Genomic DNA, 288,358 nt, shown 5'->3' with positions numbered 1-288,358 from the left:
TGAATTTATAATGGGGAACAAAGAAATGGCAGACCAGTTGAACAAATACTTTAGTTCTGTCTTCACGAAGGAAGACACAAATAACCTTCCGGAAATACTAGGGGACCGAGGGTCTAGAGAGAAGGAGGAACTGAAGGGAATCCTTATTAGGCGGGAAATTGTGTTAGGGAAATTGATGGGATTGAAGGCCGATAAATCCCCAGGGCCTGATAGTCTGCATCCCAGAGTACTTAAGGAAGTGGCCCTAGAAATAGTGGATGCATTGGTGATCATTTTCCAACAGTCTATCGACTCTAGATCAGTTCCTATGGTCTGGAGGGTAGCTAATGTAACACCACTTTTTAAAAAAGGAGGGGGAGAGAAAACGGGTAATTATAGACTGGTTAGCCTGACATCAGTAATGGGGAAAATGTTGGAATCAATTATTAAAGATGAAATAGCAGCGCATTTGGAAAGCAGTGACAGGATCGGTCCAAGTCAGCATGGATTTATGAAAGGGAAATCATGCTTGACAAATCTTCTAGAATTTTTTGAGGCTGTAACTAATAGAGTGGACAAGGGAGAACCAGTGGATGTGGTGTATTTGGACTTTCAAAAGGCTTTTGACAAGGTCCCACACAAGAGATTGGTGTGCAAAATTAAAGCAGAAGGTATTGGGGGTTATGTACTGATGTGGATAGAGAACTGGTTGGCAGACAGGAAGCAGAGAGTTGGGATAAACGGGTCATTTTCAGAATGGCAGGCAGTGACTAGCGGGGTGCCGCAGGGCTCAGTGCTGGGACCCTAGCTATATATAATATACATCAATGATTTAGATGAAGGAATTGAGTGTAATACCTCCACGTTTGCAGATGACACTAACCTGGGTGGTGGTGTGAGCTGTGAGGAAGATGCTAAGAGGCTGCAGGGTGACTTGGACAGGTTAGTTGAGTGGGCAAATGCATGGCAGATGCAGTATAATGTGGATAAATATGAGGTTATCCACTTTGATGGCAAAAACACGAAGGCAAAATATTATCTGAATGGCGACAGATTAGGAAAAGGGGAGGTGCAACGAGACCTGTGTGTCATGGTACATCAGTCATTGAAAGTTGGTATGCAGGTGGTGAAGAAGGCAAATGGTATGTTGGCCTTCATAGCTAGGGGTTTTGCATATAGGAGCAGAGAGGTCTTACTGCAGTTGTACAGGGCCTTGGTGAGGCCTCACCTGGAATATTGTGTTCAGTTTTGGTTTCCTAATCTGAGGAAGGATGTTCTTGCTATTGAGGGAGTGCAGCGAACGTTCACCAGACTGATTCCTGGGATGGCAGGACTGACATATGAGGAGAGACTGGATCGTTTGGGCCTCTATTCATTGGAGTTTAGATGGATGAGAGGGGATCTCATAGAAACATATAAAATTCTGACGGTACTGGACAGGTTAGATGCAGGAAGAATGTTCCCGATGTTGGGGAAGTCCAGAACCAGGGGACACAGTCTAAGGATTAGGGGTAAGCCATTTAGAACTGAGATGAGGAGAAACTTCTTCACTCAGAGAGTTGTTAACCTGTGGAATTCTCCACCACAGAGACTTGTTGATTCCAGTTCATTGGATATATTCAAGAGGGAGTTAGATATGGCCCTTAAGGCTAAAGGGATCAAGGGGTATGGAGAGAAAGCAGGAAAGGGGTACTGAGGTGAATGATCAGCCATGATCTTATTGAATGGTGGTACAGGCTCGAAAGGCCGAATGGCCTACTCCTGCACCTATTTTCTATGTTTCTATGTTTCAACCTTGTTTTCAAATCCCTCCATGGCCTCGCCCCTCCCTATCTCTCTAATCTCCTTCAGCTCCACAATCCCCGCGATATCAGCGCTCCTCAAATTCTTCCCTCTTGAGCATCCCTGATTATAATTGCTCAATCATCAGTGGCCGTGCCTTCAGCGCCTCGGCCTTAAGCTCTGGAACTTCTTCTCTAAACCTCTCCGCCTCTTTACCTCTCTTTTCTCCTTTAAGATGCTCCTTAAAACCTACCTCTTTGACCAAGCTTTTGGTCATTGCCCTAATTTCATCTTATGGTTAGACACAAGATGCCTCCTGGGCTGGGATCTCCTTTCTGACATGCCCATCTCTTCAACTGCATCTGTGGTCATCCATGGCCAACTTTGGTCCTTCTTTCCCCAAATCTCCTCTCTTCCAGTACTTAAGATACCCTAAGGCAAAATTGCCCCTTTTTATAGCACCGTTTGTGCCTCCTGTAGGTGCAGGCAATTTTCGCCTGGGGCAGGGGCAAGCAATCGCATCCGGGGAAATTGCCCGGGAGGTTTCGGAGGCCATGACCTGGCAACTCCACGGTTAGCGCCCTGGGCAGCTGCACAACCGGCGATGACATCATCGCCATGTGTGGCGACCCTTCATCGCCCCATGCCAACCCTTAACGGCCCGTGGGGGAAATCACCCTGCGGGCCGCGAGGCTGGCATGGGCGGTGTCCATGCCAGCTTTGTGAGTCGCGAAGCTGATGGACATCTGCTCTCAGGGCATTGTTTAAAGGTGAGGCCTGCAGTGCTCCGGTCCGCCTTCTTTGTTCATCGGCCGACTCGTAGGTCGGCTCAGCCAGGGTAGCCTTAGCGTGGTCCGGCCTGGCACTGTGCCTTGGGTGCTGGGCTGCTGGCCCAGTCTCACGCTGCCCTGGTGGCCCAGTAGCAGCCACCAAAGGGCCTGCAGAGTGTGCAACGGCCCTCCCTTTTAAACCTCTCTGCCCCCCTTTCCTCCTTTAAGATGCTCCTTAATATCTACCTCTTTGACCAAGCTTTTGGTCACCTGCCCTAATTTCTCCTTATGTGGTTGGGTGTCAAATCTATTGTCTCATAATACAACTGTGGAGTGCCTGGGACGTTTCACTACATTAAAGGTGCTATATAAAAAGAAAGAAAGACTTGGATTTATATAATGCCTTTCACGATTACCGGACGTCTCAAAGTTAAATACAAGTTAGTGTTGTTGATGGGTGACCATTTTTCAGTCACAAAATGTATGGTTGTGAGTTAAATTTCTCACTATGTTTTTTCCAATCATTAACTCCGGTTGTGTATTCCACAGCCTCACAATGCTCTTGTGTACAATGTTTCTCCTGCTCTCTGATCTAAATATCTTACATTTCGAGCCCATCCCTTAATCATTTAATGACTTTAATGACAATACTACCAGTTTTTCAACAATAACAAAAGTTAAAAGCTACAATCAGTTGCAATAAATGAATTCCTTACCTATAGCTCACCATACCTGTGTTGTTCTGATCTTGAGCTTAGAAGAAAGGCTCCTTTTCCTGAGGACTGTAAGGGCAATGTGCACTACCGGGTGCAGGGTGCAAATGAGCTGATTTGAATTCAAAAGAGCATCATAATTTCAATGGGGAGATTTTAGGCTTGCATACTTCCTGCATAACCTGTATACAGAATTCAGTTGGCACAGTGCCAAGTTAGTTGCTACAGCTACCTTAAAGGAGCCGCCCATTTAAAACTAGACGAGGAGGAATTTCTTCTTTCAGAGGGTTGTAAATCTGTGGAGTTCTCTGCCCCAGATTGCTGTGGAGACTGGGTCAGTGAATATATTTAAGGCAGAGATAGGCAGATTTTTAAGCAATAAGGAATAAAGGATTATGGGCAGCGGGCAGGGAAGTGGTGCTGAGTCCAGGATCAGATCAGCCATGATCTTATTGAATGGTGGAGCATGCTCGAGGGGCCAAATGGCCTACTCCTATTCCTATTTCTTATGTTCTTATGTACCTTACACTGAACGGTACAATCAGAGAGAGAAACAAGGAAAGGAAAAATAAAGGGAAGTAAGAAAGTTAGACTCAATCATCAAAGTGTGAGCCCACTTTTCTTTATTGAGAAAGTTAGATGATGGGCCAGGGTCCATTGTGCAAAAAGTCAGCACGAATAAAAAAGAAACAAATTAAGAATAGCGGAACTTTAAACTTGAAGTTAATGAAAGCAAAATCAGGCGGGATGTATAATGCTTGGCTGATTCACGACTGCTCCATTCACGCCCCACCGATGTTGAAAGCCCCGCCCATAGGTTTATTTATGTTGGACAATGTGTAACTGTGCACCGCTGATGGGTGTAAAGCAGTACAGTCCATATCAATCAATAGTGTGCCTCCAGACCTGTCTAGTTTCAGCAAAGATGCCATGTTTGATTTCAGATTTCAGTTCTGCAGGTATTTTACAGTCTTCGGTCCCGGTATGAGCAAGGTACCAGTGCTGTTTTTACACTGATTAAGAGTGGAAGCAAGTCTTCCTCGATCCCAAGGGACTGCCTATGATGATGATGATTTCAGCAGCGCTATGAGCAAGGAGCTTTGACTGCACTGCTCACTCAAAGCTCTGTAGAGTGAAGTAGGACATATTTCCTTATGTGGGACATAAAGCACCACAATGCCGCTTACCAACCTCCGATTACGGTCACTATTCACCAAGCAACAATAGCTAAAACGACAACAACAATTTGAATTTATATAATGTCCTTTAATGTAGAAAAACACTGCAGGACTCTGCACAGAAACATAATCAGACAAAAACTGACACCAAGGGGGAGAAATTGGATGCACTGAGGAGTGCGACCGTGGCAAAAACTAAAGCGGAGGTGGCCAGCTGCTGAGAACAAAAATCTACTCTTTTTATTGCCGCTGCGGTTCGGTTTGTTCGCGGGGTCGGTCCTGCGATCGCTCAGCCAGGAACACTGCCTGAATGCCGGCTGATCGCATGTCACCCCCACTCCCCGGTGGTCCAAGTAGGTGGCTTTTTCTTTGGCAGAGTATGCAGCATGGACCCTTCCCTTTCATCGAGGGAAGAGTCCCTCGGACGCAGCAGTGCTACGCGGCCAGTGTGTAGTGTAGCGCTGCAGAGGCATGCACCCCGTTACCGCCGCAGGAAGGAAGTGGAGCGCTTTAGCTTCCAGGGGCGGTAACCCGATAACCCCAAATGGACCGAGCCACAGAAGGACATAATAGGGGGCGGGGGCGGGGGGGGACTAAAAGCTTAATCAAAGACTTGGGCCGGTAACACTCGGGAGGTGCGAGACTTTGTGCCAGGCGCAGAAGTCTCGTCCCTCGTGATAAATTCAGGTTACCGCCTCTGCTAAGCGCTGCACTTCCTTCCTGGGGCAGTAACTTGGTGCACACCGCAGCAGTGCTACGCACTGGGCTGTGTACCGCTGCTGCCTCCGCCGGAACGGCTTGGGAAAGAAAAAGCTAAATGCAAGTTAGTGTTGTTGATGGGTGTCCATTTTTCAGTCACAAAATGTAAGGTTGTGAGTTGAATTTCTCACTATGTTTTTTCCAATCATTAACTCCGGTTGTGCATTCCACAGCCTCACAATGCTCTTGTGTACAATGTTTCTCCTGTTCTCTGATCTAAATATCTTACATTTCTAGCCCATCCCTTTATCATTTAATGACAATACTACCAGATTGTTTTTTAACAACAACAAAAGTTAAAAGCTACAATCAATTGCGAGAACTTAATTCTTTACCTTTAGCTCACCGTACCTCTGTGTTGTTCTGATCTTGAATTTAGAAGAAAGGCCCCTTTTCCTGAGGACTACATCTGGCTGTAAGGGCAATGTGCACGACAGGATGCAGGGTGCAAATGAGCTGATTTGAATTCAAACGAGCATCATAATTTCAGTGGGGAGATTTTAAGCTTGCATACTTCCTGCATAACCGGTATACAGAATACAGTTGGCACAGTGCCAAGTTAGTTGCTACAGCTACCTTAAAGGAGCCGCCCATTTAAAACTGAGATGAGGAGGAATTTCTTCTTTCAGAGGATTGTAAATCTGTGTAATTCTCTGCCCCAGAGAGCTGTGGAGGCTGGGTCATTGAATTTCTTTAAGGCAGAGATAGACATATTTTTAAGCAATAAGGAATAAAGGGTTATGGGGAGCGGGCAGAGAAGTGGAGCTGAATTCATGATCAGATCAGCCATGATATTGAATGGCAGAGCAGGCTCAAGGGGCCAAATGACCTACTCCTGCTTCTATTTCTTATGTTCTTATGTGTTATGTATGCAACACCTTGTAACCAGCATTCTACCGCTACCAGAGGGCGCATCTGTTGTAGTCCCAAGGCATCCCAGCATCCCTTGGGAACACTGCATACAAGAAGGCCTCCCATTCTGTGCCAGCACTCTGCAGTCAGAATAAAGAGACTAAGGTCACACTTACGCAAGTCTACAGTACTCAGTCACATTGCTTTATTTGAGACATAACAACTGGCGACGAGTAATAGATAACGAACCATCACGCGAAAATGCAGAGACCTGTTGGTATCCTGGAGAAATTCTCAGAAGGTGATGATTGGGAAGCCTTCATGGAGCGACTCGACCAATACTTCGTGGCCAATGAGCTGGAAGGAAATGAGAACGCTGCCAAACGAAGGGCGATCCTCCTCACCGTCTGCGGGGCAACAACCTATGGCCTCATGAAGAATCTTCTTGCTCCGGTGAAACCAACAACCAAATCGCATGAAGAACTGTGTATGCTGGTCCGGGAGCACCTAAATCCAAAGGAGAGTGTTCTGATGGCAAGGTATTGATTTTATACATGTCAACGGTCTGAAGGCCAGCAAGTGGCAAGCTACGTCGTCGAACTAAGACGCCTTGCCGGACATTTCGAATTCGCTGGATTCCTGGAGCAAATGCTAAGAGACTTTTTTGTGCTTGGCATTGGCCTCATGGTTATCCTTCGCAAACTATTGACTGTAGAAACACCGAATCTGAGCAAAGCCATAACGATAGCCCAGACATTTATGTCCACCAGCGATAACACCAAACAAATTTCGCAGCATGAAGATGCATCGGCAAGTACTGTACACAAAGTAAAGTCATTTTCAGGCAGGAATGCATATGGCAGAACGTACAAGTCTGCAGCTGCACGACCTCAGATGACTCAGAGAAGCCATCAAGTGTGAATGCAAGGCAATTAACACCTTGTTGGCGCTGCGGAGGTGATCATCGAGCCCATCAATGCTGCTTCAAACGCTCTGCGTGCAAAGCCTCCAGCGAATGTGCAGCGGAGCTATAAACCCTGCATACCACCACATTGCAGAGGAAGACCGATCCATGGCAGATCAAACTGAACTAGTGACTTGAACTGAGGAGGCAGAAGTGTACAGGGTACACAACTTCAACACGAAATGTCCACCGATCATGTTAAAAATTGAACTGAACGGAATTCCAGTATCCATGGAATTGGACACAGGTGCGAGTCAGTCTATCATGAGCAAAAAGATCTTCGAGAGGCTGTAGTGCAACAAGGCACACAGGCCCAAGCTGAGCCCTATTCGTACCAAGCTGAGAACTTACACTAAAGAGCTGATCCCTGTAATTGGCAATGCAGCGGTAAAAGTCTTTTATGATGGAGCGGTGCATGAACTACCACTATGGATTGTACCAGGAGATGGCCCCACAGTGTTCGGCAGAAGCTGGCTGGGAAAAATCCGCTGGAACTGGGACGACATCCGAGCGCTTTCGTCCGTTGACGACGCCTCATGTGCCCAGGTTTTGAGCAAGTTCTTGTCGTTGTTTGAACCAGGCATCGGAAATTTCTCTGGGGTGAAGGTGCAGATCCACTTGGTTCCCGGTACACGGCCTATCCACCACAAGGCACGTGCGGTGCCATATATGATGCGAGAGAAAGTGGAGATCGAGCTGGACAGGCTGCAACGAGAGGGCATCATCATGTTGGTTGAGTTCAACGAGTGGGCCAGTCCGATTGTTCCGGTTCTCAAGGGCGATGGCATGGTCAGAATTTGTGAGGATTATAAAGTAATGATTAACCGTTTTTCGCTGCAGGACCAGTACCCGCTACCCAAGGCAGATGACCTATTTGCGACGCTGGCAGGAGGGAAGACGTTCGCCAAGTTGGACCTGACCTCGGCCTACATGACGCAGGAGCTGGCGGAATCTTCGAAAAGCCTCACCTGCATCAACACGCACAAAGGTCTGTTCATCTACAATAGATGCCCGTTTGGGATTCGATCGGCTGCGGCTATTTTTCAAAGGAACATGGAGAGTCTGCTAAAGTCGGTTCCGCACACCGTGGTTTTCCAGGACGACATATTGATCACAGGTCGGGACACCATCAAACACTTGCAGAACCTGGAAGAGGTTCTAAGTTGGCTAGATCGTGTGGGACTCAGATTGAAACGCTCGAAGTGTGCTTTCCTGGCGCCAGAGGTCGAGTTCTTAGGGAGAAGAACGCAGCATACGGCATCAGACCCACCGGCGTCAAGACGGGGGCCATTAAGAATGCGCCAAGACCACAGAACGTGATGGAGCTACAGTCGTTCCTGGGACTCCTCAATTATTTTGGTAATTTCCTACCCGGGTTAAGCACCTTGCTAGAACCTCTACATGTGTTGCTACGCATGGGAGATGACTGGGTATGGGGGAACTCACAAGAGACTGCTTTTGAGAAAGCCAGAAATCTGCTATGTTCCAACAACTGCTTGTTCTGTATGACCCATGTAAACATTTAGTACTAGCTTGCGATGCGTCTTCGTATGGGGTTGGGTGTGTGTCACAACAAGCAAACGAATCGGGAACATTGCAACCGGTCGATTATGCATCCAGGAGTTTGTCCAAGGCCGAAAGGGCCTACAGCATGATTGAAAAAGAAGCTCTGGCATGCGTTTACGGGGTGAAAAAAATGCACCAGTATCTGTTTAGGCTAAAGTTCGAGTTAGAAACTAACCATAAGCCGCTCATAGCACTATTCTTAGAGAGCAAAGGTATTAATACCAATGCCTCTGCTCGCATCCAAAGATGGGCGCTCACGCTGTCTGCATATAACTATGTAATTCGCCACAGGCCAGGCACAGAGAACTGCGCTGATGCTCTCAGTCGGCTACCATTGCCCACCACGGGGATGGAAATGACACAGCCTGCAGACTTGCTCTTGGTGATGGATGCATTTGAAAAAGAAAAGTCACCTGTTACGGCCCGCAAGATCAGGAACTGGACCAGCCAGGATCCTTTACTGTCCCTTGTAAAAAACTGTGTCCTCCATGGGAGCTGATCCAGCATCCCAACGGAGATGCATGAAGAGATCAAGCCGTTCCAGTGGTTCAAAGACGAAATGTCCATACAGGCGGACTGTCTTTTGTGGGGTAATCGTGTGGTTTTGCCTAAGAAAGGCAGGGAAACGGTCATACACAGTACCCACCCAGGCAGAGTAATGATGAAAGCTATCCCATGTGTGGTGCCCGGCATCGACTCATATTTGGAGTCTTGCGTGCGCCAATGCAACGCTTGCTCTCAACTGAGCAATGCACCCAGGGAGGCACCGCTAAGTTTGTGGTCATGGCCCTCCAAATCGTGGTCTAGGATCCACGTTGACTTCGCTGGCTCGTTTCTCGGCAAAATGTTCTTGGTTGTTGTGGATGCTTATTCAAAATGGATTGAGTGTATAATAATGTCTGTAAGTATGCCCATTACCACCATCGAAAGCCTACGAGCCATGTTTGCCACGCACGGCCTGCCTGATGTCCTTGTCAGCGACAATGGGCCGTGCTTCATCAGCGCTGAATTCAAGCCCGCATCTAACGGCCAGGCAGAATGGGCAGTCCAAACCATCAAGCAAAGCTTGAAATGCGTGTTGGAAAGCTCCCTGCAGACCCGCCTGTCCCGATTCCTGCTCAGCTACCACACAAGTCTCCACTCGCTCACCGGGGCTCCCCCTGCCGAACTGCTCATGAAAAGAGCACTCAAAACAAGGCTCTCTCTAGTCCACCCTGATCTCCATGATCATGTCGCGAGCAGGCGGCATCAACAAAGCTTGTACCATGACACACAAGGGACTGCCTATGATGATGATGATTTCAGCAGCGCTATGAGCAAGGAGCTGTGACTGCACTGCTCACTCAAATCTCTGTAGAGAGAAGTAGGACATATTTCCTTATGTGGGACATAAAGCACCACAATGCCGCTTACCAACCTTTTATTACGGTCACTATTCACCAAGCAACAATAGCTAAAACGACAACAACAATTTACATTTATATAATGTCCTTTAATGTAGAAAAACACTGCAGGACTCTGCACAGAAACATAATCAGACAAAAACTGACACCAAGGGGGAGAAATTGGATGCACTGAGGAGTGCGACCGTGGCAAAAACTAAAGTGGAGGTGGCCAGCTGCTGAGAACAAAAATCTACTCTTTTTATTGCCACTGCGGTTCGGTTTGTTCGCGGGGTCGGTCCTGCGATCGCTCAGCCAGGAACACTGCCTGAATGCCGGCTGATCGCATGTCACCCCCACTCCCCGGTGGTCCAAGTAGGTGGCTTTTTCTTTGGCAGAGTATGCAGCATGGACCCTTCCCTTTCATCGAGGGAAGAGTCCCTCGGACGCAGCAGTGCTACGCGGCCAGTGTGTAGTGTAGCGCTGCAGAGGCATGCACCCCGTTACCGCCGCAGGAAGGAAGTGGAGCGCTTTAGCTTCCAGGGGCGGTAACCCGATAACCCCAAATGGACCGAGCCACAGAAGGACATAATAGGGGGCGGGGGCGGGGGGGGGACTAAAAGCTTAATCAAAGACTTGGGCCGGTAACACTCGGGAGGTGCGAGACTTTGTGCCAGGCGCAGAAGTCTCGTCCCTCGTGATAAATTCAGGTTACCGCCTCTGCTAAGCGCTGCACTTCCTTGCTGGGGCAGTAACTTGGTGCACACCTCAGCAGTGCTACGCACTGGGCTGTGTACCGCTGCTGCCTCCGCCGGAAAGGCTTGGGAAAGAAAGAAAAAGTTACATTTATATTGCGCTTTTAATGACCACCGGACCTCTCAAAGCACTTTACAGCCAATGAAGTAATTTTGGAGTGTAATCACTGTTATAATGTGGGAGGTGGGTGATGGGAAATGAAGGAGGGCCGAGTGCGTGCCGCAGGAGGCACTCTTCCACAACTGTTTTTTTTTTAGAGGACTTCAGCGATCCCTTCATAGAAACATAGAAACATAGAAAATAGGTGCAGGAGTAGGCCATTCGGCCCTTCTAGCCTTCACCGCCATTCAATGAGTTCATGGCTGAACATGCAACTTCAGTACCCCATTCCTGCTTTCTCACCATACCCCTTGATCCCCCTAGTAGTAAGGACTTCATCTAACTCCTTTTTGAATATATTTAGTGAATTGGCCTCAACAATTTTCTGTGGTAGAGAATTCCACAGGTTCACCACTCTCTGGGTGAAGAAATTCCTCCTCATCTCGGTCCTAAATGGCTTCCCCCTTATCCTTAGAATGTGTCCCCTGGTTCTGGACTTCCCCAACATTGGGAACATTCTTCCTGCATCTAACCTGTCGAACCCAGTCAGAATTTTAAACGTTTCTATGAGGTCCCCTCTCATTCTTCTGAACTCCAGTGAATACAAGCCCAGTTGATCCAGTCTTTCTTGATAGGTCAGTCCCGCCATCCCGGGAATCAGTCTGGTGAACCTTCGCTGCACTCCCTCAATAGCAAGAATGTCCTTCCTCAGGTTAGGAGACCAAAACTGAACACAATACTCCAGGTGTGGCCTCACCAAGGCCCTATACAACTGTAGCAACATCTCCCTGCCCCTGTACTCAAATCCCCTCGCTATGAAGGCCAACATGCCATTTGCTTTCTTAACCGCCTGCTGCACCTGCATGCCAACCTTCAAAGACTGATGTACCATGACACCCAGGTCTCTTTGCACCTCCCCTTTTCCTAATCTGTCACCATTCAGATAATAGTCTGTCTCTCTGTTTTTACCACCAAAGTGGATAACCTCACATTTATCCACATTATACTTCATCTGCCATGCATTTGCCCACTCACCTAACCTATCCAAGTCGCTCTGCAGCCTCATAGCATCCTCCTCGCAGCTCACACTGCCACCCAACTTAGTGTCATCCGCAAATTTGGAGATACTACATTTAATCCCCTCGTCTAAATCATTAATGTACAGTGTAAACAGCTGGGGCCCCAGCAAAGAACCTGAAAAGTCCTCATTTACTCCTACTCTTTGCTTCCTGCCTGACAACCAGTTCTCAATCCATGTCAGCACACTACCCCCAATCCCATGTGCTTTAACTTTGCACATTAATCTCTTGTGTGGGACCTTGTCGAAAGCCTTCTGAAAGTCCAAATATACCACTTCAACTGGTTCTCCCTTGTCCACTCTACTGGAAACATCCTCAAAAAATTCCAGAAGATTTGTCAAGCATGATTTCCCTTTCACAAATCCATGCTGACTTGGACCTATCATATCACCTCTTTCCAAATGCACTGCTATGGCATCCTTAATAATTGATTCCATCATTTTACCTACTACCGATGTCAGACTGACCGGTCTATAATTCCCTGTTATCTCTCTCCTTCCTTTTTTAAAAAGTGGGGTTACATTGGCTACCCTCCACTCCATAGGAACTGATCCCAAGTCAATGGAATGTTGGAAAATGACTGTCAATGCATCCACTATTTCCAAGGCCACCTCCTTAAGTACTCTGGGATGCAGTCCATCAGGCCCTGGGGATTTATCAGCCTTCAGTCCCATCAATTTCCCCAACACAATTTCCCGACTAATAAAGATTTCCCTCAGTTCCTCCTCCTTACTAGACCCTCCGACCCCTTTTATATCCGGAAGGTTGTTTGTGTCCTCCTTAGTGAATACCGAACCAAAGTACTTGTTCAATTGGTCTGCCATTTCTTTGTTCCCCATTATGACTTCCCCTGATTCTGACCGCAGGGGACCTACGTTTGTCTTTACTAACCTTTTTCTCTTTACATATCTATCGAAACTTTTGCAATCCATCTTAATGTTCCCTGCAAGTTTCTTCTCGTACTCCATTTTCCCTGCCCTAATCAAACCCTTTGTCCTCCTCTGCTGAGTTCTAAATTTCTCCCAGTCCCCGGGTTCGCTGCTATTTCTGGCCAATTTGTATGCCACTTCCTTGGCTTTAGTACTCTCCCTGATTTCCCTTGATAGCCACGGTTGAGTCACCTTCCCTTTTTTATTTTTACACCAGACAGGAATGTACAATTGTTGTAGTTCATCCATGCGGTCTCTAAATGTCTGCCATTGCCCATCCACAGTCAACCCCTTCAGTATCCTTCGCCAATCTATCCTAGCCAATTCACGCCTCATACCTTCAAAGATACCCTTCTTTAAGTTCTGGACCATGGTCTCTGAATTAACTGTTTCATTCTCCATCCTAATGCAGAATTCCACCATATTATGGTCACTCTTCCCCAAGGGGCCTCGCACAACGAGATTGCTAATTAATCCTCTCTCATTACACAACACCCAGTCTAAGATGGCCTCCCCGCTAGTTGGTTCCTCGACATATTGGTCTAAAAAACCATCCCTTATGCACTCCAGGAAATCCTCCTCCACCGTATTGCTTCCAGTTTGGTTAGCCCAATCTATGTGCATATTAAAGTCACCCATTATAACTGCTGCACCTTTATTGCATGCATCCCTAATTTCATGTTTGATGTCCTCCCCAACATCACTACTACTGTTTGGAGGTCTGTACACAACTCCCACTAACATTTTTTGCCCTTTGGTGTTCTGCAGCTCTACCCATATAGATTCCACATCATCCAAGCTAATGTCCTTCCGAACTATTGCCTTAATTTCCTCCTTAACCAGCAATGCTACCCCACCTCTTTTTCCTTTTATTCTATCCTTCCTGAATGTTGAATACCCCTGGATGTTGAGTTCCCAGTCCTGATCATCCTGGAGCCACGTCTCCGTAATCCCAATCACAACTTATTTGTTAACATCTATTTGCACAGTTAATTCATCCACCTTATTGCGGATACTCCTTGCATTAAGACACAAAGCCTTCAGGCTTGTTTTTTTAACACCCTTTGTCCTTTTAGAATTTTGCTGTACAGTGGCCCTTTTTGTTCTTTGCCTTGGGTTTCTCTGCCCTCCACTTTTCCTCATCTCCTTTCTGTCTTTTGCTTTTGCCTCCTTTTTGTTTCCCTCTGTCTCCCTGCATTGGTTCCCATCCCCCTGCCATATTAGTTCAACTCCTCCCCAACAGCACTAGCAAACACTCCCCCTAGGACATTGGTTCCGGTCCTGCCCAGGTGCCGCTGTTTGGGATGCTGTTGAACTGTAAATGCTAGTCAGAGCTGGCACGGCGAATGGGCATGGGCCTTACCCTAAACATCTGTCAGACAAAGGTCCACCACCAACCTGACTTCGCCATATAGCACTGCCCCCCAGTTATCAAAATCCACCATGTGGCCTTGGACAACGTGGACCATTTTCCATACCTCGGGAGCCTACTATCACCAAGGCAGACATCGATGATGAGGTCCAGCACCGCCTCCAGTTTGCCAGTGCAGACTTTGGTCATCTGAGAAAGAGAGTGTTTGAAGACCAGGATCTCAAATCTGGCACCAAACTCATGTTGTACAGGGCAATAGAGCTACCAGCCCTCCTATCATTCGTGGGGAAAATGTTGGAATCAATTATTAAGGATGAAATAGCAGCGCATTTGGAAACCGGTGACAGGATCGGTCCAAGTCAGCATGGATTTATGAAAGGGAAATCATGCTTAACAAATCTTCTGGAATTGTTTGAGGATGTAACTAGTAGAGTGGACAAGAGAGAACCAGTGGATGTGGTGTATTTGGACTTTCAAAAGGCTTTTGACAAGGTCCCACACAAGAGATTGGTGTGCAAAATCAAAGCACATGGTATTGGGGGTAATATACTGACGTGGATAGAGGACTGGTTGGCAGACAGGAAGCAGAGAGTCAAGATAAACGAGTCCTTTTCAGAATGGCAGGCAGTGACTAGCGGGGTACCGCAGGGCTCAGTGCTGGGACCCCAGCTCTTTACAATATACATCAATGATTTGGATGAAGGAATTGAGTGTAATATCTCCAAGTTTGCAGATGACAATAAACTGGGTGGCAGTGTAAGCTGTGAGGGGGTCGCTAGGAGGCTGCAGGGTGACTTGGACAGGTTAATTGAGTGGGCAAATGCATGGCAGATGCAGTATAATGTGGATAAATGTGAGGTTATCCACTTTGGGGACCAAAACGTGAAGGCAGAATATTATCTGAATGGCGGCAGATTAGGAAAAGGGGAGGTGCAACGAGATCTTGGTGTCATGGTTCATCAGTCATTGAAAGTTGACATACAGGTACAGCAGGTGGTGAAGAAGGCAAATAGTATGTTGGCCTTCATAGCTAGGGGATTTGAGTATAGGAGCAGGGAGGTCTTACTGCAGTTGTACAGGGCCTTGGTGAGGCCTCATCTGGAATATTGTGTTCAGTTTTGGTCTCCTAATCTGAGGAAGGATGTCCTTGCTATTGAGGGAGTGCAGCGAAGGTTCACCAGACTGATTCCCGGGATGGCAGGACTGACATATGAGGAGAGACTGGATCAACTGGGCCTTTATACACTGGAGTTTAGAAGGATGAGAGGGGATCTCATAGAAACGTATAAGATTCTGACGGGACGGGACAGGCTAGATGCGGGTAGAATGTTCCCGATGTTGGGGAAGTCCAGAACCAGGGGACACAGTCTTAGGATAAGGGGTAGGCCATTTAGGACTGAAATGAGGAGAAACTTCTGCACTCAGAGAGTTGTTAACCTGTAAATTCCCTGCTGCAGAGAGTTGTTGATGCCAGTTCATTGGATATATTCACGGGGGAGTTAGATATGGCCCTTACGGCTAAGGGGATCAAGGGGTATGGATAGAAAGCAGGAAAGGGGTACTGAGGGAATGATCAGCCATGATCTTATTGAATGGTGGTGCAGGCTCGAAGGGCCGAATGGCCTACACCTGCACCTATTTTCTATGTCTATGTTTCTATATGGCTCAGAGACGTAGACTATATACGGTAGACATGTCAAAGTGCTGGAGAAGTACCACCAGCGCTGCCTGCACAAGATCCTGCAAATTCACTGGGAGGATAGACAAGCAATGTCAGTGTTCTTGCTCAGGCCAACATTCGCAGCATCGAAGCACTGACCACACTTGACCAGCTCCACTGGGCGGACCACATCGTCCACATGCCTGACACGAGACTCTCTCAGCAAGTGCTCTACTCGAAGCTCCTACACGGCAAGCGAGCCCCATGTGGACAGAGGAAATGTTTCAAGGACACCCTCAAAGCCTCCTTGATAAAGTGCATCATCCCCACCAACACTTGGGAGTTCCTGGCCCAAGACCGGCCTAAGTGGAGGAAGCGCATCCCGGAGTTCGCTGAGCACCTCGAGTCTCATCGCCGAGAGCATTTAGAAATCAAGCACAGACAGCGGAAGGTGCATCCGGCAAACCTGTCTCCCACCCACCCTTTCCTTCAACCACTGTCTGCCCCACCTGTTACAGAGACTGTAATTGCCGCATTGGACTGTACAATCACCTGAGAACTCACTTTTGGAGTGTAAGCAAGTCTTCCTCGATTTCGAGGGACTGCCTATGATGATGATTGCAGTCCCTGCGACTCATGGCTTATCATGGACAGCAACCTAGATTAGGCAAACACTTCTGGCAATTGTCATTATCATATAGAATCATAGAATCTTAGAAGTTTAAAGCACAGAAGGAGGCCATTTCGGCCCATCGTGTCCATGCTGGCCAACAAGAGGCTATCCAACCTAATCCCACTTTCCAGTTCTAGGTCTGTAACCCTGCAGGTTACGGCTCTTCAAGTGCACATCCAAGTGTGTTTAAAAGTGGTAAGGGTTTCTGCCTCTACAACCTTTCAGCAGTGAATTCCAGACCCGCTGTATGAAGAAATTTACCCTCAAATCCCCTCTCAATCTTCCACCAATTACTTTATATTTATGCCCCCTGGTTATTGTCCACTCTGCTATGGGAAATAGGCCCTTTCTATTCACTATAATAGGCCCCTCATAATTTTGTACACATCAATGAGGGGTCTCCCATCAGCCTCCTCTGTTCTAAGGAAAACAAACCCAGCCTATCCAATCTGTCCTCATAGCTTAGATTCTCCACTCCCGGCAACATCCTCATAAATCTCCTCTGTATCCTTTCCAGTGCAATCACGCGGTGGCCAGAACTGCACACAGTACTCCAGCTGTGGCATAACCAGTGTGTTATACAGTTCAAGCATAAGCCCCCTGCTCTTGTATTCTATGCCTCGGCTAATAAAGGCAAGCATTCCGTATTCCTTCTTAACTACCTTATCTACCTGGCCTGCTACTTTCAGGGATCTGTGGACATGCACTCCAAGTTCCCTTTGTTCCTCTACACTTCTCAGTATCCTACCATTTAATGTGTATTACCTTTCCTTTTTAGCCCCCCTAAAATGCATTACCTCACACTTCTCTGGATTAAATTCTATTTGCCACTGTTCTGCCCACCTGACCAGTTGACTGATATTTTCCTGAATTCCGCAGCTTTCTTCTTCATAATCAACCACACAGCCAATTTTAGTATCATCTGCAAACTTCTTAATCATACCCCCTATATCCAAGTCTAGATCATTGATGTATATTACAAAAAGCAAGGGACCTAGTACTGAGCCCTGTGGAACCTCACTGGAAACATCCTTCCAGTCGCAAAAACACCCATCAACCATTGCTTCCTGTCTCTGAGCCAATTTTGGATCGAATTTGCCAATTTACCCTGGATTCCATGGGTTTTTACTTTTGTGACCAGTCTGCCATGTGGGACCTTATCAAAAGCTTTACTAAAATCCATATACACTACATCATATGTTTTGCCTTCATCGACCTTCCTGGTTACCTCCTCAAAAAATTCAATCAAGTTAGTTTGTTCCCTTGCTGACTGTCTTTGATTAATCTATGTCTTTCTAAATGAAGATTTATCCTGTCCTTCAGGATTTTTTCCAATAATTTTCCCACCACTGAGGTTAGGCTGACTGGCCTGTAATTACTCGGTCTATCCCTTTCTCCCTTCTTAAACAAAGGTACCACATTAGCAGTCTTCCAGTCCTCTGGCATCACACCTGTAGCCAGAGAGAATTGGAAAATGATAGTCAAAGCCTCTGCCATTTCCTCTTTTGCTTCACTTAACAGCCTGGGATACATTTCATCCTGGCTTGGGGATTTATCCACTTTCAAAGCTGCAAAACCCCTTAATACCTCCTCTCTCAATATGTTTATTTCTTCTAATATTTCACATTTCTTCTCCTCGACAGTAGTGTCTGCATTGTCCCTCTCTTTTATCATAGGCGTCAATTACCAAACTGCGGTTCACCGGCAACCAGGAACAACCTGAACAGGACATCACCATCATCGATCCACCCAACCAGAAATCGACCTTGCTGTTAATCAAGAGGATGAACCCACCATTCCCAAGAGTCCTGTCAGACCAGCCGCGCCACAGTGCAGCAATGGTCCGACCAACTCACCCATGCCAGAGTTTGAACTCAGACGATCAACCTGGGAGCATAGGGCCCCACATCATCTCAACTTGTAAATAATTTGTATCAAAGACTATGGCGGGGGGGGGGGGGGGAGTGATGTTATGTATGTAAACATAGAAACATAGAAAATAGGTGCAGGAGTAGGCCATACGGCTCTTTGAGCCTGCACCACCATTCAATATGATCATGCTGATCATGCAACTTCAGTATCCCATTCCTGCTTTCTCTCCCTACCCCTTGATCCCTTTAGCTATAAGGGCCACATCTATCTCCCTTTTGAACATATCTAATGAACTGGCGTCAACAACGTTCTGTGGTAGAGAATTCCACAGGTTCACAAGTCTCTGAGTGAAGAAGTTTCTCCTCATCTCGGTCCTAAATGGCTTAGCCGTTATCCTTAGACTGTGACCCCTGGTTCTGGACTTCCCAAACAATAGGAACATTCTTCCTGCATCTAACCTGTCCAATCCCATCAGAATTTTATACGTTTCTATGAGATTCCCTCTCATTCTTCTAAATTCCAGTGAATATAAGCCTAGTCGATCCAGTCTTTCTTCATATGTCAGTCCTGCCATCCCGGGAATCAGTCTGGTGAACCTTCGCTGTACTCCCTCAATAGCAAGAATGTCCTTCCTCAGATTAGGAGACCAAAACTGTACACAATATTCAAGGTGTGGCCTCACTGAGGCCCTGTACAACTGCAGTAAGACCTCCCTGCTCCTACACTCAAATCCTCTTGCTATGAAGGTCAACATGCCATTTGCCTTCTTCACCACCTGCTGTACTTGCATGCCAACTTTCAATGACTGATGTACCATGACACCCAGGTCTCGTTGCACCTTCCCTTTTTCTAATCTGTCACCATTCAGATAATATTCTGTCTTCCTGTTTTTGCCACCAAAGTGGATAACCTCACATTTATCTACATTATACTGCATCTGCCATGCATTTGCCCACTCACCTAACCTGTCCAAGTCACGCTGCAGCCTCTTAGCATCCTCACAGCTCACACTGCCACCCAGCTTAGTGTCATCTGCAAACTTGGAGATGTTGCATTCCATTCCTTCGTCTAAATCATTAATGTATATTGTAAAGAGCTGCAACTAATATATATTGTAAACATTGTAGCTTATTTCTCAAATAAAGCAATGTGACTGAGTACTGTAGACTTGGGTAAGTGTGACCTTAGTCTCTTTATTCTGGCTCCAGTGCTGGCACAGCATGGGAGACCTGCTTATATACAGTGCTCCAAAGGGATGCGGGGATCCCTGGGACTCCAACAGATGCGCCCACTGGTGGCGGTAGAACGCTGGTTACAAGGTGTTGCATATATAACATCACTCCTCCCCAAAGTTAATAGTACACTTATTTATAGGATGAGGCGATCAGGGGCTTTCCGCTCCCTAGTCGATCATCTCGCTACAAACATAGGTGCAGGTGAGTTGATTGGGCCTTTGCTGGGCTGCTGGGGAGCTGGCCTTGCTGGGTTGCTGTGAGTGATGAGTTCAGTTTTGTGGTCAACCGTGATGTAGGTTGCCACTTGTGTGTGTATTGGAGGGTCGAAGTTGGTGGTGTCCTCTTCAGGTTGCTCGTGCCTGTGTGTGAATCGCAGTTTGGTTTGGTCCAAATGCTTTCTGCAAGTTAGTCCATTTGCAAGTTTGACCTGAAACACCCTACTCCCTTCTTTGGCTATGACAGTGCCAGAAAGCCATTTGGAATCATGTCCATAGTTGATTACTTATACAGGGTCATTGACTTCAATATCGCATGACAAATGTACAGTGTAAACAGCTGGGGCCCCAGCACAGAACCTTGCGGTACCCCACTAGTCACTGCCTGCCATTCTGAAAAGTACCCATTTACTCCTACTCTTTGCTTCCTGTCTGACAACCAGTTCTCAATCCATGTCAGTACACTACCCCCAATCCCATGTGCTCTAACTTTGCACATCAATCTCTTGTGTGGGACCTTGTCGAACGCCTTCTGAAAGTCCAAATATACCACATCAACTGGTTCTCCCTTATCCACTCTACTGGAAACATCCTCAAAAAATTCCAGAAGATTTGTCAAGCATGATTTCCCTTTCACAAATCCATGCTGACTTGGACCTATCATATCACCTCTTTCCAAATGCACTGCTATGACATCCTTAATAATTGATTCCATCATTTTACCCACTACCGATGTCAGGCTGACCGGTCTATAATTCCCTGTTTTCTCTCTCCCTCCTTTTTTAAAAAGTGGGGTTACATTGGCTACCCTCCACTCCATAGGAACTGATCCAGAGTCAATGGAATGTTGGAAAATGACTGTCAACGCATCCACTATTTCCAAGGCCACCTCCTTAAGTACTCTGGGATGCAGTCCATCAGGCCCTGGGGATTTATCGGCCTTCAATCCCATGCAGGGTTGGCAGCTCGTCTGCACATTCGCTGGAGGTGTCCCATTGTTCCACAGCCTTTGTACGCATAGCATTTGAAGCGGCATTGATGGGCTCGATGATCACCTTCGCAGCTCCAACAAAGTGTTAATTGCCTTGCATTCACACTTGATGGTGGACTCTGACTCATCTGAGGTCATGCAGCTGCAGGCGTGTACGTTCTGCCATGTGCATTCCTGCCTGAAAACGACGTTACTTTGTGTACAGTACTTGCTGATGCATCTTTATGCTGCAAAATTTGTTTGGTGTTATCGCTGGTAAACATAAATGTCTGGGCTATCACTATGGCTTTGCTCAGGTTCGATGTTTCAACAGTTAATAGTTTGAGAAGGATAACCATGAGACCAATGCCAAGCACAAAAAAGTCTCTTAGCATTTGCTTCAGGAATCCACCGAATTAGCAATGTCCTGCAAGGCGCCTTAGTTCGGCGACGTAGCTCGCCACTTCTTGGCCTTCAGACCGTTGACATGTATAAAATCAATACCTTGCCATCAGAATGCTCTCCTTCGGATTTAGGTGCTCCCGGACCAGCGTATACAGTTCTTCATACGATTTGGTTGTTGGTTTCTCCGGAGCAAGAAGATTCTTCATGAGGCCATAGGTTGTTGCCCCGCAGACGGTGAGGAGGATTGCCCTTCGTTTGGCAGTGTTCTCATTTCCTTTCAGCTCGTTGGCCACGAAGTATTGGTCGAGTCGCTCCACGAAGGATTCCCAATCGTCACCTTCTAAGAATTTCTCCAGGGTACCGATAGTTCTCTGCATTTTCACGTGATGGTTCAATATCTATTACTCATCGGCAGTTGTTATGTCTCAAATAAAGCAATGTGACTGAGTACTGTAGACTTGAGTAAGTGTGACCTAGTCTCTTTATTCTGACTCCAGAGTGCTGGCACAGCATGGGAGGCCTGCTTATATACAGTGCTCCCAAGGAATGCTGGGATCCCTTGAGACTCCAAAAGGTACGCTCCCATGGTGGCGATATGATACTGGTTACATAGGGTTACATACATAACATCACTCCCTCCCAAAGACAATAGTACACTTATTTACAGGGTGAGATGATCTGGGGCCTTTCGTTCCCTAGTCGATTGTCTCGGTACAAATGCAGGTGTAGGTGAGTTGGTTGGTTCTTTGCTGGGCTGCTTTGCAGCTGGCCTTGCTGGGCTGCTGGGGATGGTGAGTTCAGCTTCGTGGTCAACCGTGATGTCGGTTTCCACTTGTGTGTGTATCGGAGGGTCGAAGTTGGTGGTGTCCTCTTTGGGTTGCTCGCGGCTGTCTGTGAATCGCAGTTTAGTTTGGTCCAAATGCTTTCTGCAAGTGAGTCCATTTGTGAGTTTGACCTGAAACACCCTACTCCCTTCTTTGGCTATGACAGTGCCAGCAAGCCATTTGGGACCATGTCCATAGCTGAGTACAAATACAAGGTCATTGACTTCAATATCGCATGACAAATTTGCTTTATTGATGCCGCCTGTCCTCGACATGATCATGGAGATCAGGGTGGACAAGAGAGAGCCTTGTTTTGAGTGCCCTTTTCATGAGCAGCTCGGCTGGGGGAACCGCAGGGAGCGAGTGGGGTCTGGTGCGGTAGCTGAGCAGGACTCGTTACAGGCGGGTCTGCAGGGAGCCTTCCAACATGTGTTTCAAGTTTTGCTTGATGGTTTGGACTGCCCGTTCTGCCTGGCCGTTAGATGCAGACTTGAATAGGGCAGATGTGACGTGCTTGATCCCATTGTGGATCAGGAATTCCTTGAATTCAGCGCTGGTGAAGCACAGCCCATTGTCGCTGACAAGGAGCGGGGGGGGAGAGGAGGGGAGGTGAGAGAGAGAAGGGAGAGAGTGGGGAGGGGGGAGGGGGGAGAGAAGGAGGGGGAGGGAGGGGGACGGGGTAGGGAGGATGGAGGGGGAGGGCGTGGGAGGGAGAGGGGCAGGGGGGGAAGGGAGAGGGGTGGAGAGGGGGGAGGGAGAGACAGGGGGAGGTGGAGAGGACGGGGGAGGGGGGAGAGGAGAGGAGAGGAGAGGAGGGGGGAGGGGGGAGAGGAGGGATGAGGGGGAGGGAGAGAGGAAGCGGGGGGAGGGAGAGAGGGGGGGAGAGAGGGGAGGGGGAGAGGAGACGGGGGAGGGGTGAGAGGGGGGAGAGGAGGGGGGAGAGGAGAGGGAGGGGGGAAGGGGTGGGTGTGGGGGGGGAGAGGAGGGGGGAGTGGGTGGAGGGAGAGGGAGAGAGAGAGGGTGGGGGTTCGGGGGGGGAGAGAGAGAGAGGGGGTGGGTGTGGGGGGGAGTGAGAGGGGGGGTGGGGATGGGGGGGAGAGAGAGAGAGAGGGGGGGTGGGTGTGGGGGTGTGTCATGTATGTAACCTCTATGCAACACCACTGCAATACTGTATATACTTAAACAATGCACACCTCAACCACAGGGGATGAACTTGTGGTCATCCAGGTATATAAAGGCAGGTCCCACGCAGCGTCATGACTCTTTGGTCCTGTGAATAAAAGTTCAGGTCATGGAGTGACCTTGTCCATAGAATGTGCCACGTGTGAGTTTTGTGCCATTAAGTAACGACATTACATTGGCGATGAGAAACGGGAATCAACGACCCATGAGAATGGCCACTGGTAGCACAGAGGAACGGTACTGTGATGGTGAGGACTGGGACGATTTCATTGAGAGGCTCCAGCAAAGCTTTGTCACGAAAGAATGGCTGGGAGATGCAGCGGCCGACAAGCGAAGGGCCCATCTGCTGACCAGCTGCGGACCTAAGACTTACGCGCTCATGAAGGACCTACTAGCACCCGAAAAGCCAGCGGACAGAACCTTTGAAGAGCTCAGCAAACTAATCGGTGAGCACTTCAAACTGGCGAGCAGCGTACACATGGCCCGACACAGATTCTATACCCACCGACGTCGTGAAGGACAGAGCATACCAGACTTCGTTGCAGACCTCCGGCGTTTGGCCAGCCTCTGTAAGTTCACAGACACCTGCAGGGGGGGAAATGTTAAGGGACTTCTTTATTGAGGGCATCGGTCATGCGGGGATTTTCCGAAAGTTAATTGAGACCAAGGACTTGACCTTGGAAGCGGCGGCGTTGATGGCTCAGGCTTTCATGGTGGGGAAGGAGGAAACCAAAATAATATACGCGCGCAATTCTGCCTCCAACGCGGTGGAGGATCAGGGAGTCAATATCATAAACGTGACTCAGAGCCCTGCAGGCAGGCAAGGGCAGTTCGACCTACCCCAGGCAGCAATAGACCCCAGCGTAGGTTTTCAACAGAGACAATGGCAGGCTGAACGGACATTTACACCATCACAGTGGACAATGCGGTCTGGGATGGGGCTATTGACACCCACTAACAGGGTACTCAAGAGCAGTCAAAGGGACAATCAGCGAGGAATGCCAGGTCATAGCTCCCTTGTTCACAACAATGGGAATCTCAGCTCATGCTGGAGGTGTGGGGGCAAACACTCTGCCAAGACTTGCAGGTTTCAACAATTTGTCTGCAGAAATTTTAACCTCAGTGGCCATTTAGCTCGAATGTGCAGGAAGCCTGTAACCAGGCTAACTTAGGAGGCGGATGGACCAGAAGAGGGGTCTGTGAGGCAGGATGACTCTTGGGGCAAATCAATGGATGCTGAAATTCAGCGGGTTCATGTGGCAAACATTCACAGCTCATATACCAAAACGTCACCAATGGTGATTTAGGTTTTATTACATGGCATCCCTGTATGCATGGAGCTAGACATGGGGGCCAGCCAGTCACTCATGAGCGTTCAACAATCCGAAAAGCTATGGCCACTCAAAGCCAGTCGACCCAAACTAGAAGGCAATAAGACACAACTACGGACGTATTCCAAAGAAATAATTCCAGTGCTAGGCAGTGCAATGTTGGCGGTCTACACAATGGATCAGTGAACCGGCTGCCGCTCTGGATTGTCCCGGGCAATGATCCCGCACTGTTGGGGAGGAGCTGGTTAACTGAGATGAACTGGAAATGGGAGGATGTGCACGCAATGTCATCTGTGGAGCGAAGTTCGTGCTCACAAGTCCAACAACAATTTGAGTCGCTATTCCAACCTGGCGTCGGGACGTTCAAAGGTACCAAAGTAGTGATATGCATCACCCCGGACGCCAGACCAGTGCACCACAAAGCCAGAGCGGTGCCGTATGTGATGCGGGACAAAAATTGAGAGCGAATTGGACCGTTTGCTGAGAGAGGGCATCATCTTCCCTGTTGAATTCAGTGACTGGGCGAGCCCCATCGTTCCCGTCCTAAAAGCGGATAGTTCTGTCAGGATCTGTGGCGACTACAAGGCCACTATCAATCAGGTGTCCCTACAAGATCAATATCCGCTCCCGAGAGCGGAGGATCTTTTCGCCACGCTGGCAGGCGGCAAGCTGTTTACCAAGTTGGATCTCACTTCATCCTACATGACTCAAGAACTGGCCGATGAATCTAAACCACTGACCACCATCACCACACACAAGGGACTGTTTGTTTACAACAGGTGTCCATTTGGCATTCAATCAGCGGCCGCGATTTTTCAAAGAAACATGGAAAGCCTGCTCAAATCCATTCCTGGAACAATCGTATTTCAGGACAACATCCTCATCATGGGTCGTGACACCGAGGAACACCTCCACAACCTGGAGGAGGTGCTACGCCGACTGGGCCGGGTAGGCCTGCGACTCAAGAAGTCTAAATGTGTGTTTTTGACTCCTGAGGTTGAGTTCCTGGGCAGGAGGGTTGTTGCAGATGGGATTCAGCCCACCGAACCAAAACAGAGGCGATTCGATGAGCGTCCAGGCCCGGCAACACATCTGAGTTGCATTCATTTCTGGGACTCTTGAACTATTTTGGGAACTTTCTGCTGAACTTAAGCACGTTGTTGGAGCTGCTTCACGTGCTCCTGCGTAAGGGTTGTGATTAATTTTGGGGAGACTGTCAAGAACGGGCTTTCAATCGGGCAAGGAACCTACTTTGTTCAAACAAGTTATTGACCCTGTACGACCCCTGTAAGAAATTGGTTCTGACATGTGGTGCATCGTCCTATGGGGTTGGGTGCGTGTTGCAGCAGAGTAATGCTGAGGGTCAACTACAACCTGTGGCTTATGCTTCCAGGTTGCTTTCTCAAGCAGAATGGTGATATGGAATGGTTGAGAAGGAGGCACTCGCATGTATCTATGGTGTAAAAAAAAATGCATCAGTACCTTTTTGGCAGGAGGTTCGAATTAGAAACGGACCACAAGCCGTTAACATCCCTGTTGTCAGACAGCAAGGCTGTCAATGCCAACGCGTCAGCTCACATACAGCGATGGGCTCTCACGCTGGCTGCTTATGACTACTCTATCCGGCACCAGCCTGGCACCGAAAATTGCGCTGACGCGCTCAGCAGGCTTCCACTGGCCATCACCGAGGGGGCAGCGGAACAAAGCGCTGAGATGGTCATGGCCGTTGATGCCTTTGAAAGTGCAGGCTGCCACATCACAGCCCACCAGATCAAAATCTGGACAAAGAGAGATCCTCTTCTATCTCTGATTAAGAAATGTGTCCTGACTGGGGATTGAGCGCCCGCACACGGAGCATGCCCTGAGGAGGTCAGACCGTTTCACAGGCGGCTGGATGAGCTCTCCATCTAAGCTGACTGCCTACTATGGGGAAGCCGGGTAGTCATGCCCCAGAGGGGCAGGGAGGCATTCATCAGGGAACTCTACAGCGAGCATCCGGGCATCGTGCTGATGAAGGCCATTGCCCGGTCACATGTTTGGTGGCCGGGAATTGATTCAGACCTGGAACACTGTGTTCGCAGGTGCATGACGTGTGCCCAGCTGGGTAATGCCCCCAGGGAGGCCCCGCCCAGCCCGTGGCCCTGGCCCACCAGGCCATGGTCACGTATTCATGTGTGAATGATTTGCTTTGTGTAAGTCCGTAGCTGTGCGTCAATCGGCGATAATTTTGGCCTCCTGGCCTTGGATGCCCACAACCCATCAGTGACTGGCTGGCACCCGTGTCTAACTCCATTGATACTGGGATGCCATTGAGGAGCACTTTCATCATTATCGGTGGCATCCTGGTGTATGAACTGTATACGTGCTCCACATGAACTCGCTGAACTTCAGCTTCCAGCGATTTCCCCCAGTGTCCATTTCTGCAATTTCTGCAGGTATTTTGCTCACCTCTGCAAACTCCAGCTGAGTGTGTGCCTCCATGCCTCCAACATGAGCTGCGGTTTGAAACAAAAGGTCCCTTGCCAGTCGATCGTCCCTGACTGCCCCTGTTATTGCCCTTGAATGCGCCATTAACAGGTGTTGATGGCCCCATTACTGGCCGCATTGTCCCTTGCAATGGCGTGAATCGCCGTTCAGCTTGCCATTGTCTCTGTCGAACTCCCCCTCTGGGTTCGACTACATGTTGGGGCATGCCCGACTGTCTGCCTGGAGAACTGTGTGCTGCTTTAACAATGTTGAATCTCTGTCCCAACCATTCCTTAACACAATACCTCTCGTCTGTTCTGCTCATGGCCATGCTTGCGTGGTTTAAATCCCAGTTTCATACATGTAGACTACAGTTAAATCCCAGTTAAATATAGTTCATGGGAAAAATGTTTCTCATTGTGGTAGATGCGTACTCGAAATGGATCGAGTGCATCATTTTGAATCCACCACTGTGGAGAGTTTACGTGCGGTCTTTGCAACCCACGGCTTGCCGGACATCCTTGTTAGCAATAATGGCCCATGTTTCACGAGCTATGAATTCCGGGAGTTCATGTCGGGCAATGGCATCAACCATGGCGGAACGTGCGGTCCAAATCATAAAACAAGGCATGCTCAGGATTCAAGGACCCTCCCTTCAATGCCGCCTATCGCGCCTTCTGCTGGCCTATAGGTCCCGATCACACTCGCTCACGGGGGTCCCGCCCGCTGAGCTACTTATGAAACGAACATTCAAAACTCGGTTGTCCCTCATTCACCCAGTCCTGTCCGACATAGTTGAGGGCAAGCGCCAGTCCCAAAACGAGTACCGTGACCGAAATTCAAGGGAGAGATGTATAGAAATAAATGACCCCGTATTTGTCCTCAATCATGCCATGGAGCCCAAATGGCTTGAGGATACTGTAATAGACAAAGAGGGGAACAGGGTCATCGTGGTTAAACTTAATAATGAGCAGATATGCCGCAAGCATCTGGACCAAGTAAAAAAAAGGTTCAGCGTGGACACTGAGGAACCTGAGGAAGATCATGAGATGGTGCTCACACCACCACCAGTGAACGAGCAACAAGAACATTCAGCAGCATGCACAGTCCCTGTGGTCAGCCTGGACAGGTCGGAATCAACACAGGTGACAGACACTCACGCCAAGGCGCAACAATCAGAGCCTCAACTGCGGCGCTCAACGAGGGAGCGTAGACCACCTGAAATACTTAACCTATGATCCCAATAAGATTTTGGGGGGGAGGTGATGTCATGTATGTAACCTCTATGTAACACCACTGCAATACTGTATGTACTTAAGCAATGCACACCTTGATAACAAGGGGTGAACTTGTGGGAGATACTCCTGACCTGGTCATCCAGGTATATAAAGGGAGGTCCCACGCAGGGTCATGACTTCTTGGTCCTGTGAATAAAGGTTCAGGTCATGGAGTGAACTTGTCCATAGAATGTGCCTCTTGTGGGTTTTGTGCCATTAAGTAAGGACATTACGGGAGGAGAGAGAGAGAGAGGGGGTGGGGGGGAGAGAGAGAGGGGGGTGGGGGGGGAGAGAGAGGGGGTGTGGGGGTGGGGGGAGAGAGAAGGGGTGGGGAGAGAGAGAGAGGGGGTGGGAGTGGGGGGAGAGAGAGAGAGAGAGAGAGAGAGGGGGTGGGGGGGTAGAGAGAGAGAGAGAGGGGGTGGGGTGGGGGGGAGAGAGAGACAGAGCGAGTGGGGGGGAGAGAAGGGGGAGGGAGGGGGGAGAGGGGGGTGGGGAGAGGGGTGGGCAAGAGTGGGGGGGAGAGGGGGGAGGGAGGAGAGGGGGGCGAGAGAGGGTGTGGAGGTGGGAGGCTGGACGGAGGCACCCCTGCTCTCTCCTCCGGCCCTTCGATCATTTCGAGTGCCCCCCAAACCACCTTCTGTCGTCCCTTCCCACGCCCTGGGAAAAACGCCCTGCTGAGCCATTGTGCATGTGAGCGTGTTCCAACGCGCTTGCGCAATGCTGCCGGCACTCAGAAGAACGCTGATCCCTCGCCGCGCCCCCCCCCGCTGGCTGCGACCGACTTGCTCCGCCCCAGGGAGACTCCGCTGCGCCATGCCACGCCCCAGGACGACCAGAGAATTCCCCGGTAAGATTTCAGCGCACTTTTTTTCTCAGACAGGTTACTTAAATCATGGAGGTGCGTCGTTTTCAGCAGCATTGGAAACTTGGACCCTATATCCCTTTGCAGAATTTTTGTGTCCTCCTCACAATATGCTTTTCCACCCATCTTTGTATCATCAGCAAACTTGGCTACATTACACTCGCTCCCTTCCTCCAAGTCATTAATATAGATTGTAAATAGTTGAGGACACAGCACCGATCATTGCGGCACCCCACTAGTCATTGTTTGCCAACCGGAAAATGACCCATTTATCCCGACTCTGTTTACTATTAGTTAACCAATTCTCTATCCATGCTAATATATTACCCCCAACCCCATGAACTTTTATCTTGTGCAGTAACCTCTTTTTTTTATGTGACACCTTATCGAATGCCTTCTGAAAATCCAAATACACTACATCTGCCGCCATATTGGAAAGGCGGACATTAGGCTGCCTGAAATGAACGCTAGCCTCATTAAAATGCTAATAAGGTCCTGGCTTGAATTAGGACCGCTTTACAAAATAGGTGCCTTTCGTTCGCACTTTCTTACACCCGCCCATAAAAACATGCCTCCAACAAACACAATGCTGGCTGAAGCAACACTCCTCAAAGTGAACTCCACTTCGATTTAAGGCAAGTCATTTTTGGCTACAGGGGATTTTTGGAGCCATTTGTTTGAGCTGTTTTGACTGAGTTTTGGCAGTTGTTCAGAGTGCAGAGCAGTTGAAGCCATTGATTTTTGGCTTCAGCTGCACGATTTGACTTCATTGGCTACAGGATGCCCAGAAAGATGGGAATGTTGCTCGGATTACCATTGAGGCTGCCACAGTGGTGGCAAAAATAACAGCAGCAGGCACAGCAGCAAAGACCTGTGATGGGTCAAAGGAGACGGAGAAGGAGGCAAGGACCAAAGGGCCGCTGCAGCGTGTGGGTCTTCTGGAACAGGATGTTGTAACTCAACGTGTCAGCGGAGCAGTGTGTGAAGAGGCTTGCTTCAGCAGCCAGTCACTGATCTATGTCACCCGTTGCCACAAGAATTGGAGCCAAACACTAGGGCAAGCACAGCGCTGCCTGTAGTTGTGAAGGTAACCATGGCTCTCAACTTCCATGCCACAAGCTCATTCCAAAATCCAATAGGTGACATCAGCAAAATCAATCAGGTGAGGAATACCCCCATTGTAAGGGGACGGCAATAAATCACCTTCCCCATAGAGGCTGCTGATCAGGAGCAGAGAGCTCTCTGATTTGCCCGCCTTGCTGGATTTCCCCAGGAGCAAAATGTCATTGAATGCACACACATTACCGTGCATTCTCTCCGCCCCCCGCCCCCCCCCATCACAAAGCAGCTGTATATTATAACAGAAGGGGTTTAATTCCTTGAGCATTCAGCTGGTATGTAACTAGGCAGCGAATAATGTAGGTCTGTGTTCGGTAGTCACGGCGCCTTCATGCTGCGCCAGGCCTCAATCCCACAAACAATGGGTTGTATTCCCTGGAATTTAAAAGATTAAAGAATAATTTGATCGAAGTTTACAAAATATTAAGGAGAACTGATTGGGTAGATAGAATCTATTTCCACTAGTTGGGAAGTCTAGGACTGGGGGACATAGAAAAAAGTGAGAGCCAGGCCTTTCAGGAGTGAAGTTAGGAAACACTTCTACAGCAAAGGGTGATAGAAGTTTGGAACTCTCTTCCACAATTTAAAATCTGAGATTGATAGATTTCTGTTAACTAAAGGTATTAAGGGATATGTTGCATAGGAACAGGAGGAGGCCATTTAGCCCCTTGAGCCTGTTCCATCCATGATCTCATTGAATGGCAGAACAGGCTCAAGGAGCTAAATGGCCTACTCATGTTCCTATGATCCTAGAAGAACATGCCTACTCTTCTTCAAATAGTGTTCTAGCATCTTTTTCATCCACCTGAGAGGACAGATGGAGTCTCAGTTTAACATTTGATTTCTGTCCCTGACACAGCACTGAAATGGCCCTAACAAATGACATCCTCTGGTACACTATTCCTCCTTCTTGTTCTTCTTGACCGGATTGTACCTTTTGACATGGTTAACCACATAATCCTCTTCCAGCACTTCTCCTTTGTTATTCCACTCAGTGGGACTCTCCTTGCTTGATTCCACTCATAGCCTCTCCAGCCCTGGCTTCTCTTTGAGGGGTTAACTGTGGTTCAATAGTAGCACACTTGTTCTGAGTCAAAAAGTTCACGCTCCAGGGACTTGAGTATAATATTTAGGTTGACACGCCAGTGCAATACTGAGGGAGTGCTGCACTGTTAGAAGTGCTGATTTCCAGATGAGACAAGGCCCCGTCTGCCCACTCAGGTGACCGTAAAAGATCCCATGGCACTATTCGCAGAAGGGCAGGGAGATCTCTCGGTGTCCTGGCCAACATTTATCCTTCAACCAACATCACTAAAAAGAGATTGCTGTAATTATCAGATTGCTGTTTGTGGGACCTTGCTGTGTGCCAATTGGCTACAAGGTTTCCTAAATTATAACAGTGACTACACTTCAAAAGTACTTAATTTGCTGTAAACCACTTTGGGACAAACTGAGAATGTGAAAGACGCTATATAAATGCAAGTGAATGGATAGCTTTTTTAATGGAATCCTTCAAACATCTATCCTTGACACCTCCTTTTCCTCATTTACATGCAGCCTTTTGGCGACACCATCCGAAGACATTGGGTTAACTCCCACACTGATCTAGATGCCAGATATAGGAGACCAAAACTGTACACAATAATCCAGGTGTGGTCTCACCAGGGCTCTATATAATTGCAGTAGGACGTTTTTACTCTTATACTCAAATCCTCTTGTAATAAAGGCCAACATACAATTGGCTTTCTTAATTGTTTGATGTACCTGTATGTTAATTCAGTGATTTGTGTATAAGGACACCCAGGTCCCTCTGAACACCAACATTTTTCAATCTCTCACCATTTAAAAAATACTCTGCTTTTCTATTTTTCTTACCAAAGCGGATAACTTCACATTTCTCCACATTATAATCCATTTGCCATGTTCTTGCCCACTCACTTAATCTGTCTATATCCCCTTGAAGTCTCTTTGCATCCTCCTCACAACTTACATTCCCACCTAGCTTTGTATCATCAGCAAACTTGGATATGTTACTTTTGGTCCCCTCATCCAAATCATTGATCTAGATTGTGATTCATCATCATAGGCAGTCCCTCGGAATCGAGGAAGATTTGCTTCCACTCTAAAAGTGAGTTCTCAGGTGGCTGTACAGTCCAATGTGGGAATTACAGTCTCTGCTACAGCTGGGGCAGACAGTGGTTGAAGAAAAGGGTGGGTGGGGAGCCTGGTTTTCTGCACGCTCCTTCCACTGTCTGCGCTGGATTTCCGCATGCTCTCGGTGATGAGACTCAAGGTGCTCAGCACCCTCCCGGATGCTCTTCCTCCACTTTGGGTGGTCTTGGGTCAGGGATTCCCAGGTGCCAGTGGGGATGATGCTCTTTATCAAGGAGGCTTTGAGGATGTCCTTGAAATGTTTCCTCTGCCCACCTGGGGCTCACTTACCCTGTTGGAGCTCCAAGTAGAGCCCTGAGATTGTGACTAGCTGGGGCCCAGCACCGAACCTTGCCCCACCCCACTAGTTACAGCCTGCCAACCCGAAAATGACCTGTTTATTCCTACTCTCTGTTTTCTGTCCATTAACCAATCCTCAATCCTTGCTATTATATTACCCCCAATCCCATGAGCCCTAATTTTGTTCAATAACTTCTTGTGTGGTACCTTATCAAATGCCTTCTTAAGGTCCCCCCCTTATCTATTCTGCTCGATACAGCCTCAAAAAACAGATTTGTCAAACATTATTTTCCTTACATAAATCTGTGTTGACTCTGCCCAATCCTATTATTATTTTCGAAGTGCCCAGTTACCATTTTCCTTACTACTGATATCGGGCTAACTGACCTGTAGTTCCCCATTTTCTCTCTCTCTCCTTTCTTAAATAGTGGCGTTACATTAGCTACCTTCCAATCTGCGGGAACCATTCTAGAAGCTATGGAAGTTTGGAAGATGACAACCAATGCATCTACTATCTCTCTGGACATCTCTTTCAAAACCTTAGGACATAGGCCATCAGGTCCAGGGGATTTATCGGCTTTCAGTCCCTTCTATTTATTGACAGCTGAGTATAACCTTATTCTCACCCATCATTCATATAATCACCCTTTCCAGGAAATGTCACTGCAATGTGATCAGGATTGGAAACCTTGAGTGATTCTTTTCCTCTTCCTGACTTTGGAGACACAAAGAATGGTAAAGTTTCTGATTTCATGCACCTTTAGAAAAAATAGCAGATTCTGTGACAAGTCAGAACATTCCCTTGTTAGCGCAATCCAAGTACATAGTTATAATTAATTCCTAAATACTTTGAACTGAATGATAACAATCTAGCTGGAACAGCAAAACTGAATTAATCATGATAAGTCATGTGCACTTAATTTTACAATGTAATCAATAGAAGCATCACCAGTCACCTCTGCATTCTGGAACCACAAGCTTGACCTTGGAAACCTTGCTGTTTTCTTAAACATGAATGTGATCAGAGATGCATTTTTAATATAGTATAACCAAATCAATGAAACCTAGTGTTGGAAATAGTACATAAGAAGGAAGAGAATACATGAAGAAAGGGTGACCTTTGAAGGCTTGTACAATGTCAAGAGTTTTCTTAAACTGAAGGATATACACACTGAATAGTCCTACCACTGATTCTGGAAACAGACTAACTGAGGAGCTCACAACTCACAACAGCACTATGCAGTTCACATTTAGGTCTACACCAAGCACAGCTTAAAGACTTAGTAGTTGGGTTCCAAATTCAGTTGTGGAAGAGATAATGAATTTATACTGATCTAATCAAAAATATTCCCTTAAGCTTGTTTACTTTATTCTGTCAGTTCACTCCAGGATTCAGTCAGGTAACAAAGCTAATCCATTATTCACACAGCAAACGGAAATTGCATCCAAGCCAATATTATTACAGTTAAAACTGAGTTTGAAACACAGTTGTACACCACTTTACATGGTTTTCACCAGCAGCTACGATGATTCTGGTAGCCTGCCTTGTGTTTTTCTCACATATTCTTCTGACTTGCTGTTCAGCATCTAGCTGCCTGTCATCCTGTCTCTTGTACTTGTCTCACAGATACTTGATACTATTCCAGCATCACCAGCTGAGACCAAATGCTTCTACAGCACATTGCTTGCTTGGCCCCTGACTCATACAGAAATAGTGCTTGCCTAACCTCATACATGTCACTGGCCTAACACCTTCCTGCTGCTGTGTTGGCGCAACACCGTGGCAGATACACCTCGAACCGGGCAGAAGTAGAAAAGAAATACCTGCATGCTGAGATTCTTTCAGCCCATACACTCTCTTGCAACATCTGCACTCTCTTCGACGCCAGCTGGCTCTGCTAGGTTTTCAGAACGCTCTTATAGTACAATCCAGGGTGGGGCTATATTTGACTATGAATTACTACAAGTAAAGGAAGGTAACACAGCCGGAGCTGCAGTGAACCAACTGATATTCAAAGTAAAGCTACTAAGTGCACTTAATTCTCCAATCCAAACATTAAGAGAGGTGCCGGCTACATCTCAGTACATGCAATTGATTTTGGAAATTCCCTTTTTTTAAATGAAAATACAACTCCTGCAAAGGTTGCTAAATGCAGACAAACATTTTAAACTAAAATCAGCAAAGGCATTGCGTCAGAGATAAGTATATTAAATACAAGAAGAAAGGGGTGTACGTGGAATGAAAGGCCAGTGGACTGGAACCATTGAAAAATTAAGGATAGAAATTCTGATACATGTACTCTCGTGAAAAGAATGAAAACAAGAAAAGAAAGACTTCACAACCTCAGGGCGTCCCAAAGTGCTTTACAGCCAATGAAGTACTTTAGTCACTATTGTAATGTAGAAAACCCATCCACCACCTTAAACATTCACTCCCTCCACACCAATGCACCGTGACTGCAGTGTGTACCATCTACAAGATGCACTGCAGCAACTCACCTAGACTTCTTCGACAGCACCTCCCAAGCCGCTACCATCTAGAAGGACAAGTGCAGCAGGCACATGGGAACACGACCACCTCCAAGTTCCCCTCCAAGTTACACACCAACCTGACTTGGTAGTATATCACTGTTCCTTCATCATCACTGGGTCAAAATCCTGGAACTCCCTAACAGTACTGTGGGAGTACCTTAGAGAAACATAGAAACATAGAAAATAGGTGCAGGAGCAGGCCATTCAGCCCTTCTAGCCTGCACCGCCATTCAATGAGTTCATGGCTGAACATGAAACTTCAGTACCCCCTTCCTGCTTTCTCGCCATAACCCTTGATCCCCCGAGTAGTAAGGACTTCATCTAACTCCCTTTTGAATATATTTAGTGAATTGGCCTCAACTACTTTCTGTGGTAGAGAATTCCACAGGTTCACCACTCTCTGGGTGAAGAAGTTTCTCCTCATCTCGGTCCTAAATGGCTTACCCCTTATCCTCATAGAAACACCTTCACCACACAGACTGCAGTGGCTCAAGAAGGCACCTCACCACCACCACCTTCTCAAGGACAATTAGGGATGGACAATAAATGCTGGCCATGTCATCGATACCTACATCCCGTGAATGAATAAAAGAAACGCGGCAACAAATTTGCGCACAGCAAGATCCCACAAACAGCAATGTGATAATGACCAGATGATCTGATTTACTGATGTTGGTTGAGGGATAAACATCTTATTTTACCAATACAGCAGAGAAGGTTCTGCTGCAGGAAGTGAGTGAATAGAAGGTTTATGTACTTGGAATTATAGAGCACCCACTCTTCAGGAGATGCATGAAGCATGCCTCCGAGGAAGGTGAATAGAGCAAATGCTACCTGCACCATTCAGAGGACAAAGGAGGAAATGAGGAAGAAGTTTATAAATGGTCAAAGTATGTACCTCACAAAATGTTTCTTCTCAAATTGTTAACATGTTTTAGTACAGCCATGGATCAGTGCCGTGTGTCAGCGATCACAGAGCTGTAAGGATGCCCATAAAAAGCACTCAGCCAGCCTGACAGTTAGTTCTGTGATTGCTAACCATGCACAGCCATACTGCAACAAAGTACACATTCCAGCTGGAATTACCATCACATTGAAATCTGAAAAGGGTGCCATACGAAAAAATGATTCAACACAACCATGCAGCATGATCACAATCATCATAGGCGCTCCCTTGTATTGAGGATGACTTGCCAAAAATGGATGAATTCACAGGTGTTTCAATGAAGGACCTGATATTCCAGGTCCCGAACTCATCATCATCATAGGCAGGCTCTCGAAATCAAGGAAGACTTGCTTCCACTCTAAAAGTGAATTCTCAGGTACAGTCCAATATGGGAAGTACAGTCTCTTTCACAGGTGGGACAGTCAGTCGTTGAAGGAAAGTTTGGGTGGAGTCTGGTTTGCCGCATGCTCTTTCCGCTGCCTGTGCTTGTTTTCTGCATGCTCTTGGCGATGAGACTCGAGGTGCTCAGCACCCTCCCGGCTGCTCTTCCTCCACTTAGGGTGGTCTTTGGCCAGGGATTCCCAGGTGTCGGTGGGGATGTTGCTCTTTATCAAGGAGGCTTTGAGGGTGTCCTTGAAACGTTTCCTCTGCCCACCTGGGGCTCGCTTGCCGTGTAGGAGTTCTGAATGGAGCGCGTGCTTTGGGAGTCTTGTGTCGAGCATGCGGACAATGTGGCCCGCCCAATGGAGCTGGTCAAGTGTGGTCAGTGCTTCGATGCTGGGGATGTTGGCCTGATCGAGAACACTGACATTGGTGCGTCTATCCTTCCAGGTGTAGGGGGTGCTGGGTCTGTCAGCTTGCCTTCCCTGACCCAGAGCGGTTGCGAGCCGCTCCCACTCCCTGGTTCTCGAGCTTGGATTTATTAATAAAGTGCAGCAGACAACCGTTTTGTACAAAGAAGGTATGGATTTTATTCAAGAAGAATGAATACACCTTTTATTAAAAACAGAAAACTTATCATTTTAAATGAGAGAAAACTTATCAGTTTAAATGAGAGATAACTTATCACTCTAATGGGGAATCCTTTACTAAAACACAAGAGAATACACAGCAGTACAACACCTCCCACCTCCAAATTCCCCTTATCTAACTAGGTTAGGCTCTGGGGCTTCAGGGACTATGCTCACCAATGGGTCGCAGTTTCGGGGTGCGTTGGATTTTGTCGATTCTGCTAGCCATACCCCGAACGGGATACTAAAGTTGCATGATCAGCCATGATCATATTGAATGGTGGTGCAGGCTCGAAGGGCCGGATTGCCTACTCCTGCACCTATTTTCTATGTTTCTACGTTTCTAGACCATAAGCTTGGTGCCAGATTTGAGGGCCTGATCCTCGAATACTCTCTTCCTCAGGCACCGAAGGCTGAGCTGGCACACTGGAGGCGGTGTTGGATCTCGTCATCGATATCTGCCCTTGCTGATAATAGGCTCCCGAGATATGGAAAGTGGCCCACGTTGTCCAAGGCCACGCCATGGATTTTGATGCCCCGGGGGCAGTGCTGTGTGACGGGGTTAGGTTGGTGGAGGACCTTTGTCTTACATGCGAACGACATGTTGAAGGCTGAAAGATGCCTGTGCGTGGATTTTTTCAACGTTCAGTGGCCGTTGCACACCAGCCACCACACAGGCTTGACAGAGCTAGGTCTTGGTCCAGTGGCAAGGATTAACCAAGACGACTGGAGATCAGCTTTGCTGCATGGACCCGTCCCTTCACTCACATACATAATAAGATACAGGATGAGCATTTGGTTTCACTGTATGTGCTCTTGAAACTTTTAACATCTCAATACTATTTCTCTGTTTGCAGTAAAAGACAACTCTCATGGCTGCAGGAAGCAAACCATGGGAGGAAGTTCCAGAAATTTTAGGTCACTGAATCCATTCAAAGAGACTCTCTTGCAAATCGTGGACTAGAGGAAGTGGGGGCGGGGTGAAGCCAAAGTTCTTACATAAGCTGAAAGCTTTTACTACGTCTTACTTACTCATTCACTCACAACATGCAAGCACTACACCATATTGTACAATTGCACATAAGGATGATTTCAGTGATCTCATGCTTCCAGCAAGGAAGACGCACTTGAAGAGAGTACGGTCAGCATATTACTAGAACAGTAAAATACTGCGGATGCTGGAAATCTGAAATAAAAACAGAAAATGCTGGAAATACTTAGCAGGAAAGGTCGTTGACCTGAAACGTTAACTCTGTTTCTCTCTCCACAGATGCTGCCTGACCTGCTGAGTATTTCCAGCATTTTCTGTTTTTATTACTGTCAGAACATTGTAGTCCTGATTCTCCAATCCATGTTCTCTTTGAAAGTAGTTCACTACTGGGCACACAGGAACACTGCATTTACTCCTTAATATATTGGAATGTAAGCATCATTTGAATGGATGTACTTTAATTTCTGTAGACACCTCACAATACCCTGGCAGAAGCTACTGTAATGCTGATGGATCCAACAGCTCACATTCCTCTGTCACATATTACACAGCCAATTAGCTGGCAGTTACTAAAGTAATAGGGGCTGAAATCTCATGGGGATTCAAGCAGTCCCCTGCTTTAATTTCAACCACTTAATATATTTTAATGCTATAATTGTGTCTTAATTCACTGAATGCAATCAAATGTCTTGATTGTGAGGACTCTAGTTTCTTTATAACCTTGCTGTAATTCATATTGAAGCTTCTTCTCTCAGAGGATTGTAAATCTGTGGAATTCGCTGCCTCAGAGAGCTGTGGAAGCTGGGACATTGAATAAATTTAAGACAGAAATAGACCGTTTCTTAAACAATAAGGGGATAAGGGGTTATGGGGAGTGGGCAGGGAAGTAGAGCTGAGTCCATGATCAGATCAGCCATGATCGTATTGAATGGCGGAGCATGTTAGAGGGGCCGTAAGGCCTACTCCTGTTCCTATTTCTTACGTTCTTATGTTCTTCAGCATTTGAAGATAGTAATTTTCTCAAATATTTCATCATGTCTCACTTTCAAAAGAAAGGAGATCTCACAATTATGTTCCTATTCGTGATATCCAATTTCTCCCAGTTAATCTTCTAATCTAAGATTTGGGTCCATTTATCTCATAAATTCAATATTTTTCTTTTGCAAAATCCACTATATGATATCAAAATGCAGACATTGTTAATGGAGCTCAGCACCAACTTCCACCTTTCTGATTGCAGAAACCTTCCGATTGATCGGCTAGTCCAAATGAAAATGGGAAGAAAAGGAATTGTATGTCATGCCCCTTATGAGCGAAATAAGTGTATTCATAGAATCATACAGCACAGAACGAGGTCATTTGGTCCATCATGCTTGTGCCGGCTCTTTGGAAAAAGCTATCCAATTAGTCTCACTCCCCCATTCTTTCCCCATTGCCCTGTAAATTTTGACTTTACAAACATATATCCATTTCCCTTTTGAAAGTTACTATTGAATCTGCTTCCACTGCCCTTTCAGGCAGTGCACTGCAGATCATAACAACTCGCTGCTTGAAACAATGCTCCTCATCTCCCCCAGTTCATTTCCCAATTATCTTAAATCTGTGTCCTCTGACTATCAACCCTAATGCCAGTGGAAACAGTTTCTCTCTATCTACTCTATCAAAACCCTTCATAATTTGCTCACCAATTGTAGCCTTCGCCAAAGTTAAAACGTTTACTTGGGTAATGGCCTGGATTTTGTGATGGGTATGACGGCGTACTCTCAGAGTACGCCGTCATACCGCCTTTGAAATCCGCCACGAGTTTAGGATTTAGGAGCATGCGCTAAATCCCAAATTTGCGGTCTGTCAACATAGGCCATCCGCTCCGCCTCTGAAAACCTAACTGTTGGCGCAGAGTTGGGTTATTTGCCCACTAACTACATATGGAAATTTTACAGCTGGTGTTAACAGGCAGCAGGGCCTGTTTCCACAGTGCAAAGGAATCCCCGAGATGAAAAAAATGCTTTTTTAAATTAAATTACTTAAACGCTGTAACAAGAAGCAAGTATGTTAAAGTTGCCAGTTTAAAAAAAAGAATTTCACACTGGCTCGGAGTGCTAATTGCAAGACATGGCGCTGCTAGGACACCGCCCACCCAAACCTCTGGGGCAATTTCCCTGGAGGCGCTAGCACCCCCACCCCCCCACCCCCCACCGGGCAAAAATGCTATTGCGCACCATTACTGCCCCCCCCCCCCCAGAGGCACTAATGGGGCTATAAAAAGGGGCCATTTCTTCCCCTCAAAGCGCTAAGCAATATTCAGTGCAGTCTAATCACAAGTCATCATTCCCACAGGCTCTTTCCAGTTCTTAAAGGGGGAGGTTCATTGATGCTTCAGAACCTCATTCTGATGTAACACTTTGATATGTTGTGAGAATAAAAATGTCACTAAACCACTCCACTAAACAAGCTTTAAATGACAGATTTCAACTGTTGAATAATATCAAACTGCGAAGGAAGCAGTGAAACAGCACTAACCTGACAGCTGCGACTCATTACTCATGATCCCTTTAAGTAGTGCCCCTGGAACTAGCATCCGCCTGTTTGATGGCTCCTCTCCCTGTCGCTGTCGGGGTGAGGCACTTATGCATGGGGTAACAATGAATTTTGCAGATCAGGCATCCAGTGAGCATTGCATGCTCACTGACATCACAATCTGCCTGGCGCTGAAGTCCCCTGCGCTAACTTGTAGCAGCAGTGCTATGGCGGTGGGGGGGGAGGGGATGTGGAGTGGATCTGGTGTGCATCGATAGATATGCCTCGCCATGACACTATTGCCTCAGCTCCCCATTAACGCCCCACCAGACGCTAACTGGAGGCGCTAAGGTACCAAATTTGCCCCACCCCAAATTTTTTCCCCATAATACCTAAAAGAAGATATAATTCCTGTAAACAAATTATAATTCCGCAGCCTTCATTTGTTTTTGTGATGAAAAATTGGGTCCAGAGAAGTACATGCATTACATCCATGACATCAGCATGGCACATGTGTCTGTTGATGTCACAGAAGTAATATGTGCCCATCTCTGAGGACCTGAGTTTTAATAAGAATGCAATGAGGAAATCTGCTTTTTATTCAAATCTGGGAGGAAATCACCAACTGAAAATATTTGGGGAACTTAATAATGGAACTAGGTAAAAACTGTTATTAATGATGTCTTTTGTTTAAGCAGACTCCAAGTATTGGGTTACAACCCGCCGCCAATAACATCAAACTGAAGGACAACTATTTCACCTAACGTGCAAAGCTTTAGCTGATAATTGAGATAAAGTTGGTAAGTACACTTAGTCCACCAATGTAAAGATTAAAGACACAGGCACCACCAGCCAGATCTGTGTTCCTGCAGCAGCAAAAGGTTGACCTTGGAAATCTACCTTCTCAATGAATAAACATACAACTCCCTAAAAACTTCCTGAAGGCAGGCTGACTGAGCAAATATTTTTAAAGTAATTGCAAACCAGCCAAATAATTGTCAGAATTAAGTAGTGAGGAAGCAGGTTTGCACTGAAAAGGAGATCTAAAGCTTCAGCACATGCCTGCATTCTTAAAGAACATACGGATATCCACACACAACAGCATGTAATCTACTAGCAGATTACTTTTGAATCAACAGATACATTCATCTTTATTTTAAATCTCTGCGAAGCCTTCTCCTTCCTCAGTTTGAGACTGAAACCCCAATTTTAACTTGGTGTGGGAACTGAGGGGATGCAGGGCCGAAGCCTCCCGGAGTCTGAGGCCTGGACCATTTTAACCCCGAGGGCTTTTTCGAGTGCCTAAAGGTAGCAGGAATTATGTCATGGGCAGACAGGAGTAGAACTTTGTGAGGGTCAGGTCACTACCAGGGACCACGGAAACGATCCCTAGCAAGATACGCGAAGGGCGAGGGTGGAGGGGGTCGGTAAAGTACATGATCAAACAAGGCTGAAGCTAGGGCAGGGGAGGCCCAACGTACTCTTGTAGAATCACGAGCCTGCTAACTCACAAGGAACCTTTAAACAGTAAAAATAAAACTCATTTGGGCCTCCTGTGGTCTAGATGCTGCCTGCTGCCAGTCTTTGCTGGTGGGTCCGACACGGCGAGGGCCTCAGTCAGCCCGCAGTTTGCATCCCACTGGGGGGCAGGCTGACTGAGGCCCTGACCGTGTCGGACCCATGTCTGATCTCAAGTATGTTAAGAATGTGGGGGAGGGAATGCACCTGGAACATGGCCCGAATCCCACCCTGCCATCTTAACACACCCGTCCAGTTTTCGTGGATGTGGAAATGCTAACAATTTCTTTCAAGTTGGCCATGTTCATGCTAACACACAAGAGCAAGCATTCCTCCTTGTTCACATCATACAACCCATTTCCTCATCACAACTGTTATGTATGTAAACTTTACTAGTGTGTAAGACTTGCCACCAGGGGGCGCACCTGTGGGAGACCCAAGGGTCACCTGCACGCCCTGGGCAAGCAGATATAAAAGGCAATCCACCATGCTGCTTCCTCACTCTGCAGTTACATTAAATAGACCAAGGTCACAACAGATTGAGCCTACAGTACACAGTCTTGTGGAGTTATTCTGAACATAACAATTGGCAACAAATAACAGATCACGAACTTTCACGCGGTTATGGCTGCTGTTGGTATTCTTGAGAGATTTGTTGAAGGTGATGATTGGGAAGCCTTCATTGAGCGTCTTGACCAGTACTTCGTGGCCAACGAGCTGGATATGGAAGAGACCGTGATCAAGCGCAGGGCGATTCTCCTCACCATTTGTGGGTCCACGTTATACGGCCTCATCAAAAATCTGCTAGCACCGACGAAACCAACGGAGAAGACATATGCAGAGTTGTGTACGCTGGTTCGGGAACACCTCAAGCCGAAGGAGAGCACCTTAGTGGCCAGGTATCGCTATTACATGCAACGTCGTTCTGAGGGCCAGAACGTGGCGAGCTATGTCGCCGATCTAAGACGCCTTATGGGACCATGCATATTTGCTGGATTTTTGGGGAACATGTTGCTGGACTTTTTGGTGCTTGGAATTGGCCACGAGGTCATTCTTCGCAAACTGCTGTCTGCCGAATCCCTAGATCTGAGCAAGGCCATCACGATAGCCCAGGCCTTCATGTCCACGAACAACAACACTAAACAGATATCTTTGCAGCATCGGAGCTCACCGGCAAGTACTGTGCATAAAATAGCACCTTCAGCGGGCAGAACTGTACATGGCAGGGCCTACACGTCTGCAGAGGCCAGACCTAGGATGACTCAGAGTCCGCTGTGTGGAGTGAATGTGAATCCATTAACACCATGTTGGCGCTGCCGGGGTAATCATCGGGCCCATCAATGTTGATTCAAACACTACGTGTGCAAAAGCTTCAGAACAATGGGGCACCTCCAGCGAATGCGCAAACGTGCTGCGACTCACCACGTGGCAGAGTCAGCAGAAGATGACCGATCCGGCGCGGATCACGCTGAACGAGTAAGAGAGGCAACTCAATCCGAGGCTGAAGAGGAAGTGCATGGGGTACACCTCTCATCACCAAATGCCCTCCGATAATGTTGAAAGTCAAATTAAACGGCATTCCAGTTTCTATGAAGTTGGACACGGTGGGTGAGTCAGTCAATTATGAGTCAGAAGGCTTTTGAGAAACTGCGGGGCAACAAGGCACAAAGGCCAAAACTAAGCTCAATTCACACCAAGCTGCGCACCTACACCAAAGAGCTCATACCAGTCATTGGCAGTTCGGCAGTGAAGGTATCGTATGATGGAACTGTGCATAATTTATCACTATGGATTGTACCAAGCGATGGCCCAACACTGCTCGGCAGAAGCTAGTTAGGAAAGATCCGATGGAACTGGGAGGACATCAAAGCACTGTCTTCGGTGGATGATGCCTCATGCGCCCAAATGCTAAACAAATTCCCGTCGTTATTTGAGCCAGGCATCGGCAACTTCACAGGTGCCAAAGTGCAGATCCAGCTAGTCCCTGATGCATGACCCGTTCATCACAAGGCTTGAGCGGTTCCATATATGATGCGAGAGAAAGTCGAGATCGAGCTGGACAGACTTCAATGAGAGGGGATCATATCGTCAGTAAGAGTTTAATGAGTGGGCCAGTCCAATTGTTCCGGTATTGAAAAGCGATGGGACGGTCAGAATCTGCGGGGACTACAAGGTAACGATCAACTGAGTCTCGTTACTGGACCAGTACCCACTACCCAAAATGGATGATCTGTTAGCAAGGGTGAAGTCGTTCACCAAGCTGCACCTAACCTCTGCTTACATGACACAGGAGCTGGCTGAACCTTCGAAAAAATTGACGTGCATCAACATGCACAAAGGACTGTTCATATACCACAGATATCCTTTTGGGATTCGTTCGGCCTTGGCCATCTTCCAGAGGAACATGGAGAGTCTGCTGAAATCGGTTCCGTGCACCGTGGTGTTTCAAGACGACATCCTGATCACTGGTCGCAACACCACCAAACACTTGCACAATCTGGAAGAGGTTCTAAAGCAAATGGACAAAGTGGGACTCAGGCTGAAACGCTCCAAGTGTGTTTTCCTGGCACCAGAGGTCGAATTTCTGAGGAGAAAGATTGCGGCAGACGGCATCAGATCCACAGACTCCACGACAGAGGCCATCAAGAATGCACCCAGACCACAGAAACATAGAAACATAGGTGCAGGAGTAGGCCATTCGGCCCTTCGAGCCTGCACCACCATTCAATAAGATCATGGCTGAACATTCACCTCAGTACCCCTTTCCCGCTTTCTCTCCATACCCCTTGATCCCTTTAGCCGCAAGGGCCCTATCTAACTCCCTCTTGAATATATCAAATGAACTGGCATCAACGACTCTCTGCGGCAGGGAATTCCACAGGGCATCAACTCTCTGAGTGAAGAAGTTCCTCCTCATCTCAGTCCTAAATGGCCTACCCCTTATCCTAAGACTGTGTCCCCGATTCTGGACTTCCCCAACATCGGGAACATTCTTCCCGCATCTAACCTGTCCCGTCCCGTCAGAATCTTATACGTTTCCATGAGATCCCCTCTCATTCTTCTAAACTCCAGTGTATAAAGGCCCAGTTGATCCAGACTCTCCTCATATGTCAGTCCAGCCATCCCGGGAATCAGTCTGGTGAATCTTCACTGCACTCCCTCAATGGAAAGAACGTCCTTCCTCAGATTAGAAGACCAAAACTGAACACAATATTCCAGGTGAGGCCTCACCACGGCCCTGTACAACTGCAGTAAGACCTCCCTGCTCCTATACTCAAATCCCCTAGCTATGAAGGCCAACATGCCATTTGCCTACTTCACCGCCTGCTGTACCTGCATGCCAACTTTCAATGACTGATGAACCATGACACCCAGGTCTCGTTGCACCTCCCCATTTCCTAATCTGCCACCATTCAGATAATATTCTGCCTTCGTGTTTTTACCACCAAAGTGGATAAACTCACATTTATCCACATTATACTGCATCTGCCATGCATTTGCCCACTCACCTAACCTGTCCAAATCACCCTGCAGCCTCTTAGCATCCTTCGCACAGCTCACACCACCACCCAGTTTAGTGTCATCTGCAAACTTGGAGATATTACACTCAATTCCTTCATCCAAATCATTAATGTATAATGTAAAGAGCTGGGGTTCCAGCACTGAGCCCTGTGGCACTCCACTAGTCACTGCCTCCCACTTCGAAAAGGACCCGTTTATCCCGACTCTTTGCTTCCTGTCTGCCAACCAGTTCTCTATCCATGCCAGAACAATTACCCCCAATACCATGTGCTTTGATTTTGCACCCCAATCTCTTATGTGGGACCTTGTCAAAGGCCTTTTGAAAGTCCAAATACACCACATAACTGGTTCTCCCTTGTCCACTCTACTAGTTACATCCTCAAAACATTCCAGAAGATTTGTCAAGCATGATTTCCCTTTCACAAATCCATGCTGACTTGGACTGATCCTGTCACTGCTTTCCAAATGCGTTGCTATTTCATCCTTAATAATTGATTCCAACATTTTCCCCACTACTGATGTCAGGCTAACCGGTCTATTATTACCCGTTTTCTCTCTCCCTCCTTTTTTAAAAAGTGGTGTTACATTTGCTACCCTCCAGTCCATAGAAACTGATCCAGAGTCGATAGACTGTTGGAAAATGATCACCAATGCATCCACTATTTCTAGGGCCAGTTCCTTAAGTACTCTGGGATGCAGACAATCAGGCCCCAGGGATTTATCGGCCTTCAATCCCATCAATTTCCCCAACACAATTTCCCGCCGAATAAAGATATCCTTCTTCTCACTAGACCCTTGGTCCCCTAGTACATCCGGAAGGTCATTTGTGTCTTCCTTCGTGAAGACAGAACCAAAGTATTTGTTCAATTGGTCTGCCATTTCTTTGTTCCCCATTATTAATTCACCTGAGTCCGACTGCAAGGGACCTACGTTTGTCTTCACTAATCTTTTTCTCTTCATATATCTATTGAAGCTTTCAGTTTTTATGCTCCCGGCAAGCTTCCTCTCGTATTCTATTTTACCCCTCCTAATTAAACCCTTTGTCCTTCTCTGCTGAATTCTAAATTTCTCCCAGTCCTCAGGTTTGCTGCTTTTTCTGGCCAATTTATATGCCACTTCCTTGGATCTAACACTATCCTTAATTTCCCTTGTTAGCCACGGTTGAGCCACCTTCCCTGTTTTATTTTTATTCCAGACAGAGATGTACAACTGTTGAAGTTCATCCATGTGATCTATAAATGTTTGCCATTGCCTATCCACCGTCAATTCTTTAAGTATCATTTGCCAGTCTATTCTAGCCAATTCGCGCCTCATGCCGTCGAAGTTAGCTTTCCTTAAGTTTAGGACCCTAGTTTCTGAATTAACTGTGTCACTCTCCAGCTTAATAAAGAATTCTACCATATCACGGTCACTCTTCCCCAAGGGGCCTCGCACAACAAGATTGCTAATTAGTCCCTTCTCATTACATATCACCCAGTCTAGGATGGCCAGCTCTCTAGTTGGTCAAGAACATATTAGTCAAGAAAACCATCCCTAATACACTCCAGGAAATCCTCCTCCACCGCATTGCTACCAGTTTGGTTAGCCCAATCTATATGTAAATTAAAGTCGCCCATGATAACTGCTGTACCTTTATTGCACACATCCCTTATTTCTTGTCCCCAACCTCACTACTACTGCTTGTACACAACTCCCACCAGTGTTTTCTGCCCTTTGGTATTCCGCAGCTCCACCCATACCGATTCCACATCATCCAAGCCAATGTCTTTTCCTTACTATTGCATTAATTTCCTCTTTAACCAGCAACGCCACCCCGCCTCCTTTTTCTCTCTGTCTATCCTTCCTAAATGTTGAATACCCCTGGATGTTGAGTTCCCAGCCTTGGTCACCCTGGAGCCATGTCTCTGTGATGCCAATTACATCATATCCTTTAACTGCTATCTGCGCAGTTAATTCATCCACCTTATTCCAAATACTCCTCGCATTGAGGCACAGAGCCTTCAGGTTTGTCTTTTTAACACACCTTGCCCCTTTAGAATTTTGCGGCCGTTTTTGTTTTTTGCCTTGGGATTCTCTGCCCTCCACTTTTACTATTCTCCTTTCTATCTTTTGCCTCGGTCTCCCTCTTGTTTCCCTCTGCCTCCCTGCATAGGTTCCCGTCCCCCTGCCATATTAGTTTAGCTCCTCCCCAACAGCACTAGCAAACACTCCCCCTGGGACATTGGTTCCGGTCCTGCCCAGGTGCAGACTGTCCGGTGTGTACTGGTCCCACCTCCCCCAGAACCGGTTCCAATGCCCCAGGAATTTGAATCCCTCCCTTCTACACCACTGCTCAAGCCACATATTCATCTGAGCTATCCTGCAATTCCTACTCTGACTAGCACGTGGCACTGGTAGCAATCCTGAGATTGCTACTTTTTTTAAACTTCGTTTGAGGTTCTACTTTTTAATTTAGCTCCTAGCTCCCTAAATTCATCTCGTAGGACCTCATTTTGTTTTTTTACCTATATGTTGGTACCACGACAACTGGCTGTTCACCCTCCCTTTTCAGAATGTGATGGAGCTGCGTTCGTTCCTGGGACTCCTCAACTATTTTGGTGATTTTCTACCGGGGTTGAGCACTTTGCTGGAACCCTTGCATTTATTGCTGCGCAAGGTTGATGACTGGGTTTGGGGTAAATCTCAAGAGACAGCCTTTAATAAGGCCAGAAAACTGCTATGTTTTGACTAGTTACTTGTATTGTATGACCCGTGTAAACGTTTAGTACTAGCTTGTGATGCATCTTCATACAGGGTCGGTTGTGTGTTAAAGCAAGCCAATGTGTCAGGCAAGCTGTAACCGTTTGCATATGCGTCCAAAAGTTTATCTAAGGCTGAAAGAGCCTATTGTATGGTTGAGAAGAAGCATTAGCATGCGTATACGGGATTAAGAAAATGTGTATACGGGGTTAAGAAAATGCACCAATACCTATTTGGACTCCGACCGAAACCGACCACAAACCGCTCATTTCTCTGTTCTCAGAAAGCAAAGCTATTAACACCAATGCTTCGTCCCGCAACCAAAGATGGGCACTAACGTTATCTGCGTATGACTATATGATCTGCCACGACCAGGCACTGAGAACTGTGCTGATGCCCTCAGACGGCTACCATTGTCCACCACCGGGTGGAAATGGCGCAACCCGCAGACTTGCTCCTTGTAATGGATGCTTTTGAGAGCAAGGTGTGACCCGTCATGGCTTGTCAGATCAGGACCTGGACTAGCCAGGACCCTGTGCTATCACTAATAAAAAGCTGCGTCCTTAATGGGAGCTGATCTGCCGTTCCCGGGGAAATGCAAGACGAAATTAAACCATTTTACCGATGCAAGGATGGAATGTCCATCCATTCAGATTGTCTCCTATGGGGGAATCATGTAGTTTTGCCAAAAAATGGCAGGGAAACATTTATATGCGACCTACACAGGCATAGTCATGATGAAGGCTATCGCCAGGTCGCACGTTTGGTGGCCCGGCATTGACTCAGAATTGGAGTCAGGCATGCACCACTGTAACACTTGCTCACAGTTGAGCAATGCCCCAAGGGAGGCCCCACTAAGTCTGTGGTCATGGCTCTCCAAACCGTGGTCCACGGTCCAGGGTACTTTTTGCTGGCCCCTATCTAGGAAAGATATTCCTAGCAGAAGTGGATGCTTACTCTAAATGGATTGAATGTATAATAATATCATCATGTACATCCACTGCCACCATTGAAAGCCTCCAGGCCATGTTCGCCACCCATGGTTTGCCCGACGTCCTTGTTAGTGACAATAGACCATGTTTCACCAGCTCGGAATTCAACAAGTTCATGACCCGCAATGGCATCAAGCATGTCAGGTCTGCCCTGTTTAAGCCCGCATCCAATGGTCAAGCGGAACGGTCAGTCCAAACTATCAAGCAGAGCTTGAAATGCGTGACGGACGGTTCCCTGCAGACCTGGTTATCTTGGGTTCTGCTTAGCTACCGTACGCGGCCCCACTCGCTTACCGGGGTTCCCCCTGCAGAATTGTTAATGAAGAGAGCACTCAAAACCAGGCTCTCCCTAGTCCACCTGGATCTAAATTATCATGTGGAAACCCGGCGTCGCCGGCAAAACAGGTACCATGATCGTGTGGCTTTATCATTGAGGTTAATGACCCTGTGTTTGTTCTTAATTACGGTTATGGTTCTAAATGGGTTGCTGGCACTGTTTTAGCCAAGGAAGGGAACAGAGTGTTTGTTGTCAAACTTTTGAATGGACAAATGTGCAGAAAACATTTGGATTAGACTAACCAGCGATTTACTGACAACCAAGAACAGTTTGAAGAGGACAGTACCATCATTGATCCAGCAACACACACCCAACCAGCAATCGACCTCACGGGCAACCACGAGGATGAACCCACCATGCCCGACAGTCCGATCAGACCAGCTGCGCTGCAGTGCAGCAATGATCCGACCAACTCACCCATGCCAGGACTTCAACTCAGGCGATCAACCCGGGAACGCAGAGCCCCGAATCGCCTCAACATGTAAATAACCTGTATCTAAGAATTTGGGGGGGGGGCGCAGTGATGTTATGTATGTAAACTTTACTAGTGTGTAAGACTTGCCACCAGGGGGCGCACCTGTGGGAGACCCAAGGGTCTCTTGCACACCCCGGGCAAGCAGGTATAAAAGGCAGTCTAACATGCTGCTTCCTCGCTCTGGAGTTACATTAAAGAGACCAAGGTCACAACAGTTTGAGCCTACAGTACACAGTCTTGTGGAGTTATTCTGAACATAACAGCAACCATAACGATAAAATCGTAGCCAAAATCCTGCCATACAATTTAAACCCAATTGTGTATAAACTGATCTATCAACAGTACAAAGGCTTCATGCAGGGCATCATTTGGAGGCTGACATTAGTGTGGCTCACCACTGTAGCAGCTGTTCACATCAGCCTTGGTATTCTACCTGAAGACGGAAAAGTATTTAGTTTGGGAATCCCGGGCTTCCTGCCTCTATATTTAAAAAAATGCATTTCATAGATTCATAGAATAATACAGCACAGAAGGAGGCTATTCGGCCCATTGTGCCTGTGCTAGCTCTTTGAAAGAGATATTCAATCAACTTTATCCAATCAAGATTATCAACTTGTCCTGCCAATTTCAAAGAGTTTTGTATGTGAGCCCCAGGTTTCTCTATTCCTGCACCCCCTTTAAAATTGTGAAATTTAGTTTAGTTTAACCTCCACATTCTTCCTACCGAAATGTATCACTTCATACTTCTCTGCATTAACTTGCATCTGCCATGTATTTACCCATTTCAGCAGTCTGTCCACCTCACTGTTTTCTATATTTCCAAACTTTGTGTTAGCTGCAAACTTTGAATCATGCCTATTATACCCAAGTCTAGAACATTAATATATATCAAAGAATACAGTAGTCCCAAAACTGACCCTAGTATATATTTCCCTCCAGTCTGAAAAACAATTGTTCACTATTACTCTCTGCTTTCTGTCTCTTAACCAAGCTGCCACTGCCCCTTTAATCCCATGTGCTTCAATTTTACTAACAAGGCTATTATTTGGTATTTTATCAAAAGCCTTTTGAAAGTCCATGTACACAAAATCACCTTCATCAACCCTCTCCGTTAATTCATCAAAGAACTCAATCAAGTTAGTCGGACACAATATGCCTTTAAAAAATCCATATTGGTTGTCATTCATGAATCCATGTTCTTCCAAGTGCCAATTAATTTTGCCGGCAATTACCTGGTTGATCTCTCTCTCCTTTTTTGAACAGTGGTGTAATGTTTGCAATCCTCCAATACTCTGGCACCACTCCCATACCCAAGGAGGATTGAAAGATTGTGGCTAGAGCCTTCGCTATTTCCACCCTTAATTCCCTCAGTGGCTTAGGATACATCCCATCTGGACAGGGTGACTTTACTACCTTGAGCACTGCCAACCATTTGTGTACCGACTCTTTGGCGGCAAAATTCCCCAGCGGTCCGTTTGGGGGTGGTAACCCAGTCAGGGAGGGACGTCCTGAGCACAGCGTGCAAGTTCTGCCTCGACCGCGAAATTGGGGTTACCGCCCCTCACAGGATGTGGAGCGCAATGTTGTGCGCTCCACTTCCTGTTGGGGCGGGTTCGGCGGTGCTACTCGGGTGCGATCGGCAGTGCTGTGTGGGGAGCGGGCAGGGAAGTGGAGTTGAGGCCAAGATCAGATCAGCCTTGATCTTACTGAATGGCGCAGCAGGCTCGAGGGGCCAAATGGCCTACTCCTGCTCCTATTTCTTATGTTCTCCGCATAGCGCTGATGCATTTCAACACCCCTGAGGGCCGCTGTGCACTCTTCAGGGCCTCTGATGGCCTCCACTGGGCCACCAGGGCGGCATGCTACCGAGGCCGCAGCTGGCACCCAAACATATGGTGGCCCAGACCAAACCACGGAGACTGAAGATGGGCCGACCGGTGAGTCGGACAAAAGGATAAATTGGTGGCGCGTGGCGCAGCGCACCTCCCCTTTAACTTCCGCTCCACAAGCAGATGTCAGCCTGGTTCGCGACCTGTGAGGCTGGCACTGACACCACTTGCGGCATACTCGCAGAGTGCTAGGCAATTTCTGCCGCAGGGCAGAAGGGGGTTACCATACACGACGATGACGTCACCCCCGGTTGTGCAGCGGCCCAGGATGCTACTAGCGGGATGCGGCACTATCGTGTCAATGCCTCCGCTAACTCCTGTGCAATTTCATGGGAACCAGTAGCACCCCACCATGGGCGAAAACAGGTTTGCGTCCTGTTTGTGCCCCCCGGAGGCACTAATGGGAGGTGCACAACGGGGGAATTTCGGCTACTTTATCTATTTTCTTTCCATCCAATTTCTCTACCCCTTCCTCCATGAAATATAAATGAATATGGCAATAAAGTGCAGATAAATAGCAACATGCTTAGGAGCTGATGAAACTCCTCTAATTTTACTGCACGTTTTCCCTGTGTACAAATGGTCACATCTACAGTGCTATCAAACGGTACTTTCCCACTAATAACCTGCTCAGTTTGGGTTCCTCCAGGAACACCTGACTCCAGACCTCATTACAGCCTTAGTCCAAACATGGACACAAGACCTGATAACCAGGGGTGAGATGAAAGTGACTGCCCTTGACATCAAAGCAGCATTCAACCGAGTGTGGCACCAAGGAGCACTAGTAAAACTGAAGTCAATGGGAATCAGGTGGGAACTGTCCAGTGGCTGGAGTCATACATAGAAAAAAGAAGGTGGTTGTGGTTGTTGAAAGTCAATCATCACAGCCCAGGACATCGCTGCAGGAGTTCCTCAGGGCAGTGTCCTAGGCCCAACCATTTTCAGCTGCTTCATCAATGACATTCCCTCCATCATAAGGTCAGAAGTGGGGATGTTCGCTGATGATTGCACAGTGTTCAGTTCCATTCACAATTCCTCAGATAATGGTGCAGTCCATGCCCACATGCAGCAAGACCGGGACAACATCCAGGTTTGGGTTAATATGCTGCAAGTAATATTTGTGCTACATAAGTACCAGGCAATGATCATCTCTAACAAGAGAGAGCCTAAGCAGCTCCCCATGATATTCAACGGCATTACCATTGCTGAGTTTCCAACCATCAACATCCTGGGGGTCACCATTGACCAGAAGCTCAATTGGACCAGTCACATAAATGCCATGGCTACTAGGTCAGAAGCTGGATATTCTACAGCGAGAGACTCGCTTCCTGACTCACAAAATCTCTCTACCATCTACAAGGTACAAGCCAGGAGTGTGATGAAACACTTCCTATATGGCCAGATGGGTGCAGCTGCAATATCACTCAAGAAGCTCTACACCATCCAGGATAAAGCAGTCTCTGTGATCAGCTCATCATCCACTAGTCTAAATATCCACCTTCCTCCAACAGTTTACCGTAGTTACAGTGTGTACTATCTACAGGATGGACTGCAGCAACTCACCAAGGCTTCTTTAGCAGCACCTCCATAAACCGTGACCTCCACCACATAGAAGGACAAGAGCAGCAGGTGCATAGGAACACCATCACCTCCAAAACACACACCATGCTGACTTGGAAACATATTGCCAGTGGCTATACCTGTGAACCCAAGCACACTTAATGTTAGAATATATGACCAATCTCATCATCTTACTCCCTAACATCTTCCAAAATATCAAGAAATTCAGGTGACTTTCAAAATACAAACTCAATTTTTTCAAAACGGAGATGGGGGGCATGTGCCGTATCCAGGATACCCCTGCACAGCAATGGGAATTATGTAACTCTACATGGTATTTAACTGTTTTTGTTAAAAGAGGAATTCTAGATTTAGTGAAGCCGCAAGCAACTATTTTAACATCCAGCAGTTGAGGAGGTATCTAAAGCGGTCATTATAATGTGAACTATGTCCATTCTTAATATGCTGAACATTGTACTTTTTAAATGCAAATACACAAAAAAACATGAACTTGTCATGTGATGTCCACCCCCCACTTCAAAATCACAAAGTCAGAGAAATATGCTGTTGTTAATTTAATTAAAAGAAACAAACTAGGGAAACTCAGGTAATGACACACATGGCAATATCCATAAGGATGTCCGTTTGTTTACTATCGGACTCTGGTCAGTGTACCACCATTTAGGGAACTGTGTCCCATACTGCAAATCAGCAGGTTGAAAGGAGACTGGGAAGTATATTCATCACGTTGTGTTTCTTCTCATCAGTGAAGAAACAGGCAGCTTTGAAATGCCTCAAAAAATCACAATATCATAGAAACTTACAGCACAGAAAAAGCCCATTCGGCCCATTGTGCTTGAGCTGGCTATTAGAAAGTGTAGTCATGTTTAGTCCCACATCCCCACTTTTTGTCCGTAAACCTATAAGTTCCTTGTGCTCAAGTACCTGTCCGACTCCTTTTTTAAATTATTTATGGAATCAGCTTCTAATTTTAAAAGGGAGTTGGACAGGTACTCATCCTTGTGCTCAAATCCCTCCATGGCCCCGCCCCTCCCTATTTCTGTGATCTCTTCCAGTTCCAGAACTCTCTGAGATCTCATCGCTCCTATAATTCTGGCCTCTTGAGCATCCCCGATTTTCTTCACTCCACTGGTGACCGTGCCTTCAGCTGCCTCGCCCTAAGCTCTGAAATTCCCTCCCTAAACCTCTCTGCTGCTCTACCCTTTTCTCCTCCTTTCAGTCACTGCTTAAAACCTACCTCTTTGACTAAAGTTTTGGACACGTCCTAATATCTCTTCATGTGACTCGGTGTCAAATTATGTCTGATAACACTCCTGTGAAAGTGCCTTGGGTCACTTTACAACGTTAAAGGCGCAATACAAATGCAAAAAGTTGTGGTTGTTTATTTCACCTGCCTATATAATATAGGAAGGGGAGGAGAAAGTATACTATTGATAAACTGAGAGTTCGGCATTACTACTTTTCCAGGCTATTTCAATCCATTAAACACCTTAAAAATAAACAGCATTCTGCACTGTCAAGGGTACTCATTTGTGTAAAATTTGACCGAATTAATTTAAAAGGTAGGCATGTTTTAAAGATGCTCAGAATAAAGGTCTGAAAAGGATGTAAAGATGTAGTACAAAGAAAAAAAGACACTGCCTGGAATTTCCAGGGGATCATCTGCCATAACTCTGGAATTTGCAGAGCTGATCTTCTGTCAATGTTAGAGTGGACCATCAGGAGAAGCGCCACGGGAATTGTACCAGCTATTGCTCAGCAACCAATTCAAGGGTGTGGTCAGTAAAGCTTCAGTAAAAAAGCTTCTCAAAGTTTGTATAGCAGCACCTCCCGATTGTGTTCCTAACACAGATGAGGCTGCACACAAGGTGGTTAAAGTAACAGTGACCTCAGTCTTTCATAAGACACTCCAGAGTGAGGAACAGGCCGTAGGGACCAGCTTATATACAGTGCTCCCAAGGGATGCTGGGAGTTCAGGGGATAGAAACATAGAAACATAGAAAATAGGTGCAGGAGTAGGCCATTCGGCCCTTCGAGCCTTCACCGCCATTCAATGAGTTCATGGCTGAACATGCAACTTCAGTACCCCATTCCTGATTTCTCGCCATACCCCTTGATCCCCCTAGTAGTAAGGACTACATCTAACTCCTTTTTGAATATATTTAGTGAATTGGCCTCAACAACTTCCTGTAGTAGAGAATTCCACAGGTTCACCACTCTCTGGGTGAAGAAGTTTCTCCTCATCTCGGTCCTAAATGGCTTACCCCTTATCCTTAGACTGTGACCCCGGTTCTGGACTTCCCCAACATTGGGAACATTCTTCCTGCATCTAACCTGTCTAAACCCGTCAGAATTTTAAACATTTCTATGAGATCCCCTCTCATTCTTCTGAACTCCAGTGAATACAAGCCCAGTTGATCCAGTCTTTCTTGATCTGTCAGTCCCACCATCCTGGGAATCAGTCTGGTGAACCTTCGCTGCACTCCCTCAATAGCAAGAATGTCCTTCCTCAAGTTAGGAGACCAAAACTGTACAACAATACTCCAGGTGTGGCCTCACCAAGGCCCTGTACAACTGCAGTAACACCTCCCTGCCCCTGTACTCAAATCCTCTCGCTATGAAGGCCAACATGCCATTTGCTTTCTTAACCGCCTGCTGTACCTGCATGCCAACCTTCAATGACTGATGTACCATGACACCCAGGTCTCGTTGCACCTCCCCTTTTCCGAATCTGTCACCATTCAGATAATAGTCTGTCTCTCTGTTTTTACTACCAAAGTGGATAACCTCACATTTGTCCACATTATACTTCATCTGCCATGCATTTGCCCACTCACCTAACCTACCCAAGTCACTTTGCAGCCTCATAGCATCCTTCTCGCAGCTCACACTGCCACCCAACTTAGTGTCATCTGCAAATTTGGAGATACTACATTTAATCCCCTCATCTAAATCATTAATGTACAATGTAAACAGCTGGGGCCCCAGCACAGAACCTTGCGGTACCCCACTAGTCACTGCCTGCCATTCTGAAAAGTACCCATTTACTCTTACTCTTTGCTTCCTGTCTATCAACCAGTTCTCAATCCTACGTCAGCACACTACCCCCAATCTGATATGCTTTAACTTTGCACATTAATCTCTTGTGTGGGACCTTGTCGAAAGCCTTCTGAAAGTCCAAATATACCACATCAACTGGTTCTCCCTTGTCCACTCTACTGGAAACATCCTCAAAAAATTCCAGAAGATTTGTCAAGCATGATTTCCCTTTCACAAATCCATGCTGACTTGGACCTATCATGTCACCTCTTTCCAAATGCGCTGCTATGACATCCTTAATAATTGATTCCATCATTTTACTCACTACTGATGTCAGGCTGACCGGTCTATAATTCCCTGTTTTCTCTCTCCCGCCTTTGTTAAAAAGTGGGTTACATTGGCTACCCTCCACTCCATAGGAACTGATCCAGTGTCTATGGAATGTTGGAAAATGACTGTCAATGCATCCGCTATTTCCAAGGCCACCTCCTTAAGTACTCTGGGATGAGCTCCCTGGTGCCGGAACATGGGAGTGCATGGTTTACAAAACATCACTGCCCCGACAAAGTCAAAGTGAAAACTATTTACAAGGTGAGGCGGTCGGTAGCCTTTCTTTCCCTGGTGGACCGCCTCGGTACAAATGTCTGTTCTGGTGTGTTGACTGTGCCCTCACTGGGCTGGCGTGTTGTTGGCCCTGCAGGGCTGCTAGGTGAGCCTGGCCTTGCTGGGCTGTTGGGCATGATAGGTTCGATTTCCTGGTCTGGCGTGGTGTCGTTGATCCTTTGGGTGTGTGTTGTTGGCTCGCAAAAGGTGGTGTCTGCTGTGGGTTGTTCAGGGCAGTCTGTGAACCACAGCCTCGTTTGGTCCAGGTGCTTTCTGCAAATTTGTCCATTGTCTAGTTTGACTACAAACACCCTATTCCCTTCTTTAGCTATCACCGTGCCTGCGATCCACTTGGGATCATGTCCATAGTTTAGCACATACACAGGGCCATTCAGATCAATTTGCCATGACACAGTGGCACGACCATCGTTTACATTTTGTTGCTGCCGCCTGCTCTCTACCTGATCATGCAGGTTGTGGTGAATCAGCGAGAGTCTGGTTTTAAATGTCCTTTTCATGAGTAGCTCAGCCGGGAGCACCCCTGTGACTGAGTGGGGTCTCGTGCAGTAGCTGAGCAGTACTCGGGACAGGCGGGTTTGGAGTGAGCCTTCTGTGACTCATTTAAGGCTCTGTTTGATGGTTTGTACTGTCCGCTCTGCCTGCCCATTGGAGGCTGGTTCAAATGGGGCCGAGGTGACATGTTTGATCCCATTGCGGGTCCTGAATTCTTTAAATTCGGCACTGGTAAAACATGGCCCGTTGTCACTGACCAGTATGTCAGGCAGGCCGTGGGTGGCAAACATGGCCCTCAGCCTTTCAATGGTGGTGATGGCGGTGCTTCCCGACATTATTTCACAAGCAATCCATTTTGAAAAAGCATCCACCACCACCAGGAAAATTTTACCGAGAAATGGGTCTGCAAAGTCAACATGGATCCTTGACCATGGTCTGGAGGACCAGGACCACAAACTTAGTGGTGCCTCTCTGGACGCGTTGCTCAACTGAGCACATATGCTGCATTGCTGTATACAGGACTCGAGGTCAGAATCGATACCGGGCCACCACACGTGGGATCTGGCTATCGCTTTCATCATTACTATACCTGGGTGTGTGCTGTGGAGATCTGAGATTCACGTCTCCCTGCTCTTTTTTGGTAGCACTACGCGGTTACCCCACAACAGGCAGTCTGCCTGAATGGACAGCTCATCTTTTCGCTGCCGGAACGACTTGATTGGCTCATGCATTTCAACGGGGATGCTGGCCCAGCTCCCATGCAATACACAGTTTTTTTACTCGTGGCAGCAGAGGAACTTGGCTGGTCCAAGTCCTAATCTGGTGGGCCGTGACAGGTGATTTATCATTTTCAAACGCTTCCATGACTATCAACAGGTCTGCGGGCTGCGCCATCATCAACAAGTTTGCAGGCTGCACCATTTCCACCCCCGTGGTGGGCAATGGTAACCGACTGAGAGCATCCGCACAGTTCTCGGTGCCTGGCCTGTGGCGGATGGTATAGTCATACGCTGATAGCACGAGTGCCCACCTTTGTATGCGGGCTGAGACATTAGTATTTATCCCCTTGTTTTCAGCGAACAGGGATGTGAGGGACTTGTGATTGGTTTCCAGCTCAAATTTGAGGCCAAACAGGTACTGATGCATTTTCTTCACCCCAAACACACACGTTAATGCCTCTTTCTCAATCATGCTGTTGGCCCTCTCGGCCTTAGACAAGCTCCTGGAAGCGTAGGCGACAGGTTGCAACTTTCCCACAACGTTAGCTTGTTGTAATACACACCCGACTCCGGATGACGATGCGTCACATGCTAGCACAAGTCTTTTACACGGGTTATACAATACAAGCAGCTTGTTGGAGCATAAAATGTTTCTGGCTTTCTGAAAAGCAATTACTTGGTTTTTTTCCCCATACCCAGTTCTCACCTTTGCGCAATAACACATGTAGGGGCTCAAAAAGGGTGCTTCCGGTAGGAAGTTACCAAAATAGTTGAGGAGTCCCAGGAACGACCGCAGCTCCATGACGTTCTGTGGCCTGGGCATGTTCCTGATAGCTTTGGTCTTGGCGTCTGTGGGCCGAATGCCATCCGCCGCGATCTTTCTCCCTAAAAACTCCACTTCTGTTGCCATGAAGACACATTTCGATCTCTTCAGCCGTAGCCCTACGCGATCCAGTCGCTGGAGGACCTCCTCCGGGTTTTGTAGGTGCTCGGCGGTGTCCCGACCCGTGACCAATATGTTGTCCTGAAAGACCACATGTGTGGTACCAACTTGAGTGGGCTCTCCATGTTTCTCTGGAAGATCGCTGCAGCCGACCGAATTCCAAATGGGCAAATGTTGTAGGTGAATATTCCCTTGTGTGTGTTGATGCAGGTGAGGCCCTTCAAAGACTCCTCCAGCTCCTGCGTCATGTAGGCCGAAGTCAGGTCGAGCTTGGTGAATGTCTTGCCTCCTGCCAGTGTCACAAATAGGTCATTTGCCTTCGGTAGCGGGTATTGGTTCTGTAGCGAGAAACGATTAATAGTTACTTTATAATCGCCGCAAATCCTGACCATGCCATCACTTTTGAGTACTGGAACAATTGGGCTGGCCCACTCGCTGAATTCCACTGGGGAGATGATGCCCTCGCGTTGCAGCCTGTCCAGCTCGATTTCCACTCTCTCCCTCATCATGTGAGGTACCGCTCGCGCCTTGTGGTGAATGGATCGTGCCTCTGGGACCAAGTGGATCCGTACCTTCACCCCAGAAAAGTTTCCAATGCCTGGCTCAAAAAGGGAAGGAAATTTGTTGAGAACCTGGGTCCATGAGGCCTCATTGACATGTGATAGCGCTCGGATGTCATCCCAGTTCCAGCGGATTTTGCCCAACCAGCTCCTTCCAAGCAGTGTGGGGCCATCGCCCGGGGCAATCCAGAATGGCAGTTCATGCACTGTGCCCTCGTAGATGACCTTGACCATGGCGCTGCCCAGGACAGTGATAAGCTCTTTGGTGCACGTTCTCAGTTTCGTGTGGATGGGGCTCAGGACTGGTCTGAATACCTTGCTGCACCACAGTCTATCAAACTTCTTTTTACTCATGATGGATTGGCTAGCGCCAGTGTCCAGTTCCATGGCTACTGGTAAGCCATTCAATTTTACATTTAGCATTATAGGTGGACATTTCGTCGAAAATGTGTGCACCCCATGTACTTCAGCATCTGCCTCCTCTCTCTGAGGCTCAAAATTGCTTTGATCCACCATGGACTGATCTTCCTCTGCCACTTGGTGGTGAGCAGGTTTTGCAGAGCTTGCAGCTCGTTTGCAAGCTCATTAGAGGTGCCCTATTGTTCCACAGCTCTTGCAAACATACCCTTTGAAGCGGCATGAATAGGCCAACTGGAAGCCTCCACAACGCCAACAAGGTGTGAATTGCCTTGCATTCATCCTTTGTTGGAGACTCTGAGTCATCTGGGTCACCTGAGGCCTGCTGGTAGTTGCAGACTCATAGGTTCTGCCCTGTACATTTCTGCTCGCAAACACAGTTCCAGTTAATTTATGAACATTGCTAGCACTTGTGTGCTGAGAGATTTGTTTAGTGTTATCACTGGTGGACATAAACGCCTGTACTATCACAATGACCTTACTGAGGGTCGGTGTCTCTATAGTCAAAGGTTTTCATAGGATAGACTCGTAGCCAATGCCCAGTACAAAAAAGTCTCTGAGCATTTTCTCCAGGTAGCCATCAAACTCACATTGTCCTGCAAGTCGCCTTAGCTCGGCGACGTAGCTCGCCACTTCCTGACCTTCAGATCGCTGGCACGTGTAGGACCGATACCTCGCCATCAGCACGCTCTGCCTTGGGTTAAGATGCCCCTGAACCAGTGTACACAGCTCCTCATACGACTTATCTGTGGGTTCCACCGGAGTCAGAAGATTCTTCATGAGGCTGTAGGTTGGTGCCCCGCAGACAGTGAGGAGGACCGCTCTCCTTTTTGCAGCGCTTCCTTCTCCGTCCAGCTTGTTGGCTACAAAGTACTGGTCTAGCCGTTCAACATAGGCTTCCCAGTCCTCACCCTCTGAGAACTTCTCCAGAATGCCCATAGTTTGCTGCATCCTTGCGTTGGATTCGTATACTCGTTGCCAGTTAATTGTGTTCCTAACACAGATGAGACTGCACACAGGGAGGTTAAAGTAACAGTGACCTCAGGCTTTATTAAGACACTCCAGATTGAGGAACAGGCCTTAGGAGCCGGCTTATATACAGTGCTCCCAAGGGATGCTGGGATCCCTTGGGACTTCAGGGGATGAGCTCCCTGGTGGCGGAACATGGGAGTGCATGCTTTACAGATACACAACACTCCCTTCACGCAGAATTTTCATAACTCCACACAAAATTACAGATCACAAACTTCACAGGTCACATTATGACTCCAACTGCAGGTCTGTGCAAAAACCGACACTTCACAAATTGGGTTGGGGTCAGCAAACTTTGCAACCACTGGCCATTTTGTACCAATTTGCAGATTCCTCTTTGTTCCACAGTTACTGTTCAAGCTTACTTCATGCAGGGCTCTGAAACCTGGTAAAAGAGAAATCTTTCCTCCCACCTGACTGGGTTTGGTAAATTCAGTTTCCAGAGGAGAATGCGCAGTGTGTTGACATATTCGGCTGCCCAGATCCTTTAATCATTTTGGTACATACAGATTCCACTAGATGGTGCTCTTGAACTGTGGAGCTGTTTGTGGCATTCCCTAAATTTGTAAACCTTTCTACCTTCCAATTTGCACCAGATTCAAGCTGACGTTCAGAGTGGTACACGAGCAACAAATTAATCCCTTTTTTGATTATATTTTCAGACCTGCAGCTTTCATTTTTTCCATACATTTTCAACTCGCTCTGTAAATGAAAAAATAATGAAAAATGGCTGCTTGTGAGTACCAGGATGTGGCACGGCCCAGGGAACTGTACCTTGACATAGGCTGAATAGTCAATAGGGGAGGGAAAAAGGGAAGGACATCGGAGGGGAATTTTTTGTAAATTGCTTATTTACTTAATGCTCCAGAAGCTGGACCAACATCACAAGATTTTGAATTCCCTGAGACTGATACTTGTATATTATCTGTGCATTTACCGACTCATTGCAATGCCAATACAGACATGCATGTACCAAGGCAATGCAGAAAGTAACAAGTTTTTTTTCAACAAAGGTGCAAAGCATATTTAAATTCCAACAGCAAAGGAACTTGGGCGCAAAGAAATTGGGCCCATTATTAGGAGAGTGGAACTAATGCAACACGTTATGTGTCATTGCTCAGATCTGGTCAGAATCTAACACTCTCACTATGTTTGGGACTTCTTGTGCAAAATCAAAGTATTCAGGCAGCAAATCACAAAGACTTGGATTTATATAGCACCTTTCACAACCACCAGACATCCCGAAGCACTTTATAGCCAATAAAGTACTTTTTAAAGTGTAGTCACTTTAATGTAGGAAATGTGACATCCAATTTGCGCACAGTAAGCTCCCACAAACAGCAATGTGATAATGAGCAGATCATCTATTTTAATGATGTTGGTTGAGGGATAAATATTGACCAGGACACTAGGGATAACTCGCCTGCTTTTCTTCAAAATACTGCCATAGAATCTTTTATGTCCACCCGAGAGGGTAGAAGGGGCCTAGGTTTAATGTCTCATTCGGAAGACGGCACTCCCTCAGTACTGCACTGGAGTGTCAGCCTAGATATTTGTGTTCAAGTCTTTGGAATGGGTTTTAAACCCACAACCTTCGCTCTACAGAGGCAAGAATGCTACCACTGAGCCACAGCTGACAATCATACTGCAGTAATTGTAGAAATCTGTGGGTTTTGTGCTGCACCTAGACATTTTGTCCTCATTCTAAGGGACAATTTTCCAGATGCACATTATCATGGAAAGACATGCTCAGCATCATGCATATGCAGAAATTACAGGCATGGTGAGGGAAGCAAGGGGATTTGTGCTGGACCAATATGCATGCAGCAACAGGTGCTCGTACAAGACTGAAATAAATTGAACAAGGAGCCAATAACAAAATATATAATATTATTTCCCCATCTCCCCTTAAATACACATAATCATAATCATCATCATAGGCAGTCCCTTGGAATCGAGGAAGACTTGCTTCCACTCTAAAATGAAATGAGTTCTTCGGTGACTGAACAGTCGAATATGAGAACCACAGTCCCTGTCACAGGTGGGACAAACAATCGTTGAGGGAAAGGGTGGGTGGGACTGGTTTGCTGCACGCTCTTTCCGCTGCCTGTGCTTGGTTTCTGCATGCTCTCGGCGATGAGACTCGAGGTGCTCAGTGCCCTCCCGGATGCACTTCCTCCACTTAGGGTGGTCTTTGGCCAGGAACTCCCAGGTGTCGGTGGGGATGTTGCACTTTATCAAGGACAGCTTGAGGGTGTCCTTGAAACGTTTCCTCTGCCCACCTTTGGCTCGTTTGTTGTGAAGGAGTTCCAAGTAGAGCGCTTGCTTTGGGAATCTTGTGTCAGGCATGCGAACAATGGAGCCCGCCCAGTGGAGCTGATCGAGTGTGGTCAGTGCCTCAAAGCTGGGGATGTTGGCCTGGTCAAGGACACTAATGTTGGTGCGTCTGTCCCCCCAGGGGATTTGCAGGATCTGCGGAGACATCGATGGTGGTATTTCTCCAACGATTTGAGGTGTCTATTGTATATGGTCCATGTCTTTGAGCCATACAGGAGGGCAGGTATTACTACAGCCCTGCAGACCATGAGCTTGTGGCAGACTTGAGGGCCTGGTCTTCGAACACTCTTTTCCTCCGGCAGCCGAATACACAAGACACAGCCTAACAGGTTAATTTTATCTAATTTAATACTCATTCTTGTTTAATGTTCTATCGATTCACTGATTTTTTTATTGAGTTGTATGCAAAATAATGTTAAGTGGGAAAGGGGTACTGAGGTGAATGACCAGCCATGATCTTATTGAATGGTGGTGCGGGCTCGAAGGGCCGACTGGCCTACTCCTGCACCTATTTTCTATGTTTCTATGTTTCTATAAAGCAAAAATTGTAATTTCACCTGCATACTTTCTAACGAAAGTAAACGGCTACACAGCATTAACATGATATTTTCTCATTTGCCTCTTTTTCTTAAAATGACAGATGCTGTGCGAGGTAATTTATCTACACTATCTAAACTCAATAAACTGTTCAAATCTGTGAATAGACCTGTAACATTTTGATATTTTTACCCATTTGCTTTTCACACCAGCTCAGTTTTGAAACACTGGAGGGTAAGAGTACATTTGGAGCTGTTCACACCTTTAATGCTAGAGTATTTTCCATCCAGCAGAGGGAGCTGCTTATCTTAAATGGCCTATGCTCCCACTCCCAGGAAAGGAGGCTCCCCATTCAATGTGATGGTTTGGACAGGCAGCTCAGCAAACCAGTCCTTAACACAAAAAGCTGAGGGAGGGATCGGAGGTCAGCCTTTGTCTCTCCACAGAGGTGGGTCTGGGACAGACCGAGAGAGACTTTCTCTTTAGCCAATCAAGGAGGCTAAGATTCTCCTATAATTGAAGTTTAATGCAAATCAATTTAGGATCTGCTAATTTGTGAGCAATTTTAGCTCATAATAGAATGGAATAGAATGGAATGGTTAGATATTTTACTATGTTTTATGATACGAGGAGATTGAATCTCACTGTGAAAACTGTATTGTGCTGGGAGCAGAAGAAGCAGTGTGGCAGCCTAGCTCAGCAGTCTGTGTGGCCCCCCGGTCTGCGAGCACCATTGGGGCAGGCCGGGGAGCAGAAGGAGCAGCGTGGCGGCGTACCACTCCAGGGAGCAGCACGTGCTGGAGCAGGAGAGCAACGGCAGAGAAAAGGGACATCACCAAGATCCAGGCCGGTGATTGGAGCGTGGGCAGGTACATCAGGAGCGGCGAGATCGGGGCGAAGGGGCGGCGAGAGACTGTAGAGGGACGTGATCGGGGCCCAGGAGAGGCGTGAGTTCGAGGCCCAGGCCTAGGGGCAGCATGGGCCAGCCCACACTGCGATATGTGTGCGCACTAGGTCCGTGCAGCAGAGCAGGTCTCCACTCGTCTTGGTTAATCTTGCTACTGGACCAAGACCTAGCTTTGTCAAGCCCGAATGGTGGCTGGTGTGCAATGGTCACCACCCTTTAAAAAAGTCCAAGCACAGGCACCTTCAAGATTTAGTTCGGACCTGGAATTTTAGGTCCATCATTGAGACACCTGTGAACTTTTTGACGTGGAAACAAGTCATCTTCGGTTCGAGGGACTGCCTATGATGATGATAATGATATTTCACAGAAACATAGAAACATAGAAAATAGGTGCAGGAGTAAGCCATCCGGCCCTTCGAGCCTGCACCACCATTCAATATGATCATGGCTGATCATGCAACTTCAGTACCCCATTTCTGCTTTCTCTCCATACCCCTTGATCCGTTTAGCCGTGAGGGCCACATTTAACTCCCTTTTGAATATACCTAACGAACTGGCCTCAACAACTTTCTGTGGTAAAGAATTCCACAGATTCATAATTCTCCATGTGAAGAAATTTCTCCTGATCTCAATCCTAAATGGCTTACCCCTTATCCTTAGACTGTGATGCCTGGTTCTGGACTTCCCCAACATCGGGAACATTCTTCCTGCATCTAACCTGTCCAATCCCGTCAGAATTTTATATGTTTCTATGAGATCCCCTCTCATTCTTCTAAATTCCAGTGAATATAAGCCTAGTCGATCCAGTCTTTCTTCATATATCTGTCCTGCCATCCCGGGAATCAGTTTGGTGAACCTTCGCTGCACTCTCTCAATAGCAAGGATGTCTTTCCTCAGATTAGGAGACCAAAACGGTACACAATATTGAAGGTGTGACCTCACCAAGGCCTTGTACAACTGCAGTAAGATCTCCCTGCTCCTATACTCAATTCTCTCGCTATGAAGGCCAACATGCCATTTGCCTTCTTCACCGCCTGCTGTACCTGCATGCCAACTTTCAATGGCTGATGTACCATGATACCCAGGTCTCGTTGCACCTCCCCTTTTCCGAATCTGTCACCATTCAGATAATATTTAGCCTTCCTGTTTTTCCACCAAAGTGGATAACCTCACATTTATCCACATTATACTTCATCTGCCATGCATTTGCCCACTCACCTAACCTGTCCAAGTCACCCTGCAGCCTCTTAGCATCCTCCTCACAGCTTAGTGTCATCTGCAAACTTGGAGATATTACATTCAATTCCTTTGTCTAAATCATTAGTGTATATTGTAAATAGCTGGGGTCCCAGCACTGAGCCTTGCGGTACCCCACTAGTCACTGCCTGCCATTCTGAAAAGGACCCGTTTATTCCTACTCTTTGCTTCCTGTCTGCCAACCAGTTCTCTATCCACGTCAATGCATTACCCCCAATACCATGTGCTTTAATTTTGCACACTAATCTCTTGTGTGGGACCTTGTCATGTAAAATAAGCCAGTTTGTTGGTTTTCATTTGGTCTCAACTCACTAGGGGAGCGACCAGTGACACTGAGCTGAGATGATATCTAGTGCAAACCCGAAATGTATGACGACCGACTGGGAAACGATCATCTGAATTTCATCTATTTTTCTGTGTTTAGTAAGGTTACAAATTGCTGTAGATGGTATTCAGGTTTTGACTGTGGGTTACTGCAAGTTTTTCAGTGTAACAAAATCTGCTGATTTTACACAATATTTTGTGTTCAGTCTTTCTCATATCTTCCACACAGTAGGCCAGCCAATGAAAAGGGAAAAGCACTAATCCTCTTAATCAGCTGTGAACTCAATTCAGCAAAACAACTGACCTAGTAGTGGGAAAGCAAATGCAGATATTTAATGATTAAAACTACTGTAAAACTGGGAATAAAAGTGAAGAAGTCTGGTTTTACAGACCCTCGTGGAAGGATCCAGAGACTCCGTTTATAGGGCTGAAGGCCACTCTCACCGCATGAGCATATGGTACACCAAGCATCGGAGGAGATGGCTGACAACAGGCGGCACCAATCTGCTACCATATTGCTGGAGTGTGGCTGTGCATGTCACTGATTGAGATGCAGAGCCAATCTCAGCTGGCTGTCTGTGAAACCTTGCATCCAGCCAGCACACCCATTCCTAACATAGGAGAGTCAGTTAGATGCAGTGGTAGGTTAGATGTCACAAATCTGGCATAAAGCAGAAGTGCTAACTCTAGCTTGGTGTTAATTCAAACAGCTAACATTGAAAAACTGCACAACAGAGGAAATAAATGCTCTGCCCATGACTTGTACATTGTGCTGAGTACTTATTTGTCAGTGGTTACAATATAGCAGAAACCCAGCATAAGATGGCAATACTTCACAAATTCAGCATTTAAGTGCAGAATAAGTCAGTTTAATTTGAAAATCATGGGCTGTGTTTTCACAACTTGTGCTAATTAACCCTATCACATCTACATTGAGATCAAAATATAATCATTTTCAAGTGATATAGAGCACCAAATTGTGCACAGGGACAAAGTTACAACATGGATGCAGTTGATGACCTTCTGGACAGATTAAGCCAGAAGTTTGGTAGAATTTTGTTGCCCTCTCCTGTTGCTGCTACTGATGAATGATAAAATAGATTGGCCCTACTAAATAATGCATCTATGACCTTCTTGATAAAACTGTGGGCAGCAAGCTGGCTGACGCTGCAAATGTCGTCAATGCCAGCGTGCCAGGAACCTGATGTATAAACATTGAGGTTCATACTGATGTGATGTACACTGCCGGTGCTATAGGGATGTTGGCGTCTTAAACCAGGGCAACATCCCCAGCAGTGAAGCACTGACCACACTTGATCAGCTCCGCTGGGCAGGCCACATTGTTCGCATGCCAGACCCGAGACTCCCAAAGCAAGCACTCTACTCGGAACTCCTTCACGGCAAACGAGCCAAAGGTGGGCAGAGGAAACGTTACAAGGACACCCTCAAAGCCTCCCTGATAAAGTGCAACATCCCCACCGACACCTGGGAGTCCCTGGCCAAAGACCGCCCTAAGTGGAGGAAGTGCATCCAGGAGGGCGCTGAGCTCCTCGAGTCTCATCGCCGAGAGCATGCAAAAATCAAGCGCAGGCAGCGGAAAGAGCATGCGGCAAACCAGTCACACCCACCCCTTCCCTCAATGACTATCTGTCCCACCTGTGACAGGGACTGTGATTCTCATATTGGACTATTCAGTCACCTAAGGACTCATTTTTGGAGTGGAAGCAAGTCTTCCTCGATTTCAAGGGACTGCCTATGATGATGATATAAGGATGTTGGTTGTTCCCTGAAATCTTCCAGAGGAAGATGGCATAGATAAGTCAAAGGGACCCTACTGAACCTCAGCTTTCTTCGACATCTCTCTATTACCATTACCAGGTATATCTGCCTGGTACAGCAGATTTGGTACATAGTCGACTGGCAAGAATTGATGATATATCTTACCTATCTCCTACACTAGTCAACTCTTTCCTGTTTTTGCTGTTTCTCCTCTGCCAAGTTTGGTGAAAGTGGAACACTGAATGCATAAAAGCGCAGAATGTTGCAAGAAAATTTGTAGAAACTCACCTTTAACTGAAAACATCAGCTTTCTCACTGCAACCTCGATAGTAACACCCATCCCATCTGAGTGAGGTAAGTGCATTACTACAGCAGTATAGGGTGCATGATTATTAAGTGTTTCATCTGCCAATTAATTGGTTTACTGGAAAAATTAACACTTAAAGTAAGAATTGTTCATTCAGCACTTTTGCTGTAACCGAATGTGATACCGCACCCCTGGCATTGCTGGCCACTATCACATATTTACCACTCTATGGGCCCAAGTTTTCACATGATTTGCGCCTGATTTTTAGGAGCAACTGGTGGAGAATGGACTATCTTAGAAATCGCAATTCTCCACATTTTTTTTTTCTGCAGTTCTAGTCAGGTAGAACAGTTCTACTTTGGAACAGAATTTTTTCTTCAAAAGGGGGCGTGTCCGGCCACTGACGCCTGATTTCAAAGTTTTCACAGTGAAAACGTACTCCAAACTAACTTAGAATGGAGCAAGTGAAGATTTTTGTAGAACTGAAAAAACCTATTCTACACATTAAAAAATCAGGCGCAGGTTACAAATTAGGCGTCCAGAACGAGGTGGCGGGGGGGGGGGGGGGGAAAGGGAAGTCATTAAATTCTACAATAAATCCTTAGTTATACTTATACAAATATTATACAAATAAATCCAACCTGAATAAAAATTTATAAGCAAAGAAAAGATTAAATAAACCATGTTCCTACCTGTGTGAAAATTCTTCAGGCAGGCCTTTAGGAAGCGGTTTGCCATCGGGACCGAAGGCTGAACGGGCCGGGCCTGAGATTTCGGGCAGGGCCCGTCCCCAGCACCAGAGGTAGGTGGCGCTGGGTCGGGTCGGGGAGGGAGAGGGAGAGAGGGAGGGGGAGGGAGAGAGGGAGGGGGAGGGAGGGAGAGGGGGAGGGAGGGAGAGAGGGAGGGGGAGGGAGGGAGAGAGGGAGAGAGGGAGGGAGGGAGAGAGGGAGGGGGAGGGAGGGAGAGAGGGAGAGGGGGAGAGAGGGAGAGAGGGAGGGAGGTCAGGTCGGGGAGGGAGGTTAGGTCGGGGAGGGGGAGGTCAGGTCGGGGAGAGGGAGGTCAGGTCGGGGAGGGGGAGGTCAGGTCGGATCCAGTCCGGGGGCGAGAGTAGAGTCGGGTCGAGTCGGGTGGGAGCGGGAGCGGCAGCGGCAGACGCAGACAGGTCGAGTCGGGTCCGGTCCAGTCGGGGGGGGGGGGGGGGCGGAAGCAGGAGCGGCGGGGAAGCAGGAGCGGCAGCGACAGGCGGGTCGAGTCGGGTCCGGTCCGGTCGGGGTGGGGGGGGGGGAAAGCAGGAGCGGGAGTCGGCAGGAAGCAGGAGCTGGCCGTGGGAGGAGCCTTATTCACGCAGCCCCAGTGAGGCCATTCGGCCAGGGCTAGGGCTGCGTGCTTCGGGCCCCTCCCACACAGTTTCGGGCGCCTGGAGCTACTGCACTTGCGTGCCCACTGTAGCGCGCATGTGCAGAGCTCCCGGCACTGTTTTCGGCGCAGGGTCCTAGCTCCGCCCCCTACAGCTCCTACTGCGCCGCGCCGCGGGCCAGAGGACCTGCAGGGAGGTGGAGAATACGGAGGGTTTTTTTAGACGCACTTTGTGGCGCGAAAAACGGGCGCCCAGCTCGGAGGGACGCCCGTTTTTTATCGTGTGGAAACTTGGGCCCTACAAGCTTAATAACACCTGCAAACTCTAGACTGTAGTCTCAAGTTCACAGTACTTTGAATAAGGCTGTATGACCTGAAAATTGTTAGCCATAGGGTGGCACTAGTATCTCAGAAAACCTGCTACTTACTACCAAATAATGTACAATCTGCCTTCACTGACAGTCTATTATTACAAAAGGAAAATGTTTAATTAACATTAGTACACTTTTAATTCTAAGAATTATCTGAAGTACAGTATAATTAGTTTAAAGTTATATTAAGAATATAATGATAATACTTACAGTGGAGTTCATGAACTCTAACCAGAGGATGAAGCTTCAAATCCCAGCCTTGACTGATAGTCAGCGGTAATTTTATAAGTTCATGCTTTCGAGTCAAAGTCATCGTTAATGCGTGCCCAAATTTCTGATATGCACTCACGGGCAAAGCTTCTCACATAGGGTTGCCAAATGTGGTTGGACATATTCTGGGAGGTTTCATCACATGATCTTCTGCCTCCAACCCCACTATACCCGCTACCTACCCTGCACCCTCCTCCACACACACGCTCCAGAGAGTATAGAACTAGGGATGACAGTCTCAGGATAAGGGGTCGGCCATTTAGGACTGAGATGAGGGAAAGTTTCCTCACTCAGACTGGTGTGAATCTTTGGAATTGTCTACCCCAGAGGGCTGTGGATGCTCTGTCATTGAGTATATTGAAGACAGAGATCGCTAGGTTTTTGGACACTAAGGGAATCAAGGGATATGGGGATAGTGCGAAAAGGTGGGGTTGAGGTAGACGATCAGCCATGATCTTATTGAATGGCAGAGCTGGCTCGAGGGGCCATATGGCCTACTCCTGCTCCTATTTCTTATGTTCTTACGTTCTCCTGCCATTGGTTGCCTGATATGTCCATCCTCGCGGTTGTTGTGTATCTGTAAAGCATGCACTCCCATGTTCCGCCACCAGGGAGCTCATCCCCTGAAGTCCCAAGGGATCCCAGCATCCCTTGGGAGCACTGTATATAAGCCGGCCCCTAAGGCCTGTTCCTCACTCTGGAGTGACTTTATAAAGACTGAGGTCACTGTTACTTTAACCTCCCTGTGTGCAGTCTCATCTGTGTTAGGAACACAATAACTGGCGACGAGAATACGAATCCAATGCAAAGATGCAGCAAACTGTGGGCATCCTGGAGAAGTTCTCGGAGGGTGAGGACTGGGAAGCCGATGTCGAACGGCTAGACCAGTACTTTGTAGCCAACGAGCTGGACGGAGAAGGAAGCGCTGCAAAAAAGAGAGCGGTCCTTCTCACAGTCTGCGGGGCACTGACATACAGCCTCATAAAGAATCTTCTGGCTCCAGTGAAACCCACAGATAAGTCATATGAGGAGCTGTGTACACTGGTTCGGGAGCATCTTAACCTGAGGGAGAGTGTGCTGATGGTGATCTGAAGGTCAGGAAGTGGCGAGCTACGATGCCGACCTAAGGTGACTTGCAGGACAATGTGAGTTTGATGGATACCTGGAGCAAATGCTCAGAGGCTTTTTTGTACTGGGCATTGGCCACGAGACTATCCTATGAAAACTTTTGACTGTAGAGACACCGACCCTCAGTAAGGCCATTGTGATAGCACACGTGTTTATGTCCACCAGTGATAACACCAAACAAATCTCTCAACACACAAGTGCTAGCAATGTTCATAAATTAACTGGAACTGTGTTTGCGAGCAGAAATGTACAGGGCAGAACCTATGAGTCTGCAACTGCCAGCAGGCCTCAGGTGACCCAGATGACTTAGAATCCCCAACAAAGGATGAATGCAAGGCAATTCACACCTTGTTGGCGTTGTGGAGGCTTCCAGTTGGCCTATTCATGCCGCTTCAAAGGGTATGTTTGCAAGAGCTGTGGAACAATAGGGCACCTCCAATGAGCTTGCAAACGAGCTGCAAGCTCTGCAAAACCTGCTAACCACCAAGTGGCAGAGGAAGATCGGTCCATGGTGGATCAAAGCAATTTTGAGCCTCAGAGAGAGGAGGCAGATGCTGAAGTACACAGCGTGCACACATTTTCGACAAAATGTCCACCTATAATGCTAAATGTAAAATTTTTGAGACATTTCTGAGACATGTGACAAAGTGCTATATAAATGCAAGTTTCATTTCTTTCATTCAAAGTCATTTGATATTTCAAACAAGTCTGTCCATTGAGGAAGTCCCATATGTAGGTACAGTCCACTAACAATACTGATGCACAGACTGGCTGCACAGAAAATACTTTGGAACTGGACACTGGCGCTAGCCAATCCATCATGAGTAAAAAGATGTTTGAGAGACTGTGGTGCAACAAGGCATTCAGACCAGCCCTGAGCCCCATCCACACTAAACTGAGAACGTACACCAAAGAGCTTATCACTGTCCTGGGCAGCGCCAGGGTCAAGGTCACCTACAAGGGCGCGTTGCATGAACTGCCAATCTGGATTGTCCCGGGCGATGGCCCCACACTGCTTGGAAGGAGCTGGATGGGCAAAAGCCTCTGGAACTGGGATGACATCCGAGCGCTATCACATGTCGATGAGGCCTCATGTACCCAGGTTCTAAACAAAGTTCCTTCCCTTTTTGAGCCAGGCATTGGAAACTTTTCCAAGGCGAAGGTGCGGAGAGGCACGACCCATTCACCACAAGGCGTGAGCGGTACCTCACATGATGAGGGAGAGAGTGGAAATCGAGCTGGACAGGCTGCAACATGAGGGCACCATCTCCCCAGTGGAATTCAGCGAGTGGGCCAGCCCAATTGTTTCAGTACTCAAAAGTGATGGTATGGTCAGGATTTGCGGCGATTATAAAGTAACTATTAATCGTTTCTCGCTACAGGACCAATACCCGCTACCAAAGGAAGACGACCTATTTGCGACGCTGGCAGGAGGCAAGACATTCACCAAGCTCGACCTGACTTCGGCCTACATGACGCAAGAGCTGGAGGAGTCTTCGAAGGGCCTCACCTGCATCAACACGTATAAGGGACAGTTTTTCTACAACATTTGCTCGTTTGGAAGTCGGTTGGCTGCAGCGATCTTCCAGAGAAACATGGAGAGCCTACTCAAGTCGGTACCACACACGGTGGTATTTCAGGACGACATATTGGTCATGGGTCGGGACACCGGCGAGCACCTACAAAACCGGGAGGAGGTCCTCCAGTGACTGGATCGCGTAGGGCTGCGGCTGAAGAGGTCGAAATGCGTCTTCATGGCAACAGAAGTGGAATTTTTGGGGAGAAAGATCACGGCGGATGGCATTCGGCCCACAGACAACAAGACCGAAGCTATCAGGAATGCGCCCAGGCCACAGAACGTCACGGAGCTGCGATCATTCCTGGGACTCCTCAACTATTTTGGTAACTTCCTACCGGGGTTAAGCACCCTTTTAGAGCCCCTACATGTGTTTTATGCAAAGGTGAGAACTGGGTATGGGGAAAAAAAACAAGTAATTGCTTTTGAGAAAGCCAGAAACATTTTATGCTCCAACAAGCTGCTTGTGTTGTATATTCCGTGTAAAAGACTTGTGCTAGCATGTGACGCGTCATCGTACGGAGTCGGGTGTGTATTACAACAAGCTAACGTTGTGGGGAAGTTGCAACCTGTCGCCTATGCTTCCAGGAGCTTGTCTAAGGCTGAGAGGGCCTACAGCATGATTGAGAAAGAGGCATTAACGTGTGTGTTTTGGGTAAAGAAAATGCATCAGTACCAGTTTGGCCTCAAATTTGAGCTGGAAACCAATCACAAGTCCCTCACATCCCTGTTCGCTGAAAACAAGGGGATAAATACGAATGCCTCAGCCCACATACAAAGGTGGGCACTCGTGCTATCAACGTATGACTATACCATCCGCCACAGGCCAGGCACCGAGAACTGTGCGGATGCTCTCAGTCGGCTACCATTGCCCACCACGGTGGTGGAAATGGCGCAGCCTGCAAACTTGTTGATGGTGGCACAGCCCGCAGACTTGTTGATGGTCATGGAAGCGTTTGAAAATGATAAATCACCTGTCACGGCCCACCAGATTAGGACTTGGGCCAGCCAAGATCCTCTGCTGTCCCTAGTAAAAAACTGTGTACTGCATGGGAACTGGGCCAGCATCCCCGTTGAAATGCAAGAGCCAATCAAGCCAATCCAGTGGCGAAAGGACAAGCTGTCCATTCAGGCAGACTGCCTGTTGTGGGGTAACCGCGTAATGCTACCAAAAAAGGGCAGGGAGACGTTCATCTCGGATCTCCACAGCATACACCCGGGTATAGTAATGATGAAAGCGATAGCCAGATCCCACGTGTGGTGGCTCGGTATTGACTCTGACTTAGAGTCCTGTGTACAACAATGCAGCGTATGTGCTCAGATGAGCAACGCGCCCAGAGAGGCACCACTAAGTTTGTGGTCCTGGTCCTCCAGACTATGGTCGAGGATTCATGTCGACTATGCAGGCCCGTTTCTCGGTAAAATGTTCCTGGTGGTGGTGGATGCTTTTTCAAAATGGATTGAATGTGAAATAATGTCGGTAAGCACCGCCACCACCACCATTGAAAGCCTGAGGGCCATGTTTGCCACCCACGGCCTGCCTGACATACTGGTCAGTGACAACAGGCCATGTTTCACCAGTGCCGAATTTAAAGAATTCAGGACCCGCAATGGGATCAAACATGTCACCTCGGCCCCGTTTAAACCAGCCTCCAATGGGCAGGCAGAGCGGGCAGTACAAACCATCAAATAGAGCCTTAAACGAGTCACAGAAGGCTCACTCCAAACCCATCTGTCCTGAGTACTTCTCAGCTACGAGACCCCACTCAGTCACAGGGGTGCCCCCGGCTGAGCTACTCATGAAAAGGACACTTAAAACCAGACCTGTATGATCAGGTAGAGAGCAGGCGGCAGCAACAAAATGTAAACGATGGTCGTGCCACTGTGTCATGGCAAATTGATCTAAATGACCCTGTTTATGTGCTAAACTATGGACATGGTCTCAAGTGGATTGCAGGCACGGTGATAGCTAAAGAAGGCAATAGGGTGTTTGTAGTCAAACTAGACAATGGACAAATTTGCAGAAAGCACCTGGACCAAACGAGGCTGCGGTTCACAGACTGCCCTGAACAACCCACAGCAGACACCACCTTTTTCGAGCCCACAACACACACCCAAAGGATCAACGACACCTGGCCGGACCAGGAAATCAAACCCATCACGCCCAACAGCCCAGCAAGCCAGGCTCACCTAACAGTCCTGCAGGGCCAACAACACGCCAGCCCAGCCAGGGCACAGCCAACATACCAGAACAGACATTTGTACCGAGGCGGTCCACCAGGGAAAGAAAGGCTCCCGACTGCCTCACCTTGTAAATAGTTTTCACTTTGACTTTGTCGGGGGAGTGATGTTGTGTTTCTGTAAAGCATGCACTCCCATGTTCTGCCACCAGGGAGCTCATCCCCTGAAGTCCCAAGGGATCCCAGCATCCCTTAGGAGAACTGTATATAAGCCAGCCCCCGAAGGCCTGTTCCTCACTTTGAAGTGTCTTATTAAAGACTGAGGTCACTGTTACTTTAACCTCCCTGTGTGCAGCCTCATCTGTGTTAGGAACACAATAGCGGTGTATCGCCTTCCCATACCAATTGGAAACTGAAAAGACTCTGTTACCCGATTGACCAATTGACTGTCAGTCAAACGGTCTATCTTTCCATGTCCAATATTTTTTTTTGGCTAACCATATAATTTTTCTCCCGAGTTGCTCGCAATGGTGTCTAGGACATTAGTCTTTAATTTCTATAGACCCCAGGACAATCCTGGAGTGCTGGCAGCCCTATTCCTGCAGGAAGTAAATTGTACCTCTGAAACTCATCTGCTCTACTTGTGTAACTTTTGCTGGCTCTTGCCTGGGCTGTTAGATGGCGTGCCATTCAGCAATGAAGCTCACCATGTCATGAGGATTGGGGAGGGATAACTGACAGGACCAGTCTTGTCAAGAGCTGAAATGTACCTTCAGCCAGCCAATTTGAGAGAGACATTGGCAACTGGCAGGTATTGAGATGACCACTTCTGCCAAAAGGAGCAGTGATGGAAGGCAGTAATGGGGAATCTATAAAGAAGAGAAAAGCCTGGAAAGGATATTTCTCCAAAGTTCCTTTCCTTTCCTTCCCTCTTCTTCTGAAAGCCTAGTTTCATACTGGGGTATGGTTCCATGGCTGCAGGCAGTCTTTCACCCTACTTCACTCCATGCATGTCCAGAGAATCAATGTTGATGAGATCATGAGGGACATCACAACCCTGATCTTGTCCTCACACAATGCCTTTTAGGGAAAGAAACCTGCTGTCCTTACTTGACCTGGCCTATATGTGACTCCAGTTACACACCAACATGGTTGATTCTTAACTGCCTTCTGAGTGGCCTAGCAATCCAATCAGTCTTATCAAACCACTACTCAGCGGTTACAAAAGGTGCACCTGTACCATCACCTTCTGAAAACAACCAGGGTTGGGCTATCGATCCCGGCCTTGCCAGTGATGCCCACATCCGAGAATTAATTTTTTTAAATGCATGAGAGCGATTTGGTCTTGGACAGTTGAGCAAAGTGGATGATAGCAAATCGGCAGTCAGTATTAAACCTTGCCCAGTATTGGGAGGGCTGCCGATTCACTATTGCCCATTTTGTTCTATCGCCCAAGACCAATTTCACCTCTCCCATGTGCAGGTCACTAGAGAGTGATCAGGAGCCGAAACCCTGGCTGATTCTTCCACTACCTAACCCAGGGCTTTCCTCGAATCACTATTTACGTGACTGCATGGTACAAATTAAATATTTTAGGAGAACGTTGCTCAGAAGATTTCTCTTAGTGCTTTTATTGTATCTGGAAAGATTGTTTCCTACCTCCAGTAGCACAGGGAAAAAACATTTAATTAATTTTGTTAACTTTATTTTATCCAACTACTATAAGCAAAGTTGTCCGTAAAATATTAATAAAACATTCTAGTTGGCTTGGCCAGTCCTCCTCTATAATGTCACGAAGTGTAAGTTTCTTAAATTAATCTGAATAAACAGTCAATTATTGGAAGGGACCAGTTATTGTTTTCCAGTATAAGACACTGAAATGAGCTTTGAAATGAAATCTTAGCACATAGCTAATGAGGACCTATCCTGATTTATGTGTTTAAGTTGGAATAGAATAAAGAAGGTATTTTGAAATCAAATCAAATTGAGATCTGTCTCTTTTTTACTTCTATTAAATTATGCTTAATGTTATCCTGCGGATCTAGCTTCATTGCCAGATAATATTTTATTGATATCAGTCGATTTCCAAAGTATTTTCTGTGCAGCCAATCTGTGCATCAGTATTGTTAGTGGACTGTACCTACATATGGGACTTCCTCAATGGACAGACTTGTTTGAAATATCAAATGACTTTAAATGAAAGAAATGAAACTTGCATTTATATAGCACTTTGTCATATGTCTCAGAAATGTCTCAAAGCATTTCACGTACACTGAATGCATTTTCAAGGCAGCGATTTATTATTTTGGCAAACACAGCTGTCATTTTTCACTCAGCAAGCTCCCATAAACAACAATGAGTTGAATTACCAGTTGATGTATTTTTGGTTACGTTGTTTGAGGAAGCATTTTTTTGTTTTATTTGTTTGTTAGGTTTTATTCATTAAAAAGTACAAACAAATCTTTGTAGCAGATGATGATAATAAAAATAATATAAGCAATGGCATTTTTAAAGGTACCCACATGCATGTTACATAGAATTACATACAATTTGACACCACAGAAACAGGTCATTCGGCCCAAAAGGTATTTATGTTCCACACTAGTCTCCTACCACCTTATTTCATCTAACCCTATCAACATATCTTTCTATTGCTTTCTCCCGCATGTACTTACTAGCTTCCCCTTAAATGCATCTATGCTAGTCACCTCAACCTCTCAATGTGGTAGCGATACATGTTGCACACAATTTCAGATGTCAGTGTGTGCATATATTCAGTGAGTATGCACATCATTCAGGTTTAATGTTTAATTATATAGCAGCATATTCAGATATGTTTTTTTTTATCACTATCATTCACTCTGAAGATATCATGATTATAAACAGGATAGTTCCAATGAGCTGGATAGTATATTTGAATAATGAACCCACATTAAGTAAGAGATCTTAGTATACGTCTGCTCAATAGCAACTATCCACCAGTAGAATCCCATTATATGCGTTTGATCACATCAGAGAGCAAAATCCATGTAAAAGGAGATTGCCAGAAATATGCTTGTGTATAGATTGTATACTTGTGGATTAAATTATATATATAGCCATTGTTTGCGAATGTCTGCAGTCAAAGTTTTTTTATAACATTTTGATAAACGAGGACTGAGATACCAATGGCCTGTCCCATGGTCAGAACTCATCATGGTTCATCTAATATATTAACCTAATAGCATTAAAACTTTCAAATGCAAAGATTAATAAGATATACTTAACAGTCTATAGAAACTAAATTAAACTGATCAAAGATGGCATTTCTGAATCCAGATTATTACAATGTTCACCATTGGTTCCTAATGCGCTGGGAAAATAACCCAGCCGATTGAACTCCCTTGTACCATTAGACATGTGAATTTAGATCATTTAGGATATTAAAAAATCCCACCCCTTTCTTGGTGACTTTATTTACTTTGATACTTCTATTATATTGCTAATCCTCAATTGATAGAAGTAGTACTGTAAGATGCTGTGTCTTACACATTGGCAGTTATTTAAAAGTTGTGATCGCAACTTCACCCTTGTGTTTGCTAATCTTTCTTGATATTAATAGTAGTGCAGCAAAACACATCATAAAAGTGGCTCTCCACATCACTAAGGGCATTATATCCTGCAAAGGCAAGCACTTGCTCCCACTGTGGGATGTTGTGACAGTAGTGGGTTCTTTGAATCAAGTAAAGCAAATCTTGCAAATATAAGGGCCTGGTCTCATTAGCAATCGGACAATTTCCTACACACGCACAAATCCCTGATAGTAGCTTTCAATTAATTTGCCTAAATTTCAGACCAAAATATGGAGTTTCCTGCAAACTTTTCTCCAGTTTTAAAACTTCTTGGAGACTAATACATAGAAACTTTACAGGTTTCCCAATAATCAAAGCAAACTATTTTGCCTTCGCAACCCTTTCAGAACTCTGTGTTCTTCCAATTCTGCCCTCTTGTGCAACCCCCACAATCCCTTTACTCCATCTTTGCTGGCCGTACCTTCAACTGTATCGGCCCTAAACCCTGGAATTCCCTCTGTAAACCTCTCCACCTCTCTCCTCTATTAAAACCATCCTTAAGAAGTACTTTTTCAACCCTCCCACTATCTCCTTCTTTGGCTCAGTGTCAATCTTTGTCGAATAATGTTTCTGTAAACCTCCTTGGGACTTTCTTTATACATTAAAGGTGTTAAATAAATGCAAGTTATTGTTATATAAAAGCCCCAGACAGCCTCAAACATTCACATCTACTTGCAGTCCTACATTGTAGTTAATGTTATCAACAGGGAAGGCCTGTTGTGCCTAAAAAGAGAGTATGATCCAAACTTCCCTAAAGTGTTACAGCAGAGAAGTGATGAAAATAACTTTCTGCACAGCTTCCTGCCCTAAACATGTGACATAAGTCAAATGAGATTGACCAGTCCAAGAAATACTTTGCTTATTTCTGTGTGTCATGATTAGAATGAACCATTACCTCATTTCACCAATGCATTAAACACAGAGGATATAAGTTATTGAGCAACCAAGACGTATATTGGGGTGGAGAAAACATTGAAAGATCATTCTAGTGTTGGAAAAAGAGGGTGCAATTCAAACTTCAAGTCCTGAAGAGTGAAGTTGAGTGTTCAAACATTATAAAACACTAGGGCTCTTGAGATTTAGATCCTTTCATAAAGAAAATAATGACTTGCATTTATATAGCGCCTTTCACAATCTCAGCACGTCCCAAAGTGCTTTACAGCTAATTAAGTACTTTTGAAGTGTAGTTACTGTGGTAATGTATGAAATAATCTATCGTTGATGGCATGAGTGTAGTATAGATATTATCAATAGCAAACGAAAGAGGCAAACTCCAACGCTGCTTTTTTATAAGGTTCAGTGTGGTGCTATGGCTCTCACGCAGCTAGTGGCAACACCAAAGTAAATTTGTCAGATTAGCTCAGGCTACCAAGTTTACCTTGCAGTTGATGCCAACTTCATCAATAAGAGTTAGTGGCCTAAGCATCCCCTTAAAACCAATATAAAGGCAGCTCAGACCTCTAATAACACCTAGGACCCAACTGTTCATGGATTTCAAGAGCAGAGACACAGAAAATTAGCATTTATTTCCCACTAGAATGCCAACAGGTCCTATAATCACTGATGGCACATTGATGGAAGTATAAAGGGAGAATGGTACTCCGGGATCATGGGACTCTGCTGTCTTACGATTCAAGAAAAATATAAAAGTGCCTTAAATGGGTTTGGATGTTTAACAGACACCTTTGCTGACCCATGAGAAAGTGTGGATTGGTTGTTTGCGAGTATGTCCATTCAACTGGTTATTGACCAATCTTTAATGCAATATTACTTTTGCATTGAAATTTTAAACAGTGGTGCAACACTTATACATAGCTACAAAACTCAGGAGTAATATATTTTTTTTAAATAGTTTCACATTTATTGCAAACCCAACCTAGTTCAGGAATGTGTACATTTCAAAACAAATTAAAATTACAGACTATTATACAGAAAAACCATTTACCTTATTGGTAATGTCTTAAATATACACATTAAAACTAGTGCAGCAACGGATCACAACATACAGATTTCTTTACATATGAACAGCTGAAATGAGACAACCATTAAAATCTGGAATGCAATAGAAACGAAAAAAGGTTATTTTATACATACGGGGTTACTAGCACATACAAGCCAGTTGGAAGTTATAAGACAGACTCCGCGAATGGGGCATTTTGGTCCTAGAAACAAAATGTATAGTTCTACCTATAGCAGCAATGCTTCAAGCATATTGTAGAGAACTATTTTAGAGATTAATTGTGTGTGCGTGTGTGTGTGTGTATTTGGGGGAGGGGGGGGCGGGGTGATTAAATTATACAGAGACAATATCTACATTTCATCTCATCTTCCTAGTGTGGATGTGATGAATATACCCCATTGTGTAGTGCCTGCTGTGTCGATCAAAATCACTCAAGTCAATGTTTAGACCACAGAACAATCATTAGGACCAATGGCCATGATTAAACCACACTTGCAACATTGTTCACATTTCCGTGTGTTGTGACACAACACTTGAACGTGACCACTTCAACGCCTACAACCTTGCTGATTGCAAAAGGCACATGTAGCTGAAACAACAGTCTCCCGACAATCATCATCCTTATTCAAGTCAGGTTTAAATAAAAAATCTTCAAATGGTGGGATGACAGCAAGTTCTTATTCCGTCCCTTTGATAAATGGACTTTCTTCCGGTGTGCAGCAGCATAGCACTGCCACGGCCATCTCTCGACGCACCGAGCAACAAGTGCTCCTTGAAGACTTCAACGTCACCTCAGAAATGGAATTGAAGGTCAGGCAGTTGCCAATGAGATGTGTAATTTTCCTTCCAGATAAGTCCCATTTCTTGGTAAACCCAAAAGAGAGCTCGATAAGGTAAACCCCCATCAGACAACTCCGTTTGATGATTCACTACAGGAAGGAATCGATGGGTGGAGCGTATGAGAATCCCAGGAAAGCTTCAGATGCTGCCTTAACACTGGCAGTAATCAGAGCATTATCAGGTGTTCTGCCAATCGAGTTTGGAACTGGCTCCTCTGTGAACTCTGGGTCAAAGTGTTGCAGGTCAGAAGGTCCACTCTAGAATTTAAAAAAGTAGAGAGAATTAAAATTCCAGTTTTTAATCTTTGCTGTAATTTTATACATAGTTCCCCAAATTTAAAAGGGAAGAAACAAACTTGGGTGGTTTTATTTATGTAAACCACACAAATCTACTACTATGAAGCAATTCAGTGAGTAATTAGTTACTTACCACATTAGGGTTAAATGGAGGTGTTAGCTTCCTGGCATTTAAGTCAACCCAGTTTATTGGAGAAAAGAATATGTGAGGCTTGATATCCATCTGTAGAAAGAGAACATTATAGTCAAGTAAAAAGGACTTTTATAGAAGAAAAGATTGATTGACCAAAGCAATTTACTTGACTCCACAATTAGGTTTTAACATGTAGGAGCACAGCAACTGGTTATATTTAAGTACCCTGCCCAATTTAAAAATAATATTCTTTACTCAAATGGTCCACTACATTTAGTTTGATAGCAATCAGAATGAGCATGATTAGGTAAACCTGACTAAAGGAATTTTTCCAAAGTATTCAAGACTTCATTACAGAGTACTTCAGAAATACAAAGTGTGGGGTCCCTCCGTTTTATTGATGTGTTTACACTACACAAGTAGCTACAGTCAAAGGGCAATAGGAAAACAGTTTAATCAAAAGAAATTAGTATTTACTTACAAAGTCCTCCTTTGCACCCAGGCGTTTTGTTCTGTCTTTTTGTAGCAAGCCCTCCAGCAGGTCTCTGGCAGCATTGGAGATGTTTGGTTTCAACAGTAGTGGCTTGTTCAGAATATTGTCATACATCTCAGCAGTATTCCTGCTATAGAATGGTGGCTATATCAAAACATAGAGACAACATTATTAATTTACCATAAGCTAATATGCTTTAATTTAAAGAAACATCTTGGTTGCTTGCCTAATAAAGTATTGATGCTGCTTACCAATCCATACAACATCTCGTAGAGAACTGCACCTAGGCACCACCAGTCGACTGTTCGATCATAGGGCTGCTTGTGTAAAACCTCAGGGGCCAAGTACTGTAAGCGAATAAATGAAAGAGACAATTTAAACCAATATGTCTTTCAAAACCAGAAGTAATAAATAAACCCAGACAGGGTCATGATGATGATGATTGGAAATGTGCTTGTTGATATTGTTACAGTCTGTTAAAAAATGCCACTTTATGTTGCACTCATACAACAGAATTAAAGTGTAGTTGGTTCTAATAGCCTTGGTTCGTAGTCCTATCTGGCCCTAGCTACACTATAGGGTGCGTTCCACAGCACTGGTAGAAACAAAAATAGCAATTGTGGATGAGCAGGTTTACGTAAACATAGCTGTTGAGTGTCTATCTGATCTTTCCCAGTGGCTGGGAAAGATCCATATGTGACAGCAATAGGAAAACAATATTGCTAACTCAATCAAGGCAGGCTGCGCAGTCAACTTGCCCACAGCCAGTAAAAAGCAATAACATTGCTGCCTCCAGAGGCACGGAGGAAAAATACTTCTTCATAAGTGTATCTGTGTGTCTCCAGGGGCAGCAGTATCATCTCATTTACCTTATAGCGCAGCCTTCAAAGTCAGGACCAATGTTGGCAGCAGCTCTGTAAGCTAAACATGCCATTGGTTCAAAATGTTATGTGAAAGAGATGGTGATTGGGCTAGCAAAAGAATACGAAGAGAGTCTATAAAAGTGCCTCTGGGGCCCACGAAATATATGTTTCATTTACCTCAGGTGTGCCACAGAAAGTGCATGTTGTGCCATTTGGTTCAATGTTCTCTTTGCATAGGCCGAAATCAGTCAGAACAATGTGTCCTTGGCGATCAAGTAAAATATTCTCGGGCTTTAAATCTCTGCAAAATAAAAACATGGAGAGAGCTATTAACAAATCTACATCCAACAAAACACAAACTTCAGTAGTTTTAGTGACTTGAATTATATATATATCTATAAGACAATTAAAAATCTGCTGTTTATTTTTTGTTCCCTCTCAAGATATTGAAATAGTATTGTACAGTTTAATGACAACGTTGTTTTCTGTATTCAAGTCTTACTAACCGGTAAACAATGTTAAGAGAGTGGAGGTAGCCCAGAGCACTGGCAATCTCAGCAGCATAAAACCTGGCTCGTGGTTCTAAGAAGCAACGTTCACGCTGCAGGTGATAAAACAACTGGAGGAGAAAACAAACCAACAAAAATCAATTAAAGTGGATCGATACAACAAAAGGAAATAACCATGTTAAAACTGTAACTGGGTTTGAAATTCACCAATAGCAAACATAAGAACATAAGAAATAGGAGCAGGAGTAGGCCATTTGGCCCCTCGAGCCTTTTTCACCATTCAACAAGATCATGGCTGATCTGATCTTGGGCTCAGCTCCACTTCCCTGCCCATAACCCTTTATTTACTCCCTTATCACTCAAAAATCTGTCTATCTCCGCCTTAAATATATTCAATGACCCAGCCACCACAACTCTCTGGGGCAGAGAATTTCATAGATTTACAACCCTCTAAGAGAAGACATTCGTCCTCATCTCAGTTTTAAATGTCTGTAACCAGCCTACCTCCCCACTTTACACATCTCTCACTCTGCCGCTAATTGCAGTTACTCATTCTCAGGACTGTCCCCCACACCCGCTTTTAATCTCCCCTTTAAAATATCGGAGTCTCTCACACCGCTGCTACTTGGGGCAGGAAATCCCGCCCTGCAAGTCAGTCCCCTGTGGCTTACCTCGCCTCCATTTATGTAGTCCAGGACAAAGTAGAGTTTGTCGGCTGTCTGGAATGAGTAGTAGAGCCCCACCAAGAAGGGGTGTTTCACATTCTTCAGCAGGACATTACGCTCCGACATGATGTGCTTTTCCTTAAATGGAAAAAATACAGAGAGAAGTGAGTACCAAATTCAAGTGAATCCGTGCACAAGAATATTCAAGTCCAAGCAAGTTTGACGGAACCAGACACCAACAACGTTTTAACGTTCTGGGCAGCAGGAAGTTACTCAATGTCTGAAAGGTGTCAATTATTACCTCTTTCTTCTTCAAGATGGCCTTTTTCTGCAAAACTTTTACTGCGTAGAACTGGTCATCAGATTTGTGTTTTGCTAGAAGGACCTGTTCAAAAGATATGCCGTATATTTAGAGAAAGACTCACATTTCCACAAGAAGATAATTTTACAGTTTGTAATCGGTTATGTCGCATTTTAGAAAAAGTGTTGCACAAACCTTTCCAAAGCTTCCTTTCCCGATCACCTTTAGAAAGTTGAAGTCACTTGGCTTGGCTCTTTAGGGGAGAAAGTTTTTAAAAATCGTTAGAAAATGTTGCCTTCAATGGGTGAATTCCACTAACGTGAACAGCAAAAATATGTTTTCATCCCAGCAATGAATGGATCCATTGATACTCACTGAGGGTTAGAGGAAGGGCCGAGGTTGATCTGTGCTGTTGTAGGGCTGGACTGCAGGAGAAATCATAGAAAAAGCAGAGTTAGCACCGCTCGTGTGAAGAGTCAAGAAGCAGAAACAATCAGATCCTTGCTATCCTTTATACTCACTGGAGGAGACGCACTGCTCCCATTCATTTCAGTTTCTTTTGGACTGACGTGTAACATGGCTGGAACTTCTGAGCTGTTTAAGAAACAATTTACAAACCCATTAGCAACTGATCCAAGGCCGCTGTCGGTTACAGAACCTCTCCACAATTCAACGCTCTTGTATGAATCAAAGATTGTGATCTTAGTGAAAACAAAGGCATTGTTTCAACGGGGGAGATTAGCCGGAGATGTCTCGGTGCAGACAGGCGCGCTATTGTGTGAGGAGCCAGGTGCAGAGATGTAAATGAGGAACGGACTCTGCTGGGTCCAAAACTGGACCAGACATCACCACCCCACCAGCAGCTCAAAACGGGCCGCGTTCACCTATCGTTAGCGGCAGCTCCTGTACATAGTACCCGGTGCTGGAGCAACAAGTAGTCCGTGACAGTGAAGCAGACATACTTACTGTTTGCAGGCGTATGACTGAGAGGCGGCTAGTTTCTGGATGAGATCGTTCAGTCCCATTCGTCTTTGTTTCATAAAAGCTGCAAAAACCCAATAAAGGTACTTAGAATAACAAGCATAAACGACTCTGAAACAGTTAAACAAGCATAACATACTCTGAAACAGTTACACGGGTTAGACGGCACAAAAAAGTCGAACTATCTGTCAGTTGCTTTTTGCAGCTGCCTTTGCAAGTTTAAAGTAATTTACCATCAGCACTTAAAGTTAGAAAGTAACTTAGCATCAGCGGTTAAAGTGTATATCTCCAGGGTGAACGATGTCAGTTTTTAATACGCCGCTGCATTGGGAATCTAAACATACGCGGTTGCAACTTGCAGCTTTCTTACATTATATATATATAAAAAATATACTTGTAATTCGATGATTTGAAAAGAAGCATTACCAGTCAGTATCGCGACCACCCCTCTCATTTTGGAGTAAGTGAGAGCAGATCCCGAGGAGCTGGATTTGATAGTCATGGCTGATAAGCGCTGATCACTTTATTGGGAACTGGAGGTTTGTGTCTGACTGTTCTTTCCCAGTGAGAGAGATTGCCGACTGTGAGAAGCACCGAGCACGCTCTTTGATACATATATACACAGGCAGGAGACGGGCTGGGGGCGGTGGTATGTGAGCAATGTAGCGCCGGGCGGTCCTGCCTGCTCTGAGTCAGCCTGTCAATTTCATTCACTCTCGGCTTCCTCCCGGAACGGCAGCGTCACACAATGCAAACAAGCCAGCACCAGCAACTTAGCAATCGTCTGGAGCTGTCACACACCGCTGGGAACATTCCCCTTGCTCCACATTCCCACCTGTTCACGGTCAGCTCACCTCGCAGCACCCCCATGGTGGTGCCAAAAACTTGAAGCTAGTTTGATGAGAACAGCTCGGGCAAGTTTGTGAAATGGTGTACCGTTGTGTATATATGCGAGTTGTGCAACTGCATTGTTCTTTTGGGCACATAATCACACTCTGCTGCTTTTGCAACTCCAAGAAAAAGTTCAGGAGATTAGTTCAGTCATTTTAATTTCATCAGAATTAAACAAAATTGCCTTTTACCAGGGAGATGTGTCATCGCAGAACCAGTCATGATGGAAGATTTCTCCCTTTCACTAGAGGAAAATATTTCTCATTGCAAACACAAGATGTTAGTGATTTTCATTTCCCTAAACCAGTAAAATTAGAATTTATGACTGATTTGGACCCCGGTATATCCTTGGTTTATTGGCTCGGAGCATCGCTTTCCCAAAATGGAACAGTTAGGTTTGACCTGCTCCATAACAAATCAAGAGCCAATCCAAAGCGGTGGACACGGCATTCCTCGCCCGCCTGTGCCACAAGGGTTACTGACAGGCGAGTTTTGCAGTTGGTGCCAGTCCCTCCACGCTGCGTGTCGGATTGTTTTAAAATGATAATGCTCCGTCTTCCACAGGCTGGAATTACGGTGTGGACTGAACGACTCGCGCAACGATTGGTATCAAAATTAAATCACCCTCGGAATAATTTACAATGTAAGCAGAATCACAGATAAATCAGTGTAACCTGTAAGATTACAGTGAACCTATATGTTCACTTCATAGGGAGCGGGGAGCATTCTGCATCGATTCCAATTGCGGTCTGCAAAACGCACATATCTTTAAAATCACCGGGAGGAAGGGTGGGGCGTTATGTTTAGCATACGGACCAAATGCAAGAAAAAAGATCAATTCGGTCTGTCAAATACTCGCAAATCACACACTTCAAGCAAAAAGCATTTATTTCCTTCCACAACATTTAGCTTTTTCCCCCCTACTGACTTTCGACGTGGCAATGTGCACCCTTCATTACTCGGCACTGGCTCCCAGCCTCTTGCTCTCCCGCTGAATCACAAGTGGCTCTTTGATGCTCAGCCAGTGAAACCGAGATCGGATCCAAGAATGAAAGTGTAGATTGGCCAGACCCGGGCTGGGCACCGGGGAAACTGCTCGGGTTTCACAAAGCGAGTCCTCCCCTTCACCACACAGGCTGATGATCGCCTTACAGTCACACTTCTCTATTAAAGCAATCAACTCACCCCAGCAGGGAAAGGTATCTAACCTGCGAAAGAAATCTTTTCTGTTAAAGTTTTCATGGTCGTCTCCATTTGTTAAGACTTGTGAACAGATCCCACACTATCCACTGGGGACTGCGATAACTCGCAGGCAGAAAGCGTTTCAATATATAAGCGAAGTGCCTTTGATTAAACTTTCATTTACATAGATAACTTATCACTGCGTCGCTTATAAATTCCACAACGTAAGGCGCTGATTGCTTTACTGGTGAGATTAAAAGCGGGGCCCTCTCGAATTATATGTACTTGACCTCCACATGGCAATTACAGTTACTATATGTATATATTTTTTACAACATTTAATTTGCGTAAGTTAATCGTTGTTAGCAGGCCGTGATTTCAGGCTGATGATTTCAGTCCGCTTCTTCATAGTTTGAGGGGGGAATGAACTAACAGTGACTGAGGTGTGTGTGCCACTTGAGTGTCACCAGTCATCACAGACAGAGGGGCTCTTGTGGCGCCAGGACGTTGGGCACCGTGGCAATTGCGTGGAAGAGGCTTGTTGAGACTGCTTCCCAGGGACCGGATACCTCTAGGGTGGAGGAGGCGCCCCCTGCTAATTCCCGTATCCACCACAGGTTTCCTTCAAGGAAGACAGTCGACCAGAAGTGGAGCTAAATTCAGAGCAGCAGTTTGTGACCTGCAGTCTCTTGTCTCTTCTGCCTCTCCAGTGTCTGGTGCACGGCTCCATATTTTATAAACTAGCACAGCATTTTCTGTGATGAACTGCTCCAACACAAAGAGCTGGAGTACACACACACGCGCTCTTCATTGTGCCAGAGCAGTTACTCACAGGAAATACCATGTATAATAACTATATTATAGTGCTTCTCAATATAATATATAGTAGACAACCAATTTCCCAGTCATGAAGTGGAAATGATTTCTTGATAAATCTGCAGTAATTAGATCACAGGCATTAATCTTCTCGTGTGAACGTCATCATTTACAGTTACACTTAACCCCAAATGAAATAAAATGTTCACATAAAATTAAACCATAGTTTATATAATAAGTAGATACCCAAAAGCAATCTAGTGATAGAAATCTGATCCCAGGGAGCAAATAAACTATTATAAATAATCTGAGTTTGATCTCTGGATTTGTTACACCATTCATCATCATCTTCATCATCATAGGCGGTCCCTTATATCGAGGATGACTTGCTTCCACGCCAAAAAGGGATGAGTTCACAGGTGTTTCCATGAAGGACCTAATATTGCAGGTCCCAAACTATATATTGAAGGGTGGAAGATGCCTGTGCGTGGATTTTTTTAACATGTGGTGACCGTTGCACACCAGCCACCACACGGGCTTGACAGAGCTAGGTCTTGGTCCAGTGGCAAGGATTAACCAAGACAACTGGAGACCTGCTCTGCTGCACGGATCTAGTGCACACACATATCGCAATGTGAGCTGGCCCGTGCTGCCCCTGGGCCCTCACCTCTTCTGGGCCTCGAACTCACACCTCTCCTGGGCCCCGATCACATTGCTCCATGATCACTCGCCACTCCTGCGCCCCGACCTCACTGCTTCTGCTGTACCTGCCCGTGCTCCAATCCATTAGGCAGATTCTGACAGTGTAATTGCTCCTGGGTTTCTGCTTTTGTGTTTAACTTTTATAGAACACCTTGAGTGGATTTTTTCCTGTGCAATATTTAATTCATAAAGAGGTAAGTGTAGAAAGGAAGAGCAGCATGTATCTAAGAGGGGCAATGATGCCTTTAAGTTCTTATTGCTACTTCTAACTCAGCACCCATGTACAACCAATCTGCACCTTCGAATATGAAAAATTATATTTTGCAAGGTTGTGCAAATATTTGAGCAATTTCAGTAACACTACAGAAACCGGATCTGACCCAGACCAATTGTATTGTGCTGGTGTATGTAGAATATTTTTGACACTATTACCAAATTAAATATATGCATAGTTTCTTTTTTGTGCTGGAGCAGATTGGAAAGTCAAGAGTTGTTACAAGACAGGAGTGCATCATGGGTTGAGATGATCTCATAAATCACCAGAAGTTCATTAACCTGGTGGTGAGCTGCATTCTTGAAAGACACTCTAACCTGTATTATTTGTTGTGGTTCTATAGGCGGAATTGAGAGAGAAAGGGAACAGGTTGATAGGGACACCTTTATTTCATTTTCAGCTGGTTTTGTTGTTGGCAGCAGATGCCCTTCAGTAATGGATAGCAGCTTGCCACAATGAATTACATTAATGTTGTTGTATATTGTGACTTGCATTGTATTGATATGTTTTATTTTACTGCAGGTTACAAAGAAATTGTAAACCTTGGCTCTATTATGGTACAATATTAAGGCTACCTGGGAGTGGTTAAAAGGTAATCTCATTCAGATGTCATAATTAGCAAAAGGACTGAAAGCTCCCCCGATGGCTTTTGTGGTAAATGCACCATCTGATGTGGCAATGAAGAAACAAGCGAGCACAAACAACAAATGAGATGAATGACCAGACAGTCTGGTTTTAGTGATGTTGGTTGAGGGAAAATGTTAGTCAGACACCAGCGAGAACTCTTTTGCTCTTCTTCAAATAGTGTTATGGGATTGTTTACATCCACCTGAGCTGGCAGAAAGGGCCTTAGTTTAATGTTTCATCTGAAAGACGACATCCCCTGCAATGCCACCCTCCCTCGGTACTGCATAGAAGTGTCAGTCTAGATTACGTACTCAATTCCATAGTGGGCTTGTACTCATAATCTCTGACTCAGAGGCGAGCGTACTGCCAGCTGAGTCAAGCTGATGATGCCTGACCTGCAGAGTAGTTCCAACATTTTCTGTTTCTATTTCATATCCTGAGCCATTTAGTTTGGAAAGTGATATGTATTGTCCAGGTACATTAAATGTATAAGTACAATGGTGCGCCACAGAGGGCGCTGTGGTGGGAGACCTGAAAGTACCTGTGAGACAGAGTATAAAAGGCTACCTACCACACCTGGTGGACACTCTGGAGATATACAATAAAGGACTAAGGTCACAGCAGTTACTACAACAGCAGACCATGTGGAGTCAGTGATTTGAGTGCTACATACACCACATTGGCGACGAGGTCACGGACGAACTTCACGCATCACGCAACCATGGCTACTCTGGGCTCATCAAAGGATTTTACGGTGGGAAATGATTGGGAGGCCTTTACGGAAAGGCTCGAATACCACTTCACAGCAAACGACCTGATGGGGCACATGGACGCACTGAGAGAGAAGAATAAGGTGATATTGCTTTCCAGTTGTGGCGATGAGGTTTACTGTCTCGTCAGGGATTTGCTGGCACCCAGGAGCGCCAGGGACAAGTCATATGAGGAGCTGGTCGCACTCATTCGTGACCAACTTAAACCGAAGGAGAGCATCCTCACGGCCAGGCACAAATTCTATCACCACTGCAGACCTGAAGGCCAGGATGTCACCAAATATGCTGCAGACCTCAGGAGACTCGCGGTGCCGTGTGATTTTGGCACACACCTTGAAGACGTGTTGCGAGATGTTTTTGAAATGGGGATTGGCCACGAGGGTCTCCTTCACAAGCTGCTATCCACGGAACCTACAGTCACCCTGAAGCAAGCCATCACCATCAGCAGGGCATTTATGGCATCGACTTGCAGCACCAAGCAGATGATCCACACAGTCTCGAGCCCGGCAGGCACTGTCCACAGGATAGCGCCCACCATGGACAAAACTGCAGAACGTGGCTCTGCCCAGGGCAGAGAGCACGGGCCTCAGGGTCCTGGAACTCAGAGTCCACCGAGGGGGACTAATCGAGTAGCACCATGCTGGTGCTGCAGAGGAAGCCATGGGGCTCACCGGTGCAGGTTTGCGGAGTATATGTGCAATACCTGCCACACGAAAGGCCACCTTCAGCGTATGTGTAAAAGACACCTGACTCACTGTTTGGCTGAGGAGATGGTAGAGGGTCCATTTTCCAGCGTGGAGCAGGCAGAAGAAGACGAGGCATTTGGACTGTATACGTGTACTGACGGTTCGGCCACGGTAATTATGAAGATCAAGATTAACGGAATCCCAGTGAGAATGGAAGTAGATGCTGGATTGGGTCCGTCATTGATGAGTCAGGAAACTTTTGATAAACTGTGGGTTAACCCAGCTGCATGACCCAAGCTGGTCCCGGTCATGGTGAAGCTGCGTACCTACACCAGGGAACTGATACCTGTTCTTGGCAGAACGGATGTGCAGGTATCTCACGGGGGCGAGATGCACGGTTTACCTTTGTGGGTCATTGCAGGCGATGGGCCGATGCTTTTCAGCAGAAGATGGATGGGAAAGGTCCGTGGGAGCTGGGAAGACTTCACTCCGCCACAGACCACTGTCCCCTGGGTTCCCAAAGAGCAGCGCCGACTGAGCTGGAGAAGAAGTAAGCAGCTCATCGGCAGTCTAAATTCCACAGGCGACAGCAGCCCTGCAGCCCCAACCCTGGAAGAGAAGTTCTTCACGTACGGGCCGATCGCTGAGGTGCGAGCCGGCGACGCGCTGCGGGCGATGAATGGGAGGACCATCGATGGCCGACAAGTCTGGGGGGGGCCCACGCGGAGGAAGAGTCGGGCGGTGGTCACGGCTACGGTGGAGGCCGGGACAGCAGTGGCGGTGAGGGCGGCCATGGCGGCTGCAGGAGCGGCGGCAAGTACTGGAGCAGGAGCGGAGGCTACAGGAGAGGTGGCACCAGCGGCAGGAACGGAGGCTGCAGCGGTAGCGGAGGCTACAGAGGCAGCAAGTGCGACTCGGGAGAACGTGATTACTCGGGTGGGTTCAGGAGTCAGAGCAGATGCAGGAGTCAGAGCAGATGCAGGAGCCAGAGCAGAGGATACGGCAGCAATCACGGAGGTCATCTTCACAGGGGCTATAACAGATTGAATTCAAAGAGCCAGATTCAAGATTATGTTTTGGCCATTTTCTTTCCTTCTTTCTTCATTATTTCTTCTATTCCAGAGAGTAAAACGGCAGGCCAGCAAGCTCAAGATGGAGGCAGCAGAGCTCTGCAAAGAACAAAGGCTCGCAAAGGCAAGCAGTACAACTAAAATGCCGGCGCCCAAGGGAAGCCTTGTGGGAACCACAAGATGGCGTCTTAAAAGGGAAGTGCACCCGGAAGCCTTAAAAGGGCCTTACACCGTTGGCGGTCCCCACAAAAAGGCTTTTTTAAGGCAAGAGCGAATCTAAATGTGTGATGTGATTTGTATGATGTAGTGATTTAGGATAAGAAGTGATATTTTGGCGCTGAATGGTTACTGTGCTTAAAATGATGGATATGAATGATGTATGATGTATGAAAAGAGTTAATACCACGAGGCACAAGTAAAAGGGCCATGGATCCGTGACTAACATGCCTTAGGGGCCAGTGCAATTTTCGATTTTATGTGATTCATGCAAGGGTTCAGCGGCTGCAGATGAGCTGCCAAGGCGACTACAGAGAAGAGAGGCAATGCACACTACTTGCGATACCCTGTCTCAGCGCAGCCCATTACCTCAGGCAAAAAGGGGCAGTACACTGCCACCGTACCTCACCCAGTAGAGCTGGGATTAAATAACAGTTCAGTGCACCTGCAACCTTTTGACATAACATCTGTACCACATATCATATGTACCATACAAATGTACTGTCCCTGTACACCTATAGTCTGTTGGAGGTTATACTCGTGTACTTCATCACCCATGTAAGGACTGCAAGTACCACATGCTTGCACCGGATCACAAGCATTTTCTCCACATGGGGGGGGGAGTGGATGCTCATGGACTCACACTCACAAACCAACCAGGACGAACAAGGCCGAGGTTTCCGGCAATGGCTTTTGGAACTGGGGGGGTGGGGGAGTGAGATGATATGTATTGTCCAGGTACCTTAAATGTATAAGTACAATGGTGCGCCACAGAGGGCGCTGTGGTGGGAGACCTGAAAGTACCTGCGAGACAGAGTATAAAAGGCTACCCACCACACCTGGTTGACACTCTGGAGATATACAATAAAGGACTAAGGTCACAGCAGTTACTACAACACCAGACCATGTGAAGTCAGTGATTTGAGTGCTACATACACCACAGAAAGACCAAGCTTTGTGCTGAGTTAGCCAACCTCAGTTGGAGCTTTAGTGTGGGCACTACAATTGAACAGAGCATCCCTGGGATAGAGAGGGGAAAGTAGCCTGGATATCCTTGTTCTTGATCTTTATTCTGCAGCCTCTTGTTGGAAGTGAATGCGCCTGGATTTTAAATGGGAACAGGATTAAGCTTGTCTAGGACAACCCACGATGCTCACATAAAGAAGGGCCACTTGATCAAGCTATAGATGGACTCCAGTGCATCTACAACGTTACCCGGCACGAATCACCACTTTCAGGAGAAAAGGACGCAAGAGGAGAAAATTAGAGAGAACATTTGAAGAGAAGAAAACTAATTTCTGAAGCCCAAAATAAAATTAAAGCCTTGAAATGACTCCTGTATATCAGTTAATCTTTTACAATATATATTGTGGAGCCTGTGCTAATGGCCCTTTTCAGCCAGCACTGAGTGTCATGGACACAGAGTGTCAGTCGAAGATTAATTTCCCCCAAAAAAACACCGTACTTATCTTTCTAATAACATTTTGTGGGTCTTTCATTATCGTCATCAAAACGTGTGACCATTGAGTTTGTCTGTCAATGTTTCCTTCCTCCTTGGTTAAGTGTGTTTCTCTCCTTTTTAAATTCAATGGCCCGGAATATGCGGTCCTGATGACAGTGAACTAGTATCGTTCGCTGTCATTTCGCCTTTGAAACTGACCACAACGTCAGGATTTAGCACAAGCACAGCTTGATGTGGAAATCCTGAAGTTGCGGTCTGTCATTCACTCCCCCTCCCCCGCCTCCCCACCACCCCTATCACAGAGCTGGCAATCAATGAATCTGTCAAATCAGAGAAACTGACAAAAACGTTGGCTCTTCCGCAGTAATTACACTGTTAAACACCCCATCAAAAGTTAGACTCTTTTGGATTACGTGTAACTGAGGTGTTAACAGCACATTGACTGCTAAACAACGATTATGGCTCTGAAAAACGAATTTTAATGTCGTGCAATGTCAAATTATCCATTTTAATAAAAAAATAAAATGTTTAAGGAACTTAAAAACATTTTTACGTTTGTTCATATTTATTTCAGGTTTGCCTTTTCCCCATGTGAGAGCCCCAATCTTTGTTTTGCTCTCTCTAACATTGTTAAAAAGTTAGAATCAAAGGAGCTTATTCACTTCCTGGTTCGCTGTCTGTGAGAATTCTGCATTTTCATTGGCTGCTTAGACAGCTTGTTGATGTCCCAGCAGCTCTTCACTGGGCTTCCCCATTAACTTCTGTTGATTTCAACTAAGCGTCGGAAAACCCAAAATTCTCAACACGGAGATCGCAAGATCTTTGTGGGAAGCTTACTTCGGAGCCAGTGGCAACACCTTCGCTTCGCCGCTGACCGCAAATTCCAATTTCTACTTTTGTTATTCACCAATTATATTGTGCAAAGCCTTTCTCTCCGATTTCAATTCTCTCCCATCACATTCTAGCAAAACAAAGTTCTTTGCAATACAGTCACCAAGACAGTTCTTCAGCCGCCCCAATATGTTTTCCTAAAAATAAAACCTGCCGTATAACAAGCACATTTAAAAAATAATTAAAAAAACAAACTTGCCTTCCACAACTTCCTCATCCTTCCCCCTTACACCAAAATCACAATGCACCTACCAGCCCTCACAGGTCTCAGAACATCCTGGACTCTGCATGCACCCTTCATGTTATTGTGTAACAGTCAGACTGAAATACAGCCGATATAGTAATAAATTGAACTATTCTTCTACAGGAATTATCGAATTTTATAGCATATACTTGTGCCATAAACAGCCTACTCAGTGGTAAGCTGTTGAATACAGGTGTTATTGTCAGTGGGCAGTGACTGGGACCCAAACAACACTCCTGCATTTATGGTGCTTTGCCCACCTACAAGATTAACTCTGCATTCAACTGTTTTCTGTCAAGTATCCTTCGTATACCACAGAGTCTGAAATGTTTACATTGTTTCTTACTGCTGAGTGGCAGATGACTAGAACAATGATACGACAGGATGATTTTGGAACAAAAGACCCGGCTGAGACCAGGAAATGTGAGGGTCTCCAGGCACAACCCTCCGCCCTACAGCAACAACAACGTGCATTATTTAACATAGAAAAGCTAGGGCGCTGTACAGAGCTTTGATTAAAAAATGTCACTATCCCTCCAGTATGCTGTGCCATCAGAAAATATTTTTTAAACAGTCTTTAAGGGGTAGCGGCGGTGATCAGCGTGGGAAGTCAATCAGCAGCGATGAGTGGTGGGGGGGAGGGGTAGCAGTGATCGGCAGCAGCCTGCTTCTCCCAGCTCTACATTCAGTTAAGTACATTTGGTTGCGGCCTGCAGCAGTCCCTTTAAGGATCCCCTGCTAGGCCATATGTAAACCTAGTTTTCCTGAGTGTTCCCAGGACAAACCAATCTTACAGTGGAGGCCTCATCATCATCAAACAGGCGTTATATCCCATATTTGCATATGCCAAGGGTCTAAAAGCTGTTTCAGGTGTGGACACTGCATGGTGATTTTTTTGGCCTTCACAAAAACGGTAGGCGCCGCTTTTCTGGCTCGTATCATGCGTGCTCTTCCTGCCCATCATCTTGGTGGCTTAGCAGGCTATTTAGCGTCTGAGAAATGGACCTCTATGGATGAATTTCTAGATCCAAAAGTCAGTTTGTTTTAAAGCAGTATTTCGTCTTTGAATTTACTTCTGTGTCTTATGATCTGCCAGCATAATTATTGACATTTTTAACTGAACGTTTACTGGCAGGAAAGTAAGCATGAAAACTCAAGCTGTGATCCAACCCCTTGCCCTACATGCTTCCTACTTCAGATTCTAATTTGGAACAAAAGGTATACTTAGTTCTGGATCAAAGAGAAATTATATGGAATAATTTCCCTTCTCTTAGTGAATCAATCTGATGCAGCGCATAATCTAGATTAACACTTCAGTGCATTACTGAGGGAGTACTACACAGTTGAAAGTACTGTCTTTGGGATGATCTCCTTCTCCAAAGCCGCTCCATCGTCAGCCAGCTGGGTGGGACTACACTCACCTGGTTCCATTCTTAGCTATTTAATGCAACGGCTTCTCTTCCCGCCCCCGCATCATTACCTCTGGTGGCCTCCAAGGATCTATCCTTGGCCCCCTCCGATTTCTCATCTACATGTTGCCCCTTGCCGACATCATCCAAAAACACAGTGTCAGTTTCCACGTGTACGCTGATGACATCCAGCTCTACCTTACTACCACTTCTTTCGCTCCCGCCAAGATCTCTAAATTGTCAGACTGCTTGTCCGACATCTAGTTCTGGATGAACAGAAATTTTCTCCAATTAAGTATTGGGAAGATTGAAGTCATTGGTTTCAGTCCCCGCCATAAACTCTGTTCCCTAGCCACTGACTCCATCCCTCTCCCTAACATCTGTCTGAGGCTGAGCCACACTGTTCACAAACTTGGCGTCATATTTGACCCTGCAATTAGCATCTGACCACATATCTGCAGCTAACTAAGACCATCTATTTCCACCTCCATAACATCGCCTGCCTCTGCCCTTGCCTTAGCTCATCCGCTGCTGAAACCCTTATCCATGCCTTTGTTACCTCTAAACTTGACTATTCCAATGCATTCCTGGCTGGCCTCCCACATTCTAACCTACATAAATTTGAGGTGATCCAAAACTCGGCTGCCCGTGTCCTAACTTGCACCAAGTCCCGCTCACCCATGTGCTCGCTGACCTACATTGGCTCCCAGTTAAGCAACGCCTCGATTTCAAAATTCTCATCCTTGTTTTCAAATCCCTCCATGGCCTCGCCACTCCCTATCTCTGGAATCTTCTTCAGCCCCACAACCTCCCGGAGATGTCTGCGCTCCTCTAATTCTGTCGTCTTGAGTATCCCTGATTATAATCGCTCAGTCATTGGTGACTGTGCCTTCTGTTGCCTACACCCTAAGCTCTGGAATTCCCTCCCTAAACATCTCTGCCTCTCTATCTATCTCTCTTTCCTCCTTTATGACGCTCCTTAAAACCTACCTCTTTGAGTAACCTGCCCTAATCCCACCTTATGTGGCTCAGTGTCAAACTTTTTGTCTTAATCCTCCTGTGAAGCGCCTTGGAACGTTTGATTACGTTAAAGATGCTATATAAATAAAAGTTGTTGATAGTTGGGATCCCAGCACTGATCCCTGCGGCACCCCACTGGTTACTGATTGCCAACCCGAGAATGAACCATTTATCACAACAGCCTAACCTCTGTGGTTGAGAAAATGTTGGAGTCCATTATTAAAGAAGCAGCAGCAGGACATTTGGAAAAGCAAAATTTGGTCAGGCAGAGTCAGCATGGATTTATGAAGGGGAAGTCATGTTTGACAAATTTGATAGAATTCTTTGAGGATGTAATGAACAGGGTGGATAAAGGGGAACCAGTGGATGTAGTGTATTTGGACTTCCGGAAGGCATTTGACAAGGTGCCACATAAAAGGTTACTGCACAAGATAAAAGTTCACGGGGTTGGGGGTAATATATTAGCACGGATAGAGGATTGGCTAACAAACAGAAAACAGAGAATAGGGATAAATGGTTCATTCTTGTGTTGGCAACCAGTAACCAGTGGGGTGCCGCAGGGATCAGTGCTGGGACTCCAACTATTTACAATCTATATTAACGACTTGGAGGAAGGGACTGGGTGTAATGTAGCCAAGTTTGTCGCCGATACAAAGATGCGAGGAAAAGCAATATGTGAGGAGGACATACAAAATCTGCAAAAGGACATAGACAGGCTAAGTGAGTGGGCAAAAATTTGGCAGATGGAGTATAATGTTGGAAAGTGTGAGGTCATGCACTTTGGCAGAAAAAAAATCAAAGAGCAAGTTATTATTTAAATGGAGAAAGATTGCAAAGTGCTGCATTACAGCGGGACCTGGGGGTACTTGTGTATGAAACACAAAAGGTTAGTATGCAGGTACAGCAAGTGATCAGGAAGGCCAATGGAATCTTGGCCTTTATTGCAAAGGGAATGGAGTATAAAAGCAGGGAAGTCTTGCTACAGTTGCACAGGGTATTGGTGAGGCCACACCAGGAATACTGCGTGCAGTTTTGGTTTCCATATTTACGAAAGGATATACTTGCTTTGGAGGCAGTTCAGAAAAGGTTCACAAGGTTGATTCCTGAGATGAGGGGGTTACTTATGAGGAAAGGTTGAGTAGGTTGGGCCTCTACTCATTGGAATTCAAAAGAATGAGAGGTGATCTTATAAGATTAAGATTATGAGGGGGCTTGACAAGGTGGAGGATGTTTCCATTGATAGGGGAGACTAGAACTAGAGGGCATAATCTTAGAATAAGGGACCGCCCATTTAAAACTGAGATGAGGAGAAATTTCTTCTCTCAGAGGGTTGTGGATCTGTGGAATTCGCTGCCTCAGAGAGCTGTGGAAGCTGGGACATTGAATAAATTTAAGACAGAAATAGGCAGTTTCTTAAATGAGAAGGGAATAAGGGGTTATGGAGAGTGGGCAGGGAAGTGGACCTGAGTCCATGATCGGATCAGCCATGATCGTATTGAATGGCGGAGTACACCACCGATGGATGTGGTGTATTTAGATTTCCAAAAGGCATTCGATAAGGTGCCACACAAAAGGTTACTGTAGAAGATAAAGGTACGCGGAGTTAGAGGAAATGTATTAGCATGGATCGAGAATTGGCTGGCTAACAGAAAGCAGAGAGTCGGGATACATGGGTCCTTTTCGGTTTGGAAATTGGTGGTTAGTGGTGTGCCACAGGGATCGGTGCTGGGACCACAACTGTTTACAATATACATAGATGACCTGGAAGAGGGGACAGAGTGTAGTGTAACAAAATCTGCAGATGACACAAAGATTAGTGGGAAAGCGGGTTGTGTAGAGGACACAGAGAGGCTGCAAAGTGATTTAGATAGGTTAAGCGAATGGGCTAAGATTTGGCAGATGGAATACAATGTCGGAAAATGTGAGGTCATCCACCTTGGGAAAAAAACAGTAAAAGGGAATATTATTTGAATGAGGAGAAATTACAACATGCTGCGGTGCAGAGGGACCTGGGAGTCCTTGTGCATGAATCCCAAAAAGTTAGTTTGCAGGTGCAGCAGGTAATCAGGAAAGCGAATGGAATGTTGGCCTTCATTGTGAGAGGGATGGAGTACAAAAGCAGGGAGGTCCTGCTGCAACTGTACAGGGTATTGGTGAGGCCGCACCTAGAGTACTGCGTGCAGTTTTGGTCACCTTACTTAAGGAAGAATATACTAGCCTTGGAGGGGGTACAGAGACGATTCACTAGGCTGATTCCGGAGATGAGGAGGTTACCTTATGATGATAGATTGAGTAGATTGGGTCTTTACTCGTTGGAGTTCAGAAGGATGAGGGGTGATCTTATAGAAACATTTAAAATAATGAAAGGGATAAACAAGATAGAGGGAGAGAGGTTGTTTCCACTGGTCGGGGAGACTAGAACGAGGGGGCACAGCCTCAAAATACGGGGGAGCCAATTTAAAACCGAGTTGATAAGGAATTTCTTCTCCCAGAGGGTTGTGAATCTGTGGAATTCTCTGCCCAGGGAAGCAGTTGAGACTAGCTCATTGAATGTATTCAAATCACAGATAGATAGATTTTTAACCAATAAGGGAATTAAGGGTTACGGGGAGCGGGCGGGTAAGTGGAGCTGAGTCCACGGCCAGATCAGCCATGATCTTATTGAATGGCAGAGCAGGCTTGAGGGGCTAGATGGCCTACTCCTGTTCCTAATTCTTATGTTCTTATGTTCTTATAGTCGGCCATATGGCCTTCTCCTGCTCCTATTTCTTATGTTCTTATGATCTTATGTTTTTGAGACATTAAACTAAGGCCCCTGTCGGCCTTCTCAAGTGGACATTAAAGATCCCACTGCACTATTCGAATAAGGGCAGAGAAGTTCTCTCTGGTGTTTCGACCAGCATTTATCCCTTAACTAACATAATTAAAACAGATTATCTGGTTATTTATTTAATTGTGGTTTGTGGGGTCTTGCTGTTCACAAATTGGCTACCGTGTTTGCTACATTACAATAGGGATTCTGAAGTTCCTAAAGGCACTAAGTAAATGCAAATTTTTTTTTTGGGATGCAGCTAATAAGCAGAGGAAAGAATCAGGGAAGATTATACAGGAAGGGATGAGAAAATAGATATTGTTTATTGGCTGGAAATTCATTTTTTTACTCTTGGAGCCAGCCCTACCCTGGGCTGGGAGGGAAATGCCAATGTTGAGAGGGGTGGGGGATGCAGAACTGAGGTGTGATTCCAGTGGGGGGCATTATTTAGGTGGCATCCCAATCTACTTGGTTTCTGTTTACATAATTTGCCCCGCAAATTGCGCTCTGGGTATGAATGCCTCTTATGTCCACCACTTTTACTTTGAAAACCAACTTTGGGCACGTGACTGTGGCATTTCTGGGCTGCCCCAGCAATTCTCGGTTTCCCCGGATACATCCCCTGGGACATATGCCTGCTGAGACCAAGTATATGTTCTGTTGTTGGCCTCGTGAAGGCCCCAAGAATGAGAAAAAATGGTCAGTGATCCTCTGACAAACTGTCCCTCAGCTCCAAGGGGCACCACAAAAATTTAAGGGCTTTTTTTCTTCAGCCCAATCTGGGCGTCAGACAATGTTGCTTTGGAGCAACAAAAGGCCGCTAAACCCTTTCCCTCCTCAGCAAGTGCTTGCGACTCTGTTACACCATGACATGGCTCGGCACCTGCACCGATTATTCTAATGACCCCATCCCTGGGATTTGGAATGGGGTCAGCAGCAGGTCAAAGCAACGGGCAAAAGTCCATCCCACCCCTCTTCTACCCCTTCAAAAAGGGTCCATCGAGTTTCTATCCTAAAATGTTCAAACCAACAGTATGATTGAAATTCACGCACTTAGCAATTTTTATAAGCACGATTCATTTTTTCAGCAATCTTATATAAATCTATTACATAATGAAGATAAATCTGGCACATGTCCAAAGCTTCCATATGATATGGGAAAGTGTTTGTGTCCATGAGACGTGGGAAAGTGTCTGACACATTCGTAAAGTGTGGGAAAGCAACGTATCCGTAAAGTGTGAGAAAGTGTCCAACAAATCCATAGGTTGTGGGAAAGTGAGTGTCTGACGTATGAGTAGGACACAAAGCATGCTGGTTGGTTCAAGTTTCACATTCTTGAAAAAAACAATCAATCAAAATCACCAATTATAAATAAAAAGCCATCATCTCCTAATACGCTAAAATTTAACCAAAATCACTAAAGCAACCAATCAGATGTCTGAAATAAAAAATTCAAATTCCTTTCAGTAGGAATGCTGTTTCCCCATCCATCCCACTAACTATTCTTCAAGTTTGGAACATAACCAGCAGATATTTTATTCAATCATTCAAAACAATTACAAAACTAGTCCATAACCTCCCTGTCTCACTTTCCCAATGCGTCCTGCACCTTTCCCTTAGATACGCCTCCTCTATCTCAATGGCTCAGGCTTATCATCTGCACCAACCCTGGAACTGGGTCTTGGCTCCCAATATTCTTTGTGTCTATGATTACTGTGTCACCCCAGACCCACGTATGCACACACTTTCAGACCTCCACACATGTACTATTCATCCCATCATGATGTCTGTAGTCGCTCTCTCATTCTACCAGAACAGCCACTATCTGCACTCCCAGTGAAGCCGCACCCTTTGAAGCTGGTAGAGCAGCTCTCTCTCCTGTCGGTGTGGCAGCTCTCTCTCTTGTCAGTGTAACCCATGCACTCTCGGACCCTGAAAATGTGCTAACTTTAATGATGCAATAATATCCATGTAACATTCATGTTGATTTCTAGCCAATCGTTTTCAGAATATATTGGTTGGTCCCTCAAAATGCTCCTATTCCCAAAACCTGTGCTCATAGATGAGAGTGCCCTGTGTTTCCACACTCCAGTCCCCCCCAGTAGTCCCATCACCCCAACTGCTTATAGATACCCGCTACCCTAAGTGCTTCTAAACTGGAATCCACCCCATGTTCACAGACTCTGACCCCAATCATGAAAATACTCCCCAGCCACCCCCAAGTCTCCCAAATCTCAAATCCTCCGAGAGTCCCTAAACTGGAGCTCCTAGAGTACTTTCATACCCAACATCAATGTTCCTAGCCCTCGCCTGAATAATCACTGATCTCACATTCCAGTTTTTTCTCTGCCAAATGTTCCATGACTGATTGTTCCACCTCCCACCAGCACCGTCCCCCCACCCCCTCACCAGTGATCAGAGATGAGCCTCACTATGTTCTCCCAAGTCTCAGATCCCAGTTCCCCCAGACCCCTCCTTCCCTTTGAGTCTGCCAAATTCCCAGATCTCCATAGCGTCCTCCCGGATTCCACCATGCTCAATCTATGCTTCCCTGGATGGTTAATCTAGAACACGGTGTCAGAGTCTCAAAATATAGAGTCGCCCATTTAGGACTGAGATGAGAAGAAATTTCTTCACTCAAAAGGTTGTGAATCTTTGGAATTCTCTACCCAGAGAGTTGTGGATGCTCAATCATTGAGTATATTCAAGACAGACATCGATAAAATTTTGGGAACGAAGGGAAGTAAGAGATATGGGGATAGTGCGGGAAGATGGAGTTGAGGTAGAAGATCAGCCATCATCTTGTGAATGGCGGAGCAGGCTTGAAGGCCCAAATGGCCTACCCCAGCTCCTATTTCTTATGATCTTATGTTCAACCTCCTGGCTTCCACGCCCCCTCCATCCCAACCTGAGTCCTTAACCCATGGCTTTCTCTCTCTGCCCTTCCCCACCATGTTCCAGCAGGACACATAAAAGGTTTTAACAGAAAACAGAGAGTCGGAATAAATGGGTCATTTTCCAGTTGGCAAACAGTAACCAGTGGGGTTCCGCAGGGATCGGTGCTGGGGCCTCAACTATTTACAATCTATATTAATGACTTGGATGAAGGGACGAGTGTAATGTAGCCAAGTTTGCTGATGATTCAAAGATGGGTGGGAAAGCAAATTGTGAGGAAGACACAAAAATTCTGCAAAGGGATATAGACAGGCTAAGTGAGTGGGCAAAAATTTGGCAGATGGAGTATAATGTGGGAAAATGTGAGGTCATGCACTTTGGTAGGGAAAAAATAGAAAAACAAATTATAATTTAAATGGAGAAAAATTGCAAAGTGCTGCAGTACAGAGGGGCCTGGGAGTCCTTGTGCATGAAACACAAAAAGTTAGTATGCAGGTACAGCAAGTAATCAGGAAGGCAAATGGAATGTTGGCCTTTATTGCAAGGGGGAAAGAGTATAAAAGCAGAGAAGTCTTGCTACAACAGTACAGGGTATTGGTAAGGCCACACCTAGAGTACTGTGTACAGTTTTGGTCTCCGTATTTAAGGAAGAATATACTTGCATTGGAGGATGTTCAGAGAAGGTTCACTAGGTTGATTCCTAGGATGAAGGGATTGACTTATGAAGATAGGTTGAGTAGGTTGGGCCTATACTCATTGGAGTCCAGAAGAATGAGAGGTGATTTTTTTGAAACTTATAAGCTAATGAGGGGGTTCGACAAGGTGGATGCAGAGAGGATATTTCCACTCATAGGGGAAATTAAAACTAAAGGACATAGTCTCAGAATAAGGGGCCGCCTATTTAAAACTAAGATGAGGAAGAATTTCTTCTCTCAGAGGGTTGTAAATCTATGGAATTTAATGCCTCAGAGAGCTGTGGAAACTGGGTCATTGAATATATTTAAGGCAGAGATAGACAGATTTTTGAGCAATAACGGAATAAAGGGTTATGGGGAGCAGGCAGGTAAGTGGAGCTGAGTCCATAATCAGATCAGCTATGATCTTATTAAATGGCGGAGCAGGCTCGAGGGGCCAAATGGCCTACTCGTGCTCCTATTTCTTATGTTCTTATGTTCTTATTATATATGTAAACCTGTAAATACCTTGTGTAGCCACCAGAGTGCTCATCCCCTGGAGTCCCAAGGGATCCCACAATCCCTTGGGAGCACCTGTACTTAAGGAGGCCTCACAGGCAAGTGGCTCATGGGAGACCTGCAATAAAAGACTAAGGTCACACTTTACTTTGAGCTCACAGTGTCTAGTCAGACTCTTTATTCATACATAACAACTGGTGATGAGATACAGATGACGGACCCAATGATGAAGAGAACAGTGGGCATCCTGGAGAAATTTTCAGAGGAAGATGATTGGGAAACCTTCATGGAGCGACTCGACCAAGACTTTGTGGCAAACGAGCTGGAAGGAGAAGTGAACGCTGCCAAATGAAGGGCAATTCTCCTCACCGTCTGCGGGGCACCAATATATGGCCTCATGAAAGATCTGCCTGCTCCAATGAAACCCACAGAGAAATTGTACGATGATTTGTGCACACTGGTCCGGGAGCATCTGAACCCGAAGGAAAGCATTCTGATGGTGAGGTATCGGTTCTACAACTACAAAAGGTCTGCCGAGCTGAGATGCCTTGCAGGACATTGCGAATTTGAAGAACATTTGGAGCACATGCTCAGGGACTTCTTCGTACTTGGCATTGGCCATGAAGTGATACTTTGCAAACTTTTGATTGTAGAGATCCCAACCTTAAAGCCATAGCGATAGCCCAGGTGTTCATTGCCACCAGTGACAATACGAAGCAAATCTCTCAGCACACGAGTGCTGCTACAAGTACTGTGAACAAAGTGATGTTGTTTTTAAATCGCAACATTCAGGGCAGGCCCCACATGCCTGCAGCTGCACATCCGCAGATGTCTCAGAGTCCACCATCAAGGGTGATGAATGCAAGGCCATTAACACCTTGTTGGCGCTGCGGGGGTGATCATCATTTCCTTTCATGCCGCTTCAAAGGGTGCGTTTGCAAGGGCTGTGGAACAATGGGACAACTCTAACGTATGTGCAGGCGAGCTGAAAACCCTGCTAATCCTACAAACCACAATGTTGCAGAGGAGGACAGATCCACAGCGGATCATGATGAACCAGAGCCTCAGACTGAGGAGGCATAGGTATATGGGGTGCACACATTTACCACAAAGTATCCCCCGATAATGCTGAATGTTGAATTAAATGGACTCCCGGTGTCAATGGAGCTGGACACAGGCGCGAGCCAGTCCATTAAGAGCAAAAAGACTTTCGATAAATTGTGGTGCAGCAAGGCCTCAAGGCCAGTCCTGACTCCCATTCATACTAAACTGAGAACTTATACAAAGGAAGTGATTCCCATAATTGGCAATGCTACTGTAAAGGTCTCCTACGATAGAGCAGTGCACAAGCTACCACTCTAGGTGGTACCGGGCAATGGTCCCACGCTGCTCGGCAGGAGCTGGCTGGGAAAGATACACTGGAACTGGAACGACGTCCGAGTGCTCTCATCCGTGGATGACACTTCGTGTGCCCAGGTCTTAAACAAGTTCCCCTCGCTGTTCGAACCAGGCATCGGGAAGTTCCAAGGAGCAAAAGTGCAGATCCACCTAATTCTGGGGGCGTGACCCATCCATCACAAGGCGAGAGCAGTACTGTACATGGTGAGAGAGAGGGTGGAGATTGAGCTGGACCGGCTGCAATGAGAGGGTATCATTTTGCCGATCGAATTCAACGAGTGGGCCAGTCCTATTGTTCCAGACCTCAAGGGAGACGGCACCATCAGTATCTGTAGTGATTACAAAGTAACTATCAATCGTTTCTCCCTGCAGGATTAATACCCACTACCAAAGGCAGACAACCTTTTTGCGACACTGGCGGGAGGAAAGACGTTCACGAAGCTGGACTTGACCTCGACCTACATGACGCAGGAGCTGGAGGAATCATCGAAGGGCCTTACCTATATCAACACGCACAAAGGTCTCTTCATTTACAACAGGTGCCCATTTGGGATTCAATCAACCGCGGCGATATTCCAGAGAAACATGGAAAGCTTACTGAAGTCGGTCTCGTGCACGGTGGTCTTCCAGGACAACATCTTAGTTACAGGTTGGGACACAGTCGAGCATCTGCAGAACCTGGAGGAGGTTTTTAGTCGACTCAACCGCAAGGGGCTCAGGTTAAAATGCTCGAAGTGGCACCTGAAGTCGAGTTCCTGGGGAGAAGAATCGCGGCAGACAGCATCAGGCTCACCAATTCGAAGATGGAGGCAATCGAGAAAGCACTGAGGCCACAGAACGTGACGGAGCTGCAGTCGTTTCTCGGACTCCTGAACTACTTTGATAACTTACCGGGTCTCAGCACACTGTTAAAACCACTGCACACCTTACTGCGTAAAGGAGACGACTGGGTATGGGGTAAAAGGCAAGAAAATGCCTTTGTAAAAGCTAGAAAATTGTTATGCTCAAACAAATTGCTTGTGTTGTATGATTCATGTAAGCGTTTGGTACTAGCATGTGATGCATCGTCGTACGGAGTTGGGTGTGTATTGCAATGAGCTAATGAATCTGGGAAATTGCAACCGGTTGCTATTGCATTCAGAAGTCTGTCTAAGGCTGAGAGAGCCTACAGCAGGATTGAAAAAGAAGTGTTAGCGTGTGTTTATGGGGTAAAGAAAATGCATCAATATCTGTTTGGGCTCAAATTTGAATTGGAAACTGACCATAAGCCACTCATATCTCTTTTTTCCGAAAGTAAGGGAATAAATACGAATGCATTGGCCCACATCCAGAGATGGGTGCTCACCTTGTCCACATACAACTACATCATCCGCCACAGGCCAGGCACAGAAAACTGTGCCGATGCACTCAGCAGGCTGCCATTGCCCACCACGGGGGTGGAAATGGCACCGCCCGCCGATTTAGTCATGGTAATGGAAGCATTTGAGAGTGAGCAATCACCCGTCACAGCCCGACAGATTAGAACCTGGACGAGCCAGGACCCCTTGTAAAAAATTGTGTGCTTCACGGGAGCTGGTCTAATGTCCCATTGGAATTGCAGGAAGAGATAAAGCCGTTCCAGTGGCGCAAAGATGAAATGTCTATACAGGCAGACTGCCTTCTGTGGGGTAATCGGGTAGTGGTCCCCAAGAAGGGCAGGGACACTTTCATCAGTGATCTCCACAGTATTCACCCAGGCATTGTAATGATGAAAGCGATAGCCAGATCCCACGTGTGGTGGCCCGGTATCGATGCGGACTTAGAGTCCTGCGTGCACAAATGTAACACATGTTCACAGTTAAGTAATGCACCCAGGGAGGCACCACTAAGTTTATGGTCTTGGCCCTCCAAACCGTGGTCCAGGGTCCATTTCGACTATGCAGGCCCGTTTTTGGGTAAAATCTTCCTTGTAGTTGTAGACGAGTACTCCAAGTGGATTGAATGTGAGATAATGTCGGCAAGCACGTCCGCTGCCACCACTGAAAGCCTGCGGACCATGTTTGCCATGCACGGCCTGCCTGATGTCCTTCTGAGCGACAACGAGCCATGTTTCACCAGTGCTGAGTTCAAAGAGTTCATGACCCGTAATGGGATCAAACATGTTATATCTGCCCCGTTCAAACCAGCATCCAATGGTCAGGCAGAGAGAGCAGTGCAAACCATCAAGCAGAGCTTGAAGAGGGTAACTGAAGGCTCACTGCAGACTCGCCTATCCCGAGTCCTGCTTAGCTACCGCACGAGACCCCACTCGCTCACTGGGATCCCATCTGCTGAACTGCTCATGAAAAGAGCACTTAAGGCAAGGCTCTCGTTAGTCCACCCTGATCTACATGAACAGGTAGAGAGCAGGCGGCTTCAACAAAGTACATATCATGATAGCGCAAATGTGTCACGCGAGATTGAAATTAATGATCCTGTATTTGTGTTGAACTATGGACAAGTTCCCAAGTGGCTTCCCGGCACTTTTGTGGCCAAAGAGGGGAGTAGCGTGTTTCGGGTCAAACTTTCAAAAGGACTCATCTACCGGAAACACTTGGACCAAATTAAACTCAGATTCACGGACTATCCAGAGCAACTCACATTGGACCCTACCTTCTTTTGACCCCCCGACATACACACCAGTGGCAACCGACACCGCGGTTGACCACGAAACAGAACCCATCACCCGCAGCAGCCAAGCAGGACTCACCACACCAGGAAGCCCAGCAAGGCCAGCTGCACAGCAGCCCAGCAAGGGCCCAACAAATGATTCACCAAAACCAGCATTTGCACTGAGACGATCAACCAGGGAAAGAAAGGCCCCGGATCGACTCACCTTGTAAATAGTTACACTATTGACTTTGGGGGGGAAGTGTTGTTATATATGTAAACCTGTAAATACCTTGTGTAGCCACCAGAGGGCTCATCCCCTGGAGTCCCTAGGGATCCCACAATCCCATGGGAGCACCTGTACATAAGGAGGCTTCAAGGCTGGAGAGGCTCTTGGAAGACCTGCATTAAAAGACTAAGGTTACACTTTACCTTGAGCTCACAGTATCTAGTCAGACTCTTTGTTCATACATAACACTTATGACCTGGACATCCTCTCCCTGTTTGATCCAGGTACTCACCTACAACCAGGTATATGATGACCTCCGTCTTGCTTCAATTGCTGGGCTTTCAAAAAGGTAAGAGATATGTAAAGAGCCCTAGAGACTATAAGAGATACAGAAGGGAGAGGAACCACAGCAAATGATAGACTTAGACAAAGAGTGAGAAAAAGAATGCATAATAAATAGAGAGATAGATAGCACATTGTGTGACAGTCAACAGAGAGAACAAAGAGTGGTGAACAAACAGAGAAACACAGAGACTGTTGAAGCGCTTTCACGATTAAACACCACAGTGAGCAGAAAAACACAATTCTTTCACCTTGACTGCAGTTAGACATATAAATTATCTAACTTTCCTGCTGCAATGGAGATGCACTTTTTCCTGGATTAAAAAAAAATCATTCTCGGGATGTGGGTATTGTTTGCAAGGCCACGTTTCTTGCCCATCACTAGTTGCCCTGAGAAGGTTGTGGTGGGCCTTCTGTATGTGAGTAGGAGCTTACTAGGCCACTTCAGAGGGCAGTTGGTGTGAAACTGGAGTTACAGATAGTCCAGACCAGGTAAGGACACGAGGTTTCCTTCGCTGAAGGACATTAGTGAACCAGTTCGGTTTTTACAACAATCCTGTTTTTCTGACACACTTCATGATCACTTTTACTGATACCAGATTTTTGTTGTAAACTGAATGCAAAGTGCCATGGTGGGATTTGAGCTCACATTGTCTGGCTTATCAGCAAAGTTCCCTTTAAGCTGCACGGCCTTGCGGCGCTCTGGAGTGCCCGTGCAGCTGGCTCACCGGCTTTTAAATGGGAAAAAGTGTGCATGCGTGGTGTTTTGAAGGGGACACACAGCCACACCCAAAGAAAATGAAAGGGAACTTTGCTTATTAGTCCAAGCAGTGGGTAGAGTTGCAACAGAAATTGTGCACAGACAAATTTTCTACGGGCAGATGGAACTGCTCAACTCAAACAGATGGGTGCTTCATTTAAATAGTAACTTGGGGCATGTCTGTCCTGAATGCTATTTCCTGCTGTTGTGGTGTCCAAGAAATCCAGGATAAAGCATATCCATTTCAAATGGGCATCCAAGGCTTCTAGGCTGAAAGATATATAGTGGAGATCATATAAATAATACAGTAACATAAAGGAACTTTTATTTTAGCCATTTCTGAACCTTTTTCTTTCCCCTGTGCTGGCACTTAGGCCCTCGTCAGCCTTTGTTGCTAGTTGTTGCCAATTATTTATTTTTGCCTGCAGCTCCATTATTCGCACCAATGGGTTTCCCATTGTTTGGAAGAAGGGGAGTATGGAGTGAAGCCAGACATGTCAAGCTGCACGGGAGAGACTCTATGCCTGCTGGTACCCACACACCTGCATCTGCAGACAGAAGTCAGCAGATCTCGCTTTCACAGGCAGTTAGTGCAGGTGGAAGTTCCTCTTCTGAAAAGAAGTTGGCACAGCAAACATAATGGCACCACTACGATATAGGATACCAAGCTAACCACAAATTTGGATAGCGGCTGGCAAGCACCCACATCACAGCTTGCCATGTTTCAGTGACACTGCATGTAAGAAGGCATGCCAGGGTGATCACGGTCCAGCACAGCCTGATTAGTCACACCCACAAAAATACCAGCAGCCTTTTCTGCAGGCATGGCACATCTACTTGGCAATAGCCAGGGAGACCTGTCTTCCCAGGATCTGGCTCAGCAGTGAGCCATCTGCTGCAAGGACCCCTGTAGCTATGGTGCAGCATAAGGGTTGGCACATCCAATGAAAGTAATTATCTGCTGCAGCCTCAAGCTTCCCTCCACCTCCTTTCAGGCATGCTGCAATATTAACTTTTGCAGGTGGTGTCGTGTAGTGGCACAGAAAACCATTCTTCTTGCAACCATCTTATGCAGTGCCATCTATACTTAAGCAGTAAACAAACAGGACTTCAGGAGCTGGACTGCACCATGACTTGCTTGAAGATCTGTGCCCGTGCTTTGGATTTGCTTTCCCTTTATTTTTGACTGTATTTTCTTAGTCCCTGCTCCTTCAGCCTCAGAAATGGTTGATAATGATGCCTTTCAAGGTTCTCCTAAGTTTTTAAACGTTTTTGTCATCCTACTGTGACACTCCTTAACTGTCTTGATCCCTTAAAATTTCATTTACATACAAATTTCCTCTTTCTTTCCAGCTTTCTGCCCGCAGTGAAAGTTAAAATCCACCCCGCCCCCCCACCCCTGTCAGGACCTGCACCTGACCAGAGATCTAGGTGGTGCAATGAGTTAGACGGTGGTCTAAACTGTGGGACCTGGGTTCAAATCCAGGCCAGATTGGTAGGATGAATGTTTCCTCTGTCTGCTGTCTGTAAAGGGGGCCTATGTTAAAGGAGTTGGGTAGTCTTACCACAGTCCCTAGTGTACATTGGCCCAAATCACAGATTGTCTGCAATTGGGCACAAATTAGAAATCTCACTCAGCGAGACCACAGGATAGCTGCTATGGGAAAAATGTCACATTGGTGCAATACTGGATGTTCTTCTGAGGGTGGAGCATTTTGATGGGGCAGAGTAGAAGCTTTACTCTGTACCTTTCTGAGCCATAGCAGAGCTGGGGGTGAATGGTGGGATCGATTTTAACTTTCACTGCGGGCAGAAAGCCAGAAAGAAAAATCGGTGGAGTGTATAACGAAACGAGCATCCGATCTGCTAGCTCAATACATTGTCTTCAGGAGAAAACATGAATAAACAAAGAAAAAAAGGATTAATCATTTCTTTTCAGTGGTCTCTTTTTCAACTGCAGTAGTGTAGTGTTCAAAACAAAATGATCTCACCATGTGACAGACATGACTAATGGTCACGACTGCTTACCAAGAGCTGATATTAATAACTGATATTAGTAACTGATTTATCAATAAAAAAGAAAAGTACCTCTCTTTAGCATGACAAAATCCAGCTGGCCAAACCAATGCAAATCTTCAATATAAATTGTTCTTCTTTGCTATCTTCAATCTGATATTTCTGATCACCAAATACACACTAAACCTTCAGATGAAATTATGTAATTGCAAGCCGCATAACTGCTACCATAGCAACCAACAAACTTGTAAACAAGTCTGTTCCAAAATCATATAAATATTATATAATGCAAATAGTTAATCATTAAATGTATCCAATTTCATAAATGTCTAGAGTATATCAAATATGCTACATAAAATCAGCAGTTTATTTATATTAAATGTGCTTGTCTGTGGGTTTTTCTTTCCTGAACTGCATCCCTAAATATTTGAATGTACAGGAATCTCAAATTGTTCTGAAATTTGTTGATGGTGATCTGGGGAATCTGAAGGAAATTTATAGTTCAGGTGGTGCAAATAGGTCAGCTCAAAGTCACTATTGATGAACCAAAGAAAGGAAGAAGAAAAACTTATATAGCACCTTTCCTGGCCTGAGGATGTCCCAACACTTCACAGCCAATGAAGTACTTTTGAAGCATAGTAACTATTTACACCTGCTTTCTGATCTTATACTTGTAGATTAAACATGTGCTACCAGAATCATGTGTGGCCAGTGAGTATAATCATGTAATTATATATTTGAAATCTTGCATATAGCACACAGTAACCTTAACTCTTATGTCACGCTTTTATAATAAAAGTCACATGTCATCAAGTCACAATGGAAAGAATATCTAAACATGTCAACATTTTATAATGGGAAAATTCTAAACATATCACCATCATGGTTTGTTCATGAACTAATTGATTCACTCCAAGTGCTTTTTGGAAATGTTTTTGTATGCCAGTTTATCTCAGTAACTGAAATTTCTAATGAACAAAATAAGGTTAAAATATATTTTTTAAGTACACATTTATGAACAATATAAGTAAGTTTATCAATTAATTCTTTGTTGTGTGTTTTAATACCTTCATTAACTGCTGTAGTTGCTGTGTAACTTTACAATATAAAGAAGAGTATGCATGCAGAAGATGAAGAGGAGGCCAATGATGGTGCAGTAACAGAGGAGATGGACGAAGAAGAGAAAATGGAACAGTCAGAGGTTCATCCAGAAAGAGAGAGTGGTACAGCAACTATTCATTGAAACTGTTTCCAGTATTTCCCAGATCCAGAGTCTGTACAAGTATTGCAGATGTATGAAACATCATAAAATGTTTCCAAAAATAACATACTGTATGTTTACATCTACTGCACCTTAACTGATACCTTATACCTTCTGACCATTAACTATTACCTGAACATAGCCTTTCCCAATAAAAACAGTTTGCACTAAGGAGAAATAAAATGCTCTAAATTTACTAGACCATATTTATATTTATTTCTAGTCACCATGCATCTCCTGAGTATAGTATTAGGCAATCCCTCGTATCGAGGATGACCTGCTTCCTCACCAAAAATGGATGAGTTCACAGGTGTTTCAATGAGGGACTTGACATTCTAGGTCCCGAACGACATATTGAAGGGTGGACGATGCCTGTGCGTGGATTTTTTAACGTGGGATGGCCGTTGCACACCAGCCACACACGGGCTTGACAGAGCTAGGTCTTGATCCAGTGGCAAGCGCTAGCCAAGACGACTGGAGACCAGCTCTGCTGCACGAACCTAGTACACACATATGCTCCTACTATCCATAGATCACAGTGTGGGCTGGCCCATGATGCCCCTGGGCCTCAGCTCTCCTGGGCCCCGATCTCTTACTGCTCCTCCGCCCCAATCAAAAATGGAGCAGTTAGAAACAGGACATCAATTAGTCTCCTTTTATCTTGGAGACATCAAATATCAACACTGTTATTTGAAATATAAAAATATTAAACTCCAGCCTAGTTGAAGGGTTATTAACATCAGCAGAAACAAACACCAGCTAACAGAATGAACACGATTCAGTAGGACGTGAATAACAGCAGCAATAACAGCAGAATCCAAACATTGCAGTCACTTGTGAACTCACTGGTGTGCCAGCAGGTTGGATGACTAAGTGAATCCCTTCCCACACTCAGGTTGTTCACCTGCATCTCCTTAGTGACCCCTTAAACTTTGTTTCTTCTGGTACTTAGGGTGAGAAATTCGGAAATGAGGCGCTAACTTTAAAAGTTGAAAAAAATTAGCGGCAGGCGCTAATGATATTTAACTTTAAAAAAAATTGGGGGTTTGTGCTCCAGGAAGGAAGTGAAGCACTCGCTCTTCTTCCTTCCTGGAGCACAAAAGGACACAGGTGGGGCGGTAGGTGTGCAGTCCTGCACAAAGGGCCATGCAGCGCTGCCGCGTTCAAAGGCTCCTTCCCTCCCTTAAAGGGAAGGGTGATCGCTGCAGGCTCTGCATTGGAAACACTTACCTGATCCACAATGACAGCCACGATCCAGCCCGATCAGCCTGATGCACTGCAGCAGAGTGCCAGGCTGATCGATCGCGACCGAAGAGAATTGAAAAAAATTGACGGTATTGTAGAAATGTTTTCACTTACATCGGCGATTTTGCCTTCACGTTTCGCCCCCAAAGCGCTCAGCCTCCTACAGCTACCATGTTTTCACCCTGCGATACTGCAGGGGGCGGATTTGATGTTCGGGTCCGGGGTGATGCACTCGGCAATGACATCATGATCTCCGGGCGAAGGAGATCGGGGCACAACATCCTGCCACTGCCACAAACCTCCCGCCAAAGTTAGCGGAGTTGTTCATCTCACCGCGCCCGGTCGGTAAGTGGTTAGCATCCTGTTATTGCCCCCGGAGGCTATAACGGGAGGTGCTAAGCAGGCCAATTTCTAGGCCTTAATCTATTAGTACATCTATGTACTCCCTTTGTTGGAGAAGAAAGGGTGGTGGCAGGACGCTGATATTCATTGTGTTGTGTATGCAATAACTCAATAGACTGAATACTGTAAACTCCGAACAGGTACAAACCTGGCTCTACTTTATTAGGGTCCAAAGTGATTACATTACAAGATGGCTGGCCTTTTATATCTGGGCCGCACATACGTGCGCACAGCCCAATGACCTCAGTCAGTGGCGCCACCTGGTGGCTAGTAAACCCCAAGCATACATACATGACAATATCCCCCTTTAAGATATTAGTAACGGTCTTTTTACAAATTGAGACGGTCCAGGGCTTTCTGCTCCTGAGTTGAACGTCTCTGTTCAACTCCAGCCTTGGGCGAGCGTTCTGAGTCTGTTATGACTGGGGGCTGGGCAGCCGATCCGATGGGAGTGGCATTGACCACGTCAGGGATTGAAAGTCCAGATTCATTGATGACAGTGGAGTCCTCTGATGACTGAGGGTAGGTTGGTTGGTCACTGATTGTGTCTTCCTCAGACTGTTCCGGTTCATCCGTGTGCCACAGCTTTATCTGATCGACATGTTTCCTGCATGTCTGCCCATTCTTGAGCTTAACGATAAACACTCTGTTACCCTCCTTGGCCGTAACAGTACCGGCGATCCATTTGGGACCTTGACCATAATTCAGTACATACACAGGATCATTGATAGGAATGTCGCGTGATACAGTAGCGCAATCATGATACCCTTGCTGACTTTGACGTCTGTATTCAACACGATTATTCAAGTCAGGGTGGACAAGAGAGAGCCTGGTCTTGAGACCTCTCTTCATCAATAGTTCAGCAGGGGAGACCCCGGTAAGCATATGGGGTCTTGTCCTGTAACTAAACAATATGCGTGACAAGCGAGTTTGCTGTGAACCTTGAATTACACGTTTCATACTCTGCTTGATGGTTTGGACCGCACACTCTGCGGGTTTGAATGGTGCTGACCTCATATGTTTGATACCATTGAGTTTCATGAACTCTTGAAACTCCATAGTGGTGAACCAAGAACCGTTGTCGCTTGCAACGATATCAGGCAGACCATGCGTAGCAAACATGACACGAAAGCTCTCAATGGTAGCTATGAATGTGCTGGATGACATGATTGTACACTCTATCCACTTGGAATAAGCATCCACCACAACTAAGAACATCTTTCCCAGGAAGGGACCTGCAAAGTCGATGTGGATCCTGGACCATGGTTTAGGTGGCCACGACCACAGACTCAGCGGCGATTCCGCTGATGCTTTACTAAGCTGCATGCAAGTGTTGCACTGATGCACACATGATTCCAGATCAGAATCAATTCCAGGCCACCATACATGAGATCTGGCAATGTCTTTCATCATGACAATACCGGGATTTGTGCTATGTAGATCATGCACAAATTTCTCTCTGCCTTTCTTGTGCATAACAAACTCGATTACCCCACAGTATATAATCTGATTGAATGGATAATTTGTCTTTGCGATGGATGTAAGGTTTGGTCTACTCACACATTTGTTTGGGTATGGCAGACCAATCACCACTAAAGATACAACATTTCACAACCGATAATATCGAGTCCTGGCTGATCCAGGTCTTAACTTGTTGGGCTGTGACAGGGGTTCCTTCACGTTCAAAAGCATCCATGACTAACAGTAGGTCTGCCAGTTGTTGTGTTTCCACCTCCGGTGTGGGCAACGGCAGACAGCTCAATGCATCGGCACAATTCTCAGTGCCAGGTCTATGGCGAATGAGATAATCATAGGCAGATAATGTCAGCGCCCACCTTTGGATGTGGGACGATGCATTGGTATTGATACCTTTGTTTTCCGAAAACAATGAAATGAGTGGCTTGTGATCTGTTTCCAGTTCAAACCGAAGACCAAACAGGTACTGATGCATCTTTGTAACCCCATACACACAGGCTAGTGCTTCTTTCTCTACCATGCTGTCGGCTCTTTCCGCCTTTGACAAACTTTTTGAAGCATATGCAACAGGTTGTAATTTGCCTGATTCATTAGCTTGTTGGAGCACGCAACCAACTCCATAAGACGAAGCATCACAGGCCAATACTAGACGCTTATACGGATCATAATGAACCAGCCGCTTGTGAGAGCAAAGCAGATTAGTAGCTTTCTCAAAAGCTCTATCTTGAGACGCACCCCAAACCCAGTTGTCGCCTTTTCTTAGCAGCATGTGCAGTGGCTCTAGTAAGGTACTCAATCTAGGTAAGAAATTCCTGAAGTAGTTGAGTAGACCAAGTAATGAATGCAGCTCCGTCACATTCTGAGGCTTGAGTGAATTTTTGATGGCCTCGGTTTTCGAGTCCGTAGGCCTGATACCGTCAGCAGCAAATTTCTTACCCAGGAATTCGACTTTCGGTGCCATGAAGATGCACTTTGAGCATTTCAGTCTGAGTCCCACTTTGTCCAGACGATGTAGAACCTCTTCCAGGTTTTTCAGATGTTCGGCGGAGTCACGACCTGTGACCAGCATGTCATCTTGGAACACGACGGTTCTAGCGATGGACTTCAGTAGACTCTCCATGTTCCTCTGAAATATGACTGCAGCTGAGTGAATTCCAAAAGAGCACCTGTTGTAGATAAATAGTCCTTTATGAGTGTTGATGTACGTAAGTTTCTTCGACGTGTCGACCAGCTCCTGTGTCATGTAGGCCGACGTCAGATCCAGTTTTGTGAACAACTTCACCCCGGCTAACGTTGCAAACAGGTCATCAGCCGTCGGTAACGGGTATTCATTCTGTTTCGAAACTTGGTTGATCGTAACCTTGTAGTCTCCACAAATCCTGACAGTGCCATCACTTTTTAACATGGGAACAATGAGGCTGGCCCATTCGTTAAATTCAACCGGTGATATGACCCCTTCACGCTGGAGTCTGTCCAGTTCGATTTTGACCTTCTCCCTCATCATGTATGGAACTGCCCGAGCTTTATGATGGATGGGTCTTGCATTTGAGTCCACGTGGATCTGCACCTTGGCTCCTGTGAAATTGCCGATGCCAGGTTCAAATAGTGAGGGGAACTTGCTCAGCACTTGAGCACATGGAGTATCCTCCCCCGATTACAACGCTTTGATATCGTTCCAGTTCCATTTGATTTTTTTCTAACCAGTTCCTGCCGAACAGCATCGGGCCATTGCCTGGAATAATCCATAATGGTAAATCATGAACCGCACCATCATGCGACACCTTGATTACTGCACTGCCAATCACCGTTATGAGTTCTTTAGTGTACATACGCAACTTGGCATTGACTGAACTCAGCTTAGGCCTCACAGCCTTAGTATCCCACAGCCTGTCAAATGTCCTTTGGCTCATTATTGATTGACTCGCACCCGTGTTCAATTCCATCGATATTGGCACACCGTTAAGTTTTACATTAATCATTATCGGTTGGCTCTTTGTTAGGAACAAATACAGTCCATACACTTCCTCCTCTGGTATCTCAGATTGCATATCCGGATCCGTGCTAGACTGGTCATCATCGTCCATGTGGTGTGTCGCAGCACGCTTGCTCAGTTGCGGACACATGCGCTGGAGATGCCCCACTCTCGAACAGCCTTTACAAATATACTGTTTAAACCGACACTGATGATGCCGATGATTTCCCTCACATCGCCAACACGGTGATATCGGATTCATTCCCTTTGGCGTACTTTGAGCAGCCACAGGTTTCACGTACGCAGTTGGGTAGGCCCTGCCATATGCAGTTCTGCCAAACGACGATACTATCTTGTTTACAGTATTTGTTGAGTTCCGATTTTTTAAATGATATCTGCTTTAAGCTTTTGTCCATGGTCATGCATGATTGGGCAATCGTGATGGCCTTGCTCAAATCCAGCGTCTCCACCACCAGTAGCTTATGCAGGATCACCTCGTGGTTGGTGCCGATTACAAAGAAGTCCCGCAGCATATCTGCCAACGCAGTTTCGAACTTACGCGGTCCAGCTAGACATCTTAGGTTGGCAACGAATTCTGATACATCCTGGCCCTCAGAACGAACGTGCGTATAGAATCGATATCTTGAGATGATGATGCTTTCATCTGTTTGAGATGGTCATGTACCAGAACACACAATATTTCATAGTCCTTGTCCGTTGGAGGAGAGAGGAGATTCTTTATGAGTCCATAGATTTTCAGACCGCAAACCGTGAGGAGGACCGCCCAGCATCGAACTGCGTCTGCCTCTTTCTCCATTTTGCGGGCTACGAAGTCTGCCCAATCTTCTCTCTCCACAAATCACTCCAGATTTCCAATTGTGCTCATTTTTACATGCAAAAGTTCTTGTTATCTCATCGCCAAATGTTGTGTATTCAATAGACTGAATACTGTAAACTCCGAACCAGTACAAACCTGGCTCTACTTTATTAGGGCCCAAAGTGATTACATTACAAGATGGCTGGCCTTTTATACCTGGGCCGCACACATGTGCACACAGCCCATTGACCTCCAACAGTGGCACCACCTGGTGGCTAGTAAATCCGAGCATACATACATGCCACATTGCAAGCCTCAAGGGATGGAGAACCTCTAATGGTAGAGTTGTACTTCATGATGTGGCCCAGTTACAGCTGGAGCCATGTCCACCTCTGAAACATTGCACACCTTCATTCCTACTTCAACTCTCTACCACTGAAAGAGTCACAGTCTCAGGATAAGGGGTCAGCCATTTAAGACTGAGATGAGAATTTCTTCATTCAGAGGATTGTTAATCTTTGGAATTCTCTAAGATTGAGATTACTAGATATTTGGACACTAAGGAAATCAAGGGATATGTGGATAGGGTGGGAAAGTGGAGTTGGTGTCGAAGTTCAGCCATGATCTTATTGAATGAAGGAGCAGGCTCAATGGGCCATATGGTCTGCTTCTGCTCCTATTTCTTATGTTCTTATGAAACCTTCATCCATGCATTTGTCACTTCAGTGTCTCATTTCTCCAATGTACTCTTCGCGGACATCTCCAGCTCTACTCTACACAAACTCTCACACATCCAGTGGAACAGCGCATTGCCATGACATTCTCACACTCTGGAATTCTTTTTGTAAACCTTTTCAGCTTATTAAGTCTCTCTCAAATGCCTCCTTAAAAAGGTATCTCTTTGACGTTGCTTTCAGTTCCGTCTCCCCACCACCCCTCACTCCCAACTCCTACTCTTAGTTGAGTATCCACTGCACCTTCTGTAAATTGCATTGGGATATTTTGTTACAGTAAAAGCAGTATACAAATTCAAGTTTGTGTTGTGTCAGCAGTGCACTCAATAGGCAGTTCAAGATAATGTAGATGGACCAAGAAATACTTAAAACCTCATATTTATATCTTAAGCCTAGACTTGACCTCTATGGGTAATCTCTCAATCCCGGAGATACTTACAGCAGCTATTTCTCTTTTTGGTGGCTTAGAGTGCTTTTTTCTAAAAGTAATCTTTACTTCTATAGATTTACTTTGCTGGGAATCATCACAAGTTTAGTTTCTACTAGACATTAATACAGAATGTCCATCAGTGAAACCAGTGAAAGAAGCCGTACAAATTCCATTCTCCGCAATGACGTTTGGTCAGTTTCCACAGACTGTGAGTCAGCCCAGTGGTGCCACTGAACAATTTCTTTGATTTGTTCTTGTAATTTTCAGTTACAGTCTGTATCACGAGCCTCAGGAGAAATCTTTTCTGCTAACCAAGTTGCATAGTGGGTCAAAAGGGGTAGATTTTCTGAGTCCTGCCCCTGGTAAGATACTGCTTCAGAATGGAAAATCTATCCTAAAGTCTAAACATACAGGGGTAGAAATCGGTGTGTGATGCGGCAGTTTTTTGGGCATAAAACGGGTGCAAAGCACATCAATTTAGCAATGGAACAGTCTGCACCCAATTTGCACAGGCACTGGGCCCACTGCTAAATTCGTGGGACCATTTATTAGCCATTCTGGGCGGTTAATGCAAAGCTGCAAAATCGATAAGGAAATTTTAAAATTCAAATATTACTTCAGCTTAACTTTTCCCAGAGCCTTTTCTTTTTCCCTATTTTCTCACTCATTTGTTTTCATTATTTTAACTTTTAGAACTAATAAATGTGATTTTTTTTTTTGCTACTTAAAAACACAACCTTAAACACTTTAACTTGTTTTAATTTGCCTTCGAGATCCCACCTCCACATTGAAAGAATTGTCCTCTGACTAGCTGACAATTGTCCCGAAAGCCATTTTCTCAGGCAAGTGAGTACCAGATCTCTAAAGACTGATATAATCTGTCAGAGACATAACCAGATCAGTCTTTGATGGATTTAAAGTGTCAAACAGAGACCTGTGCTGCAGGATTATTTTACCTGTTGTGCTACAGTTGGCCAAAATGCAGATGAATTAATGAAGGGAAAAAAATTCACCCAACATTCCTGAGTATTATCCAGTGACTTTTGTTGAAAGTGTGTGGTTGTCGGGTTCAGTCTCCGCTGTAAAACCCTCCGCAGTCAGATAACCTGCACACAAGCACTGCCTTGGTCTGTGTATAAAAGGTAGTCACTTGGGTGAGATACCAAAGTGCGGCTGAGACCCTCCAAACCATTCATTAGTGTGAGGAGGGAGGGAGGGAGACAACGGGACAGGAGTAAAAGTAACACAAAATCTGTTGTACATAATTATGTATATAAAATTGTGCTGCAGTTTAGCTCGTATCACATTCTTCTCATTTAATTCAACGATAATATACATTGAAAGGAGTATTGACATAACCTTTGGATGTCCTCAGAGGCTATGTAAAAGTTTGAACTAGCTTTTAACCTTTAGACTCTCATAAGATTGAAAACTTTAGCAGGTAACACGTGTCATTATGTGAGTAATAGACTAAAGGTTAATTAACCTTTCTTTTCCACGTCACCAAAAGCACTGGATGTAACAGGTGAAGGTTGTTCATCAAGCAGGTAAAACTGACGAGTGTTCATTTTAGCCCATATCTTATTTAATTTTATACAATACAACCAACATCACCAAAACAGATTAATTACTCATTTATCTCATTTGCTATTTGATTGGGAAACACAAGAGGGTTAACAGTGAGAGGCTGGGTAATAAGTATAGAGGGTATGATAGGGGTAGGAGATTGAGGTATGGGATATGGCAAATGGGAAATGAGAATTGCACACAGAGGGTATAGGATGGAGGTAGGAGATAGGAGGTATGGTATTGGGGACTGAGGATATGGGACAAGGGGGTATTGGATAGGGGATTGTAGGTATGGGGGCAGGGTTATGGGAAAAGAGTATGGAAGTGGGAATCATTTGATAGCTCTTTCAAAGAACCGGCACAGGCACGATGGGCCCAACGGCCTCATTCTATTCATCTGTTTGTGGGACATTGCTGCGTGCAAATTGACTGGTGTGCTACAGCAACTACCCCTCAAAACGATTTTATTAGTTGTGAAGAACTATGGGATGTCATGAAAATGCAATATCTTTATTTTTTTTTACAAAAATATAAGAGGACAGTTACTAATAATTCAGCAAGCAGATAATCGGGGGGGCAATTTTCAGTTTGGTCACGGGCGGAAAACTTAAGGTTCTGGATCAGCTGTCCATTGAAGTCAATGGAAGGAGAAGTCTGGTGGGGTGCATAAGAGCTAGCCGATCGTAGCCGCCAGGTTTCCGCCCGCGCCCAAGCTGAAAATGATACCCCCTAAATTTCTATTAAAGGCACCCAGGCAGAAGGATTACCCTGTAAGTTAGGCGTTATGAAATCGTAAACACATATGTAAAGACGTGTTTATGAATTTTTTTTTAATGTTTTATTCGTTGCCAATCTTTCCAATTCTTTGTCAGATCAACTTGTCAGATCACAAACGCCAGAGGTCACCTTGGGCCCATTCAAGAATCACTCTGCGCCAATATTTTTGCTCTTAGCCAAAAGGCCTAGAGCCAAAGCACCGTTCCTGGAAGTACTGCAATACCAGGTTCGTGCCATGGAGGTGGATGGGTCAAGCCCCCCACCCACCTCCTATTTCCAAAAAGCATAGGAGAACCACCTTCCTGATCCAGGGAGAACCACTTTCTGGTCATGGTTACTCCCCTGTCAGGTCAGTTACGCATGATCTTAGCCAAAAGGCCGAGAAGCGCACGTGTTTATGAATTTTTTTAAATTTTTTATTCGTTGCCAATCTTTCCAAATCTTTGTCAAATCACAAACGCCAGAGGTCACCTTGCACACATCAAGGATCACTCTGCGCCAATGCTCTTAGCCAAAAGGCCTAGAGCCACTGCACCGTTCCTGGAAGTACTGCAATACCAGGTTCGTGCCATGGAGGTGGATGGGTCAGGCCCCCCACACACCTCCGTGGAGGTGGATGGGTCAAGCCACCCCACCCACCTCCTATTTCCAAAAAGCATAGGAGAATCACCTTCCTGATCCAGGAAGAACCACGTTGGGGTCATGGTTACTCCCCTGTCAGGTCAGTTACGCATGATCTTAGCCAAAAGGCCGAGAAGCCGAGTGTTTCTGAATTTTTTTTTTTAATCGTAGCCAATCTTTCCAATTCTTTGTCAGATCACAAACGCTTATTGTAGTAGATGCATACTCGAATGGATCGAGTGCATCATTCTGAATTCATGCACGACATCCAACACCGTGGAAAGCCTACGTGTGATCTTTGCAACCCATGGCTTGCCGGACATCCTGGTTAGTGATAATGGCCCATGTTTCACAAGCTATGAATTCTGAGAGTTCATGTTGGGCAATGGCATCAACCACGTCAGGACTGCGCCGTTCAAGCTGGCCTCCAATGGCCAGGCGGAATGTGCGGTCCAAATCATTAAGCAAGGTATGCTCAGGATTCAGGGACCCTCCCTACAATGCCGCCTATCGCGCCTCTTCCTGGCCTATAGATCCCGACCGCACTCGTTCACGGGGGTCCCGCCCGCAAAGCTACTAATGAAATGGACACTCAAAACTCGGTTGTCCCTCATTCACCCAGTCCTGACCGACATAGTTGAGGGCAAGCGCCAGTCACAAAATGAGTACCATGACCGTAATTCGAGGGGGAGATGTATAGAAATAAATGATCCTGTATTCGTCCTCAATCACGCCATGGGGCCCAAATGGCTTGAGGGTACTGTAATTGACAAAGAGGGGAATAGGTTCATCGTGGTAAAACTGAACAATTGTCAGATATGCCACAAGCATCTGGACCAAGTAAAAAAAAGGTTCAGCATCGACACGGAGGAACCTGAAGTAGACCATGAGCGAGAGGTCACACTACCACCAGTGAACAAGTAACAAGAGCAATCAGAAGAATGCACAGTCCCTGCGGTCAGCCTGGACAGGCCGGAAGCACCACAGGTGACAGACACTCACGTCAGTGTCCAACAACCAGAGCCCCAACTGCCACTCCACGAGGGAGCGCAGACCACCTGAAAGACTAAACCTATGATCCGAATAAGACTTTGGGGGTGGGGGGGGAAGGTGATGTCATGTTTGTAACCACAATGTAACACCACTGTATTACTGTATACACTCAACCTAGATGCACACCTTGACCACAAGGGGTGAACTTGTGGGAGACACTCCTTACCTGATCACACAGGTATATAAAGGGAGGTCCCACGCAGGGTCATCACTTCTGGAGTCCTGAAATAAAGAGTTAAGGTCACGGAGTGACCTTGTCCCCAGAATGTGCCTCATTTGTGGTTTCATGCTGTAGAGTAAGGACTTTACAACGAGGAGTTGTAATTTTCTTCCATCACCCCATCCCATTTACTTTATATATATTTAAAATATTTTGGAATGCTGCTGCTGGTATTTCATGAGGCAATCGTATTAAACTTGGACAAAGCTAATATAGCAGCGAGAATCTGTACACAGTGGAAGTCCCATCACATATGCACCTCATTATATTGTGCAGTTTTATCTTTTTCCTGTGTGATGTGTTGTGAACGTCCACCAAATATTTCCAAACGAGGGAAAAAGCTACTAACTGGTATTCATGTGGGAGTTAGGAAGTACAATATCATCATTATAGACAGTCCCTCAAAATCGAGGAAGACTTGCTTCCACTCTAAAACTGAGTTCTTAGGTGACTGAACAGTCCAATACCGGAATTACAGTCTCTGTCACAGGTGGGACAGACGGTCATTGAAGGAAAGGTTTGTTGGGGAGCCTGATTTGCCGCATGCTCCTTCCACTGCCTGCAGTTGCTTTCTACATGCTCTTAGTGATGAGACTCGAGGTGTTCAGCTCCCTCCTGGATGTTCTTCCTCCACTTAGGGCGGTCTTTGGCCAGGGACTCAAAGGTGTCGGTGGGGATGTTGCATTTTATCAAGGAAGCTTTGAGGGTGTCCTTGAAACCTTTTCTCTGCCCATCTGGGGCTCGCTTGCCGTGTAGGAGTCCCGAGTACACCGCTTGCTTTGGGAGTCTTGTGTCAGGCATGCGAACAATGTGGCCTTCCCAGTGGAGCTGGTTGAGTGTGGTCAGTGCTTTGATGCTGGGGAAGTTGGCCTGATCGAGGACACTAACATTGGTGTGTCTGTCCTCCCAGGGGATTTGCAGGATCTTGCGGAGACATCATTGGTGATATTTCTCCAGCAATTTGAGGTGTCTACTGTATATGGTCCACATTTCTGAGCCATACAGGAGGGCGGGTATCACTACAGACCTGCAGACCATAAGCTTGGTGCCAGATTTGAGGGCCTGGTCTTCGAACGCTCTCTTCTTCAGGCGGCCGAAGGCTGCGCTGGCGCACTGAAGGCAGTGATGAACCTCGTCGTCGATGTCTGCCCTTGCTGATAATAGGCTCCCGAGGTATGGAAAATGGTCCACGTTGTCCAGGGCCGCGCCATGGATCTTGATGACTGGGAAGTAGTGCTGTGTGGCGGGGTCAAGTTGGTGGAGGACCTTTGTCTTATGGATGTTTAGTGTAAGGCCCATGCTTTCGTACGCTTCAATGAAGATGTTGACTATGACTTGGAGTTCAGTCTCTGAATGTGCGCAGACACAAGCATCGTCCGCGTACTGTAGTTCAACAACAGAGGATGGCACGGTCTTGGATCTGGCCTGGAGATGACGAAGTTTGACCAGGTTCCCACTGGTTCTGTAGTTTTGTTCCACTCCAGTGGGGAGCTTATTGATTGTGAGGTGGAGCATTGCAATGAGGAAGCTCGAGAAGAGGGTTGGTGCGAAAATGCAGCCCTGCTTGACTCCAGTCCGGACATGGATTGGGTCTGTGATGGATCCATTGGTCAGGATCACGGCTTGCATGTCGTCGTGGAGCAGGCGGAGGATGGCGGCAAACTTTTGGGGGCAGCCAAAACGGAGGAAGACGCTCCATAGTCCCGCGTGATTAACAGTGTCAAAGGCCTTTGCAAGGTCAAAGAAGGCCATGTACAAGGGTTGGTGCCGTTCCCTGCATTTCTCTTGCAGTTTTTGTGCTGTAAAGATCATGTCTGTTGTACCCCGTAGTGGGTGGAAACTGCACTGAGACTCCGGGAGGAGCTCCTCAGCTACTGGGAGAAGACGGTTGAGGAGGATTCTAGTGATGAATTTCCCAGTGGCCGGCAACAGGGAGATTCCTCTGTAGTTGCTGTAAAGTCCTGACCCTACAGTACAGACTTACACGAGGCACATGCTGAAGTCAAGGTCACTCAGAACCTGCACCTTTATTTCACAGCTCTCCAATGCCACACTTGCCTGAGACCTTTCTTTATATACCTGTGTGGAACAGGTATGCAGTGTCTCCTGCAAGTGCACCCCTGGTGGTAAGGTATGCTTGTGGTTACAGGTCATATCTAGTTCCAGTCATGTATAGCATGGTAAGATACAGTTATGTACAGTAGTGTGAGATACATGACATTACCCTCCTCCAAGATCTTATTGTCTTTATAGATTCAGTCTCTCAGGTGGTCTACGCTCTCGCATGGAGCATCTTAGTTGTGGTTCAGTTGTTTGCCTTGGTGCCTGCTTTTCTTTCGGTGTGATTTCTGGTATCTCGCCTGGGCTGTCTATTTCGTTCAGTATGATTGTTGGTATCTCGCTTGGGCTGTCTGTTGAGATTGCCCTTTCCTCAGGTTGTTCCCTCTGTCTGTCCACCAGGTGTGGTGTGAGTTCCACATTGTAGTCTGCCTCTGGTTCTGCAGTGTTGTTGGTGAATCTACTTTTTACTTGGTCTACATGCCTCCGGCAGGTTTGGCCATTGTCCATTTGTACAACCAGCAGCCTGTTTCCTTCCATGCCTGTTACTGTCCCTGCAAGCCATTTGGGACCCCTGCCATAGTTTAGCACAAACACTTTGTCCCCTATCTCATTCCACCTCCCCCTTGAATTTCGGTCATGGTACTCAGTTAGCTTCCGGCGCTTTGCCTCAACAATTTCATGCATGTCTGGGAAGATTAACAAGAGCCTAGTCTTTAGGGTCCATTTCATCAATAGTTGTGCGGGGGGAACCCCAGTCAACGAATGTGGACGAGATCTTTATGCCAGCAGCAGTCACGACAGGCGGCTCTGCAGCATGGGACCTTGGATTTTAAGCATGCCTTGTTTAATGATTTGCACTGCTCGCTCCACCTGGCCATTGGAGGCCGGCTTGAATGGTGCCGTCTTAACATGATTCATGCCGTGGTCAACGATAAAATCTTGGAATTCTGCGCTGGTGAAGCACGGACCATTATCACTGACCAATATGTCAGGAATTCCGTGCATTGCAAACATGGTTCTAAGGCTCTCCACAGTGGTGGAGGTGGTGCTCGAGTTTAAAATGGTGCATTCGATCCACTTTGAAAATGCATCGACGACTACGAGGAACATTTTGCCCATGAATGGGCCCGCATAGTCTACGTGCACCCGCGACCATGGTTTGGTGGGCCAGGGCCAGGGGCTCAGGGGGGCCTCCCTGGGGGCATTACTGAGTTGGGCACAAATGGTGCACCATCGGACGCAGAGCCCCAAGTCCGCGTCAATGCCAGGCCACCAGACGTGGGATCTGGCTATGACCTTCACGAGAACGATCCCTGGGTGCTCGTGGTGGAGCTCCCGGACAAACGCCTCTCTGCCTCGCAAAGGCATAACTACTTGGCTGCCCCACATCAGGCAGTCTGCCTGTAGTGATAGTTCATGCATGCGCCTATGGAAAGGTTTGATCTCCTCAGGGCAGGCATCGTGAGCCTCTGCCCAGTCACCAGTTAAAACACATCTTTTGACTAAGGATAACGTGGGGTCGCTCGTCGTCCAGGCTCTGATTTGGTGAGCCGTCATGGGCGAACCTGTGGACTCAAAGGATGGATTGCCATGACCATCTCACAGTCCTGTTTGTCGGACCCTTCGGTGGTCGCCAGGGGTAGCCTGCTAAGCGCGTCGGCACAGTTGTCTGTGCCTAGTCTGTGCCTTATAGTGTAGTCGTAAGACGCCAGCAGGAGTGCCCACCGTTGAATGCGCGCCGAGGCGTTGGCGTTTATTGCCTTGCTCTCGGATAGTAGGGACGTGAGGGGTTTGTAGTTGGTTTCTAACGTGAACTTGGCCCCGAAAAGGTATTGGTGCATCTTTTTGACACGGTACACGCATGCGAGCGCCTCCTTCTCCACCATACCGTACCCACGCTCCGCCCGCGAAAGTGACCTGGAGGCATAAGCAATGGGTTGTAATTTACCCGCACCATTGACATGCTGTAAAACGCACCCGACCCCGTAAGCTGACGCATCACATGTAAGAACTAGCTTTTTACCTGAGTCAAAAAAAGCCAAAACACTGTTGGAAGATAGAAGGTTGCGTGCTTTATTGAAGGCGCGTTCTTGGGCGTCCCCCCCAAAACCAATCACACCCCTTTCTGAGTAGCACATGGAGAGGCTCCATCAGCATGCTCAAGTTCTGCATAAAGTTCCCAAAGTAATTGAGTAGCCCGAGAAAGGCGCGCAGTTCCGAGACATTCTGGGGCCTGGGTGCCAGATGAATTGCTTTGGTTTTGGATTCTGTTGGGCGGATTCCATCAGCGGCAATCCTTCTGCCCAAAAATTAAACCACGGGTGCAAGAAACAGACACTTGGATTTCTTAACTCTTAGGCCGACCCGATCCAATCACTTTAGTACTTCCTCCAAATTGCGGAGATGGGAGTCGGTGTCCCTGCCCGTGATGAGTATGTCGTCTTGAAACACAACCATCCCCGGGATGGACTTGAGCAGACTCTCCATGTTGCACTGGAATATAGCAGCTGCCGACCTGATGCCGAATGGGCATCGATTGTACATGAAAAGGCCTCGATGTGTGTTGATGGTGGTGAGTAGCTTAGACTCTTCGGTCAGTTCTTGCGTCATATACGCAGATGTGAGATCTAGTTTCAAGAAAAGTTTTCCTCCAGCCAATTTGGCAAATAGGTCCTCCGCTCTGGGCAGCGGGAATTGGTCCTGTAGGGAGACTCTGTTTATGGTAGACTTGTAATCCCCACAGATTCGTACGGATCCATCAGGCTTCATGACGGGGACGATGGGACTTGCCCAGCCGCTAAATTCCACGGGTGAGATAATGCCTTCCCGCAGAAGCCGGTCCAGTTCATGTTCTATCTTTTCCCTCATCACATAAGGCACAGCTCTAGTCTTGTGATAGACCGGTCTAGCATCCTGTGTGATATCGATTTTAACTTTAGCCTCTTTGAAGGTGCCCACACCTGGCTGAAAGAGATGTTCAAATCGACTTAGAACTGTTGAGCAGGAGGTCCGTTCCTCTGACGACATGATGTGAACATCATCCCATTTCCAATTTAGTTTTGCCAGCCAGCTTCTCCTCAACAGTGCTGGGAAATCTCCGGGGACAATCCACAGGGGAAGTCGGTTCACCGTCCCTTTGTGTGTGACTGAGAGCATGGCGCTGCCAAAGACTGGGATGATTTCTTTGGTATAGGTCCTTAGTTTGGTGTCGACCCTTATGAGTTTTGGTCTGTTGCTTTTGTGCGGCCACAGCTGTTCAAATTGTTGGACGCTCATGCGAGATTGACTCGCTCCCATGTCCAGTTCCATGTTGACGGGTATCCCGTTGAGTAGGACCCTCATCATTATTGGAGGCATCGTGTTGTAAGAACAGTGGACATTGATCGTATTGACCCGCTGTACCTCGGTGTCCCGGGCACTGTCCCCACCGTCTTCTGGTTCGCTTTCCGACCCTTCCGATTCGTATACCAGCCGAGCTGCTGTTTTTCTGCACATGCGGGCCAGATGCCCTGTATCATTGCAGTTTCTGCAAACGGCATGCTGAAATCGACACTCCCTTGATGAGTGCCTTCCCCCTCATCTCCAGCACAGACCACTTCCATTGTTTCCGAAGGATGAGCTGCGTCTGGCTGATCTCTCTTGAGCTTCTCTCAGTTTGTAGTTGATTGCTCGCATTGTGGGTTAATGAGGTGTGGACGGCCGTTCATGTGGCCCTTGATGGCTTCTGGTGCCACTGCCTGCTGTTGAAGGCCTGCTCTCCTGCCTTTGTCTGTGTGTGGGTGTAGCGGCTTGTTTCACGCTGTGAACCCCTTGTTCCAATGTTTCGTTAGTTGTCGTACCCGCAGTATAGATCAACCTCGTTTCTTCTTCTCCTGCCAAGAATGTCTGTGCGAGCAGTGCTGCTGCCTCTAGGGTCAAGTTCTTGGTCTCTATGAGCTTTCGGAATATGCCTTCGTAGCCTATTCCTTCAATAAAAAGTCTCTCAGTACTTCTCTCCTTAGTTTATCGGAGAACTCACATAAACTAGCCAGCCTCCGAAGTTCCGCCACAAAGTCGGGTATGCTCTGGCCCACACAGCGTCTGTAGTTGTACAACCTGTGTCTGGCCATGTGTAGGCTGCTCGCTGGCTTCAGGTGGTCTCTCACCAGTGTGCTCAACTCTTCAAACAACTTGCTTGCTGGTTTCTCGGGTGCCAGCAGGTCCTTCATTAAGGCGTATGTTTTCGAGCCACAGCTGGTCAAGAGATGGGCTCTTCTCTTGTCTGCCTTATCGCTGCCCAACCAGTCTTTGGTTACAAAGCTTTGCTGGAGCCTTTCTATAAAGTCCTCCCAATTATCTCCAGCATTGTATTTCTCATCTGAGCCGTTGGTAGCCATTCTGTGGATTCTGTGATCCCGTAACTCGTCACCACTGTAAAGTCCTGACCCTGCAGTACAGACTTACACGAGGCACATGCTGAAGTCAAGGTCACTCAGGACCTGCACCTTTATTTCACAGCTCTCGAATGCCACACTTGCCTAAGACCTGTCTTTATATACCTGTATGGAACAGGTATGCAGTGTCTCCTGCAAGTGCACCCCTGGTGGTAAGGTATGCTTGTGGTTACAGGTCATATCTAGTTACAGTCATGTATAGCATGGTAAGGTACAGTTATGTACAGTAGTGTGAGATACATGACAGTTGCCGCAGTCAGACTTGTACTCTTTGTTAAAGATGTTCACGATTACGACATCTCTGAGATCTCCCGGCATGGTCTCCTCCCTCCAGATGAGAGAGATGAGGTCATGCATTCATGCCAATAGTGCCTCTCCGCCATACTTTAGTGCCTCAACAGGGATTACATCCACTCCCGATGCCTTGTTGTTCTTGAGCTGTCGGATGGCCTTTTCTACCTCGTGCAGGGCTGGGATATTGCTGAGATGGTGGCTAGGTAGCATGCTGTGGGATGGAGTCGAGGATACTCGTGTCAAAGGCAGAGTCTCGGTTAAGGAAATCTTCGAAGTGCTCCTTCCAGCGGGACCTGACTGCCTCAGTGTCCTTGATGAGTGTCTCTCCATTCTTGGCCAGCAGTGGGGTGGGGCCTTTGGTGCTTGGGCCATAGGTAGACTTGACTGCGGTGAAAAATCCTCGCACATCATGGCTGTTGGCCAGCTGCTGAATCTCCTGTGCTTTCTCCACACACCATCTATTCTTTAGGTTGCGGGTTTTTTGTTGGACCCCGGCCTTAAGCCGTCTGTAAAGTTGCTTTCTGCTCCCGAGTTGGGTTGTTGTTTTAGGTTCAGAAATGCCCTGCGCTTGCGATTTATTAGCTCTTGGATCTCCTGGTCATTCTCATCAAACCAGTCCTGGTGTTTCCTGGTTGAGTGATTGAGCGTCTCTTTGCAGGCAAAACAGAAGAATCACATGATATAGTCCAATGTCTAAATCATTGGCTATTGCTTAATTCCTCGCTCATTTTCTTCTCTCCTCTCCTGAACGTGCTAACTTATAGTGGGTACAATTCAACCACTTTCTAGTACCTGACCCAAATGGTCATTCTTTATGTGTGAACCTGTTCAATGACTGTCAGTACGTTATTTCAGCCTGCAGTTATCTTAGCATTCACTAATTTATCCATTAATGCATTTATGTATCTGAATGCCAAGATACAATGAAAAACTGTTGGGTTTGATCCCTACTCTTTTCTAAGCTTGTCGATCTCAGGTAAGGGGAAAGGGCGGGGGGTGGGTATGTAAAAGTGGAATGAGAATAAAATTCTACTCACATGTAAGAGTCTGGCAAAATTGTGACACCAAGGCACGGTGCCATAGAATGGTGGGATGTAGATTCAATCTCTTCACTCCACTGTGTTCTCATCCTAAGTCATGTAGCCGTGGAGAGGTGCTGAGACTGATTTTAATCTCGCTACTGCCCAATTTGCCCTTGTAAAACGGACGGTAGCAGGATGGAAATTGAAACAGAAGAAAATACTGATTTACCGCTGGAAGTCCGCCCACTCTGATTTTGGGGCGGACTCTGATTTAAGCGACCAGCATTCCTGTCAGAAATATTTGGGAGCCGAATCAAAATATCAACATTGGGAGCCAGACGACCCAGTCAATCACTGCTGCCTTTGCTGCTTCCTCAACCTGCCCACAAATCACGGGCAGTACAGATCGAAAGGTGGTCATTTCTAGCGCTGTGTAAAGGGATCAGAGGTCGGATGCTGCACTTCTCTAGGGAGACTGTCAGAAAGTTAGCAGTGGACTCCTCCACAATCTCCGGCACACTGGTAGCATTGCGACAGGCAGTCCAATACATTCAGCAATTACTGCTATGCAGAATGTACTTTTCTCTTAAAGGCTGGGCCCCTTACATCTCGAACTCTGTCCTCTTCAGCAAAACTAGGACCTGAGCTTACTTTCGGAGAGGTACCATTTTAAACATCATGCACAATTCCTATTGTACACATTCTTTTATTCTGCCAGAGTTGAATGCCTCATTTTTAGTACAGGTGGAGGTGGCAGACATGGAGCAACAAACAGATGTCCAGGCTTCCAGCCCAAGGTGCCTCTGCTGTTAAAGGGTTTCCCACTGGGGTGAGCAGGCTTGGGCGCAAAGAATAGATCTGGTCTCCTTCGAGGCATCTGCTCAGTGCTTCTTCAACAAAAAATACAGGCAATGTGGACTGCTACATAATGAAGGCATCACAGTTGCTTCCTAGATAATGGGCTAGAACCTCCACTTTTTTTGCATGCTTAACTCCCACTTAACGCCCATTTTACCGCTGAAATGATGTATAACACCCAGATACTGCCCATTTAGCCACTGACAAGCATTTTTTGGAAACTTATCGCAGAGCATTACTTTCTCCATGTGCTTAATGCCGGGAAAAAAATACCACCCGCCCACATTTTTTGAGTGGAATCATCAGAATGGGCGAAATCAACGGCCATAATATCGCCCGGCATTAATTTTAGCACTGATTTAACGCCGAGATTCAATAATACCGCCCGCCCACTTTTTTTTGTCGTAAAGAGCATATTTACCGAAACTAGCGGCCATGAAATCGCGCAGCATTACTTTCACCACTTCGCACACATATCGCCCACAATATCACTCGCCCAAAAAACCGCCCAGAAAAAGTGGAACTAACCGGAACTAATCACAGCGTTATGGATGCCATGTTCTACATCACATGTCGCATCTTTTAAAAGGTGGCTGTGCTTCAAGCTCGGGGGAGTTCGGATGTACTGTGGATGTCGTTAGAGTTGATGTGAACATCTCTACAAACATCTTGACCAGACTGTGACCGACTGGAATTGAATAGGTGTCTTTATCGGGATATTCATTGCTTGTGACCAATCGGTGGAAAACAGAGAGCTATTGCAATGGGGCCTGTCCTTGCTCACCCTCTCTTGATGACCAATTACATGCAGCAGACTTGACATCACCGAAGGTACGCTCCACAGCATTATGTGCCCAATATAAGCCGTGCCAGACTGATGAGGAGGACCAGACGTTACACCCCCGCAATTACAGGGAGAAGCAGTCTTACCACGACTTGCCCGACACCACCTGCCTTCGGAGACTGCGCTTTCACAAAGAGGTTATTACTGAGGTATGCCAGCTGATAAGGGGAGACCTGCAGCCTACCAGCACCATCAGTACTGCACTGTCTGTTGAGGTCAAAGTCACCGCGGCACTGTCGTTCTATGCCTCGGGTTCTTTTCAGGCCACAGCTGGCGACATTTGTGGACTTTCTCAGCATGCCACACATTGCTGCATTAGAACAGGTCACTGAAGCCCTGTATGCATGCAGGAGGGACTTGATCAGCTTCCCTATGACCAGGGAGGCACAGAGTGAGAGGGCTCTAGGATTCTCCAGAATTGCAAACTTCTCCAAGGTGCAGGGAGCAATAGACTGTATGCACATCGGGATGTGGGCACCTTTTCAGGATGCTGAGGTTTTCAGGAACTGCAAGGGATTCCACTCCCTGAATGTCCAACTGATTGTCGACGACCAGCAAATTATACTGGCAGTGAATGCTCAATTTCCGGGCAGCATCCATGATGTTCACATCCTGCATGAGAGCACTGTATCTGACTTGTTTAACAATGAGCCACAAGGTCAATGCTGGATGCTTGGTGACAAAGAATATGGCCTCGCCACCTGGCTGATGACCCCCCTGCGTGATACTCATACCAAAACCAAGAGGCAATACAATGAGAGCCACAGAGCAACTCACAATATCGTGGAGAAAACCATTGGAGTGCTGAAGCAGTGCTTTAGATGCCTGGACCACTCAGGAGGCGAGCTCCAATACCACCCTGAGCAGATAGCTCAATTCGTGGTGGTGTGCCCCATGCTGCACAACTTGGCTATCAGGAGGGAACAAGAATTGCCTGATGAGTCTGACAGTCCACCTCACCAAAGAGAGAGGAAGAGGAGGACGAGGAGGCATTCGCTGACATCGGGCCAGACAATCAGGCTGATGCTGAAGCCATGCCCCCGGCCCCCTGTAGACCATATGAAAGGGCCTGTGGTGGCATGATAGCTGCAAGAGCCTTATGTCAAGAGCGCATCAATGATCGCTTTGCCTGAAAGAACGTTGGTGTTATTTACAAGGCTGACACACTGCTGGGTGTGCAGGTCATACATCAATGGTGGGCATCGCCTTGGTGACTGTTAAAGTTTAAGTTGATTGAAGTTAAGTGTCATTATACCCTTTGATGTTAAGGAATCACCAGCGTGTAACGGTGCAGCTATAGGCGATGCTTCATTGTGGGGGGGCGGGGACAGGGGGGTGATGACAGTCCAGAGGTGGGAACGTGCTCCGAGCCAGAAGCAAGATGTTGCTGCTGACTCTCATGTGTGGTTGGCAATGGGGGTGCGGCACTTTGGGTGCAGTGCCATGCTCTGGGACCACTGGGAGCCCTCTGCCACCAGTGTTCTTGGCTACTAGCACCAGGGCCTCCACCATCCCTTTGATGTTATATCTTATTTGTTGGACAAAAACTCGGTACCAACTATGTGCTTGGTGCTTAGTAGGCTTTTTGTTGCTGGTGAATCTCCCTCATGTCTCCCACAATAGCCAAACAAGCACACACCATAGTCACACACGCCTTCAGGCCCACTCAGCTCCCTCTCTCTTTGTCTCCTCTTCTGCGCATGTCATGATGACCCTTGACCTCCTGAATCGCGGGAATCGAGCATTGCCATGCCGTTGCTAAGGACAGCGACACTTTACGGCAGAAGGTCAAAAAAATGTAACACTCCCTCCCATTTCATATCGCTCGCGGTAACGGCCATTTTCAAAAATGGAGACTAGGTGCTTTGAGAATGGGCGAGAAGCCGACGATCTGAAAACCCTTTTTTACTGCCCATGCCGTAAATAACGCCCATTTTTGGGCGATAAGCACAAAAGTGGAAAATCTAGCCCAATGGCTTTTGATGTGGATAATAATGTTTCCCTAGTCAGACACCATTTGAACATTAATTGAGAAAAAGCTCTCATGTTCAGGTGGGCCATGGGCATGATATAAGGAACCATGCTGTCCATAGGGTGCCATCCATAATGTCTTGTGCTCAAATGAACCCTGCCATGTGCTGAAAGCTCTGTGCCCTTTCTATCTGATGTCTCCACAGGGAAAGTGATGAAGTTGTTGTCCCTTGGGATAGGGGCCTGGGTTGGGAATTATGATGGGGGCATTGGTCAGGGGCCGGGGCATGAGTCAGAGGTTGGAGTCTGGGTCAGAGATCACGGGGGCGGGGGGGGGGGGGGGGCGGGGTGGTGTGGAGTTAAAGTCGGAGCTGGAGTCCATTATTAAGGAAGCAGTAGCAGGACATTTGGAAAAGCATAATACAGTCAAGCAGAGAAAGGGAAATCATGTTTGACAAATTTGGTGGAGTTCTTTGAGGATGTAAGGAGCAGGATGGATAAGGGGGAACCAGTGGATGTGGTATATTTGGCTTTCCAGACGGCATTCGATAAGGTGCCACATAAAAAGGTTATTGCACAAGATAAGAGCTCTTGGGGTTGGGGGTAATATGTTACCATGGATAGAGGATTGACTAACTAACAGAAAACAGAGAGTTGGGATAAATGGGTCATCTTCTGGTTAGCAAACAGTAACTAGTGGAGTGCAACAGGGATCTGCGCTGGGACCTCAACTATTTACAATCTATATTAATGACTTGGATGAAGGGACCAAGTGCAATATAGCCAAGATTGCTGGTGATACAAAGCTGGGTGGGAAAGCAAGTTGTGAGGAGCACACAAAGAATCTTCAAAGGGATATAGACAGGCTAAGTGAGTGGACAAACATTTGGCGGATGGAGTATAATGTGGGAAAGTGTGAGGTTATTCACTTTGGCAGGAAAAATAAAAAAGCAAATTATTATTTAAATGGAGAGAGATTACAAAATGCTGCAGTACAGAGGGACCTGGGAGTTCTTATGCATGAAACACAAAAAGTTAGTATGCAGGTACAGCAAGTAATCAGGAAGGCAAATGGAATGTTGGCCTTTATTGCAAGGGGGATGGAGTATAAAAACAGAGAAGTCCTGCTACAACTGTACAGGGTATTGGTGAGGCCACACCTAGAGTACTGCGTACAGTTTTGGTCTCCGTATTTAAAGAAGGAGGTACTTGCATTGGAGGCAATTCAGAGAAGGTTCACTAGGTTGATTCCTAGGATTAAGGGATTGACTTATGAAGATAGGTTGAGTAGGTTGGGCCTATACTCATTGGTGTTCAGAAGAATGAGAGGTGATCTTGTTGAAACTTATAAGATAATGAGGGGGTTTGACAAGGTGGATGCAAAGAGGATATTTCCACTCATAGGGGAAATTAAAACTAAAGGACATAGTCTCAGAATAAGGGGCTGTCCTTTTAAAACTGAGATGAGGAAGAATTTCTTCTCTCAGAGGGTTATAAACCTATGGAATTCTCTACCCCAGAGAGCTGTGGAGGTTGGCTCATTGAATATACTTAAGATGGAGATAGACAGATTTTTGAACAATAAGGGAATGAAGGGTTATGGGGAGCGAGCAGGAAAGTGGAGCTGAGCCCAAGATGAGATCAACCATGATCTTATTAAATGGCGGAGCAGGCTTGAGGGGCCAAATGGCCTTCTCCTTTTTCTTATGTTCTTATGTTATTGCAGGGGTCGGGTCTGGAGCGGCGACGATGGGGGCGAGCAGAGGTTTGGGAGCCACGATCGGCTTCTTTAATTGGGGTCGGGAGGAGCACACCTGCTCTTCCCAGATACACATTCAGGAAAGTTACATACCTTCTTTGTTGCAGGCAAACCCTAGGGATGGTTTCCCTGAGTGCAGCCTACATTGGCGCTGGCTGCCTCAGGCCAAATCAAATTTGCAGAAGGGGGCCTCAGAGAGCCCGACACCTGTTTCAGGCATGGGTAAAGGACGCCTCGTGGTTGTCCTTACCCAATATGGCGGGCGCCAAACTTCCAGTGGCAGAAATGTACGCATGCTCCCTGCCTGCCATATTGGGGCCTTAGTTGTCACTAAAGGGTGCTGCGCAGGTGAATTTCTAGGCCATAGAGTCTGACACTTGCTTGATACATGTGTGCATTGCAAATTGCCAAATGTGACTAGTGTCCTAAGGCAACTTGGAAAGATCTGTTAGTATGAAAACATCATGCTGTGGTAACCTTCACTTCCATGGGAAGATCGTCCCTGTTACAGATTTTGTTTGTGGGTCATCCTGCAGCAGGTGATGAAACACTCTGGCAGCCTGTCTCATGAAGGATAGGCAGTGAATACAGGTCTCCCCTGACCTGTCCAAGTATGTATGGAAGAGTTTATAAATGTCCGTCCTAGGGTAGTGATGGGTGAGGACAAAACATCTCAGGTGTTGTTGTACATGCTGTTGTTGGTCCGTCATAAACCCTACTCTTAGCTAAATCAAGAAAGCATGTTCAGAACCCCCAAAGGAATACTCTTTCTCACTACTTTGCATGCTGTGATTTAGATGCCAGCAAACAATAATGGAAGAAGTTATTGGCAGAATATATCCCCAAAAATGCAAAAATGGCACACTACCTAACAAAAGAATGAATGCATGGAGAAAATTGCAATAAAAAATGCAAAGTAAAAACACTTTAACCAACAACTGAAACTTTCTGAAGTTACTTAAGCAGAATCGGTGCAGAATTCCTCACACACCCATTTTATATGGGCGACTGAAGTCAGGAGGTGGGACCCTTCTCGATCTAATTATTCTACTAAATGCATGCCTGTAGCACAACCTTATTGTCTCCCTTCAAATGACACCTCTGAAAATCAGGCGCGGCATGATTCAAGTACCTGAGGTTGGAGGCTTGACTTTATGACCCCTGCCCACCATCAGCGAGGCTCAGGCTGTCAAAAGCACCTCAGAAAATCAGGGGTAGAGCAAATCCAGAATCAGGGCTCGATCTGATACTGGAGTAAAAGGGAGTGATATTCCCTAGAGGAGGATGACTGGCACGGATTGCTCAAGAATCAGGTTGGGGCCTGACTCTGGAATCGCAGTGAATCTTCTTAGCATTGGTGCAAAATGAAATTGCTTCACATTGATGCTATGGTCATAGTGTAAATGCAGCCTGAGTTATCACTCCTCCATATTTCAATTCTTTATAAATGATGTAATCTTGATTTTTTTAAATTCCATCTCACACTGCCTCGAGCAATAAAGCCAGAGCCACTGAACTGCTGAGAAACAAGTTCATCTTTGCTACTTGTTAAAATAAGGGTTTTGCAGCAATTAATTTTTCTCTCAGATAATCTCAATTTTAATGCTCAAAGCAGATATGATATGAATCTTTCCATCCGCACATCCATACCCATGGTAATTCCTGCATTTTGCAGAGAAGATTTCCTGTGTACAGATATGGTATAGAGATAGAGGTGGTGCCGTTCACTGAGCAACAAAATAAAGCGCTGGTTTTAGGACAGCATCTGGCTACCACTCTCTCTTTCCACTTACCATTTACATTTATTGAGCACCTTTAATATAGTAAAAGATCACAGGAGCATATCAGACATAAATTCACACTGAGTCACATAGAAATATTAGGTCAGATGAGAGAAAAGATTTATCAAAGAGGTAGGTTATCAGAACCGTTTTAAACAACAACAAAAACTTGTATTTATATAGCGCCTTTAACGTAGTAAAATGTCCCAAGGCACTACACAGGAGTACTGTGCAATAAAAATTTGATACCAAGCCACATAAGTAGAAATTAGCGCAGGTGACCAAAAGCTTGGTCAAAGAGGTAGGCTTTAAGGAGCATCTTGAAGGAGGAAAGAGAGATAGAGAGCTGGAGAGGTTTAGGCAGCGAGTTCCAGAGCTTGGGGCCGAGACAACAGAAGACACGGCCATCAATGGTTGAGTGATTACAATCAGGGATGCTCAGGAGGGCAGAATTAGAGGAACACAGACATTTCAAGGGGGTTGTGGGGCTGGAGGAGCTTACAGAGATAGGGAGGTGCGTGACCATAGAGGGATTTGAAAATAAGGATGAGAATTTTGAAATTGAGGCGTTGCTTAACCGGGAGTCAATGTAGGTCAGCGTACACAGGGAAGATGGATGAGCGGGACTTGTTGTGAGTTAGGACACGGGCAGCCAAGTTTTGGATCACCTCTTGTTTACGTAGGGTAGAATGTGGGAGGCCAGCCAGGAGTGCATTGGAATAGTCAAGTCTAGAGGTAACGAAGGCATGGATGAGGGCTTCAGCAGAGGATGAGCTGAGATAAGGGTGTAGGCGGGCGATGTTATGGAGGTGGAAATAAGCAGTCTTAGTTATGCTGTGGATATGTGGTCAAAAGCTCATTTTAGGGTCAAAAATGACACCAAGGTTGCAAACAGTCTGGTTCAGCCTCAGACGGAAGTTGGGGAGAGGGATGGAGTCAGTGACTAGGGAACAGAGTTTGTGGCAGGGACCGAAAGAATGGGTTTGGTCTTCCCAATATTAAATTGGAGAAAATTTCTGTTCATCCAGAACTGGATGTCGGACAAGCAGTCTGACAATTTAGAGACCGTGGAAGGATCGAGAGAAATGGTAGTGAGGTAGAGCTGGGTGTCATCAGCATACATGTGGAAACTGATGCTGTGTTTCCGAATGATGTCGCCAAGGGGCAGCATGTAGATGAGAAATAGGAGGGGGCCAAGGATAGATCCTTGGGGGACACCAGAGGTAACGATGGTGGGGTGGGAAGAGAAGCTGTTGCAGGTGATTCGCTGGTTATGATTAGATAGATAAGAATAGAACCAGGCAAGTGTAGTCCCACCCAGCTAGCGTTGGAGAAGGATAGAGTGGTCAACCATGTCAAAGGCTGCAGACAAGTCAAGAAGGACGAGGAGGGATAGTTTGCCTTTGGCACAGTCATAAAAGATGTCATTTGTGACTTTGATGAGAGCCGTTTTGATACTGTGGCAGGCGCGGAAACTGGATTAAAAGAGAAAAGAGAGGTAGAGTAGCGTTAAAACTTAGGGAGAGAATTCCAGAGCTTAGGGTCTAGATAGCTGAAGGCATGGCCACCAATGGAAGGCTGAAGGAAGTTTGGGAATGCACAAGGGGCTGGAATTTTCATTTATACCTGGATCCATATTCAAGGAGCCGGCTCCCACCTTTTATGCTGTTAAATCTATTTTCTGTAACCTGCAGGCAGACATGTAGACCCTAATATCTTCCACCAATACCTTTGCATACCTTGCTCAAGTTCTTCAACAGTCACATTGTGATAAAAGGAAGTTAATCTTTTCTTTACGTTTAGAAGTATGTTTCTTGGAACTACAATATAAGGATGGAAATTGCAAGGTACCACTGCCATTCCTTCAGACAGCATGGGATTGATCTACAGTACTGTAGCCCTGGGTCTGTGCCCTCACACATGTCCAGCAAGGCTCTGAACCCCACTTTCACTGCGCATGTGCAATGCTCAATTCAGACTAATGCAAATTGTTCGACCAGCTCAGTTGATGTAGTGCTGTGCTCCCTTATCCTCCACACAAACCCAGAACTGCCTCTGACAAAAATCTGGGTTCATTTTCAAAAATTTCTTCGACTTCCTTCACCTTTTTACATTTAGAATTTCTGAGCTGCCTTTTCAACTTTCTTACATTATTTACTTCAGTTCAATCCTGGCGGATTTACTATTCCCTGCTTTCTTACTAGGATGGATTCAATAATAACTAATACTTTGGCTGAAGGTAATAAATCAGGCTTTAAATTGAAACAATTCCCCAGAGTTACTGGAAATTAATTATTTAAAAATACTTACTGATTTGAGGTTTAATAGATATCTTATACTTCAATCAAACTTTACCTGGATTACAGTTGTTTGTGAAGAGTTTCTCTGAGGGATGTTTCTGGACTTCACCTTGACACTGTTTCTTTGCCTGTAGTAATATTAATATCATTAGTTGTTATTTTCTGCCAATCATTCTTCCAGTTCACTGAACAACATTACATTTTAAATCATCAAGCAACCAGTTAGAAGCACCTCATATCTTTTTTTCCACTTTATTCCCACCATGTTCAGAGCACATAGCCACACAGTCATTGTGTTGTTTCCCACATAACAACAGTCACTTTGTAGGCTGAGACCTACAAAGATAGGTGTATGGGACCTATATGGAGGGAGAGGAGACCACTATGAGGCTGTTTTGCAGCATACACCTTTCTCCTGGCAGTCCTTCACTTCAGCTGAGACAGTGGCAGTAAAGCAGGGAAATGAGGTGGCTTGCCAGGCCCTATTTCTGCACCAACATTTACATGTGATCGTCTGGGCGGGTGTGGGCAAAGAAAATTGAGGTCATGATAGCAGGTCTTGTCTGATTTTCCCACCGCTATCTCAGCCAATTTTGGACAGGATAGCAGAGAAGCCATGGGTGTTGGTAGATAAAGGCCATCACATCCAACCCCGGTCCTGCCTTCAAATGACATCCACATGCATATATATTGCAGCACGAGTCACTGGATAAAGATCAGTAGCAGGAACCCTGGCTGAGTTTTCCCCAGTCTTAGTCCAAGGATACAGAAGCCAATTGTAAAGAAAGGGACCTTCCTGTTGCTTTGGCTGAGATTAGCAATGCAAGCACAGATTAGCCACTGACCCTGGGACCTTCCTGATTCAGTACAGCTCTGGATCACACAGAGCATAACATTTACTCACTAAGCCAAGCACTAAGTACAAACCAAAAATTATTTTACAATTGACAATGAGAACTATTGAAAATTATGTGGAGTGGCCATGACACTCAAATTAGACTAGGTGGGTCATCCCATTTAAAGCTGAGTGATATTGGTCCTAATCTGGACATTGTCAGCTATGACTGATGACCACGGAGGTGAAATACTGGCCAATTACCAGCACCTGTGCAATCATACTTTAGCAAAAAGACAACACTTTCATGAGAGGAACAGAGAGGAGAAATTCAGTGATGTAAAAAACCCTCACAGATTTAATCCTCAGAGAGTTCTTTTCTCGAGCATGAGATTTACTCAGAGAGCGAGGGCAGATATTATTTACAGTAAACCTCACATCTGTTGGCTTTAATTGAAAGCAAGAAAACAGATAACACTTGGAGGCTCCACGTTAAGATGATTCTTGCTTTCATTTTGTTTTCTGAATATTGAAATGATTTTGAAACACGTTCCTTTGTACCTTGCAGGACCATGCATGCAGGAATTTGTTACTGATCTGTTGACTCAATTTTAAACATTTAAACTCTTTTATTTGTAGGGTTTGACTTAACGTGGTGCCAGGATTTTAGCTAGCTGACATATTTCTCCTGTGTACCATGCCACAGAAATCTTTTGAAGCTGTCCAAAATAAATCATTTCCTGATGAGTAACTAACAGACTGAATGCTCGCCAATAAACCAGGGGAAACTGATTAAATTGTACAGCCTGTTTCTTCATCAGGTACATTAAGACATGGGGTCAAAATTGCCCCTTTTTATAACTCCGCAAGGCAGTTTTCGCCTGGGGGAGGGGGGGTGCTACCGCCTCCTGGGAAATCACGCGGGAGATTTCAGAGGTGATGACCCGACAGTGGCTCGCCCCGTGGTTAGCATCCCAGGCCGCCGTGCAACCAGCGATGGCGTCATTGCCGTGTGCAGTGACCCCTCCCTGCCCCACGCCGACCCCTTAACGACCCATGGGGGAAATTGCCCCTTGGGCCGCGAGACTGGCGTGGGTGGATGTCAAGGCCAGCTTCGTGGGTCGCAAAACTGGCGGATATCCGCTCTTGGGGCGCTGATTAAAAAGAAGGCCTGCAGTGTCCCGGGTCATCATCTTTGTTAGTCAGCTGACTCTTAGGTCAGCTCAACGCTGACGGCCCTAGTGTGATCCGGGCCGCCATCGTGCAGCCCGGCACTCCACCTTGGGTGCTGGGCTGCTGGCCCGGTCTCATGCTTCCGTGGTGGCCTAGTGGCTGGCACCAAAGGGCCATGCAGAGTGCAAGGGGAGGGATGTTGTATCACTGCACTCAACGCCGCATTACTGTCCCGGGACCCACCCTCAAAGGAAGCAGACTGCTTCCTTTGAGTGGCCGTAGGCCCAATTCAGCATTGCGGGCGGTGCTTCCGTGCCACGCAATAAAAGTCTCAGCCCCAAAAGTTTACCGCCCCCAATCGGGGTGTGGAGCAATTTCGCTCCCACAGCCTCCTTTACCTATGACTTGTCTAGGAAAGATCAGTCCAAAACATAGCACTTTTCAGCACTGCAATTTACAACCCCACGTTATTTTGCCTTATGATATAAAGATCCTGTTCAAAGGCTTAGGTAGCACCAATATCGATGTGAATTTTTTGAGGATGTAACTAGTAGAGTGGAAAAGGGAGAACCAGTGGATGTGGTATATTTGGACTTTCAAAAGGCTTTTGACAAGGTCCCACACAAGATATTAGTGTGCAAAATGAAAGCACGTGGTATTGGGGGTAATGTATTGACGTGGATAGAGAACTGGTTGACAGACAGGAAGCAAAGAGTAGGAAAAAACGGGTCCTTTTCAGAATGGCAGGCAGAGACTAATGGGGTACTGCAAGGTTCAGTGCTGGGACCCCAGTTGTTTACAATATATATTAATGATTTAGACGAAGGAATTGAATGTAATAGCTCCAAGTTTTCAGATGACATAAGCTGGGTGGCAGTGTGAGCTGTGAGGAGGATGCTAAGAGACTGCAGGGTGACTTGGACAGGTTAGGTGAGTAGGCAAATGCATGGCAGGTGCAGTATAATGTGGATAAATGTGAGGCTATCAACTTTAGTGACAAAAACAGGAAGGCAGAATATTATCTGAATAATGACAGATTAATAAAAGGGGAGGTGCAACGAGACCTGGGTGTCATGGTACATTAGTCATTGAAAGTAGGCATGCAGGTACAGCAGGTGGTGAAGAAAGCAAATGGCATGTTGGCCTTCATAGCGAGAGGATTTGAATATAGGAGCAGGGAGGTCTTGCTGCAGTTGAATAGAGCCTTGGTGAGACCATACCTGGAGTATTGTGTGCAGTTTTGGTCTCCAAATCTGAGGAAGGACATTTTTGCTATTGAGGGAGTGCAGCAAAGGTTCACCAGACTGATTCCTGGGATGGCAGGACTGACATATGAAGAAAGACTGGATCGACTAGGCTTATATTCACTGGAATTTAGAAGAATGAGAGGGGATCTCATAGAAGCATATAAAATCCAGATCGGATTGGACAGGTTAGATGCAGGAAGAATGTTCCCGATGTTGGGGAAGCCCAGAACTAGGGGTCACAGTCTAAGGATAAGGGATAAGCCATATAGGACAGAGATGAGGAGAAACTTTTTCACCCAGAGAATTGTGAACCTATGGAATTCTCTACCACAGAAAGTTATTGAGTCCAGTTCGTTGGATATATTCAAAAGAGAGTTAGATGTGGCCCTGATGGCTAAAGGGGTCAGGGGGTATGGAGAGAAGGCTGGAGTAGGGTACTGAATTGCATGATCAGCCATGATCATATTGAATGGTGGTGCAGGCTCAAAAGACCAAAATACCTGCTCCTACACCTATTTTCCATGTTTCTATACATATTTTATTATGACACAGAGAAATAATACTGAAGCTGCAATTTTAAATGTATTCTTTACGCTCTACTGCATTGTGCAACTATTAGTTATATTCTGTTGTCTTTAGTTATGTCGTTAAGCAAAACCATTAAATTATATATGCATCTCTAGAAAGAATGCAATGACCTGTTACCAATACGTTAGGCATTACAAACACAGTCCTTCTACTTCTAGAAACTGGGTCCAGCCTTGAACAAAGGATTACATAGTATATATGGCATGGAAACAAGCCATTAGGCCCAACCAATCCATGTCGGCGTTTATGCTCCACTCGAGCTTCTTCCCCTCTTTCCTCATCTAAATCTATCAGCATAACCTTCTGTTCCTGTGATATCTTCCTGACGACATCATAACACACTCAGACTACAAGATGGCTCCATTCCTTTCATTCTTGTAAACAACAATGGCTGCATTACCACAGTGGTCCATTAGATGGAGCTATATATTACTATTCCCTTCTCCCTCATATGCTTGTCTAGTCTCCCCTTAAATGCATCTATACTATTTGCTTCAACCACTCCCTGTGGTAGCGGGTTCAACATTCTCATCACTCTTTGGGTAAAGAAATTTCCTAGTTATGCTCTTCCCCACAGTGGAAGAATTCTCTCTGTATCCACTCTATCAAAACCTTTCATAATTTTAAAGACCTATATTAGAACGAGGGGATGAAAGTCAACTCTGATTGATTTCAGTAATCATGGAGCTAAAATTTGCACGGTAAAGGTCAGTGGCATGAGTCCTGAATTATGCTTGACATAAACTAATCCCCAGTGGCCATCATGGCAATGTTTCAGCTCAGAACTTATACGTTTATACTTCAGGAAATGCTGGCGGTTGCAAACCTCCCCCAAGTGTGTCATCTTCGAGAATTGCGTAAACTATCAGGGAAAATGCGATGTGTGTGTCACTGTAGTACAATGTACATGTGATGCCATGAGAGTATTGTAAACTGGGCTGGTAAACAAAATGTAGCAGCACTTAATTAGTTTAACTTCTAAACTACCACTTTGAATAAATGTTTAACTTGGCAAAATCTTATATGGGATTGTGGAAGCCACAGTATGTTACAAAGGGGGAGAACCAGCGGTGATGCGTTTTTTGGGTTTCCTTTGTCCAGAAATAAGGAAATGTATAAAATCAGCCACAAAGCAGTCTCATGAACTATCATCCTTACACTGTCCACCATCTACACATGGCTCTTGATCAGGAACAGGCAGCATGAGGGCGGGGGGCGGGGGTTGGGGGGGTAGGAACCTTCCCATGATTCTGTAGGTCAGTGGTGCTCTTAAAACAACCTTGGGCTCAAATATGGCCTGGGTCTATCTAAACTTCATCAGTGGCTCTTGGCAAACTTAGAAGTTAGAACCATAGAAATTTACGACACAGAAGGAGGCCAACTTGTTGCCTCATGTGCTAGCAAGTCTTCATTCACGGTCTGCTTGACTGTCAGATGGTGACTAAGTTGAAATTCATTATTGTTCCCTTGCCTTTATTTTCTCACCGTAAGAGAATGTTATTAGAAGGCAGGATTATTCCAGCTTTCATATACCATGTAAAATTATTTAAATTAAAGTAAACGTGTCCTCATCTATAGTCCACAAATGCAAGTTTTGCAGCCAGAGCCCCACGAGAAACGTTCACCCTCTATTTTTCTCGCTACTGTCTTGGCCACATTTGAAATCTTTCATTTCTTTATCAGCAGCCTCCATTCTCACAGCAATTTTTGCAGCTCTTTTCAAGGTCAGATTATTTTCAATCAGAAGCCTTTGTCGTTAGGCATTTAAACTGAGGCTACAGAGCGATCCATTTTGAGTGTGACTTCGAGGAATTTCCCAAATTTATAGTTCGCTGATCTCCCTAACAATGTAAAAAAAACATAATTCACCTGTTTTTCAATCCTTTTGAATTTTTGTTGTAATTTAAAATATTCAGAAATTACAAATATTTGTAGACTGAAGTGTTTGTAGACTGAAATATTTGTAGATCATCAAAATTACTTTTACAGGTTTTATCTGGTGTTATTCGATTTCTTATCAGACTGTAGTTCTAACATCCAAGGTCCATCAGAAAGATACCACTATCTTCAGTCTTAATTGCTTCTAAGTATTGTAATTTTCCAGACATAACCTGCTGCCAATGTAACTTCTTTCGCTTCGCTGCCCAAAAATTTTCCACATCTCCCCATTGTTATGTCTTCATACCTTTCTTCTGAAGAAGAATAAAGTACTTTTTATCAAACAGAATTTCACAGAAAGATCACTATTCCTGATCCAACAGCATACTCTGCTTAAAGCTTCCAGCTACTGATGCCATAAAGCAAATCATCCTTCTGCTAAAGCCAGAACATGCACTTAATGTGGTGTCAAACCTGAGGAGTGTGAGACCATCACTTGCAGAGAGTCACACCATGTTGCTGGTTTGAAGGACATCCAGTCCAGCAGTCAAGATGAAAAAGATTGAAATAATATTCTCAACTAAATCTTGGGCATGTGTAAGAAACAAACCGGCTGGAGTCCTTCATCACTGGTTACACTACTCCTCGAGCTGTGTATACAAAGGGAAAGCGATTTTTAACTTTGGTATTGCTGAAAATACAAAACTGCTTTGTAGTAACGATAAACGTTTATTGTAAATGGACCCTTGGTGAAAGTGCCACTAACTGTTGTCTTCCTTTAGGAGCAGTCAGGACTTCCGCCGTCCCACTGGGCAACGCCATGTGGGGGGGAGGGGGCAGGGCGGCGGGGGCTAATTTTAACCTAACTCGCCAGGTGGGAAACCCACAGGATCGGGTGAAATGCCGGTTTTACACACCGCCCAATATTTATCACCACTGATTACAATGAGGAGTAAAACCAGCCAAATGTAAAACCAGCGTTACACTTGATCCTGGTAATTAGATTAAAATTGCATCCCGTGGTTCTATTGCTGTTTCATACAATGTATAGTTTGGAATTCACTGCAGTCATCTAACGTCAGAGACCACACTGGGTGACGTCCTGAATGTTTTTGAGTACTTCACACAGTAAAGGCTGGAAACTATCATTAATGTCAATTATACTTACACAGAGGTGAACATGTTCCAACCCCCCTGTCAGCAAAACCAGCACACTGCAAAGGTTCACCACTCACGCTGCTCAAAACTCAGAGTGTGAGCTGGAGCCCAGTTCCTATCAGTAATGTTAATCTTTAAGCTTGAAGTAAGGAATGCTGCTGGAGAAAAAGGGAAGGGAGGCTCATCCGGTCCAGCAGTCAAGTATGCGCCTAGATGAAAAAGATTGAAATAATTCTCTGAGCTAAAACCTCGTGTAAGAAACAAACTGGCTGCTGCCCTGCACACTCATTACACTACCCAAGCTGTGTATGTAACGGGAAGGCCATTTTATTAAAATCATTTGAAACGCAAGTCTTTTTATAATAAAATACCATCTTTGACACGAATCTTGCAGTCAGCAACATGCAGAGTAGCAAAAGGAAATCACTGGGGAATAGTAAACATGAATGGGAAGCAAATTGGCGAACTGGAATCCTACTTTTAGCTGAAATCCAAAATCTGCGTGGATCAGGTGCGTGTTCATCTGGAATCAGTTATATAAAATCACATTAGTCATTAGCAGAAAGAAATACCTTGCAGTTCAGAAAATGTATTTGAGAAGCTCATAGATGTTGTCTGTCAAGCATTTTACAGAATATATATAGGGGGAAATATTAACCCCCAAAAATGGGTTGGTTGGGCGGGTGTGAATCCCGACCCCAACCAGCCTGCTTCTGGTTTTAACGGAGACAGGATGGGGGGGAGGCGAGCAGGAGGTGGGTTAAGAACATAGGCCCTGAACTTGGTGGACTCACCGCCCGCTCCCGCCGACTGCCGCCTCGTTTTCTGGGCGGTCGTCCTTTGATGCCAGTTTCGTGGAGGCCTCCCGCCGGTGGGGAGGGAAGACCACTGGGAACCGCCCACTGACGTCGACGAGCGCGCAACTGACGTAAGTGTCCTCCCGCCCGCCAAGCTGCCAGTTTGCTCTGGGCAGGAGTCGGCGGCAGCAGGAGGAAGAACCGCCGTGTGGAGGCAGGTCTAACCTCAACGGTAAGTATGAAGACTTGCAAAAAAAGGCTAGTAAACTTCTTTTCTTTATTTTTTTGTGCAGTGATTCAGGTGGATGGGGTCCCCTGAAGGTCTTGTAGTGTTTATTTTTGTGTATATTTTTATTTTTATGTGTTCCCCCCCCCCGCCCTGGGCCCGCCTCAATCCTCTGCGTACTTTGCCGCCAGATTGGGAGCTCCCGCCTGCTGCCGCCCAGATTCATGGCGTAAGTCATTTTTTTGCCACCGGGCGGCCATTCCAGGACTATTTACCGAAACTCCCACCCAAAGTACCGTCAGGTCTCTCAGCGGTCCTTTGGGCGGCACTTGGGCAGAACTTAGCTTCCACCAAGTTCGGGCCCATAAGAACATATGAAATAGGTGCTGGAGTAGGCCATTCGGCCCCTCGAGTCTGTTCCGCTATTCAATAAGATCATGACTGATCTTCTACCTCAACTACACTTTCCTGCACTCGCCATAACCATTGTTTCCCTTAATATTCAAACATCTATCGATCTCTGTCTTGAATATACTCAATGAATATACGGGTTGACACTTTAAATATTATAATGGGGCTCCGTGCCTCATGGTGATGCACTATTTTAAATTTAACTCTGGCTGGTCAGATTTCCCGGGCCTCGGGGAACTCATTAGCCAAAGGGAAGCGAGGACTACTGGATCCAGGAGGTAAGTGCATTTCCACTTATCTGCTAGATCCAGCGTCCCTGCTTTGCCAAGCCTGCCCCCCCACCGTGCTCGGACAACACCCCCCGCCCCCCTCCCCGACCCTTCCAATTTCCCTGAGGCCTCCGATCCTCCCCCAGAGGCCTCCAATCCCCCTCTCCCACTGAGGCCTTCGATCTTCGATTCCCCCCCACTGGTCTCTGGCCCCCAACTCTCCCCTTCAGCATCTGATCCCCTCTCCAGCCCTCAACCCTCCCTATAGCATCCAACTCCCCCTCCAACCTCTCAACCCCCTCTGGCATTCTGACCTTGCCCCTCCGACCCCAATCACGCTCCGCCTTCTGACTTCTGCGTGTGGGAATCAGTGATTTGAAATGCTAATCAGGCTATGCATTAAATTCATTCCCGACTGCTTTCCAGCTCCCCACCCCCCACCCCCCCCCCCCCCCCCACACCAGCTCCCTTCCCCGCCTCCAAATTAAAATTCCAGCCCTAATGTCAGTAGTTTATATTTCCTTCATAATTAATGCATGTGTTTAAAATGAAAGCTCAAGATCTGTCAGCACCTCGGTCCTGTCTTGCTAACGATTGTAGCCAATGACATTATTGCCTGGTTCCTCCACTCAAAAGAAACTGACAATCGAAAGCTGAAGACATAGATGTAGGACAATGCTGTAGCCTAATGGCGTGGAGGGCAGATTAATGACTGTGGTAAAAACTAACAGTAAGCATCCGTCAGGTATGCCTACAACAGTAAAACCTTTACCGGGGGTTCTGCAACAACATGATATATTGCCCATGTTTTAGGGAAGAGAATTATTTATTTAGCAATGAATTTGTTATTGGCAAATCCCAATTTGAATATTTCTATCTGAATTAGGAATTAGCCTGCATTTGCCTCATGCAAAGGCAAATGTCTGATGTCCTGGTGTTTTTTTGACACCTTTTACTTCATTGTGCTACGTTACCATGCACGAATGTTCAAGGAAATATTGAGAAATACAAACCATTTCTCGGTTTTGAATGTTTTGCATCATCTTTGAACGCAGGCTCTCACAGGCATGATATACCAGAGATGGCAATAATACACAGAACTTCTATACGGTGACTAAGAGACTTTTGCATACTAATTCCTAAATATAAAACGTAATGCATAATTAAAAGCATGTTCCCCTCCCCCAAGTTTCTTCCTTCATGCCCTGAAGTCCTGCTCTGAACTCGCATGCAGTTAATGGTTCCATGTACCTTGCCAGCTGGCCATTTCTCATGTGTGTGAATCAAGGCAGGTAGCGGGCCATTTGACCACAGAAGGCTTCATAACCAAGCCAGATTCTGTCCTTAGCAACTGTCCACACTTTCCAGCATGGATCACTGAATTGTGATCAAGAGCAGAAACTCTGGCTGGTATTTCTCTCCCTAGACCAAGGCTTTTGAGGCTGCTTATAGCACTCCTAGTGTCACCTCCACTGAAGTCAGAGCTTAGCAGGCCAGGATCAAACTTCCCTGGTTTGTGTGGGTGAGTTCCACACTGGAGAACAGATTCACTGTTGGAGCTACCCAAAATCTGGTTCAAAGACAGTCATTTCTTTTCTGGATTAAAAAAAAAGTTTCTCTATAAGTGTTTTGGCTTAATACCAGCAGATTATTTCATTCCTGATTTATGTATGCTCTTCTAAAATTAATTAATGGAGATTTCCGGGGTGGTATTGGGCGCGATCGGAGATGGCTCGGGTGGGAAAGTTGTTATTTTTGACAGTGGGTCGGAAACCCGCTGTCATTCCACTCCCGGTGTCTTTCCCCCAGCATCAGTCATTGCGGAGCTGACCTGACCGGCAGTGGCGGGGGACCCAATTGAAATCATTATCAGGTAGTTTACAGGCATGTAAGAGCCTTTTTTCACTTACTTTTTAAATTTCCCTGCATGGCCATGGAATGTACGCAGCTCAGGTACCACGTCTCTCAATCTGAGGCGGGAGTTCCGTGGCCATTGCTCCAGCTGATTACTTGACAGTATCAAATGTACAGTAAAAGCTCCCACCTGACAGATGTTCTCAGGCAGAAGCTGTTGCTCAGTCCATTTCCAGCACAGACTCTGCAGGCTGAAGGTCTTTGCAGCAAAGTCTCCATCCAGTCTCACCTCATTGCAAGAACTCTCTCACCGTTGACAAAATGCTTCTGTCATCTGCACATCACCTGCCATCTAATCCATCAACATGGGTGCCCTTTATACTCTCTCACCTTGGTCCTCAGAATTGGGACCACGATCATCCCCAATACCAGCAGCATCAGGCACACCAGCAGCACCAACAACACCACCAGCCTTCTTCGCAATCAACTGATGCAGCACAGGGCAGAGGGCATCGACACCCGACCACATTGCTGCCTGGGAAGCCAGGGATGACCTCATCATAGTCAGATTTAATTAACTTCACACTGTACACTCATATGGCTGCCACATGATGCGCCAGGCTGGCACCACCCCACACCAACACCATAAAGCATCCCTACAATGATCAAACTATTCCTTTCACACTCATCACCATTGCGGGCGGTACCGTTATGTCTCACCATTCACCGCAACTCATTAAGCCACTTCCAAAATTGCACACAAATCTGTCCAAGCCCAGAAAGAGCTGCAAATAAAAACTTTTATGGTTGACACCACATTTAATAAAACCTTTACGTAAACTTTGATAAAACACCCAAGTGGCGACCTTTTACCTTTGTGTGTTGGTATGATTGCACGGCGCGGTCCCGGCCTACAAGACCATCAGCAGGCCGGGGCCATTAGAGGGAGTAGCATGTGGTGGCATGCCACTGCAGGGAGCAGTGTGTGCTGCTGCAGGAGAGCGACGGCTGACTGCAGTGCGGGCAGGTACAGCAGGAGTGACGAAGTCGGGGCGAAGGAGCGGCAAGAGTTCATAGAGGGATGTGATCGGGCCCAGGAGAGGTGAGAGTTCGGGGCCCAGAAGAGGCGAGGACCCAGCGGCAACACGGGCCAGCTCACACTGCGATATGTGCGCACACTAGGTCCGTGCAGCACAGCTGGTCTCCAGTCATCTTGGTAAATCCTTGCCACCTAGCTCTGTCAAGCCCGTGTGGTGGCTCGGGTGCAATGGCCACCACACGTTAAAAAAATCCACGCACAGGCATCTTCCACCCTTCAAGATGTAGTTCTAGATCCAGAATATTAGATGCTTCATTGAAACACCTGTGAAACTCTTCCCTTTTCGACGTGGAAGCAAGTCATCTTCGTTTTGAGGGATTGTCTAGGATGATGACTATGATGAGGGTGAGTGTGAGGGCTGGCTAGTGATTTGGGGATATGATAATGTAGATAGAGAGGGAGGGATGGTGGTGTAAGGTAAGTTGGTGTGAGTAAGGATGTGCAGGAGTAGGGTAGGGAAGGCAGAGTGATGGTGATATGATGAGAGGCACGGCAGGATGCAGTTGAGTGTGGCTTTGTACCAACATTTTGTGATCTACTGAGATTATTGAAACATTTGCGGCACTGCACCCAAGTCCTCCCGACCACATCACACGTGATTTGATTTTTAATCTATCTGTTGCAGTATCTTAGAGTTGTTTTATATGAAACTAAAACTGCTGAAACAAATGTTAGGTTTTCCATAGCACCTTTGTATTCATTTTAGATTGAACCTGCAAAAATAAATGGTTAACAGCGTGCGGCAAACCAGTCCCACCCACCCTTTCCCTCAACGACTATCTGTCCCACCTGTGACAGGGACTGTGGTTCTCATATTGGACTGTTCAGCCACCTGAGGACTCATTTTAAGAGTGGAAGCAAGTCTTCCTCGATTTCGAGGGACTGGCTATGATGATGATGATGAGACTGCTATCTGCCCTTTGTTGCATATCCTGGGGTGTTAAGAAGCATTATATAGGTGCAAGGGAAGAGAAGCTTTTGTTATGAATAGAGATCAAAGGAACAAGGGCTCTCTTCTTTAGAATAAAGAAATCTAAATTATGAAGGGTTTTGATATGAAAAATAAGGAAACTGGGGGATATAAATTTAAGATCATCACCAAAGGAACACAGAGAGAGGTTAGGAGAATCTTATTTTAACCAGAAGTTTATGAGGGCATGGAATGAATGCACTGCCAGAAACTGGAAACACAATTTATAATACTTTTTTGAAGTGGATAAATATTTGAAAAAGAGAGATTTAAAAGGGTATTAGGAGAGGGCAGGGGAATGGAACTCAATGGAAGCTCTTTCAGAAAGGCCTCCCTCTATACTGTCGAATTTGATGATTCAAAGTTGGTGTAATCCAGTCCAACATATATAACACCAGATTCACAAGCATAGTACCAGCATTCCCAAATAATTTCAATTTCTCCACTCACTGCTTCCACCTATAATCCAGTATACAGGAAAAATGGAAAAGCGAATTAAAGATTACCTGCTCCACTTCGGATAGGCATATTATTTCCGAACATAGCTGCCCTACTTAATCTGACTCCTGACCACAGAAGCAGGAAGTAGCCCTGAAGGAGAAAGTTTCATCCACTTGCCCCCTCTCCCACCTCCCGCCATACCTCCCACACGCCTCCCGCCAACAGTGCATCTCCATCCCTCAGTCCTGTGCTCTAAAGATCTTCCTTGTATATTTCAGGCCATCTTGTTGAATCAAGCCTATCAAAACTAGACATGCCTTCAGTCTCACAAACAGAGCATACTCAGCTGCCCAATATTTCAGATTAAGAAACACCAGTTAGTTTTATGAATGAGATAACTGGATAACTCAGAAAAAGCTGTCAAGAGTGGAATGAACTATCCCATGGTAAGTCGCCTTGAATTCGGATTGAGTAGGGGAGCTGTGATAGTGAACACTATGCTTATCTGAGTTGGAGCAGAGAATCCTTTTTATCCTTTTCCTTTTTCCCCTGTATATTGGATTGTAGCAAATGGTGCAAGCAATGACAGCACAAGTCAAAATGGACTTGTTTTATATTCTATATAAAAACAGAAAATGCTGGAAATACTCAACAGGTCAGCCAGCATCTGTGAGGAGAGAAACAGAATTAATATTTCAGTTGACCATTTGTCGACCTTTGTTTTGTATTACAATTGTTTTCTGTTGGAGCTATTGATCATGATGGCAGGTTGTATTAATGGTTATCGTGGTGACATGCCAACTGAGTTCTGTGTAGAGTTGCAGGCAGAACAATTACAAGAGACTATCAAATGGATTGCGTTGTGCATTGGATGGCCTGTCTCTTTCAGTAAAAAAGATTCTGCTGTGAAGGATGTTATCTCAGTAGCCTTCAGCCTCTCATTCAATTCTGTTTTATCCTCAGCTCATTTGATTGCCAAAGATATTTGCCTCTGGTAGGGTTCACTATCATTTAGTTTCCCTCTTGTTATTTAGCAAGAAGGCAAAGGAACACCATGATTGTTGATGCTGACCCATCTTGTACACTGCAAATGAATATCTCTATAAACCACAGCACTATACATTTCAGTTTCCTTCCCCCCACCCCCCTCTCCTGAAGTGATGGCTCATGCTGGATATTATTTGACAGGTGCTGAACACCTTCCAGTATCTCAGTCATATCGCCATTCTTCATGTGTGAGCTCAATCAGTATCAAGCATGGGGAGCATTACAGCTCTCCTCATCTACTATGCACATCTACATTTTCCAGCAGAGGTTACTGGATAGCAATCAATTGTGAGAGCCCTGGGTGAATTTTTCCCTTCCCTAGTCCTGGGGCACTAAACTCTCCCCATCAATCATCTTCCCTCCATCATAAGGTCAGAAGTGGGGGTGTTCGCTGATGTTTGCAATGTTCAGTTCCATTCACAATTTCTCAGATAATGAAGCAGTCTATATGCATGCAGCAAGATCTGGACAACATCCAGGCTTGGGCTGATACGTGGCAAGTAATATTCATGTCACACAAGTGCCCGGCAATGACTATCTCTAACAAGATAGAATCTAACAACCACCCCATGGCATTCAACAACTTTATAGTGTCAACTGTGGCTCAGTGGGTAGCACACTTGCCTCTAAGTCAGAAGGTTGTGGATTCAGATCCCACTCCAGGAACTTGAGCACAAAATCTAGGTTGACACTCCAGTGCAATGCTGAGGGACTGCTGCACTATCAGAGGTACTGTCTTTCAGATGAGATGCTAAACTGAGGCCCTGTCTGCTCTCTCAGATGGACATAAAAGATTCCATGGCACTATTTTGAAGTAGAGCAGGAGAATTCTCCCCGGTGTCCTGGCCAATATTTATCCATCAATCAACATAACAAAAACAGATTATTTGGTCATTATCACGTTGCTGTTTGTGGGCGCTTGCTATGCGCAAATTGGCTGCCGTGGTTCTCACATTACAACAGTGACTACACTCTAAAAGTACTTAATTGGCTGTAAAGCATTTTGAAGGGTGCTATATAAATGCAATTCCTTCAAGTCTTTCTTTTATTCTGTGCGAAGTGATTCATCTCCTGACTTCCGAAAGCCTTTCCACCATCTACAAGGCACAAGTCAAGAGATGGCATACTCTCCACTGGCCTGGATGAGTGCAGCTGCAACAACGCTCAAGAAGCTCAGCACTATCCAGGGCAAAGCAGTCTGCTTGATCAGCAGCCCATCCACCACCTTAAACATCACTTCCCTCCACCAGTGGCACAATGTGGCTGAAATATGTACATTAGAACATAAGAATTAGGAGCATGAGTAGGCCATATGGCCCTTCAAGCCTCCTCCGTCATTCAATAAGATCATAGCTGATCTTCAACTGCAACTCCACTTTCGCGTCCAATCAAAAAAAACCATGATTCCCCTCAAGTCCAAAAATCTATCTATCTATCTCGGCCTTGAATATACTCAACGACTTAGCATTCAAAGCCCTTTGAAGTAGTGAATTCCAAAGATTCACAACCCTGAGTGAAGAAATTCTTCCTCATCTCTGTCTTAAATGGCCGACCCCTTATTCTAAGACGATGCCCCCCTAGTTCTAGACTCTCCAACCAGGGGAAACAACCTTGCAGCATCTATCCTGTCAACCCCACTCAGTATCTTATATGTTTCAATGAGATCACCTCTCATTCGTCTAAACTCCAGAGAGTATAGGCCCAATCTACTCAAACTCTCCTCATAAAACAACTCTCTCATCCCAGGGACCAATCCAGTGAACCTTTGTTGCTCCGTCTCGAAGGCATGTCTGTCCTTTCTCAGATAAGGAGACCAAAACTGTGCAGAGTACTCCAGGTATGGTCTCACCAAAGCCCTGTACAATTGTAATAAGACTTCCTTACATGATCTACCATCTACACGATGCAGCAACTCACAGCTTCTTATACTAGTGGATGTGGTGTATTTGGACTTCCAGAAGGCATTTGACAATGTATGTTAATGTGCGTACTGTAACACTAGACCACTGAATGTACCTTCACACTGTATACACCATACCTGTACCACCAGAGGGTGCTACTGCTGGAGACCAAAGGGTCACCTGCAGACTGCAGGTAACCAAGTATAAAAGGGAGCTCACCTCTTGGTGTCCTCACTCAAGGAGCTGCAATAAACAGACTAAGGTCACCACAGTTCAAGTACTATACCCTTACCTCGTGTAGTCATTATTAGAGTGCTTACATATACCACAACTGGCGACGAGGTTATGAATTTCCACGCACAACATGTCTAACCTAAGCAACTTCCAACAATTCGCTGATGGGAAGATTGGGATGCCTTTGTGAAAAGGCTCAAACACTTTTTCATCGTGAATGACCTGGCTGGTGAGACACCGACCTCGCTGGTTGATAAGCGCAGGGCCATCCTGCTCAGCAGTTGTGGGCCCAACGTCCATGGCCTCGTCAGGGACCTGCTAGCCCCAGCGAAGATGACAACCAAGACTTATGCGGAGCTCATAACTATAATACAAGAACAACTCAAACCTAAAGAGAGCATCCTCACAGCCAGACATCGGTTCTACACCCACCAGCGGCCCGAAGGCCAAGAAATTGCTAAATATGCTGCAGACCTGAGAAGATTGGCTGCACCGTGTGATTTTGGCGACCACCTCACCGAAGCACTGAGAGACATCTTCGTTATTGGATTTGGCCATGAGGGCCTCCTCCATAAGCTGCTTTCTGCGGACACCATGGTCACCCTGCAGAAGGCAATCAAAGTGAGCCAGGCATTCATGATTTTGGTCTGCGACTCCACGAGGATGATGACTCACCCCCAGGACTCTAACCCAACGAGTACAGTGAACCGAATGGTGCCTTTCAGAGGCAAGGCTGCTGCCCCGGGTCCCGCAACCCTGAGTCCGCCACATGGGGCCAACTGGCTAGCCCCGAGCTGGTGCTGTGGAGGAACCCACAGGGCCTACCAGTGCTGATACAAAGACTATACCTGCAAAGGCTGTAACACTAAAGGTCATCTACAGCGAATGTGTAGAAGAAATTTTACTCAACGAGTCGCTGATGGGTGGGCTGATCACCCGGGCTCCAGCGCTGTATGGAGTGTATACCTGCTCCACCGAGAATTTCCCGTGGAAAATGGAAGTAGAAATCAACGGTGTTCCAGTCTCAATGGAGATCGACACAGGGGCGAGCCAATCGCTGATGAATCAGACGGCCTTCGAGAAACTCTGGGACAATCCTGCCAAACGACCCAAAATGTTCCCAATCCAGGCGAAGCTGCTCACTTACACGAAAGACACCATCCCAGTCGTTGGCAGTGTGGATGTCCAGGTGTCCCATGGCGGCGCGATGCACAAGCTTCCTTTGTGGATCGTTGCCGGTGATGGTCCAACACTGCTGGGAAGGAGATGGCTGAAGCAAATCCAAATTTGATGGAGCGGGGAAAGCCTCCAGGCCCCGGCGATCGACGTCCTAAACTTGGATCCATCGCAGCACCTGGAAATCCTACCGTCCAGCTCAACTGCGTGACGACGACACTGACTGCACAACTCAACAGTGAGATGATCCAACCTGAACGACCAGACCTCACCTTCCGGGCTCCAGTGGTAGGACTCCGAGGGAAGAAGATCAGCGCAGAAGGTAGATTCCCGGCTTCCGTGGCAGAACCTGGGGAGAAAAGGATCACCGCAGCCTACCTCGTGGAGAGAAAGAAGATGGCGCCTGCACCACGAGGTGAAGCACCTGAAATCAAGATGGCCACGACCAGACCACAAGGGGCAGCGTTGAGGGAGCAACATGTGACGCCGAGCAGCGAACTGACTGGGGTAAAGATTGCAAGGCTCTCTTAAAGGAGATCGGCAACCTAAAACAATTTAAGGGACAGTTCCACTCTTGGTACAGCGATGCCGGGGACACTAATGATAAAAGTGTAATTAATGAATGCAAGTATATAAATGTACTGTTGAATGGTGATGCCAGTAATGCTAATGAGAAAAATGTAACTAACAAAGGCAGGTATCCAAATGTAACAGAGATACTGATAGTACACAGGAAAGTATTGTAATGGACAAATGTGAAAGTGTAAAGACAAATATCAATGTCGAGTTGGCTGGTTGCGGTCGGAGCCAATGTATCATGTATGCTAATGATAAAATGAGAAATGATGCCGGGTTCTACATGTATGCTGACAATGCCAAAGGCAACCCTCCGTGGAAAACATCCAGATCCAGCGGGCTACCCGATCATGTAGCCTGCGCCTTCGGGACCAATGTGATGCCCCAGGGAGGGTGGCCACACACACACAGTAGGAGCATACCCACTGTAGGACCAGCAATCAATGGATGGCACAGTCACCACCACTGGCACCCTGCCCCAGATCGGCCCTACCCCTCTGGCCACCAGGGCCAGCACCGAGAGCAAGAGGCCAGTACCCTCCCGCTTTCCGGCGGGACCTGGGATGACCAGACTTCCACCACCATGAAGGTCAGCAGGGTGAGCCTGCAGCCCTCAATGGAGGACAGGGAGGCCACACCACCCTGTGGCTCTGCTCACCGCTAAATGTCCTCACCCACCCAAACAAGATAATGTATGTACCTTACTTATAACATGTAGTTGCTCCACCACAGCTGAACTCAAAAACAGTGACATAACCAACCTGATTCCTTACTCACTCTATATGTATACCAATGCAGGTATTGAGCCACACACATGGTCTATGTATGGGGGGGGGGGGGGGGTGGAAATGGATGTATATAGCCATGAACACATGGATCACACCCAGAACCCACACAACCCTCACTACAATCTCTCAAGTCGAGGGCCAGAGAACACAGTGCAAAAGCCTGTGACACAAGACTAAGGGGGGGAGTGTTGTTACGTATGTTAATGTGCGTACTGTAACACTAGACCACTGAATGTACCTTCACACTGTATACACAATACCTGTGCCACCAGAGGGTACTACTGGTGGAGACCTAAGGGTCATCTGCACACTGTAGGTAACCAAGTATAAAAGGGAGCTCACCTCCTGGTGTCCTCACTCAAGGAGCTACAATAAATGGATTAAGGTCACTAGAGTTCAAGTACTATAACCTTAGCTCGTGTAGTCATTATTAGAGTGCTTACATATACCACAGACAAGGTGCCACATAAAAGGTTACTGCACAAGTTAAAAGTTCACGGAGTTGGAGGTAATATATTAGCATGGATAGAGGATTGGCTAACTAACAGAAAACAGAGAGTCGGGATAAATAGTTAATTCTCTGATTGGCAACCAGTAACTAGTGGGGTGCTGCAGGGATCAGTTCTGGGACCCCAACTATTTACAATCTATATTAACGACTTGGAAGAAGGGACCGAGTGTAACGTAGCCAAGTTTGCTGATGATACAAAGATGGGAGGAAAAGCAATGTGTGAGGAGGAGACAAAAAAATCTGCGAAAGGACATAGACAGGCTAAGTGAGTGGGCAAAAATTTGGCAGATGGAGTATAATGTCGGAAAGTGTGAGGTTATGCACTTTGGCAGAAAAAAAATCAAAGAGCAAGTTATTATTTAAATGGAGAAAGATTGCAAAGTACCGCAGTATAGTGGGACCTGGGGATACTTGTGCATGAAACAAGAAAGGTTAGTATGCAGGTACAGCAAGTGATCAGGAAGGCCAATGGTATCTTGGCCTTTATTGCAAAGGGGATGGAGTATAAAAGCAGGGAAGTCTTACTATAGCTATGCAGGGTATTGGTGAGGCCACACCTGGAATACTGCATGCAGTATTGGTTTCCATATTTACAAAGGAATATACTTGCTTTGGAGGCAGTTCAGAGAAGGTTCATTAGGTTGATTCCGGGGATGAGGGGGTTGACATGAGGAAAGGTTGAGTAGGTTGGGCCTCTATTCATTGGAGTTCAGAAGAATGAGAGGTGATCTTATCGAAACATATAAGATTATGAGGGGGCTTGACAAGGTGGATGCAGAGAGGATGTTTCCACTGATGGGGGAGACTAGAACTAGAGGGCATGATCTTAGAATAAGGAGCCACCCATTTAAAACAGAGATGAGGAGGAACTTCTCTCAGAGGGTTGTAAATCTGTGGAATTTGCTGCCTCGGAGAGCTGTGAAAGCTGGGACATTGAATAAATTTAAGATAGAAATAGAGTTTCTTGAGCGATAAGGGCATAAGGGGTTATGGGGAGCAAGCGGGGAAGTGGAGCTCAGTCCATGATCAGATCAACCATGATCTTATTGAATGGTGGAGCAGGCTCGAGGGGGCGTATGGCCTACTCCTGTTCCTATTTCTTATGTTCTATGTTCTTCAACAGCACCTCTAAATCTGCAACCTCCACCACCTAAGACAAGGGCAACAGGTGCATGGAAACACCACTACCTCCAAGTTCCCCTCCAAGACACACACCATCCTGACTTGGAAATATATCACCGTTCCTTCATCGTCGCTGGGTCAACATCTTGGAACTCCCTACCTAACAGCATTGTGGGAGTTCCTTCACCATGTGGGCTACAGCAGTTGAAGAAGATGGCTCACCACCAACTTCTTTACCCAGAGAGTGGTGAGAATGTGGAACTCGCTGCCACAGGGAGTGGTTGGCGCGAATAGTATAGATGCATTTAAGGGGAGGCTAGATAAGCATACGAGGGAGAAGGGACTATCGGGTTATGCTGATAGATTTGAGGAAAGACGGGAGGAGGCTCGAGTGGAGCATAAACGGCGGCATGGGCTGGTTGGGCCGAATGACCTGTCTCTGTGCTGTATATCCTATGTAATCCTATGTAATCCACCTTCTCAAGGGTAACTAGGAATGGGTAATAAATTCTGGCCTTGCTAGTGATGCCCATATCCAGAGAAAAATGTAAAACAAATCTTGACCCCATATGGTTAAGCAAAGATTAGGGAATTAATTTGGAAATGTCCTAGTCTTTATGGCTTGGTGGTTACTCGTTAAATCACTTTTAGTTTGAGATTCCCTTAGCTCTTTCATGTCGTCCTTGCAATGATTTTTATCAACATTTTGTTTCTGTTTAAAAATGAGAATATAACTAGTTTCAAAAAGCATGACCTGCAGGCTACTATAACGACAGTTTCCGCACTCAGAAAAAGATCTGGAGCTAACAGCATTGTCACCATTACAAACAGCGATAACTTCTTAACCTTAATTAAGGATTCAACATCAATCATTATGAAATGAATAGCTTAAGAAATGGACTCATTTAGCATTTCTTTTAACCTTATGGCTCTCTTCTGAAACCAGTTAATGAACTTCAAACAGAAAGGAAGCTCTCATTCAACAGCTCAAAGAGAAGCTTCCTTTCAACTGCTTTGTTTGAAGTCACTTTCCCTGCAACAATAAATGTTGCGTTAATATACTGTGTGATTTTTTTTCAGCTAATACAAATTTCAGTAACATTAAGTTGTAATATAAACCTGAAAAATTAAATCAGCTAAATGTCTTAAAGAATCAGCGACATCTAAGGATGAATGTGGAGATGGCTCTTTAAACATGTTATAGGGATAAAACAAGGATAAATATTTAAATATTCATTACTTTTGGCATTGTTTAGAGATTTTAAAATGGCTCCCGATCCCAGCTCCTCTAACTGTGCTTTTTGCCTGTCTATGAGTCTCACTACAAGTCCTTTCTGTGATGAGTTTGTAGAAAAAGCTTATCGCAAGTTCATTTCCCTGTTTCTGCAGCCCAAGTCCCTTTTGTGGCCTGTCTTATCCATTCTGCAATCTGATACTCCAGCTGGTTATACAAGTTAGTTTGATGGTTCAAATTTGAAGGTATAGGTTTAAGTATTGGATTTTTTTTTCAGTATATATTAAATGCTGTTATCTCGGTTTATGAGAAGTTCTGCTAATATCTGGAATGGGTAATGACACTAACTAGTGTTGTACTAACCCACAGAGAGAGAAGTTCTGGCTTTAATCCTGGCCCTGAGGCAACTTAACTGATCTCAGTCAGGCAACAGTTGGAAGACTCTAATTAACCTAAGTGACCCTGCACCAGGGAAGAGAACAAAAATCAGCCACGATTCTTGATCCTCATCGCCAATAATTGGCTGGAAGGTGCACATGTCTGCATCAGGAATGAGATTGCAGAATAGCCCCACTCTTGACATGATGGAGGGAAGGACACTAATGAAGCAGCTAAAGATGCTGAGGAACCCCTGCAGCAATGTCTTGGGGCTGCGATGACTGCCATCCGACAATCCTGATGAACTTCCCATGATTCAGGTATAACTCCAGACAATGGAGGGCTCTCCCTTTGACACCCATCAACCTCAGGTTAGCTAGAGTTTGTTGTTGGTACTGTACTTGTTTAAGTACTGACTTGATATTGAGGGCAGCTAACCTCATCTCTCCTCTGACATTTAGCTCTTGTGTCCATCTCTGGATCAAGGCTGTGATTAGCTTTGGAGCCAGTTAGCATCCGCAGTATTTTGCTTTCGTGTCAATGAGCAGGTTGTCTGCTGGATGACACATTTAAAATTCCTTTGCCTGCCATTTTAATAGAGTCTCTAATCTGCTAAAATAAATAAGTTAACACCTCAGTTAAAACAGTAGTCAAAGGAATTTCAGATGAACCATTTGAATGTTTATGCACTGATAATGGCAGAATGTACACCCTCGATTTTAATCCACCTGTGCCCGACAAGAACAGTGCATGTGTATGGGGATTCAAAACCCTTGCAGTGACCTAGTCACCTGATGCTCACTGGCTAAGTGCCATATTAACAGGCGCGTTCTGGCGAGTCAGTGAGGCCCTTGCACCAGGTAGGGGAGGCGCTCACAGAAATTCTAAATTCAGGGCCTAATGATGTCATTCAGACTCCGAATACATTTTAACGCTGGTCAGCCGCATTCAGTGCCTGGAGCCGCCCTTACCAGCAGCACCAGACATGAAGGAGCAGGCCCAGGAGAGGGACGAACATTTTTCTTTAAAATTATGTCTTTGTTGGGTCTGGAGGAGCACTCCTGGTCCTCCTGGTCTTCAAGGAATCTTTGGATGGTGTAATGTACGCATTTGTGACAATGTTCACAGGTTTGTAGAGCTGTTGCACCTGCAATTTCTATAGTCTGGAGGAGTCCGTGTTCCACGTTTACGTGCTATGTGTGAGGTTGCAGCCCCTATTCCATTATTTGAAGGGGCTGGTCCTCGACTTTTGGCTGCACTTCAGTCCCACACTCCTGATCTTTGAGTACCCGGTGTGGAGAGCCTCCTCGTAGGACTGCTCCTAGGCCTGGCCAAGATGGTTATTAATAGGTTCAGGTAGCGGGCAGTCGAGGGGGTTGTTCAGCCCGATCGCCTGCCTCTTTTCTGTGGCTACATTCACGCCAGGGTATCCCTGGCGATGGAGCACGCGGTGTCCACCGGTACGTTCGCGGCCTTCCGCGAGAGGTGGGACTGGAGTGCATCATTACCCCAGCAACCAAATTTTAATTTGATTTAAGTTTTCTATAAAGTTTTATTTGGAAATTTGTGGGTTCTAGTGCCCTTACCAAAAGGGGGCCCTTGATTTAAAGTTATGCTCAAAATAGTTGTAGAGCTGTTGCATTGTAAGTGGCTTAGCCAGTCATGTGATGGTCACAGGACTCAATAAAACCCCAGTCAGTTGGGTCTAGGTCATCCACGATGAGATATGCAGTTGTGAGCCTAGTGGATGAACTGGTAATGTTCAGTGCGGTTGTTGAACCTTTGTTAATAAAACAATTAGTTCTTAATAGCAATGTGTTGCTATGAATTCTTAAGCAAAGAACCCATGAAGCAAATACATTACAGGTGGTGAAGAGGGAGTTAAGTGATTGCTGTCAGGGGGTTCCCCCGACGGCAACTGCCTACTCACCCCTCCTCCCATCCCACCCTGCTCGCCACGACTTATCTGACTGCCAGCAACCATTCCCGCAGGTCTCCGGCCAATCTCATCTGACTCTCATCCACCAGTCTGATGTCATTGACACCTGCTTTGGGCGGTAGTCAGGCCTGGTATATTTAAATGAGGCCTGGGAGTTAAAATGGCCCAGACCTCACGTTGGCAAGCCGGGCCAGTCTGGGCCGGGCTGAGCCGAGCCTCACCTCACGTTCACCGCTCACCCCCAGTTAAAATCAAGGCAATAGTATTCAGTTCAAAGGAACTTGGTACAATATTATTTTGAATAACAAAATATCCTATTTGCACCCTTTAGGATGTTTTGTGTTTATTAATTTCATGCTGTTCTTCGCCAGGTCCAAGATTATGCAGTTACCTTACGTGATTTAATTGTACACTGACAATTTCATAGTTTTCTTCCCTCTGCTTGTGTTAATACTATTCTCGTTAATTATGCCTGTGGCATCCCACTTTGCGGAATATTTCTAATGTTGCCTGGCTCAGTTTGTTCCTTTGTTCTGCCCCAAAACTAACACCAGCCCATTAAATTCAAATCAGAACTAAGTGTTCCAGGACTGACGGTATAAGCAACTAAACAGATCCAAGCCCATGAAAACTCAGACCCAGATTGGAAGTATTTTTATTACTGTTGAATTCAACAATAAAGGTGAAAATGTGGCTCAGCTCCAAGTGTTTTTGTCACTTTGAGTTCATCTTTATTGTAAACCTGAGGAATTTACCACTTGGCTTCAATGCATCAGCCAGTTCCAAATGGAGTGATTTGCTCCCTCCAATCACACTTTTCTTTCAACAAACAATGGCCTAAAAATGTGAGGGTGGGCACACAGGGGTCCCAGGGTAAACTCCCTACGCCTAAATAGATGGGCTTCAGGTGCACGTAATATTGGGCCTCAGGTTTCATTATCATCTGCGTCAGTGAGATGCGGACATCTAATAGGCAGCCCCACGCAGATAGCTGGAGAAGACAACTTGAAGATCGAGCCACTGTGACACAAGCAGCAGCCCTTGGGTAACTCCTTAAAAGGAAGCAGAGCATCCGGGAAGTGGGTGATCAGGAAGGAGTGTAGCTATGATCGGGAGAGAGGGTAAAGGCCAAGATTGGAGAGCGTAGAGGCTGGAATATATCTGGCTCCAACATGATTCAGGCATGGCTATTTGGCCACCAGAAAAAACAGTTGTGCTGAAATCGAACTGGGACAGGAATGGAGGGGAAATGGCATGCTCAAATTTAATTCCTACTGCAACCAATTCCCATATACCCATTTGCTCATTTCCAGATACTTTTGTCTTTTCAATATCAATTTACAGAAGAACAATATAACACAGTAAAGCCTATTGTAAGAACTGAGTATATAGAACATCTAGAATAGAAAGCAAATAGGGAAGGATGAAATAAGGACGCCTCAATGAGTCATCACTCCCACAAGATATACTTTCATTTTACCTTGTCAGCATTTTCATGCCCTACAGGATGTTTAGAATTGTGTGCAGAGTGAAATCTGGTTTCAATTAAATGTATTAAAACCAAATTCATGGATCAGTGATACGTGCTGAATAGACATGTAATAATACCAGCTGCAGCACACAGTATGTGAGCCCGAGGCAACATTGGCTCTCGTTAAGGAGGAAATAAGGTGGGTGACACCATTACTGACTCAGGAATGGAGCTTGTTGGGGTGGGGGTGTTGGGGGTGGAGTATTTCTGATGTCTTGTCTACAGATCAAAAAGGATTATCGACCAACAATAGGTATTCATTTATTGCAAAGAAAATGTGCTAAAATGCAGATTGGGCTTTCTTGGTGATAAAGCGTTTGGAATATTCTAGCTGGCAATTGCTTGTAGATGAATTAGTTGCTCCTTATTGATTACAAGAGATCTTTTGTCTGAATTGTTTAGTATGGGGCTACTCACTTCAATGTGTCACTACTGGAAATAGAGCTGGAGCGCTGGGCCCTGGAACATCATAGCAGAAGTGCGGCGAATGAGGGTACGGGGCCCAGAAGAGCCGAGAGGCCAGGGGCAGCACGGACCTGCCCACACTGCGATACATGTGCGCACTAGGTCTGTGCAGCAAAGCAGGTCTCCAGTCATCCTGGTTAATCCTTGCCACTGGATAAAGGCCTAGCTCTGTCAAGCCCGTGTGGTGGCTGATATGCAACGGTCATCATACGTTAAAAAAAATTCACGCACAGGCATCTTCCAACCCCTGAACTTGAGTTCAGAACTGGAACTTCGGGTCTTTCATTGAAACATCTGTGAACTCTCGTGGAAGCAAGTCATCCTCGTTTGAGGGACCGCCTAGGATGATGAATGGAGATAACTCAATATTTGTAGTTAGTTTCTCGCGCGTCTGATCATCAGCTACCACTGTTAATAGCTCCAGTATTTGGTCTTCTTCATCTATTGACAGTTGCATCACCCAGAGGCCTGTACAATATCATATGTTTATATATCCAGGGTTTGTTGCTTATGACTGGGCTGAAGAGATACAAGCAGCTGCTGTTGAAGCTTCATCCCTCTAACTGGCGCTGTACTCCAACTGGTGGAACTATTATTCAGTGGGATATGGTGTGTGGCCATGTTAAGGTCAAGCACTCTGATAGTTTATGGGTAATTATCGAGATTTGCTGATTGTCATAAATATTGAACTCGTTCAAGGATCCTGCCACCCCCATCTGGTCTGACCTTAGGGTAAGTAGGGATGGGCAATAAATATTGCCTTGCCAATGTCACCCACATCTCAAGAACAAATTAAAAAATGGACTTTCTAATATCCACTGTCCACATTGCATAGGCTCAAACAGGACATTCCCGGTGTCGTCTAAACCCCCAGCAAGGCCTAGGGCAGCAGGGGCAGGAAAGTTACAAGCTACAAAAATCGACCTTCATGACCATCTTCAACCTGCCCCCAGGATGCCTCATGGACCCTCCAGTCAACAGGGGTTTGATGGCAGGCCACAGTACCATATTTTCTGGGTGCCACCACACCTGAAACTGGGCAGGTGATACTCTCAGAAAATGTGTTGGTGGGCTGGGGAAGCTCTTTCTCGGCTCATTTGCTTAGCTCTTATGGACCTGTGACACTACAGGCACAGGGCCAGCTCTGTCCTCAGGAAAGACCTGTCATTCCTTGGCTATGGAAAATGGGTAGTGATCCAATGAACGAGGTCTCCATCCCGTTTCACTGACCTCTGTGCAGGAACTTGGCCTTTCCCAGGGACATAGGTCAGGAAAATTGTCCCTAAGTTGTCCAATCAGTTTAACAAATAAAGCATAAAGCCTGATATTTGTACTTCTAACTACAAAACATCACTGTCAGGATTAATATTTATGATTGTGTCTAAAACTGAAAAGATAGGCTTTGAGAACTGGTTGTCAGACAGGAAGCAAAGAGTAGGAGTAAATGGGTACTTTTCAGAATGGCAGGCAGTGACTAATGGGGTACTGAGGTTGCATGTTCAGCCATGAACTCATTGAATGGCGGTGCAGGCTTGAAGGGCCGAATGGCCTGCTCCTGCACCTATTTTCTATGTTTCTATGTTTCTATGTTGATAGTATTGTTTTTAGACTATTTACATAACATTGCTAGACGTCAGTGCTAGCAAATAAAAATCAGATATTTCAGAATTATCCATCTTTTTCTCCCATTTATCTGTTTCAATCTTTTTTTTATTTTAACAAGTCAATTCTTTTTAGATTCACCATGATACCATGACACTATGGGCCTGAAATTCACTGTCTCCGAAGGGACGGCTACCACAGAGTTTGGGCGGTCGATCGACAAAATTGATCGGCCACCGCGGTGGGGTACTTTTCCCTCCCCGAGCCATATTCAGCTCGGGGAGGGTTTGAGCACTGTACACTTCCACCGGAAACAGCGCGGTGAAGCCGCTGTAAAAGTGAGTTTCCAGCAGTGAGCTCTGCAGCGTGCAGGCTGCTGTAAAGCACCAGGACACTGAAATTCACCGAAAAAAAGGTAAGACTTTTCCCGCAGTGCCCCCGCTAGGTTTTTGATACGGTGCTCGAACGCGACACCACTGGGGCTCTTTGGTAGGTAAAAAGTTTTATTACTTATTAGTGTTTTTATTTCATTTTCCAGCATCCGCAGTATTTATCGTTTGATATCGTTTTATTAATTATTAGTGTTTTTATTTCATTTACCAGCATTCATAGTATTTAGCTTTTCATATAGGTTTATTCATTATTAATTTTTTTATTTCATTTCCCATGGTCCACAGTATTTAGCTTTTGATATAATTTTATTAATTGTTTTGGCTTCATTAAACCTGCTGAGTGCTGCTCAGGTTTGCACATACCCCTGTATTTTGTACAACTTTCAGGTCTGACTCTTTAGTGGAGTCCTGTGGACTGCAGAGACCTGCTTGGCAGGGTTCACCCTGAGGATAGGAGGAGCGTTGGGAGGGCGACATCTGGTACACCTGCTCAGAAGCAGGGGGGCATGAAGGAGAAGGCGTCACCATCAGCACCGTGCGGACAGGCAGTGGGCAAGGGAGGCAGCAGCCATGATTCGCTTATTTTATGCCAGACCAGTGTGCCTGCCATCTTCACCGGCCCGAATCAGGATTGCGGGGTCAAAGGATATCCCCTGTCCACCTGGCTGCTTACTCCTCTGTGGAACCTCAGGACAGCGCCAGAGCATGCATAACATGACGCTCATTGTGCTACCAGGTGCATCATTGAACAGTGCAGAGGCATACTGAAGCAGAGATTCCGGTGCCTGGACCAATCTGGTGGCACCTTGCAGTACTCTCCTCAATGGGTCTCCATAATCGTCATGGTCTGCTGCATGCTGCACAACCTGGCCATCATGAGGGGACAGCCGCTGGAGGTCGAGCCAGCAGTACCACCTGAGGAGGAAGGAGGAGGCGCAGGAGGAGGAGGATCCCTGTCGCCCCAGAGCTAGGAGGCATCAACCCATCGCCACCCTGGAAGGGCCGGGTGCAGACTGGCCAGCACCCTCCTGGGAGGGTGCATCCTCACATGTATGAAGGTGCCTGACACCTCCCCTGCAATCTCCCTCCATGCATTATGTACTGCCTGTCTGCCAGGTCTCCCCACGTCAGGAAACAATATTCTTCTTCTGTCCTCCACACCGTCCATCAGTGTCTCCAGCTCCATATCAGTAAACCTATTGACTCTCCTTGCACCTCTTACACCAGCCATCCTTCCAAACTCCTTCCCCGCTCAGGGCCTTGCTGCAAACCCTGGCCTTTAAAAAGGCCAGAGAGCAGCTAGCTCATTAGAAACCCTTACCTGCATGCTGAATTTCTCAAAGGTGATAACGCTCAAATTAAAACAGACACACCGCTAAAAAAATCCACTTTGGAAGGGTTCATTAGCGCTGGAACCCATTTGCTCACTTTTGGAGCTGAATATGGGGTGGCCCAGCCATGAAAAAATTTCGGCGCTAATGGTCACAAAAAGGTGGGGGGAGCACCAGCTTTCCAGCGGTACTGAATTTCGGGCCCTATGTTTACACAAGGGATGGCCAATTTATCTTTGTTACAATCTTTGTTCTGGTGCTGGTGAAGTTTGTCAAAGTACATGGAAGTATTTGCTGCTGACATTGATAAATCTCAAGGCAAGGCTCGCTTTAGGATCCTCCAGTGTACATCTGCATAATCTATTCTCAAATCCCCTCTTTCAAAGTATATATTAAATTATTAGCAGAGCCGGTTGCACTTAAATCAAATTATTCATGAGCTAGCCAGCTTACCTCAGCACTTTAAATCATTGAAGTTTGTATAAAACAAATGTCACTATTCTTCAATAGCAAAAAATCAATCTTGTGTGATAGGCTGAGACATTACTCTGGGTCATTTTGGTGTGGCCCACCACATTAAATGGAATATCAAATTAACATTTATGAAAGAACATGGCCCATCCAGGAGGGGATTCACTTCCTCCACTCTTCAATAGGAAATCCCTGATTGCAAGTAATCAAGTTCCTGATGGTAGACAAGACCAATGTGGCTGTGTCCATTGGTACAAGGTGAATTATATTTCTGTTAGAATTTAGATAGAAATATAAATCACTGCAAATTAATATATTCAGATGACAATTCATTCTGGTAATGGTCTATAGTATTCTCTTGGGCTTTGTCAGATATGACAATCAAGCTGTAATTGGCTTACACTGATTGCCTAGAAATCACAAGAACCAGACATATACATTTAGGTCACCTGATATTGCGCTGGCAAGCTGCCTCGGGACAGCTGTTTGGCACCCAAAGCCTGCCCCTATATATTAAGGCCTGGCCCTCTAAATGGACCGGGACCCCCACTGGCACTATTGGGTTTGCCAGCTGGCGCACTCCACCAGCAGGCCACCCGATAGTTAAAATCCAGCCCAATTCTCTTGTTTTCACCCCCATGTGCAAAATTAATTTCTGATCATTTCTAAATAATTCACTTCATTAACAGATAACTGGATACATTTAATACATTTGCTGCACACCTGCAGAGACGGACCGACCTCCGGAAAGCTCTGTCCCCAAGGAGTGCAGATTCATAAAAGCTAAACTAACATGGATACATCAAAGAAAATAACACCCACCTATCCTTTGGAACATAATTAAATCTGGTCAGGGCCACTCAGGACCAATTAGCCACCAGATTGCCTGGTTAAAACAATAGATATGTATCTAGGTTCACACACAAGTTGTAAATTAGCAACTCTTGGGATAACTTGGCTTTTATGTCTTGTTTGGTGTATATATTTAACCTAGATTATTATATCACTTTGCTTAAATATTTTCTGATAAATATATAAATATTAAATAAAATCATGCTTGACTGTAACACTTACTCATTAACTTAAAGGCAATGTTTATAATCCCTTCATTAATAAACTATATAAGACTCCTGACGATATTATATGCAAATTATGGCTCTCAAAGGCAGTACAACATAAATAGTTCTACACCCATGTTCAGACTCAACAAGACCTAATAAAGGGCTTTAAAATTATGAAAGGTTTTGATAGAGTGGCTGCAGAGAGAATGTTCCCACTTGTGGGGAAGAGCATAACTAGAGGCGATCAATATAAGATAGTCACCAAGAAATGCAATCAGGAGTTCAGAAGAAACTTCTTTACCCAAAGAGTGGTGAGAATGTGGAACTCGCCTACCACAGGGAGTGGTTGAAGTGAATATTATAGATGCATTTAAGGGAAGGCTAGACAAGCATATGAGGGAGAAGGGAATGGAGGGTTATGCTGATAGATTTAGATGAGGAAAGACGGGAGGAGGCTCGAGTGGAGCATAAACACTGACATGCACTGGTTAGGCCGAATGGCCTTTTTCTGTAGGTGCGTCACTGAGGCGTGAGTCCGGGGTCGGAGAGAGGCCTATAAAGGCCGCGAGTTCAGCAGTCGGGAGGTGCATCGCTGAGGCGTGAGTCCGGGGTCGGAGAGAGGCCTATAAAGGCCCAACGCAGCAGCAGTTGGGAGCAGCGTCGAGGAGGTGCGTGGAGGGACGTGGCTTGTGCAGCTACAGGGAGAAGGCAAAAAAGAAGTAGAAAGAAACAGAAAGATGACGTCACAGGCAAGGGGGTAAATGATTGGCTGGTGATTGGTGAGTAGTTTTTCTTTTTTCTCTTCTATAACAGTGAGTAAACTTTAGCATTGTTGTTGCCAATTTAAGTGTATCTAAGGGATAAGTCATGGCAGGAGAGCTCGGTCACGTGATATGCTCCTCCTGTACCATGTGGGAACTCAGGGACACTTCCGGTGTCCCTGACGACTATGTGTGCGGGAAGTGTATCCAGCTCCTGATGGTCCGCGTTGCGGAATTGGAGCTGAGGGTGGATTTACTCTGGAACATCCACGATGCTGAGAATGACGTGAGTAGCACGTGTAGCGAGTTGGTCTTACCGCAAGTGAAGGGTCCACAGCCAGTTAGGGAATGGAACACCAGCAGGAAGAGCAGTGCAAGGAAGGAAGTGCAAGGGTCCCCTGTGGTCATCCCCCTGCAAAACAGATACACCACTTTGAGTACTGTTGACGGGGATGACTCATCAGGGGAGGGCAGCAGCAGCCAAGTTCATGGCACTGTGGCTGGCTCTGCTGCACAGGAGGGCAGGAAAAAGAGTGGGAGAGTGATAGTGATAGGGGATTCAATGGTAAGGGGAATAGATAGGTGTTTCTGCGGCAGCAACTGAGACTCCAGGATGGTATGTTGCCTCCCTGGTGCAAGGGTCAAGGATGTCTCGGAGCAGGTGGAGGACATTCTGAAAAAGGAGGGTGAACAGCCAGTTGTCGGGGTGCACATTGGTACCAATGATATAGGTAAAAAAAGGGATGAGGTCCTACAAGACGAATTTAAGGAGCTAGGAGCTAAATTAAAAAGTAGGACCTCAAAAGTAGTAATCTCGGGATTGCTACCAGTGCCACGAGCTAGTCAGAGTAGGAATCGCAGGCTAGCTCAGATGAATACGTAGCTTGAACAGTGGTGCAGCAGGGAGGGATTCAAATTCCTGTGGCATTGGAACCGGTTCTGGGGGAGGTGGGACCAGTACAAACCAGCCGGTCTGCACCTGGGCAGGACCGGAACCAATGTCCTAGGGGAAGTGTTTGCTAGTGCTGTTGGGGAGGAGTTAAACTAATATGGCAGGGGGATGGGAACCAATGCAGGGAGACCGAGGGAAACAAAATGGAGACAAAAGCAAAAGACAGAAAGGAGATGAGTAAAAGTGGAGGGCAGAGAAACCCAAGGCAAAGAACAAAAAAGGCCACTGTGGAGCAAAATTCTAAAGGGTCAAAGTATAATAAAAAGGCAAGCATGAAAGCTTGGTGCCTCAATGCAAGGAGTATTCGGAACCCAGGAGAGGGCTCTGAGCTAGTTAGAGTGGGTGAGAGCTCAAATGAACAGGACCCCAAGAAAGAATGCAAAAGGCAGGAGGCAACAGAGCAGAGCAGCACTGGAGTAAGTGTAAACCACAAGGTGATAGGAAGGGACAATATGTATGCATATAAAGGGGATGCAGGAGGGGTCAAAACTAAAAATCATGGTTTAAAAATTTGTATTAAAACACTCTACCTAAACGCACGCAGCATTCGAAATAAAGTAAATGAGTTGATGGCACAAATCATTACAAATGGGTATGATTTGGTGGCCATTACAGAAATGTGGTTGCAGGGGGGCCAAGACTGAGAATTAAACATACAGGGGTATTTGGCAATTCGGAAAGATAGACAAGAAGGGAAAGGAGGTGGGGTAGCTCTATTAATAAAGGATGATATCAGGGCAGTTGTGAGAGATGATATTGGCTCTAATGAACAAAATGTTGAATCATTGTAGGTGGAGGTTAGACATAGTAAGGGGAAAAAGTCACTGGTGGGCGTAGTTTATAGGCCCCCAAATAATAACTTCACGGTGGGGCGGGCAATAATCAAGGGAATAATGGAGGCATGTGAAAAAGGAACGGCAGTAATCATGATTACTGCCGTTCCTTTTTCACATGCCTCCATTATACCCTTGATTTTAACCTACATATCGATTGGTCAAATCAAATCGCACGGGGTAGCCTGGAGGAGGAATTCATAGAATGCATACGGGATTGTTTCTTAGAACAGTATGTTACAGAACCTATAAGGGAGCAAGCTATCTTAGATCTGGTCCTGTGTAATGAGACAGGAATAATAAACGATCTCCGAGTAAAAGATCCTCTCGGAATGAGTGATCACAGTATGGTTAAATTTGTAATACAGATTGAAGGTGAGGAAGTAGTGTCTCAAACGAGCGTACTATGCTAAAACAAAGGGGACTATAGTGGGATGAGGGCAGAGTTGGCTAAAGTAGACTGGGAACACAGACTAAACGGTGGCACATTTGAAGAACAATGGAGGACTTTTAAGGAGCTCTTTCATAGTGCTCAACAAAAATATATTCCAGTGAAAAAGAAGGGCCGTAAGAGAAGAGATAACCAGCCGTGGATAACCAAGGAAATAAAGGAGAGTATCAAATTAAAAACCAATGCGTATAAGGTGGCCAAGGTTAGTGGGAAACTAGAAGATTGAGAAAATTTTAAACGACAGCAAAGAATGACGAAGAAAGCAACAAAGAAAGGAAAGATAGATTACGAAGGTAAACTTGCGCAAAACATAAAAACAGATAGTAAAAGCTTTTACAGATATATAAAACGGAAAAGAGTGACTAAAGTAAATGTTGGTCCCTTAGAAGATGAGAAGGGGGATTTAATAATGGGAAATGTGGAAATGGCTGAGATCTTAAACAATTATTTTGCTTCGGTCTTCACAGTGGAAGACACAAAAACCATGCCAAAAATTGCTGGTCACGGGACTGTGGGAAGGGAGGACCTTGAGATAATCACTATCACTAGGGAGGTAGTGCTGGATAGGCAAATGGGACTCAAGGTACACAAGTCCCCTGGTCCGGATGAAATGCATCCCAGGGTATTAAAAGAGATGGCGGAAGTTATAGCAGATGCATTCGTTATAATCTCCCAAAATTCTCTGGACTCTGGCGAGGTATCAGCGGATTGGAAAGCAGCTAATGTAACGCCTCTGTTTAAAAAAGGGGGCAGACAAAAGGCAGGTAACTATAAGCCGGTTAGTTTAACATCTGTAGTGGGGAAAATGCTTGAAGCTATCATTTAAGGAAGAAAGAGCGGGACATCTAGATAGGAATAGTGCAATCAAGCAGACGCAACATGGATTCATGAAGGGGAAATCATGTTTAATTAATTTACTGGAATTCTTTGAGGATATAACGAGCATGGTGGATAGAGGTGTACCGATGGATGTGGTGTATTTAGATTTCCAAAAGGCATTTGATAAGGTGCCACACAAAAGGTTACTGCAGAAGATAAAGGTACGCGGAGAATTGGCTGGCTAACAGAAAGCAGAGAGTCAGGATAAATGGGTCCTTTTCGGGTTGGAAATCGGTGGTTAGTGGTGTGCCACAGGGATCGGTGCTGGGACCACAACTGTTTACAATATACATAGATGACCTGGAAGAGGGGACAGAGTGTAGTGTAACAAAATTTGCAGATGATACAAAGATTAGTGGGAAAGCGGGTTGTGTAGAGGACACAGAGAGGCTGCAAAGAGATTTAGATAGGTTAAGCGAATGGGCTAAGGTTTGGCAGATGGAATACAATGTCGGAAAATGTGAGGTCATCCACCTTGGAAAAAAAAAACAGTAAAAGGGAATATTATTTGAATGGGGAGAAATTACAACATGCTGCGGTGCAGAGGGACCTGGGGGTCCTTGTGCATGAATCCCAAAAAGTTAGCGAATGGAATGTTGGCCTTCATTGCGAGAGGGATGGAGTACAAAAGCAGGGAGGTCCTGCTGCAACTGTATAGGGTATTGGTGAGGCCGCACCTGGAGTACTGCATGCAGTTTTGGTCACCTTACTTAAGGAAGGATATACTAGCTTTGAAGAGGGTACAGAGACAATTCACTAGGCTGATTCCGGAGATGAGAGAGTTACCTTATGATGATAGATTGAGTAGACTGGGTCTTTACTCGTTGGAGTTCAGAAGGATGAGGGGTGATCTTATAGAAACATTTAAAATAATGAAAGGGATAGACAAGATCCGAGGCAGAGAGGTTGTTTCCACTGGTCGGGGAGACTAGAACTAGGGGGCACAGCCTCAAAATACGGGGGAGCCAATTTAAAACCGAGTTGAGAAGGAATTTCTTATCCCAGAGGGTTGTGAATCTGTGGAATTCTCTGCCCAAGGAAGCAGTTGAGGCTAGCTCATTGAATGTATTCAAATCACAGATAGATAGATTTTTAACCAATAAGGGAATTAAGGGTTACGGGGAGCGGGCGGGTAAGTGGAGCTGAGTCCACGGCTAGATCAGCCATGATCTTGTTGAATGGCGGAGCAGGCTCGAGGGGCTAGATGGCCTACTCCTGTTCCTAATTCTTATGTTCTTATGTTCTTATGTATTGTATATCCTATGGAATCCTATGTAAGCCAGGAACAGATCATACAACATCATAAATAATGGAAACAGAGGACACCACCTTCATGAAAAAATGTTTGGAAACCCTTTTCTTGTTTGTTTCAAGGTCAGATTAGTAAAGTAGCACTCTCACCTCTGAGTCTGAAGGTTATCGATTCTAGACCCCTTCCAGGACTTGACTAGAAAAGGGCTCAATTTCCATGAGGGTTTTCCACTTTAACTTTGGCAGAAAATCCTGGAAAATCTGAGCTGACATTTAAGTGCAGTACTGAGGGAGTGCTGCATTGTCGAGGATGCCATCTTTTGGATTCAGTGTTAAACTAAGACCCTATATGCCTGTTCACATGAAAATAAAAAATCCCATAGTCCTATTTGAAGAAGTGCAAGAAATGTTCCTGGGGGTAATTTTGACTTTGACTAATAGTGTAAAATGGGGATTACAACCGCAAGTTATACATTTATCCTGATTTTCAGGAGAGATGCACACAAGCAACTGAATCGACATTGCCCATGTTACACTATCACCCAAAGTGTGCTGGCTAACAGTCATCCTTCAACTAACACCACCAAAACAAATTAACTGATCATTTATCTCATTGTTAATTGTGGGGTTCTATTATGAATAAATTGGCTGCTGCATTTGCCTATAAATCAACAGTGATTGCACTTCAAAAGTGATTAATTGACTGCCCTAAGGACATGAAAGGCTTTATATAAATGCAAGTTCTTTCTTGTTTGCAAACCTATGACTCAGTGAGAGAAATGGCAGTGACCCACATTATGGTATCAGTTGCCGGTAACATTATAAGGCTCTTCTTTCACAAACAAAAAAATGTCATACAATTTTGATAAAGACAGTTCCTCCTTAAATGAGGGTTGTACAATTTTAGCTGCTATACCTTGGAGCTCTTTCTGGTTTCCCATGATCCATCAGATTTATGGGCAATATTCCCTTGGCAACAGTGACATTCCATTATGCATGACTGAGCTGCTAATTTAGGGACTTTGCCCATCTGAGATGCACAGGAATCCAGATCATCTGTCTTTATTGCCAACATTTTTTCTGGGTTGAATCTGTTACTCTTCTTCCATCTTCTAACCTAGACAAAAAATAACAAGTTAATAGTTATTTGCAAGGCCACTAGACTTAGTTTCCCATTTTTTCACTCTGAAGAATAAACCAACATGAATAATTAGCTACTTCAAGCTCAGATAGTTCAATATTTGACAGGAGAACATGGTGGGCATCCCATATGAACTCCCGTGAACTAAATATTGTAATTCGAGGTTAATTGTTAATCCAAGGCATGCTAATCCATACACAACATGAAGCTATCCATTTGTCATGAAATCAAGACAAAACATTTGGGAAAAGGCCATAATTGTAAGACATACACAGTTGAATGCATACACACACATCATAAAGAAGCAATGAACACATGTAAGTCACATGTTTGTGCATAAATAAATTCTTTCAGTGACCACTTCTTCAAAAGTTAATCTTCATAATTATACCAGCTCATGTTCTTTTGATTTGTAGGAACAGGGGTTTTATTCCAAGTATTATTATCAGGGACATTCATTAATCCACCCTGGTACCTGGGAGAAGTTGGAAAAAGGTCTAGGGTCAGATAGCACAGGGATAGCTCTGGTATGCAGGAGCAATGTGGAAAGGGGATCTGAGAACATTGAGGCAAGTGAGAAATTGCACCCAAAATGATCTTGGAATTTCGCTGGTTAGATTATACTTCAAGTTTTCTCTCAAACTCATGTGCATATTCAAATGTAAAATCTTCCATGAACCAGTGCAATCGGGTAGTTAAACAGAACATAACCGTTTATTTTTTGAATATTCCTTGATGTATTTATGAATGGTAACCTGGTGCAGTTTTATTAATTCAGCTGAAAATGGGTTTATCAACAAAAATAAGCATTTTCAATAAGGGTGTCCAGCCCTCCACCTGCAAGAAACCTGATTTAAAATCACTGCAAATGATTTAAAGACACTATACTGAACCATTTAATAGTTTCATTGGTGTACATTAGTCAGTTTCTTAGTAAATTAAATATTTTTTTATATGAATAAAACTTTAAAAACGTGCTACTAGTGCCTGTGCGCCCAAGAAAATGATGGCAATTTAAAGAACTTTTCCGAATCAGTACAATCGGTGGAATCTCGCAATTTTGACCTGGGGGCGTGGCTAGTTTTGGACGAATTGAATCTTGAAGCAACACAAAACATCACGGAAAACACGAGCGTAAGTGGTTTTGGGCATAACTCAATTTAAAATTCACCGATCTCTTGGGCTGTTTTGGACAATTTTGCCCGGATTGCACTGATATAACTAACGGAAACAAGCAGAAATTTGACGCCGCAGAATCTATTCATTGGTAGAATTGTTACCAAGGGGAAAAAAAATCAGTCGAAAATGTTCTGAATATATTATCTAGTTCCTCAGTGCATTAAATAAAAGGGTTCTAGGTGTCCTAAGTCTCCCTGATTATTCATTGGATATGTGGCACTGAAATTTTACATGTCAGAAAGGCTGCAGAATCGATTCTTTATCTATGCTAATTTTGTTGATCTCAGCAGTGGAATCACTGGGGATGTCTCCACAAGATCCTACAAATCCCCTGGGAGGACAGGCGCTCCAACATCAGTGCCCTCGTCCAGGCTAACATCCCCATCATTGAAGCACTGACCACACTCGATCAGCTCCGCTGGGCAAGCCACATAGTTTGCATGCTAGGCACGAGATTCCCAAAGCAAGTGCTCTACTTGGAACTCCTTCATGGCAAACAAGCCAATGGTGGGCAGCGGAAATGCTACAAGGACACCGTCAAAGCCTCCCTGATAAAGTGCAACATCCCCACTGACACTTGGGAGTCCCTGACCCAAGACCGCCCTAAGAGGGCATCCAAGAGGGCACTGAGCACCTCGAATCTCAACGCCGAGAGCATGCAGAAATCAAATGCAGGCAGCGGAAAGAACATGCGGCTAACCAGTCCCGTCCACCCCTTCCCTCAATGACTATCTGTCTCACCTGTGACAGAGTCTGTGGCTCTCGTATTGGACTGTTCAGCCACCAAAGAACTCACTTAAAAAGTGGAAGCAAGTCTTCCTCGATTCCGAGGGACTGCCTATGATGATGATGTATAATTAGCTTTAGCGTCTTCGAGTTAGATAAAGTGAGCACTGGCCAGGGTTCCCACTTCATATCATATTTTGGTGATTCCTGATAGAAATACATGTGTGGTAGTTGGAGGAGAACTGGTTTAGGCTCAATCCCACAAGCATGAGTCCAATAGGGCATTCACTATCCATGTTCATGTGTAAGAGAGCAAGTCCTTGAGTGAGGCATGGGTGGGAGCTGCTGCAGATGCAACTGTGCACCCATGTTGCTACTTTCAGAAGACAAGTATGGGGAGAAAATGAAATAACAGCAAAATAAGTACAATTGGCCATTTAGCAGTAAGGTAGCTTGTCACATAAAACAGTAAGTTAACATTGATTATGCATTTTCATTCTCGGATGAGGGGTCACAGATTTAAGGTTTTGGGCAAGAGGTACAGGGGAGATGTGGGGAAGAACCTTTTTACGCAGCGAGTGGTAATGACCTGGAACTCGCTGCCGACGAGGGTGGTGGAAGCAGAGATGATTAATGATTTCAAAAGGAAATTGGATAGGCACTTCAGGGAAATAAACTCGGGGCTACGGGGATAGAGCAGGGGAATGGGACTGACTGGATTGCTCGACAGAGAGCTGACATGGACTCGATGAACCGAATGACCTCCTTCTGTGCTGTAATGACTCTATGACTCTATGGGGCTAAAATTGCCCACCGCTGGAAAGGGGGTGCTTCCACCCCATTTCTTGTGTTTTCACCACCGCCTCTTGAGCGAAATTCCGCTCTTTGGCTTTTTTTTTCAGTGGACCAGAAATCGCTCATAATGGGGGCGATAGTGCAGCGGTGAGCACAGCAGAGGGGCGGAAGTTGGGGCAGGGTGTAGTGTCGGCCACTGTCAGTCATCATGGCGCCGCATCACTTAAAGGGGAGAGCCTGTGTGATTTTTAAACTTCGGTCCACTGGGCCACCAGGGAGAGTTTCAACTGGGCCAGCTGGTCACCCAAGAGGAGGTGCCAGGCTGCTTGTTGACGGCCCGGCTGAACCCGGGGGCGTAATTGTCGACCTGACATGGCAATCGGCCGACAAAAATAAAACATGGGGGCAGCGACAGTCCGTCCTCCCCTTTAATGGGACCCGCACTGCCATTTTAGAAGACCACAGCCTCACTAGATTGCCTTAGAAAAGCAACTTTTGGCATTGCCCGGAGAGAGGAAGATTTTCTCGGCGGAATTTCGCCGTCGGGGGGAGGAACCATCAGCGGTGCGCACTGTGATGACATACTTAGGATGAATCGGCTGCAGCGGAGCGGTAGGGCTAGGAGCGGGTCACCGCCGGGATACCGCAGGAGTGAAATTTTGATAATGCCGGCCATTACATGAAAAATCGGCGACCATTGCACTCCGCAGCATGGCCAACGCTTTTTCGGTGTTAACAGTCCTTAAGGAAATGGACAATTTCGGCCCCTATGACTCTAGTATTTATGTGCATTACTTTTCTACCAATGTTATTTACTTATTTGTATTTAATGTGATTCTAAATGGAAACAAAGGCTTTGCACCCAAGTGAAATCACTTAACCAAATTGTACTGTGAAAGTTTAAGAATAGTAAAGGAGGAGAAAGTCCAAGTTGGAATGAGATAATACAAAAAGGCAGAATGTATCCAAGTTACAACTTTAGTCATAGCCCCAAATAACTTTAGTATCCCTTACACCCTGAACACTAGCCTCAAAAACTACACTGCATTGCACAACTTGAATACATCCTGTTTAACGGAGCTATGGAGTCAGCATTAAAATTATTTTGAACCTAGTATTCAATACAGACCATGTGAAGTTTAGGTGTCCCAAATATCAAATCTGAAACAAAAGCCAGTTAGCAGGAAGCTGAGAAACGCCTTCACTCCCTTCTATTAAAATGTCAAGAAACACTCTTCTCCCTCTAGCTTACCAGAGAATTATTAACCCATAATACTGAAAATAACCATTACTAAGTTATTTTGAAGTTTGTCTACAAATGCAAACTGTCCTCTTGTTAATGTGTGGTGCAGTGTTTGAATGATTCAAACTGAATGACAATTCAGATTTTTGCAAATTTCAGAATTTTGGCTCAATTCACATTAGGTCTTTTTCAGTGTTAGGATTAAATCTCATTCAACTTTGTGAAACGTCTGTGAAATTAGGATGTGGGAATGTATTAAGAGCAGTCATTACTAGTGAAGCCTAAAGAGCTATTTACTCATTTCATGTTACTCTGCACAGGGGACTCTGGCTTCCTGATAGATGTTGCACATTATGGTTCCTTTAATAAGGAAACCGAAGAGGTATTATTCCTGCATGTGAAACATTTCATGGTCAGCAGAAGTATGTGAGCTTCCAGCATTTTTTAAAGCCTACTTAAGATTTTCACCGCAGACCCCAGCCAATAAAGAGAACATCTCGCCTGTTACATTCTCCAACCATCTACCAGCTGATGTATAGTTATTTAAGATTACATCACAAACAAACAGAAGGAAGACGCTTGCAGCATTGTTCCTTTGGATATAGGTTGCACCATTTTGCCTAATGAAGTGCCATGAGATGCTTGGACCCAAATTTTAAATCTTGGCGGGTTTTGTGCAAGTGTGTAGGCCCCTGCACTAAAAAACAGACCCAGGACAGCCAGAGATCTACTTCAAGCAGGAATACACCTCATGAAGTGAGCTTACATTTCCTTTTACAAGATTGTGCTTTGGAGTGGTGGAGGAAGTTTCATCATGAGTCACTGGAGGTCCTGCTAGAAGAGGGAAGTTCTCTTTCCAGCCAGTGAAGAGAGGATCCTGAAACATTAAGCCCACCAGGCATGGAGACAGATTGCTGAGATTGTCAGCTCCAGGAGCATCATCCCCAGGTGCGGAAACCACTACAGGAATCGCTTCAATTACCTCACAAGTGTAGAAAGAGTGAGTACAGCTCTTAATTTCCTCATCTCTCTCTCTGGAACAGCTGGCAACACTCCTTTCCCCCTCCCTCAGCACTCTCATCTCGCACTACAAATGCACACTCATCTCTTCCTTCCTCTCTTCACATCAGCCATGGGCAGTATTCTCTTTTCTCGAGGCATCCTTTGCAGAATTGCCAACTTCTTTTATGACGCCTTCCTCACTCCATATATCAGACACGTAGTTTCCATTTAACACCCCCCTATCCTGATTCCATTTTGTTCTTCTCCCTCTCAGCAGAAGCCCCAATCATCTGCGTCGGATAAACTCACTAACTCTCATTCTCTCTCTCTCTCTGCAGGACAAGGCAGCGCATGCAGAGAGAGGAGTAAAGCTATGAGAGGACCATCCAACATCATGAACCTCTCCGAGCTGGAGCAGCAAGCACTGGAAATCAGTGGCTCCCCCAAAACTGCCAGATTGGAGATTTTGAGGAATTCCGTGAACAGGGTCTGGGTATTGCTTGCATTCCCTCAAAAACACAATCAGGCAGCTTCTCTACATCAAGCTGGATTGTGAAGGCACCTCAGAGGAGGATAATCCTCCTAAGGAGGCACTGTCCCATGCTCCATCATTGCCAAGCACCAGCACAGAAACAGGTACCCTGGCTGGGTTAGAGTTAGAGGGGTCTGCATGTGGTGAAATAGTCAGTAGGAGTGAGCAGCAGGAGCTACTGGTGGCAGAGATAGTCCAGAAGACAACTCGTTGGAGTGCGGTACTCTCCCAGCTCTGCTGAACAGGACAGAGATGCAGACTTCAGCGACCCAACAATGAGAAGAAACTTGTTTGCCTCCTACAAGTAGCTATGGCAGGTATTGGAAGGCCTGCCTAGAAGTTTCAGCATTGTGGCTGAAAGTATGGAGGAGCCCACTTTCAGCCTGTGTGGTTTTATCTCGAATGGCAGCAACATTCTCGAGTCTATCCTGGAGAGTGTGACCACCAGAGACGCTGCAGCCGGGCCCTCACAGCACGAGTTGCAGCTTCAGTGGAAGTTCAAACATCTGCCATGCAGGCTCAGGGCTCAAACTTCTGCTCCACCTTGGCATGACGCACTTCTACCTTGGGGAGATTGGTGGAATAAATGGATAGGGGCTTTCAAGAGGTCACTTATCTTCTGCAGTCTGTTCTCCCACAGATCAGTGGAAGTGATGATCTCCAGGGGAGTGATAGAGGTGCAGTGGGAGTGGCACGTGTTGCTCTCTCTCTCAGATGTCCGCACATCTGCTCTCTCAACAGCCGGGTCCTCTGAGGCTCCAGCCCCAGAAGTTGCTGGTCACAAGCATCTCAAGGGTCCCCATATGAGCAAAGGCGTCTTTCACCTGCCACTTGTCCTGGTTTTTGAGGCTGCTGCTTCTTCTGCTCCTCTTCCTCCAACTGTTTACCCATTCAAAGGAAAAACAAGCTACCATGATCAGCAGTGAGTGCTTAATGAGGGTAGATAAGGGGGAATACAATCAGAAGAAAGCAAATTGCAAGCTCAGTTCCACCTAGGTAATGCACTACTCACAATAGCACACAGATCCCAATGACCCAAGTCCCTACAGCTGATTGTCCCTTCAAATGCAGCTTCCAATCAATTTGCCGGTCTTGTCGCTGGACGGGAGTTCTGATCTGCCCAGTTAAAATCACATCGGGGTCCCAATGACATCATAAAACCCCACTTAAACTTATTCACGAGTCCCCTGCCTGTTTCTGGCGGGTGCCTTTGCCACCCGAGTCAGCTCCGGAGTTAAAATGCTGGTTGACGGGTTTCTGGAGGGCATGCAGCAGTAAGTCATTTCTCGGGAAACCGCCGGGAAGTTTGGGTTAAAATCCGGGCCTTGGATTCTGAACCTAAATTTGTTAATATTCAGATTTTTCTGCTTACTCAAATTTTGGTCTGAATTGGACTGATGTGATTTAGCATTTGTTTCCGTGTTCCTCCACATTATCTAGAAGATAACTACAGTAAAGCAAAATCAAGTTGTTTTGGGGATTGGTATTTAATGGGATTGCCGTGGTGTTGAATGATTTTCCCTATCCCCTTCATTCCCTTCCACTCCTCCCTCCCCTCACCCTTCAGTACCTCCCCTAGCCGAGTTCTGTTGCTATTTGAAGTGATTTCAGTCATTGTACACTGTCGGTGGGAATTCCTGTTCTTGTGAGCGTCAGCATGAAACACGATTGATCGTCATGTACGCTTGGTATAAATGTAGGTTAAGTCTACCTATACCCAGGCCACACTCTGTTATTACGGAATTGTTCCATTTGCGTAACTAAAGTGTAAATAATAGGCAAAAAAGTTTTGAAATCAATTGCACAGTAATAGTTGACACAACTGCAATTTACTGGCAACCTCATTTACTGATTCACAAATATGCTGTATTTTTGGAAACCAACATTTCATCAAACACTCTTGGCAAAGAAAGCAAAGCTTTATAAGTTGAGTAACATATAGCCTTATTAAATATATCTTGACGATTACATTTCAGTGTACCTTAAAAATTGCAGGAATAGATAATGCATGTCGAGATAGAATCCTTACTCAATCACAGGAAATAAGTGAAGCTTCCCCCCCCATAGACTTCAATCATTCATGATGTACTTTACTTCCCTCCCCTCCCCTCCCCTCCCCCCCCTCCCCTCCCCTCCCCTCCCCTCCCCTCCCCTCCCCTCCCCTCCCCTCCCCTCCCCTCCCCTCCACTCCCCTCCACTCCCCTACCCTCTCCTCCCCTACCCTCTCCTCCCCTCCCCTCCCCTCCCCCCCTCCACTCCCCTCCACTCCCCTCCCCTCCCCTCCCCTCCCCTCCCCTCCCCTCCCCTCCCCCCCTCCCCTCCACTCCCCTACCCTCTCCTCCCCTCCCCTCTCCTCCCCTCCCCTCCCCTCCCCTCCCCTCCCCTCCCCTCCCCTCCCCTCCCCTCCCCTCCCCTCTCCTCTCCTCTCCTCCCCTTTCCTCCCCTCCCTCTCCTTTCCTCTCCTCCCTTCCCCTTTCCTCCTCTCCTCCCCTCCCCTTTCCTCCTCTCCTCTCCTCTCCTCTCCTCCTCTCCTCTCCTCTCCTCTCCTCTCCTCTCCTCTCCTCTCCTCTCCTCTCCTCTCCTCTCCTCTCCTCTCCTCTCCTTTCCTCACCTCCCTTCTCCTCCCCTCCCCTCTCCTCCCCACTCTTCCCCTCCCCTCTCCTCCACTTTCCTCCCCACTCCTCCCCTTCCCACTCCACCCCTCCCCTCCCCACTCCTTCCCTTTCCACTCCTCCCCTCCTTTCCTCTCCTCCCCTCCCCTCCCCTTTCCTCTCCTGAAAGTGCTGACTCATGCTAGGATATGGCTCCATATCACCAGAAGCTCTTCAGTACATCATCCAAATGGCCATTCTTCACGCATGTGTCTTGTTACTGAACGATAGCAGCCCATTCAACCATTGATGAGCCCAGTCCCGCCCATATCTGATGCCCACACATGCACATTTTAACAGCAATAGTCACTGAGTAATAATCAAGAGAAGGAACTTGAGCTGATTTCTCCCTCTACCCAGGGACACTAAGGCCAAAATGTCATTCCCTATCACATCTAAATGTATTTAATATCTTGGTTTAAGTGGATTATTTTTTAACAAAAAGTCAATTGATTCAGTGGATTGTCTGAAATGTATTTTTCTGATTGCAATGAATTTTTGAAATTTTTTCCAGGATCCCAAAGAATTCTGTTTTAAAGCACCCAAAATACTCAACTTAATATAAAATTGTAAGCTGAGAAATGCTCCTATGTAATGATACATTCTTGAGGAGATAAGGTGAGTGCAACTGTTCTAAAATTAAGCTTTGATTTTTCGGTACATTATGGCCTGGAATTCTATCCAAGCTGCTCCTGCTCTGCAGCAATAACTTAGCTGGAAGGGTGGCAGTAATCCTGTGCGAGCACGTATACAGAGTTTCCGCCGCACTTCTGATGGAATTACAGCAGCAGAGCACAGCAGCTCCGAGGAAACTCTGCACCTAAGTTCCACTTCCTGCAGAATCATAGAATTTTACAGCACAGAAGGAGGTTATTTGACCCATCGTTCCTGTGCCAGCTCTCTGAAAGAGGCCTCTGCTTATTCCCAATCCCTGTCCTTTCCACAAACCTTTTAGATCTTTTTCTTTTTCAAATATTTATCCGCTTCTTTTTAAAAAGCTACTTTGAATTCTGCTTCCACAGTTGTTTCTGGTGCGGTATTCTATGTGTTGGCATAAAAATAAAATGTCCTAACCTTTTCCTTCATTCATTTGGTGATTAAGCTAAATTTATGCCCTTTATTTAATAGTCACAAATCAACGGAAATAGTTTTTCCCCAATTGCCTATCAAAAACCCTCAGAATGACACCGCTTTCAGATCACCTCTTAACCTTTTTTTGTTTTTGTTATACTTAGCGATTTTTGACTATTGTTGTCAGAAGGTTTCACATTGATTATGTTAAGGTTATGCCATTACGTTAAATTCAGTGCATAAGGAGTTACATCCATAAAGCACACAAATTTCAGGAATGTGAATTAAATCCAGATGAAACATCTGACCAGAACGATATTTCTTGCTTACCATATCAGTTTGAGACATTTCAGTTCAGTAACACATTCCAGAGCGGAAACTGGGTGTAATATGGCAATAGCTTCTCCTCACAGAACACAGTGCGGGTCTTCGCTGACCAGACTATATGAGAGGTGTCTGACTTGATGGAGCATGCTTAATTGGCAATACAGCTAGCTGTTCCCTAAGCACAGAGAGCTCAGGGAAGGATCAGAGGCCAAGTCTTTGGCTTTCTGCATAGTTAAAACACAACTCAATCTGCAGAAAACCTGGTACGGTAGACATAGATAATGAGAGAGAACCCACTGCTTAAGGTTTACGCTGATGTGTTTCAGAAATTTGTTCCTCAGTACAGTGAATTTAAGTCAAAAACAAGGCTAGTGTGATGTGCTATGCTATTTTCTATGTAACGAGGAACTTTATAAAATAGATTAAAGTTCACTCAAAACTTTATTTTATTTGTTCATATATTACATGTAAATAAATAACCCACCAGTACCCTGCACCACTTTGGTGGATGTTAACTCTTTCTCTCAGTTCCAAATCTATGTCTGCCTCTCTGTTGTTTTTCTATCTCTTTCCTTCCTCATGTACTGATAAGGTGTTTTTCTGCAATTCTACTAAGTTAAGATGAATTTTTCCAGTCTATGACCTTGTATGTCTCTGTAGGTCTTGCAGCAGCCATAAAAAAATACAAAATGGCCACCAGGTTTAAGTGAGTAGAACAGCTAAAGTTGAAAAGTGTGTAAGATATTGGGACTTACTATTTTTCTGCCGAGTCAAGATCTTTGCTAAGAATGGGGATTTCTGCAGACTTGGAAATACTTCATTATTGAGCCAATTTCTCCACCCAGAAAAATAGTTACCTGCTATTTCAAAAAGTATTATGCAATAATGTGATAAAGGCCTGTTATAAGGTCAGTGCACCAAGCAATAAAATCTAACTATGCTGAATCAACAGAGAGTGTGTAATCTATGCTGAACACATTTATCTTATAAAACATTTTGTTGCTGCCACACTATAATCTTTGGCAAAAGACAAGATTAAAAAATGAACAATAGCTTTGAACTCTCGGGATCCATTGTCTTTGGCCCAGATCTGCATAGTTACAGAGTAATTACAGCGCACAAACAGGCCATTCAGTCCAACAGATCAAGGCTGGTGTTTATACTCCACACGAGCCTCCTCCCATCCTTCTATATCTAACACCATCAATATATCCTTCTATCCATTTCTCCCTTTATCGAGCTTCCCCTTAAATGCATCTGTGCTATTTGCTTCAACTACTCTTTATGGTAGCAAGTTCCACATTCTAACCGCTGTCTGGGAAAAGAAGTTTGCCTGAGTTTGGTGGGCAGCTGGCCAGCGGGATGTAAATGAGGCCCGGGCATTAGAATAGCCCTGGCCTTAAATTGATGCCATCAGGGGAGGGGGTTGACAATGCCCTGTCTGCCAACCTCCCCGCCCCACCTCCCACCCCCATGGCCTACCCAAAACCTACATCCAGCTAAAATCTCCCTAATGAGGCAACAGTGTTAAAAACCACCCTTTACAAAACTGCAGGCCCACAAAATTCTAACAGGACAAACCAAGAAATACAAAATATTTAGGACTGAGATGCTTGGACTTGAAAGATTGGATTGTCAGGGCTGGGGTGGTCTTGGCCCAACTTAGACACCTCAGGCCTCTGCAGTGGTTCTAAGGTCTCATTACCTAGCTTTTTATTGCCTAGGATATGCATTAAGTACATTAATAAGCCATGATAATTAAAAAGAGTTATCAGAAGTTACTACCACAAAACTTAATAATGTAACAGACAACATCAGAAATACCAGGGCACATTACACACTCATTCTTTACAGTACTTAATTTCTAAACCTGGCACTAATGAAGCAGAGAGCAGAGAAATTAGGAACCAAAAATGATGGCATTGGCAAGACCAATATCATTCAAGACTCCATAGATCTCAGAGCCTAATCTATTCAGTGTTGGTGCTATATAATGGGGTGGAATGTACTTACCTAGTACCTGTATCATACATGCTGGTTCATCAAAGGGGAGTTATTGGTAAAGATGCCTAAATGATGATTTTAACTCAGGGCACATGATAGGCATATGGGTCGTGGGGAGGGGTGAGTGACACACCCACACCAGCTTGAGGGCCAGACCATTTTAAACCCCTGGCGTCATTACCATCTTGAACGTCTGACTCTCGCCTCAACCTGCAGGAATGACAAAGTGGCTGGCAGGCAGAAGCAGGATTTCAGGCAGCAGGAGGCCGCTGCCAGGGACCCAATGGAATGATCCCTGGCTCTAATCGTCGGGAGGGGTCGAACGGTTATCGTGGTTTTGGGGCAGAGGAGGGAAGCCCGAGGCATGCAGGCAAGTCCCAAGGTTTTCTTATGGGTTCCAGAGGAGCACTCCTGACATTATTGAACCCTGACTTTGGATACTATGAGACCCATCACCTGCCCACGGCGAGAGCCTCACATTGCCAAATTGCCCTAAAATAGACAAACGTTCCCTGTGACCTGCAGAATGACAGAGAAAAATGGGGTGGGCAACAAAGTGGGCAGAGGTCCGGTGGTAAATTTTCATCTTCACTGCCACAGCAATCATCTGGCAAAGCGAATCCACAACCCACTAAGGAATCTGCCCGATTTTCATTCCATCAATTTCAACACCAACAATGATGTTTTACACAGCTCTTCCACCAAAGTTATGCAAGATGAGGGGCGAAGCCCTATAGATTCTCATCCCCTTAAGTGCTTGGTTGAACAGAAGTAAATGTGTAATGTGCACCACAGCTGTTGGTTAAAGCCAGAAAAAGCCTCTGAACCCAGAGATTAAAGTAATTGTATTACATACAGAGAGATAAGGTAAATCAACCTAGGACAAGAAGAGAATTGAAAGATGAAGCCAATGACCCAGATCGGTGGTTTGCCACAGCATCGTAGAGGAAGACAGAAAAGCTCAACACTACAGCAGCCAACCTATTAAAATGAATATATGTTTGATCTTTGTATTATAGAGGAACAGATATAGCCAGCAAACTTGTCTTGACTAATAAATTCATCTCGTCATGGTGTTAGTTGTGTTAACCAAAGGTATTGTTAAATAAAGTAATGTCAATAAATGCATAATTTCATCCAACTTCATTGGTGATAACTCTAGCAAGCAGGAGTTAAATCTACTTCACTGTGTTCCAGTTGCGATACGGTTGCCTTGCATAAAGATTATTATAATTTGGCTGGGTTATGTGAGACAGTTCAAAGGTGAGCACTCCTGCTCCTCATTCAGGTAAGCTAAAACATTTTAATTGCCATTTTGTTGGCAGCCTCCAACAGTCTCTATAAAGTTTAAGGTTTGGCTGCTTTTCGCCCAAGAAAACTGTTGGAAATCAATCTCAGAAAGGGGTCTGAAGTATGCATTAGTCCCCCATTTTGCATATGCAATGGGCTGATGCAAGTTTCAGGTGGACGTTCTCAGCAACTATAGGGCAACCTAATTAATCTGGCTGCATCGTATACTCCGCATGGTGCTGAACATATTTGACCCTCCAGCGCATATTCTTTGTCTGAAAAGCAATTTCTGGGCCCAGAAGTGAATGTCATGTTCCAATCCATGTTTCTATTTTAACTCGCCAAATCTTCCTGGAAAATAACTGCATGTTAACGCTGCACACTATTATTAATGCATAAAATGACCAGCAAGTCCAAGGAATGAAGAGATACGGCATGAGTTGTGAATCTCTAGAACCTGTTGATCGATTCACGCCGCTCCTCCGTTTGCTTTGCACAGATGACATCTCTCCCTTAGTCTTCCCGATATTTTACGAATTTGCTGGATATGCACCTTAATTGTTCATTAAACTCACCCAGAAAGTTAGGGCTCATAATTAATAGCTTGAGTAGCTTTTTAATGATGTGATAAATGTTAATGCAATGCCGATCAACCTCTCTGACCTAGAAAGGAAACAATTTATACTGCTAAGTTTCATTCCTGCATGTAGTAAATTGTTGCTAGAGATTTTTTAAATCACAAACTTTATTTTTTAATTTTTTGTTACATTTCCTTACTGTCTCTTTTTTCTCTCTATCTTAATCCAATATTTCTTTCACTCTCTTTATATCTCTTTCTTTACCTGATTTGATTCTAATTGGGTGGGAAAGCAAATTGTGAGGAGGACACAAAAAATCTGCAAAGGGATATAGACAGGTCAAGTGAGTGCGCAAAAATTTGGCAAATGGAGTATAATGTGGGAAAATGTGAGGTTATCTACTTTGGCAGAAAAAATAGAAAAGCAAGTTATAATTTAAATGGAGAAAATTTGCCAAGTGCTGCAGTACAGAGGGACCTGGGTGTCCTTGTGCATGAAACACAAAAAGTTAGTATGCAGGTACAGCAAGTAATCAGGAAGGCAAATGGAATGTTGGCCTTTATTGCAAGGGAGATAGAGTATAAAAGCAGAGAAGTCCTGCTACAACTGTACACGGTATTGGTGAAGCCACACCTGGAGTACTGCATACAGTTTTGGTCTCCGAATTTAAGGAAGAATATACTTGCATTGTAGGCTGTTCAGAGACGGTTCACTAGGTTGATTCCGGAGATGAGGAGGTTGACTTATTAAGGTAGGTTGAGTAGGTTGGGCCTATACTCACTAGAGTTGAGAAGAATGAGAGGTGATCTTATCGAAACATATAAGATAATGCGGGGGCTCGATGGGGTGGATGCAGAGAGGATGTTTCCACTCATAGGGGAAACTAAAACTAGGGGGCATAGTCTCAGAATAAGGGGCCGCCCATTTAAAACTGAGATGAGGAGGAATTTCTTCTCTGCCCCAGAGAGCTGTGGGGGCTGGGTCATTGAATATATTTAAGGCAGAGATAGACAGATTTTTGAGCAATAAGGGAATAAAGAGTTATGTGGAGCGGGCAGGGAAGTGGAGCTGAGTCCATGATCAGATCAGCCATGATCTTATTAAATGACAGAGAAGGCTCGAGGGGCCGTATGGCCTACTCCTGCTCCTATTTCTTATGTTCTTATGTTCTTATGTTCTAATTCACCCTCCTTCTCAGTCCTTCCTCTGTTTCTTTTTTAATCCTTAAATGTAATTGGTTAAGGAGATATACTCTTGGTCCTGTCATTCACTGAGGTCCCAAATGCTCTTTTGCCCTTGCCACGCCATTATCAGGTTGCATTTCCAGTAAGTTACAGTGCAAAACATTTTCGAGCTGAAGGGTGCAGGAAAAACTAATGCCATGCACCACGAGATGCCCCGCTCCAACAAGATTTGGCCCAACAGGTTAGAAAGGGAGAAAAGATTTGCCTAATACAGTTTGTTCAATATTAATTACCTACTGGGATCTCTAATACAATATTTCTTACATATTTTATGGAATTTAGTAATCAGCAATTTTGCACACCATTTTTCTGCTACCTATACCCATCCAAATCTGCACCTGAAGCTATGCTAATGAACTGGTCTCAGAAAGTTGGGTGCAAAAAGCACACTTCAATTTGCACCTGTCTTAAACCTGCCAATAGACTTTCAGGTCTGATCTACAGGTGGATTTTGACAATTTAATCAAGGTATTGTGAAGGTTATACAAGGTGACATTGGGATCGCGATAATAAAGGGACTATTTCATCAGTGACTGTGCCTTCCAGACAGCCTTTCATTCACAGTGTCAACTGTGGCTCAGTGGGTAACACACTTGCCTCTAAGTCAGAAGGTTGTGGATTCAAAATCCCACTCCAGGAACTTGATCACAAAATCTAGGTTGACACTCCAGTGCAATGCTGAGGGACTGCTGCACTATCAGAGGTACTGTCTTTCAGATGAGATGCTAAACTGAGGCCCTGTCTGCTCTCTCAGATGGACATAAAAGATTCCATGGCACTATTTGTTCATTGCGAGAGGGATGGAGTACAAAAGCAGGGAGGTCCTGCTGCAACTGTATAAGGTATTGGTGAGGCTGCACCTGGAGTACTGCGTGCAGTTTTGGTCACCTTACTTAAGGAAGGATATACTAGCTTTGGAGGGGGTACAGAGACGATTCACTAGGCTGATTCCGGAGATGAGGGGGTTACCTTATGATGATAGATTGAGTAGACTGGGTCTTTACTCGATGGAGTTCAGAAGGATGAGGGGTGATCTTATAGAAACATTTAAAATAATGAAAGGGATAGACAAGATCGAGGCAGAGAGGTTGTTTCCACTGGTCGGGGAGACTAGAACTAGGGGGCACAGCCTCAAAATACGGGGGAACCAATTTAAAACCGAGTTGAGAAGGAATTTCTTCTCCCAGAGGGTTGTGAATCTGTGGAATTCTCTGCCCAAGGAAGCAGTTGAGGCGAGCTCATTGAATGTATTCAAGTCACAGATAGATAGATTTTTAACCAATAAGGGAATTAAGGGTTATGGGGAGCGGGCGGGTAAGTGGAGCTGAGTCCACGGCCAGATCAGCCATGATCTTGTTGAATGGCGGAGCAGGCTCGAGGGGCTAGATGGCCTACTCCTGTTCCTAATTCTTATGTTCTTATGTTCTTGTGAAAGAATTGCCATAACTCGCTATCACCAGCGGTATATATTCTGCTACTCAAATCCCTTGGTTATAAAGCTATAATTGCTTGTAAAAAGTATTTGGAAAGCTAATGGCAGCAATCCAAACTAACGACAGTGTACAATGTACAACTTCAATATGGACCGAAAAAATGGGCACTGTGCTCTCTGATGACTCAATGCTCAATCCTCTGTTGTGCTGTGTTTACTGATCTCAGCCAGGGTGCTGATAGGGGTACTACAAATGGACTCAGTGGCCCTGAGTTAGGGATGGGAAAATCAGTAAGGATTCTCCCTCCTCGGTGCTGTCTTACTGGACTCTGACTGGAAGTTTCTGAGTAGATATCAACAGAGGGCAAGATCTTCCCACCTGGTCAAATATCCTGCCAGTCAGCTCTCAAAAGTCAAAGGGGGAGAAAGTTGCCTGGTTTGCGCCTCCAGTTACCGCCTGTGGGGGGTGGTAACGGGGCACTAAGGGGTTACCGACCCGGCACGGTGAATTCTCTGATGCCCACGAACTTCTCTGGCGGTTTTACACTGGCGCTATCACTTACCGCCTCGCTCTCTTGCATCCTGCAGATTGTGACGAATGGGGCGCAGTGCCCCATTACCGCCCCGGATGTGATATTCGCTCCTGCCCCCTGCAGCATCGCCGGGCATCAACAACGCCAGCTGCTGGAGGTGTTGTCACCTCATCTGGCCACTTGAGGAGCAATATTTAAGGCACTGGTGCTCAGGTAGGGCAAAATTTATTTCCCTCCCCAGTCTAGTGCCTCATGATTTCTTTTGATGCCGCAATTCCTCAGTCCTGCATTCTGTTAGCATGCTTGGGGCTGCTGTTTACATAGCGCAGGTCCCATGGCCCAACAGAGAGCATGAAGATTGTGTTATGTACGTAAACATTGTAACTGTGTAAGACTTGCCACCAGAGGGCGCACCTGTTGGAGGCCCAAGGGTCACCTGCACACCTCATACAAGCGAGTATAAAAGGTTGTCTGCCATGCTGCTTTGGCACCCAGGAGATGTATTAAAGAAACTAAGGTCACATCAGTTTAAGCTCAATACTCAGTCCTGTGGAGTTATTCTAAAGATAACAGATTGATGGAAACCATCATTGGCCCTTCCTTTTAAGTGAGGGAAGGAGTGGCTAAAGACGGCAGCGCTTCACTGAACATTGTTCAGTGCTCTGCCGCTACCGCCCCTCTCACTCACTTTAGCGCTCTAAGGGATGTGATAGCACCTGATTTAGTGCTGCACTTCCCTCTTGGAATGCAAAAGCAGAAGTTCCCAGGAGTAAAAAATAATTTTCCTCCGGCAATACTTTCGCGCTTCTTCAAAGGTTATCGCCTCAAACGGGGCGCTAAACAACTTCGAACCCAAAGTCTAATCTCATATATCAAGAATGGCTGTTTGTGTGAGTTGCTGGAGGGTCCCTAGCACCAGTGGGACCATACCAAAATGGAGTTAATGTCTTCAGGAAAGGTGAAGGAGAGGGGAGAACATTGTCAGGAAAAGGAGGCAGAAACACTAGGATGTATCTTTTGCATTTGGCTATTGAATAATCGCATGTACATCGAGGCAAATTGAATGGGCTCTGTCACAGGCATGCAATTCTCTTTGCCCACTTTTCCTCTATGCACTCCACTCAGGAAATTACTTAACACCTAGCACCAAATAGGAAAATCTACCCACTACCATATCTTGCCAAGAAAAATGAAGAATCGATATTTGGTAATATGTAAGACAGTGATGGACTATGGTGGCCTTGCTATTGCGTTGCTGATCTCAGGTGTACTGCTGCAAGGAGGCATGTGGAAAGAGGTGATTCAGAAGGATGGTGATCAATGGGGTTCCAAAGAGCTAGATCAGAGCTCAGAGTGATGCTGGCATGTCTAGGGTTAGAAACTCCGCTTTAAAGAACTGCTTGCCAGTCTAGCTCATATCAGATTGCCAGTGTCACATTACAAGATGCCAATCGGATAACCTGAGAAACCTAGAACCTAGGGGCACAAATATGTCATTCCTTATGGGAAGATAAGCCCGAAAAAGGCAGACAGAGAGTGCAACCACAAAGAAATAATACAAGGCAATGGTCAGAGTTCTGCATGCAGTTTTGGACACCGGGGCAAGGGGAGAAATTGATCCCTGTCACACCCAATTTCTAGGCACAAGATCAGGAGTTGGGGGAACAATTTCCAGGTGCAATCTTCCTAGCGTGGTTCTTGCCCCACCACCCTGGAGATGCATACACTCACTTTTGAGTGTTCAGAGCAAACATTTTAAAACATGATGCTAAATTCAGAAAACAGGGCAGCAATCTAACTGGAGGTCCTTAATGGAGGCTGCACATTAAATTGAAGTCAGGAGGTGCAGGAGCAGTCCATGCTTGCTCTCTTCACGATTGCTTTAGATATTGGGATTATTTCCACTGCAGCAGAGATCTAATGGTTTAAAAAAAATTAAGGATGTTGATAGCTGAATAGGGAAATATTATTTCCTCTAGTTGGAGATGGTGACAAGAGCCGTCAATTTAAAATAGTCTCGGAGAGAATGGAGAGAAAGGTTAGGCGAGATTTCTTTATGCTGAGAGTTGAGGCAGAGACCATGGCATCTTTGAAGGGAATATTTGAAACTGTGGAGAATGCAGGGCAATGGGCAGATCAATTTTGGAATGCTCCAGCAAATAACTGGGACAGCCTCAAGGGGCCGAATGGCCACCTGTTGCCCTATAAACTCTTGAGGTTATAAAAGGTGAAACTTTGATATAAATTCGGTATCAAAATCACCGACAAGTAAATTTATTGGCAGCCCCTGCTCGCTGACAGTACCTGGATGAATAAATACATTCATGAAACACTTGCTCGGAATTTCCTCAGAGTTGCTCTCACTTTGCCGTCGCAACTTTACTGGAAATATGGCGGAACGAAAAATTGAAAAATTGTTTCCTTTTCAGAAAATAACTTCAGAAAACAGTCTACTAAAAATGAAAGGTATGCAAAAATGTTCAACTAGGAATGGTTTTCTGACCATTTACTTTACATTGCTTGGCAAGGAGCCACCTGATGAATGATTAAACTGACGTGGCTCAAAACAACTGACAGCACGACATATAAAACAGATAATTACACAGGAATTACAAAGTTCAGAAACATGGTTCCCTTTCAATTGTTCAGTTCTCCAATCGCTAAAAAGGCATGCTCATATGTTTGTACTTATACTTGAAATGTGCTGATCACAGATAGTTGTGTACATAGTGTTGTTAAACGAGAGGCAGTGTATCAGTGAACTGAATGGTGACTCCGTTGAGACACATATTTCACCTTTGTATTTAAAGCTATATAACCGGAGTCTTGAAGAGTGCTCCTCTCCTGAACGAATGTTCTTTGCAGACGTGCGCACAAGTAACACATGAGCCTCGAAATTATTGTTGGTGATATTAGCGGACAAATGTTTAACCCGTTACTTTGTCTGCTTTTTGGATGCAGCTGTAAGGCTGTTTATTTTAAATGGGCTAGTGCCTCTGCTAAAATAGGGGAAAGGAGGAATGCTGTATGGATTAAGCATTCATTCACTAATATTGCCAGCGGTGATTAATAGGCTGGTGTAACAAAGTACTCATACATTAGCCATAATGAGTGTCAGGTTGGCACTTTTGCCTCTATGTCAAAAGGTGGTGTTTTCAACTCTGCCAAGACTTGAGTTCATAATTTGAAACTATCCCCCCCAAGGTGTCTTAAAATATCCTTTTTCCTGAGCTTGTAAGTAAAGGAGCAGACAGTGATGCTTTTGGCAAGATAGGGGTGAAGGTTTCCTCTGTCTAATATTAGCAGTGAAACTGTAAGCCTTTTCTTTATAAACATGTTTGTAATTTCATCCCCTATTGTTCTATTATTGAGCTGCTGATGACATTAGCCTCTGCAAAACAAAAACAAGTCACGCTGCAGAGCTCACTCTTTCGCAGGTAGAGAATCTGTTGGGACACACTTCAGGTACCAGCCAATTTAACACTTTGAAACAAAGTTTTGGTGCTTGCTGTTATCTGCTCTCTTGGGAATGGAATGTGACCAGAAACAACCCAATATAATGACACTGCCTCTTGAACTCCTCATTCCTGCCTAATTCCAAAAGTTTGATTCAGATTAGAAAAAAATTATAGCCAGAACAGAATAGCAGAGCAGTTTCGGGTTAAACCAAACCTATCAAATTAATTGAACCTACAGCTGGAAATTGCAAGCAATTGCCATCTATTTCCAGCAGAGATATCATTAGGAAAAGTGGACATTTAGCACAAAGCCACTCACTCATCCATTGCCTTGATTGCATCGCTGTGCAACAGTATAATTATGTTAGCTTGGTGCATGCCTATTGGCTGCTCAAAATGCAGGTCACGTTATTTGGATGCATTTGCAACTAGGAACAGTCTGAGCTGTTTACTGCTGTTCTGACTTAGTAATCAATAAATAATTCATATCCATTGTAATGGTGGGGGTCTAGCATAGACCTTCCCATCGGCCAGTGAACGCAGGGAGATAAAAGATGGGGGAACGGGACACAAGCTGGCAATCCAGTCCAGCGACAACTGCAAAGTCAATCAGGTTTATAAACAGAAGCTGCGAGACCGAGCTTTTCCCAGTCACAGAGAAAGGATGCAGGGGCATAGTTGGGAATTAGTTTGTTTAAATCAAGCAAGGTGGGCCACTGATGTGAGGGAGCATAGTAACTTTATTATCTTGTATTGTTGCATAGATTGAGTCCAATCATAATTCTTGATCTTTATATGACCTCGTTGCATCCCCAGTAGAGGACTGCCCCCTCATAGGGTCTTGCATCATGAAACAAGGGTGGGCACAAAGAGGTCTGCAGCTGAGGGAGTGGCCACCTATCTTGGGGCCTTCTGGCTGCTAGAATACCTCCAGGCCTGAAGATTCATGGGGAGACTGCAAAAGAAAGTAGGGCTTACCTTCCCAAGCCTCCCTTGAATCTGAGAGGGACCAAAGGATCATAGGAACAGGAGTAGGCCATTGAGCCCCTCGGGCCTATTCTGCCATTCAGTGAGATCATGACTGATCTGTGACCTAACCCCAAATATCTGCCTTTGGACGACGTTCCTTAAAATCTTTGGTTTACAGAAAGCTATCAATCTCCAATTTAAAATTAACAATTGATTTGGCATCAATTGCCATTTGCAGAAGAGAATGCCAAACTTTCTACCACCCTTTGTGTGTAGAAGTATTTCCTAATTTCACTCCTCACAGATCTGGCTCTAATCTTTGGACTATGCCCCCTAGTCCGAGAATCCCCAACCAGTGGAAACATTTCAGAGCACAAAGTCTATTGCCAGCTTCTTGAGGTGACACTCAACATTGGCACCGTCCATTGTATAGAGACAAAAATGCAAAACTGCCCGTTATACACACGTCCATTATACACATGTCCATTATACACCCCACCTGTTATACACCTGCCAGTTATACAACCGTCCGTTATACACCCGCCCTTTATACACCCATCTGATATACACCCTGCACATTATACACCCGCCAATTATACATCCGCCGGTTATACACCCCGCCTGTTATACACCTCACCCATTATACACCCCGCCTGTCATACACCCGCCTGTTATACACCCGTCCAATATACAACCTGCCTGTTATACCACTGCCTGTTATAGGCCATGCCCGACATACATCCCGCCTGTCTTACACCCGCCCGTCATACACCCCGTCCATTACACAACCGGCCCATTATATACCCGCCTGTTATACACCCCACCCATTATACATTCCCGCCCATAATACACCCGGCCCATTATACATCACGTCCATTATACACCTGCCTGTTATATACTGGCCCGTTATTCAACCTGCCCGTTACACACCTACCCGTTATACACCCCGCCCATTATACATCTCGCCCATTATACAACGCGCCATTACACAACCCACCTGTTATACACCCGTCTGTTATACACCACACCCGTTATTCAACCCGTCCGTTATACACCTCGCCCATTATACAACGCGCCTGTTATAAAATCTGCCCATGATACACCAGCCCGTTATACACCCGCCCGTTATACACCGGCCCGTTATACACCCCGCCCATTATATACCCCACCCATTATACGCCCCACCCATTATACAACCCGCCCATTATACACCCAGCCTGTCATACACCCCGCCCATCATACACGCACCCATTACACAACCCGCCTGTTATACACGCGCCTGTTATGCATGTCGTCCGTTATAGACCCGCCCGTTACACAAACCGCCCATTATACACCATGCCCATTATACACCGCCTGTTGTACACCGGCCCATTATACATCCGGCCATTATATATCGGTCTATTATACACCGTCCGGTTATACACCCGTCCGTTATACACCACACCCATTATACATCCTGCTGGTTATATACCTGCCCGTTGAACACCCGCCCGTTATACATCACCCGTTATACACTTGTCCCTTGAACGCCTGCCCATTATGCAATCCGGCCATTATACAACCGCCTGTTATACGTTTCCACCCGTTATACACCCCACACATTATACAACCTGCCCGTTATATACCCTGCCCATTACACAACACGTCCATTATATACCCGGCCATTACACACGCGCCCATTATTCAACCTGCCCATTACACACCTGTCCGTTATATACCGCGCCCGTTATACAACGTGCCATTACACAACCCACCCGTTATACTCCCGCCCGTTATTCAACCTGCCCATTATAAACCTTGCCCATTATACACCCTGCCCGTTATATACCCACCCATTATACACCTGCCCGTTATACACCCCACCCATTATAAAACATGCCTGTTATACAAGCTGCCCGTTATACACTGGCCCGTTACACAACCCACCCGTTATACACCACGTCCATTATACATCCGGCTGTTGTACACCGGCTGTTGTACACCAGCCCATTATACACCTGCCCATTATATATCAGCCCATTATACACCGGTTATACACCCTGCCCGTTATTCAACCCGCCCGTTATAAACCTCGCCCATTATACACCCTGCCCGTTATTTACCCGCCCATTATACACCTGCCTGTTATACACCCCACCCATTATAAAACATGCCTGTTATAGAAGCTGCCCGTTATACATCCGCCCGTTATTTACCCGCCCGTTTGCACCAGCCCATTATACACCCTGCCCATTATACATCCCGCCCATTATACAACCCGTCTGTTATACACCCCGCCAGTTGTACACCCGCTGGTTATACACCTCGCCCGTTATACACCCCGCCCATAATACACCCTGCACGTTATATACCCCACCCATTATATACCCGCCCGTCATACAATCCGACCGTTATACACCCGCCTGTCAACCACCCCATCCATTATACACCCGCCCGTTACACAACCCACCCGTTATACACCTGCCTGTTATCCACCCCATCCGTTATACACCCGCCCATTACACAAATCGCCCGTTATACACCACGCCCGTTATACACAAATCGCCCGTTATACACCCGCCCGTTATACACCTCGCACATTATACAACGTGCCGTTACACAACCCACCCATTATACACCCACCTGTTATACACCCCGCCAATTATTCAACCCCCCCGCCCCCGTTATACACCTTGCCCATTATACACCCCGCTCATTATAAAACGCGCCTGTTATACAATCTGCCCATTATACACCGGCCCGTTATACACCCACCCGTTATACACCGGCCCATTATATACCCTGCCCATTGTACACCCCACCCATTATACAACCCGTCTGTTGTACACCCCGCCCGTTGTACACCCCGCCCATTATACACCCCGCCCATTATACACCCTGCCCGTTATATACCCCGCCCATTATACACCCGCCCGTTATACAATCCACCCGTTATACACCCGCCTGTCATTGACCCCGTCCATTATACACCTGCCCGTTACACACCCGCCTGTTATCCACCCCATCCGTTATACACCCACCCATTACACAAACCGCCCGTTATACACCACGCCCATTATACACCCACCTGTTGTACACCGGTTCTTTATACACCCGCCCATTATACATCGGCCCATTATACACCAGGCCGTTATACACCCACCCGTTATACACCACACCCCATTATACATCCTGCTGATTATCCACCTGCCTGTTAAACACCCGCCCATTATACATCATCCGTTATACACCCGCCCCTTGAACGCATGCCCATTATATAACCTGCCCATTATACAACCGCCCGTTATACATCTCCACCCGTTATACACCCCATACATTATACAACCCGCCCATTATATACCACGCCCATCACACAACACATCCATTATATACCCCACCGTTACACACCCGCCCGTTATACACCCCGCCTGTTATACACCTTGCCAATTATACAACGCGTCGTTACACAACCCACCCGTTATACACCTTGCCCATTATACACCCCATCCATTATATACCCTCCCATTATACACCTCGCGCATTATACACCCCGCCCATTATAAAATGCGCCTGTTATACAATCTGACCATTATACACCGGCCCGTTATACACCCCGCCCATTATACAACCCGGCTGGTATACACCCGGCCCATTGTACACCCTGCCCATTATACACCCCATCTGTTATACACCTCACCCGTTGTACACCCCGCCCGTTATATACCCTGCCCGTTATATAGCCCGCCCGTTATATACCTGCCCATTATACAACCCGCCCATTATACACCCACCTGTCATCCACCCCGTCCATTATACACCACGCCCATTATACACCCACCTGTTGTACACCGGCCCAGTATACACCCGCCCATTATACATCGGCCCATTATACACCCACCCGTTATACACCCCACCCATTATATATCCTGCCGGTTATACATCCTCCCGTTGAACACCCGCCCGTTATACATCGCCCGTTATACACCCGCCCCTTGAATGCCTGCCTGTAATAGAACATGCCCATTATACAACCGCCCATTATACATCTCCACCCGTTATACACCCCACACATTACACAACCAGCTCGTTATATACCTCGCCCATTAGACAACAAATCCATTATATACCCCGCCATTACACACGCGCCCGTTATTCAACCCGCCCATTACACACCCGCCCGTTATACAACCCGCCCGTTATACACCTCGCCCATTATACAACGCGCCGTTACACAACCCACCCGTTATACACCCGCCCGTTATATACCCCACCTGTTATTCAACCCGCTCGTTATACACCTCGCCCATTATACACCGGCCCATTATACACCCCGGCCATTATATACCCCTCCCAATATATAACCCGTCCGTTATACACCCCGCCCATTGTACACCTGCCCGTTATACACCAGCCCATTGTACACCCTGTCTATTATACACTTGCCCATTATACACCTGCCTGTTATGCACCCTGCCCATCATACGCCCTGCTCTTTATATACCCCACCCATTATATACACCGCCCATTATACATCCCGCCCATTATACAACCTGCCTAATATACAACACATGCATTATAAATCCGCCTGTTATATACTGGCCCATTATACACATGACTGTTATAAAACCCGTCAGTTATACAACCCACCCGTTATACTCCATGCCTGTTATACAACCCACCATTACACAACCCGCCCGTTATGCACTCGCCTGTTATACTCTACGCCCATTACACAACCCGCCCATTATACACCGAGCCCATAATACACCCCGCCCGTTATACACCCTGCCCGTTATACACCCCGCCCGTTCTACAACCCGCCCATTATATACCAGCCCGTTATATACCATGCCCGATATACAAACGCCCGTTACACACCCCGCCCATTATATACGCCGCCCGTTATACACCCCACTGTTATACACCCCGCCCGTTATACACCCCACTCATTATACACCGCGCCCATAATACACCGCACCCGTTATACACCCCGCCCGTTATACGCCCAGCCCGTTATACAACCCGTCCATTATATACCAGCCCATTATAAACCATGCCCGTTATACAACCTGCCCGTTATACACCCTGCCCGTTATACAACATGCCCGTTATACACCCCGCCCATTATACAACCCGCCCGTTATACAACCCGCCCATTACACATCCCGTCCATTATACAATCCGCCCGTTATACACCCCGCCCATTATACAACCACCCGTTATACACCCCGCCCATTATACAGCCTGCCCGTTATACACCCCACCTGTTATATACCCCGCCTGTTAAACATCCTGCCCATTATACATCATAAGCGGTCCCTCGAACGAGAATGACATGCTTCCACATGAGTTCACAGATGTTTCAATTCAGGACCCGATATTCCAGTCCTGAACTCCAATTGAAGGGATGGAAGTTGCCTGTGCGTGGATTTTTTTAACATGTGGTGACCATTGCACATCAGCCACTACATGGGGTTGATAGAGCTAGGCCTTTATCCAGTGGCAAGAGTTAACCAGAACTACCGTAGATCTGCTCTGCCACATGGACCAAGTGTGCACAAATATCACAGTGTGGGCTGGCCCATGCTGCCCCTGGGCCCTCGGCTCTTCTGGGCCCCGTACCTTCATTCAACACACCTCTGCCATGATCTCTCACCGCTCCTCCACCACACTCTCTTGCTGCTCCTCCGCCACAGACATTCGCCGCATCTCCGCCACGATCCCTCGCCGCATCTCCGCCACGATCCCTCACCGCACCCCTGCATCAAACATTCACTGAACCTCCGCCATGATCTCTCATCGCTCCTCTGCCCCGACCTTCCCACTCATCCACTGTACCTGGGCCCTGCTGATGGTCCTGCCCATGCTCCAAACGGCGATCTGGGTTTTGATGACATCATCCAGTTGCCCATCTTGAAGTCGTCGCACACTTGGAGCAGCTCGCACTAGAAGTTGCAGTGGTATTAAAACCTCCTGTCCTCTCACAGGAGGAGATATACACCCATTTTCCACCCCACCCATTATACACCCGCCTGTTATACACACGCCCGTTATACAGCTCTGCCTGTTATAAATACTGCACATTATACACCCGCTCATTATACTCACCGCTTGTTATACTTCTCCACCCATTATACACCCGCCTGTTATACACACGCCCGTTATACAGCTCTGCCTGTTATAAATACTGCACATTATACACCTGCTCATTATACACCCGCTCATTATACTCACCGCTCGTTATACTTCTTCACCCATTATACACATTGCCTGTTATACATCCTGTCCATTATAGACTCATCAGTTATCCCACCCGCCCGGTATACATCCCCACCCATTATACAACCCTGCCCATTATACATCTACCCATTATACACCCGCCCATTATATACCCGCCCGTTATACACCCCTCCGTTACACACCCGCCTGTTATACACCAGTCCATTACACACCCGCTCGTTATACACCTGCCTGTGATACATCCCGACGTTATATACCCTGTCTGTCATCGTGCAAATATGTTCAAAATAAATGTCAATATTGGCAAATTAACTAATTTTTTGCTGCTGTGCATTGAAAGGTACAGCTCCTATGTTGATGATGAAAGTTAAGAAATGCGTAAGAAAATAGTTGCAGAATGCAGTGGGCTGCCAATGTGCCATGGCATGGAGTGGTTGAATGTGGGTTTGTTTCCCTTTGGGTGAGTGCTGAATGGAGCCAGACTCTTACCCACAGGGAATGAGACTGAAATTAGATGGAAATCATGCTCTGACCACTATTGCCAACCTACTAGATGCCAGTTCACATGGGCATAGCCGGGCGGCACATGGCATGAAAAGAAGAAAACAAATATTTCAAAAAGATGTGTTACCATGACAAACAGGGAAAAGAGAAGAAAAGGAGGCATAAAAACCTGGTTCCCATTACAGTGTGTAAGACAGTCTTCAATTCTTTCATAATGGGCCAGATTTTTTGAGCTGTGTCCCAGCACTGCCCTTTGAATCATTCCCCAGCTGGAACAGAGCTGAATTCTGACTTAGTTCCAAAAAAATGCTCAGCAACAGGGAATAGGTCAGGAAAATCTTACCCTGCAAAATATATTCCATATGTGTCGTTCAGCTTCGGAACCAGCGGAAACAATTTGCTATCAAATGAGTCAAAATACTATTACTGTGCTTTTGATTCCAGTGAAAACGAGTAATACAGGAATTAAATTCTCGGAGGGAATTTGGCATGTTAGCACCCCCAGTTAGTGCCTGGCGGGGGCGCTGATGTGGTGCTCAGGTATTAGCGCCACGGCAGGGCGGATCCCGCGCCGCACGGCAAATTCGCCTCATAGGGCCGGCGATAACAGTTAACATCTCAGCATCTTTCGCCATGCAGATCATGAAGTCAGCGTGCAACGCTTGCCGGGCGCCTGATCCGTAAACTTCAGTAGCGCCCCCCGCCTTACCACCTCGCGCCAACAGCGCCAGGGAGCGGAGGCATGAACCAGCCGGCTGCCCCCCGCCTTACCACCTCGCGCCAACAGCGCCAGGGAGCGGAGGCATGAACCAGCCGGCTGCCCCCCGCCTTACCGCCTCACGCCGACTGCGCCAGGGAGCGGAGGCATGAACCAGCCGGCTGCCCCCCGCCTTACCACCTCACACCGACTGCGCCAGGGAGCGGAGGCATCAACCAGCTGGCTGGCGTGATGCACCCCAGCTGTGAAGGAAGTTCCGTTCCAAAGTTCAGTTATGAGTGGCAGAGAGCGCCGGATGTATCTGCAGCCAAATAAAGGTTGCTTAGTCCCTGGAGTGTTGCGGGCTGTCAAAGGACTTTGCATTTTATCCCACAGCATATTGCCATTCTGCACTCCCTGAATAATTGGGGGGGCTGGTGTGCAGACTCCAGTGACCCTCCCCTTTAATGGCTAGAAGGCGCTTTCGCCAAAGCTCACTCCCGATTACACAACCACCTAGTATTCGTTATCGCTCGGAGCCTAATGCCACTCATCTGCACCATTAGTGCCTGATTTGACGCTCCCCGGCATTCTTTGAGCACAGACTGAATTTGAGGACATGGGGTAGAAATATGTCTTGGCTGACAATGCACAACGAGCGGTATTACTTCAGCCACCAGCTATACTGACATCAATGGAACTGAAAACGGAATCACGAACGGGGCATATAACTGGTGCCCAAATCAATACCACCCGTATCACACGACTGCACAAGCTGAATTTCTATCGCCTTGAGTTGATCGTATCAGGTACATTTAAATAAACGTCTATCTCTCTGGACTATTCATTACATGAAGCTCCAAAGCTAGTAGCAGTTTTATAGATAGCCAGTGCTACAAGGAGTGCAGGTGATATTTTAATGCATGTGAAACTATTAATCTGCGGAAATACAGTATTTATTCTATCTTGTATGTTTGATAAATTGACTGAGACCTTAATTTAAGATAAATCAAATGCTGGGACATGGTAGAATGGCATTGATCTTTGGAGCACTTACACTCACAGCCAATGAGCTGGGTTGTGGGGGGCGAAATTCGATAGTCCTGGAAAACGGACACAGGGATCGCGATGCCGCTTAACCTGCATCCGTTCAATGCGATGCAGGCAGCACTTCAACTTTGTGCTGCCTGCTGATTAACATGATTGCTGCGTGCAGCCAGCGTTAATCACACAGTGTGGCTGCCACATTAGCAGGGGGCCCAATATTGTAAGAGGTTAGCATCAGTTAAAACTAGCCTGCATTGCTTAAAGCTAGCCTGCACCTCTTAAAGCGGAGGTGCATTGTGGCTAGAGCAGGTGCTGGAAGTCGTTTTATAATTGATTTTGACCTGGGAAACTCTCAATAATGGCACAAATGGGAGAGAGCGTGATCCAAGATTTTACAACGATGCACTGGAGGCCTTGATGGAGGAGGTGGAAATGAGGAGAGATGCGCTGGATCCACTGGGGGCTAGAAGGCCCTCCAGACACACTGCCTAGAAGGCAGTGGGAGCAGATAACCAAGTCGGTTAATGCCAGGAGTCAAGTCCAGAGGACCTGGATGCAGTGCCACAAGAAGTTCAATGACCTCACACGAGTTGTCAAGATCAATGATTGCATCTTCAAAAGCCCTATCAACTCATCATCATCATCATCATCGGCAGTCCCTCAAAATCGAAGAAGACTTGCTTCCACTCTAAAAGTGAGTTCTCAGGTGACTGTACTGTCCAATACAGGAATTCCAGTCTCTGTCACAGGTGGGACAGACAGTCGTTAGAGGAAAGGGTGGGTGGGGAGTCTAGTTTGCCGCATGCTCCTTCCGCTGCCTTTGCTTGTTTTCTGTATGTTCTCGGCGATGAGACTCGAGGTGCTCAGCGCCCTCTCGGAAGCTCTTCTTCCACTTAGGGTGGTCTTTGGCCAGGGATACCCAAGTGTCAGTGGGGATGTTGCGCTTTATCAAGGAGGCTTTGAGGGTGTCCTTGAAACGTTACCTCTGCCCACCTGGGGCTTGCTTGCCGTGTCGGAGTTCCGAGTAGAGTGCTTGCTTTGGGAGTCTCGTGTCGGGCATGCGAAAATGTGGCCCACCCAATGGAGCTGGTCGAGTGTGGTCAGTGTTTTGATGCTGGGGATATTGGCCTGATCGAGAACACTAACGTTGGTGCATCTGTTCTCCCAGGGGATTTGCAAGATTGGTGGTATTTCTCCAGCGATGTGAGGTGTCTACTGTATATGGTCCACATCTCTGAGGCATACAGGAGGGCGGGTATCATTACAGCCCCGTAGACCATGAGCTTGGTGCCAGATTTGAGGGTCTGATCTTCAAACACTTTCTTCCTCAGCCAACTGCTTATCAACTGCACCACTAGCCTCATGCACTGCTCAATGAACTATACCACCTTCACTCACTTACTAACAATCAGGATTCATACCTAACATTCATAACTTCACCTCACCCTTACACACTTAACACTGCTGCAAGCCTCACATCCACATCTCACAGCTTGCACAGACTGCCAGTTATTCAACCAAGACAGGCATATCACTCAAACAGATTGCACCACAGACACTGATACACTTCCTCTCTCTTGCAGGATAAGGTGGTGCACAACTGGAGGCAACAGGAGCTAACCTGTGGGGGACAGGCGTGTCTGCATATCCTAATCCCCATGGAGGAGATGGCGCTGGCCATTATTTGGGCAGCCACTGCTGAGGCTGTGGCCAGCAGTGAGGCTGAAACCATCAAAGCTGACGGTGTCCTCATACCTAATCCTCCTTCTCACATACCACTTTCTCCTCATCCCACAATCTCTTCTGATTTACAAGCTGCACATGTTGTAATCATGCACCTTCTGCATTCTCAACACTGAAAGTCAGCAGCCTTCCACCAGCAAACGGGCGCTACGGATCCAAATTTTGCACCCATGATCTCCAATCCACATTCAGCCATATTACAAGGAGGTTGTAGTGTCTCTCTGCAGGGGGAGGAAACATTAGAAGCAGGTATTCATCCCTGGGGATTTCCCAGCACTTGCTGCCAGCCAGCTCCAGGGGCATTGCCGGTAACCACAATGCAGGCTATGCAGCTCCCATTCGTTCATCAAAGCCAATCAGATCGGAGACAAGAAATAAATTACAAGCAAAAAGTTTATATTTAAACAAATAGATAAAAACTAAATCAAAGTTGAATAAATATAGAATAATAGATAGTGGAGAGTGAATTGCAAGATATTAATTTCTTAGAAAACTTATGGTTACAACATTACTATTTCATTAAATAACTGCCTTCATCATTTGTTGTTTGTTACAGTAAATTGAGTGGATTGGAAACATGCCTCTGTTCATTGGCCGTGAGTGCAAGTGCTCCAATACTCAATGCCATTCTACAATGTCCCAGCATTTTGTTTGGCTCCAATAAAGAAAAGAAAGACTAGGATTTCTATAGCACCTTTCACAACCATTGGAAGTCTCAATGATGTACAGCCAATGAAGTACTTTTGAAGTGTAGTCACTGTTGTAATGTAGGAAATGTGGCAGCCAATTTGCGCACAAGCAAGCTCTTGCAATCAGCAATGTGATAATGACCAGATGATCTGTTTTGCGATATTGATTAAGGGATAAATATTGGCCAGAACACTGGGGATAACTCCCCTGGTCTTCTTCAAAATAGTGCCATGGGATCTTTTATGTTCACTTGAGAGAGCAGACAGGACCTCAGTTTAACATCTCATCTGACAGCACAGCACTGGAGTGTCAGCCTAGATTTTTTTGTGTTCAAATCCCTGGAATGGGACTTGAACCCACAACCTTCTGACTCAAAGGCAAGAGTGCTACCCACTGAGCCACAACTGACCTAGGTTAGTTTTGCAAACATACAAATGGTCTACAGTTTATATTTTTGATGCGAAGATATGAAAAAACACTAACGATAGTGTTATCGGCGCTAAAGACATATGGCATCACATGATTAGAAATGTTGTTTGTTTTCTAACAGAATATATTATATGTGATCCATGTCTTTTTTGCCTCGAGACTTGACTATTCCAATGCACTACTGGCCGGCCTCCCATTTTCCACCATCCATTAACTTGAGCTCATCCAAAATGCCGCTGCCCGCATCCTCCCTATCTTTGTAACCTCCTCCAGCCCTACAATCCTCCGAGATCTCTTCACTCCTCCAATTCTGGCCTCTTACACATCCCCGATTTTAATCGCTCCACCATTGGTGGCCATGCTTTCAGCTGCCTAGATCCTAAGCTCTGGAATTCCCTGCCTAAACTGCTCCACCTATCTTTCCTGCTTTAGGACGCTCCTTAAAACCTCACCTGTCCTAATATCTCCTTATGTGGCTCAGTGTCAAATTTTGCTTGATAGCACTCCTGTGAAGTGCCTTGGGATATTTTACTACATTAAAGATGCTATATAAATGCAAGTTGTGATATATAGGAATAATGGATACCCAGGAGGGATTACCAAATTGTACCCTAAGAAAAAAGTTTAAACATTTTGTAATTTTCATTTGGTTCCAAAGGTTAGAACACAGCTGTGAACTGATTTCCTGAGAACTATTATATATTTTTAATAATATATAAGCTGTTATATTGGGGACAGTTTTAAATTGTGCAGCTACTTCTGTGCTGGTGGCAGCTGTTAATATACTGGCTGCATTTGATAGGTGAAGATATGGAAGGATGGCAATGCCTAGTGACTTTGACTAAAGATTATTAATGCGTTTTATTGTACTGCGCTTTATTACAATGTAATACTGCTCACTATATATGATATAATTACAGGAGGAAATGCAATGAATTATACTTATTGCAATTAAATTAAAGGTATTGGGGAGAAATTGGCCTCCTTTGCGCCTTCCATTAGCGCCTCCGGGGAGGTTTTAACGGGGCGCTAAAAGCTTACTGACCGGCGTGGTGAAATTACCGACACTCGTAAATTTGGTTGGCTGATTAGCGCTGGTGCTAAAAATTACTGCCTCAATCTCCTGCGCCCCAGAGATCGTGATGTCATCTGGTGCGCAGTGTCCCTTTAGTGCCCCGGATGTAAAATTTGCTTCTATCCCCTGTAGCATCGCCAGGCGTCAATAACGGCAGCAGGAGGAGGCGTTGTCACCTCGGCCGGCCGCTTGGGGAGCGCTAATTAAAGGCATTGCTGGTCAGGTAGGCCAAAATGTTATTATCACCCCAGTGTGCTGTTTTTTGAATTTGTTCGATCCCACGATTGATCAGCCTTGCACTCTCTGAGAGTGGTTGGGGCTGCTCTTCGTGGATCGCAGGTGCCGTCGACGACCATTCCCAGCCTCAGTCTCCAATGACCTGAGCATTAGCCCTTCCCTTTAAGGGACAGAAGGAGCCTGTGAAGCGGGCAGCGCTGCATGGGACATTGTGCAGTGCTCCGCAGCTCTCGCCCCTCTTGCTCCATTTAGCGCTCCAAGCGAAGTGATAGTGCTTGATTCCTTGCTCCACTTCCCTCTTGGAGCGCTAAACCGGAAGTACCCGTCGGATTCAATTGCATAGCGCCCGGCGATACTTTTACGCTCCCGCAAATGTCATCGCCCCAAACGGGGCGCTACACAATTTCTAGCCCATTATTTTTGCAATGATCTGTTTATTGTGCTTTAGTTAATTTTCTCAATGGATGAACAGCAGGCTCAGTATGGTTTTAAATCTGTGTCTCGGCTTAATTTAAAAATCGGGGAGAATAAGTCACAACACTAAACGTCTACAAAATTGAGAGCTTCACAGTCCAATGTGGTATGGTTCTTTTAAAATGTATCTGATGCAATCATCAGATGGCATCTATCACTGTAATACATATACATTTTAATAATAAGGAGTTAGGTGCTCAAGCCTTTATACTCAGGGGTGGCTCAATGTGGCAGATAAGGCCTGCCTCTTTAGATTCAAATGGATTCAAATCAGTCAATTGGATTTTTATTTCATTGGGCATACAAATCGGAGCGATCCAATCAAAGGGCCAGATTTCCAAAGGCCTGTTGTCACGTTTCAGTTGTTAGAGACAAATATGGAACACCTAGTGCTACAGTATAATAAATATAAAGCTGTTTGTAGAAAGTGTGTCAATAAAATGATAATTTATTCCGATTGACGGGCTTACTTTGCAACTGCTGCCATTTGCCTGGGTTCCAACCTCGATATCCTGAGTATTAGCCATTACGTGACAAACATGGCATTCTTGACATGTAGATTGGCATCTTAACTCTGGTTCCGCATCTTTTAGTGATGTGGCCTTCACAAAGGCATCAGAGTTGTTCAAATGTGTGTGCTGACGTTTGTCCACATTGACCTTTGGGCTCCTGATCCATCTCCTCACCTGCATAGGGCAATCACAGTCTCAGAAACAATGTAGAGTCATTACCAGTACAGAAATGATACCACAAAGCTGCAGTATTTAATATAAAAATCACAATATTACACAGTAGATAACAATGCATTAAATTAATCTCCAACATCCATATGCATGATGCCAGCAAAAGGAATTACAATGGTAAGAAGGAGATAAGACTATGTAACCATCGAGCTGCACTATTGTTTAGGTCCATGATGTTCAGGATTTTTTCAAGTTCTTTATATTTTGGTGCCAAACACACATCCCTTAACATCTTACTAAATCAACAATCTGTCTACTTCCTTTCTGAATAAGGGAGGTCATTTTGACTTTGGGCGATAGTATAAAACGTGTGATATCGCATTAATTGCTCGTTATACATTTATGTTTTATTCCTGCCTTCCCAGTTTTTAGGTTTCCCAGGGCTTCTCAGTTAGAAGGGCGAATTGACAACCTGCATATACGTCTTTTTTAATGTTGTTCTCAGGCTAATCATTCGGCAATGGATGGGAGTGACCCAAAAGAAGGAAGAAGAACTTGCATTTATATAGTGCCTTTCACAGCCTCAGGAAATCCCAAAGTACTTTACAGCAGGTAAAGTCCTTTTGAAATGTAGTTCCCACTGTAATGTAGGAAAAGCAAAGCAACCAATTTGTGCACAGCAAGATCCCAATAAACAACAATGAGACCATTAGCAGTTAATCTATTTTTTGATGTTGGTTGAGGGATAAATTTTGTTGAGGACACCTGGGAGAACGTCCCTGCTATTCTTTGAAAAAGAGCCATGGGATCTTTTGCACCCACCTGAGCGGGCATACGGATTTAAATAAAAGTACATTACTTGATGATGTTTCCTTTGTCCCTGTGGGGAAGTGCCTTGCCTCCACCGGGGGTTTCCCAACCCTTCCTATACAACTCAAGACAGGAATTTGTCATGTAGGAACATCAAAGATGCCAACTAGGATCTTACATGCAGTATTGTGCAGCATTACATGGGGCTTTCTACCTGTTCTCATCACCTGTAGATCCTCACCTTGTCTGCAAGTGGCAGGTTCCCTTGAGCACTACTCATTTTAATTTTCTTTCCAAGACTTGACATGCAATTGGGCTCTTAATATAAAAACACAACCTGCTCTTGAGAGTTTAACTAGTGGAAGAGTGATTGTAGCCAAGCCTGATTTATGTTGGCAGGCAGCACACGTGATCCTGGCATTTTACACATTATTTGTAATCAATGAATGCATCTGCTGCTTAAATCTTTAAGTTCAAAGATGTGCTTTTAGTCAGGAACATCAGAGGGATTGAGATGTGCTTTGTAGCTGTTGCCGACATTATAGAAAATGTGGCCAGAGTACAGAGAGCACATTTTAATATTCCTGGAAACCAAACAGTCAGGATGATACTTACTAGGCATATGTAACATTTCCATTACAAAGCACAGCTACAGTATATGTTGAAAAATATTTTTGTAGTATGAAATTCTTTATTAAATCAATGTAACTATATACTATTATGGTAAGAATGAGATTTTACTTAGATTAGCATAAGTGTGTATAAATGTTGCAAAGTCACCTAAGATATAATTTTAAGTAAGAGTGCCCTTGTCTCCCTCTTTGCTTTTAAATGCTAGTGCTGATATAGAAAAACATGCCTGTTAATAGGTATAATTCTCTTTATTATTACGGGTGCAGCACCACACTGGGTAATTTATTGATTCTGCGCTGAACTGACTCCTTAGCCGCAAGCACCCAATGCTATTTGACGCTAGAAATTAGGGTTCAGGTCAAAGACAACAAGAAAGATCTACAGTGACGGACTATAATTGGGCTGGATACCAATCTGATTAGTCTTTACAACATTCATTCATACAAACATGTGCAAATGACAATGGTGCTTTCATCTGAAATATGAGTCAGTAGACTCAAGCAACGACATGAAAGTTGTGCCTTAAAACAAACCATTTGAATATTTTATTCATAGATCGGAGTGCAGTTAATTCATAGTTTATGAATATGAAGTTCAGAGAGGTAACTAGACATCCAGTAGGTATTTATACATGGGCTTTAAAAAAAATTACAAATGAAATTCTTACAGTTATATGCATTAGTCTGAAACTCAATCACATGAACCTGGAAGATCATTGAATATATAAAAATATAAAGAAAGACAGACAGGAAAAGAGTATATTGAATGCAAGTGTACTCGGTGAGATCTTTTGCACGAGTCATCAATAAGGCATTGTTCGATTTTAATACAATATGTTTCTTTTTAATCAAGTACTGAAGCATATTACAGTACACAGGCCATTCAGTGAAATTAAAATACAGTTAATTGTCATTTTCATTTTCGCTGCTGCGAAAGGCGACATTGGGTTATGAAGTTATCACTAAAGCTGAAACGTAATTAGAACCGCAAAATCCTAGTAAATAAATTGCATAAAATGAAGTGGTTCTAATATTCAGAAGTTGTAATATGGAAGATTTCACAAGGAAAATCAAATTGTACAAAACATAGTTCCCAATAATAATATTGAAAAACTATTTTGGAGGTTTAATTTAAAAAAAATACATCCTTAATTTTAACTGACAACTGAGTCTAATAGTAACTCTATCCCTTGACATTTATATTTAACCCAGTTATTCTGATCCAGTGCCTTAGCTGTCAAATTAAAGCTATGATATTGAGATAATTGCTCTTTCAAGGGAACTGCAGTATAATAAACATGAATTGAAATAAAAATTAAATCTTCTTACCCGCTTTTTTAAAAATTGAAACGCAGAACATTTGGTGACAGAAAATCCAGCTATTGTCCGGTTTTTCATCTCCAGAATCCTGCAGTGAAGCAGCACTCCAGGTTCAGCAGCTTGTGAAATCTGCTTAGTCAGTACATCTGCTTTTCTCCATTCTCCATACTAACAGGCATTTATGAAATGAAGAGAAAGTGCTCAGCAGTTGGTAACGGTGGGACTCCCTGAAGCCCAGGTGATGTTTTTGCGTCCTCACGGCTGTATTGCATCAGTCTTTCATTCCATTCCTCAGTCCCAATGTGACAGCTGTTAAGTCACAGCACAGAGTTCATTATGAAATAAAATCACTATGCAGTCGGGTATGTGCCAGTAAAGTGGTTTTATCGCCTCACTTTTAGCAGGCAATGCAAATGATGGCAGTTCAAGCTTTCTTGAGCACTGTATTGCTTATTTCACCGTGCTGTGTTTTCACTGAGGATACAGCTCCCCAGCCTCCTTTAGTGGCTTCTTGTGAGCCCCAGAGATTATCGGGAGCAAAAACAATAACAAGCTGGCAAAGGATGAACATAACAAGAACATCATTAGCAAAAAATTCTGGGAAATGTTATCAGATTCACTCAAACACTATTCGTAATCTGTCAGTGATGTATTCTGAACGATCCTTTCATTTAGCAGGGTCTCTCTATTGTTCCTTTGAGAACTGCAGATCAATTCATAAGGGCAGTGCTGGCAGGTGCCTACCATTTCTTTGAGCAAAGGGATAGTTTAAGCAGACGATATCCTGTATGACTATAGTGTGAATAAATACTACCTCTCTTTTCCAATTACAAACACATGGGAGAGTCAGCTTATACACCGTTTCTATTCAAGCCACAAACTGTATTTCATAACTAACACAATTTGTACCACCGCAGCATCCAACCTTCATTTCCTCTTTCTGGAATATTGCCAGGTATTTATTGTATAATCAGAAACAACAATTATAATACTGCCGAGACTGTTAATGTTAACTCATCGTAATTAATTATTTTTGCAAAGTATGCTATCATGAACAAATAGAATTTTAAAAGTGAGCATGTACAAATATTTTGGAACTGTGTTCTTTTTAAATTCATTCTGGGATGTAGGTGTCGCTGGCAACGATATTTATTTATTAATTTAGTTGTGAATAAATATTTATTCATAGATAAGCATTTATTGCCCATCCCTAATTGCCCTTGAGTAGGTGGTGGTGAGCCGCCTTCTTGAACTGCTGCAGTGAAGGAACTCCCACAGTGATGTTAAGGAGGGAGTTCCAGGATTTTGACCCAGCGACAATGAAGGAACAGCGATACATTTCCAAGTCAGGATGGTGTGTGACTTGGAAGTGAACTTGCAGGTGATGGTGTTTCCATGCGCCTGCTGCCCTTGGCCTTCCAGGTGGTAGAGGCCATGTGTTTGGGAGGTGTTGCTGAAGAAGCCTTGGTGAGTTGCTGCAGTGCATCTTGTCGATGGTACACAAGGCAACCACAGTGGTGGAGGGAGTAAATGTTGAAGGTGGTGGATGAGGTGCCAATAAACGGGCTGCATTGTTCTGGATGGTGTCGAGCTTCTTGATTGCTGTTGAAGCTGCACTCATCCAGGCAAGTTGAGAGTATTCCATCACACTCCTGACTTGTGCCTTGTAGATGGTGGAAAGGCTTTGGGGAATCAAGAGGTGAGACACTCGCTGCAGAATACCCAGCCTCTGACCTGCTCTTATAGCCACAGTATTTATGTGGCTGGTCCAGTTAAGTTCCTGGTCAATGGTGACCCCCAAATGTTGATGGTGGGAGATTCGGTGATGGTAATGCCATTGAATGTCAAGGGGCGGTAGTTAGACTCTCGCTTGTTGGAGAAAGTCATTGCCTGGCATTTGTGTGGTGTGAATGATACTTACTACTTATCAGCCCAAGCCTGAATGTCTTCCATGTCTTGCTGCATCCAGACATGGACTGCTCCATTATCTGAGTTGCACATGGAACTGAACACTGCAGTCATCAGCGAACATCTGACCTTGTGATGGAGGGAATGTCATTGATGAAGCAGCTGAAGATGGTTGGGCCTAGGACACTACCCTGAGGAACTCTTGCAGAATTATCCTGGGGCTGGGATGATTGACCTCCAACCACCACAACCATCTTCCTTTGTGTTAGGTATGACTCCAGCCAGTGGAAAGTTTCCTCCCTGATTCCCATTAACTTCAATTTTACTAGGGCTCCTTGATGGCACACTCTGTCAAATGCTGCCTTGATGTTAAGGGCAGTCACTCTCACCTCACCTCTAGAATTCAGCTCTTTTGTCCATGTTTGGAATAAGGCTGTAATGAGGTCTGGAGCTGAGTGGTCCTGGTGGAACCCAAACTGAGCATCGGTGAGCAGGTTATTGGTGAGTAAGTGCCACTTGATAACACTGTCGACGACACCTTCCATCACTTTGATGATGATTGAGAGTATACTGATGGGGCGGTAATTGCCAGATTGGATTTGTCCTGCTTTTCGTGGACAGGACATACCGTGGCAATTTTCCACATTGTCGGGAAGATGTCAGTGTTGTAGCTGTACTGGAACATTTTAGCTAGAGGTACGGCTAGTTGTGAAGCACAAGTCTTCAGCACGACAGCCGGATGCTGCGAGGCCCATAGCCTTTTCTGTATCCAGTGCACTCAGCCGCTTCTTGATATCACGTGGAGTGAATCGAATTGGCTGAAGACTGGCTTCAGTGAGGGTGGGGACCTCAGGAGGAGGCCGATATGGATCATCCACTCGGCACTTCTGGCTGAAGATAGTTGCAAACGCTTCAGCCTTGTCTTTTACACTCACGTGCTGGGCTCCACCATCATTAAGGATGGGGACATTCATGGAGCCTCCTCCTCCCGTTAGTTGTTTAATTGTCCACCACTATTCATGACTGGACGTGGCAGGACTGCAGAGTTTTGATCTGATTCGTTGATTGTGAGATTGCTTTGCTCTGTTAATGGCATGCTGCTTCCATTGCTTAGCATGCCTGTAGTTCTGTGTTGCAGCTTCCCCAGGTTGGTACCTCATTTTTATGTACACCTGGTGCTGCTCCAGACATGCTCTGCTGCACTCCTCATTGAACAGGGTTGGTCACCTGGCTTGATGGATATGGTAGAGTGAGGGATATGATGGGACATGAGGTTACAGACTGTAATGGAATACAATTCTGCTGCTGTGGATGGCCCACAGCATCTCATGGATGCCCAGTTTTGAGCTGTTCCAAATCTATCCCATTTAGCACGGTGTTAGTGCCATACAACATGATGGAGGGTGTCTTCAGTGTGAAGATGGGACTTGGTCTCCAAAATGACTGTGCAGTGATCACTGTTATCAATGCTGTCATGGACAGATGTATCTGCGACAGGTAGATTCGTGAGGATGAGGTCCAGTAGGTTTTTCCCTCTACAATTGTAGTAAGACTTCCTTACTCTTGTATTCCAACTCCCTTGCAATAAAGGCCAACATGCCATTTTCCTTCCTAATTACTTGCTGTACCTGCCTGCTAACTTTCTGTGTTTTCTGTACAAGGACACCTAAATCTCTCTGAACACCAACATTTAATAGTTTCTCACCATTTAAAAAATATTCTGTTTTTCTATTCTTCCTACCAACGTGAATAACCTCACATTCCCCCACATTATACTCCATCTGCCACCTTATTTCCCAATCGCTTAACCTGTCTATATTTCTTTGCAGACTCTTTGTATCCTACTCACAGTTTACTTTCCCACCTAGCTTTGTATCATCAGCAAACTTGGATACATTACACTCGGTCCCTTCATCTAATTCATTAATATAAATAGTAAGTAGCTGAGACCCCAGCACTGATTGTTGCAACATCCCACTAGTTATAGACTGCCAACCTGAAAATGAGCCGTTTATCCCTACTCTCTATTTTCTGTCCATTAACCACTCCTCTATCCATGCTAATATATTACCCCCAGGCACATAAGCCATTATCTTGTGTACAACCTTTCATGTGGCACCTTATCAAATGCCTTTTGGAAGTCCAAATATACTACATCCACTGCTTCCCCTTTATCTATCCAGCTAGTTACATCCTCAAAAACTCTAATAAATGTATTAAACGTGATTTCCATGTTGACTCTGCCTAATCATATCATGATTTTCTAAATGCCCTGTTATCACTTCCTTAATAATGGATACCAACATTTTCCTGAAAACTGATGTCAGTATAACTGGCCTGTAGTTCCCTGTTTTCCTTCTCTCTCCTTTCTTGAATAGCAGGCTTACATTTTCTACCTTCTAATCTGCTGGGGCCATTCTAGACTGTAGGGAATTTTGAAAGATCACAAATAATATATCGACGATCTCTGCAGCCACCTCTTTTAGAACCCTAGAATAAGAACATAAGAATTAGGAGCAGGTGTAGGCCATACAGCCCTTTGACCCTGCCCTGCCATTCAATAAGATCATGGCTGATCTTCGATCTCAACTCCACTTTCCCACCCGGTCCCCATATCGCTTGATTCCCCTAGAGTCCAAAAATACATCTATCTGAGCCTTGAATATATTCAACAACTCAGCATCCACACCCCTTTGGAGTAGATAATTTCAAAGATTCACATCCTTCTGAGTGAAGAAATTCTTCCTCGTCTCAGTCTTAAATGGCCAACCCCTTATCCTGAGACTTTGCCCCCTAGTTCTAGACTCTCCAGCCAGGAGAAACAACCTTTCAGCATCTATCCTGTCAATCCCCCTCAGAATCTAAACTCCAGAGAATATAGGCCCAATCTCCTCATCGGACTACCCTCTCATCCCAGGGATGAATGTAGTGAATCTTTGTTGCACTGCCGCTAAGGCCTATATGTCCTTTCTCAGATAAGGAGACCCAAACTGGATGTAGGCCAGGGGATTTGTTGGCTTTTCTCTATTGATATTAATTACTTTAAGTTCCTCACTCTCATTAGCCCCTTGGATCCTCTCTAATTTTGGTATGCTTTTTGTGTCTTCTACTGTGAAGACAAAATATTTGCTTAAAATCTCTGCCATTTCCTTGTTCCCCATTATAATTTCTCCTCTCTCAGCCTCTAAGGGACCAACACTTACATTTGCTACTCTCTTTTTACATATTTGCAGAAGTTCTTACAATCTGTTTTGACTAGAATTAAGGGAACTTTACTCTGTAGCTGGCCATGCTTCACTTGACCTGGGAATCCATGCAAATAATGGATGCCCAAGTTTAAAAAATGGCCCTTTCCCTACACTGGTTTCCTCAACCTGATGAGCATAACAAAACAGAAAATACATGAAATTAATAAACTTCCTCCCCAAAACACACATACTGTCATTTCATACTAACACAGACTTAAATCTTCAAGAATGTTGGACTGAAAACATTTGGAAAGGATTTTCTATGGGGTAAATGTTCAGTCATCATACACCTGATGTTCTGATGGCTCTGTTCCTAGTACACAAGGTAGGCCTCACTGCAGGTCCCCCTATTTACACATGGTAATTATGGTAATAAGGTCCCATGCTTATTTTTCTTCCATTTCAGACAAGTGGTTCCACCCACAGCAAGTTGCTTGCCCATATGAAATAGGCGCATCTATTTGAAAGTGGCCTGGCCTGCTTTGAACTTATTTCATAGCTGGCTTGTGTTGGTTTAATTTACAATGCTTTCAGAAAGAATTTCTTTTTGACCTATATTACAACAGTGACTACACTCCAAAAGTACTTCATTGGCTGTAAAGTGCTTCGAGAAGTTCGGTGGTCATGAAAGGCGCTATATAAATGCAAGTCTTTCTTTCTAGAGCATTTCTGGCTACCTAAAGTGAAGGCCTTTCACATTTGTGAACACCCTGGGCTAAAAATTCGTTATAGCTCGGTTGGAGGTGGTGACACCGCCTGGTCGTTAACTTTAGCGCCGGGCGATGTTTACTGCCTCAAGCCGGTATATTCATTTTTAGTGCCCCAGAGGGGGGTGGAACACTAACTGCAGTGTTCCACACTCCTTTTAAGGCACTAATGGGGTGGTAGCGCAGGAGCACTACTGAAGTTGAGGCGCTAGGATACTGGCTTTCTAGCGCCTAAAGAGGAGGTAAGGCAGACCAGGCAAAACTGCAAGGAAATGGAAGAAACATTGGCAACAGTCTTCTACAGGTCAGAAAGGTCAGTAACTGTAAATAAAGTGTAATCTGAACACTTACCTGGTCGCCCTGGGATCCTCATTGCAGCGCCTGCTTTTTGGAGTAGCGTCAGGCGCTACGGTAGGCGAAAGCAGTCAAGTTGGTGAACGTGGTACTGAGAGGGCATTGCACGTGCGTGACATCACCAAATGGGTGGTGCTAGAGGGCACAGCACTAAATGACAGCGCCGCCGCTGACCCACCAATGATATTCACGGCAGGCTGTTGTAGCACTGGGCTCGGGCGGTAGGTGCTTAGCGGCCCATTAGCGTCCCTCTCCGGCACCAACAGGTGGTGCTAAGTCAACAAACTTCTCGCCCCCTATCTTTGCTCACTTCAACAGAAGGGGGAAATTCTGAAAGCCTCACTTGCCTGCAGTCCTGGTGTCCCAATTGTTGTCCCAAGGTAGGAGGATGGGAATCATTTTCAAAATTCCAATTGCACTATATGACCTTGATGAAGAGGATGAACTTATAAGGGCATGAGTGCTATGGCTGCCATTGCCTGCTCACTCTCTGACAACTCTACAATCCTTTAAGGGTCCTGGCTGGATGGGTATTTGTCCCATCTCTTTAAAAGTAAGATTTTTCATGGGATCCTTCCATGGTATGCCTTCTGTATGGCTCAGAAACATGGACCATGTATAGTAGGCACCTCAGTTGCTGGAGAAATACCACCAATGATGCCTCCACAAGATCCTACAAATTCCCTGGCAGATCAGATGCACTAACATTAGTGTCCTCGACCAGGCCAACATCCCCAGCATTGAAGCAATGACTACACTTGATCAGCCCTGCTGGGCGGGCCACGTCGTCTGCATGCCAGACAGGAAACTCCCGAAACAAGCACTCTACTCGGAACTCCTTCATGGCAAATGAGCCAAAGGTGGACAGAGGAAACATTATAAGGACACCCTCAAAGCCTCCCTGGTAAAGTGCAGCATCATCACCGACTCCTGGGTGTCCCTGGCCAAAGACCGCCCTGAGTGGAGGAGGAGGATCCGGGAGGGTGCTAAGCGCCTCAAGACTTGACGACGAGTGCATGCGGAAGACGAGCGCAGACTGCAGAAGGAACGCGCGGCAAACCTGTCCCACCCTCTCTTACCCTCAATGACTGTCTGTCCCACCTGTGGCAGGGAGTGTGGCTCTCGCATTGGACTATTCAGCCACCTAAGGACTCATTCTAAGAGTGGAAGCAAGCCTTCCTCGATTCCGAGGGACTGCCAATGATGATGATGATGATGATGATATGTCCTTAGGTTCGCTCTGATAAGGTGAAGCTCATTGTCACTGCTGTTTCTTAAATGATTACCCAATCTTGACACTGACAGACTCTTTTAACTAGATGCCTAAGCCCTCAGTTACACCAATTACAGTGTTCAGGAGCGAACCCTATGCTCTGCTCGGTCTCTCACTGCTTTGAGATTCTTCTGCACATGACCATGAAGATGTGGTTCCCTCTATTGTATCAATTTGAGTAAATCCCTCCTGCAAGACATAAGAACATAAGAAATAGGAGCAGGAGTAGGCCATTTGGCCCCTTGAGCATGCTCCGCCATTCAATAAGATCATGGCTGATTTGATCTTGGTCTCAAATCTACTTCCCTGCCCACTCCCCATAACCCTCGACTCTCTTATAGTTCAACAATTTTTCTATCCACCTTAAATATATTCAATGACCCAGCCTCCACAGCTCTCTGGGGTAGAGAATTTGAAAGAGTCACGACCCTCTGAGAGAAGAAATTCCTCCTCATCTTAGTTTTAAATGGGCGGCCCTTATTCTAAAACTATGCCCCCAGTTCTAGATTCCCCCATGAGGGAAAGCATCCCCTCTGCATCTACCCTGTCAAGCCCCCTCAGAATCTTATATGTTTTATTAAGATCACCTCTCATTCTTCTAAACTCCAATGAGTAGAGGCCCAACCTGCTCAACCTTTTTTCATATGACAAACCCTTCATTTCACGAATCAACCTTGTGAACCTTCTCTGAACTCCTTCCAATGCAATTATATCCCTCCTTAAATAAGGAAACCAAAACTGTATGCAGTACTCCAGGTGTGGTCTCACCAACACCCTGTACAGTTGTAGCAGGACTTCCCTACTTGTATACTCCATTCCCCTTGCAATGGACATTCCATTTGCTTTCCTAATTACTTGCTATACCTGCATGCTAACTTTTTGTGTTTCATGCCTCAGGACCCCCAGATCCCTCTGTACCACAGCATTTTGTAATCTCTCCCCATTAAAATAATAATTTGCTTTTTTATTTTCCCTACCAAAGTGGATAATCTCACAGTTCCCCACATTATACTCCATCTGCCAAATTTTTGCCCACTCATCTTGCCTGTCTATATCCCTTTTCAGATTCTTTGTGTCCTCCTCACGACTTGCTTTCCCACCTATCTTTGAATCATCAGCAAATTTGGTTACATTACACTCAGTCCCTTCATCCAAGTCATTAATATTGACTGTTTCCTGTGGTACCCCACTAGTTACAGTTTGTCAACCTGAAAATTACCCATTTACCCCTACTCTCTGTAATCTGTTAGTTAGCCAATCCTCTATCCAGGCTAATATATTACCCCCAACCCCATGAGCTCTTTTCTTGTGCAGTAACCTTTTATGTGGCACTTTATCTACTGGTTCCCCTTTATCTACCCTGCTCATTACATCCTCAACGAATTTCAGCAAATTTGTCAAACATGATTTCCCTTTCATAAAATCATGCTGACTCTGCTTGACTGTATTATGATTTTCTAAATGTCCTGCTACTGCTTCCTTAATAATGGATTCCGGCATTTTTCCAATGACAGATGTTAGGCTAACTGGTCTATAGTTTCCTGCTTTCTGTCTCCTTTCTTTCTTAAAAAGACTGCTAAGATGTCAGAGATGCACAGCTGTACATTCTTTGACAGATGCTTTGGGAATCTTCTGGTCCTGCATTCACTCCCTTCTGAAGGCAGATCCAGTTAGATACCAATTTCTTGCCTTTAGTCCTAGAAAACAGCCAAGGGTCACAGCTTGACTGGATGTTCCTCTTTCTCTCGGAAGGATAGACAAGAAGGGAAAGGAGGTGGGGTAGCTCTGTTAATAAAGGATGATATCAGGGCAGTTGTGAGAGATGATATTGGCTCTAATGAACAAAATGTTGAATCATTGTGGGTGGAGATTAGAGATAGTAAGGGGAAAAAGTCACTGGTGAGCGTAGTTTATAGACCCCCAAATAATAACTTCACGGTGGGGCGGACAATAATCAAGGGAATAATAGAGGCATGTGAAAAAGGAACGGCAGTAATCATGGGGGATTTTAACTACATATCGATTGGTCAAATCAAATCGCACGGGGTAGTCTGGAGGAGGAATTCATAGAATGCATACGGGCTTGTTTCTCAGAACAGTATGTTACAGAACCTACAAGGGAGCAAGCTATCTTAGATCTGGTCCTGTGTAATGAGACAGGAATAATAAACGATCTCCTAGTAAAAGATCCTCTCGGAATGAGTGATCACAGTATGGTTGAATTTGTAATTCAGATTGAGGGTGAGGAAGTAGTGTCTCAAATGAGCGTACTATGCTGAAACAAAGGGGACTACAGTGGGATGAGAGCAGAGTTAGCTAAAGTAGACTGGAAACACAGACTAAACGGTGGCACAATTGAGGAACAGTGGAGGAGCTCTTTCATAGTGCTCAACAAAAATATATTCCAGTGAAAAAGAAGGGCGGTAAGAGAAGGGATAACCAGCCGTGGATAAGCAAGGAAATAAAGGAGAGTATCAAATTAAAAACCAATGCGTATAAGGTGGCCAAGGTTAGTGGGAAACTAGAAGATTGGGAAAATTTTAAACGACAGCAAAGAATGACTAAGAAAGCAATAAAGAAAGGAAAGATAGATTACGAAAGTAAACTTGTGCAAAACATAAAAACAGATAGTAAAAGCTTTTACCAATATAAAAAACGGAAGAGAGTGACTAAAGTAAATGTTGGTCCCTTAGAAGATGAGAAGGGGGATTTAATAATGGGAAATGTGGAAATGGCTGAGACCTTAAACAATTATTTTGCTTCGGTCTTCACAGTGGAAGACACAAAAACCATGCCAAAAATTGCTGGTCACGGGAATGTGGGAAGGGAGGACCTTGAGACAATCACTATCACTAGGGAGGTAGTGCTGGACAGGCTAATGGAACTCAAGGTAGACAAGTCCCCTGGCCTGATGAAATGCATCCCAGGGTATTAAAAGAGATGGCAGAAGTTATAGCAGATGCATTCGTTAAAATCTACCAAAATTCTCTGGACTCTGGGGAGGTACCAGTGGATTGGAAAGCAGTTAATGTAACACCTCTGTTTAAAAAAGGGGGCAGACAAATGGCAGGTAACTATAGGCCGGTTAGTTTAACATCTGTAGTGGGGAAAATGCTTGAAGCTATCATTAAGGAAGAAATAGCAGGACATCTAGACAGGAATAGTGCAATCAAACAGACGCAACATGGATTCATGAAGGGGAAATCATGTTTAACTAATTTACTGGAATTCTTTGAGGATATAACGAGCATGGTGGATAGAGGTGTACCGATGGATTTCCAAAAGTCATTCGATAAGGTGCCACACAAAAGGTTACTGCAGAAGATAAAGGTACACCTCTATCCACCATACTCGTTATATCCTCAATGGCTGGCTAACAGAAAGCAGAGAGTCGGGATAAATGGGTCCTTTTCGGGTTGGAAATCGGTGGTTAGTGGTGTGCCACAGGGATCGTTGCTGGGACCACAACTATTTATAATATACATAGATGACCTGGAAGAGGGGACAGAGTGTAGTGCAACAAAATTTGCAGATGACACAAAGATTAGTGGGAAAGCGGGTTGTATAGAGGACACAGAGAGGCTGCAAAGCGATTTAGATAGGTTAAGCGAATGGGTTAAGATTTGGCAGATGGAATACAATGTCGGAAAATGTGAGGTCATCCACCTTGGAAAAAAAAACATTAAAAGGAAATATTATTTGAATGGGGAGAAATTACAACATGCTGCGGTGCAGAGGGACCTGGGGGTCCTTGTGCATGAATCCCAAAAAGTTAGTTTGCAGGTGCAGCAGGTAATCAGGAAGGCAAATGGAATGTTGGTCTTCATTGCGAGAGGGATGGAGTACAAAAGCAGGGAGGTCCTGCTGCAACTGTACAGGGTATTGGTGAGGCCGCACCTGGAGTATTGCATGCAGTTTTGGTCACCTTACTTAAGGAAGGATATACTAGCCTTAGAGGGGGTACAGAGACAATTCACTAGGCTGATTCCGGAGATGAGGGGGTTACCTTATGATGATAGATTGAGTAGACTGGGTCTTTACTCGTTGGAGTTCAGAAGGATGAGGGGTGATCTTATAGAAATATTTAAAATAATGAAAGGGATAGACAAGATAGAGGCAGAGAGGTTGTTTCCACTGGTCGGGGAGACTAGAACTAGGGGGCACAGCCTCAAATTACGGGGGAGCCAATTTAAAACCGAGTTGAGAAGGAATTTATTCTCCCAGAAGGTTGTGAATCTGTGGAATTCTCTGCCCAAGGAAGCAGTTGAGGCTAGCTCATTGAATGTATTCAAATCACAGATAGATAGATTTTTAACCAATAAGGGAATTAAGGGTTATGGGGAGCGGGCGGGTAAGTGGAGCTGAGTCCACGGCCAGATCAGCCATGATCTTTTTGAATGGCGGAGCAGGCTCGAGGGGCTAGATGGCCTACTCCTGTTCCTAATTCTTATGTTCTTATGTTCTTATTATGTTCTCTCCTGGCACTTCTATTTGCTCCTCTACACTTATGCGTTGTGCTTCACCAGTTCCTCTTCCTCCAACTCATTAACATCCGTCTGCTAGTATCTGTGTTGGTGCCAGGGGCAAGTGTATGTTGCACTGTTCTGTCGGGTTCTTGTACTGCGGTGCCACTGTCTCTGCCCGTCTCATCTTAACTATTATTTCCTATTATATAGTCAGCTGCTGCAGTAGGGCTGTCTCACTATCTGTGTTTGTGCCCTGTGGGTTGCCTTGGCTTCTAATCAAAGCACACTGATGAACATGTTAGCTTGTGGATCAGCGATAGAAACTGTATTCTGTGGCCTGAGTACATTCCTCCCTTGCCCGGACTTCTCTCATTCATTTATTTGTTACTTTTCCTTTTTGAAGATGACCCTGAATAGCTCTGTACATGGAAATTGCACCCCCAAATATCAGTGTGTCAAGCTCCTGTAGAACGAAGGTGGATAACAACAAGGGGATCATACAGTGTGGTACCTTCACGGCTGTCTTCACTGAGGGTCCAACAAATGGACAATTATATTTGAGACCATGCTTTCTATGAAGGAAGAGTGCTTACCTTGGCATCTCTGGTCCATTCAGAACTTCTTCTTTATATTTGCCCAGATCTGCCTGACAGTATTAACTTGCCAAGCGATTTCTTCATACACAGCTTGAGCCTCTATTTTTAGGTTGTGGCCTTCTGCCACGAAGAGGGAGATCCTCCTTTGCGCACTTCTCTTATCCTGACCTCCAATGCATCATAGGAATATTGAATTCAAAGGACGGGAACAGATCATTTGGTCCATCTGACCAGTGGCAGAATTCAAAAACAGAATGTACAGTATCTATATCCCTCAAATGATTTTCTCACCAAATAACTCCCTCTTAAAATTACTGATGTTATCAACATTGATCAAGGAGCAATTAAAAGTGCCAGAAGAGTCCATTCCAAACATTCACAACCCTCTACGTGAAACAGTTATATCTGATCTGATTATTCACCTACTCTCTTCTGATCTTCATCCCGTGTCCCCTTGTTATTGTCCGTTGGGGTGAATGCTGGTGAAAGGCTGCATTAGAGGGAGCAGCATGCGGTGGCCTGGCCCAGCCCGGAAATCGCTGTAGTCCCGGCCTGCAAGACCATCAGCAGGCCAGGGCCATCAGAGGGAGCAGCGTGCGGCGGCATACCACTGCTCGAGGGCGATGGCTGCGAAGTCCGGTCGGTGATTGCAGTGCGGGCAGGCACAGCAGGAGGGACGAAGAAGCGGCAAGAATTTGTAGATGGAAGTGACCGGTGCCCAGGAGAGGCGTAAGTTTGGGGCCTAGATGAGGCAAGGGCCTAGGGGCAGCACGGACCAGCCCACACTGCTATATGTGTTTGCACTAGGTCCATGCAGCAGAGCTGGTCTCCAGTCGTCTTGGTTAATCCTTGCCACTGGACCAAGACCTAGCTCTGTCAAGCCCGTGTGTGCAACGCCTGCCACACATTAAAAAAATCCAACCACAGGCATCTTCCACCCTCCAAGATGTCGTTCGGGATCTAGAATATTAGGTCCTTTATTGAAACACCTGTGAACTCATTCCTTTTTGGTGTGGAAGCAAGTCATCCTCGCTTCGAGGGACAGCCTATGATGATGATGATGATGATGATGATGATGATGATGAATGCTGGTGTGTTTCCAGCGACTACCATCTCACAAATTCCAGAGTACCGCAGCTCCAAATGCAGCCACATGTGTTTCCCCTTTAAGTACCAGCTGCAGATGTTTAAGAGCTACTTATTGGCCCAACTAGCACTAAGTCCTAACTTAGTCCTAACATCCTATGTATATTTTCCATGCACAGGGAGCTCATTCTAGTGAGGGTGAAGTCATAACATCTTCTCTTACAGGTACACCATTCGCCACGGGCAAGTGCAACCCCAAATTTCCGGGGCTTGGAAAATTGGGACTTATTTGTCAGGTAAGGGACTCCTGCTCCTCGAGTATTTAGCATTCTCTTTTAGACATTGTTTTCTTGGCTGAATAGAAGAGGGATGTTCATTGTTACAGATAGCTACATGAACAAATTTCCCATAGTGAAGTTGCACAGCACATTAGGCAGATCAGCACTATGGTGATAATAGTTCCCAAGAAACCTTCTAAATGTCAGGGCAGTGAAAAATACAAAAAATCAGAAACATAACACAACTTTTTCAGATAAACAATAAGTCCACATTTTAATTTCCTGCATTCATATTCAATATTTCTGGGGTATGGTTATTAGCATATTCAAGTGTCTTACTGTACCCATTAATATTTGTGTTGCTGTGCAGTTTCTGAATGTGTTCAATGTTGTCTCATCACTTACAAGATCATATAGAAAATACATAGCTGATGAATTAAGTCATGAATTTAATGTATTCAAATATTTTTTCAACTTTACTCTATCTACTGAATGATGATGGGCTACAAGGCTGACTGAGCAAAGTACTAGATTCATGAGTGTTTCTCTGGGGAAGGGAATGAGAGAGAATATTAGAATTCCCTGCCAGCACAAAATCTTAGCCACAAGAATTGTTGCTTGTGGTTTATGAGAAAATAGGTTAAATCTGATACCCAGCAAAATCCATACTTGCAACCTGAGGGCTGTGTTATCTCGAAGCGGCTTAAAGCAATTCCAGAAATTTAGCATATCAACATAAACATCAATAATAGACACAGCCTCCTTAAAATATTCTGGTCAGTATTCTGTCTGTCACAGGAAGCAACCAAAGCTTTGAAGCTTCAAGTGCATTATTGGTTGGGTGAAATCAGGATTGAAGGAAGCTTAATCAATCTCAGATGTTATTAACATCAGTAATTGCATAAAATTGGCCATAGATCTGTAATATGACACCACCTCACTACTAATCTTGTCCTAATGTCACTGACAGGTAGAAAGAGGTGTCTGAATGCAAATTTATACTGCGTTAGCTCAGTATGACACGAGGGCTGACAAAGTTATAACATGCATGGAAACAGATTCATCTGCCAAAACAAAAAAACAGAAAGATTCTATTCGAAGAAGGTCGGTAGAGTTGTATCAATAAGTAGATTTTAGTATGTGCTGGCGGAGGCAGATTGCACACAACAGAGCACTCTGGTTTCTAGTGAAATGCAGAGTGCCATTGTACAGGCAGAAACGTGGTAGGTAACAGCACATGCACTGTGGTGCTGTGAGTTTTACATTACATAGTAGATCCATTGTAGGCAGAAAGTAGGCTTCTGAATTTCACTGGAAACCAGAGTGCCCGCTGGGTGCAGCCTACCTCAGCCATTCTTTAATGCTGCCTCATTTGTGAGGCAGTGCCAGGGCCTTTTACAAACATAGCTAATTAGGGAGTGCCCAAATGAGGCCAAAATGAGCAAAGTTAGGACTGGAGGGAATATCACTGAGTCTGTGTTTGTTTAAAACAAAAATAAGTTTCAAATATTTGTTAAGAGCCACCTTAAATTTAAAATTACGAGTCTGGTAATTTTCAGCTGTTTTTGAACTGTTACTTTATCGCTGCTGTGATGATAGTATTATAATTTACCTCCTGGATGTTTCATGCATTCTGCTCTAATTTAATATTCAGCCTTTTGTAACTTGAAAGTAAAACAAATATTCATAGATTTTATACATGTTGGGTCCTGTTCACTGCCAATTGTAGAAGTATTATCAGTGACATTAAAGATCAGGGGGAATTTTAACCCCGAAAAACGGGTGGGCTGGGGTCAGGCAGGAAGTAAAAATTGCAGAAATTTCAAGCGTGACTGCAACACGCCTCCAGTGGTTCAACGGAGGAGCGTTTGGCTGCGTCTGAGTAATTTGCTCGCCGAAGTTGACACGATCATTAAGGCAGAAGGGTCGGAAAATAGGCACAACCGTTTACATCATTAGCACATGGTAATGAAGTGATTTTGAATTGAATGAAACAGGCAATTGAATTTTGCGCCTCCAGCATGGGTTTCCTGGGGCTCAGAAAACTCGCCAGTGAAATGGAGGCGAGATTGAACGGCACTTCATGGGGTTGTTTAAAGTTCAGATTGTCCGATATCAATAAAGCCTGAATGCTTACAGCTGGTTTGTCAGTAGAGATTTTCGAGAAGTTGGGAACCTTTCCAATGAACAACATCAGAATGGGGGGATGCCATGGAAGATTTCGAGAGGACATCGGATGAGGAAGACAATCACCATCCATGGCTGTGACGTCATGCTGTAGTGGGATCAGCAGGTGCACAAGAGAGAGGTGTACAACACAGACCTGGAGCACACAGATCTGGAGAACAGAATGGAGAGCAGCAGAGAGGAGAGCAACAGAGGGGCCGAGGTCACAAGGAGCACTATCCACATCTCTGGACAATCTGTTGATGATTTGGCCGAACATATTATAAGACAGTCAAGCTTGAGGAAACCTACTGACAACGGCTCAGCTTCCTTGACCTTAATATGTCCTTACTATACAGTACAAATGCACACGAGGCCCATACTAGAGAGAAGGTCACTCTGTGACCAGTAACCTTTATTAGCCAGCACTGAAGTGGAGATGATGGGTGGAACTTCCCCTGTTATACCTGAAAGTCCAGGTTAGGAGTGTCTCCTTCAAGTTCACCACCTAGTGGTCAGTGTTCTCACGGTGTACAACTTAGGTCAGTTTATACATGGATTACGATGACAGTTGAATACATGACATCACCTCCCCCCCAAAGTCTTATTGGGATCACAGGTTAAGTCTCTCTGGTGGTTTACGCTCCCTTGTAGAGCGCCTGAATTGGGGCTCCGGATGTTGGGCGCTGGCCTGAGTGTCTGCTGTTTGCGGTGCCTCAGGCCTGTCCGGACTGCCCACAGTGACTGGGCTCTCCTCCACTTGGTTCCGGTGTTCGGTCACCTGTGGTGCAGTGAACTCTACAACGTGTTCTTCCTCTGCTTCTTCTATGGGGTTGCTGAACCTCCTTTTTGTTTGATCCACGTGTTTGTGGCAGATTTGTCCATTGTTAAGTTTAACTACCAGAATCCTATTTCCCTCTTTGGCAATCACAGTGCCTGCGAGCCATTTGGGCCCTGCAACGTAGTTGAGGACAAAAACAGGATCATTTACATCAATACGTCGCACCCTCACATTCCTGTCATGGTAGTCACATTGTGACTGGCACCTGCTCTCGACAATTTCTTTCATGGTGGGGTGTATAAGGGATAACCTGGTTTTGAGTGTCGTTTTCATTAGCAGCTCTGCGGGTGGAACCCCTGTGAGCGAGTGTGGTTGGGATCTATTAGCCAACAGGAGGCGTGATAAGCGGCTTTGTAGGGAACCCCCTTGGATTTGGAGCATCCCCTGTTTGATTATCTGCACTGCTCGTTCTGCCTGGCCGTTTGAGGCCGGCTTGAACGGTGCCGTTCTGACATGGTTGATACCATTTCCTGCCATGAAGTCCTGGAATTCAGTGCTTGTGAAGCACGGGCCATTGTCGCTGACCAAGACGTCCGGTAGACCATGGGCGGCGAACATTGCCCGTAGACTTTCTATCGTGGCAGAGGATGTGCTTGAATTGAGAATGTCACACTCGATCCATTTGGAGTTGGCGTCTACTACAACCAAAAACATTTTTCCCATGAAAGGACCTGCGTAGTCCACATGGATGCGTGACCATGGCTTGGCGGGCCAGGACCAGGGGCTAAGGGGGGCTTCCCTGGGCGCATTGCCCACCTGGGCACACGTGTTGCACCTGCAAACACAAAGTTCCAGGTCTGCATCTATCCCTGGCCACCACACGTGTGACCTGGCAATTGCCTTCATCATGACAATGCCCGGGTGCTCATTGTGGAATTCTCGGATGAATGCCTCTCTGCCCATCTGGGGCATGACTACTCAGTTTCCCCATAGTAGGCAATCGGCCTGAATCGAGAGTTCATCCTTGCGCCTGTGAAATGGTTTAAATTCCTCAGGGCATGCCCCGTACGTGGCTGCCCAGTTCCCATTCAGGACACATTTCTTGATTAAAGACAGTAGTGGGTCTCTATTTGTCCAGACTTTGATCTGACGGGCTGTCACGGGTGAGCCGTCGCTTTCAAAAGCTTCAACAGCCATGACCATCTCAGCAGCATGCTCGGTTGCCCCCTCGGTGGTGGCTAGTGGGTGCCTGCTTAGTGCATCGGCGCAGTTTTCAGTGCCCGGTCTGTGCCGAATGGTATAGTCATAGGCGGCTAATATGAGTGCCCACCCCTGTATGCAGGCCGACGCATTTGCATTTATGGCCTTGTTATCGGCCAAAAGGGAATTAGGGGTTTGTGATCTGTCTCCAGCTCAGATTTTCTGCCAAACAGGTACTGGTGCATTTTTTTTACTGCATATACACATGCAAGCGCTTCCTTTTCTACCATCCCGTAGCCCCTTTCTGCCTGGGACAGACTTCTGGAGGCATAAGCTACCGGCTGTAACTGACCCTTGGCATTAACATGCTGCAACACACAACCGACCCCATAGGACGATGCATCGCACGTTAAAATAAGTTTCTTACATGGGTCATATAGCATTAACAGATTGTTGGAGCATAACAAATTGCATGCTCTATCAAAAGCCCTTTCCTGGCTGTCCCCCCAGACCCATTCGCGACCTTTGTGTAGGAGCACGTGTATTGGCTCTAACAACGTGTTCAATTTGGGAAGAAAGTTACCAAAATAGTTCAGGAGCCCCAGCAACGAACGCAGCTCCATCGTGTTACGGGGTCTGGGTGTTCTCTGGATCGCTTCCGTTTTGGATGCGGTAGTTTTGATCCCGTCTGCTGCTACCCTCATCCCCAGGAATTATATCTCTGGAGCTAGGAATACACACTTCGTCTTTTTCAGTCGCAGAGCTACCCGGTCCAGTCTGCGTAGTACCTCCTCCAGGTTGTGGAGGTGTTCTTCAGTATCGCAACCCGTGATAAGGATTTCGTCCTGAAAAATCATCGTCCCTGGAATCGACTTGAGGAGGCTTTCCATATTTTGTTGGAAGATCGCGGCGGCCGTGCGAATCCCAAATGGACATCTGTTGTATTCAAACAACCCCTTGTGTGTCGTGATGGTGGTCAGCTTCTTTGACTCACTCGCCAGCTCCTGGGTCATGTAAGCTGAGGTCAGGTCCAATTTTGGAAAAAGTTTGCCACCGGATAGCGTCGCAAAGAGGTCCTCCGCTCTCGACGTCTCCTGAAGAATCGTCCTCGTGCATCTCCAGCGACTGCTGCATATGCATGAAGACTCCAGAAGACAAAAGAAAAAGAAGTTGAGTCAAAGTAACAGTCTTGACAATCACCATGCTCAGGCTTTTCATAATTCAGTCATTGATGAAATAAAATCAGCATGTGTGTCAGCGATAGTTTTAATTCTGTCGCCAGGCATCTGCGAGTTCCCAATCCCTCCATCTGTGATGGAGTAGGATGCAGATGTGCCATTTATCTCCATGGCATCTTCCTCTGCATCTGTGAGCTGCACAATTTATGTTGGTGCACCTCCAGTCTCCCCCTCTCACTTGTGTTTTGTGCTCTCTTCTCCTACAAGGGATAAAATACAGACATATGAGTGAGTGAAGGTCATGTATTCACCCATGGATGCAGTGCATTTGGTGAGGGTGACTGTCAGACAGATACATCACATTGCATAAGGTTTGGGGTGAGTGGCAGCAGTGGATGGATACATGAGGAGGTGAGAAAGTGTACAGAAAGTGAAGGATTGGTGCTGCTGAAACTGAAGTGGGTGTGAGGAGTGATGTGATGGAGTACACTTGGCATATTACATGGAAAGCTGGGTGTAGGGGGATTTACACCACAGGATTTAGATGAATCATCAAATGGTGAATTAGGTGAATCACTTTTCCTGACCTGTCATTAAACCGCTTCCTGCACTGCATCCATGACTGGGGCACAATGGTCCTGCTGCTCGCCTCCTCAGCCACCTCCAACCATGCCTTCTTGGTGACAAGTTTCTTCCTCCCATTGCTGAGGGAAAGTATGTTCCTCCTGCTCCTGATTGCACCCAGCAGTAATTCCAGGGAAGCATCATTAAATCTGGGTGCTGGCCTTGCTCTTCATGAATCCACACTAAATACCCACCCGGCTTCTCCAAATTCCATTTCTGCATTGGCCCTTTAAATTATGGATTTCAGATCATGCCATGCAGGTGTGCATCACACCCGCTGCACAACTTGGAAATGCAAAACATGGAAGTAAAAATGTATTGCCTCAATCAAATCAAAATCGGAGAATCTGACCTGCTAACTTTATTTCCAGACTTCGTGCACGCAATTTCCAACCTCCATCCCCTCTCCGCTCCGAACCTGCCTTTGCATTAATAGCGGGGCCCCACGTTCAGTAAATACTGCAACCCACAACATCCATGTAAGCCTTTCATAAATTGAGTAGAATAACAAGCATCAACACTTAATAAGTCAGCGAATTAATTAATAAATAAAAAATGAATAATAGACATTGTCATTGGGCATGTGACCTCAATATTCACATTTGCACAGCATATGCATATATAATTTAACCTTTTTGTGCACTGTTGGTAAAATGGTAAGATGAAAAACAGAGTGTGCAAATGTTTTTTAATCATTGTTAATGCTACACTTTCTTGGTTACTGCTAAAATAGTGGATTGCACAGGTGAAAACGCCAGACTTCAGCACCATGGAAACACCAGCAACGTTCTATGGAGAGGGAAGCTGGAATCATGGTCAGGTCAAACAATTGGAAAACTGCTCCAGCCCAACAGAAGAAAGAAAGCCCAACCAATACCGAGCAAATCCAACAGAGCATGTCATGACGAAGGGCAAGCATCATCCAACCATGTACTGGTTGGAGAGCAGGGGCAGGTCTGGTGCATTTCATTGTGCAAGTCAAGACCAATAACTTGTATTTATATAGCACCTTTAAAGTAGTGAAACATCCCAAGGCGCTTCACAAGAGTATTATGAGACAAAAAATTGGACACCGAGCCACAAAGGAGAAATTAGGGCAGGTGACCAAAAGCAGGTGATCAAAGAGGCATGTTTTAAGGAGTGTCTTGAAGAAGGAAAGAGAGGTTGAGAGGCAGAAAGGTTTAGGTAGAGAATTCCAGAGCTTAGGGAACAGGCAACAGAACGCACGGCCACCAATGGTTGAGTGATTATAATCAGGGATGCTCAGGAGGGCAGAATTAGAGGAGCGCAGCTCTCTCAGGGGTTTGTGGGGCTGGAGGAGCTAACAGATATAGGGAGGGGCAAGGCCATGGAGGGATTTGAAAATCAGGATGAGAATTTTGAAATCGAGGTGTTGCTTAACCGAGAGTCAATGTAGGTCAGTGAACACAGGGGTGATGGGTGAGCGAGATTTGGTGTGAGTTAGGAGATGGGCAGACGAGTTTTGGATCACCTCAAATTTATATAGGGTAGAATGTGGGAGGCCAGCCAGGAGTGCATTGGAATAGTCAGGTCTAGAGGTAAGAAAAGAATGGATGAGGGTTTCAGCAGCGGATGAGCTGAGGCAAGGGCAAAGACGGGTGATGCTACAGAGGTGGAAATATCCGTCTTAGTTATGCTGCAGATATGTGGTCGAAAGCTCATTTCAGGGTCAAATTTGATACCAAGGTTGTGAACAGCGTGGTTCAGCCTCAGATAGAAGTTGGAAAGAGGGATGGAGTCAGTGTCTAGGGAACAGAGTTTGTGGCGGGGACCAAAATCAATGGCTTTGGTCTCCCAATATTTAATTGGAGAAAATTTCTGCTCATCCAAAACTGGATATCGGACAAGCAATCTGACAATTTAGAGACTGTGGAGGGGTCGATAGGTGGCGGTGAGGTAAATCTGGGTGTAATCAGTGTACATGAGAAAACTGACACTGTGTTTTCAGATGATGTCATCAAGGGGCAGCATGTAGATGAGAAAAAGGAGGGGGCCAAGGATAGATCTTTGGGGGACACCAGAGGTAATGATGCGGGACAGGAAGAGAAGCCATTGCAGGCTACGATTAGATAGGTAAGAATGGAACAAGGCGAGTGCAGTCCCATGCAGCTGGACAACGGTGGAGAGTCGGTGGAGAAGGATAGCGTGGTCAACTGTGTCAAAGGCTGCAGACAAGTCAAGAAGGACGAGAAGGGATAGTTTGCCTTTTTCACAGTCACAAAGCCAGTTGTGATTTTGATGAGAGCTGTTTTGGTACTGTGGCAGGCGCGGAAACCAAATTGGAGGGATTCAAACATGGAGTTGCGGGAAAGATGGGCATGGATTTTGGAGTAGACAACACATTCAAGGACTTTGGAGAGGGAAGGGAAGTTGGAGATGGGGTGGTAGGTTGCAAGGACGAAGGGATTGAGGGTTTTCTTTTGAGGAGAGGGATGATGTCGGCAGATTTGAGGGAGAGGGGGACAGTGTCTGAGGAGAGAGAACCGTTAACAATGTCAGCTAACATGGGAGCCAGAAAAGGAAGTTGGATAGTCAGCAGTTTGGTGGGAATAGGGTTAAGGGAGCAGGAAGTGGGTCTCATGGACAGGAATGAGCTTGGAGGTCAGGAGGGGAGATCAGAGAGAAACTAAAGAAAGATGTGAGGTCAGGGCTAGGGCAGGGGGGATCCTTAGAGAAAGTTTGGCCCAGTGGTCTAGGGGAAAGAAGGGAAGAGGTAGGGGTAGCTGAACGGATGGCCTTAACCTTCGAGACAAAGAAGTCCATGAGCTCCTCACACTTATTGTTGGAGGTGAGGGTGGAGACTGGGGAGAGTGGTTTAAGAAGACGGTTCGCAATGGAGAATAAAGGCCGAGGTTTATCTTTGCATTCGAGAATATTGAGCAATTTTGGCAGACGACAGCAGGACCCGATAATGCTTTATATGGCCCAGCCAGATCTGGCGGTGAATGGTTAAACCAGTTGTCCATCATATACATCCCTTGGACTTAAGGGGGCGAAGATGAGGGCTATACTGGGGGAATGGCCAGAGTGAGAGAAAGTAATTGTTTCAATAGGAACTAGGGCATCTGAGGTAATGGTGAGGGTGTGATTGAGCAGATCGGTAGCTGCAGAAATCTCATGGTGAATGGAGGCCCAAAGGCTGACAGTCTGGAGTTCATAAATGCAGTTGTAAGAGAGTTGAGAGAGAGCTTTTTCCAGGGACGGACACAAAAGGAGGTAGGGTTGGGGGGATGGGTGGTGGAAGGGGGATGTGGGTGGAAAGCGATATGAGGAAGTGGTCAGAGATGGCCTTATTTGCGATTGGCATGATGGGAGTTGTTAAGTATCGAATAACTCCACGAGGCTAAGTACTGTGAGTTAGTTCAGGTATGATCTTACTCCAATTTATTTATTCTCAAAGTGAGGATTCAACATGGCTGCCAACATTATATACACAGCTTGCACATGTCTGCCAGTGACCATTAGGACTCTGACAGTTGCGGCCTCCGGTGGCAGGTATAACCTAGTTAACATACATAACATCATTCCCCCAAAGTCCTTGGTACAGGTTGTATTTACAAGTTGAGATGGTCCGGGGCCTTCCACTCCCTGGTTGATCTTCTCATTTCGGACCCAAGCTTGGGTGAGTTAGGACCATTGCTGCAATGCGGAACAGTCGGTCTGACAGAACTGTCGGGAATGGTAGGATCATCTTCGTGAATGACACAAGTGTCAACTAATGGTTGGATGTGTGTTGGTTGGTCGATGATGATGTCACCTTCAATTTGTTCTGGGTTGTCTGTGAATCGCAGTTTGGTTTGATCGATGTGCCTTTTGCACGTTTGGCCATTTAACAGTTTGAATACAAACACCGTGTTCCCCTCCTTGGCCAAAACCGTGCCAGCAACCCACTTTGGACCATCACCATAATTCAGGACAAACACAGGGTCATGAACAGCAATGTCACGTGATACAGCCGTGTGTTCGTGGTACCATTGCTGCCGTTGCCTTCTGGTTTCGATGTGATCATAGAGATCCGGATGTACAAGGGTTTTGAGGCCTCTCTTCATTAACAGCTCGGTAGGAGGGACCCCGGCGAGCGAGTGGGATCTCGTCCGGTAACTAAGCAGAATGCGGGACAAGCGGGTCTGTAGAGAGCCGTGAGTCACGCGTTTTAGGCTCTGCTTAATGGTTTGGACCCGCTTGACCATTAGACGCGGGTTTGAAAGTGGCAGACCTGATATGCTTGATGCCATTACGGGTCATAAACTCGTGGAACTCTGCACTGATGAAACACGGACTGTTGTCGCTGACAAGGACATCAGGCAGGCCATGGGTGGTGAACATGGACCGGAGGCTTTCAATAGTGGCTGTGGACGTGCTGGATGACATGATTACGCATTCAATCCATTTGGAGTAAGCGTCCACTACCACTAAAAACATTTTGCCGAGAAGGGGGCCGGCAAAGTCTATGTGGATCCTTGACCATGGTTTGGATAGCCATGACTACAGACTCAGCGGAGCCTCCACAGGTGCGTTACTCAGTTGCATGCAAGTGTTGCACTGATACACGCATGACTCCAAGTCCGAGTCAATGCCGGGCCACCACCTTCATCATGATAATGCCTGGGTGGGTACTGTGTAAATCCCACACAAAAATTTCCCTGCCTTTTTTTGACATAACACGATTACCCCATAACAGACAATCAGACTGAATAGACAATTCATCTTTGCGACGGCTATAAGGCTTAATTTCACCCTGCATTTACCTGGGAATGGCAGACCAATTTCCATTTAGGACATACCTTTTTATGCTTGACAGTACAGGATCCTGCCTGGTCCAGATCCTAATTTGGCGAGCCATGATGGGTGACCCCTCGCCCTCGAAGGCATCCATGACTAGTAGCATGTCTGCGGCTGCGGCATTTCCACCCCGGTTGTGGGCAATGGTAGCCGGCTAAGTGCATCAGCACAGTTTTCAGTGCCTGGTCTGTGGCGGATGACATAATCATAAACAGATAATGTCAATGCCCATCTTTGGATGCGGGACGAGGCATTGCTGTTTATACCTTTGCTCTTAGAAAACAATGAAATAAGCGGCTTGTGATCTGTTTCAAGCTCAAACCGAAGCCCAAACAGGTGTTGGTGCATTTTCCTAACCCATATACATATGCTAAAGCCTCTTTCTCTACCATACTATAGGCTCTTTCAGCCTTAGACAGACATCTGGATGCATATGCAACTGGTTGGAGTTTGCCTGATACATTGGCTTGCTGGAGCACACAACCGACCCCATATGATGAGGCGTCGCAGGCCAGCACTAACCGTTTACATGGGTCATAGTGTAACAGTAATTTATTGGAACATAGCATGTTCCTGGACTTCTTAAAGACTCTGTCTTGAGATTTTCCCCAAACCCAGTTGTTACCCTTTCTCAGCAACATGTGCAAGGGCTCTAGCAATGTGCTCAAACTAGGTAGAGAGTTACCAAAATAGTTGAGAACACCCAGGAACGAATACAGCTCTGTCACACTCTGGGGTCTGGGTGCATTCTTGCAAAAAGCAAAAAGGGCCACATTGCAGCAAAATTCTAAAGGGGCAAAGTGTGTTAAAAAGACAAGACTGAAGGCTCTGTGTCTCAATGCAAGGAGTATTCGTAATAAGGTGGTCGAATTAACCGCGCAGATAGCAGTTAACGGATATGATGTAATTGGAATCATGGAGACATGGCTCCAGGGTGACCAAGGCTGGGAACTCGATAACCTGGAGTATTCAGCATTCAGGAAGGATAGACAGAAAAGAAAAGGAGGTGCGGTGGCGTTGCTGGTTAAAGAGGAAATTAATGCAATAGTAAGGAAGAACATTAGCTTGAATGATGTGGAATCTGTATGGGTGGAGCTACGGAATACCAAATGGCAGAAAACACTAGTGGGAGTTATGTACAGACCACCAAACAGTAGTAGTGAGGTTGGGGACAGCATCAAACAAGAAATTAGGGATGCGTGCAATAAAGGTACAGCAGTTATCATGGGCGACTTTAATCGACATATAGATTGGGCTAACCAAACTGGTAGCAGTGCGGTGGAGGAGGATTTCCTGGAGTGTATTAGGGATGGTTTTCTAGACCAATATGTTGAGGAACCAACTAGAGGGCTGGCCATCCTAGACTAGGTGATGTATAATGAGAAAGGACTAATTAGCAATCTTGTTATGCGAGGCCCCTTGGGGAAGAGTGACCATAATAGGGTAGAATTCTTTATTAAGATGGAGAGTGACACAGTTAATTCAGAGACTAGGGTCCTGAACATAAGGAAAGGTAACTTCGATGGTATTAGACGTGAATTGGCTAGAAAGACTGGCGAGTGATACTTAAAGGGTTGACAGTGCACAGGCAATGGCAAACATTCAAAGATTACATGGATGAACTTCAACAATTGTACATCCCTGTCTGGAGTAAAAACAAAATGGGGAAGTTGGCTCAACCATGGTTAACAAGGGAAATTAAGGATAGTTTTAAATCCAAGGAAGAGGCATATAAATTGGCCAGAAAAAGCAGCAAACCTGAGGACTGGGAGAATTTTATAATACAGCAAAGGAGGACAAAGGGTTTAATTAGGAGGTTGAAAATAGAGTATGAGAGGAAGTTTGCTGGGAACATAAAAACTGACTGCAAAAGCTTCTATAGATATGTGAAGAGAAAAGGATTAGTGAAAGCAAACGTAGGTCCCTTGCAGTCAGAATCAGGTGAATTTATAATGGGGAACAAAGAAATGGCGGACCAGTTAAACAAATACTTTAGTTCTGTCTTCAAGAGGGAAGACTCAAATAACCTTCTGGAAATACTAGGGAACCGAGGGTCTAGTGAGAAGGAGGAACTGAAGGAAATCCTTATTAGGCGGGAAATTGTGTTCGGGAAATTGATGGGATTGAAGGCCGATAAATCCCTGGGGCCTGATAGTCTGCATCCCAGAATACTTAAGGAAGTAGCCCTAAAAATAGTGAATGCATTGGTGATCATTTTCCAACAGTCTATCGACTCTGGATCAGTTCCAATGGACTGGAAGGTAGCTAATGTAACACAACTTTTTAAGAAAGGAGGGAGAGAGAAAATGGGTAATTATAGACTGGCTAGCCTGACATCAGTAGTGGGGAAAATGTTGAAATCAATTATTAAAGATGAAATAGCAGCACATTTGGAAAGCAGTGACGGGATCGGTCCAAGTCAGCATGGATTTATGAAAGGGAAATCCTGCTTGACAAATCTTCTAGAATTTTTTTGAGGATGTAACTGGTGGAGTGGACAAGGCAGAACCAGTTGATATGGTGTATTTGGACTTTCAAAAGGCTTTTGACAAGGTCCCACACAAGAGATTGGTGTGCACAATTAAAACACATGGTATTGGGGGTAATATACTGACGTGGATAGAGAACTGGTTGGCAGACAGGAAGCAGAGAGTTGGGATAAACGGGTCCTTTTCAGAATGGCAGACAGTGACTAGTGGAGTGCCGCAGGGCTCAATGCTGGGACCCCAGTTATTTACAATATACATTAATGATTTAGATGAAGGAATTGAGTGTAATATCTGCAAGTTTGCAGATGATATTAAGCTGGGTGGCAGTGTGAGCTGTGAGGAAGATGCTAAGAGGCTGCAGGGTGACTTGGACAGGTTAGGTGAGTGGGCAAATGCATGGCAGATGCAGTATAATGTGGATAAATGTGAGGTTATCCACTTTGGTGGCAAAAACACAAAGACAGAATATTATCTGAATGGCGGCAGATTAGGAAAAGGGGAGGTGCAACGAGACCTGGGTGTCATGGTACATCAGTCATTGAAAATTGGCATGCAGGTACAGCAGGCGGTGAAGAAGGCAAACGGTATGTTGGCCTTCATAGCTGGGGGATTTGAGTATGGGAGTAGGAAGATCTTACTGCAGTTGTACAGGGCCTTAGTGAGGCCTCACTGGTAATATTGTGTTCAGTTTTGGTCTCCTAACCTGAGGAAGGATGTTCTTGCTATTGAGGGAGTACAGTGAAGGTTCACCAGACTGATTCCCGGGATGGCAGGGCTGACATATGAGGAGAGACTGGATCGACTGGGCCTGTATTCACTGGAGTTTAGAAAGATGAGAAGGGATCTCATAGAAACATATAAAATTCTGACGGGGTTGGACAGGTTAGATGCAGGAAGAATGTTCCTGATGTTGGGGAAGTCCAGAACCAGGGGACACAGTCTAAGGATAAGGGATAAGTCATTTAGGACTGAGATGAGGAGAAACTTCTTCACTCAATGAGTTGTTAACCTGTGGAATTCCTTGCCACAGAAAGTTGTTGATGCCAGTTCATTGGATATATTCAAGAGGGAGTTAGATAGGGCCCTTACGGCTAAAGGAATCAAGGGATATGAAGAGAAAGCAGGAAAGGGGTACTGAGGTGAATGATCAGCCATGATCTTATTGAATGGTGGTGCAGGTTCGAAGGGACGAATGGCCTACTCCTGCACCTATTTTCTATGTTTCTATGTCTATGTTTCTATGTTTATGGCCTCTGTCTTCAAGTCCGTAGGCCTGATGCCGTCGGCTGCAATCTTTCTTCCCAGGAATTCAACTTCTGGAGCCATGAAAACGAACGGAGCATTTTAGCCTAAGTCCCACACGGTCCAGATGATGTAGAACCTCTTCCAGGTTGTGCAGGTGTTCAGTGGTGTCGCGACCGGTGATCAGGATGCCATCTTGGAACACTATGGTTCTCGGGAAGGACTTCAGCAAACTATCCATTTTTCTCTGAAATATGGCTGCTGCCGAGCGAATTCCGAAAGGGCATCTGTGGTATATAAATAGTCCTTTGTGCGTGTTGATGCACGTCAGTTATTTCGAAGATTCAACCAGCTCCTGTGTCATGTAAGTAGAAGTCAGGTCCAATTTTGGTGAACGACTTCCTCCCCGCTAGCGTTGCAAACAGGTTGTCAGCCTTGGGTAACGGGTACTGATCCTGTATCGAGATTCGGTTGATCGTTACCTTGTAGTCGCCGCAGATCCTGACCGTGCCATCACTTTTCAACACCGGGACAATTGGACTGGCCCATTCGCTGAACTCGACTGGTGATATGACTCCTTCCTGTTGAAGTCTGTCCAGTTCAATCTCGACCTACTCCCTCATCATGTACAGAACCGCCCAAGCCTTGTGATGGACGGGTCTTGCATCTGGCCCTTGGTGGATCTGCATCTTGGCTCCCGTGAATTTGCCGATGCCTGGTTCGAACAACGAGGGAAACTTGCTCAGCACTTGAGCACACGAGGCGTCATCCACTGATGATAAGGCTTTAATATCATTCTAGTTCCATTTAATTTTCTCAAGCCAACTCCTGCCGAACAGCGAAGACAGAGGCCACAATGATAAATCATGTACAGCTCCATCGTACGATACCTTTACCACGCTGCCAATGACTGGAAGAGCTCTTTGGTGTAGGTACGCAGCTTCGCATTGATTGGGCTCAGTTTGTGTCTCTTTGCCTTAGTGCCCCACAGCTTTTCCTAAGCCCTCTGGCTCATTATTGAGTGATTCGTACCCATGTCCAATTCCATGGATACTGGAACCCCATTTAATTTCACTTCCAGCATTTTCGGAGGACTTTTGGTAAACGAATGTACCCCATATACTTCTTCGTCCTGTACCTCGGGTTTAGTTGCCTGTGCCGCTTGATCCACGCTGGATCGATCATCCTCAGCTACGTGGTGTGTCGCAGCACGCTTGCTCGGTTGCGGACACATTCGCTGAAGGTGCCCAATTGTTGCACAGCCTTTGCACAAGTATTGCCTGAATCGGCATTGATGGGCTCAATGATAGCCCCCGCAATGTCAACAAGGCGAGATTTGATTCACACCTGATGGCCGACTTTGAGCAGTTACAGGTCGTACGAACGCGGACGAGTAGTCCCTGCCACGTGCCGACGATATTATTTTATGCACAGTACTTGCCGGTGAGTTTCAATGCTGGGAAGATATCTGTTTTGAGTTTTCGTCCATGGACAAGCATGCCTGGACGGTCGTGATGGCCCTGTTCAGGTCTAGAGATTCAGCAGCCAGCAACTTTTGAAGGATGACCTCGTGGCCAATGCCAAGCACAAAAAAGGTCCCGCAGCATTTCCTTCAATGCAGCTTCGAAGTTGGCCCAGCGAGACGTCTCAAGTCGGTGACAAATTCCGCCATGTCCTGGCCCTCGGAGCGATTGTGCGTATAGAAACAATACCTCGCCATGATGATGCTTTCCTTCGGTTTAAAGTGGTTTCGAACCAGCATACACAATTCATCGTAAGTCTTATCCATTGGTTGAGTTGGTGAGAGTAGATTCTTGATAAGGCCATAAATTTTTGACCCGCAAATAGGGAGGAAAACCGCCCTGCACTTAATTGCATTATAGGTTCCTTCCAATCTGTTGGCTATGAAGTACTGGTCGAAGCGATCAGTGAAATCCACCCAGTCTTCCCTTTCCACAAATCTCTCCAAAATTCCAACATGGTTGCGTGAAAGTTCATATTTTTAACTCGTCGCCAATTGTTAAGTATCGAATAACTCCACGAGGCTAAGTACGGTGAGTTAGTTCAGGCATGATCTTACTCCAGTTTATTTATTCTCAAAGTGAGGATTCAACATGGCTGCCAACATTATAGACACAGCTTGCACGTGTCTGCCAGTGACCATTAGGACTCCGACAGTTGCGCCCTCCGGTGGCAGGTAAAACCCAGTTAACATACATAACAGGAGTAGCGACGCCATGAGAGATGGCAAGATCAAGGGGGTGGCCGTGAATATGGGTTGGGGAGTTTACATGGAGGGAGAGATTAAGGGAGGATAGGAGGCTGGTGAACTCAGAGAAGAAAGAGCATGATGAATTGAGATGGAGGTTGAAATCACCGAGGATGAGAAGTCATTCAGTGCAGACACTGAGGGAGGAAAGCAATGAAGAAATATCGGTAATAACATTTTCTACTAAAATTAGTGCTTGTGGCTGAAGTGCAGTCATCGTAGCCATGTCTGTGGATAATCAGTGCATTCTATTTGACAACACTGAATTAAGGTAATTAATTATATAGGGATAAATCTAAATAAACTAAGTGAAAAAAGTATATTCCCTTTGAAGTTCATCCAATCTCATCTGGGGTGTCTCATCAGAATTGGAGCAGGGTTGGACATCATTGCCCAGACATGCAATTCTTTTAATCTCACATGAAAGGAATTTTATTGGATGCTATTTTATTTGATAACTGATTTTGAGGGAGGTGTTAGCTTATAGGAGACAAGGGAATCCTGCCCAGAAGATGTAGCCAGCTACCTGACTCACTGAACAGCAATCTACCGCAGTTTTATCTCATCAGAGATGAATCACTGACAGCCACCAAATGTCTTGAGCCTCCCTGATTGCTACAGTCCTATTCAGAGCAGTGAAGGCGGACTTTATGTTACTTTCTGTGGAATGTTATGGCATTACAGTCAACAGTGCCCAATTGAATTTATGAAGTGAAGGATGCATCTTTACTGAGACATAAAGAGAGATACCTCAGAAAATTAGCAGAGACACAGGGGTTGAAATTGTCCCCTGCCGAAAACACGGCGCACTTATCCTATTTCGACTGTTTTCTCCGCCACGGTAGATGTGGTCACCTCTTGCACGAAATTCCGCTCTTTGGCATTTTTTTTTGAGCAGCCCGGTAGTTGGTCATAATGGGGGCGGAAGTGCGGCAGAGAGTGGAAGTTCGCACACTAGAGGGGTGGAAGTTGGGGGTGGGTGGAGTGTCCACCGCTATCACTCATCAGTGTAGCGCTGATGACATCTTCACTCTACCGCGTCACCATGTCTCTCCCCTTCAATTAAAGGGGAGAGCTGCTGCGATTCTTTACATTCGGTCCATTGGGCCACCAGGCAGGGTTTCGGCCGGGCCAGTGGCCTGGCATCCAAAAGACAGTGTCAGGCTGCCTGTTGGCAGCCCGGCCGAACCCGGGGCATAATTGTCTGCCAGACCTGGTAGTCGGCCGACAAAAAAAAAATGGAAGCTCCAGCAGTGCGCCCTCCCCTTTAAAGGTGGCCGCACTGCCATTTTACAAGCACTGGAAGCACAGTGCACCGGCAGAAAAAGCTGTCGGTTGCACCGAGCGGCGGCAGCAAGATTATCTTGGTGGAATTTCACACTCTGGGGGGGTGCATGGCGGTGCTTGCTCTGATGATGCACTTAGGACGGATCGGCAGCAGCGGAGCGGTAGTGGGTGGAACAGGTCACCGCCGGGATACCGCAGGAGTGGAATTTTCAAAATGGCGGGTATTCCACGAAAAATGAGTGGCCATTGCACTCCGCTGCGTGGCCACCGATTTCCGCTGGTAACAGGCCTTAAGGGAAGGGGCAATTTTGGCCCCTGTTGCTAACCAGCACTGTGTCTATCGCTGGGATTTGAAGTGGTGGACCACATGCATGTGAGAATCAGTGCCTCAAGGTACAGGTTACTTTCATACGTCATATATAATTAAAAGGGATAAAAATCTGTTGTTGTACAAGTTGTCTGCGATGCCAAGCACAAATCATTGGATAACTGTGAGTTTACCTAACTTACCCAATGACTCATTCACATTGACTGGGTATGGGGTGCCAAGGACTTTTGAACAAGACAATACAATAAATGGAAGACTCCTTGAGAACCATGTGAAGCTAAAGATAAAGGAGCTAAAATTCGGTAGGAGTTCCACTGGACTTTAGCCGTAGCTCCAGTGATAAACCAGCAAAATCTCCAGGGATATGAATTCGTTATGATGTTAGGTATAGACCAAAATGATCAAATACCCATAGTACATGATTGTTACAGTGTTGCTGGAATGCAGGAAGGAAATGTTGTCGAAGGATGGCAGTTGGTCAAGCTTGGATAGTGGATCAGTGAAAAGGGATAAATATCCTGGAGTTCTGCTTGGTTACCTGTTGAGATCACAGAGTTTTATCTTGAACTTTCCTTCAGGAGCTTAAATGGGTGGGGGAGATTCCATAGATTGGTCTATGGAAGGAGCAGGCTTTATGGGCTGAATGACTATTTCTAATTCCATGCTATCTATGCTTTTCAAATTAAAGTCTGTAGATCTGGGGGGAGTCTCTGATAAGAGGGTTATCAGATTTTGTCTGTGTGAGGCCTTGTATACCATGCATTGTTAGCACAGTGGGGGCAAAATTCAGTCGCGCCCCGTTTGGGCCCGATGAAATGGCTTGCAAAATTGTGGGAAATTGGGCGTTTTTGCCCCAGGAATGAAGAGGGGCAGTAAATGAAGCGCTAATGGCCTCAGAGGGCCACTGCAGGGGCGCTATTGCCAGGGAGTTATCCATTTTCAGCTGACTTGCATTCAGCAAACAGCCTTCAATCCTTGCCTCTAGCTCATTCCAGCTCTTAAAGTGGATTTAATTTTAACTACTGCTGCTCATTTTCAGCATTGCTGCACTTAAGTCAAATATCTGAGTAAGTGAGACACCTTTGTGCGATGGCTGGTGAGAATGCTGCTTCAAGATAGAGGGCCACGCGCTTTAATAATGTGGCGTTGGAGACATTGGTGCGGGCAGTGGACAGAAGGAGGGAGTTGCTGTTCCCTACATCTGGAAGAAGGCCATCACCACAGGTATTCAGGGCCATGTGGCGAGAAGTGGCCGAGGAGATGTCGGCCAGCACTTTGGTAGACAGAACCCTGACACAGTGCCATAAGAAATGTAACGACCTCAGTCGGGTGGTCAAGGCAAGTACATGCTTCCAAACCAACTACATACCAGCCCCTGAACCTCTGTCTGTGCACACTGTGCAAACCACCACATCTCCACCACTCAACCACCAAACATGTGCAGAAACTCTCACTCACATCCCCATCTCATGCCTTGCCTACATTCATAGCTATTCAATCATGGCAGGCATATCTTCCACATACATAGCTGGACTCTTACTCACATGTTTGCAGGCCAAGATGGCACATAACAGGAAGTAGCAGCATCAGGCTGGATGGGGGGAACCTCAAATGCACGAGCTTACTGACCTGGAAGAACGAGTGATGTGCCTCATTGGGCCGCAGGTGGTGGGCGCCGTGGTTGGCGGAGGTGACCCTGCTGGGGACAACAACAGTATCTTTATCCCCTCTCCTTTACTCATACCACTTCTCTGTCACACCAGAAGGCTTTATAACTTTCCAGCTCCTGATACTGTCTGCATTCCTTGCTCCATTCCTGCCCCCCTTGTAAGAATAAAAGTGTTCAGTAATAAAATTGATTCTGTGTATGTATAAATATTGAAAGTGTAGACTGTACGAAAAGAAAGTTTGGAAAGATTCAAAATGGAAACTCACAGACCTGCAGCATGGTGTTTGTGTATTGTCTTAATTGGAAAGCCATTAACTTAATCAAGGGATGGCTGGGCCAGTCCAGCAGACACATGAGTGAGGAGAGCCAGTAAGGAACTGCCCTGGAACCAAGGTCCAATCTTGACGCTTTCGGAGGAACAATGGACTTAAGGGATATAAAAACCCAAGCACAGACTGCTCTCTCTCTCCTGAGCAGATGACAGACCTCCTGTTGAAGACTAGCCGAAACAGCAAGCCATGTATTCAGCCAGCCAAAGGAAAGTGACATCTACCTTTTTATAAATCATTATTGTAACATTGTATCTGTTGTAACTAAGTAAGATCCGTAGGATAGCCGACGACTGCTGATAAATGTGCACGTGTGTGTGTTTTAATAAACTGTTCCGAATTGTTTTAAAAGAATCAGTCTTACTGTCAATTTAATGCCAGAGATTTAGAAATCTTACAACTTGGTGGAGAATGCAGGCATCTGGCGAGACAGCTTTTTGATGATTCTTTTGAACAATTGGAAATTTCGGAAGTTGCGATTCTAACCTGTGTTGCGAATTATAATTATAAACAATTAAACAGATTGGGAGAGTTGTGTCTTAAGGAGCAGTCATCTCGATAGTTGTAACTGTTTAAGTGGGGACCTACCAGTAGTTATATTCAAAAGACACAGGATGAAGGGATCGGTCATGAACAGAAAGCCAACAATAAAAAGAAATGTTGAATTAGTTTATCAGGAGAAGTTGTCCAAAAAGGTACCGATAAAAGACATAGAAGAGTTAAAGGTACAGGCACGGTACCTCCGCAAGGGCCAACACGTGCCCTTTGGGGAGCTGGTGGCATTTATTCAGGAGAAAGTAGATAAAGGAGAACTAATGCCAAAACGGGCAAACAGCCTCGTGGTATTCAACACATTTTATTGTGCCCGGAGAGATGAGGAATTAATGAGGCAGGCAGCCAAAGTGATACAGGATTTAAAAGAATTGCAAGTAAAAGAGATTCAACTAAAAGAAAGAGAGACTGAAGGTGTACAACAACAAAAGGAAAAAGGCCTCCAACTTGTGAAGCAGTTAAAAGAGGAAGAAATATATCATTTATGACAAGAAATTGGTCAATTAAACCACAGTATTAGGCAATTAGAAAGAGGGGTCGAACAGCTCCGTTGCTACAACAACAAAGCCTCTCAAATTTAAATGTCACAGCAGCCGTTGTTGAAGCAAATGAAAACAAATTAGAGTTACAAAAATATAAATTGGAAAACTTGAGGCTCCAGCAAGAGATAGAAGATGCTAGGGGAGCATTAAGGGAAATAATTAAGAAGCCACATAGGGAGGCAGATCACTCCCAGTGGCAACTCGAAATAGCGAGGCTAAAAAGTAAGTTAGGGGAGCAGCAGGCCCTGATATCCGCAGAAACACGGGGAGCCATAACAGAGACAGCAGAAGGGGACAAGGGGGAGACAGATTGGGAAGAGGAAGGCAGTCAGTATAATCCCCAGGAGAGTGGTGTAGGATGGGATACCTTGGAGACACAAGAGCTAATCGTAGCCATAGTAACCACTTCTTCACGACGTAATATGCACACGGCCACATCACCAGTAACCATCCCAACTCATGGCTCATTTCTGGTGCTGACACTACGGCGTGTAGCCATGAATTGGGGCCCATTAATGATGGGGACAACCCACTGGAAGTTAATAGGAGATGGGCAAATTTCAGGAGGTGTCACCCAGAGTTGGAAGAGAGAGACTTAACACGAGTCCTCTTCTTGGCCTGTTCCCCTTCCCTAAAAGATAATCTGCCAGACGCAGTCCTCCAGCCTGGCGCAGTGGACAATGCACTCATGACCGAGATCCTAAACCATTTAGGGATCCAAAACTTGAACAGTGGCTCTGCTTAATCAGATCAAGCAGCGCCCAGAAGAAACCCCTGGAGCCTTCAGTAATCGCCTGTACGATATCTGTCAACGTACGCAGAACCAGGCACCCGCAAATGCTACAGTAGGAAAGAATCAGGACAATTTAAATCGATGTTCCTGACCTAACTCCACCCTTTAGTTAAAACCATGCTGGGCATAGCCATGAGGCCCACCAATCAGTGGACAGATATAGAGACCAGCGCTCAAATAGCCTGGGAGATGGTAAAAGACCAGTTAAAGGTGAAGTCACCATCCACTGCAAATAAACCAGTGTCAATGGTGGAGGGATCTCGAAACTACCCCTTTAAGGGACAGTGCTTTAACTGTAAGAAGGTGGGCCGCCTAGCAAAAGACTGCAGCAGACCCAGATCAGCACTGAACCAAGATGCAATGCATAGATACCTCCCAAGAGACGAATCCAAGCCCTCTGGGACAGATCAAAGATTGGATAAATTGATAACCCTCATACAAACCCAAATTGCCACGGGGAGGATGAAAAATCATTTACGCAATCGCCGATGCACACTCATTAGAGAGACCCATTCAAGGATCGACCCCATGACTAGGTTCAGTCCCCAAACATTGGTCGGAAGTGGGGTCCTTGTTGTCTTAAAAGGGAGCAGGCAGCATATTATGCTTATCAATACTGGCTCAGCCGTTACTATCATCCACACCCCATACCCTGAATGCCATGCAGCGGCGGGCAAGGGTTATATGACCCTTAAAGGGTTTAACGGTGATACAATCGCCGCATATACAAGAAAGGCCACTGAACTTCAGTTGGGAGGCCTCACCTGTAAGGTCCCAGTGCCGATGCTGATGACCACCCCTGATGGAAGGGGAATTTTAGGGACTGATGTGTTGGATCAGTATGGCGCGGTGATAGATTACAATCAGGACTTTGTTTGGATGGGATTGAGAGATAAGGCAGGAGTGACAGAAATTTCAGATGCTCACTCAGTTTTTGCTATTAAAAAGCCATCTGAGTATGACCCCCCGGGGAGCGAAAATGAAGCTGTGGCAAAATTAATTCAAAAACACCTAGCGGTGTTTGCCACATGCAAGCATGACTGTGGAAAAATGGCAGGCGAGGAATCTATTGAAGGACCTCCCTGCCACACCTTCACTAAACAGTACCCCATCCCAAGGGAGAGTCACCCTTACATCCGAGACACCATTAAATCCCTAGTCGAGCAGGGTGTTCTTAGGATAGGCACTTTCACAACCAATTCACCCACATGGCCGGTTAAAAAGCCTGATAGCAGCTGGCAACTGACTATTGATTTCAGAAAGTTAAATTCTGTAACACCAGCCTGCTCACTGGTAATAAGAGAAACTCCCACCATATTATCTCAAATTCCTGCTGGTTCCAAGTACTTCTCGACCCTCAACATCACCAATGGATTCTGGAGTATCCCTGTTAAAGGGGAAGACCAGTACAAATTTGCATTCACATTTGAGGACCAGAGCTACACCTGGACATGCCTGCCTCGGGGATTCCACAATGCCCCCACGATATTCCGCAAAAGAATGACTGCAATTTTAAAAGACTTTTCCCGCCCTACCTGCTTGCTGCAGTACCGACAACATGGAAGAGCATCTGTCCCTTTTGCACGAACTTTTGACTTTGTTGGCTCAGGCGGTACTAAAGGTGAATCCCCGTAAGACTCGATTAGTGAAAGAATGGGTCACCTTTCTAGGAGTGTCCATTTCTCCAGAGGGATCATCCCCCGACTCTCACAAGAGATAATACAGCGACTGCCATTACCCACTTCAAAAACAGCCCTACGATCATTCTTGGGTTTGGTGGGGTATCAAAGGAACTTTATCCCAGGCTTTGCAGAGTGTGCAAAGCCCCTGTATGATTTAATAAAACTGCAGGGTGATGACATACGCCCGGCATGGACTGATGCCAACACCCAGTCTGTGGCTAAATTAAAAACTGCAGTGATACAGGCTGCATGTCTGATCCCTCCTGACCCCACGCAGCCCTTCCATTTGGAGGTCGGGGCCACAGAGCAAAGCCTCACTGCAGTTCTGTGCCAAATGTGAGCTGATCGACTGCAGCCCATTACATATGCGTCTCGAATCCTGCAGGGGGCAGAAAAGACGTATACCGCATGCGAGCGCCACCTACTGGCCGTCTTCTGGTCGGTACATCACTTTCCCTTTATTACTGGGTTACAGGCCACAATCCTGCATAGCGGACACACACCTCTGAAACTACTGATGAAACCTGGAGATTCGCTAGTTTCCTCGCAGCACCTCAGCAAATGGATATTGGAATTTATGAAAAGAGACATTGATACCATTTCCAAACCCACCACATTGCTGCCACAATTTCTGATCTATGAGGGGGACCCGCATGAATGTCTGTTACCCCTGATTAACTTTGAGACCCATCCTGTGCAGAAAGAGCCCATACAGGGTGCCCCAGATGTTTACATCGATGGGTCCTCATATCACATTGAAGGATCCCCTCACACCGGATATTATGTGGTATTGCCAGAAAGAACCATCCAGCGAAGATGCAACAGACAGTCTTCACAATATGCAGAAATCGCTGCACTTCTAACTGCTGCAAAGGAAACCTCAGATAGACCCGTGAATATTTAGTCTGATAGTGCCTATGCTATAAACACAATGCTCTCCTTGTCCCATCCCACAAAAATGACTATTGTACGATAGACGGTAAGGCCCTGGTCCATGGGCCCTGGTTACGCCTGCTCTGGTCATACCTTAAACAACGATCCCAGACCTGCTTCATAGGAAAGGTAGCAGCCCATAGAAAAGGGGGTCCACATAGTGAGGGAAATTCCAGAGCAGACCGAGCAGCCAAGGATGCTGCAATTGATGGGGAGATAGAGGATATAGTTGTTGAGCCCTGCAATGCTGTTAGCAAGGCCTCCCCAACATATCACCTAGATTTAAAATCCCTGCTGCAGCAATACTGGTCAAATGCTGTTGTAAGCGCCTGGTACGAGGAAGGCAGACCCCTTCCTCAACCAACCGCCTGGGCTCCCAATACCATACCAGCCACTGCCCCTGACTCAGATGAGGAGTTGCTGATGTTCAAAAGAAAGCCAAACGCCTGCCCAGTGGTGTGTGTTCCACCAGAGGTGGGTCAGGAACTGCTTTCCCTCCTTCACTCCTACCCCATAGCAGGGCACTATTCGGCCCTGGTAACCTTCTATAAGATAGCATCCACAGCTTGGTGGCCTTCCATGAGGGAAACAATCAACCAATATGTGGCACGATGCCCACCGTGTCTGCAACACAATCCTCCCACATGCACTAACTGAGCCTTGCTTCAAAGCGCACCCCCACCTCAAGGGCCATGGATTCACCTCCAGATAGACTTCATTGAGCCACTTCCACAGATTCAAGACAATTTTCAGCATGCCCTAGTGGTGGTGGATCAATTCATTAAACGGATTGATGCATTCCCCTGCCGCTCCAACACCGCAATCACAGCAGCCAAAACACTATTGAATCATGTGTTTTGTAGGTGGGGAGTACCAGTACAAGTGGACAGCGATCAAGGTTCACACCTTACCGGTAAAATTTTTACCCACCTGCAGGAAATGTTGGGGATAAAACACAAATTACATATTGCTCACCACCCCCAGTCGTCTGGAAGGGTTGAAAGGGGGAACAGGACTCTCAAGTTAATGTTAATAAAATTGTGCGCAGACCACCCCACTCAATGGGCTAACATGCTGCCAATGTGTTTAATGGCAATGTGCTCCACACCTCATAGAACGACAGGGGTCTCCACATATCAGGCCATGACGGGGAGGCTCATGAGAACACCAGGCCAGCTAACACTAACGGGGATAACTCCCCCGACAATGAAAACATGTAGTTCCAAGTGGCTGGAACAAGGGGTAGAGCACACCGATCAGATCAATCGATTTGTGGCCACCAAATTGGGAAAGTCAAGAAGACAAATTAAAAGGTACTTTGACAAGAAAGTACGTCGCTTTAAATACGAGGTGGGAGACTCAGTAATGATTCCAAATTATGGGAAAAAGAAACTGCCTTTGAGCCCAGATGGTGGGGACCGCATAAGATTATAGACCGATTGAACCCCGCGGTTTATTTGATTCAATTACCGGGGGAAAAGGGTGTTAAGTACAAGAAGTGGTTTCACATTAATCAGTTAAAAACTGCCAAAGAGTAAATACTGCACTGGTCTTATTTCCCACAGATCATGTTACGGATCCTCACGATTGTCAGGACGACACCGGCCACGACCGAAGCCGAGGGAAGATGGAGCATGACTCACGAACATCATCAATCATCAATCCACTTTTCTCTCTCTCTCTGTCTAACATAGAAACATAGAAACATAGAACATAGGTGCAGGAGTAGGCCATTCGGCCCTTCTAGCCTGCACCGCCATTCAATGAGTTCATGGCTGAACATTCAACTTCAGTACCCCATTCCTGCTTTCTCGCCATACCCCTTGATCCCCCTAGCAGTAAGGACCTCATCTAACTCCTTTTTGAATATATTTAGTGAATTGGCCTCAACAACTTTCTGTGGTAGAGAATTCCACAGGTTCACCACTCTCTGGGTGAAGAAGTTCCTCCGCATCTCGGTCCTAAATGGCTTACCCCTTATCCTTAGACTGTGACCCCTGGTTCTGGACTTCCCCAACATTGGGAACATTCTTCCTGCATCTAACCTGTCTAACCCCGTCAGAATTTTATATGTTTCTATGAGGTCCCCTCTCATTCTTCTGAACTCCAGTGAATACAAGCCCAGTTGATCCAGTCTTTCTTGATAGGTCAGTCCCGCCATCCCGGGAATCAGTCTGGTGAACCTGGTGTTTATGGGTTTAAAACCCATAAACAGCAGAGCTATCAGAACACTCTCAATGTTTATGATGTGAGTCCTGAGGAGATAAACCATATGAGGAGTCAATAAGGATATTTTCCCCTCAAGGTGAGGAGTTTATAAGAATAAAAGTGTTCAGTAATAAAATTGATTCTGTGTATGTATAAGTGTTGAAAGTGTCGAATGTACGAAAAGACAGTTTTGAAAGATTCAAAATGAAAGTTCACAGACCTGCAGCATGGTGTTTGTATATTGTCTTAATTGGAAAGCCATTAACTTAATCAAGGGATTGCTGGGCCAGTCCAGCAGACACATGAGTGAGCAGAGCCAATAAGGAACTGCCCTGGAACCAAGGTCCAATCCTGAGGCTTTCGGAGGAACAATGGACTTAAGGGATATAAAAACCCAAGCACAGACTGCTCTCTCTCTCTCCTTCTCTCCTGAGCACATGGCAGACCTTCTGCTGAAGACCAGTCGAAACAACAAGCCATGTGTTCAGCCAACCAGCCAGAGGAAAGTGACGTATACCTTTTTATAAATCATTATTGTAACATTGTATCTGTTGTAACTAAGTAAGATCCGTAGGATAGCCGACGACTGCTGATAAATGTGCATGTGTGTGTGTTTTAATAAACTGTTCCGAATTGTTTTAAAAGAATCAGTCTTACTGTCAATTTAATACCAGATTTAGAAATCTTACACCCTGCCCTCACCTTAACGTGAGTCTTGTGCCATTTATGCTTTCAGATAACCAGCCAGCAGATGTGGAGACTGTACCTGAGCCCCCCCAACCCCCGCCCCCCGCCCCCAGCTCAGTCAGTCAGTCAGTCAGTCAGAAGAGGAGGAGGAGGAGGAGGAGGATGAGGATGATGATGAAGTGGTGGTGGTGGTGGTGGTGAAGGAGCCAAGCACTGCGTTATTGCATCTCTCACCCACAGGCACCAGCTCAGCTACTGGCACTACACGTTCATTAGAGGTTAGGTTAGTAGAGGGGTCTGCACTGGGTGATATACCAGAGCCTAGCGGTCTGCAGCAAGGCCAAGGGGAAAGGGTACCTCGGGAGCCATCTCCTCGGAGGGCGAGTTCTGCTGCACAGGACTCAGATGAGGACTTTGAGGGGGAGGCAGTCACACAAAGGATCATGGGCATGCATTCTGACATCATAGGAGCAATGGCGCAGGTGCCCCAGAGCCACACCATGGAGCCCACCATTGCCAGTCTGCAGACAATGGTGGACTCCCAGAGAGACCATACAGTTCCAGATCTCATGACGTGTGTCATGGACGATGTGGCAGCTTCCATTGAGACGCAGGCGGAAGCAATGCAACGTCTTGGTGCTGAAATGTAGACAATATTTGGTGGCATCGAGTCTCACACTGCTCTCATGCAGTCTCAGTTGGATGCCACGCAAGCTCTGACTGCTGCCATCGTCGCTGGGTCCACCACAGTCCACCGGAGATTTCACGGTGTCGCAGCTACCCACCAATCTGTGCTCCAGCAGAGTAGTGAGGAGGCTGAAGTGCTGCCCCGGGGGATTGGCAGTGGGTCAGTGGAGCAGGAATCTGCTGTCCTCACTCAGGATGACAGCATTCCTGATCCCAGCACTGCCACTCCGCTATTGCATCATCATTGCCGGGCGCAGCCGAGCAGGATGCTACCGGCAGTAGCGGGGCGCTACCAGTTAGCGCCTCTGCAAAACCCCCGCCCAATTTCGCAGGGGGGCGCTGTTCTCACCATGCCCAGGCAAAAAACCATTTGCCCCCGGTTAGTGGCCTCCGGAGGCGCTAACGGCAGGTGCATAGGAACCCAATTTTGCCCCCAGTGTCTGTAGATTTCTATGCTCTATACTTTTCTGAATTTGATGACTTAGTACCTGTAGGACATTATTTCTATTGAAGTATGCTTTCAGAAGTTAGAACGCAGGGCCTGAGACTGTGCTCGGGCTCCATATACAGAAAGGTTTGAAGCCATGGCTGCAGCACCTAGCAGCAATCCACAGCCTTCAGGTGAGATTACATTAAAAAAACACATCTGGCAATGCAAATCAACACTGTCGAGAAAATATTTGTCACCTTAAGCAAATAATTCCATTATTTCAACCACTCACAACTTTGCTACCCAGCGTGCATAAATATCAATAAATCAGCGAAGGATGAAAATATTTTAGCAACCACAAAAAGGAGGAAGTACCCAGGGATCTAATTACCAGTATTATTGAGATCGAAAAAAATCTCACCATATGAATTTCTACGTCTTGCCATAGAAACGATTGCTGTCCCTGCTGAAGACTACCTTAGCAAAACATGGAGTTGGAAAACCATCAGAAACAATGTAGATTAACAGAGTGAAGAAAACATTTTACCCATCTAAGAAAGTAGTTCCATTTATTTCAGTCACCCAGGACTGTCACAAGAAGCCTGGATATGGCTGTCAGAACAAAAATAAAACAACACCCTGTTGACACCTTACAAGCCTTCAACTAGCAAAACATGCAGATAAGTAATGATTTCAGGTAAATTGCAGCCGTTGCAGGTCAGAAAATTGGCCAGCTGACATCGTGTGACCAAGTCGTGAGGTACTCAATTTTCCACTGGGATATTTTGGGCACAGCCTGAAACCTTGCTACCAGCAATGTACAATCTCACTGTAATATGCAAATAATCTCATTAATGTTCCCGCAGCAAAATTCATATCTCCTAGCAAGAATCCACTAACAACATAACCCTCGGCCATAAAAAAATAGGTGTGCGGGAGACCCAGGGCTAACCTTCTCATGGTCGCTTCTTAGAACCAGATGATGGTTCTGTTCACAGGAATTTGATTTTGCTCCATGCATTAGCTGGTTTTTCAGTGTGTTCCTCCAGTTTTGCTTTTTTGAATTAATTTCGCTGCCAATACTATTCTTCACCATTCTTGATTATTGCTGGGGTTTAAGTAAGTGTGAGTATTCCATTAAATATTTGGAATGCATTGCAAAATTTAAATGAGGGAGAGGATGAAGGGCTAACAAATACAACGTGGAACATTTTGCCGACGCACAATGATAACCGTGACATGTGTTAATAGGCCCCTCCTCATGAACCTCATGTCAGGACGCTATGTCAGATGTGACCTGTCTTTGTTGCCTCTGCTTCACAAGATAAATTACCACAGTGCTGTGTTATCTTCTGCAGTCACCTGCAGACAACATCTGGATCAAGTGTGACTTCTCCTATACAAGTGAACATTATCAACACATGAAGCTTTTATGCTGTCAGATCCTTCCAAGCCACCCCAGGATCCACCTGCCATATCAGGTAATCCAAACTTGTATCAAGTAAGTGACAAATGCTATACTTGCTCAGGGAACCATCTTCATGACTTTTCCAAAAGACAGGATGCAAGAGTTGAGAATTTTCACTCGGTGGTCATTTGTAGGTTAGATCAGGTAGACCAGGGTTGCAGGCTCCTGATCTTTGGGCATCCTGTGCCGAGGGGAGCGGGCAGGTCGGAAGGCCTCCTCGTAGGACTGCTCTTGGGCATGGTCCAGGCAGTGGGCAGTCGAGGGAGTCGTTCAGCCCGACTGCCTGCCTCTCTTCCATGATTATGTTCGAGCCAGGGTGTCCCTGGAGATGGAACACATAGTGTCCACCAGTACGCTCGCGGCCTTCCGCGAGAGGTGGGCGCCGGAGGGATTGGAGTGCATCATCACCCCCGGCAACCAAATTTTAATTTGACCATTTATTGTTTAAAAAGTTTTATTAGTTTATTTGTCAGTTCTAGTGCTCCTTTAATAAGGGGGCACTTGATTTATTGTTTTACACCAAAATAATTGCTGGCTCCTTTCTCTGAAGGATACTAATGACCCAGTTTGCTTTTTATCACTATCTGGGGGCCTTTCATGTCATGTTCTGGTGCCAGCACACAATATACTGGATTTATTGAATTCCATTTCACAATTTGCCATGCTGGGATTGTGACTTCACAACCACTGGGTTGCTAGTCCATTATAATAACCATTACATTACCATACCGCGATATAATGCAATGAAAACTATAGACATTATATTGTACCAATTTGTAAGTCGAACAAAATGTTTGCATATCATGAACTCCAGTGATAGCATTTAGTGTGTCTACCCCATGAAGCCCGTATACTCCTTCCTTTCACATTTTTGAGGTGGTTCCATTTGTAGTCCTTGTGGGACACAGCCAGAAGGAGCAGCATATTCATCCACTTGCATTCTGATAGAATGTGAACTGGGCTGATGGATGGAAATGTGCTGCTGGCTGTCCTATTTTAGGAGTGCCAAATCAAACTGAAAGATGTTTTTTTTCAGTGATGCCATCCAGCAAGCTGAGACAGGGTTGTTAATCCTTCATCCGGTGAAGATTGCAAGTCATCTTGAATATCAGTCACATCAACATCCAAAAGTGTTCCATATCTAAAGGAGAGAAATTATTAATGGTGATATCAGCTGACAGATGCTTCATATGTTCATATGAGATTGTTCTGTCCATTATCTTAATGGAGGCATTAACCCCTTTAAAATAAACCCTGTATTTCAAAATCCAAGCATAAAATGTTCTGTTACTATTTGGGCTTCTCCAGATATGTTTTCTTGTGCCCAGCACAAATGTCAGTTTCCAGAAGTAAGCTGCATCACATCTGATTGAAATGAGACCTTTCTGCATGGAGTAATCTGGGATATCTTGCCCAGGGCCAAAAGCTCAGTTTGTTTTCTTTGGATTTCTACTTTGCACCATCACTTCAGAGGATGATTAATATCAGCTACACCAGACATTTTGTAATAGACCAAAACAGCCAAATAGGTTTAGTCATAGATAAAGTCATTCACAGCAACTGGCAGTAACAGCGAGTTCTTGAAGGTCGCCAAATAACAGCAACTTGGAACCAGGCTGTGAAAGAGTACAATTGACAAACCATTCAGTTGAGTTCCTCCAAATCGCTTTTTTTGCACATCTTTCAAATAAACAATAACCAAACACTTCATGAAAAATGAAGCACCTGCCTAATCCCCACCAATTGAAGTTTTCCTACTAGCAGAGTAATGTCTTGACTTTACTTGCACAGTAGTGTCTATTACAACTAGATAAAAGCAAATCTACTTAGTATATCCAAGAATTCTAATTCTTAGACCACCTAAAGTCCTTTGAGAAAGCAATCTGTGAGACTGAGACACCTACTTAAACAATGAACAGTCACTTCCATCTAGTTATAAAGTATAATTGTTGCTATCACTTCGTTGATTGTTTTCTTAAATGAATATGTCTATTATTAATCAACAATATTGGCTTTAATCGGCTTCCGTCTAATATTCAACAAACATAACACAAAAAATAGAAGCCAATTTCCCAGCATGCAGTTGCAAAAGCCATTTTGAGGGTATTATTTTGCTTAAAAGAACGGGGCTAGAAATGTGTGGCCTTGGCGTCATTCCATAGTGCCATTAAATGGCACTAAAACAGTGACCAGTTGATGGCAGATCCCGCGGAAGCCGCCATTTTGTTCCTTACTTTTGCGTTGGTAACTGGCAGCGTCATGCTGGAAAAAATGGTAGCATGGTGATGTCAATCGGCATCCAATGCCGACTTAACGTCACCAACATGAACTTCGACTCTAGCACTGAATTCAGTGCTGGGTCCTAGCACACCAGGTAAACCTAGCATGCAGGCAGGCTGTCAAGGGTGATGTCTGCAGCTCTTAAAGGGACACACATATCATTCAGGTAAGTTTGGATTTAGGGTTTTGGACTGGATATTTTGATTTTATTGAAGTGCTGGCTTGCTGTAATAGATGTGAAAAGTTTTTTAAGTGTGTAGCGAGTGCTGCTAGATACTTGAAAGGATTCAGATGGTAAATGAAGGCCTTTGAGAAGACAGAACATGCTGCGAATACTCAGCAGGTCAGGCAACATCTGTGGAGAAAAACAGTGCTCACGTCTCAGGTCAACATGCAGCCTGAGCTACTGAGTATTTCCAGCATTTTGTGCTGTCATTTCAGATTTACAGCATCCACTTGCAGAGGGAAGAGGAAGACGCAAAAGAGGAGGAAGCCGAAGAGGAAGAATCAGAAGAAGAGAAATCAGATGGAAGGATGCATCCCAGACAACCCCTTTGTGGCCAGGATATCCGGGATGTAATCATCCGCCTGCGGAACTAGTGACCATAACCCAATTCCCCTTTCAACATTAGTCCCACACCTTACTGACCATCACAACGTCCTCTTGGCCATGATGCTGAAGTAAAATACACCACAAAACAAACTTTCCAATCCATCTCTATATGTCTATCCATCCAATCTGACATCAAGGAATCAGCTCATCAGCCGTATGCACTCTCTTAGTGACTGTCTTGTGTGTGCCTTTACTATCCTACTGATGTCATGTAGTGCTATCCCAGTGGCTGCAGCATGGCTGGTGGAAGGTTGTTGACTTCAGTGTGGAGCTGGTGGCTGGGAGTGTCAAATCAATCGTCTTCTGTTCTTGTTCTTGTTCTTCTTCACTCTCCTCTGTTTCTTCTTGGTCACCCACTGGCTGGGCAGGCTGAATTTCTTGGGTGTGTGAAATGAGGAAGGCACAAGGGTGGAATTGTGCGGATGGGAGGGCGGGAAAGAGGTGCATGTCAGAAGGAGGATAATGTATGAGGATCCCCCCATCTTGTAACCTTTCAGTCCTGCCGCTGGCCAAGGGCTTTTGATGATGCATTCATTCACCTTGACTAGTGGTCTGAGGTCATGAAGCTTCATTGGGCACTGGAACCAAGTTCTGGACGCAACACTGCTGGCAGTGACCACCTCGGTGATGTACTCCCACATCCTCTTTCTGGAGGGCCTTCTGGCCCCTGTGGGCAGAGGGCCTGTCTTGCAATATTGGACCCCTGCACAAAGCTGGAGTACTGCATGCGAGATCCTGGGTGCCCCCTGGCCCTCTGGCTTGCTGAGTTAGTTGGTGTTGGTGCTGAGGCAGTTTTTCTATTTGTTGCGGTTAGGAAGGGAATTCAACTTAAACAGCTCAATATTCACATTTCGGACTTCTTTTAAATGTTGAATATTTTTTAAAAGACAGAAAGGGCTGAAAAATGTATTGATTCACTTAATTTTATTTCGTATTGCTTCAGTGTACATGGCCCCTTTAATTTTCCGACCTCTTCATTTGCCCATAGTTCCCTGCTGTGGGAAGTAGCAATGCCGCGCCTGGAAAGAAACTGCATCCTGGATCCCTCCAGCAATGCCACCAGGACAGAATTGCACAGAAGGTGAGCGCTGCACCACCTATCTCCATGCCCCCCGCCATGACCAATAATCACTTAGTATGGCGGCCATTTCCATCAGCCATTAACTGCAGTTGTCAGTGACACCGGCTACTTTGCCGGCGAACACAAATTCCGCCCCCCCCCGCCCCCTTGATTTTAAGCTAAGAAATAAGAATAAGAACATAAAGGCCTGAAATTTATCGCACTACCGCCCACAACCGCCGAGGTACCACCCAAAAATCCCAGTTTGGTGAAAAAAACTCAGGTACTGCCGACCTACTGCCCAACTACCGCCCGGCAGTAAATTCATCAGGGAAGTACCAGCGGCGGCAGTCCATACTGCCCGCCCATGAGAAAATCCCCCAAAACGTGTAGGATCCTGTTACCACCCGCCAGAAAGACTGTTCTGAAAAAGGTGATCTTACCTCCATCTTGAGCGGACGGTACAGACAATGGAGCTGAGCCGTACAGAACAGTACATCCCAGGTCTGACTCACTATTTGAATGGTAGTAGGGATCACTGCAATGGCCTCTGCTCACACCATTACATGAAGTAAGAAGCCTGTGTTGAGGGAGAACAAATGCACTTTTTGGGTCATAAAAATTTTGTCCGACCAATTTTAAGTCCAGACTCCTCATAGCTCGCCGGAATACCACGTTGTAGTAGGGGATGCAGAGATCAGAGTTTGGATGCAGGATCTTGGTCATTTGAATATTGATGTTCACCTTCGAGCCATCACTTTTTCTTTGCGATTTGCTAATGCAGTTCGGGAGTGTTTAAACTAATATGGCAGGGGGATGGGAACCTATGCAGCGAGATAGGGCGAAGTAATATGGAGTCAGAAACAGATGGTAGAAAGGTAAAAAGCAATAGTGGAAGGCCGAGTAAACAAAGGCAAGAAACAAAAAGGGCCACACTACATCATAGTTCTAAAAGGGCAAAGGGTTAAAAAAACAAGCCTGAAGGCTTTGTGTCTTAATGCAAGGAGTATCCGTAATAAGGTGGATGAATTAACTGTGCAAATAGATGTTAACAGATATGATGTGATTGGGATTACGGAGACTTGGCTCCAGGATGATCAGGGCTGGGAACTCAACATCCATGGGTATTCAACATTCAGGAAGAATAGAATAAAATGAAAAGGAGGTGGGGTAGCATTGCTGGTTAAGGAGGAGATTAATGCAATAGTTAGGAAGGATATTAGCTTGGATGATGTGGAATCTATATGGGTAGAGCTGCAGAACACCAAAGGGCAAAAAACGTAAGTGGGAGTTGTGTACAGACCGCCAAACAGTAGTAGTGATGTTGGGGAGGGCATCAAACAGGAAATTAGGGGTGCATGCAATAAAGGTGCAGCAGTTATCATGGATGACTTTAATATGCATATAGATTGGGCTAACCAAACTGGAAGCAATACGGTGGAGGAGGATTTCCTGGAGTGCATAAGGGATGGTTTTCTAGACCAATATGTCGAGGAACCAACTAGGGGGGAGGCCATCTTAGACTGAATGTTGTGTAATGAGAGAGGATTAATTAGCAATCTCGTTGTGCGAGGCCCCTTGGGGAAGAGTGACCATAATATGGTGGAATTCAACATTAGGATGGAGAATGAAATAGTTAATTCAGAGACCATGGTCCAGAACTTAAAGAAGGGTAACTTTGAAGGTATGAGGCGTGAATTGGCTAGGATAGATTGGCAAATTATACTTAAGGGGTTGACTGTGGATGGGCAATGGCAGACATTTAGAGACCGCATGGATGAACTACAACAATTGTACATCCTTGTCTGGCGTAAAAATAAAAAAGGGAAGGTGGCTCAACCGTGGCTATCAAGGGAAATCAGGGATAGTATTAAAGCCAAGGAAGTGGCATACAAATTGGCCAGAAATAGCAGTGAACCTGGGGACTGGGAGAAATTTAGAACTCGGCAGAGGAGGACAAAGGGTTTGATTAGGGCAGGGAAAATAGAGTATGAGAGGAAGCTTGCAGGAAATATTAAGACGGACTGCAAAAGTTTCTATAGATATGTAAAGAGAAAAAAGTTAGTAAAGACAAACGTAGGTCCCCTGCAGTCAGAATCAGGGGAAGTCATAACGGGGAACAAAGAAATGGCGGACCAATTGAACAAGTACTTTGGTTCGGTATTCACTAAGGACAACCTTCCGGATATAAAAGGGGTCAGAGGGTCTAGTAAGAAGGAGGAACTGAGGGAAATCCTTATTCTTCGGGAAATTGTGTTGGGAAAATTGATGGGATTGAAGGCCAATAAAATCCCCAGGGCCTGATGGACTGCATCCCAGAGTACTTAAGGAGTTGGCCTTGGAAATAGCAGATGCATTGACAGTCATTTTCCAACATTCCATTGACTCTGGATCAGTTCCTATCGAGTGGAGGGTAGCCAATGTAACCCCACTTTTTAAAAAAGGAGGGAGAGAGAAAACAGGGAATTATAGACCGGTCAGCCTGACAGCAGTAGTGGGTAAAATGATGGAATCAATTATTAAGGATGTTATAGCAGCGCATTTGGAAAGAGGTGACATGATAGGTCCAAGTCAGCATGGATTTGTGAAAGGGAAATCATGCTTGACAAATCTTCTGGAATTTTTTGAGGATGTTTCCAGTAGAGTGGACAAGGGAGAACCAGTTGATGTGGTATATTTGGACTTTCAGAAGGCTTTCGACAAGATCCCACACAAGAGATTAATGTGCAAAGTTAAAGCACATGGGATTGGGGGTAGTGTGCTGACATGGATTGAGAACTGGTTGGCAGACAGGAAGCAAAGAGTAGGAGTAAATGGGGACTTTTCAGAATGGCAGGCAGTGACTAGTGGGGTACCGCAAGGTTCTGTGCTGGGGCCCCAGCTGTTTACATTGTACATTAATAATTTGGACGACGGGATTAAATGTAGTATCTCCAAATTTGCGGGTGACACTAAGTTGGGTGGCAGTGTGAGCTGCGAGGAGGATGCTATGAGGCTGCAGAGTGACTTGGATAGGTTAGGTGAGTGGGCAAATGCATGGCAGATGAAGTATAATGTGGATAAATGTGAGGTTATCCACTTTGGTGGTAAAAACAGAGAGACAGACTATTATCTGAATGGTGACAGATTAGGAAAAGGGGAGGTGCAACGAGACCTGGGTGTCATGGTACATCAGTCATTGAAGGTTGGCATGCAGGTACAGCAGGCGGTTAAGAAAGCAAATGGCATGTTGGCCTTCATAGCGAGGGGATTTGAGTACAGGGGCAGGGAGGTGTTGCTACAGTTGTAAAGGGCCTTGGTGAGGCCACACCTGGAGTTTTGTGTACAGTTTTGGTCTCGTAACTTGAGGAAGGACATTCTTGCTATTGAGGGAGTGCAGCGAAGGTTCACCAGACTGATTCCCGGGATGGCGGGACTGACATATCAAGAAAGATTGGATCAACCGGGCTTGTATTCACTGGAGTTCAGAAGAATGAGAGGGGATCTCATAGAAACGTTTAAAATTCTGATGGGTTTAGACAGGTTAGATGCAGGAAGAATGTTCCCAATGTTGGGGAAGTCCAGAACCAGGGGTCACAGTCTAAGGATAAGGGGTAAGCCATTTAGGACCGAGATGAGGAGAAACTTCTTCACCCAGAGAGTGGTGAACGTGTGGAATTCTCTACCACAGAAAGTTGTTGAGGCCAATTCACTAAATATATTCAAAAAGGAGTTAGATGAAGTCCTTACTACTAGGGGAATCAAGGGGTATGGCGAGAAAGCAGGAATGGGGTACTGAAGTTGCATGTTCAGCCATGAATTCATTGAATGGTGGTGCAGGCTCGAAGGGCCGAATAGCCTACTCCTGCACCTATTTTCTATGTTTCAATGTTTCTATTTGAGAACGACTACCTCGCATAGTTTCACAGGCAGGTAGAGTATCGTGTCATCAAAAGTGGTGACTTGTCCAGTGACTGGCCGATGCTCCTTCAACATTCCATAGCATATATTCCGACATTCCAAATTAGGCTTAAAGGTGACGTGGTACTGATAAACGGCCTCGTTCCTGCAGTGTATTTTGGTATCGTTTACTGCCAGAGGTATGGTCGTCTCCGATGATCCCTTTTTCACAACCGGCTCCTCATGAGTTATCTTCTGATTGGGCATCTGAAAAGCCACTTTTGAGAACCACTTGGTCATTGCCTTATTCAGGCTGGCAACAAATCCAACGACCAACTGCTTTCCCCTGACGGGGTCGTGGTGGACGTCCATTCCGATCACCATCAGCTGCTTCAGCGAGATGCCCAAAGCTCGCCGCCCAGCTTGCACTTGATTTGTAGCAGGATCCATTTGAAAATTACATTCTCAGGTCTTGAAAGGGGACTGTACTCCTTCTCCTCTTCCATGTAATTTTTATTGTGCACATCGAAATTCTTCTGCTTCAGTATAGATTTCCATCTTGGAAATGGGAGTATTTCCTCAAAAGCTGCTGAGAGCTCAGCAATGGCTTAGCAGCACGATTTACAGGGAGCTGGCAAGGATTTTGACAATTTTAGCACACTGCTCTACATTTAAAGGACATTTGTGTGTATCTCAGCACATACCCCTCATTATCTAAAAGTTAGACACTGACCAAGAGTGGTTAAAAAATATCTGTATTGAATTGTACAACATTCAAAAGTTGCAGAAGATTCAAACATGTCAAGCCAAATATTTTACACTATTTATAAAAACAGTACATTTAGCATCAAATGGCAACATCTTAAACACCACCATCAACAACAATATGAACAATATATGCAAACATCACCACCACCCAACCCACTACCCACTCCCACCACCTCTCTTCCCCCCCCCCCCCCAAAAGTGAGCCCCATTTTCCTCTTGATGGGTTGCCCATCTCCATGCCACCCCACACCCCTGTCCCTCAGCCCGTCGGTACCAACATGTGGTGCAGCAGAGCACCCGGAGCGCTGCTGTCGTGTTCGTCGGGGAGAGAAAGGAGGCGCTGTGCTGGAAGACGCTGGCATCTCTGGACCCTCTGGTTCTGTCGGCCTGGCTGGTATGGCATCGTGGGGTTCCATGCCATGGCCCGAGACCAACGATTGCCGCATGGCATCGATAGAGTCGACGGTTTGCTGCACCGCGGTGATCAGCAGCGACATACTGTTGGTATGCTGCTCTGCAAACGAGGCGATGTTGGCAGCTATCCCAGCCATGGCCTGGAGGAGCTCTCGGCCTAGGTCGATGCTCGTCTTCGACAGCTGAACCATTTCCTGCATTGCTTCCACCCGTCTTGCATCATCATCTCCTTGCTGCATCAACCTGGGTGGATGAGGCTTGGTGGCTTTAACGGCACGGGTGCTGCGCTTCACAACGCTTGGTCCCGCTTCCTCCGAGTTGAGGTCCAAAAACTCGGACCCCGATACCGATGTTGTGCGCACAAGTGGCACACATGTCAAGAGGATGGAGTCCTCCTCTTCCACCTCATCGAGCTCAAGTGGGACAAACATTGGGCCTTCTCCCTGCTCTTCCTCCTGGTCTTTGCCTCTATGGGTTGCGGAGTTGGATGCGGGGGCTATGGGGGGATGTTGAGGGGGGGGCGGAAGGAACTGTTAGAGCAGGCTCCTGATGAGGTCGAGGTGGATGGTGTTGGTGTTGCACATGGCCTTTGTGTGCCAGAGATGGATGGTATGCCTAAGTCAGTGCTCTCCGATTCATCACCTGCACGTACAATACAACATTTCAGTGTTTAGCAGCAGGGGTGGGGTGGGGGGGGGTTGGTAACACTGACATGAGTACCATCACATATCACAGTCTTATTTCAAGGACTACCAGTGCTACATCACCACACCCTAAATGGCTGATAAACAGTACATTAAAATGTATTTGACAACACATTACATAGAAATATAGAAACATAGAAAATAGGTGCAGGAGCAGGACATTCGGCCCTTTGAGCCTGCACCACCATTCAATATGGTCATGGCTGATCATGCAACTTCAGTAACCCACTCCTGCCTTCTCTCCATACCCCCTGATCCCTTTAGCCGCGAGGGCCACATATAACTCCCTTTTGAATATGTCCAACGAATTGGACCCAACAACTTTCTGTGGTAGAGAATTCCACAGGTTCACAATTCTCTGGGTGAAAAAGTTTCTCCTCATCTCGGTCCTATATGGCTGACCCCTTATCCTGAGATTGTGACCCCTGGTTCTGGACTTCCCCAACATTGGGAACATTCTTCCTGCATCTAACCTGTCCAATCCGGTCAGAATCTTATATGCTTCTATGAGATCCCCTCTCATTTTTTTAAATTCCAGTGAATATAAGTCTAATTGATCCAGTCGTTCTTCATATGTCAGCCCTGCCATCCCGGGAATCAGTCTGGTGAACCTTCGCTGCACTCCCTCAATAGCAAGAATATCCTTCCTCAGATTAGGAGAACAAAACGGCACACAATACTCAAGGTGTGGTCTCACCAAGGTCCTGTACAACTGGAGCAACACCTCCCTGCCCCTGTACTCAAATCCTCTTGCTATGAAGGCCAACATGCCATTTGCTTTCTTAACTGCCTGCTGTACCTACATGCCAACCTTCTATGATTCATGTACCATGACACCCAGGTCTCGTTGCACCTCCCCTTTTACTAATCTATCACCATTCAGATAATAATCTGCCTTCCTGTTTTTGCCACCAAAGTGGATAACCTCACATTTATCCAAATTATACTGCATCTGCCATGCATTTGCCCACTCACCTAACCTGTCCAAGTCAGCCTGCAGCCTCTTAGCATCCTCCTCACAGCTCATACTGCCACCCAGCTTAGTGTCATCTGCAAACTTGGAGATATTACATTCATTTCCTTCATCTAAATCATTGATGTATATTGTAAATAGCTGGAGTCCCAGCACTGAACCTTACGGTAGCGCACTAGTCACTGCCTGCCATTCTGAAAAGGACCCGTTTATTCCCACTCTTTGCTTCCTGTCTGCCAACCAATTCTCTATCCACGTCAATACATTACCCAAAATACCATGTGATTTAATTTTGCACACTGATCTCTTATGAGGGACCTTGTCAAAAGCCTTTTGAAAGTCCAAATACACCACATCCACTGGTTCTCCCTTATCCACTCTATTAGTTACATCCTCAAAAAATTCTAGAAGATTTGTCAAGCATGATTTCCCTTTCATAAATCTATGCTGACTTGGACCGATCCTGTCACTGCTTTCCAACTGTGTTGCTATTACATCTTTAATAATTGATTCCAGCATTTTCCCTATTACCGATGACAAGCTAACCGGTCTATAAATCCCTGTTTTCTCTCTCCCTCCTTTTTTAAAAAGTGAGGTTACATTAGCTACCCTCCAATCCATAGGAACTGATCCAGATTGGAAAATGACCACCAATGCATCTACTATTTCTACGGCCACTTCCTTAAGTACTCTGGAATGCAAACTATCAGGCCCTGGGGATTTATCGGCCTTCAATCCCATCAATTTCCCTAACACCATTTCCTGACTAATAAGGATTTCCCTCAGTTCCCTCAGTTCCTCCTTCTCGCCAGACCCTTGACCTTGCATGACATGAGCGTAACACAGATCGAAGATTGTGATCAACTTACCATGCTGTAGCACGGGATCGGCACCACCATGTGTAGTGGCATGGGAGTGGTCACCCTCCAATGCCAAGGCATGCTCCTTGATGTCAGTCAGTTCGATGACCTCTGGTGGGCCTCTTCCCGTGCCACACTACTTTTCCTCTGCAGAAATAAAAGTTTCAATTTTTAACCGGTTTGCAGGTGCAGCACACACACACACATACACAGTACGGCCACATATACTTTTTGAGTAGTATGGTGTGCATCAATAAGATCGTTAGTTACTCTTGCTGATGCTTCCACATCATTCCATCTTTTCCTGCACTGGTCCCCATCCTGTACCATCGTGTCCACTGCAGACACGGCCTCCCCAATCTTTCACCAAATGCAGTTATATTGGGACGGGGCTGGTTTGCTACGACCATTCCGGGTGAGCTCTCTGTAATGGCGCTCAACCTCAGAGACAAGTGCCTCCAGCTCTGAGCCTTCCTGCATTGGACTTCCTGGCAACTTTTCTACCACTCATGATAGATTTTCAAGGTGGATGGCTGATGATTCTCTTCCCTCCCTCTCTCGCAATGACTTCCTTCTCTAACTGTCAGGTGCAAGTCACTCTTGAGCTTTTATGCACATGTGCAGCTGACCCCTCGGCTCCAACCGCGGGAAAAGTGAGTTCAGCATTAAAAAAAACTACAAAAATAAAAATTCAAATCTCGCGCATGCGCGGTACACGGTCTCCGCTCTTTCCCGAGTTGAGAGGCCTGAACCTATCGCTGACTGCCACTACCGCCCGCTACCAGCCGCTGCCTCCTGCTGCCTCCTGCTCCCGCTCTCGCCGACAAAACTGGGATGAATCTCGCGCTCAATCGGCCCCAGCGGTAGCGGACGATAAAAACGTAAAGACTGCCCGGGTAACGGCGAGAAACGGGCGGGAGCAGTAGTTGACGAATTTCGGCCCCTAAGAATTAGGAGCAGAAGTAGGCTGTGTGGCCCCTTGAACCTGCTCTGCCACTCAATAAGATCATGGCTGATCTTCGACCTCAACTTCACTTTTCCACCTGATCCCCATATCTCTTGATTCCCCTAGAGTCCAAAAATCTATCTATCTCAGTCTTCAATATACTCAATGATTCAGCATCTGCAACCCTCTGAGGTAGTGAATTCCAAAGAGTCACAACCCACTGATTGAAGAAAGCCTCCTCATCTCAATCTTAGATAGACAACCCCTTATGCCCCCCTAGTTCTAGACTCTCCAGCCAGGGGGAACAACCTCTTAGCATCTACCATATCAATCCCCCTCAGAATCTTATAGGTTTCAATGTGATCACCTCTCATTCCAGAGAGTATAGGCCCAATCTGCTCAATCTTTCCTCATAGTACAACCCTCTCATTCCATTAATTAAGTAAAAACAGAGAACCCACACAGTCTAGACAAAAATATTTTCTTTTCTTCGTATAACGTTTATTTGTCTATCATGTTGAGTTAAGAAAGAAAGGTTAAAACAAAGTATTTGCATTTTTTTAACACCTTTCATGTCCTCAGTATGTCGCAAAGTATTTTCCAGCCAATGAATTATTGTTGAGGTGTAGTTACTGTTGTTTTGTAGACATGTGCAGGAGCCAATTTGCATACCGCAAGATCCTACAAGCAACAATGAAGAACCAGATCATCTGTTTTTAGTGATATAGGTTGAGGGATAAATGTTGTCCAGGACACTGAGGGAACTCCCCTGCTCTATTTCGAAATGTGCCATGGGAACTTTTATGTCCATCAGGCAGACATGGCCTTCGTTTAATGTCTCATCCAAAAGACAGTACCTCCAAAAGTGTAACATTCTTTCTATACTTCACTGGAATGTCAGTCTAGATTATGTGCTCAAATCCTGGAGTGAGATTTGACTCAGAAGTGTGTGTGCCTGCTCTTCTTAGGCAGTCCCTCGGAGCCGAGGATGACTTGCTTCCACACTAACATGAGTTCTGTTATGTATGCAACCCTAGGTAACCTGTATTGTACCGCCACCAGAGGGGCATACCTGTTGGAGTCCCAAGGGATCCCAGCATCCCTTGGGAGCCCTGTATATAAGCAGGCCTCCCATGCTGTACCAACACTCTGGAGTTTGAATAAAGGAGCTAAGGTCACACTTATTCATGTCTACAGTACTCAGTTACATTACTTTATTATGAACATAACAACTGGAGACGAGATAACGAACAATCACGTGAAAATGCAGAGAACTGTTGGTATCCTAGAAAAGTTCTCAGAAGGGGACAATTGAGAGGCCTTCGTGGAGCGACTCAACCAATACTTTGTGGCCAATGAGCTGGAAGGGGATGAGAACGCTGCCAAACAAAAGGCAATCCTCCTCGCAGTCTATAGCCTCATGAAGCATTTTCTATCTCTGGTGAAACCAACAACCAAATTGTATGCAGAACTGTGTACGTTGGTCCGGGAGCACCTATATCCGATTTTACACATATCAATGGTCTGAAGGCCAGGAAGTGGCGAGCTACGTCGCCGAACTAAGGCGCATTGCGAATTCGATGGATTCCTTGAACAAATGCTAAGAGACTTCTTTATGCTTGGTATTGGCCATGAGGTTATCCTTCGCAAACTATTGACTGTTGAAACACCGAACCTGAGCAAAGCCATAACGATAGCCCAGGCATTTATGCCCACCAGCGATAACACCAAACAAATTTTGCAGCATAAAGAAGTTTCGGCAAGTACTGTACACAAAGTAACGTCATTTTCAGGCAAGAATGCATATGGCAAAACGTACACGCCTGCAGCTGCATGACCTCAGATGACCCAGAGTCCGCCATCAAACATTAATCCGAGGCAGTTAACACCTTGTTGGAGCTGCGGAGGTGATCATCGAGCCCATCAATGCTGCTTCAAATACTATGTGTGCAAAGGTTGTGGAACAATGGGACACCTCCAGCGAATGTGCAGACGAGCTGCAAACCCTGCAAACCACCACGTTGCAGAGGAGGATCGATCCATGGCGGATCAGGCTGATTTAGAGACTCGAACCGAGGAGGCAGAAGTATACGGGGTACACGCCTTCACCACGAAATGTCCACCGATCATGCTAAAAGTTGAACTGGACGGAATTCCAGTATCCATGGAACTGGACACGGGTGCGAGTCAGTCTATCATGAGCAAAAAGGCCTTCGACAAACTGTGGTGCAACAAAGCACACAGGCCCAAGTTTAGCCCCATTCATGCCAAGCTAAGAACTTACACTAAAGAGCTGATCCCTGTAATTGGCAGCGCAGCAGTAAAAGTCCCCTATGGTGGAGCAGTGCACGAACTCCTACTATGGATTGTATGAGAAAATGGCCCCATACTGTTTGGCAGAAGCTGGCTGGGAAAATTCTGCTGGAACTGGGACGACATTCGAGCACTTTTGTCCGTCGACGACGCCTCGTGCCCAGGTTCTGATCAAGTTCCCGTCGTTGTTTGAGCCAGGCATCAGAAGTTTCTTGGGGGTGAAGGTACAGATCCACTTGGTTCCCGGTACACGACCCATCCACTGCAAGGCACAGGCGGTACCATATATGATGCGAGAGAAAGTGAAGATCGAGCTGGACAGGTTGCAGCGAGAAGGCATCATCGCGCCGGTTGAGTTCGACGAGTGGGCCAGTCCGATTGTTCCGGTCCTCAAAGGCGACGGCATGGTCAGAATTTGTGGGGACTATAAAGTAACGATTAACTGTTTCTCTCTGCAGGACCAGCACCCGCTAACCCAAGGCAGACGACCTACTTGCGACCCTGGCTGGAGGAAAAACGTTCACCAAGTTGGATCTGACCTCGGCCTACATGACGGAGGAGCTGGCGGAATCTTCGAAAGGCCTCACCTGAATCAACACATATAAAGGTCTGATCATCTACAATAGATGCCCGTTTGGGATTGGATCGGCTGCGGCAATTTTTCAAAGGAACATGGAGAGCCTGCTAACGTCGGTTCCGCGCACCGTGGTTTTCCAGGATGACATACAGGTCACAGGTCGGGACACCAGCGAACACTTGAAGAACATGGAAGAGGTTCTATGTTGGCTAGATCATGTGGGACTCGGGTTGAAACACTCGAAGTGTGTTTTCCTGGCGCCAGAGGTCGAGTTCTTAAGGAGAAGAATCGCGGCAGACGGCATCAGACCCACCGACGCCAAGACGGAGGCCATCAAAAACGCACCGAGACCACAGAACGTGATGGAGCTGCGGTCGTTCCTGGGACTCCTCAACTATTTTGGTAATTTCCTACCCGGGTTAAGCATCTTGCTAGAACCTCTACATGTGCTGCTACGCAAGGGAGATGATTGGGTATGGGGGAAATCACAAGAGACTGCCTTTGAGAAAGCCCGAAATCTGTTATGTTCCAACAAACTGCTTGTCCTGTATGATCCTTGTAAACGTGCTAGCTTGCGATGCGTCTTCGTACAGGGTTGGGTGTGTGTTACAACAAGCAAATGAATCGGGAACATTGCAACTGGTCACTTATGCATCGAGGTGTTTGTCCAAGGCCGAAAGTGCCTACAGCATGATTGAAAAAGAAGCTCTGGCATGCGTTTATGGGGTAAAAAAAATGCACCAGTATCTGTTTGGTCTCAAGTTTGAGTTAGAAACTGATCATAAGTCGCTCATACTGCTATTTCAGAGAGCAAAGGGATTAATACCAATGCCTCTGCTCGCATCCAAAGTTGGTCACTTACCCTGTCTGCATATAACTATATAATCCGCCACAGACCAGGCACAGAGAACTGCGCTGATGCTCTCAGTCAGCTACCATTGCCCACCACCAGGATGGAATGGCACAGCCTGCAGACTTTCTCTAGGTGATGGATGCATTTGAAAATGAAAAGACACCCGTTACGGCCCGCCAGATCAGAACCTGGACCAGCCAGGATCCCCTACTGTCCCTTGTTAAAAAACTGTGTTCTCCATGGGAGCTGGTCCAGCATCCCAGCGGAGATGCATGAAGAGATCAAGCCATTCCAGTGGCCCAAAGATGAAATGTCCATACAAGCTTTTGTGGGGCAATCGCGTGGTTTTGCCTAAGAAAGGCAGGGAAACGTTTATACGCGACCCACACTGTACCCACCCAGGCATAGTAATGATGAAAGCTATAGCCAGATCCCTTGTGTGGTGGCCCGGCATCGACTCAGATTTGGAGTCTTGCGTGTGCCAATATACTTGCTCTCAACTGAGCAATGCACCCAGGGAGGCACCGCTAAGTTTGTGGTCATGGCCCTCCAAACCGTGGTCTAGGATCCACGTTGACTTCGCTGGCACGTTTCTAGGCAAAATGTTTTTGGTTGTTGTGGATGCTTATTCAAAATGGATTGAGTGTGTAATAATGTCCATTGCCACCATTGAAAGCCTACGAGCCATGTTCGCCACGCACGGTCTGCCTGATGTCCTTGTCAGCGACAATGAGCCGTGCTTCACCAGTGCTGAATTCAAGGAATTCATGACCCACAATGGGATCAAGCACATCACATGTGCCCCATTCAAGCCCGCATCCAACGGCCAGGCAGAACGGGTAGTCCAAACCATCAAGCAAAGCTTGAAACGTGTGTCGGAAGGCTCCCTGCAGACCCGCCTGTCCCAAGTCCTGCTCAGTACCGCACCAGACCCCACTCGCTCACCGGGGTTCCCCCAGCCGAACTGCTCATGAAAAGGGTGCTCAAAACAAGGCTTTCTCTTGTCCACCCTGATCTCCATAATCACGTCGAGGACAGGCGGCATCAACAAAGCATGTACCATGATCGCGCAAACTTGTCACGCGATATTGAAGTTAATGACCCTGTATTTGTACTCAATTATGGACATGGTCCCAAATGGCTTGCTGGCACTATCATAGCCAAAGAAGGGAGTAGGGTGTTTCAGGTCAAACTTCCTAATGGACTAACTTGTAGAAAGCATTTGGACCAAACCAAGCTGCGATTCACAGAGAGCCATGAGCAACCCGAAGAGGACACCACCAACTTCAACCCTCCAACACACACACAAGAGGCAACTGACATTACAGTTGACCATGAAGCTTCACCATCCCCAACAGCCCAGCAAGGCCAGCTGCCCAGCAACCCAGCGAAGAACCAACCAACTCACCCACACCTGCATTTGTACCGAAACAATCGACAAGGGAGTGAAAAGCCCCAGATCGTCTCATCCTATAAATAAGTTTACTATTGACTTTGGGAGGGAGTGATGTTATGTATGCAACTCTAGGTAACCTAACTCTGGAGTTTGAATAAAGGAGCTAAGGTCACACTTACTCAAGTCTACAGTACTCAGTTAATACTTTATTATGAACATAACAATTTCTAAGGTGGCTGATGAGTCCAATATGGGATCGACAGACTCTGTGGGGTAGCTGGTGATTGAAGGGATGGGTGGGTGGGGTGCTTGGTTTGCCGTACGCTCCTTCCACTGTTTGTACTTGACTGCCACGTGCTCCCGACGAAGAGACTCAAATTGTTCGGTGCCTTCCTGAATGCTTCTTCTCCACTTTGAGCTGTCTTGGGCCAGGGATTCCCAAGAGTCGGTGGGGATATTACATTTTTAGCAAAGCAGTGGGATCAGGCAGATACGTATAGTTAACCAACATTGGAACAGCAAGTGTGCAAGTGGAGATGCAGAACTGGAGGACGCTTCAGACATGGACTCAACAGAAGGATTTATAAACAAGGACAAGCATATTGAAATCAATTAATTGGGAGGCAGGAAGGCAGTAAGGTCAGAGAGGATTGCAGTAATAGGTGAATGGGGTTGAGTATGGGACAAGATGTGGAGGGCACATTTCTGGAAGAGTTGTAGTTTAAGCAGTGTGAAGATTGGAAGAGTGCTGGAGGCCTGGAGTTGACAAAAGCTTGGATTATGGTTTTGGCTGCTGCGGGTGTTGAGATGGGGATGGATGATATTTTGAAGTTGGAAGTTAAGACAAACTTTTTATTGTTCTTATAGCGTTGATTTATGTGACGTTGGGAGTGCAATGGTGAACATCTAATATTGACGTGGTGCAAAAGATGATAGGGCACGAATGAAAAATGTCCACTATAACTGCTGCATAACACAGATGAAGCTACAGGTACTACTTTCAGTCCTACATAGCCAGAATCAGTATCAATAGTAGTGCAGTTGCACGGTGCAATAACATACGATGCAAAGCATCAGGTGGATTTAGCGAATTAGCGCTGTCAATAATAGGGACCTGTATTGGGAATCTGCGTGCCTCATATGATTTTCAATCCATTAAAGTTAATCAGTGGAGAGTGCTGTGAGTACAGCAGTGTAGATGCTGCCTCCTCACATCAATCTAAAAGCAGCTACTGCTGTCAAACATGAACCATAGCCACAGCTTAAGTTAAGGGCCAAATACCACGCCACATTTATATTCAAGAAGTTAAATTATTATATTGGATCTCTACCAACAGCAATTCAGCTTAAATACATTTAATGCAAATACTCTTTCATCTGACCTTAAAGCAGCTTAATAGCAAAACTGGCCCCCTCTGTCCTGGCACACCCTTTGAATGCATTGCTACGAAGGACAATTTCCAGCACAAAAACAAGCCTGGTTGATGGCGCCAGCTCTGTCCCTGCAGCATAGTATGTACTGTCCTTTACCGATACAATAATTAAACCTGCTGTCCCATCATCTCATGCTGCACAGCATTGTTGTATTGTACAGTATGTTCTGCTCTGAACTGCCATGCAGATTCCAGGTACAGAACCTCTTGTTTCTTTAACTGGGCTGTGAATGCAAATGCACCTGACATGGTCAGTGATGTAATGCTCAACATTTCCCTTGAGGTGCAAGCCTATGGAATGTGGCCATTGTTACCAAGTGCTTTTCAATGCAAACCTTCTGTTCGGCCTCCATACTTTTTGACCTCTTCTGTCATGTTAGGATGCTCCAAGCTGTCTGCCCTCCCCACATCCCCCGAAAGCAATCGATTATGTTATTGATGTGATTAATATTGTGGTTAGGAGAGGAGCTGCCTTTGCAAAGGTGGTATTTTTTCCATTGTTTTTCCCTTACCAGAGTACCGTTCCACAGGCAACAGGAGCCCTCCAGTATATCACCGAAATGCCAATTATTTATTTGTGAGTCAGGACTGAGGGTTCTGGCAGGTTATTCTAACTCTGAGGCACTGCTTCTGAGCCCAATCCTATCCTCACGTGATGTCCACATGTGTACGCTTCCAACAGGCATGTGGAAAGTGTTCAGAAGTAGGAACCCCAGCTACTTGTTCCATCTCTAAATCAATGATCCTGAGGCAAACTGTAATGCCCTTACTACCACCTCAGCTGAGATCAACTAATTCATAACAGACTGGAACCTTCTTAACCTCTCACTCAGCTACTGGCTAATTAAAACTCCAAACAATCAGGGAGGGCTTCCTCCTTTTAGTTTTATTTGTCCATCCAGATTTCCTCCTCTTCTCTGCCCTCCTACCCTGAAGGTCGAAGTTAATTCCATAAGTAGTACTGGCTTTTATTTTAATGTGGTAAATATCATAAACTTACTTTTGGTTTATTTCCCTCCATTTCAAATAGTCTACATCCTCAGTGCAATATTCTCCATCCTATACAACACCTTGAGTTCACTATTTTACCAGGATAAAAGCATCCGTCAGTAAAACATCCCATGGCACAATTTCGAAGAAGTGCAGGGGAGTGCTCTCGCTGTCCTCCTTTCGCTCTGCCATTGGAGGTAGTGCCTTCAGTTGTCCATGCCTTACATTCTGGAATTCTCTCTTTCAACCCCTGCACCTTTCCACTTCTCATCCCTTCTTTAAGACACAACTTAAAACCCACCTTTTTGACCAATTTCTTGCACACACCTAATATCTCCATCTTTGGCCTGATGCCCTTTTTTGCCTGATTACGCCTCTGTGAAGCGCCTTGGCAGGTTTTCAGTGTTAAAGATATGCAAGTTGTTGGTGTTATTGTTGTTAACAGCTGGGTGCCGAGAGTGGAAAAAAACAAACTGGCGATTACTGACAGATGCTGTAATGGGGTCACAATTTGGGCTCTAGCAGAACGACCTCTCAATGGGCCCACATTTGGCCAGGAGTTGCTCAGCTTTTTTTAGAGCAACTTGATTTTTTTTGGAGTATCTTAAAAATCGTAATTCTGCACATTTAATTTGCGCTAGTGTAAGTGAGTTAGTTAGGATTTTTTTTAGTTTCGTTTTTTTTTCAAAAGAGGGCATTACCAGTCACCTACGCTTGTTTTGGCCATTTAAGCAAATTTGGACAGCGAATAGTTGCTCCAAACTAACTTAGGCCAGCATATGTGGCCACTTGTGGCCCGCACAGAAAACCCTTGCGGAGAGTTAAGAAATCAGCGCAGGTAGGTACATTTAAAGCACCAAGCACTAAACAAAGCACAAAAATAAGCATTCAATAACAAATAAAAAATACAAGGAAGCTGAGAGGATCTGCACCTAGCACCAAGACTTACAAAGCACTAAACAAAACACAAAAAATAATAAGCAATTAATTAACAAATAAAAAATAGAAGGCACCAAGACTTACAAAGCACTAAACAAAGCACAAAAAGTAATAAGCAATTAATTAACAAATAAAAAAATAGAAGGAACCCTGCAACTAGAGCACCAAGACTAAAGTAATAAGCAATCAATCAATCAATAACAAATAAAAAATAGAAGTCCTCCCTTTATGTGAAGGGAAGGCAGCGGGCCGCTGATGAGGGAGTCCATTCAGCCAGGGATAGGGGTGGCGCACTTCAGGCCCCTCCCACATAACCTGCAGAGCACACTAGCACACTCACAGATTCTTGGGGCGAGGAGCTACTGCGCATGCGTGCACACTCTAGCGCACACGTGCAGAGGTCCCAGCACTGTTTTCAGCGCCGGGACCTGGCTCCGCCCCCGAATCCAGTTGCCACGCTATGCCACCGTCGAGGAGAAGCTGGGGAGCCGCCAAACTCGGCCTGAAGATTTTTGGCGCCCTTGGGATTTTTGCTGACGGGGATCTAATCGGATAATACAACGTTGACATTTTTGTTGGTGAAGGATTCAGCCAGCCTACAGAGAGACTTTGAGTGCTTCTCTGTTTTTGGAAACAGCTACAAATTCGAGGTAAATTACGAGCATACTTGGTTAAACTGCCAGAGTCAAAATGGCTGCCCCTATGGGAGTGATAGGACATGTGGGGGAATGTCAACGCGACCGGGAAAGTTTCAGAGCATATGTGGATCAGATAGAAATGCTTTTCACTGCAAATAATATCATTGAAATTCCCAGTAATGACGACAATAACCAATCAGTGTTGGAACGAAAAAGAGCTATATTCTTAACTGAGACCGGGCCCAAGTTGTATGAAACATGATAAATTTGCTTGTGCCTGACAAGCCAAAGGCTACTTTGCTGAAACAGATTCTAACTAAGCTAGAACAACATTACAACCCCATTCCATTAGAAATTGCTGAAAGTTATTGTTTCGGAATATGAATCAGAAGGCCAAAGAAAATATCAGTGAGTACATTGTAGCATTAAAAAAGCTATCTATTTACTGTAAGTTTGGAGACTTTCAGAACCGAGCATTGCATGACCGCTTTGTTTGTGGGATGAAAAATGATGCGATCCGAAGAAAGTTATTGACAGCGCCTGACTTGACTTTTGATTTAGCTTGCCAGACAGCTAGGCTATGTCGATGAGCATGGCCGACCAATATTCCCAAGAATTTGATACTAATTTCAGTCATCAGACAACCGAGGTGAATCGCCTGCAGGTTCAAAGTAAAAGGCGGTGGGGCCCCAAAGTCTCAGAAACTGGAAATAGAAACAGAGCATTGATGTCCTGCTGTCGGTGCCTGGGACAACACATTGCTCAAAGTTGTCCATATATGAAGGCAGAGTGTTTCATCTGCAGGAAAACTGGGCATCTTGCGAAGGCATGTTGACTGAAGGGTAAACCAGCTTTCAAAGCTATGAGTAGAAATCCCCAGAGACTACATAGCATGGAAGAACAACAACAGAACGAGGAGATGTTAGAGGTAAACGTCACCAGGAGTATGAGATTAACGGATGGCGATTCAAAAAGTATTATAATCCACATAGATGTTGCAGGATTCAAGATATCCATGGAAATCAACACTGGTGCATCTGTGAGTGTAGTACCGGAGTCGCTATACCACGACAAATTGCGGGATTTCCCATTGGAGAAAGCCAAGATAGAGCTGTGAGGCTACTCGGGAGAGAACATTCCGGTGGTAGGTCGCATCACCGTACCGGTGAAATACAAGGATCAAGTTCAGAGCTTGCCTCTAATAGTAGTGGCAGGAGACTTACTAGGGAGAAATTGGTTGGGATCACTGAAGCTGGATTGGAGTGAGATTTTTCGTGTTGAAATGAGATTTGCGAAAAAAGATGATGTTATCAAGAGTTATCCGAAGGTGTTCTGCAAAACGGGCAGTCTGATCCAAGGCTTCAAGGCGAGTGTCAGGGTACAGAAGGACGCTAGATCGGTTTACTGCAAGCCACGTTCCATACCATATGCACTCAAGGAGAAAGTTAAGCAAGAACTCAAAAGACGAGAGACTGAGAACATTATTTCTAAGATAGATCGATGTAATTGGGCTACACCCATTGTTGTTGTACCTAAGTCCGATGGTAAGGTAAGATTGTGTGGTGATTATAAAGTAACCGTAAACCAGGTGCTAGAGGGTAATGTCCCCAATACATTGCCAAATATCGAAGATTTGTTCACAGCACTGACAGGGGGTCAGATTTTCTCAAAGTTGGATCTGGCGAATGCCTACTTACAGCTGGAACTAGAGGAGTCGAAGTCATGCTTGACTATAAATACTCATCTAGGCCTATATCAATTTAATAGGCTATCGTTTGGAGTGTCTTCCGCCCCTGCCATATTCCAAGGTTTGATGAACCAGATTTTGCAAGGTATTGAAGGGGTAGTATGTTATGAGATGACATATTAATTTCAATACCAAATAGGCAAATTCATAATAACATATTGAATGAAGTCCTCAAACGGCTAGAGAAGCACAGAGTACGAGTGGCCGCTCGCGAGTGTGAGTTATTTCAAAACTCAGTGGAGTACTTAGGGTACAGAGTAGACTAAGATGGTTTACATCCAACCAAGTAAAAACTGGATGCAATCAGAAATGCACCCACTCCCAAGAATGTCACTGAACTTCGATCATTTTTGGGTCTTTTGAACTATTATGGGAAGTTCCTACCAAATTTGGCTACAGTATTACATCCACTGAATGATCTATTGAAAAAACAGGTCCACTGGAAGTGGTCAAAAGAATGCGATACAGCATTCAAGGAATGTAAAAGCAACTTGATAGAGAGCACCATGTTAGTTCACTATGATGTATCTCAGGAGATTAAGCTAGCATGTGATGCCTCTCCGCATGGTGCTGGGGCAGTAATCTCTCATGTATTAAGTAGTGGGGAGGAGAGACCAATTTATTTTGCTTCACGCACCCTCAGTGCCAGTGAGAGTAATTATGCGTAAATCGAAAGGGAAGCTTTGGCATTAATTTTTGGGGTCAAGAAGTTCCACAAATACTTGTATGGGTCATAAGTTTATGCTCATTACGGACCATAAGCCCCTGACAGCAATCCTCCATCCAAAGTCCCCAGTTTCAACATTAGCTGCAGCCCGAATGCAGAGATGGGCTTTGATTTTGTCAGCATATACATAAGATATTGAATACAGACGGTCAGCTGATCACAGTAATGTTGATGCTATGTCAAGATTGCCTTCCCCATCACAAGTTACACCCGATAGGGAAGAGGTGTTCTATTTTTCATACATCGATGAACTGCCAGTCACAGCTGAAGAGATTGGGAAGGCAACCAAACGTGACCTAGTTATGTCAAAAGTGTATGATGATATTGCAAATGGATGGCCAAACCAGGTAACAGACAAAGATATTTATCCATTCTTCATTCGTAGGAATGAATTATCAGTCGATAAAGATTGTATCATGTGGGGTGCAAGAGTGGTTATACCAAATAAATTCAGGTCCAAATTATTAGCAGACCTCCATGACCAGCACCTGGGAATGTGCTTGACCAAAAGTTTTGCACGCAGTTATTATGGTGGCCAGGTCTAGATAAAGATATAGAGTACATCGTCAGTCAGTGTACGACATGTCAATCGGTAAGCAAGCAACCACCATTAGTACCATTACAGCCATGGAAATGGCCTCCCAGTGTGATGTATGTAGCACTTAAATCACTGACTCCACACAGTCTGGTGTTGTAGTAACTGCTGTGACCTTAGTCCTTTATTGCCTCTCAGGTGTGGTGGGCAGCCTTTTATACTTTGTCTTGCAGGTACTTTCAGGTCTCCCACCACAGCGCCCTCTGCGGCGCACCATTGTACTTATACTTTTAATGTACCTGGATAATACATAACATCTCACTCCCCCCCCCAATTCCAAAAGCCATTGCCGGTAACCTCGGCCTTGTTCGTCCTGGTTAATTTGTGAGTGTGAGTCCATGACCATTCACTTCCCTCTTCCCCCCATATGGAGATTATGCTTGCGATCCAGTGCAAGCATGTGGTATTTGCAGTCCTTACATGGGTGATGAAGTACACGAGCATAACCTCCAACAGAAACCAGGTATACATAGACAGTACATTTGTATGGTACATATAATATATGGTACAGATGTTATGTCAAGGTTGCAAGTACACTGAACAGTTATTTAATCCCAGCTCCTCTGGCTGAGGTACGGTGGCGGTATACCGCCCCTTTTTGCCCGAGGTAATGGGCTGCGCTGAGACTGGGTATCACAACTAGTGCGTTGCCTCTGTTCTTAGAAAGTACTCGCCTTAGCAGCTCATCTGCAGCTGCTGAACCATTGCATGAATCACATAAATCGAAAACCCATTAGTCCATTAGTCATGTTAGTCACGGACCCATTATCCCTTTTACTTGTACCTCGTGGTATTAACTCTATTCGTAATTCATATCCATTATTTTAAACACAGTAACCATTCAGCATTAAAATATTAACCCTTATCATAAATCTGTCATCATACAAATCATATTGCTCATTAAAACTCGCTCTTGCCTTACAAAAGTCTCTTTGTGGGGACTGCCAATGGTGTAAGGCCCTTTTAAGACTCCCGGGTGCATTTCCCTTTTAAGACGCCATTGTGTGGTTCCCACGAGGCTTCCACTGGGCGCCGCCATTTTAGTTGCTCTGCTTGCCTTTCTCTGCAGAGCTCTGCTGCCACGAGGCTCACCACCACCTTGAGCTCGCTGGCATGATGTTTTACTCTCTTCGTGCAGTTGTGGATGGAGTTTAAAGAAGGAATAGAAGGAATAAAGAAGAAAGAAAGAAGAAAAACGGCCAAGAACAATTTGATTTTGAATCTGGCAGAAGTGATTCTTTGGATTCGATCAGTCATAGTCCCTGTGAGAGCGGCCTCCATAATTGCTACTCCATCCGCCGCTCTGGCTCTTGTACCTGTCCGAGTAGCTGTCGCATTCTCCCAAGTCATACCGGCCACCGCTGTAGCCTCCGCCACCGCTGTAGCCTCTGCTCCTGTCGTTGTCCCAGTAACTGCCGCCTCTCCTGCGGCTGCTGTAGCCGCCTCTCCTGCGGCCTCCATAGCCGCCTCTCCTGCGGCCACCATAGCCGCCTCTCCTGTGGCCACCATAGCCGCCTCTCCTGTGGCCACCATAGCCGCCTCTCCTGCGGCCACCATAGCCGCCTCTCCTGCGGCCGCAGTAACCGCCTCTCCTGCGGCCACCATAGCCACCTCTCCTGCGGCCACCGTAGCCGCCTCTCCTGCGGCCACCATAGCCGCCTCTCCTGCGGCCACCGTAGCCGCCTCTCCTGCGGCCACCGTAGCCGCCTCTCCTGCGGCCGCCGTAGCCGCCTCTCATGCGGCCGCAGTAGCCGCCTCTCCTGCGGCCACCATAGCTGCCTCTCCTGCGGCCGCAGTAGCCGCCTCTCC

The 288,358-nt window shown here is 45.8% G+C and overlaps 1 protein-coding gene and 2 pseudogenes across 3 annotated transcripts; all 3 read right to left on the bottom strand.

The window, feature by feature from the left end:
* Positions 1-81,371: 81,371 nt before the first annotated feature.
* sgk1 (serum/glucocorticoid regulated kinase 1) lies at positions 81,372-217,659 on the bottom strand. Of its 3 annotated transcripts, XM_070885505.1 has the most exons (16): positions 217,591-217,659; positions 214,607-214,822; positions 179,760-179,960; positions 143,067-143,139; positions 86,564-86,642; positions 86,119-86,191; positions 85,973-86,022; positions 85,793-85,850; positions 85,598-85,681; positions 85,303-85,434; positions 84,629-84,741; positions 84,300-84,423; positions 83,511-83,606; positions 83,248-83,403; positions 82,767-82,856; positions 81,372-82,594 (listed from the first exon to the last, which is right to left on the bottom strand). In XM_070885505.1, the coding sequence occupies exons 1-16, from the start codon at positions 217,657-217,659 to the stop codon at positions 82,427-82,429; spliced, it is 1,782 nt and encodes a 593-aa protein (XP_070741606.1). In that variant the 3' UTR covers positions 81,372-82,426. The 3 variants fall into 3 exon arrangements, with proteins under 3 accessions (XP_070741606.1, XP_070741608.1, XP_070741607.1); XM_070885507.1 differs by lacking the exons at positions 143,067-143,139; positions 179,760-179,960; positions 214,607-214,822; positions 217,591-217,659 and adding an exon at positions 88,655-88,732 and having other exon boundaries at positions 81,374-82,594; XM_070885506.1 differs by lacking the exons at positions 143,067-143,139; positions 179,760-179,960; positions 214,607-214,822; positions 217,591-217,659 and adding an exon at positions 87,005-87,361 and having other exon boundaries at positions 81,374-82,594.
* Positions 123,984-124,184, bottom strand: LOC139267527 (U2 spliceosomal RNA; annotated as a pseudogene).
* LOC139267553 (U2 spliceosomal RNA) lies at positions 124,319-124,556 on the bottom strand (annotated as a pseudogene).
* Positions 217,660-288,358: the final 70,699 nt, after the last annotated feature.

Source organism: Pristiophorus japonicus, chromosome 7 (genome assembly GCF_044704955.1).
Source record: "Pristiophorus japonicus isolate sPriJap1 chromosome 7, sPriJap1.hap1, whole genome shotgun sequence".
Taxonomy (NCBI): domain Eukaryota; kingdom Metazoa; phylum Chordata; class Chondrichthyes; family Pristiophoridae; genus Pristiophorus; species Pristiophorus japonicus.
Note: the sequence above shows the minus strand (reverse complement) of the source record. Positions and strands in the feature narration are given on the sequence as shown.

What these genes read in the sequence shown, in the direction of transcription:
- sgk1 (XM_070885505.1), bottom strand. Translation starts at nt 217,659, where the DNA reads ATGAAAAACCGGACAATAGCTGGATTTTCTGTCACCAAATGTTCTGCG. An exon ending in CACAAACAACTGTAATCCAG is followed by an intron (nt 86,643 to 143,066) that starts GTAAAGTTTGAT and finishes GGGTTTTTGCAG; the next exon opens with CTTTTATGAAACAAAGACGA. An exon ending in GGAAAGGAAGCTTTGGAAAG is followed by an intron (nt 85,682 to 85,792) that starts GTTTGTGCAACA and finishes TCTTTTGAACAG; the next exon opens with GTCCTTCTAGCAAAACACAA.